A 288,358-nucleotide genomic window follows, 5' to 3' on the forward strand; every position below is an offset into this window, starting at 1 on the left:
TTAAGGCTCCTCAGCAAGGCACAAACTCCTACAACTTCAGTTGCAGGTAAGGTGATTATTGAGATCTAATCTTGTCTTGCCGCCACAGGTCTGACAGACGCGTGGTGGAGTGTCTGCTGTATTGTGACTGTGAGACTCTGTTAGGACACAGAAATAGCTTTACTATCATACTTGGCCACACAGTCTCACTCACACACGTGGCCAGTTACACAATTACACCTAGCTGTGGTCATACCAGATGCATACATCCGCGTTCACGAAAGTCACACAGTCACGTACACATATCTAGTTACAGAGGGCATTACGTCACACTTGACACAGGCACCTGGACAGATACATGTAATACAGGGTCACCCACGGTGGCACTCACCTGCAGAATGTGTTGCTAACTCGCTGCCTTGGGTCTCCTGGGGCCCAAATCCCCTTCCCCTAATGTTAGGAAGGAGACTCTACCCCAACATTTACACTGTAAGCCTTGCTAGGTTCCAGTTCTAGAGAACGGATTGCATCTTTCAGCCAGAAACACTATCAAACCATAGGCCCTCAGGCTTGAAAGGCTCCTAGGAACGTCCTACCCAGCCTCAAGACAGGAAGCGTCTTGCGGTCCCCCTAACAGATTGTTCAGCTCCTTCCTGCACCCCTAGTGATGGGGAACTAACTCCCTCCAAAGGCTGTCGCTTCCTTTGTTGGGAAAGCTATCTGACAGTTCTAACCACTGAGCTAAGCTGTGTGCCGAAGTCCCCCAGGGCTCCTAGCTCTGATTTTTAGCCAGGCATATATCTGCTCTCTCTGCCCAGCCAGGCCAGAGCCCTTCACCAATGTGAGAGCATCCTGAAGAGGCTTCACCTATCCAGGTCAAACGCTCGTGAACTTTCTGTTTTTCCACATAGGATACCATCTGAATAAATTAGTTGCCTCTCCTAGTGCCTATTTTAGGTATGAGAGGCAGCGTATCACACTGTCTACTCAGCCTCCCGTGCAGGTGAATTGCTGCATCTCTGGAAGCCATACAATCGTCTACCAGTTGTGTCCAAGTGAGCAGACTTCAGTTGCTTGGTTTCCTGAGTTTCGACTTCTTTTGAAGAGATGTGAACTAGTTGTCTCGATGAGTAAAGCCTCTGACTAGAATTGTCAAATGAACAGGAATCCATAACTAATCAAAGAAGCCTTTTGGGTGGCACCAACCCTCCCTGTTACCAGCACACTCTCCCTGGCACATCTGTTCTGCTGCTAGATGATTCAACCCCTTGGGCTGCGTTCACCCAGAGCCCCCTTCCTTTGCCATAAGCAGATGGGAGCTGGCTGCCACACTCTTCTGAGCCTTCTCCAAACTTCTAACAAGAGCAAACCAGAAGAAATAATTTCTCCTACCACTAATTCTCCAAAACTAGATAGGCCCAGCCTGTTCTCCTCGTCACTTATCCAAGATGGCCAGTAACTACCTGGAGCTGGATGTGGCCACAGGAAAGCAAACTGATTTAGATACAGACTCACAATCCTTGCTACTGTAGGATACCTCCCACCCCTACAGTGGGTGCAGAGGGAAGACTGATTTCTCTGGCCCTGGCAGGCCCAAGTCCAGAAGATCCAACCCAGAAAGCAGCTGGAACCCTAGGGTTAGCCAAGACCAGTGGCGGTGGATGGCACTACCCTCAGTTGATTAAGCCAGGGCAACAGGAAAAGATTGAATAATCAGTGGCCTTGGAGTCAGAAGACCCAGCTTCCAGGCTATGTTAGGGCCAGAGTCTCCCATCCTTTCACCAGACGGGGCTATCAGGGAATCCATGAGTGTGATATATAGTACATTTCCTGTTAAGGGCCAAGGGACAAATTCCATTCTTCTACCTCCAAGCAGCTGCCTTGTTTCTTGCAAATCATTTCAAATACTCTCTTTTGGAAGCATCTGGGCCAGATTTCAAAGGACCCTTACGTGCTGGTTTACCATGTATGGCATTTCTTACATCAGTCCTTCAAGTTGGCTTTACAAGTTTAGATGAAACAGGGATACGTTTGTTCTGTGTTCGATGAGAAACTGGCACCAAGGGTATTTTGATGAATTTCTGCTTCCAAAGCTGATTTTAAAATCAGATGTTTGGGGTACTGCCCCAGTATGCAAGGACAGTGTCATCCTGTACATCTGTTCTTTACTCAGACTCTTGTGCCTTCATTAGGAGTAAGAATGGTTGAATAGGAGAATGACAGTTATACACTGAAAATAACTCCAAACTCATGCTCCAGCAGCATGCCATGGAAACCCCATCTCGCCTCCTAATTTCTCCCATCCCAGTCTGAATGCCAAAGTGAGACATTCCAGTGTGGGGCATCTCCCAGAGCAAAGATAGCACCAAAAGTCAAACACACATAGTCTATTAGCCCAGATTTGTCTGAGATTACACGCTAGAGGTTAAAACTTTAGAAACAGAACATTCACTTTCCTGAGTTTGCTTTACTGTATTCTCAACTTGGGCCTCTCCTTAAGCAGGCAAACACACACTGAAGAATGCACCCTGGTACTGTTTAAATAAACAACACATCACCCCATTTGATTCTGTGCCATTTCTTTGTGGTCAGAAGCATCCCTGACCAGGCATGCCCTGTTCTGAGTCTTTGTCAAAATGCTCTTTATGATGAGCTGGAGAGGAGGCAGCCCGCAGTGGCGGTCCACAAGGATCCAGGCCCCTTCTCCAATTCCAGTGAAGACAGCAGGTAGAAAACCAATATGCGTCCCATTTTCTGTTTGTAGGTGGGAAGGGGAAGGGCCCTAAGGACAACAGTGTCTGTACAAATTGAGAGTAACAATAAAACCATTAGATGGCATTTAAGATAATTTTTTTCCCTCACACAGTTATACATTCTCTCCTTAGGAATTGAAGTGTTCTGCTGCAGGCTAAGGGCCAGACCCAGGGCCCAAAAGCTTCTCTTGAGCTCTAATAATTTAATCTTTGAGGAGTGCATTGCCTGTTTTTACCTCTTATTAAATGAGAGGGAAGGAAGATGAATAAGCCTGGCCTTAGCTCAGCTCTGTCCAACCAGTTGATTTAAGACACCAGAAAAGGTAGAGAGGGAGCCTGCCACGCTTATTAACAAGACATTAAGGAAGCATTTACTCACAAAGCAAAGTGTGTAAATATTTTTCTTAGGAAGAATAAAAATACTGATAATACATAGAACAATGCGCACAGTCTTGGCACTTTTTCTTCATCCAATTTAACCGATCTCTAAACTGGTTGTGACCTCTGCTTATGTCTCTTTTTCCTATAGAACGATCTTCTTCAGAAAGCTACAGTGGGTAACAATAACGTGTAAAGATGCATTTTCTATATCATCTTTGGAGCAAAATCTATTCAACAGCAGCTTTCCCTAGAATCTCCCTGACCCAAAAAAACATACCTGCTTTGTCACTAACTCACAAGAATTTATAAGCAACTATGTTCACTTCTAAAAACCAGGCTGAATACCACTCTTTTGGTTGATGGGGGAAAAGGCTGGCTGAGAAAGATTTAAGTCCCTAAGGAGTTCTTGATTTTTTCAAAGAAAAATGAAGGGCTGGCATGGTTTTAACCCTTGGTGGTTAAAATGATGACTATTCCAATCAAAATATATCACTTCCCAAGATTCCATATTCACATTAGTCACATTATGGGGTTTCCCCTATCTGGATATGTATTCAGGGGACAGAGGCATATTTTAATTCTGAAAAATTTTAGAAGAAAAAAGCTATTAAAACAAAAAGCTTCCTATATCATTTGGGTGTCCTCCTCGTTAGCAAATTGTGTGTGTGTGTGACTTAAAAAGACTATTTAGATCCTAGGAAACTACAGTGTCAACAGGGCATAAAGCACTGGACCTCAAGTTCCTTATTAGAAAAAAAAAGGGGAAGCAGGTGGGTGAGTTTGATCTGAGTTATTTCCATGCCCTTTCCAGCTACAGCATTTTATGATTATAATCCAGCCTTCAGTTTTTCTTTCCTTCCTCTCCTGTTGGCTTTCCATCTCAATGAAAAGCCAGGCAGGAAAAAGGAAAGGAATCCAAAGTTGCTGCCAGCTCTGGTGAGAGGTCTGGTTGGGAGAGAGGTTAGATCAGTAAGGTGGGATGTGGGCCTCCTCTGACCATGTCAGTGATCCACACCCTGCCTCATTTCCTGGAGCTTATGTAAAAGCAGCTCCTGAAGAGAAATTATTGTCCAGTATCACTGGAGGAGAAAATTCATTCTCCTCTGATAAAATTACTTAGGAAATGGAAAGCAGTGTTGCAATCAAATTGAGAAATACTGATGGGGGTGTCTAAAATGTTCAGTGCAGCCTGTCAGGTGCTGGACAGTATCTCAAATGACTCCATCCAAGATCATCACTATGAAGAAGTGGCCTTTCACACGAGCATGAACAAACTCTCCAGCCACATATACCTTCAAATACATTCCATTAGAGGCTGAGCTTCTTAGGAGCAGGGACTGTCCTTTCCATCCTTGTATCTCCATGACCCAGCACAGGGTTGGCAAGTTCGAACGAAGCTCAGGAATGTCTGAATGGAACAGAAAGAATGAACGGCACAGCCTTCGGTCATCAGCTTCACCAGTCAAGCACAGTGGCAGTTTCCCATCTTAGTTTGTCACTTTGTAATCAGACAGCAATTAATTAAGCAGCTTTAATCCTTAAGGGCATTTTTTTCTTTTAGGAAAAATGAGAAAAAAACAAAACGAAAACAGAAGGCATTCATCACCAGTTCTTCCTCCAGACAAAAGTCTAAAAATTAAATTAAAAAAATAAATGAAGCCACTTACAAAGGGTTTTCCTGGGAAGCTTCAGCCAAGGCGAATTAACCTTTTAAAAAGAGGCAATTATACGAAAGGGGCCAAGGGCTGGATGCTTAATCGCCTGATTTGACACCAACCCAACAGGCCCAGATGACTTCTTCCAGCAGATACAATCAACGGGTCATGAGCATGTTCCCAAAGTGTCTCTCCCACTCTATGGAAAAGGGCTGAGCTCCCCCTTCCCAGGGCACCGCATTTCTTGGACTTCCCATCAGAATGACCTTGATCCTCCAACCTCTCAGAACTTCCCCTTTAATAAAAAACACAGAATGCATATACACAAAGAACAGAGTTAGTAGGGCATGGGAAATTTGTAGGGTGAATCAGATTCCAATGATTCATGAGAAATGTTTGTTTTGTGAAATGGTATTTCTCTCATTCTAGCCCACAAACCCTCCCATCGCTCTATTTTCCTTTTCTTGTCTTTCTCCGTCTCCAAATAATTCACATTGACAACTCCATTTGTGACAAACTTCACAAGCAAGCAAGCGAGCAACAGGACACAGAATTCTTTCAGAAGCAAAAAGTGTTCAGGTTTTAGTTAAGTAAGGGAAGCATTTTAAAATACAGATAATACCTTAGTGGTTTTTTCCTCCTCCAAAGCCGAGCAGATCAGAGGTGAAGCCTTGTCGCTCCTTAACCTAAACCACTTTGCCTCTGTGTGAAGGGCTACTGCTCAGCTGGAAGTTTGGAAAACAACAATTGTTGATACCATTCCAGGCACAACAGTAGGTGCAAAGGGGAAAGTCAGTAAGTTGGATCCAGCGTCTGGAATGTTCACTTAACAGGAAGTAGCTTTTCACTCTGCACCTGAAACTAAAATTTGTTGCTACTGCTATGCAATTTCTTAAAATGAAAGTAGTACTTTGGGGGAAATATTTAAAATATATATCTTTTTCTATTAAAAATATTTATCTTTTTTCCAAAAACAAAAATCAGTTCCAACCAAAATGTTTTTCAAATTACTGGAGATATAGAAAACGGTGGCAAGTGGAAAAATAAGTGTCTTTGCTACTACCAACGAGACTAGCCTTCCGATATTATGTACTCCGAACCAAGGGGAACTGTGTGAAATGGCAGGAACTGATGATTTCTCTAAGGGCATTAAGTCACCCTCCTCTTACTCCGCAGACCAACACCAGCACCAGCTCTTCTGTCTTGGGTACCAACCCTCCAGCAGCCTTTGGAGACATATGTTGCTGGCAGGGCCTAGAACTGAAGTGGTGTGAATATAAAATAATGAGATTGGTGCATGTTTAAACATACATTTGCATGTGTGCACGCACACAGACACACAGAACACATACATTCGAGTGACACTCCCACCAACGTAGTCACTGAGGAGCCTCCACATATCTCCATGATGACCAGAATGCTTAAGACATCTCTGGAACGTCTCTCTGGGAACTGTTTAGGAGCAGAAGAAAATAGCTGCTTTATGGCTGTACCTCATCTATGACTCCAAACCCTCTTGACCTACCTTCTCTTCCAGAGGCTTCAAATAGCCTCTGACTAGTTTCAAACTTAAAATTCTCCCTTCTATAACCACAAAAGATTAAAGATTTGTCCAGAGAAGAAGGGGCAAATCTCCCGGGAGGAATCAAAAGAAGGTGATGTAGTAAATCCCTAGTAATCAGTGAGTCACCATTCCAAATCTTAGCTTCTGCCTCAGTAAGAGGAGGAGGTTGGAATAGATGACCTTTAAGGTCCCTTCCAATTCTAACATTTTAGGACTCTATATTTCTAGACGTTTCTAGACTTTGAGGAGAGTTCCAGAAATGTTTTTGCCAATGGCAACATCATTAGAAAACTATGTGGTATCTTGCTGGGGCCACTCAAGGGAGACAACATACACTGGGATATAGAAGCTCTAAAGCCTTTGTTAAAATGCCAGTCACATGACTTTATAGTAACAGCTCATACATGCACAGGGAACGCCAGCCCATCTGAGATTCCCTAAAATCATATCTTAATCCCTATTCTCAATGAGCCCAGACGGGCAGAAGCACCAAGCACCACCAGGGATGCAAAAGACACATGGTGTCAGCTGCTAAGGAAAATAAACCCCAAAGGTCCATGGGACTGAATTTACCAGCTGCATCCAGCTAGATACCTTGTTTCCATAGTATGGAGTTTCAGCATTGCTTTTACCTGACTTCTGGGCAATTGTTTTGGATTTTAGATCAACATTGCAGATAACTCTTGGACACGTAGAGAGTAGTAAGGAAGCTCAACTGTACTTTGTCTCACAGGGTGTACTTTGTCTCCCCCGCCCCACCCCCAAGAAAACAAAAGGGTAAACTGTGCCGGGAGAAGGGAAGATAACTGCATAATATTTGTTTGTACTTCCCATCAGTCTCAATGATCTGCCTATGGATTTTGCACAATCAGTATTCACATGCCCAGCCAGCTTCCCTAGGCTCCTTGGGTCACAATCCATTACAGCAACCTGTCAGTGTGGAAAATCTATGGGATTTCTTGTCGGGAGACCCAACAGTCAGTCTGGGATGTTCCACCTAGTAAATGAGAGAACCTGAACACGTGCCCTGCAGCTCCATCATCTAAAATGGGGCTCACACCGCTTACACGTTAGCACTCCTGAGAAGACCAAATCCAACAGTGACTCAATGTGGTCTGTCAACTATATAGCATTAATCAAACGTTACTTTTTAAACAGGGAAGGTAAATTAACTTTTGTAGAAGGGAAAAACTCAACCAATTTCAGTAGGTACATTTACTTGTGACATGGATAAGGAGAAGGGGGAACACAATCATTTTGGAATCTGCCAAAACGCAGATCCACTTCTACGACGCAGATGGAAGTAATGTTTATCTGCAAGGCTGATTTAAAATAACACCCTGTTGAAAGAAGTCAGGAGGTCTGTCGGTTTAAGAAGGTATCCCCCCTCATTCCTCTACCATTTGTAACTCTGGCCACTGTGCTCCTGAATCTCATTCCAAGTGGGTGCTGCCCGATTTGGCCCAGGAGCCCTCAGGGACAGGTCACTTTGGGGTGAGGAGTGCTTCTGGCCTCGGTCGCAGGGAGGCAGAGACACAGTTCCCTTGGACATGGACTACGAAGGCCCCGGAACCTCCCAGAACTGTATCAGACAGTGTTTTGCCATTGAAAGAAACCCAAAGTGAGAACACTCAGCTCTTCAGGATAAATGATCAAGCCCAAAGACCTCTTAAAAATAGGTAACACTGTTCATTAGGTGCTACTTGGCCCCGGCCACGTTGCTGGACCGTAAGAGATACTGATCCACGGTTCCTTTTCGCCGACTCACAGTCCGCCTCTCGTTGTCAAACATGCGCTGCAGCTGCAGAGCCAGCCGCCGGTCCTCTTCCTCTTGCTGCAGTTTCTGCTCCATCTCCCGCAGCACCGGCTCTGCCGGGGCCAGGACCACCTCACCACCGCTCTGTCGCAGTTTCTTAAGGGAGCCATTTTGTTCCAAGTGCTTGGTCTTACAGTGTCTTTTCCGGCCCCGACGCAAGGAAGGAAGCGGCTCCTCACCTCGGCTGTCTGCCAGCACACCATTAGGCAGATCAAAATGATTTGCTGTCTTCAGCTGCTTCTTTGTTTTGAGGACCCCACCCAGAACACTATTTTTGGGTAGCGCTGAATGAGCTGCCGAGATTTTCATGGTTGCGCTTATACAGGTTTTGTCTAACTTGGCATCTGGGGTTGGCCCCGGCCCTTCACTCTGCTCCGTCTCCAAAGTACCACTGGCTCCCACTCTAAGTTCTGAGGAACAGCAGGTTTCCAACGGGATCTCAGAGCTCCTTTTACTATCGCTGCCCTGTTCCACTTTTGTTTGGCTAACGGAGGGGAAAAAATCAAGGTCAGTGAGGGTGGGTCCTACACACTCAGAGAGTACTTGCCCACTGGCCAGTCTTGTATTTAAAGCCTGAGGTGGCTTCTCCTTGTTAGAATGGATAACTTCAGAGACCAGTGAGTCTTCCCCTGTTTCTGGAGCCAGGGAGGTGAGGGTGGCTTTCGAAAGGGTCTTTTTGATCTGCCGTTCCTGAAAGATCTGTTCCCACTTCTTGAGGATCCTTGGACTAGCCTCATAAGAAGTCTGCTTCTGCAGGCTTCTGTTTAGGTTGCGGGGTGTTGATTTGATGATGAGGGGACTTAGCACTCGGCCATCAGGGAGTCTCTTGGGAGGAGTACATGGTGAGCAGACAATGGGCTTGAAATGGTTTAGTTCTTCAGAGATGCTGTCATTGCTCTCAGGACTGATGGAGCGCTCGGGCTTATGCAGGGAAGTCAAGGATGAGAGGGAGCTGAAGGGTAGACGCTTCTCAATGGTTAAGTCAGGGGCTGAGAGGCAGCGGTTGTTCTGAGTGGACAAGAGGACACCAATGATGGGGTTGGAGGCTGGGGTTATAGCTGTAACCTAAAAGAAGTTAAAAAGATTATACATACATGCGTATATATTTTTTTTCTTCATAACTCTTTTATGATGGTAGAAGGGCAGTGGGGGAAGGGATGGAGGGTGATGTGAGCCTAAGAAATGGGGAAAATCCCTAACCTAGAATATGCACCATTTGCAGAAATTCCTACACACTTGAAACAATTAATAAAATTGAAAACCTACAGGGGAAAAAAAACCTCATCTAGAACTTTTAAAAAAGTTCTTCTACTGGCCCTCATTCCACCCTTCTGGCTACTAATTCAATGCAAACTCTCTTCCTTTCCATCTATTCGCAAACTTCTCCAACATAATTAGTATACCCAGGACCCATTCTGCCTCTGCTTGTCTGGAATAGTTTCTGGGGTACCTGGCTGGCTCAAGAGCACATGACTCTTGATCTCAGGGTCATGAGTTCAAGCCCCACATTGGATGTGGAGCCTACTCAAAACAAATAGCGTGCGCAATAGTTTCTGTCGTGGCCACGTGCAGGGAGCTACAGGATGGGAGTAGAGCGCTCCAGAAGCCTGTGTCTGAGATGTACCTTGGTTTTGCTTGTTGGGGCTGCTCTGAGTCTGCTCTTCGCTCTGTCCTGAGCTGTGTCACTGCAGCTCTGACTCCTTTCCACCTTGGAATTTAGGTTCCTAAATAAATAAATAAAAGACAAATAGTCAAAAGTAGCCCATATGCTAACTAAGGAAAAAAGAATAACAATCTCTTCTGTGCCCTCAAAGCCATCTACCAAGAAAGATAATTCCCTTGGCAAGCTACAGATAGGAAATGAATTGATTTATTAACAGAACACATTCTAAGAACAAACCCTGTCAAAAGAGAAAGAGCTCTCCAGAGAGGACATTCAGTGTAAGCCTTTGTTTCCAAACTAGATCCTGCTTAAATATGAAAGACCAATCAATGGCTGTTCTGCTCGAGCTTAGAGAGATGTAGGGATACTTCGCCTTCTTTAATAGGGTGGATAGAGTATTAAAATCACCTTTATGAACAATAAATTTTTTCCTTTTATTAGGCCCAACCCTCTCCTCAAGCAATCTAAGTCAGCCAAGAAACAAATATTTAAGTACTTACAAAATACATAGCACTGCACTAAATTTTTATGCGGGGAGTCAAAATTAAATGTAGTCTCTTCCTTAATTTATTCCATTTGAGCTTCCAAAGGCCTAAATCGGTTATTCAAGAGATTTCATGAACACGTGATTTTTTTTGTCTGACGCATGCAACATTATGACTTTACAACCCAATCCAAAACCCAGAATACCTGTATTATAACATGAATCTTATTGTGTAAGGATTATATGCAGGTGACTGTCACCTATCCCACTGACAAGGGGGAACTATAAGTAGGAGTTTTTGATTATCTTATTACTCACCTTTGTTTCCTGATCTCCAATTTGTGCCTAATACATGTCCGGTGAGAATGATGCCTTTACAAATATGTGCAGCTGTTATTTTCCCTGTGCTACAACTCTATTCAACAAACAATTATCATACTTACTATATGCCAGTCACTGAGGAGCACATGTGGGCACTGGGAATACTGAGAAGAATGAGACACAGTCTAGGGTCTTCAAGGACTCAGAGTCCAGTGGGGCAGGCAAATAAATCATACAATACAGTGAAGTGGTACCCAAAAAAGTATGCCTCGAGGGAGTTATTAATTACCTGGATGGAGTGAGGACAGGGTGGAAAGCCTCCCTATGGCACATGTAGTCTGAAGGATAAATAAGAATTTGCCAGAAGTCAAGGTGGATACATAGCCATGTAGACGATCCCAAACAGAAATTATTTCCTCGAATGATTCTATTTAACTTTGGAATGAAATACATCATCACAGCTACTCTTTTGTAGCAAAAGATTTACTTTTTAAGTTTCACTGTGCCAGGATTAACTCAGAAAACTTACAAAGGAAGTAATAAGGTGCATTCCCACAGTGCCTTTCCTCTCCTATGTCTCTAGCAAAGGCTTCTTTTTTAATATTTATTTTTGAGAGAGAGAGCAAGAGCGAGTGAGCGCAAGCTGGGTAGGGGCAAAGAGAGGGAGAAAGAGAATCCTAAGCAGGCTCCACACTGTCAGTCCACAGTCCAAAGTGAGGCTCGACCCCACAAACCACAAGATCATGACCTCAGCCAAAATTGAGAGTCGGCTGCTCAACAGACTGAACCTCCTAAGCGCTCCTACCCACAGTGGCCTCTATTCCAGCATTTCTGTGCTATTCCTCCCATTCAAAACCCTCTAATCCTATGTCTCATGGCCACATCACCTTGCTATATGGTTCCAGTCTGCAGAACTAATCTATGCTACCGTATTAATAGGAGAAAGTGGTGGCCAACCTGCATCTCATGCCTGCACTTTACCAAGAAAATTCAACACTGAACCTAAGCAAATAATGTGAGAGTTGTACCTTCTAGTGGGAAATGTATTTGGGAACAGGTAGGAAACTTAGACATCACCCTATAAAGGCAGCTGCTTAGAATCAGAGTGTTTTGTATTTTGCCTGGCATTGTATTGAAATTCACTTGCATTCCTAGAACTCACACAAACTGTCAGTGGTGTAAGCCACCCGTAAGTAAAATGGATGACAGATTAAAATGCTGGGGTGAACAACATATACTTTGGGTCAGGAGGAATGAACATAGGGCTGAAAGAGAAGGCATTATTATTTCAAATACATGACTTGTTTGGCATCATTCCACTGGAGAAACAGTAGACACTTAGAGAAAAAGATGTTCTGCTCAACATAAGAAAGAACTTTGTAACCTTCAATACAGCAGTTCATTAATAGCTGCCTTGGTATTCAAACTGAGGCTGTACCTATATTTAGGGGTCCAAATACTCCATAATTAAGAATTAGTTTAATATAATTTTTAAAAACATGCTATGAATCCATATTGTCAGCAGTAGCAGAGTCAAGTTTAAAGACACTGGCTACATGCCCAAATTATCAGATCTACAAATGACAGGTACCTATTGCTGGGGGGAACCTCTTCATATGCCCCCTAAATTCCATTTTGGTGAAAGAAAAGGCCCAGGGAGGAAACCCATACCTGCGGCACTCCAGCACAACAAGGACACCCAAAGTAGTTTCTGACTATCTAAAACCTTTTTGGTAAACCTCAGTATAGCTGAAACTGTCACTGTCTGTCTCTTCTGTTCCCTTAGTCTTCTGACTTTACTGAGTACCAACTCGGCGCAAGGCATGAAAGACAGATTGATGAAAGATAATCTTGACCCACAGGCGCATCCAGTCACTGAAGTCCACCCTACCATATCACAAAAGTGCTATAAGAGCAGTAATTCTACAGTTAATCTCTGTTTCCTTCTTAGAGTTTATAGCTATAGCCCTTAGATTTAGGTATCTGATTCAATTTGATTTATTTGGTGTGAGATTGGGGTCTAATTTCATTTTTTAGTATATGGATATCTAATTGTTGTCCCAACACCATACATGAAGAAACTATTCTTTTTCCCCATAGAATAGCCTCGGTACCTTTACTGAAAATCAACTGACCATAAATATATGGGTTTATTTCTGGACTCCCAATTCTGTTCCACCGATTGACATATCTACTTCTATTTCAGTGCCACACTCTCCACTTATTTGTATCTTCAATGTCTCTCATCAACGTCTTAATGTTTTCAGTATATAGATCTTTCACCTCTTTGATTAAATTTATTCCTAAGTATTTTATTTATTTATTTTTTGATGCTGTGGTGAATGAGGCTATTTTATTTCTTTTTCAGATATTCCACTGTTAGTGTGTAGAAACACAAGTGATTTCTGTATGCTAATTTTGTATCCAGCAACATTACTAAATTCACTGATTAGCTCTATAGTTTGTGTGTGTGTGTGTGTGTGTGTGTGTGTGTGTGTGGTCTTTAGGATTTTCTACATATAAGTTCATATTGTCTGCAAACAAAGACAATTATACTTCTTGCTTTCCAACTCAGATGCCTTGTTTTCTTCTTTTTCTTGCCTGACTGCTCTGGCTAGGACTCCAAGTACTATGTTGAATAGGAGTGCTGAGAGTGGGCACCCTTGTCTTGTTCCTGACCTTAGAGGAAAATCCTTCAATCTTTTTCACCATTGAGTATGTTGTTAGCTGTGGGCTTGTCTTATATAGCCTCTATTATGTTAAAGTATATTCCTTCTGTACCAAATTTGTTGAGAGTTTTTATCATAAAAGGATGTTGTATTTTGTCAAATGCTTTTTCTGCACCTTTTGAAATAATCATATGATTTTTACCTTTCTTTCAATTAATGTAGTGTATCACATTTATTGCTTTGCCTATGTTGAACCATCCTTGTACCCCAGAGATAAATTCCACTTAATCATGGTTATGAGCCTTTCCATGTGCTACTGAATTCAGTTCACAAATGTGTTGGTGAGATTTTTTGCATTGATATTCACAATCTGGGATATAAACCTGTAATTTTCTTTCCTGGTAGTGTCCTTGTCTGGCTTTGGCATCAGGGTAAAGCTGGCTTCATAAAACGATTTTGGGAGTCTTTCCACCTCTACAATCTTTTGGAAAAGTTTGAGAAGGATTAGCATTAATTATTCTCTAAACGTTTGGGAGAATGCACCAGGCAAACCATCTGGTCCTGAGCTTTTCTTTGTTGGGAGGTATTTTATTACTGATTGAATCTCCTTATTTGTTATTGATCTGTTCGGATTTTCTATTTCTTCATAATTCAGTTTTGGTGGGTTGTATCCTTCTAGGAATTTATCCATTTCTTTTCTAGGTTATCCAACTTGTTGGCATATAATTGTTCATAGTAGTCTCTTGCGATCCTTTGTATTTCTGTGATATCAGTTGTGGTATCTCCTCTTGCAGTTCCAATTTATTTCTTTGAGATTTCTTTTTTTTCTTAGTTAGCCTAGCTAAAGGTTTGTCAATTTTATCTTTAAGAAAAAAAAAACCCCACCAACTCTTTGGTTCATTGACCTTTTCTATTGTTTTTCTGGTCTCCATTTATTTCTGCTCTAATCTTTGTTATTTCCTTCCTTCTGCAAACTTGGGCTTCTTCTAGTTCCTTGAGGTGTAAAGTTAGGTTGTTTATTTGAGATCTTTCTTTTTTCATAATGTAGGTGTTTATTGCTGTATACTCCCTTTTAGAATGGATTTGCTGTATCGGACAAGTTTTGGTATGTCATGCTTCCATTTTCACTTGTTTAAAGATATTTTTGATTTCACTTCTTCTTTGATCCACTGGTTGTTCAGGTGCATGTTGTTCAATTTTGTCATATTTGTGAATTTTTCAGTTTTCCTCCTGTTATTGATTTCTAATTTTATACCACTGTGGTCAGAAAGACATCTGGAATGATTCCAATCTTCTTAAATTTTCTAAGGCTTGTTTTGTGACCCATATTATCTATCCTGGAGAATGTTCCATGTGCACTTGAGAAGAATATGTATTTTGCGGCTGTTGGATGGAATGTTCTGTGTGTGCCTGTTAGTTTTATGTTGGTCTAAAGTATAGTTCAACTCCAACATTTCCTTATTAATTTCTTGTCTGAATGATCTAGGCACTGTTGAAAGTAGGTACTAGAGTCCTCCACACTATTATTATATTGTTGTCTATTTCTCCCTTCAGATCTGTATTTCCTTAATATATTTAGGTGCTCCCAAGTTGGGTGCATTTATGACTGTTATATCCTCTTGATGAATTGACCCTTTATCATCATATAATGACCTTCTTTGTCTCTTGTTACCATTTTGGCTTAAAGTCTACTTTGTGTGACATAAGAATAACTACTCTGTCTTTTGGTTTTCATTTGCATGCAGTATCTTTTCCATCCCTTCAATTTGGGCCTATATGTCCTTAAAGCTGAAGTGTGTCTCCTGTATGCAGCATATAGCTGGGTCTTGTATCCATCTAGCCTCTCTATGCCTTTTTTTTTTTAATTTTTATTTTTTGAGAGAGAGCATGAGTAAAAAAATTTTTATTTTTTGAGGAGAGGGGCAAAGGTAGAGGGAGGGACAGAATCATAAGCAGGCTCCATGCCCAGTGCAGAGCTTGACACACGGGGCTCAATCTCAAAACCATGAGATTATGACCTGAGTCAAAATCAAGAGTTGGATGCTTCACTGACTGAGCCATCCAGGTTCCCCTATATGACTTTTGATTGGAGAATTTAACCCATTTACATTTAGAGTAATTACTGATAGATAGGAAGTGATTAGTGCCATCTTAGTTGTTGTTTGTAGCTGTTTCATACTTCCCTTGATCCCTCCTCCCTCTCTTTCAGCATTCCTTTGTGAATTAATGATTTTCCATAGTACTATTGCTTTGCTTCCTTTACCTTTTTTTTTCGTGACTCTACTGTTGGCTTTTGCTTTGTGCTTTACCATGAGGCTTACATAAAATATTTTATAGATATAACACTCTATTTTACACCAGTAACACTTTAACTTCCATCATATACAAAAGATTTACCCCTTTACTTTTTTGATGTCACGAGACACTTCATATGTATTCATTAACAAATTGTTTTATAGTTATTTTTAATACTCTTGTCCCTTAAACTTTATACTAGAGTTAAGTGGTGAATGTACCACCATGTTACAGTATTAGAGAATTCTAATATTACTATACATTTACCTTTACCAGTATGTTGTGTATTTTCATATTTTCATGTTACTAGTTAGCATTATTTTGTTTTAGTCTGGAGAGTTCCTTTCAGCATTTTTGTAAGGCTGATCTAGTGGTGATGAACTCTCTCAGCTTTTATTTGTCTGGGAAAGTCTACCTCTCCATTTATGAAAGGCAGCTTTATTGGATAGAGTACTCTTGGTTGGCAGGTTTTTTTCTTTCAACCCATGAATATAACACCCAATTCCCCTGGTCTGTAAGGTTTCTGCTGAGAATTCCGCTGAGGGCATATGGGGGTTCCTTTATAAGTTACAATCCTCTTTTCTCTCACTGCTTTTAAGATTCTCACTCTGTCCTCGATTTTTTACAGCTTTATTATGTGTCTTGGTGAGATCTCTTTAAGTTGAGTTTAGTGACCTATGAGCTTCCCAAATTTAGATATCCAAACCTTTCCCCAGATTTGAACAGTTCTCAGCTCTTACTTCTTTAAATAACCTTTCTGCTCCCTTCTCCTTCTCCCACCCTTCTCCTTCTGAAATTCCAATAGTTTGAAAATTATTATTATTATTTTTTGACGGTATCCCACAGGTCATACTGGCTTTCTTCACTGTTTCCCATTCTTCTTTCTTCTGCTTAGTCCACCCTGCTATTAATGCTTTCCACTGCATTTTTCTTTTCATTCAACATTTTCTTCGGCTCCAGAATTTTTGTTGTGTTCTTATTATTTCTCTTTATTAAACTTCTTTTTCTTTTTTTACTGTACTGTTGTCCTGATTTAGTTGAATTGTCTTTCTGTGTTTTGTTGTAGCTCATTGAGCTTTCTGAAACAGCTATTTTGAGCTCTTTATTGGGTACATCACAGATCTTCATGTCTTTGGGATCCATTACTGGAAAATTATTGTGATCTTTTGATGGTGTCATATTTCCTTGATTTTTCATGTTCCTTGAAGTTTTCCATTGCTGCCTTCACATTTAAAGTTGCAGTCGCTGGAACCACAAAAGGCCCTGAATAGCCAAAGGAATTTTGAAGAAGAAGACCAAAGCAGGAGGCATCACAATCCCAGACTTTAGCCTCTACTACAAAGCTGTCATCATCAAGACAGCATGGTATTGGCACAAAAACAGACACATAGACCAATGGAATAGAATAGAAACCCCAGAACTAGACCCACAAACATATGGCCAACTAATCTTCGACAAAGCAGGAAAGAACATCCAATGGAAAAAAATCTCTTCAACAAATGGTACTGGGAGAACTGGACAGCAACATGCAGAAGGTTGAAACTAGACCACTTTCTCACACCATTCACAAAAATAAACTCAAAATGGATAAAGGACCTGAATGTGAGACAGGAAACCATCAAAACCCTAGAGGAGAAAGCAGGAAAAGACCTCTCTGACCTCAGCCGTAGCAATCTCTTACTCGACACATCCCCAAAGGCAAGGGAATTAAAAGCAAAAGTGAATTACTGGGACCTTATGAAGATAAAAAGCTTCTGCACAGCAAAGGAAACAACCAACAAAACTAAAAGGCAACCAACGGAATGGGAAAAGATATTTGCAAATGACATATCGGACAAAGGGCTAGTATCCAAAATCTATAAAGAGCTCACCAAACTCCACACCCGAAAAACAAATAACCCAGTGAAGAAATGGGCAGAAAACATGAAAAGACACTTCTCTAAAGAAGACATCCGGATGGCCAACAGGCACATGAAAAGATGCTCAACGTCACTCCTCATCAGGGAAATACAAATCAAAACCACACTCAGATATCACCTCACGCCAGTCAGAGTGGCCAAAATGAACAAATCAGGAGACTATAGATGCTGGAGAGGATATGGAGAAACGGGAACCCTCTTGCACTGTTGGTGGGAATGCAAATTGGTGCAGCCACTCTGGAAAACAGTGTGGAGGTTCCTCAGAAAATTAAAAATAGACCTACCCTATGACCCAGCAATAGCACTGCTAGGAATTTACCCAAGGGATACAGGAGTCCTGATGCATAGGGGCACTTGTACCCCAATGTTTATAACAGCACTCAACAATAGCCAAATTATGGAAAGAGCCTAAATGTCCATCAACTGATGAATGGATAAAGAAATTTGTGGTTTATATACACAATGGAGTACTACAGGGCAATGAGAAAGAACGAAATATGGCCCTTTGTAGCAACATGGATGGAACTGGAGAGTGTGATGCTAAGTGAAATAAGCCATACAGAGAAAGACAGATACCATATGTTTTCACTCTTATGTGGATCCTGAGAAACTTAACAGAAACCCATGGGGGAGGGGAAGGAAAAAAAAAAAAGGTTAGAGTGGGAAAGAACCAAAGCATAAGAGACTCTTAAAAACTGAGAACAAACTGAGGGTTGATGGGGGGTGGGAGGGAGGGGAGGGTGGGCGATGGGTATTGAGGAGGGCACCTTTTGAGATGAGCACTGGGTGTTGTATGGAAACCAATTTGACAATAAATTTCAGATATTGAAAAAAATAAATAAATAAAGTTGCAGTCGCTTCCTCCAGTCTTTATTAACTGCCTTTGGGAAAGACATACTTTCCATCTGCCTTGGTAGGGATTCTGAGGCTTCCTCAGATCTTCTATGGACATATTTGCTCCTTGTTTCTTGCTCCCTCTTATGGCAGAATTCTTAAGCTTGTATGACTTCTCTTGATCCTGCAGCACACCAGGCCATGCACTGACACAAAAGCACCCTTTTGCTTTTCCAAAGGTGGCACTAAAACTGAAGTTTGTGGTCTCTCCTTTGCCCACAGAGTTTGGCTGGCTTTCTACACACACTCACTAGTCATGGGTAGAAATGTGCAAAGTGAGCCACAGGGTGGAGGTGTGAATGAAGTGTGTTTAGTGCTGGGAGTGCCTGTGACTCAGGTGGGAGGATCCACAGATGAAGATCTGGTTATTTATTTGAGATTTTTCTTCATTTTAAATATAGAAATTAGAATTATAAATTTCCCTCTAAGCACTGCTTTTACAACTACATCCCAAGTGTTAGTATGTAGGGTTTCATTTTCATTCCTCTCAAGGTATTTTTTAATTTCTCTTGTGATTTCTTTTTTATAATTTTTTTAATGTTTACTTATTTTGAGAGAAACAGAGCATGAGTGAGGGAGGGGCAGAGAGAGAGAGAGACACAGAATGAGAAGCAGGCTTCAGGCTCTAAGCTGTCAGCACAGAGTCCAATGCAAGGCATGAACTCACAAACCACGAGATCATGACCTGAGCCAAAGTCGGGCGCTTAACCAACTGGGCCACCCAGGTACTCCTCTTGTGATTTATGTTTTGACCCATGTGTTTGTTTTTTTTTTAATGCATTGTTTAATGTCCACATATCTGTGAATTTTCCAGTTTTTCTTGTTATTGACTTACAGCTTCATTCTATTGTGATCAAAAAAGATATTTTGTATTATTCCAATCTTTTAAAATTTATTGAGACTTATTTTATGGTGTAACATATGGTCTACCCTGAAGAATTTTCCATGTGCACTATAGTAGAATGTGTGTTCTGCTGTGTGGGGTGGAATGCTTTATATATAGTAAGTCTAATTGGTATCCAATATTGTGCAAGTCTTCTATATCCTTCTTTACCTTTCATCTATAATATTACATCCATTATTGAAATTGGGTGCCAAAGTCTCCAACTATTATCATTAAAGTGTTTACTGTTCCCTTCAATTCTGTCAGTTTTTGCTTCATATATTTTACGCATCCATTATTAGGTGTATATGTGTTTACAATGTTGTGTGTGTGTGTGTGTGTGTGTGTGTGTGTGTGTGTGTTAAGTAATCTCTACACCCAAAATGGAGCTCAAACTCACAACCCCAAGATCAAGAGTCGCATGCTCTACTAACTGAGCCAGCCAGGTACCCCATACAATGGTTATATCTTCTTAAAAGATTGACCTTATCATCATTATACAATGTCCGTCTTGTCTCTTGTAATAATTTTTGTCCTTAAGTCTACATTGTCTGATATTAGTTTAGCTACTCCAGTTCTCTTTTGGTCACTGTTTGCATAGAATATCTTTTTCTATCCTTTCACTTTCAACCTATTTTTGCCTTTGGATCTAAAGTGAGTCTCAGCCTATATCTGGAACATATTTTTAAAAAATCCATTCTACCAATATCTGTCTTCTATTTGGAGAGTTTTAATTCATTTATATTTAATGTAATTACTGATGAGGAAGGATTTACTTCTGCCATTTTGCTATTTGTTTTCTATATACCTTATACCTTTTTTTGTTCATCAATTCTCTATTAATGCCTTCTTTTGTGTTAGATATTTCCTAGTATAGCATTTTGAGTCTCTTCTTATTCCTTTATTAAATATGTTTTAATTATTTCTTAGTGGTTGCTCTGGGGATTACAATAAACATCTTATTTTACAACAATCTATTTCAAAATTAATACCAATTCAATTTCAATAGCATAAAAAAGCTTTTTTTGTTCCTATAATAACTCTATTATCACCCTTTTACATTGTTATTGCTACATGAAGAGCTACAAAAATTAATGTAAAAACATCTTATAAGTCATAAACATATTACTGTAGTATTTGCTCAAAATAAGAGGCTTCAAAATACTGGCTGAGGGGTGAGTGGATGACTTAGTCAGTTAAGCCTATGACTTGACTTTGGCTTAGGTCACAATCTCACAGTTCATGGGATCAAGCCCCCCTTTTGGGCTCTGTGCTGACAGCATGGAGCCTGCTTGGGATTTTCTCTCTCCCCTGTCCCTCCCCAACGTGCTCTTGCTCTCACTCTCTCTCTCTCTCTCTCAAAATAAATAAATAAACTTAAAAAAATTACAGGCTGAGAATAGTCAAGACCAGTGAACTTGATGATGTTCTTAGGACTGAAAGAACTTAAACAACATCTTCACTAAAAAAATAAGTGAAGTAACTACTCCCATTACTTTGTGTACATCCATTTCTGTACCCCTAAACACCACCACACAATGGATATATTTAATAAATTTCATATTAATGAATAAAAATATATACAGAAAGGCCTCTCTATTATGAAAAAAAGAGAAAACTTAAACATTGATTAGGAATGTAATATCTGTCAGGCACTATGCTACTTTAAGTATTCTGTATCTCATTTAATCCACACAGAAACTCTATGAGATAAGCATCATCATCCTCACTTACAGTCAAAGAACTGAGGGGGGTGATCTTCCAAGGTCACACAGCCGAAGCCAAGGTTTAAACCTGTATCTCTATGATTCTAAGGCTTGTGCTCTTTCTACCACAAGATATTGATCTTACATTCTACTCTGCTGTGGCATAAAACAGACCCAGCACATCTAGAGAAGCTCTCTCTTCCAAACACATAATGAAGTCATAAACAAGAGAAAGCAGCATTGTCTAAAAGGCAACTGGCTTAAAATTTCCATTGCCAAGAGACCAGATGGTTTCTGGGATGTAGAGTTAGGCTAAAAATACCCACCAACACAATGAGTCTGACTTACAAAGAAAGAAAGGAGGGGCAGCCAGTATAAACATGCAGCTGGAAAACTAGAAGATTTAATGCTTATAAAATACTGCTTAAAGGGTTTTCAAATGGTAATACATGATACAAAAGATTAGATAGCTCATGCTCTGAACTGTTCAAACACCACTCTCACATATCCAAACCATAGTAGCTTATTAATTAAACTCTCAGGTCTGGCAGAGCTGAGTTCCACCTAGAAGCTAAAGGCTGGAGAGGAGCCTTCTTCCAGCCCCTAGCCTGGGTGTATGAGCCCCCCCAAACGTCACCACATACACACATACTTGAATGAAACCAGAAACCTTCTTAGACCCAGTTGTAGCTGCTGTGCACCCAGAAATGGGTGAGATCTTGTTATAATCCTTCCCTTGTGTATTTATGATCTGGGTTATCTGCCTTGTGTACACTAGCATTATTTCTTTTTTTAAGTGTACAGTTTAATGGTTTTTAATTTTTTTTTTTTTTTTCAACGTTTATTTATTTTTGGAACAGAGAGAGACAGAGCATGAACGGGGGAGGGGCAGAGAGAGAGGGAGACACAGAATCGGAAACAGGCTCCAGGCTCTGAGCCATCAGCCCAGAGCCCGACGCGGGGCTCGAACTCACGGACCGCGAGATCGTGACCTGGCTGAAGTCGGACGCTTAACCGACTGCGCCACCCAGGCGCCCCCAGTTTAATGGTTTTTAATTCGCATAGTTATTTAACCATTACCACAATCAATTTTAGAACATTTCCATCACCTCATAAAGAAACCTCATGCCCTTTAGCTATCACCCCTAAGCTCCTGCTTCTCCCCAAGCCCTAAGCAACCACTGATCTATTTTCTGTCTCTACCTGTTTGGCTATTCTGGACGCACATCAGTATTCATCTGGTGATAGATGGAGGAACACTGCTTTCACAGCTATATTCTAAAAGGACTAGTATCATGCAAAAGGACTTCAGTCCCCTCAAAAATGAGGAAAATTGGACAAGTTCTTATTTACCTCTGTAGCAACCCTTTATCTTTTTAGAACAAGGCAGGGTATAAATTAAACAAAGAGAAGGAAGGCAGTTTTCCCCTGCAAAGGTAGATCATTTCAAGATGAGGTTCCAAGTGCAGAGCCTTTGGTCACAGGGTTCCTTCAGTAGTTTGATAGAAAGTGCATAGGTTTGGAGATAAAGAGAGACCTGAGTTCTAGTTCCATCTCTGTCATAATAATGCGGTGAGAAGCTCTTCAACCTCTTTGAACTGCATTTTCCTTAGCTGAAAAATGGGAATAGAATAAAAAATCTTGTAGGATTAATGTGATAACTAAATGAAATGAGGTGTGTAAAGTACTCAACATGACCGGAAGCACCGGAGAAAAGCTAGTTCCCCTGCTACCACTCACCATCCCACCCTCTGAAAACTACCCTGGTGTGGCAGAGAAATTACTGGCACCTATAAAACCTGCTGCTCTCCTTATGTTCCACATCACTTCTCCTCAAGCTATGTTCCCTCTGCAACCACATTCCACTACTTTTAACACGATTTGTCCTCTTAATAACCAGTTCATCTGCTTGATTTGTTTCAATTCCTTTATCCCTCCCCAACACACACACACACACACACACACACACACACACACACACACACACAATGTGCCCCAGACCATCATCAAGTCTTGTGGTTTCTTTTAACTCATTACCTCATCTTTCTCTCACAGCCTCCTCTCCCTTATGGTTACCATTTGTTCCCCACACACAAACTTGCTAAGTCTAATCCTTAGATTTTTACGGAGTTTTCTAACTCCCCTCACCCCTTTCTTTTCATGCCATGGCCTCATTTTCTCCACTCTTAAAAAGTCTGCTTTAAGCCACTTCGAAATTTTTGTTTAATGTTTATTTATTTTTGAGACAGAGAGAGACAGAGCATGAATGAGGGAGGGTCAGAGAGAGAGGGAGACACAGAATCTGAAGCAGGTTCCAGGCTCTGAGCTGTCAGCACAGAGCCCGACGCGGGGCTCGAACTCACAGACTGTGAGATCATGACCTGAGCCGAAGTTGGAAGCTCAACCGACTGAGCCACCCAGTAAGCCACTTCCAGAGGCTTTAGTTGAGAGGTGGAAAGAATATTAAGAAATTATCCAGTAGGGATGCCTGGGTGGCTCAGTCAGTTGAGCATCCAACTTCAGCTCAGGTCATGATCACACAATTCATGGGTTTGAGCCCTGCATCTGGCTTTTGGCTGCCAGTGTGGAGCCTGCTTCAGATCCTTTGCCTCCCTCTCTCTCTGCCTTTCCCCTGCTTGTGCTCTCTCTTCAGAAATAAATGAACATCAAAAAACAGTAATCACACAGTAAAAGACCCTGCCCAGCAAGCAGGTAGGCCTAACAACCTGTCTTTTGCATAGATGAGACAGAAGTGGGTCCACTGAGTTTACTCAAGCTCATACAAAGTCCCTACCATCTCCCTAGACTATCCTCCCCATCTCCACCTCTTTGGCTGTGCCTCCTTTCATCAATTCTGCACCTAGTCCTCCAATAGCATACCGCTCATGTCTCTATTTGGTATCTGAAAGCATATGTATTTTCATTTGTTCACTTTAAGGAAGAGGGACAGGTCTGCATATTTTAAGGAAGAGGGACAGGTCTGCAACACTGACTGGGCATGCATTTATTATTGCTGAGTCTGTTAGTTTCTGTCTCTATCTCCCCTCAAACACACTTTATAGTAAGCATCTTAGGTCTCATTTGATGTGCCCCACCCTGAGCCACAGACTCAGGCTTAAAGTATTTGGACATCAGAAAACAAAATATGTGGTTAATTTCTACTTAATAAAGGCTTAATTACTACTCAGTGGGAAACAGTTTTCTTTTATAGAATCTCTAAAAAAAGTACCATCATAAGCTATTGTTAATGCATTTGAAGGCTAAAATCAACTTTATAATATATAAAACTTTATAATATATACACTTTATCAGTGTGGTACTAGACACCCCCCACCTCGTATTAATCATATGGAATCTAGTCTATAAAAACAACCACCAGCCAGTGTGTCCCTCTACAGCGACCTGAGCCCTCCCTCCTATGCTGCAAGTTTGAATAGTTTGACAATCGATTTTGACAAAGCTCCAGTTTAACCTACCACAGCACAAGACTTACTCAAACATTCCCTAAGTATTTATTGAGTGGAGGCTCGATATGCCAGACACTGTACTAAGCAGAGCAACCATAATGGTGAACAAGATGCTGTCCTTGGTTGCAAGAGGTTTAAAGTCTAGTGGGGAGATGGGCAGAGGCAGTATAGGGGTCTATAAAAAGATGATAGGGGACAATTTTGTAAAGTGGAAAGAACCAAGAAACCTCGGTTCTAACTCAGATTCCTACTATTCTAGCTATCTACGATTTGGCAAACCATGTTCTCTCTCTCCGGGCTTTAGTCTTCTCATCAATAAAAAAAGAATTAGGTAAGATAATATTTAAGATCCTTTTCAGAGGGAGGGGCCAACATGATAGAGAAGTAGAGGGATCTGAAGTTCCCTCGTCTCTCAAACACAGCAGTGTTGAGGCCAAAGGACTTTGAATTCCAAGAGTCCATGTGGCAAAGTGACAGAGACTTCTCCAGGGACCCACCAGGACAACCCGTCAGGCCATAGATGAGTGGCTGCGAATTGGGAGAGATAAAATGGGCAGGCGGCAGAGGAACAGGGGAGGGATCCCCTCTGCAGAGAGACAAAGGGAAGAGAAAGAGAGGCTGGGGAAGTGTAAGACTGTATCCAGACAAGAGAAAGATCTAATCTCTAACTGTGGGGCTTTCTCCAGACTGGGGCCGACTGCCCGGTTCACACACCTGGGGAGGAGGGGAGCCAGCCCTGTGCTAGGTAACTAGTTCAGAGGCACAGTCCACAGTGGGAGAAAGCAATCCCCTCCCTGGAGTGCTGTGGGAAGAAGGTATATATCCTTTCAAAGGACAAAGATTGCCTGCCCCTGCCAGCCAGAGACCCTATATCCAGCGGCGCAGAGCAGCACTTTCCCCAAACCAGGACAGATGGAGTGGGAACCTTAAAGACATAGGGGTTTAAGTCCCAGAAGAGTGCCAGGGAGGCACGGGAACTGGCGGAACAGGACAAACCACCTCGTTTGTGCCCACGGCACAGTGAGGATAGCTTGAACAGAGTGATTTGGGACACCTAGTCCATGGAGGAGAGCCTGGGGTGTCACCATTTTTCTCCCCACCACCAAGGTGGGGCTTCAGGGAAGGGACAGTGGGCCTACATCAAACCATGCCCCTCCACACCTGGTAACTGCTATCTCCTGGAGAGGCATAGACACTGAGGACCAGACAGCCCTTCCTCCAGACTGTGGCTGTTGCATTGCCTGATTAAATTCTCGGACAATTATATATATATTCTTCCTTCCTTTTCTCCTTCTTATCTCTTTCCTCCTCTAGTCTGGTTAATGTGGTTGTTGGTTTGTTTAAGCAGACATATTTAATCTATTCTCTTTATACGTGTTCTATCTGGATTAAGCTGTATAGTTTCTCTGGTAAATTTTCTTTTCTTTTTCCCTGCCTCCTTTTTTATTTTTCTTCCTCTCCCTCTCTGGATTAAGCCGTATAGTTTCTCTGTCTGGTCAATTGTTATTTTATTTTATTTTTCCCTGCCCTGTCATTTCTCTCTTTGTATGGGATAAGGCCTCATCCATCAGCACTGCCTCCACCCTATTTACTTGTAGCTGGTGTTTCTGTTTTTTTGCTTTTGTTTTTTTTTTTTGTTTGTTTGTTTATTTGTTGTGTGTTTGTTTTTGTTTTCTGTTTTTTGTTTGTTTCCTTTCCAGGGCTACTTCAATGAACAAATCAAAACACACCTGGTGGAGGGTCCAAAACATCACCACGAGTAGGGAGAAAAAGTAACCAAAGTCACAACAACAGAGAGCAAGTAACACCTCCAAAAGCACCTCCTGAAGGGTGAGGACCTGGAGAGTGTATGGCCCCTCTTTAATATAGTGCTCGCAGGTGCAGGGCACATAACAAGCTTGTAAAACACATAAGGGACAGAAAACTAGCCAAAATGACAAAATGGAAGAATTCTCCTCAAAAGAAATTCCAAGAAAAAAATGACAGCTTAAAGAATTGATCAAAACAGATGTAAACAATATAACTGAACAAGAATTTAGAATCATAGTCATAAGATTAATCGCTGGGCTTGAAAAAAGCATAGAAGACAGCAGAGAATCTATTGCTGCAGAGATCAAGGAACTAAAAAATAGTCATGATGAATTAAAAAATGCTGTAAATGAGGTGCAAAATAAACTAGAGGTGATGAGAGTGAGGACTGAAGAGTCAGAGGGGAGATTAAGTGAAATAGAAGATAAAATTATGGAAAAAGATGAAGCTGAGAAAAAGAGAGATAAAACAATTCTGTTCCATGAGGGGAGAATTAGAGAACTAAGTGATTCAATAAAACAGAACAATATCTGTATCGTAGGAGTTCCAGAAGAAGAAGAGAGAGAGAAAAGGGCCGAAGGAGTATGTGAATAAATCATAGCTGAGAACTTCCCCAATCTGGGGAAGGAAACAAGACATTGAAATCCAGGAGGTACAGAGAACTCCCTTCAGACGTAACTTGAATTGATCTTCTGCATGACATATCATAGCGAAACTGGCAAAATACAAAGATAAAGAGAGAATTCTGAAAGCAGCTAGGGATAAACAGGCCTTAACCTACAAGGGTAGACACAGAAGGGTAGTAGCAGACCTATCTACTGAAACTTGGCAGGCCAGAAAGGAGTGGCAGGAAATTTTCAATGTGCTGACTAGGAAAAACATGCAGCCCAAATCCTTTATCCAGCAAGCCTGTCATTCAGAATAAAAGGAGAGATAAAATGTTTTCGCAGAGAAACGAAAACTGAAGAAATTCATCACCACTAAACTAGCCCTACAAGAGATCCAAAGGGGGACTGTGAGTGGAATGTTGTAAAGACCACAAAGGATCAGTGACATCATTACAAGCATGAAACCTACAGATAACACCATGACTCTAAATCAATATCTTTCAATAATAACACTGAATGTAAATGGACTAAATGCTCCAATCAAAAGACATAGGGTCTCAGAATAGATAAAAAACAAGACTCATCTATTTGCTGCCTACAAGAAACCCATTTTAGACCTGAGGAAACTTCAGATTGAAAGTGAGGGGATGCAGAACCATCTTTCATGCTACTGGAAGTCAAAAGAAAGCTGGAGTAGCCATACTTATATCAGACAAACTATATTTTAAACTAAAGGCTGTAGCAAGAGGCGAAGAAGGACATTATATCATAATTGCGGGGTCTATCCATCAAGAAGAGCTAACAATTATAAATGTTTATGCACAAAATTCAGAAGCACCCAAATATATAAAACAATCACAAACATAAGCAATCTTATTGATACAAATGTGATTATTGCAGGGGACTTTAATACTCCACTTACAACAATGGATAGATCATCTAGACAGAAAATCAATAAAGAAACAATGGCCCTGAATGATACACTGGACCAGATGGACTTGACAGATATATTCAGAACTTTTCATCCTAAAGCAGCAGAATACACATTCTTCTGGAGTGCACATGGAACATTCACCTAGATCACATACTGGGTCACAAAACAGCCCTCACTAAATATAGAAGAATTGAGATCACACCATGCACACTTTCAGATCACAATGTTACAAAACTTGAAATCAACCACAAGAAAAAGTTTGGTAAACCTCCAAATGCATGGAGGTTAAAGAACATCCTACTAAAGAAAAAATGGGTCAACCAGGCAATTAAAGAAGGAATTTAAAAATATATGGAAACAAATGAAAATGAAAATACAACAATCCAAAACCTTTGGGATGCAGGAAAGGCAGTCCTAAGAGGAAAATACAATGCAGTCCAGGCCTATCTCAAGAAACAAGAAAAATCCCAAATACAAAATCTAACAGCACACCTAAAAGAACTAGAAGCAGAACAACAAAGAAACCCCAAAGCCAGCAGAAGAAGAGAAATAATAAAGATCAGAGCAGAAATAAAGAATACAGAATTAAAAAAGAAACAACAGTAGAACAGATCAATGAAACTAAGAGATGGTTTTTTGAAAAAATAAACAAAATTGATAAACCCCCTAGCCAGACTTCTCAAAAAGAAAAGAGAGAGGACCCAAATAGATAAAATCACGAATGAAAATGGAGTAATCACAACCAATCCCTCATAAATACAAGCAATTATCAGAGAATACTATGAAAAATTATATGCCAACAAACTGAACAACCTGGAAGACATGGACAAATTCCTAGACACCCACACACTACCCAAACTCAAATGGGAAGAAACAAAAAAATTGAACAGACCCATAACTAGTGAAGAAATTGGATCAGTTACCAAAAATCTCCCAACAAGTAAGAGTCCTGGGACAGATGGTTTCCCAGGGGAATTCTACCAGACATTTAAAGCAGAGTTAATACCTATCCTTCTCAAGCTGTTCCAAAAAACAGAAATAGAAGGAAAACTTCCAGACTCATTCTATGAAGCCAGCATTACCTTGATTCCCAAACCAGACAGAGACCCCACAAAAAAAAGGAGAATTACAGGCCAATATGCCTGGTGAACATGGATGCAAAAATTCTCAACAAGATACTAACAAATCAAATTCAAAAGCATATAAAAAGAATTATTCACCATGTTCAAGTGGGATTCACTCCTGGGCTTCAGGGCTGGTTCAATATTCACAACTCAACCAATGTGATACATCTCATTAATAAAAGAAAGCATAAGGACCATATAGTCCTGTCTACAGATTCAGAAAAAGCATTTGACAAAATAAAGCATCCTTTCTTAATAAAAACCCTCAAGAAAGTCGGGATAGAAGGAACATACTTAAACATCATACAAGCCACTTATGAAAAGCCCACAGCTAACATCACCCTTAATGGGGAAAAACTGAGAGCTTTCCCCCTGAGATCAGGAACATGATAGGGATGTCCACTCTCACCACTGTTATTTAATATAGTGTTGGAAGTCCTAGCATCAGCAATCAGACAACAAAATGAAATAAGAGACATCAAAATTGGCAAACAAGAAGTCAAACTTTCACTTTTTGCAAATGACATGATACTCTACATGGAAAACCTGAAAGACTTCACCAAAAGACTGCTAGAATGGATACATAAATTCAGCAAAGTGGCATGGTACAACACCAATGTACAGAAATTGGTTCCATTTTTGTACACCAATCATGAAGCAACAGAAAGAGAAATCAAGAAACAGATCCTATTTACAATTGCACCAAGAACCATAAAACCCCTAGGAATAAACCTAATCAAAGATGTAAGAGATCTGTATACTGAAAACTATAGAAAACTTATGAAGGAAATTGAAGAAGACAGAAAGAAATGGAAAAAACATTCCATGCTCATGGATAGGAAGAATAAATATTGTTAAAATGTCAATACTACCCAAAGCTATCTACACATTCAATACAATCCCAATCAAAATTGCACCAGCATTCTTCTTGAAGCTAGAACAAACAATCCTAAAATTTGTATGGAACCACAAAAGACCCCAAATAGCTAAAGTAATACTGAAGAAGAAAACCAAAGCAGGAGGCATCACAATCCCAGGCTTTAGCCTCTACTACAAAGCTGTAATCATCAAGACAGTATGGTATTGGCACAAAAACAGACACATAGATCAATGGAATAGAATAGAGAACCCAGAATTGGACCCATAAATGTATGGCCAACTAATCTTTGACAAAGCAGGAAAGAGTATGCAATGGAAAAAAGACAGTCTCTTCAGCAAATGGTGCTGGGAGAACCAGACAGCAATATGCAGAAGAATGAAACTAGACCACTTTCTTACACCATACACAAAAATACACTCAAAATGGATGAAAGACCTAAATGTGAGACAGGAAACCATTAAAACCCTAGAGGAGAAAGCTGGAAAAAACCTCTTTGACCTCAGCTGCGGCAATTTCTTGCTCGACACATCTCCAAAGGTAAGGGAATTAAAAGCAAAAATGAATTATTGGGACCTCATCAAGATAAAAAGCTTCTGCACTGCAAAGGAAACAATCAACAAAACTAAAAGGCAACAAAACTAAAAGGGAAGATATTTGCAAATGACATATCAGATAAAGGGTTAGTATCCAAAATCTATAAAGAGTTTACCAAACTCAACACCCGAAAAACAAATAATCCAGTGAAGAAATGGGCAGAAGACATGAATAGACATTTTTCCAAAGAAGACATCCATATGGCAAACAGACACCTGAAAAGATGCTCAACATCACTCCTCATCAGAGAAATACAAATCAAAACCACACTGAGATACCACCTCACACTGGTCAGAGTGGCTAAAATGAACAACTCAGGAAACTACAGATGCTGGTGAGCATATGGAGAAATGGGAACCCTCTCACACTGTTGGTGGGAATGCAAACTGGTGCAGCCGCTCTGGAAAACACTGTGGAGGTTCCTCAAAAAATTAAAAGTAGAACTACTCTAGGACCCATCAATAGCACTAGGAGGAATTTACCCAAGGGATACCGGAGTGCTGATGCAGAGGGGCACAGGTACCCTAATGTTTATAGCAGCACTTTCAACAATAGCCAAACTATGGAAAGTGCCTGAATGTCCATCAACTGATGAATGGATAAAGAAGATATAGTTTATATATACAATGGAATACTACTTGGCAATGGGAAAGTATGAAATCATGCTATTTGCATCAACGTGGATGGAACTGGAAGGTATTATGCTGAGTGAAATAAGTCAGAGAAGGACTGATATATGTTTTCACTCATATGTGGATCTTGAGAAACTTAACAGAAGACCATGGGGGATGGGAAGGGGAAAAAATAGTTACAGAGAGGGAGGAAGGCAAACCAAAAGAGACTCTTAAATACAGAGAACAAACTGAGGGTGGATGGAGGGGGTGGGGGAGAGGGGAAAATGGGTAATGGGCACTGAGGAGGGCACTTGCTGGGATGAGCACTGGGTGTTGTATGTAAGCGATGAGCCATGGGAATCTACCCCAAAAACCAAGAGCACACTTTACACACTGTATGTTAGCCAATTTGACAATAAATTATATTTAAAAAATAATAACTAATAGAAATAATTGAAAAAATAAAAACAAACCCCCTCCCCCTCAAAAAAGATCCTTTTCAGATCTAAGAGTCTACATTCTAAAAGAATATAACAAAATAGCAGCAGTAACAGTCACTGAATTATCATGTGGCAGAAATCTTGCTGGGTACTATTTACTTAAGATACAATTTTATATGGAATGGCAGTACTGGCATTAGTGCATCACTTTCTTTCTTCTTCTTTTTTTTTTTTTTTTCATTTTTTAAACTGGAAAGAGGATAGATGGTTAAATTATATCCTTTTTACGGTTATGCCCTAGTTCCAAGAAGAATCCAAAGTGACTTACTGCAAAAATACATAAAAACTGAGCCTTAACAGAGGATATAGATCACATTAAGTAATAAATATGGAAAAAGTATACCAAAAAAAAATTTTTTATTATAGGCTATGTTGAAAGGCATGACAATTGAATTGAAAACTCTGTCCTAATCCTAAACTTCCATATAGCAAAAGCAAAGAGGAAAATGCAAGTGGACATGTAGCCTTTTGAAAAGATACTACCTCAACAGAGAAAGTTTTCCAGGCTGAGCTTTTAGAAGAATTTGCAATCAGGTTTGGTTTGATTCTAGTGGGGAAGAAGGGAATGAAATGAAGAGTGGAGGGAAATAAATTTAAACCAATTTTTCAGATATTTAAAATAAAAGTTTAACTTTACAATTATATATCTTATGGTTTAAGTTAATTAAAAAAATTTTTTTAATGTTTATTTTTCAGAGAGACAGAGTATGAGTGGCGGAGGGGCAAAGAGAGGAAGACACAGAATCTGAAGCAGGCTCCAGGATCCGAGCTGTCAGCACAGAGCCCAACACGGGGCTTGAACTCACGAACCACAAGATCATGACCTGAGCTGAATTTAGACGCTTAACTGACTGAACCACCCAGGCACCCCTCAAGATAATTTTTCTCAATTAACATATATTTTGTGATTAACTTAGAAATGATCTTGGATTAACTATTACTCTGCCTACTTGAAAGAAGTCTCATTTTCAATAAGGCTCTAGAATTTTATGAATAATACTCCAAAGCCCTCTTTGCTTTGAATTTTTCGAATAAATGGAGACAGAGCTGTTTGCAGGACTCAGCCAGAATCAACCAATGGATTCCATCCAAAACAGCTATCCTATCAGGCTTACTCACTCTTACCTCCATGCCTTTGGGCTTAAGACAGAAAACTTTACAAAGTAGGTAAGTAAAACAAATACAGATTGATTTCCTTTAAATACAGTTGTAAAAACTTTAAAAGCTTTGGGACACCTGGGTGCCTCAGTTGGTTAAGTGTCTGACTTCAGCTTACTTAGGTTATGATCTCATGGTTCATGGGTTTGAGCCCCGTGTTGGGTTCCACACAGAATCCCTGCTTGGGATTCTCTCTCTCTCCCTTTCTGCCCCTCCCAGAGACTTGTGCTTTCTCTCTCTCAAAATAAATAAATAAACTTAAAAAAAAAAAAAAAAAAAAAACTCTGAAAGCTTTTAAATATGATCTCTCTTTAAGAAAAGAACTTACAGAGAAGACCTATTCTCTTGTTGTTTGTTGCTTAACACATGGAAAAAAAATGCATGTGAAATATCCAGAAATGATTAACGATGGGAATACGTTTTTTAATGTGGTAAAATATATATAACATGAAAGTTACCATTTCAACCATTTTAAGTTTACAGTCACATTGTTGTGCAACATCACCATGCTAATTATTTTTTAATATATCCATATGCTACATCTCATTGTGTTAGAGTAAGCAGTTAGTTAGGCTTTAACAGGATGCCTGGAAGCCAACAAAGGAGGTGGGGCTCGCTAGGCTAGCAGGGAAGTTAGAGACCTTTGCTGGCAGCACACCAAAAACAAACCCACAGAAGCCAGATCAAATCAAACAGGCCCAAGATGAAGAAGGCCAGATAGAGATGCAGACCAAGTAAGGGAGAAAAGGTGTGAAATCCTGCTCCCAAGAAATCCCCTCCCCAAGTAATAAATATTCCACCCCCTAGTTAACAACTGTCAATAAAAGAAACCCAAACCCCAGGGTGAATAGCTCTCCCTTGAGCTTGCCTCCTCTCACATCTTGGAGAGCATACTCTCACTTTAATAAACTTTTCTACTTGCACTGCTCAGCTGTTGTGTCTGGTATATCCTCAAATTTTTTCTTGCAACAAGACCAAGAGCCTTCGGAGACATCTTTGAGATGAGGCTTCCGGGTCTCCCCAGTTCACCTGCAACAATTTCAGCACTAACATGTCCAAATTGTTTTCCTAAGTATCTTTTGGAACTGAAATTTAAATATTTTCTTATCTAAGGAAAAAAGTATGTTGACTAAATAAGACAGGCAATTCACACTATTATGGTAATAGATTTTCCAACCTAAGTTTTCCAGGACATCAGCAAACTATGTCCTAAAAAGATAAGCCTACCAACCAAATCCAATGAATTATTTTAATAACTGTACTTCATTAATAACTGAACTCAGCCCACAACCTTGGACATTTGGAAAAAATGAATGCTGAAACCCAGAAATGTGTAAGACAAATCATAAGCATTCCTTAACAGTAAGATGTTAAGTGAATGTTTTCCTATAAATTAGTCCCATTGTGGCTCAATGATATACAGTAAGGGCAAGGATGGGCCGAGGAGCAGGAAAATAAGATATGTTACAGATATTCCAGAGCCACACATAACTGAAAGCATACCTCTGCATAAGGGCTTTTTACATTTTACCCTTTAGAGAAGAATTTTCTAAGTTCCTTGCTAGGCATTTCTAAGTAATGACATATTAACCTGCTACCCTCTTTAAAAGAATGAATTACAAGAGTAGAGACTAGAATTGGTGATAAGTAATTCAATGGCACAATTGATCAATATCCACTCCAACTAATTGGGGCAATTTGACCTTGACATATTTGGATTTCAAGACAAATTTCTCTTTTTTCCAAGTCATTTCAAATTTATGAGATATTAATTAACTTATCACTGCCTAAAAGCAACATTTATTTGTTTCAGTAAGTATTTACTGTGACTTGACTAAAATGAATGACATGATCTGTTTCTCTTCTCAGTAGACCTCTTATAATCATTAAAATATGCCTGCTATAAATGGGGGCAATCCATATATATACAATCAGCAACTGAAAAATCCTTAGTCAAGCAGTCTTGAATTTTTTAACTTTAGGGGGCATCTATAGTTCAAGCTCATATGCACAATGCAAGCATTTCATCTTTACCATAAATGGAAAGTAAACTGGCTTATATCTCACTTATTGGGTTCTGATTACATCAATCAAACCTAAGTGGTTACAATACAGTGGCCATTAAATGTCAAATGAATGAATAAATACTCTAGGAAAGAGCCTTCCTGGAAGGAGTTGCCATTACCTGCAGAAGGGGAGGCCTTTAAGGGAAGGGGAAGGGGGAGGGGGGAGGTTTAATTAAGTCTATTCTCAGAAAGAACAAGAAAATCAGACTGCTCCAAAAGAACACACACAAAAAGGATTTAGATATAAACATTACATCAGGAATCATAATAGTACATGCATTATACATCTTAAACTTGGTAGTTTGGGGGGTCATATTTATTAGTGATTAGCAATAAAAAAACTTAAAACAGAACCAAGTATATGTCCATAGGGGCAGCAAAAAAGAGAGATCTACTTCACAGTGCTGCTGGGAAGAAAGAGAGGAACCCTAGATATACGGGTGAACAATGCTGGTTTTAACCAAAAACAGATAACAAAATGGCATAAAGATTGTGTCTTTTCGTCTTTATATTAAAACAGAGTCCATGGCATATAGTAGCTACTCACAAAATGTCTGTTGAATGAATGATTCCTTCTTACTTCCTTCCCCCATTTCTTCTTCCTTTCTTCCTATTTATCACTCCTTCCCCCTTCCTTTCTTCTCTCATTCTCTTTTCTTCCATCATTCCTCCTTCCTTCCTTTTCCTTCCATCTAGCGCTTCATTATTCCCTCCATCATCCAACATCCATCCAATTTCTCCCTCCTTTCATCTCCACAGCCTGCAAAGTCTAAAGGATCAAGAGATTTCTTGACAAGGTCTTAAAAACTTTGCAGTTTGTCTTCTTGAAACCTATTCAAGATATATTTTAGTTCTAGGCAGTGAAAATAAAATCAACTGTGGCCTCACTTCCTATCAAGAGAAAAAACTCCAGAGAGAGAATCGATGGATGTTGTTAGCAGAAGCTGACATTGTTGTTCCTTCCCAAGATAGAAAGATCACACTTTGTAGCACAGAAAGTAGCATAATACTACTCTGAGGATACCAGATACGAGTAAAAATTACTTTTAGATCAGCCCCTTGTTCCTAGTCCATATTTGAAAACCCAATTCCCACATCTTTCCCCCATTCCCACCTCTCCCTCCCAAAAGTAGCTACAACAAATACTTTTGCTCCCCCTACCCCATCCCTTTAGTGTCATACTCCAGAATGGAAGAACCTTGACTGACTTCAGTATCAGTCTCTTACCCTGCCAGGAAAGCTAAGGAGTAGGAGTTGTTCTTGGAAACAAATGCCGAGCGATGTGTCTGTGTCATCTTGCCTCGGGAAGGTTCTTCGTTCTCTGAATCTGAGAGGCGTGCAGGACACTGGTAGGAGACAAGGGAGACAACATTGTCTATTTGTGTTCCCATGGAATCTCCCATAGCTATTGTTCCACATCTATTACATGTCATTTCTCTCTAAGCACCAATGTTTCCAACCGCTTCTTGGAGATCCCAATCTGGATATCCCAAATAGTTCAAACTTAATATATCCAAAATTAAATTCAGTATTTTCCTCTCTAAGTCCCACTACCAACCCAGCTAGAAGCCTCAATGTCATTATGACTCTTTCCTTTCCCTTTCTTCAAAGTCACAGAAACACTGCATAGAGGTTTTGAGTACCCCCAACACTTCTAAATATTTTATTTCATTTATGCTTTATATCGGTCCTATTAAGAAGGGATTACCTTTCTTCTACAGATGGCAAACTGAGGCCCAGAATAATTAATTTGCATAGGACTGTAGAGTTAATAAGTAGCTAACGCTATTACTTAAATCCAGAGTGTCTGTCTCCAAGTGCCTTCATGCTAGTTCCACTCTACCCCCTTCTACTCCTAAAATGCCTTTCAGACAGAACTCCTCCATGTATACTCATTGTCATTGCCTTTCCTTAGATTCTCATCCTCCTTTTCCTGGACTGTTGCAATTATCTACTTACTGGTCTTGTTCTCTCCAGCCTTTTTCCCGCTAATCCTACCATACTATTAAGCACACAAATATAATCCTGTTACTCCCCTGCTTAACTGTTGGTTAAAGGATAAAGTGGAAACACCTCAGTATGATACAATAATCTTCAAAAACTAGACCCAACCTTCTTTCATAATTTTTCTCCCACCAGGTCTCATAAAGGGAACTCCTTGAGCTCTAGTACAACCAAACTACTTTCTACTCTCCATGTACCATCAAAGACTTTCAAAGGCTCTGTTCTGAACATGCTACTCCCTTTGCCTAAAACTCCTATTCCACATTCTCTGCCTAAAAGAAATACTCATTGGCCCTTCAGAGGCATCTGAAATGTCACTTTCTCTGCAAGGGGTTCTAAATACCCCTAGAATCAGATTTTTCCATCTTGTTGATACTCATTCAGTTACCTTCATTTTATTTTAGAGTCTTATTTTGAGTCTTTCAATTTACGTTTGAAGTTTCTTTACACGTACTTAGAAAAGAGGTCTGGAAGGTTATTTACCAAAATGTTTCTAAGAGTTACCTCTAAATTGTTAGATGACAAGCAGTTTTTCACTTTTCGCTTTATAATCTTTGATAAGATTAAATTGCTATACCAGATTGTTTTCCAACAATTCACATTATTATTGGTATTAACTATACCATAACAAATCATAGTAGATTGTCACGTCCATTTTATTTCCACTCCACATTGATAACAACAGATGGTAATATCTTCTAGAATAAGCACTTTCTTCCCTCCATTGAATTGAATTTGATAAACATGTACCCAACACCTATGATGTACAAGACAGTGTAGGAGATTTTAAAATAGCTAACTCAATTTTTTTTTTTAATTTTTTTTTCAACGTTTATTTATTTTTGGGACAGACAAAGACAGAGCATGAACGGGGGAGGGGCAGAGAGAGAGGGAGACACAGGATAGGAAACAGGCTCCAGGCTCTGAGCCATCAGCCCAGAGCCCGACGCGGGGCTCGAACTCACAGACCGCGAGATCGTGACCTGGCTGAAGTCGGACGCTCAACCGACTGCGCCACCCAGGCGCCCCGCTAACTCAATTTTAAAGATTGAGTTAGATTTTATTTAAAATTTTTTTTTCAACATTTATTTATTTTTGGGACAGAGAGAGACAGAGCACGAACGGGGGAGGGGCAGAGAGAGGGAGACACAGAATCGGAAACAGGCTCCAGGCTCTGAGCCATCAGCCCAGAGCCCGACGCGGGGCTCGAACTCATGGACCACGAGATCGTGACCTGGCTGAAGTCGGACACTCAACCGACTGCGCCACCCAGGCGCCCCGCTAACTCAATTTTAAAGATTGAGTTAGATTTTAAAATAGATTTTAAAATAGCTTACTCAACAAACTTATAAATCTAGTAGAGAAACACAAATGCACAACCATAATCTAAGGGAGAATGAAATAAATCCTGTAAAAGTTACAAAGTTGGGAGGGGAAAGAGTAGATGATAGGAGTAGAGAAACAAGTGAGGAATCCCTAATAGGTTCCAGGAAGGTGACAGCTTTGGAACTGGGCTTGGACAGATGAATAGCTTTCAAACAGGTAAGCAGGGTGGCATTTCAATTAGATGAAAATGCAAGAGCAAAAACGCTTAAGAAAGAAAAGCATAAAGCTATATATTTGGGGGGAAAGTAAACAGGTCTGTTCTCTAGAATTTGGGGGTATGAGCAAGGATGGAAGATAAGTTAGAATTACACTAAGGACTTGAATGTTAGAGTAAAGAATTCTCATTTACTTTCATAGGAAATGAGGTGTCACCAAGTCTTTGGGGGCAGGAAAGCAAAATGATCTGTTCAGCTCTAATCATAATGTTCTCTCTATAAAAAACAATCCTTCAGCTGGCTTTCCACTGAGACCACTTGAGCTTCTCTTAGGTCCCCATCTGAACGTAGTCTTGGCTAAACTAAATGAAATTATTTTTTTAACACCAAAAACTCTTAAGACATATTTAAAGCAAAATCAGAGCCATGTAAAAGTCCTCAAAACAGACAAAAGCAAACAGAAAAAGAGGTAAAATAGCAAAAATCTAAAACTTTAAGTGTTCATAAGTGAGATTTTATTCAATGTGTTTTTGTATATAAAATGTTTTGAAACTGGGGCGCCTGGGTGGCTCAGTCGGTTAAGTGTCCGACTTCAGCTCGGGTCATGATCTCACGGTTTGTGAGTTTGAGCCCCATGTCAACCTCTGTGCTGACAGCTCGGAGCCTGGAGCCTGCTTTGGATTCTGTGTCTCCTTCTCTCTGCCCCTCCCCCACTTATGCTCTGTCTCTATCAAAAATAAATAAATGTAGAAAAAAAATTTTTTTAATGTTTTGAAACTGACTACTACCAATAAAAACAAGTCTGAGGATTTATACTTCTTGATTCCTTTTAAGATTACAATCAGACTACAATTCCTTTTAAACTAACAAAATGCAGTTGATTTCTATTTCAAAGTTGGTAGTGGCAAAAGAAAAAGCAATTAGAGCAATTTCCTGGCCTTGACATGAATTAATACTAGAGATCTTTTCCTGGATGAAACTTGAATCCGGCAAGGCCAAAAACAGTAGGTTCTTTCTATCAAAGGACCACAGTGAAGGGTAAGCTCTCTTTGTCAAGACTGGTTTGTCCTAAAGAGAAAGGTCCTTCTGGATCATTTTGCCTGAAGGCTCTAAAGGACAGTCCTGTTGGGGTAAAGAGGCAAAGGTTGCTGTCTAGAGATCACAGACCACAGTTGGGGCTACTAGTCAGAAAACATACTGTAGGCGCAAGACATGTTTTATTCTCGCCATCCTAGTTAAACTGAATGCTGTCCAGTAGCAGTCTTTTTCCTTTTGTAGTTCCCAATGAACAGAGCATTAAGAGTACACAAGCATTTCTTATTTGTTAAATTGAATCTTATGGAAGAGTGAAACCCTCTAAAATGCAAGTGATTGGTTTTGATAAGAATTAAATAATAACAATTATTATTATAAATGGGATAAAAAATGCACATGCATGTTGATAGCAGCAATTACTATTGATCCAAGAAAGCTTAAGTAACTTCATTTCCTGAAGGTCAGGAAAAATACCTTTGCAAAGAGTAAAGCCAAAACACAGTGAAATTAAGTAACCTGGCCAAAGTCGTACAGTCCGTTACAATGCTGGGATCTGTTTAAGGAGCAGACTTCTGAAGGTGCAGAAAAAATTTTTTTCCTTCCATTCTATGTTCTCTGTATTAAATACAGTAAAGCTTTTATTAATTCCAGCTCATTGGGAAGCTAACCTGAAATACTAACAAGGCTAAATCACAAACTATTCTAAAAGATTATGACACTAAAGATATTGTAAGTACACACAGCAAGCAACAGAAAAAGGTCTGATCCAGTAAGACTTAACTAAAGAAAAAAAACCCAATTGTAATTATCCATTTGAGCATCCAGTAGGCCTTCCAAAAGTGCTTTCATACATACATTAAATATACCATTTACAACCTTTTTGAGTAATTTGCTTGGTAAAAAAGTGATGAAAACAATTCAGGCAAGATTTGCAAGATTAGAAGTCTAGAGTTAGTTTAAACTAAGGGTTAGCGTTAGTTTAAATTAAGTAACTTAGGGTTAGTTTAAACTAAGTAATCTGATATTGAAGTCCTACCTTATATCTAGCACTGTGTTGCTTAAGGCATTAAAAAGAATGAAAGGAAATCAAATACAAGCTTTAAGGAAACCTAGTTGAGAATATAAGATGTACAAAACTCAAAGGTCAAATCACAACACAGAAGTCAAAACGACAACACACATGTAAGTAGTATTGAATAGAATAGTATTGAATAGTAGTGAATAGTATAGAATACTCCACAAATAGTATGCTGTACTAGGTTTTTCCCCTCACTCACCTTTTTTCCCCACTGTTCCTTAATCTTTTCACCCAAGTCTCAATTGTCTCATTCAGAATTATTTCTCCAGCTGTCATTGAGACACTAAGTTTTTCACTACTCTTAAACTGCATACTCAGCGACTCTTCTGGTCTCATAGCTCACAAACATAGGTTTGCAGATCCACATCACCTGGGATAATTACTGATTTGGGGCCAGATGTCCATCAAAACGGTGATCTACTTACATGTTCCAGATTTGATTTCAGTACTAATGGCTCATCTCTCTTTTTCTGTTCATCCATTTTTCTTTTCCCTGTTTCTGTATCCTCTGATAACAGCTTGTGGATTTGATCTTCAGAGGTTTTCTCCTCTTGCAACTTTTCTTCTCTCAGCTAAAAATACAAATCACACCGAGAAGGAGAGTTTTAGGCAACTATAGACTTCAAAACATTTTTTACTCAGTAGTCTATTAGAACAAACATCACATGGAAGTTTGAGACTATTTTTCTTATTAGATATAGAGCCCTCTTAATTTTTAAGTAAGTCTGCTTTCACTTGACTTTTGCCAAACATATACTGCATGACTTAAGATTTAACTGCTCCGCATTCTTAAGCAATATGAAATGATAAAAGCTAAAATAATATGCGTAATCAAAAAATAAGATTTACTCACTTAGCCAAAAAAGGCTGAACCTAAAAACTTTCCTCGTTCCCAGAAACCAAATAAAACTACATTAAGTGAGGAGAATAGCCAAGATGTAGGCCACAGAGGGCCAGGGGTCATTGGTACTAGAGGCAATAGAAAAAATTATCACAGTTCCAATGTCCTGCAATTTATGCCGTTATCTTGTGGTCCAGAGGACAGGTCAAAATACATTGTTTACAAATAAATTTAAGGCAGAAGCCAATGCTCCTCATTTGGAGGTGGCAGGACATTATGAACATAAGATGAGCACTGGAATAAAAACTCGGGTTCCAGGGGGTCTGTACTTATTACCAGCTGTACCATCTTGGGCAAATGAAGCATCATATGCTCACCTACAAAATAGGGATAATGCTACTTACTTTGTAGATACTGTAGTAAGAAACGAATAATAATATAAAGGATTTAATGTAGTGCCTTGCTGTGTACTTACAGTACATTAAGAGTTTCCTTTTATTTTCCTTTCACTGTCCTAGGGTTTTCATAAAACTTAAATGACATAAGGTATATCAAGGCATTTACAAGCTACTAATTTTCAATCATACTTGCAAAAAAAATAAAGCTAAAGAACAAATATTTTGCATTGGTTGTCGCCTCAGGGTTAAAAAGCAAAACCAACAATAAAAACAATTAAGATTTAGTCTTGGTCCCTGAAATGCAGCCAGATCAACACTAAACCAATCTTGCACAACTAGAAAACTGATTTGAGGATTAACACAACAATCTGCACAACCTGAACTACAGAACTTGGCAGGTGTGCAGCACAGAGAAGTGAACTGGGGAGAGAGAAGCCGTGGAGGGGAGGAAACTATTTTTGCTTCTGGAGAGAGGATGGAGAAGGCAGGAAGAATACGGGAAAGCATCCTTCCCCCAATCCCTGAAAGCAGCTGGAGAGAAAAGAAAGAGTATGCAAGGGACTGAACAAAAAAGGGAGAAAGGAGAAAGAAAAGGGTTTAAATTCCATTAACACTTTATAAACAGGGGGAGTGCAGAGTCTGAAACTCCATAGCTAGATACCTGGTAGTGCTCTGGTGGGAAAGGCGAATCCCCAGGAGCAGAGAGCAAGGTCCAAGGGGTCCTCAGGCCACACGGGGAGAGCTGGTTCCCCGGCCAGGGGGACATTTCATAGAGGCTGTGTGACAACCCCACAGGCAAAGGTCCCAGAGGACCCTGGAGAAGAACCACATTCAATGGTGCTAGAACAAGGGCATTAAGGGGGAAGGCTGGTGCCAGATGTGTTGTGATTTACCATAATCCCTGAAACGCTGCTGCTACACAATCACATGAACTTTTTCTGCTGTGGGCTGGCACCCAGTTGCAGTCTCTGGGCATCGGCAGCAGCACAGTCCTGCAAATGTTCCTGGCGGGCGGGCACCCTATCATTGATTGGTGAAACCCTCCCCCAGAGGGTCAGAACAGGTCAAAGCTGCAGTCCCTCAGTAGTAAGGGGCCGGGAAACACAGCCACATCTGAGACAAAACTCAGGAGGGAAGTGCCTCCTGGCAGCCTGACAGCTTGGTCACAGTATAAAAGCAGAGAGTGGACGGAAGCTGGAGGCAAAGGAGGGGTGCTTGACTGCCGGTCGGGGAGAGCAGAGAGTTCTGATACTAGAGACTGGGTAGCTGGGTGATGCCATTTTCACCCCTCCCTCACATGTGCATACACACCTACTTGCACCACAACAACCCACCCTAGTAAGCTAAGCAGCGCCATCTAGTGGAGAATGGAGCCGTTACACTAAGCCCAGTCCAACTGCGCCAACCTCGCTCTTCAGGAACTCCTCAAGTCTCTCTGCCTGCTTAGTTAACGGACTATAAAGTGCTTCATAGTTTGACTGCTAGGGGAAACCGTTGTAATTTCAATCATATTTCGGTCTGTTTGCTAGTCCATCTATTCACTTTTTTTTCTTTTTCTTTTCTTATTCCTGAATACAGAAAGAGAAAAAAATTATTTTTACTTTCCACGGTTCTTAAAAATACTAATTTTTTTCTACTATATTTTTTACTTTTTTTGTAAATTTTTCAAATTCTATTTTGCTTCCATCATTTCATTTTATTCTATTCCATTGTATTCATTTTTTCAACTTTTCAAACATTTTCCTTCTTTTTCTTTTTCTTTTCTTTTCTTTCCTTTTTTTCTCTAATCTATCAAGGTCCTTTCAACAAAAAGACCAAAACACACCTAGGATCTAACTTCCATTATTTGATTTTTTTGGGGGGTGTTGTTTTTAATTCTTTAATTGTAATTTTTGTACCTTATTAATTCCTTTTCTTCTTTCAAAACGATGAAATGAAGGAATTCACCACAAAAGAAAGAACAGGAAGAAAGGACAGCCAGGGACTTAATCAACAAAGATACAAGATGTCTGAACCAGAATTTAGAATCATAATATGAATACTAGCTGAGGTTGAAAATAGATTAGAATCCCTTTCTGCAGAGATAAAAGAAGTAAAAGCTAGTCAGGATGAAATAAAAATGCTGTAACTGAACTGCAATCTTGAATACATGCCATGGCAGGAAGGATGGATGAAGCAGAGCAGCGAATCAGCGATATAGAGGACAAACTTATGGAGAAAAATGAAGCAGAAGACAAAGAAACTAAGGCAAAAGAGCATGATTTAAGAATTAGAGAACTCAGTGACTCATAAAGGAACAACATCAGAATCATAGGGGTCTCAGAAGATGAAGAGAGAAAAAGCGGTAGATTCATGTGAGCAAATCATAGCAGAAAACTTTCCTAACCTGGGGAAAGACACAGACATCAAAATCCAGGAAGCACAGAGGACTCCCATTAGATTCCACAAAAACTGACCAACAAGGCATATCATAGTCAAATTCACAAAATACTCAGGCATGGAAAGAATCATGAAAGCAGCAAGGGAAAATAAGTCCTTAATCTACAAGGGAAGACAGATTAGGTTTGCAGCAGACCTATCCACAAAAACTTGGCAGGCCGGAAAGGAGTGGCAGGATATAGTCAATGTGCTGAATCGGAAAAATATGCAGCCAAGAATTCTTTATCCAGCAAGGCTGTAATTCAAAATAGAAGATGAGATAAAAAGTTTCCCAGACAAACAAAAATTAAAGGAGTTCATGACCACTAAACCAGCCCTGCAAGAAATTTTAAGGGGGACTCTCTGTGGGGAGAAAAGACGGAAAAAAAAAAAAAGACCAAAAGCAACAAAGACTAGAAAGGACCAGAGAACACCACCACACCACCAGAAACCTCAACTCTACAGGCACCATAATGGCAATAAGTTCCTATCTTTCAGTACTCACTCTAAACATCAATGGACTAAATGCTCCAATCAAAAGACACAGGGTAACAGAATGGATAAGAAAACAAGATCATCTATATGCTGTTTACAAGAGACTCACTTTAGACCTAAAGATACCTTCAGCTTGAAAGTAAGGGGATGGAGAACCATCTATCATGCTAATGGTCAACAAAAAAAGCCAGAGTAGCCATACTTATGTCAGACAACCTAGACTTTAAAATAAAGACTGTAACAGAGATGAAGAAGGGCATTATATCATAATTAAGGGGTCTATCCACCAAGAAGATCTAACAACTGTAAACATTTATACTCCAAATGTGAAAGCACCCAAATATATAAATCAATTAATCACAAACATAAAGAAACTCATTCATAATAATACCATAATAGTAGGGGAATTCAACACCCCACTTACAACAATGGACAGATCACCTAAACAGAAAATCAACAAAGAAACAATGGCTTTGAATGACACACTGGACCGTATGGCTTTAACAGATATATTCAGAACATTTCATCCTAAAGCAGTGGAATATACATTCCTCTCCAATACACATGGAACGTTCTCCAGAATAGATCACATACTGGGACACAAATCAGCCCTCAACAAGTACAAAAAGATTGAGACAATACCATGCATATTTTCAGACCACAATGCTATGAAACTTGAAATCAACCACAAGAAAAAATGTGGAAAGATAACAAATGCTTGGAGACTAAAGACCATTTTACTAAACAATAAATGGACTAATCAAGAAGTTAAAGAGGAAATTAAACAGTCATGGAAGCCAGTGAAAATGATAATACCACAGCCCAAAACTTCTGGGACGCAGCAAAGGCGGTCATAAGAGAGAAATATATAGCAATCCAGGCCTTCGTAAAGAAGGAAGAAAGGTCTCAGATACACAACCTAACCTTATGCCTTAAGGAGCTGGAAAAAGAACAGCAAAAAAAACTCAAACCAGCAGAAGACAGGAAATAATAAAGATTAGAGCAGAAATCAATGCTATCAAAACCAAAACCAAACAAACAAACAAAAAAAAAATAATAGTAGAACAGATCAATGAAACCAGAAGCTGGTTCTTTGAAAGAATTAACAAAATTGATAAACCCCTAGCCAGTTTGATCAAGAAAAAGGACCCAAATAAATAAAATCAAGAATGAAAGAGGAGAGACCACAACCAACACAGCAGAAATAAAAACAATAGTAAAAGAATATTATGAGCAATTACACACCAATAAGATGGACAACCTGGAATAAATGGATAAATTCCTAGAAACATATTAACTACCAAAATTGAGACAGGAAAAATAGAAAATTTGAACAGATCCATAATCAGTAAAGAAATAGAATTGGTAATCAAAAATCTCCCAAAAAACAAGAGTCCAGGGCTGGATGGCTTTCCAGGGGAATTCTACCAAACATTTAAAGAGGAGTTAACACCTATTCTCTTGAAGCTGTTCCAAAAAATAGAAATGCAAGGAAAACTTCCAAACTCTGACTATGAAGTCTGCATTACCTTGATTCCAAAACCAGACAAAGACCCTGCTAAAAAGGAGAATCATAGACCAATTTCCCTGATGGACATGGACACAAAACTCCTCAACAAGATACTAGCCAACTGGATCCAACAATACATTAAAAAAATTATTCACCACGACCAAGTGGGATTTACACCTGGGATGCAGAGCTGGTTCAACATTTGCAAAACAATCAATGTGATACATCACATCAATAAAACAAAGGACAAGAGCCACAGGATCCGATCAACGATCAATAGATGCAGAGAAAGCGTTTGACAAAACACAGCACCCTTTCTTGATAAAAACCCCCAAGAAAGTAGGGATAGAAGGATCATACCTGAAGATCATAAAAGATCATATGAAAGACCCAACACTAATATCACCCTCAATGGGGAAAAACTGAGAGCTTTACCCCTAAAGTCAGGAACAAGACAGGGATGTCCACTCTCACCACTGCTATTCAACATAGTATTAGAAGTCTTAGCTTCAGCAATCAGACAACACAAAGCAATAAAAGGCATCTAAATCGGCTAGGAGGAGGTCAAACTTTCACTCTTCACAGACGACATGATACTCTATGTGGAAAACCCAAAAGACTCCACCAAAAAACTGCTAGAACTGATCCATGAATTCAGCAAAGTGGCAGGATGTAAAATCTATGCACAGAAATTGGCTGCATTCCTATACACCAACAATGAAGCAACAGAAAGAGAAACCAAGGAATCGATCCCACTGACGCACCAAAAATCATAAAATACCTAGGAATAAATCTAACCAAAGAGGTGAAAAATCTATACACTGAAAACTATAGAAAGCTTATGAAAGAAATTGAAGACAACACACAAAAAAATGGAAAAATATTCCATGCTCCTGAATAGGAAGAACAAATACCGTTTAAAATGTCAACACTACCCAGGCAGTCTACATATTCAATGCAATCCCTATCAAAATAACATCAGCATTCTTCATAGAGCTATAACAATCCTAATTTTGTATGGAACCACAAAAGACCCCGAATAGCCAAAGCAATCTTGAAAAAGAAAACCAAAGCTGGAGGCATCACAATCCCAGACTTCAAGCTGTACTACAAAGCTATAATCAGCAAGACAGTATAGTACTGGCACAAAAACAGACACTCAGATCACTGGAATGGAACAAAGAACCCAGGAATGGACGCACAAACACATGGCCCACTAATCTTTGACAAAGCAGGAAAGAATATCCAATGGAATAAGACAGTCTCTTCAGCAAGTGGTGCCGCGAAAACTGAACAGTGACATGTAGAAGAATGAACCTGGACCACTTTCTTACACCATTCATAAAAATAAACTCAAAACTCAAAACGAAAGTTCTAAATGTAAGACATGAAGCCATCAAAATCCTAGATGAGAAAGCAGGCAAAAACTTCTCTGACCTTGGCCGCAGCAACTTCTTACTCAACACGTCTCCGAAGGCAAGGGAAATAAAAGCAAAAATGAACTATTGCAACCTCATCAAAATAAAAAGCTTCTGCATAGCGAAGGAAACAATCAGCAAAACTAAAAGGAAACTGATGGAATAGGAGAAGATATTTGCAAATGACATATCAGATAAAGGGTTAGTATCCAAAATCCATAAGGAACTTATCAAACTCAATGCCCAAAAAACAAATAATCCCGTGAAGAAGTGGGTAAAAGACATGAATAGACACTTCTCCAAGGAAGACATCCAGATGGCCAACCGACACATGAAAAAATGCTCAACGTCACTCATCATCAGGGAAATACTAATCAAAACCACAATGAGATACCACCTCAACACCTGTCAGAATGGCTAACATTAACAACTCAGGCAACAACAGATGTTGGCGAGGATGCGGAGAAAGAGGATCTCTTTTGTGTTGCTGGTGGAAATGCAAACTGGTGCAGTCACTCTGGAAAACAGTATGGAGGTTCCTCAAAAAATTAAAAATAGAACTACCCTACGACCCAGCAATTGCACTACTAGGCATTTATCCAAGGGATACAGGTGTGCCATTTCGAAGCGGCACATGCACCCCAATGTTTACAGCAGTGCTATCAACAATAGTCAAAGTATGGAAAGAGCCCAAATGTCCATCGATGGATGAATGGATAAAGAAGATGTGGTATACATATACAATGGAGTATTACTCGACAATCAAAAAGAATGAAATCTTGCCATTTGCAACTAACCACATGGATGCAACTAGAGGGTATTATGCTAAGTGAAATTAGTCAATCAGAGAAAGACAAATATCCATATGACTTCACTCATATGAGGAATTTAAGATACAAAACAGAGGAACATACGGGAAGGGAAGCAAAACTAGTATAAAAACAGGGAGGGGGACAAAATATAAGAGACTCTTAAATACAGAGAACAAACAAAGCGTTACTAGAGGGGTTGTGGGAGGTGGGATGGGCTAAATGGGTAAGAGGCATTAAGAAATCTCCTGAAATCATTGTTGCACTATATGCTAACTAACTTGGATGTAAATTAAAAAATAATTTTTAAAAACTTTTAATAATTTTTTTCAAAGTACCAAGAAAAAAAAAGATTTAGTTTTATCTTTCCAATTTCTATACGTCTGATTGCTACAGGCTTGAACTAGTCTTTAATATGCTGAGTCTAATTCAAGAGGTTACAAATATTCAATGAACACCATACACAATGTTATGTCAGGAAGAAGCTCAAATGAAATAACGTACTCCTAACTCTGCCCAAGTCAAACAAAAAAACAAAAGGATGAAAAGCAAACCATGGCCAGGAAGAAAGTAAACCTAAAGCCTATATTAACTGCCCACATGAAAACTCAATGTCTTTTGATGATATCAGATGAAAAATTCTTGTTCAACAGATTAACCACAGGCTACATAAAGGGGCAATTCATTTTTAGAGGATAAAAAGGCAGAGTGGCAAAAAAGAGAACAAGTTTTAGCATCAAAGTAATTGCTATCATTTATTGAACTCTTGTGTGTCAGGTGCTAGGCTAAGCACTGTACATACATCATCTCATATAAGAAAAATAAGTTTTAGGAGTTAGGTAATGTGTTCAAATTCCCAGTGCCATAGTCCAGGAGCTAGAATTCCAATCTAGGCTTATCTCAGTTGTTCTCAAGCAAAGATGATTTTACATCCCAGGGTACATCTAACAATGTCTGGAGACACTTTGAGTTGTCACAACTGAGGGTATGGGGGTGTATAGGTGCTACAGGCAGACCTTGGGTGAGGCCAAGGATTGCTACTAAACCTCCTAAATGCACAAGATTGCCTCCAATAATGCCCCCTCCACAGATGTTGCTATTAAAAAAAAAAAAAAAAACTGTTACATTTCCTATTTTATATATTTTAGTGTTATTTTGTTTACTTAATGGTGTTTATATACTATGTCGTCTGGCTTTCCTAGTGTTTTAAAATGCATCCTTCTGCCTCCCACTAATGTTTATTATTGCTCTCAAAATTTTACAGTGAACTTTGACATGGGCTGCTTCTGGCAAAACGACCTTTCTATTGCAATGTTGAGTCTCTAACACACTGTCACACACTGTAAGCTAAAAACTTACAAAATGGAAAAACCTATATGTGCATTTAAATCTTCACATGAATGATATTTGTGTCTTCTCCCTACTGGGTTCTGTAGCAGTTTTTTTTTTTAAATGTTTATTTATTTTTGACAGAGAGAGAGAGACAGAGTATGAGCAGGGAGGGGGCAGAGAGAGGGAGACACAGAATCCGAAGCAGGCTCCAGGCTCTGAGCTGTCAGCACAGAGTCCGATGCAAGGCTCGAACTCACAGACCGCGAGATCATGACCTGAGCTGAAGTCAGAGGCTCAACTGACTGAGCCACCCAGGCGCCCCTTGAATAGTTTTTTATAAGGACTTGAGAACTTGGTGTCTAGGAAAGAGTTTTCACAGTCAGGGAAAATGACTTCGGGAGTGTCGGAAAGTAGCATATAAACTTGAAAAAGAAACATCAATAGCTGCTCTTTATTGAACGGTTCTTTGTGCCAGGCATTAAATTTAGAGAGCTTACCTCATTTAAACATTAAGGACTCTGTTTGATTCTATTATTATCATTTTATACACACAAAAATTAACACTCAGTGGTTATTTCCCAAAGTCGCAGAGACTGAATACTGAAGAGCAAACCGCTGGCTTCAGATAACAGGATTTCTCAACCTCAGCACTTTTAGGCCATGTAATTCTTTGTTATGGGGAGCTGAACAGAGTCTGAGAAGAAGGCTCATGCATGAATACTTTGGGAGTAGGAGTTGAATACAGAGTAAACTTACCAAGGAAAGAAAGCCAATAAAAGTGGTATGGTGGTGGGTCCAATAATTGGCTACAAAGGCCAATATGAGAAACTGTATAAAATGCATGTCAAGACTGTCAGTCTGAAGTGAGAAAAAGGGAAGCATGGATCTATTGATTCCAACCTCCCACCGACCAAAGTTTGCTTCACGAGGCATGAAATACCCCTCACACTGGTTTGCACAACCTAAGGAAGTTCCCATGGTAGGCACTGGAGAGCGATTACAGAGAAGCCCTAGTGCTAAAAGCAAGAGGCAAGCACTAGGAGCCTAAACAAGATCTCAGGCTGTACCAAAGTGAAGCTGCCCACTACTGTAAGTGGAATGGTTTTTACCACTTCCATTTCTGGATGCTAATTATTAAAGAAAAACTATTGACTTCTGTACATTAATCTCATATCCAGTCACGCTACCAAAAAAACACCATGTAATCTTTTCCTGAAAATATCTTTACTTTGCCTTCACTAGTTTTTTAAAATAAAGTCTTTGGGTGCCCAGGTGGCTCAGTTGTTAAGCATCTGACTTTGGCTCAGGTCATGATCTTAGGGTTTGTGAGTTTGAGTCCCACGTCAGGTGAGCTCAAGCCCCGCTTCAGGTGAGCATCAGCCTCGCTAAGGGTGAACATAAGCCCCACATCGGGTGAGCATGAGTCCGCTTCAGGTGAGCCCTGCTTCTGTCTCTCTCTCTGTCTCTCTCTCTCTCTGTTCCTCACTCATTTCCACCCTCTCTCTCTCTCAAAAAATTTTTTAAATAAAAATAAACTCTTTAAAATCAAGGATTATAAACAGAGAAGTGTACAAATCATGAATGCAAAGTATGATCAATTATACAAAATAGGCATATCCATGTAACCACCACCCAGATCAAGAAACCAGTACTCCCTGTGCCTCTTTTTACCCAAAAGTAACCACAATTCCAGCGTCCAACACCAAAAACTCATTTTTACCTATTTGAATTTTATGTAAGTGGAATCTTTCATGGGTATTTTATCAGTCTTCCTTCAGTCAACATTCTATTTGTGAGATTCATCCATGTAGGTGCATAGAGTAGGTTGTACCTTCTCATTGTTTTATACTATTCCACTGTTTGACTACAAAACAATTTAACCATTCTACCATTAATGCATATTTGGGGAGTTACTAATTTGTGGCTATTCACAAATAAACTGCTATGAATATTTTTGAAGATGTATCCTGATACACATACTGTTCTGTGGTGTATAATGTAGAAGAGAAACTGTTTAGTCATAAGACATGGGTGCGCTGCCATAGCTTCCCAAATTGGTTGTACAGAGAACACTTCCACCCCCCAATGAGGCAGAATGACAGTTGCTCTCAGCCTTAACAGTACCATTTGTCTACTTCAGTCATTCCAGTGAGTATACACTGGGACTGCATTATGACTAGATATGCATTTCTCTGGTGACTAAAGATATAGAGCAGCTTTTCATATGTTTATGGACTATTAGGAAATCTTCTTTTATGAGCTGCTTATTCACATTATTGTCCTTTTTTCATTTAGATATTTGGGGTTTTTTTCCCTAGTAATGTGTAGGAGTTATTTATACTTTTTGGATATGAAGCAATTTTCAAGAAAAAATATACATAGGACATATATATGTATATACATATACATTTTCATGTATATGAAAATCAGAAACTTTCAGACAAAAGTTTCAGGTTTTAAGGTAGTTTAACTTCAGTGGGGTTTTTTTTTTTTTTTTTTGAAGCTTATTTACTTTGAGAGAAAGAGCATGTGAGCAGGGGAGAGGCAGAGAGAGAGGAGAGAGAATCCCAAGCAGGTTCCGCACTGTCAGCTCAGAGCCCTGGCATGGGGCTTGATCTTATGAACTGTGAGATCATGACCTGAGCTGAAATCAAAAGTTGGACACTTAACCAACTCTTTGTGTATCCTGTTCAAGAAATTCTCCCATGTTACCGTTAAGAAAAAAAACTTTTTAATAAGCTGTATGCCCAACATGGGGCTTGAACTCATGACTCCAAGGTCAAGATTCACATGCTCCAGCCAATTCACATGGCTCCAATTGGGCCAGCCAGGTGCCTCACCTCCCGTGTTATCTTTAAGGAGATTGTTATTTGACCTTTCATACTTATTTATTTTTTTAATTTACATTTAAGTTAGTTAGCATATAGTGCAATAATGATTTCAGGAATAGATTCCTTAATACCCCTTACCCATTTAGCCCATCTCCCCTCCCACAACCCCTCCAGTAACCCTTTGTTTGTTCTCCATATTTAAGAGTCTCTTATGTTATGTCCCCCTCCCTGTTTTTATACTAGTTTTGCTTCCCTTCCCATATGTTCCTCTGTTTTGTATCTTAAATTCCTCATATGAGTGAAGTCATATGATATTTGTCTTTCTCTACTAACTTCGCTTAGCATAATACCCTCTAGTTCCATCCATGTAGTTGCAAATGGCAAGATTTCATTCTTTTTGATTGTCGAGTAATACTCCATTGTATATGTATACCACATCTTCTTTAGCCATTCATCCATCGATGGACATTTGGGCTCTTTCCACACTTTGCCTATTATCAATAACACTGCTATAACCATTGGGGTGCATGTGCCCTTTCGAAACAGCATACCTGTATCCCTTGGATAAATGCCTAGTAGTGCAATTGCTAGGTCGTAGGGTAATTCTATTTTCAATTTTTTGAGGAACCTCCATACTGTTTTCCAGAGTGGCTGCACCAGCTTGCATTCCCACCAGCAGTGCAAAAGAGATGCTCTTTCTCTGCATCCTCACCAACATCTGTTGTTACCTGAGTTGTTAACGTTAGCCACTCTGACAGGTGTGAGGTGGTATCTCACTGTGGTTTTGATTTGTATTTCCCTGATGGTTGAGAATTTTTTCATGTGTCAGTTGGCCATCTGGATATCTTCTTTGGAGAACTGTCTATTTATGTCTTTTGCCCATTTCTTCACGGGATTATTTGTTTTTTGGGCATTGAATTTGATAAGTTCTTTATGGATTTTGGATAGTAACCCTTTATCTGGTATGTCATTTGCAAATATCTTCTCCTATTCCATCAGTTTCCTTTTAGTTTTGCTGATTGTTTCCTTTTCTGTGCAGAAACTTTTTATTTTGATGAGGCCTCAATAGTTCATTTTTGCTTTTATTTCCCTTGCCTTCGGAGACGTGTTGAGTAAGAAGTTGCTGCGGCCAAGGTCAAAGAAGTTTTTGCCTGCTTTCTCATCTAGGATTTTGATGGCTTCCTGTCTTACGTTTAGGTCCTTCATCCATTTTGAGTTTATTTTTATGAATGGTGTAAGAAAGTGGTCCAGGTTCATTCTTCTGCATGTTGCTGCCCAGTTTTCCCAGCACCACTTCCTGAAGACTATCTTTATTCCATTGGATATTCTTTCCTGCTTTGTCAAAGATTAGTTGGCCATACATTTGTGTGTCCATTTCTGGGTTCTCTATTCTGTTCCATTGACCTGAGTGTCTGTTTTTGTGCCAGTATGACCTTTCACATTTAGATCTACAACCCAGTTAGAACTGATTTTTTTTAAAGTGAACTATGGTAAGGCATATCTACATCTAATAAAATGAACACTTACAGAATGTTTAGCTCAGTGAGTTTTGACAAATGTATATGTCCATGTAATCATCACCCTGATCAAGATATAGAACATTTTTACCTCTGAAGAAAGTCCCTTCAAGCCCACTAGCAATCAATCCCCCTCCCTACTCAGTCCTAAGCAACCCCTAAATCTGATAACTGTGACTACAGATGAGTTTTGTCTATTATAAAATCATACAGCATATATTCCTTTGTGTCAGGCTTCATTCACTGAGCATATTTTTGAGATTTGTCCATGTTAATAAGTTTATTATTAAGACATTCCTTTTATGGATGAGTTACATTCATTCAGTTGCATGAATATACCAAAATGTGTTTATTCATATGTTGGATATTTGGGTTTTATTTAGTTTGGGGCTATTATGAATAAAGCTGCTAAGAACATTCATGTCTTTTTGTGGACAGATGTTTTATTTTGCCTAGCTAAGTGGCTACAAGCAGGTTCGCTGGGTTACACAGTAAGTATATGTTTAAATTTATAAAGCAATTGTCAAAATGTTTCCCATCATGGTCATACCATTTTATATTCCTACTAGCCTTGCATGAGAGTATCTGATGATTCATATTCTCCTATTCATTCTCATTCTTGGAATTGTTAGCCTTTTTAATTTGAGCCATTCTAAAAGATGTAAGGGATATCTCATTGTGGCTTTAATAACTATTTCCCTGCTGGCTATTTATGTTGAGCATCTTTTCATGTGTTTAGTAGCATATCTTCTTTTGTGAAGTGTCTGGTCAAACCTTTCACTCTCACATTTTTCTTTTTTTGTAACTTATTGCTTGCTAAGTCCAAGAATTCTTTACAAATTCTGGATACAAGTCCATTGTTAGATACACATTTTGAGAATATTTTCTCCCACTATTTGTTTTGCCTTTTTATTTCCCTAGTATGTGAAATTTTTTAATTTTGATACCCATATATCAATTTTTTCTTCTGTGATTAGGATTTTTTGTGTTCCTGTCTAGGAAATCTTTGCCTACCCCAAGGCCAAAAATGTTTTCTTCTATGTTTTCTTCTGCATAGTTTTAGCTTGTAAGTTTAGTCTATGATCCATTTTGAATTAATTTTGTATATTGTACAGACGTCAAGATTCACTTTTAGATACTCATAGGATATTCAGTTTGTTCTAGCACCACTGTTCAAAAGACTATACTGTTGCCACTGAATTACTTTTGTGCCTTTATGAACATCAGTTGACGATATATGAGTGGGTCTATCCCAGGTCTATATTCTACTCCATTGATCTATGTCTTTTCCTTATGCCAATACCATGTTGCCTTGATGACTAGCATTATAGCAATTCTTGAAATCTAGCAGTAAAGTCTCCCAGAAATAACATTATTCACAGACAACATAATCCTCCATGTAGAACATCCACTATAATCTACAAAAAAAAGTACTAGAATTACTAAATGAGTTTTAGCAACAGAATATCAAAATATAAAAATATAAAAATAAATTGTATTTCTATATACTTGCATGAACAATCAGAAATTGAAACTTTAAAATACCATTTACTATAACATCAAAAAATGTGAAATACTGGGGCGCCTGGGTGGCGCAGTCGGTTAAGCGTCCGACTTCAGCCAGGTCACGATCTCGCGGTCCGTGAGTTCGAGCCCCGCGTCGGGCTCTGGGCTGATGGCTCAGAGCCTGGAGCCTGTTTCCGATTCTGTGTCTCCCTCTCTCTCTGCCCCTCCCCCATTCATGCTCTGTCTCTCTCTGTCCCAAAAATAAATAAACGTTGAAAAAAAAAAATGTGAAATACTTTATATCTGACAAAAGATGTGGAAACTTAAAACCACAAATATTGTTGACAGAAATTTTAAAAGATCTTACAAAAACTAATATATACCATGTTGATGGGTCTGAAGACTCAATATTATTGAGACGCCAATTCTCCTCAAATTGATCTATAGATTCAATGCAATCCCAATCAAAATCCCAGAAGCCTTTTTTTGTAGGAAATGGCAAGCTGATACTAAAATTCAGATGTGTATACTGAGAAGCAAGAATGGCTAAAATAACTTTGAAAAAGAACAATTTGAGGAATAACACTACCAGATTTCAAGAGTTGTTATAAAGCTACAATAACCAAAACAACATGGCATCGGTATAAAAATAAACAAATAGATCAGTGGTACAGATAGAATATAGAGTTTAGAAATAAACCCAGAAATATATGGATAACTGATTTTTGACAAAGTTGCAAAGGCAATCCAATGGAAAAAGGACAGTCTTTTCAACAGACAATACTCGAACAACTTAACACTCATATGCACGAAAAGGAACTTGGATCTATACTCACACCACATATAAAAATTAACTTGAAATGGATCACAGACCTAAATGTAAGGCCTAAAACTATAAAACTTGCAGAAGAAAACAGAGGAGAAAATCTCTGTGAACTTGGGCTGGGCAAAGAATTCTTAGATATAATACCAAAAGCACAATCTACAAAGAAAAAAGTTTATAAACTATTTTTCTTGAAAGATATCCAGTAATTCTACTCCTAGCCAAAAAAAAAAAAAAAAAAAAAAAACCTGAAAACAAAAACTCAAAACAAAAAATATCTTGCTCTTCAGAAGACTCTAAGAGAATGAAAACATGGACACAGACTGGGAGAAAAATCTTTGCAAAGCATATGCCTGATCAAAGATTTGTATCCAGAATACACAAAGATCACTCAAAATTGAACAATAAGAAAATACATCACCCAATTTAAAAAGGCAAAATATTTGAACAGACATTAAACCAAAGAAAATATATAGAAGGCAAATAAACACATGAAAAGATGCTCAACATCATTAGTCATTAGGGAAATGAAAATTTTTAAACCACAATGAGATAGATACCCCTACGCACCAATTAGAATTGCTAAAATTAAAAAGACTAATCATACCAAATGTTGGTGAAGATCAAGAAAAACCCGAACTTTCACACAGTTGGTAGGAATTAAAATGATAAAACTACTTTGGAAAAGTTTGGCAATTTCTTAAAAAATGAAACACACACCTACCCTATGGTCTAGCCATTTCACATCTAAACATTTACCTAAGAGAAAAAGAAATATATGTCTATACAAAGACATACATGAATGTTCATAGCAGATTTGTAATGGCCAAGAACTGGAAACAACCCAAATGTCTATTAAAAGGCATACAGGTAAACAGACTGTGACATATCCAGTCACAAAGAAATACTACTCAGCAATCAAAAAATAAATTATTGATACATGCAACAAAGTGAATGAATCTTAACATAATTGTGCTTAATGAAAAAGTCAAACAGAAGCAACAAAAGAAAAAAGAGACAAATGGGTCTTCGTCCAAATTAAAAACTCTGTCCAAAGGATGTTTATCAATAAAGTATAAAGACAACCTACAGAGTAGGAGAAAATATGTGCAAATCATATATAAGGACTTAATATTCAGAATACATACATAAAGAGCTATTAGAAGTCAACAACAAAAAGACAGCCCAATTCAAAATTAAGCAAAGGACTTGAATAGATATTTCTCCAAAGAAGAGACACAAGATAGCCAATAAGTACACGACACAGCGCTCAACATCATTATTCACTAGGGAAATGCAAATCAAAATCATTATGAGATACCCACTAGAATGACTGTAATAATTTTTTTTTAAGAAAAAGGAAAATAACAAGTGCTAACAAGAATGTGGAGAAATTGGAGCCCTCAGACATTGCTGGTAGGAACGTAAAATGGTGCAGCTGCTGTGAAAAAGTTTGACAATTTCTCAAAAAATTAAACATACAGTTATCCGTATGACCCAGTAATTCTACTCCTACTCAAAAAAAACTGAAAACAAAAATTCAAAACAAATACATGTACACCAGTGTTTATTGCAGCATTATTCACAATTGCCAAAAAGTGGGAACAACCCAAGTATTCGTCAAGAGATGAATGGATAAACAAAATGTGGTATGTCCATGCAATGGTATACTATTCAGTCATAAAAAGAAATGAAGTACTAAAACATGTGACAGTGTAGATGAACCTTGAAAACATTATGCTATGTGAAATAAGCCAGACCAAAAGGACAAATACTGTATGATTCCACTTATATATCTAGAATAGGCAAATTTGTAAAAATAGGAAGTTAGTTAGAGGTTACCAGGGGCTGGGGGGATAGAGAAACGGGAAGATATTGATTAACGGGTACAGAGTTTCTGTTTGGAGTAATGAAAAAATTTTCAAAATAAACAGCAGTGATGGTTGCACAAAACTGTGAATGTACTTAAGGATACTAAGCTGTATACTTGAAAATAGTTAAAAAGGCAAATTTTTGTTATATATATTTTATAGCACTTAAAAATTTTTTGTGTCATATAGTATCATGAAGTTCCAGCTAGCTTTCCATCCTTTTAGATATTACAATAAATATCTTGCATGGACAGTTCACTCAAGGCAATATTTTAGTAGCAGGATTCTGGTCAGAATCAGGTAAGTGAATTTTCCACTAACAGCTAAACACAGAGCCAAATAAAATTCCCAGCCACAGGGCAATGTTCCATAGAAGGAACAGGCTACAGAGCTCACTAGACTCTTAAATCCTATCATGCAAGGGCAGAAATGCCTGTAAAATATTTGTAGCTAAGCCACATCTTGAACAATACTCATTTCACCATGAAAAATTATTTATCTTCAAAATTGCAGAATCTGGGTAATCAGTATACAGGGGTTCATTTTATTGTTCTCTCCACTTTTATATTTGCTGGAATATTACAAAATTTAAAAATTTACAAATTATTTCTAACATATGTTATGCTAACAAACCTTAGGTGCTGGATGATTATAGAAATAATTGAAGGGCTTATCAGAGCCTATACAGTGAAGGTTCTGACAATATAGTCTTTCAAGTGCTACATAACACTTCAAATGTTAACTAGCCATGCTTAGAGATTAAAATAAAAAACACATATACATACCACACTATTTCAAATGAAGTATTTTTTTTAATGTTTATTTATTTATTTTGAGAGAGACAGAGAGCCTGAGTAGAGGAGGGACACAGAGACAGAGAATCTGAAGCATGCTCCAGGTTCTGAGCTGTCAGCACCCACCAACTGTGAGATCAAGACCTCAGCTGAAGTTGGATGTTTAATCGACTGAGCCACCCAGATGCCCCCCAAATGAAGTATTTTAAAGTATATTTCATACCATCCAGAGAGCACTTCTACCATGGATTTCTGAAATAAACTACTGGGGCGCCTGGGTGGCTCAGTTGGTTGAGCGTCCGACTTCGGCTCAGGTCATGATCTTCACAGTTCATGCGTTTGAGCCCCAGCTTGCTGCTGTCAGCATGGAGCCCGCTTTGGGTCCTCTGTCCCCTTCTCTCTCTGCCCCTCCCCTATTTGTCCTTTCTCTCTCTCTCTCAAAAGTAAATAAAACGCTAAGAAAATGAAATAGATTACTTGTGTCCAATTCCTTGTTTTCAAGTCTCTCTGCCCCCAGACACTATGAGCTTCTTTTTGTTTGTTTGTTTGTTTTTTTTAAAATTTTTTTCAATGTTTATTTATTTTTGGGACAGAGAGAGACAGAGCATGAACGGGGGAGGGGCAGAGAGAGAGGGAGACACAGAATCGGAAACAGGCTCCAGGCTCTGAGCCATCAGCCCAGAGCCCGACGTGGGGCTCGAACTCACGGACCGTGAGATCGTGACCTGGCTGAAGTCGGACGCTTAACCGACTGCGCCACCCAGGCGCCCCACTATGAGCTTCTTTTGAAGGGGACCATGGAACTGTGTGTGTCCCATTGCTCCTTGATTTCCCCTCTCCTGCTTGAATTCTAGACTGGGATCTGTGTTCAGAAAGTTCAGTTCCACCAACAGCTACAGAACACTAGAGTCTATGTGTCAGGCATATTTTTGGTGCTGCGCATATATAGCCCTGATCAAAGATGACAAAGTTGTGCATGGAGCTTACTTTCTAGTAGAATACAGTTGAAGTGAGTAATAAGGTTGAGCTAAACAATTTTTAAAAGGTTCTTCCAACAAATATTCCCTGTGATACAAACCATACTGTTGTTGGTGACCGTACCCATCCCCATGCTTTGAGGGAGCTTCTCTCAATTCCACAGTAAAAGGTAACCAACCCTGATAGTACCATTTACACAGGGCTGGTGGGAGGAGTATTACCCCATGGCACTTTAAAGACAAGAAGCTCATTCATCTATAATTTTTCCATTTCCTTATCTGAGTTGGTAAAATGGTCCACTGCCCAATGATAGACTACAGAAATGGCTTGTGACAGCTGTAGGACCATACAGCATTATGGTGTTTCATTAATCTCTCCCCTCCATCAATAAGTAATAACAAATTTTTCCTATAAGAGAATGATATATGAAAACATTAAATAAATTCTATGAATTATACACATTTAACTCATTTTCTATATTTTCTAGTTATCTCTGGACCAAAAAGTCTCAAACTGGGACCCTAGACCCTTAAGATGTCCACAAAGCTGGTAATGGGAATCTTTAAGTTAATTTTCAATATATTTTTAACAATCTAACAAATCATACACTTAATAGCCCGTAGTTTGTACCCACTAAATACCACCATCTCAGTAAATAGGTTGAATACATTTTTGTTGATGTCTGGGCTTATTCTTTAATAGAGGACATTAAAAATATTTTAAACTCTTACAGAGGCTATGGAAGAAATATAGTACAGGCTGATAAAGTATATAATACCACTGCTTCAGAACGATTACTTCAAACATGATAAACCTGTTAATGAAATTAGTGTCAGAACATTTCAATTTACTTTGGTATCTAGAGCAGTCAGTGCTTTATATCTTCTATCTGGTTCCTAGACTCTCATTTGATACTAACAGTTACCACCTCTTTTGGTCTAATTGGTGATTATTGCTGATGCTGCCATAAAAAGAAAGTGTTTTGACTGGACTGGATGGACTTAACAGAAATATTTAGAACATTTCATCCTAAAGCAGCAGAATACACATTCTTCTTGAGTGCACATGGAACATTCTCCAGAACAGATCACATACTGGGCCACAAATCAGCCCTCAACAAGTACAAAAAGATTGATATCATACCATGCTTATTTTCAGACCACAATGCTATGAAACTTGAAATCAACCACAAGAAAAAATTTGGAAAGATCACAAATGCTTGGAGACTAAAGAACATCCTACTAAAGAATGTATGGGTTAACCAAGATATTAAAGAGCAAATTGAAAAGTACATGGAAGTTGGGGCGCCTGGGTGGCGCAGTCGGTTAAGCGTCCGACTTCAGCCAGGTCACGATCTCGCGGTCTGTGAGTTCGAGCCCCGCGTCAGGCTCTGGGCTGATGGCTCAGAGCCTGGAGCCTGTTTCGGATTCTGTGTCTCCCTCTCTCTCTGCCCCTCCCCCGTTCATGCTCTGTCTCTCTCTCTGTCCCAAAAATAAATAAACATTGAAAAAAAAAAAAAAAAAAAAAAAGTACATGGAAGCCAATGAAAATGAAAATACGACAGTCCAAAACCTTTGGGATACAGCAAAGGTGGACATAAGAGAGAAGTATACGGCAATCCAGGCCTTCCTAAAGAGGGAAGAAATGTCTCAAGTACACAACCTAACCTTACACCTAAAGGACCTACAAAAAGAACAGCAAAGAAAGCCCAAAACCAGCAGCAGAAGGGAAATACAGCAGAAACAAATGATACCGAAATCAGAAAAATAGAACAGATCAACAAAACTAGGAGCTAGTTCTTTGAAAGAATTAACAAAATTGATAAACCCCTCACCAGATTGATCAAAAAGAAAAAGGAAAGGACCCAAATAAATAAAAGCATGAATGAAAAAGGAGAGATCACAACCAACACCGCAGAAATACAAACAATTATAAGGGAATATTATGAATAATTACATGCCAACAAATTGGGTGATCTAGAAGAAATGAATAAATTCCTAGAAACACATAACTACCAAAACTGAAACAGGAAAAATAGAAAATTTGAACAGACCCATAACCAGTAAAGGAATTGAATCAGTAATCAAAAATCTCCCAACAAGAGTCCAGGGCTGGATGTCTTCCCAGAGAAATTCTACCAAACATTTAAAGAAGAGTTAATACCTATTTTATCGAAGCTGTTCGAAAAATAGAAATCGAAGAAAAACTTCCAAACCCATTCTATGACATGACAAAGTAATCAAAAATCTCCTAAAAAAACAGGAGTCCAGAGCTAGATGGATTTCCAGAGATTCTACCAAACATTTAAAGAAGAGTTAACACCTATTCTCTTGAAGCTGTTCCAAAAAATAGAAATGCAAGGAAAACTTCCAAACTCTGTCTATGAAGCCAGCATTACATTGATTCCAAAACCAAAGACCCCCCTAAAAAGGAGAATTACAGACCAACTTCCCTGATGAACATGGATGCAAAAATTCTCAACAAGATACTAACAAATCAAATCCAACAATACATTAAAATAATTATTCACCACGATTAAGTGGGATTTACTCCTGGGCTGCAGGGCTGGTTCAATATCCGCAAATCAGTCAATGTGATATGTCATATTAATAGAAGATAAGAAACACATGATTCTCTCCATAGATGCAGAAAAAGCATTTGACAAAATACAGCATCCTTTCTTGATTAAAAAAAGAAAAACCCTCAAGAAAGTTGGGAAAGAAGGAACATACCTCAACATCCTAAAGGCCATATATAAAAGACCCACAGCTTATACCATCCTCAAAGGGGAAAAACTGAGAGGTCTTCTCCTAAGGTCAGGAACACAACAGAGATGTCCATTCTCACACTGTTGTTCAACATAGTACTAGAAGTCCTAGCCTCAGCAATCAGACAACAAAAAGAAATAAAAGGCATCAAAATCAGCAAGGAAGAAGTCAAACTTTTATTCTTTGCAGATGACATGATACTCTACATGGAAAATCCAAAAGACTCCTCCAAAAAACTGCTCAAACTGATACATGAATTCAGCAAAGTCTCAGGATATAAAATCAAAGTACAGGAATCAGTTGCATTTCTATACACTAATAGTGAAGCAGCAGAAAGAGATATCAAGGAATCAATCCCATGTACAATTGCATCAAAAAACATAAAATACCTAGGAATGAAACCTAACCTCAAAGAGATAAAAAGACCTGTACACTGAAAACTATAGAAGGCTTATGAAAGAAATTGAAGATGACACAAAGAAATGGGAAAACATTCCATGCTCATGGAATGGAAGAACAAATACTGTTAAAATGTCAATACTACCCAAAGCAATCTACATATTCAATGCAATCCCTATCAAAATAACCCCAGCATTCTTCACAGAGATAGAACAAACAATCCTAAAATTTGTATGGAACCAGAAAAGGCCCTGAATAGCCAAAGTAATGTTGAAAAAGAAAAACAAAGCTGGAGGCATCACAATTCCAGACTTCAAGCTGTATTACAAAGCTGTAATCACCAAGACAATATGGTACTGGCACAAAAAGAGACACACAGATCAGTGGAACAGAGAACCCAGAAATGGACTCACAAACGTATGGCCAACTAATCTCTGACAAAGCAGGAAAGAATATCCAACGGAAAAAAGACAGTCCTTCAGCAAATGATGACAGGAAAACTGGACAACGACATGCAGAAGAATTAACCTCGACCGCTTTCTTACAATATACACAAAAATAAACTGAAAATAAATGAACGGCCTAAATATAAGACAGGAAACCATCAAAATTCTAGGGGAGAAAACATGCAACAACCTTTTTGACTTCAGCTGCAGCAACTGCTTACTAGACATGTCTCCAGAGGCAAGGGAAACAAAAGCAAAAATGAACTATCGGGACCTCATCAAGATAAAAATTTTCCGCACAGAGAAGGAAACAATCAACAAAACTAAAAGGCAACTGATGGAATGGGAAAAGATATTTGCAAATGACATATCAGATAAAGGGTTAGTATCCAAAATCCATAAAGAATTTATCAAACTCAACACCCAAAAAACAAACAATACAGTGAAGAAATGAATAAAAGACATGAACAGACACTTTTCCAAAGAAGACATCCAGATGGCTAACAGACCCATGAAAAAATGCTCAACATCCCTCAGCATCAGGGAAATACAAATGAAAACCACAATGAGATACCACCTCACACCTGTCAGAATGGCTGAAATGAACTCAGGAAACAAGATGTTGGCGAGGATACAGAAAAAGGGGAACACTTTTGCACTTTTAGTGGGAATGCAAACTGGTGCAGTCACTCTGGAGAACAGTATGAAGGTCCCTCAAAAAATTAAAAATAGAAATTACCCTATGGCCCAGAAATTGCACTACTAGGTATTTATCCAAAGAATACAAAAATGCTGATTCAAAGAGGCACACGTACCCCAGTGTTCATAGGAGCACTACCACAATAGCCAAATTATGGGAAGAGCCCAAATGTCCATCAATGGATGAATGGATAAAAAACATGTGGCATATACATACAATTGAATATTACTTGGCAATCAAAATGAATGAAATCTTGCCATTTGCAATAATGTGGATGGAACTGGAATATACTATGCTAAGAAAAAGTCAGAGAAAGACAAATATCATATGATTTCACTTACATGTGGAATTTAAGAAACAAAACAGATGAACATAGGGGAAGGGAAGGAAAAAATAAGATAAAAACAGAGAGAGACAAACCAAAGAGACTCTTAAATACAGAGGGTTGCTGGAAGGGTGCTGGGTTGGGGAATGGGCTAAATGGGTGATGGGCATTAAGAAGGGCACTTGTTGGGATGAGCACTGGGTGTTATATGTAAGTGATGAATCACTAAATTCTACTCCTGAAACCATTATTACACTATATGTCAATTAAGATGGATTTAAATAAAATTTCTTTAAAAGTGTTTTGGGTAAACTAGGACTACTTGCAGTTTCCATTTCATAGCATCCTGAATCAGAGCAAATGATCTCTTGCATACAAAGTTAAAGCCATGATTTCTACTTGAGCAATCACATAAAGCAATTGACTTGCTCTTATGATTCTTACTTAATTTTAAGGATATCATATTTATGATACTATGCTGTCTTCACTTTAATTCTTAAACACCTTTCAATTTAAATGTTACATTTAGAGCTAAGCATATATAAACTTTTATGTCAAGATAACATTTTACAAAACATCTCCTTTATGTAATAAGGTATTTAAAATTACTTTAATATAGGTTTTAAATTACAGGCATTATGCAGAAATGCATATAAAATTAATCACAGAGATTCAAGTTTACACATAAATTGAACCAGCAGATGCTACAGAAGTCCTACATTTAATTGCCAAGCTAAAAGGCTGAATGAGGGGTGTCTGAGTGGCTCAGTTGGTTGAGCATCCAACTTCAGCTCAGGTCATATCTCACGGCTTGGTGGATTTCAGCCCCGTGTCGGACTCTGACAGCTCAGAGCCTGGAGCCTGCTTTGGATTCTGGGTCTCTCTCTCTCAAAAATAAATAAACATTAAAAAAAATTTTTTTAAATATATAAAATAAAAGGCTAAATGGACAGGAGGGAACTCACATATCAGAAGTAGAAAGAAAGATCTCTAAGTCATTGATTATGAAAAGGCAAATACAGGCCTTCTTCACTGTTGCAAGTTCAAGAAAATGGAGAATCATTTGGTTCATACCACTAACTTTCCAACTTCCAACTATGACTTTTTGAAGGTCAGCCATTTCTTACTCAAATGAACAAACAAATGGCAGCAATGGAGGAATTTATTTTGTGCTAGGTTCTTCACGATTCCAAATTTTAGAGAATAATAATTCTTATATATGGATTACTATCTGCCAGGCACTATTTCACAATAGTGAAGGAAGATGACTGCATTCCTCTTAGAAAGAAAAGAAAAATGGTATCTGGAATTTATAAATAATTACTGAGTAGGTCTGAAGACCATCCTTGAGAAGGTTTGATTTATAAAGTGCCTGGCCCTCTGCTAAGGGTTGTATTTATGTTATCTTATAACTCTATAAGCCAGGTGCTATGGTGTTTATTTTACAGAGCCAGGATTTGAACTCAGACAGTGGCTCTTTCTCATTATAATAGAGTAAAATATCGACATCACACCTGTATTGTGATTTGAAGAACACCTGCATTTTTTTAAGTTTAAGATAAATAAACAAAAAACTTGAGTCTTGGATGTAAGAAGCATGAGACTTTAACTCTCATTTGAATCCAGAAAAATATAACCAACCTTGCAATTCCACTGAAAGCAGATTACTTGTGAATTTTCACACAAATTTGGCTAGAGAGGAGAAATTTTAAAAATTTTCTTGTGGAATCTTTTTGAAATATTATATTTTTAGAAGTTATTTTTCATTCTTGAATGTTTTTGGCTTTTAAGGAAAATATTGGCATACATGTGATATATTACAATGATATTTTCTGTTATTCTATATAATCATTATAAATTTTGGCATGGATCTAAATTTATTGACATGGAAATTTCACATATGTTTAATTAAAAAATCAGTAAAAATGGTTTGTATAGTGTGATTCTTTATTCTGTAAAAAATCTTAAGCTTAAATTTTTGATAAACATTTAAATTTGGCTATTAGATGACAAGATTACCGGTAATTTTCCTTTCTTCTTTAAATCTTTTCATTATCTGAACTTTTTTTTTTCCTTTTTACAATTCTGCTTACTTTTATAAGCAGGAAAAAAATTTAATTTTTTAAAACCTTCACTAATCACATATTTCTACAAAATAAAATCGTTTTGTAAAAAGAGTTGCAACTGCTCTAAAAAAATTCCCTAGTTTGGCTTTCACGAGTAGCATTGAAATGATTTTATTTAAACTGTTCTCTAAACCATAAAAGGTACTATATTAATACAATAATCTTATAACTACTGATCCTCTCCTCTCATAAATCAGAGACAAGGAAAGATAGCACAATGCAGAAATAACTTTGAATAACCTTCTATTATAATTACATTTTATCAGGCTTTGAATTTCCTAAATGTGATATTTTTTTAATTTTTTTTAATGTTTATTTACTTTTGAGAGAGAGAGAGACAGAGGGTGAGCAGAGGAGGGGAAGAGAGAGAGAGGGAGACACAGAATCCTAAGGAAGCTCCAGGCTCTGAGTTGTCAGTGCAGAGCCTGACGTGGGGCTCGAATCCACAAACCGTGAGATCATGACCTGAGCTAAAGTCCGACACTAACTGACTGAGCCACCCAGGCACTCCACCCCAAATGTTATTTTCTTTGAAAAGCCACTATATATACTTGATAAAGCTGTTCCCCCTTGTCTGAATAGTTGTAAATAGCAAAAGAAGAAAACAACCAGGTTTAATATTTTTAGATTTTCAGCAACAGCTGTTTTTCCCTCAGGCAGTCAAAATTATAACTTACCATATAGCTTACTTTCTCTTAAAAATGTACTATGCGATGGGGCGCCTGGGTGGCTCAGTCGGTTGAGCGTCCGACTTCGCTCAGGTCACGATCTCACGGTCCGTGAGTTCGAGCCCCGAGTTCGAGCCCCGCATCAGGCTCTGTGCTGACAGCTCAGAGCCTGGAGCCTGCTTCAGATTCTGTGTCTCCCTCTCTCTCTGGCCCTCCCCCCGTTCATGCTCTGTCTCTCTCTGTCTCAAAAATAAATGTTAAAAAAAAAAAAAAAAATTTAAAAAAAAAAATGTACTATGCGATTCTGTGTCTATTTTCTGGTTCTAGAAACAGGCACATCAGCACCTGCCAAAAAGCAGGCATTTCCTCCAAGATTACATGATAACATTACAGAGGAATAAGAAACAAAAATAACAAACATTGTAGCAAAAAGAACTCTAGAAATCTTAAAATACATCTAGCTTTATTGTGAGCCAGCTATACATCCTTACACCAGTCATTTATTTTAAAAGGAGGAGGTTTGAAACTAGACGATCAACCATTCAATCAGCATTCAGTGAATACCTATATGCAAGATACTACACTAAACTGTCTCCACTCCCTTCCCATCCATGATTTCGCTTTCTGCAGTGTCACTCAACTACAGTCTGGAAGCAAATGATCCTCCTCTAGACACATCATCAGGTCAACAGTAGCCTAGCACTACATCACAATGTCTACATCACTCGCCTCACCTCTTCTCATTCACATAGGTATTTATTTTACCATCTCACATTATCATAAGAAGAGCGAGTACAGTACAATGAGGTATTTTAAGAGACCACATTCACATAACTTTTATTAGAGTATATTGTTATAATTACTCTATCTTATTATTAGTTAGCATTGTTACTCTCTTACTGTACCTAATTTAGAAATTAAACTTTATCATAGGTATGTATGTGCAGGAAAAACCACAGTATATACAGCATTTGGAACTCTCCACAGTTTCAGGCATCTACTGGGGGGGGGGGGGGGTCATAGAACATACACCCATGGATAAGTAGGGATGACTGCATCTTACATGCAGTGGACAGTTGAAGAGACTAAATGAACAGATCCATCAGGAAAGATTTTACAATCTAATAGGAAAAAAAAAATTTAAACAAGTAGTCTGCTGCTTCTGTGACAGAACATATTTTAAACTTTCTAGGTAAATAAGCTCCTTTTAAAACAAGTAAATTTTTTTAAAGAGAGGAGTGGGTGAGGCCAGCTCAACATTTGGTTCATGATGCATTGCATAGCCAAATAGATTTAAGTGAAATGTTCAAGTTTAAATAAAGTGCATTATATTTTAAGTTCATGGCATAAAGATAATAAAAGAGACTTTAAAGATTTATAATTTCAAAAACAATGAGGTCCTAAAAGTTTACTTACCTTCAAAACATTCCTTCACAAAAGTTAGTGTCTGCCTCATAGAGACATTATTCACTTCAGTAACCCATTGACCATATCTGATTACACTGTGCTCTGGCTAAGGACTAAGAACTGCATGCTTACTACTTGAATAATTCAGCCAGCAATGGGGAGAAAATACTCCTCAAAAATGAGCCAGTAGGGAGAGAGAAAAAAGAAAATGGATAGGTCAATAAACCAATTCAGAGAAAGCCTATACCACTCATGTGATCCACAGAATTACCGAAAGCAGTTCATCTTTCCCACTACAGGAACCAGGGAGATAAGCAGTCTAGAAGCAGAGGCTGTTTTTTCTCCTACTTATGACCTTTCAAAGTCCAACTGATTGAAAGAAGTCAAAGAAGAGCATGTGGATTATGTTTCTTAACTCTAACATAAAGCAACTATTTAACCTGGTGGTCAAAATTAAGCATCAAACAAACTGTAAGCAGAAGAAATAATGGTGTAAATAAAAAGCTTAATCCAACCAATAAATAGAACTTACAGAGATGAATCAATTATTTTAAAAGACAAAAATGACTAATAGTCTCATATAGCATAGAAACATAAAAAGATATCCATATTGAAATAATTTCTTGCTAAAATTATTTTATTTCAACAGACATTTACTGCAGACAAGACTATAACAATATTCTTATCTTACATAATATTGTTAGTCTTGTCTACAGTAAATGTCTGTTGAAATAAAAAAATAATATATACATATATATATATATATTCTAGAATGAATACAACAAAATTATTTCCTCGGGCAATGTAACAAGATAGGAGACTGAGCACATGCTAATTTTCTCCTTCCAGTTAAAAACCCCATAAAATGTCAGGGAGAAAAAGAAGTCAGAAACTTTTTCAACAGAATACATCTACAAAGGCACAGGGGGAAAAAAGCATCCTTTAGTAGTCAAGTTTACAAATGCTAAAAGATGGAACTGGTTTTCACATTCAAAGGTTGTGAACAAACAATGTACAGAAAACATATAAATTACTAGCTAGAGGAAGCATCTTAGGCTCACTGGTCATTTATATGTTTTCTGTACATTTTTTCTAGCTAGTAATCAGGTAAACGCAAAGTAAAACAATGAGATATTTTTATCTAACAGATTAGCAAAGTATTAAAAGTAATAAAAACTTGGCAAGGATTTAAAGAAAAGGGGCCTCTCTTTTACTGTTGGTGAAAGAGTAAGTTGAAAAAGTCTTTCTAAAAGGCAATTTGCTAATATCCACCAAAATACAAAGTGTTCATACCATTTGACCCTGAACTTTCATTTCCAGGAATCTAACCTAAAGGAAGTGTTTGCTTGCACATGTTCATGTGTATTCAGTGCAACATCTCTTTAAAACTGGGAGAAATTGGGAAGAATTTAAATGACTAATGATAATGGAATAGTTAAGTGAATTATGCCTCATCCATATTATGAAATATCTTTCAGGATGAAAAAGTATCTATATGAAAGCCTTACCTCCCACAAAAAAAAAAAAAAAAACACATATTGTTAGTGAAAGAAAGAGGAAGTTACAGAATAGATCAATTATTCCTCAAAAATCCTAGCTTCTTTGAAGTGTTTACTATAACCCCTCTTTGTGGTAGTCATCTACCTATCTCTCTGGCAATTCCCCTTATTCACAGAAAAACTCAGCACCTATGTTTCTCTCCAACTACTTCAATGATGATTCCTGAAGATTTCAACATCAGTATACTCTCTCAGTTCCTGTACCTCCTCCTAAATCTTTTTTTTCCATCCTACTTCAGTTATCTACTCCCTGATCATATTCTAAACCTCATCCTGTCCAATAACTAACCCACCTCCAAGTCTCACTTTTAAGCTTCTCACATTTAGACCAACACTTCCTAGCTTTCTAACATGACTTGCAGTCACTTGCTAGTGACCCTACTTTTACAGTTCTCTACCACCATCAAAACTTCTAGCCCACTGACCCTACCATTCTTTCACTGTCCACAATGTCCGTCACCTTCTCAATTCCCTCCTTTAAATAACTTCAAAAACCATGGTCCAAAACTGTAACAACTTCCTTGTATACACTTGCCAGTTCACTGCATCTCTCCTTCTGTCATACTTCCAGCAAAACCCCAAGGCTGCTTAAACCCAAAAGTGCCTTAATTGGTCTTATTTTCATTCTTGTCCCATAAGTCACAGACTGCTAGCTACCTACCCAATATCCATTCTTTCTTTCCTTACCAAGAGAACCCATATTTTACTTGGGAGGTTAATGCACCCAGCTAAACCACTGTACTTCCTAGCCTCCCTGACAGCTAGAGAGTGTCTATGACACTGGACCATAAAGCACAAGTGAAGTCACTGAATGAGCTTTGGAGAAAACCCTTTAAAAAAAAATCAGCTGATATGTGCCTTTCTGCCTCTGACTTCTGTCTACATGTGATTCTAGAGAAGGATCAGCCATCTCACACTACAAGGAGACAAGCACACTTGAAGATGTCTAAACAGAAAGACAAAAGGAACCTGACTTCCTGATGTCACATAGCTGCTATATCAGCCCTAGGCTGCATACATCTGGTTTCGGTTACTAGAGAAAAATAAAACTCCTCATTTGTTTGGTCATTATTTTTGGGTCTCTACTATTTACAGTAAATACAATTCCCAACTTCTAGGCCCATTATAGTTTATTCCCTACACAGCAACCAGAGACCTTTTAAAAGTATAAATCAGATCACATCACTGGCTTCACATCACACATAAAGTAAATTTAGGTTCTTTACCAGGTCAACTAGGCCTTCTTTGATCTGGCCCTTCTATTTTCTTCCAATTCATCTCCTACCAAATCCCTATACCACCCTTTCACCCACCACTTGCACACTCAACTCCCGCCACACTGTTCCTTGAACAAGCCAAACTTGTTTCTATTTCAGGGACTTTGCATTTGCTGCTCCTCTGCCTAGAATACTCTTTCCTCATACTTTTACTTGGCTTGCTACCTCACTTAACCCACGTAGCAACTCCAATGTTGCCTCTCTGACAGACCTTCCTGATTATCTAAAACAGTTTTTTTGTGTCTCCTCAAGTTTCCTCTCTACCTCCCAGTAACTCTTCTGATCCTACTTTAGTAATATATATTAAGTATTTGTTTGCTAATTTACTGTCTTTGGCACTAGAATGGAATCTCCCTGGGCAAGGACCTCAGGTGTCTGCAGCACCATATCTCCAGTGCTTGGCACACAGTAGGGACACAAAAAATATCTGATGAGTAAATGACTATATAACATGAGCTCATTTATACTGAAAAAGACTAAAGTGTATGTGTGTGTGTGTGTGTGTGTGTGTGTGTGTGTGTGTGTGTGTGAAAGTATATAAAGGACCTAAACTGATGTTACTAGTTGTTACTAGTTATCAAAGTTAACTATGGGGAGGATAATGAAAAATAAGGAAAAGAGGAATTTTCACATTTTGCTCTGCATATTTCTACATTATTTTTCTTTTCAAAAAAAAACCCCAAAATTATATATGATTCATGGCAGGAAGAAAGTTTTAAACATATTTGGAAATATAAATCCACTCACAGAATCATAAAATTTAGAAACTCAGAGTAACCTTAAGCATAATACTCCCCCCATAGGTAGGATAATCTATGATTACTAAGTAAGTATCTTCTAAAAGAAATAGAATTAGAAGAATAAAATTTCTTTAAAAAAATTTTTTTTAATGTTTTTATTTATTTTTGAGACAGAGAGAGACAGAGCATGAGTAGGGGAGGGGCAGAGAGAGGGAGACACAAAATCCCAAGCAGGCTCAGGCTCTGAGCTGTCAGCACAGAGCCCAACGCGGGGCTTGAACTCATGGACCATGAGATCATGACCTGAGCTGAAGTCAGACGCTCAACCGACCGAGCCACCCAGGCGCCCCAAGAATAAAATTTCTTATTAACTCTTCATAGCCCTTATAAAATTTTTTACTATCACTTAAACAAAATAAAATATACCAAATAAAAAGTATATCAGTAGCATGTTATGCATCAAATAGTAATGATGAGTTGTGTAGAACGAATTTCCACTTACCATCCCTTGCTGAGTGGAAACTTTTAGGGATCTTCCTTCTCTAGATATACATCCAAATAATTATATATTTACTTTGTTTTCTTTTAGAAAATAAAATATGCACTCTAAGAGACACCTTTTTCTCTATCAAGTTCTCCATCCAGATGTCTAGCGCCTTTTAATTCTCCTTTACAACTTTAAGGCATATTTTACATGTTACATAATTTATCCACTTCAAGTGTATAATTTCAGTGACTTTCAGTAAATTTACCAACTTGTGGAACACACCATAATCAGTTGTAAAAATCTTCACCACTGCAATTAAATCACACAGGCCCATTTATTCTTACTCCCCATTCCCATCCCCTCCTCCAACAAACCATTAATCTACTGTCTGTCTCCATATATTTGCCTATCCTGGACATTTTCTGTAAATGGAATCATACAATGATGTGCATCCGTTGTATCTGGCTCTTCCCACTTAGCATCTTTCTGAGGTCATCCAACTGGTAGCACGTTCCATTTTACTGCTGAATATTAGTCTACTGTACGGATATGCCATACTCGTGCCATTTGATTTTATGACTTGAATTTGCATTTTCCAGGTTGTACAATGGATGCCAGATAACTTGGGTACTTGCGGGTGGGTGGAGGGAGCTTTATATGTCATTTATTTAACCCAAAAGACATAGGTGAGCGTTTTTCAAGCCCAATCCAGTTTATATAGGGTGAGACTGCCCTAGCTTCACTTAAAAACATTCTGCCATCAATCCCTTTTAAAACCGCTTTTCTGTCCCTCCTTCCTAATAAGAATAAAAGCATAGTTCCCCAAGGTTTCCTTCTCTCTCCCAAAGCTTATTAAAAACCTCAGCTCTTACTATGCATTGTTTAACCTTCTTTTTCTACCTCCAATCCTTGTTTTCTTTTTATCTTCAAGCTGATAGGTTTAAATTTTCCATATTCTTTGTAAAAAAAGTATATCAGAATTAAGTATCTGCAGATTCTGGAATTTTATGTAAAAAGAATCTGTGGTTCTTTTGATGTGGTCGCTAAAAATAATTTCTTCTTAAGTAGAAAAACACTGTGTAAGTGATTTAAAAACAGAAACCAAAGTGGCCATCCCTATCAAAATAATACCAGCATTCTTCACAGAGCTAGAACAAACAATCCTAAAATTTGAATGGAATCAGAAAAGACCCCAAATAGCCAAAGCAATCTTGAAAAAGAAAACCAAAGCTGGAGGCATCACAATCCCGGACTTCAAGCTGTATTACAAAGCTATAATCAGCAAGACAGTATGATACTGGCACAAAAACAGACACTCAGATCAATGCAACAGAATAGAGAACCCAGAAATGGACCCACAAACATATGGCCAACTAATCTTTGACAAAGCAGGAAAGAATATCCAGTGGAATAAAGACTGTCTCCGCAGCAAGAGGTGCTGGGAAAACTGGACAACGACATGCAGAAGAATGAACCTGGACCACTTTCTTACACCATACACAAAAATAAACTCAAAATGGATGAAAGACCTAAATGTAAGACAGGAAGCCATCAAAATCCTAGAGGAGAAAGCAGGCAAAAACCTCTTTGACTTCAGCCACAGCAACTTCTTACTCAACAAGTCTCTGAAGGCAAGGGAAATAAAAGCAAAAATGAACTATTGCGACCTCATCAAAATAAAAAGCTTCTGCACAGCGAAGGAAACAATCAGCAAAACTAAAAGGAAACCAATGCAATGGGAGAAGTGATTTGCAAACGACATATCAGATAAAGGGTTAGTATCCAAAATCTATAAAGAACTTATCAAACTGAATGCCCAAAAAACAAATAATCCCGTGAAGAAATGGGCAAAAGACATAGACACTTCTCCAAAGAAGACATCCAGATGGCCAACCGACACATGAAAAAATGCTCAACATCACTCATCATCAGGGAAATACAAATCAAAACCACAATGAGATACCACCTCACACCTGTCAGAATGGCTAACATTAACAACTCAGGCAACAACAGATGTTGGCAAGGATGCGGAGAAAGAGGATCTCTTTTGTGCTGCTGGTGGGAATTCAAACTGGTGCAGCCACTCTGGAAAACAGCATGGAGGTTCCTCAAAAAATTAAAAATAGAACTATCCTACAACCCAGCAATTGCACTAGTAGGTAGTTATCCAAGGGATACAGGCAGGCTGTTTCGAAGGGGCACAAGCACCCCAATGTTTACAGCAGTGCTATCAACAATAGCCAAAGTATGGAAAGAGCCCAAATGTCCATCGATGCAGATGAGTGATAAAGGTGATATGGTACATATATATATATATACACACACACACACACAATGGAGTATTACTCGAAAATCAAAAAGAATGAAATCTTGCCATTTGCAACTAACCACATGGATGCAACTAGAGGGTATTATGCTACGTGAAATTAGTCAATCAGAGAAAGACAAATATCATATGACTTCACTCATATGAGGAATTTAAGATACAAAACAGAGGAACATAAGGGAAGGAAAGCAAAACTAATATAAAAACAGGGAGGGGGACAAAACACAACAGACTCTTAAATACAGACAACCAACAGAGGGTTGCTGGAGGGGTTGTGGGAGGCAGGATGGGCTAAATGGGTAAGGGACATTAAGGAATCTACTCCTGAAATCATTGTTGCACTATATCCTAACTTGGATGTAAATTAAAAAAAAAAAAAAAGGGCAGAAACCAAAGTGCCCTCATAATACTAATATAAAAGAAGCATGAGGGGGGCGCCTGGGTGGCTCAATCAGTTGAGCATCTGACTTCAACTCAGGTCATGATCTCACAGTTTGTGAGTTCAAGCCCCGCATCAGGCTCTCTGCTGTCAGTACAGAGCCTGCTTCAGTTCCTCTGTCTCCCTCTCCCTCTACCCCTCGCTCACTCGCTCTCTCTCAAAAATAAATAAACATTAATAAATAAATAAATAAATAAAAGAAGCATGAGGGGGTGCCTGGGTGGCTCAGTGGGTCAAGCATCTGAGTTTGGCTCAGGTAATGATCTTGTAGTCTGTGAGTTCGAGCCCAGTGATGGGCTCTGTGCTGACAGCTCAGAGTCTGGAGCCTGCTTCATATTCTATGTCTTCCTCTCTCTCTGCCCCTCCTCTGTTCACGCTCTCTCTCTTTCTAAAGGTAAATTTTAAAAAACACTTACAAAAATTTTTTTAAAAAAGTTACTAGGTCATGATTTAAAAATAAATAAAATAAAATAAAATAAAATAAAAGGGAGCATGAGGACCCAAGTCAACATTTGACACTCTCACTTAAAAGAGAAAGCCAATGGGGCGCCTGGGTGGCACAGTCGGTTAAGCGTCCGACTTCAGCCAGGTCACGATCTCGCGGTCCGTGAGTTCGAGCCCCGCGTCGGGCTCTGGGCTGATGGCTCAGAGCCTGGAGCCTGTTTCCGATTCTGTGTCTCCCTCTCTCTCTGCCCCTCCCCCGTTCATGCTCTGTCTCTCTCTGTCCCCAAAAAAATAAATAAACGTTGAAAAAAAAATTTTTTTTAAATAAATAAATAAAATAAAAGAGAAAGTCAAAAAATGTATAATAATTAAGCAGAGTTCTCTATTTTCTCCTTCATGTGACCTCCTTAAATACTGATTTTTCCATTCAATATAAAATGCCACAATAATGTTATTGTCTCACCTGTTTTATGATGATGTCTGATTCAGATTAGGTGGATTATTTACCTTTACAAAACATTAAATATCCACATGTAGAATCATTTACGGAGGTGTGTAAGGTATGGTGGTATAGGGAAAGGGCTGGGGAAGGATGATACAAATCTTGTAACATTCTTCTTATTACCAGCCTTTTTGACATCTTAATTCTCTAAGTGATTCCCAGACAATTAGCTTGAGAACATCTAAAATAAGATGATGTGAACATAGCTAAAAGCTTTCCCAGTGGTAAACATTCTCCACCTAGGAAATTATTTCACTACCCTCTGAATGGCCTAAGTTACAGTTCTTCTGGAGTACATAACAGAGTAAAAGCAACAAAAGATAACACCAATTACACATAATTAGAGGAACTTTGCAAGATAAGGAAAAATAATACAAGCTATTATTATTAAAGCTTAAATGTTAGTTTTTAACCAACATTTAAATGCCAAGAATACCCCCTTGTTGCAGGTGTAAGATAGGCTTGGTGAGCTACATTTTCATCTTTGAAAGGATAGCTAAAAAGAGGTTCTTAGTTAAGGTTTACTCTACTTCTATTATAGCTACGGTATAAGGTAATACAGAGAAAGGCTCTGCATTGTAAATTAAAAACCCACTAAGCATTCTTTAATGTCATTATTTCAATTTACTTTAAGAATATGAGTGATATGCTAATGTGTATACTATACCTTTCTCAGGCTTTCATATTCCTCACGAAGTTCCCCAGGCTTGCTTAATTTGATTGGTGCTCTGAATATAAACTCTGGAGAAAAGGGAAAAGAAACACTTTTTAACAGAAGTTTCTAGGAAAGAACCCCAAACCTTGTCCTACTGCTGTCCTCACATTATAAACCACATGAAAAATTGTAGTCATCTTAATTTGAATAGTCATTCATTCGTTAACAAATATTTATTAAAGGGTATAAATGAGACAGAGTTCTAAGCACCGGTTCAGAAGCACTGAACACATAAAGCCCTTGCTCTCGCGGAGTTTAGGATCTTACAGACAGTAAACAAACAAGTGTGTACATAATACCACTGGTGGTACTGTTATGGAGGAAAATAAATGTAGGATGAAAGAAAAAGATTATTTTATATAGAATGGTCTGGAAGGGCCTGGTAAAATAACATGTTAAAGGACCTCAAGGAAAAACTATACTTAAAGTTCTTAGTTCAATGTTACTAAGTAACATTTTAAATGAGCTGAAGTTTTATTCATAACACTGCATCTTTCTATTTCTTTTTCAACATTGCCATTGCCTGCAGAGTATTTTCCTGTATCCAACCTGTAAATATTTTCAGTATATAACCTGATTTTTTTAACCTTAAAGACTTTGTGGTTTTTATTGGCCTATAGAAGAAAGTCAAAACTCTTCAATCTGTTTCAAGGCCCTCCAAAGGCAGATCACAACTTCATCTTTCTCCAGCATTGGATCTCTTAACCCTTGACTGTTCAGTTACAATAGATCCATGCCATATATTTTTAAACTTTCTACACTGTTTTCTTAGCTGAAATTCTGTTTTCTACCCTCATCTCCCTATATTTTTAAGTCCAAGCTATCCGGGACCACAGGAGACATACAGTACACACGGGTAATATAAATAGATGATAAAAATCCGAATTAAGAATAGGAATAAAAGATAGTTTTAGGGGCACCTGGGTTGCTCATTTGGTTAAGCATCCGACTCTTGATTTTGGCTCAGGTCATGATCTCAGAGTTGTGAGATCAAGCCCTGCATCAGGCGCCATGCTGGGCATGGAGCCTGCTTAAGATTCTCCCTCTGGAAAATGGGTGATGGGCACTGAGAAGGGCACTTGTCGGGATGAGCACTGGGTGTTGTATATAAGTGATGAATCACAGGAATCTACCCCCAAAACCAATAGGACACTGTACACACTGTATGTTAGCCAACTTGACAATAAATTATATTAAAAAAAAAAATTCTCCTTCTCCCTTGTCCTCTGCCCCTCCCCTGCTAACGTGTGCGCTCACTCACGCGCGCTTTCTCTCTCAAAATAAATAAATAAGTTCTAAATGCTAACAAAAAGGAGCGGAAAAGTCCACATTTACACCCCTTAAATGTGACATTTCTATATAACTCTATGTATATGTAGTGGTCAAAATACAGAATTAATTTTAAGACTTTCTCAGAACTCTATATCCCACTAAGGTTGATAAATATTTGTTGTAGACAAGTAGGCTCCTCAAAAAAATTGACTTTTATCCTTTTTCAGTTGTCTCAACTATTCTGAAAGACTCTAGCATACCTAAGAAATATGGAAGATAGAAACACTGGATCTAATGCAGAAGCAGGGAACAGTAACTTAAAGGCCTACAAGTACTAGAGAACTGTTAGACTTTGCATGTGGGAGGCAAACATTCCACCACCTTCACTCACTTAAAAAAAGTCCTGATGACTATTTTCATCATATCCCTTAAGCACATTTCTAATTATAGGCAAACAGTATTTAAAATCTGATGCTTTAATAGAGAAGGAGAAGCAGAGAGGTAAAAGAAAACCCTTAAGGCAATACAGTACTTTGAATCCATTTATGGAGAACTATCACATGTAAAATACTTCATATATATTTTCTCAGTGAATCTTCACAGAAACTTTGTAAGGTGGGTATTATACCCATTTTACAAGAAGGAAAATGAGAGGTTAATGACTTGCCTAAGGCCACAAAACTAGTAAATGGCAAAACCAACAGAAAACTATTAATAGGAATAAAGAGGGAAATCAAATAATGATTAAAAAGGCAACCCAACAAAGAAGATATAATAATCACAAACTTGTATGAACATATACCACAGCAAAAAAACTAATAACATTATAAGGAGGAAATTAATAAATCCAAAATAATGGTAAGAAATTTTAACACACCACAACTAAAAACACATCAGGCAGTCCAAAAGGAAGTAAAAATGTAGAAAAACTGAACAAAAAAATTAACAAACTTTATCCTAATATATTTATATATACGTGTGCACTCAATGAATAGAATATATATTCCTTAAAGCAAACAAGGAATAATTAAAAATTCACTAGGTCACAAAGAACTTCCAAAGAATTCATATTATACAGACTTTGCTCTTGGATCCTAGCTGCTATTTTCCAAGCCAAGGTTTCTGGCTACTTGCCTGGTTATTCTGGATTACCCAATATTCTTTTTCAATAAATTCTTTTTCTGCTTAAATTTGCCAGAGTAGATTTCTGCTGATTAAAACAGACAACCGGCTGGTTGCATCTTTTAGGTGAAACTATGAAATGACCCATAAACCAAGCTCTAGTAAAACAGGTTAAGAAAAAAAAGAGAGGGGCGCCTGGGTGGCGCAGTCGGTTAAGCGTCCAACTTCAGCCAGGTCACGATCTTGCTGTCCGTGAGTTCGAGCCCCGCGTCAGGCTCTGGGCTGATGGCTCGGAGCCTGGAGCCTGTTTCCGATTCTGTGTCTCCCTCTCTCTGCCCCTCCCCCGTTCATGCTCTGTCTCTCTCTGTCCCAAAAAAAATAAATAAACGTTGAAAAAAAAAAAAAGAAAAAAAAGAGAGAGAAGACAAAATAATACCTAGAATAAAGAGAAGGACCAAAATACAGATATCAAGGTGGGGGGGGGGGGGTGTTAAATCTCCAAAGGTTACCAAACAATGCTATAATGAATGATCTTGCACGCATATCATTTTGCAAGTATACTCATAGATCAAAGTGTTGGAATTACAGTTACTGTGTCAAAGAATATGTACCTACGTGTTTTTGTAATTCTGACAGACAATACCAAGTCTTCCTTCCTTCCGGTAGCCTATACTGATTTAAGTCCCACCAGCAATGCATAAGAATGCCATTTCCTCATACCTTTTCCAACACAAGTGTTGAAAAATTTTAGTTTTGCCAATCTAATAGGCGAAATTCTGTATCTTATATACATATTTTATGAGTGAAATTGAGTACTTTTCATGTTTGAGTAATTTGCATTTACTTTGATATGAAATGTTTACTCCTTATATTAACTTTTTCTTCTTGATTTGTAAAAGCTCTCTTTCTATAAGGTAAATTAGCTTTATGTCACATAACTAGCAATACTTTTCCTAGTCTATCATTTGCCTTGACTTTGCTTATAGTGGTTATTTTTATGTAGTTATATTAATCAAACTTCTCCTTTTATGGCTTCAGTATTTTTGTACAATTGGAAAGACCTTCCCCAGGCCAAAATATAATAGCAAATTCTATCATATTTTCTTCTGGTACAAAGTATAAGATTCTTCTCCTGTCTTTTTTTTTTTTTTTTCTTCTGGTACAAAGTATAAGATTCTTCTCCTGTCTTTTTTTTTTTTTTCCTGTCTCCTTTTAAAAATTCCAAATCTTTGGGGCGCCTGGGTGGCGCAGTCGGTTAAGCGTCTGACTTCAGCCAGGTCAAGATCTCGCGGTCCGTGAGTTCGAGCCCCGCGTCAGGCTCTGGGCTGATGGCTCAGAGCCTGGAGCCTGTTTCCGATTCTGTGTCTCCCTCTCTCTCTGCCCCTCCCCCGTTCACACTCTGTCTCTCTCTGTCCCAAAAATAAATAAACGTTGAAAAAAAAAATTTTTTTAAATAAATAAATAAAAATTCCAAATCTTTATTTTTATTTGAGGAGCAACATGAGGAACACAGTCTTATTCAGGCTTATAAATTTACTATCCAACACAAGGGACCAAAAATATTTTAGTGGTGGCCTGGTGGAAATGATGACAATTTTTATTTACTGTTGGAGAATTTGTTTTCTTGAAAACGGTCTTGCTAACATTTAGAACAAACTGTCCAAAGAGCTTACCATCTTCATCACATAGTGTAAATAATACAAAGTTAAAAGACTGATCCCCAACTTAGAAGTTTCCAGAGCTTTGGAGAACTCATCTCAACTACTTCCTCTTCTGTAAAATCAGAGTATTATGACCGGCCATTATGAGGATTAAATGAGTATAATGAAAATTAAAACACTATAAACTATTTCAGCCAGTATAGTGGAATGCAATAAAATCTACTAACTACAAAATTGTCTCTGGTATTGGAGAGAGAAAGAAGTTGTGGTTTGGTCTGGTTTACTTGCAATTACAACTTACAAGAAAAAAATATAATTATTCAATTGCTTTGATAAGTATATTACATTGCAAGTTAAATTAACTTTCGGACACCTATTAATAGAAATCTCAAAGTTTATATATAAGGCCAAGTGGAACTCAGCATACTGACTGAAATCTGGGCCTTGACTTATTTGAGAGTAAAAGGTAATGGGTAGGGTAGAGGTGAAGTACCAATTTACATTCACCAAAATCAGTACTAATATAGATTAGCTTAATCTCAGATTAAGATTAATAATGTTTAGGGGCAACTGGGTGGTGGCTCAGTCAGTTAAGCCTCTGACTTGGGCTCAGGTCAAGATCTCATGGTTTGTGAGTTTGAGCATTACGTAGCGCTCTGTGCTGACAGCTCAGAGCCTGGAACCTGCTTCAGATTCTGTGTCTCCCTCTCTCTCTGCTCCTCCCCCGCTCACGTTCTGTCTCTCTCTCTCAAAAATAATAAACATTAAAAAAATTTTTTTAAAGATTAATGATGTTTAATGCTTTAACAATACAAAATGCTAAATAGTCAAGATCATTTTTTGCCCCAACAGAACTGTGCTACATTAAATGGCATTGTGCCCCAAAATTCACAAATTACATAAATACAAAAAAACTGTGAATTGGTCCAACATGACACTAATTTAAATATTTAATCCTATTTCCCATTTTACTAATGCCCTCTAGAAATGTCAACAAGGAAAAAAAAAAACCCATCTTTATCCTATGGACTTGCAAAAAAAAACCCATATTAGATTCTAATACCTGCTCGGTCAATCAAGTGAAAGTATCTAGAAATGCCAAGGCTTCTCTTTGCCTTGGTCTCTTCACCTATCAAATAAAGATCAAAATACTGGCCAACCTACCTCCTAGGAATGCAGAAGATCACAATTAATAGAAGGAGTAATCAATGAAGAATCCCTATAATAAATAAAAACAGCTAACATTTAATAAAAGTACACTATATACTAAATGTCGCATACACACACACGCACACGCACACACACACGCACACATACACACAACGTAGAAAAGAATTAACACAGCAGGCCTCACTGCCTATCTCAAAAGGCCCACTTACAAGGTCGGCCCTTGGCTGACTGGGGCCTAGGAACTTGGATTTCAGTAGAGTTTGCACCCCCACAACTGATTAGGTACAGGTTTACTACACCTAAATTATTTATAGAAACAATACAGTTATGGTGAATACCTTCTTTCGGGCTGGGAGTCTGTAATTTTGGCACATGCTAGGCAGAGGGTGCCCATCATCAGCCCCTAATAAAAACTCTAATGAGCTTCCCTAGTTGGCAACATTTCACATGTGTTGTAACAACTTGTTACTAGGGAAATTAAGCATGTCCTGTGTAACTTAACTGAAAGTGGACTCTGGAAGCTTTCATCTGGTTTCCCCTGAACTTTGTCTTATGTGCCTTTGCTGATTTTGAATTATATCCTTTCACTATAATAATTCATAGCCATGAGCATAACTATATGCTGTGTCCTATTAGTACTGCTGGTGAATCATCATAACTGGGTGGTCTTGGGCTTTCCTGACACACACACACACACACACACACACACACACACACACACACACACACCATGGACTAAAATTAAAATCTCTTTAGATCTCATTTCTACCTGCGAGACAAGGGTGGCAACACACTAGATAACTTGTAAAGTTAATGATTCAGTAACAATATTTTTATTTAATTTTAATTTACTACTCAATAGGTTTCTCCAAATTCTGAAATACTCTATTAAAGTTTAACATGATGGTAAAAATGCTATTAGATTTTAAACTTACATAAGAGTAGCTATAATATCTAAATAATTTCTTTGAAGCTTTTTGAAATGTGTTTCAATCTGCTTGAACTATTGAGAAATGGAACAGAAAAGGGCCAGAAAAATGAAAATCTCCCCTTTTAAATCACAATCTTTTACAATGTCTCTTAAAGCTGACTGGAAAACATGTATAAAATCAACATTATTAATTATACTAAGATATTTATCAATCATTATTAACCTTTCAGGTTCCCCACCTTTTAATAAAGAAAAAAAACAATCACTTATAATACAAGAGCTGCTGTCTGCTGATGTGGGACTTTTTTCTCTTTATTTCCCTCTGCCTTTCCAGGGTCATAAGTCAGATTCCTCCACTCCAAAAGATGAAATTATGGCTGAAACACCTGCAATACTACCACTAGAGCAGAGCAACTGGAGAAAACCCAGATGACCCTGGTATGGTGATGCCTTTTCATATATACTATCAAAAATATAATTCGTAGACATCATTAAAATTAAAAATGTCTGCTCTGCAAAAGACAATGTCAAGAGAATGAGAAGATAAACCACAGACTGGACAAAATATTTGCAACAGACATAGCTGATATAAACATAAGACTATTACCTAAAATATACAAAGAACTAGGGTAGGGGTGCCTGGCTGGCTCAGTCAGTAGAGCATGCAACTCTTGATCTCGGGGTTGTGAGTTCAAGCCCCATGCTAGATGCAGAGATTACTTCAAAAAAATTATAAGTTTTTTAAAAAATATACAAAGAACTATTAAATTCAAAAGAAAACAATCTGATTTTTTTTTAATGGGTAAAAGACCTTAACAGACACCTCACCAAGGATATACACATGGCAAATAAGCACATAAAAAGATACTCCATATCATAGGTCATTAAGGAGTTATGAATTAAAACAAGATACCACTACACACCTATTAGAATAGCCAAAATCCAAAACATGGAGAAAACCAAATGCTGGCGAGGATGTGGAGCAACAGGAACTCATTCACCGCTAGTGAGAATGCAAAATGGTACAGCCACTTTGGAAGACAGTCTGGCAGTTTCTTACAAAACTAAACAGTCTTACCATATGATCCATCAATTGTACTCCTTGATATTTACACAAAGAAGTTAAAAACTTATGTCCACACAAAAACCTGCACAAAGATATTTTTATCTGCTTTATTCATAATCACTAAAACTTGGAGACAACCAAGATATCCTTCAGTAAATAAATGGATAAATAAACTGTGGTACATCCAGAAAATGGAATATTATTTAGTGTTAAAAAGAAATGAGCTATTAAAGACATGAAATGACATGGAGGAAATTTAAATGCATATTACTAAGTGAAAGAAGCCACTCTGAAAAAGCTACATATTGAATGATTCCAACCACATGACATTCTAGAAAAGACAAAATTATGGAGACAAAAAAAAAAAAAAAGACCAGGGTTTGCCATGAATGGAGGGGGGTAGGGATGAGGTGGCAGAGCACAGAGAACTCTTACCCCAGTAAAAACACACTATACAGGGGCACCTGGGTAGCTCAGTTGGTTAAGCGTCTGACTTTAGCTCAAGTCATGATCTCACAGTTTGTGAGTTCAAACACCACCATGGCGCTCTGTGCTGATGCTCAGTCCAGAGCCTGGAGCCTGCTTCAGATTCTGGGTCTCCCTCTCTCTCTGCCCCTCCCCCGCTCCCACTCTGTCTCTGTCTCTCTCAAAAATAAATAAAACATAAAACATTAAAAAATTTTAATAAAAAAATACTCTGGGGGCGCCTGGGTGGCGCAGTCGGTTGAGCGTCCGACTTCGGCCAGGTCATGATCTCACGGTCTGTGAGTTCAAGCCCCGCGTCAGGCTCTGGGCTGATGGCTCAGAGCCTGGAGCCTGTTTCCGATTCTGTGTCTCCCTCTCTCTCTGCCCCTCCCCCGTTCATGCTCTGTCTCTCGCAAAAATAAATAAACGTTGAAAAAAAAAAAAAAAAATTAAAAAAAAAAAAAAAAAAAAAAAAATACTCTGTACAATATTATAATGATGGATATATGTCATTATATATTTGTCCAAACCCAAAGAACATACAAGAGTGAACTCTAAAGCAAACTACAGACTGTGTGATTATAATGTGGCATTGTAGGCTCATCCTTGGTAACAAATCTAATATTTTGGTGAATGATATTGATAACGTGGGAGACTAAAAACATCACTACCCTCCTTAGTCCAGAGAAGTTAGTCCCAAACCCAATTCCTCTACCAGCTTCTATAGGGATTTTCAAGTGTTTCAGTAGCATAGAAACAACCACTCACCTTTCCTTCACTGCACAGAAAAGACAAGCTAGAAACTACTTCAGGTGTCACTGAGGTGCTGAATATCTTGGTATTTGTAAATGAATCCAATGGTTGTAATTCTTTCTTAATGCCTGTCCTGCAACTACTACTATGTTTAACAGGAAGAGAAACTCTCTAAGGATATGATGTCTTAAGAATGACACATCCTTGTGGCTGGTGACCTAAACAGAGTATTGCATTCAGTCTAATGTGAACTGGAGGAGCAGCTATACTTCCTTGAAGGTCCTTCCTGAAAAGGATTTTCTCTGGGGTGGGGTGACTGGGTTATTAATAAAGGCAAACAAACAAAACAAAATAGAAGACAGGCATTTTTCTAATTGTACCAAAACCTCAGGAATGAAGCATCACTGACAAGTCATATTCAATACAAAATTAGAAAAAGAAACTCACTCAACTGTACTGGGAAGATGTTAACCCTAACAACTCCCAAATCCAAAGTTAATCATTCCTTGCTACCTGGCTATGCTTGAGTTTTCACCCCTGTACATTCAAATTCTTATCAGTACATCAGAAAGAACAAGAACTTTGGACTCAGGTCCCAAGACCTAGATCCTAATTTGAATACTCAGACTTACTAGCTATTTATCCTTGGGCAAATAAAAAAATTCTCTTTGGGTAATTTCCATCTCTATCACCACCTGCAGCACCATTATGATGGCCAGCAGTTATGTAACACTTACATTATGCCAGGCTCATTTCTAAGCACTTTGTATTTATTAACTCATCTAATCGTTATAATGACCCAAAGGGGACATACTATTATCCCAATTTTATAGAGCATTTAATTTGCCCAAGGCTATGCTGCTGTCAGTGAAAGAGCTATGACTTGAACCCAAGCAATCTGGCTCCAGAATCTGTGCTCTTATCCACAATTCCTTATTACTTCTTTAATAATTTTTTTTAAAAAAGCCTAAAATCCCTATAAAACAATAGGCAAACAACATGAACAGGTGGCTTATAGTAAAAATAAAGTCAGAGGTTGGCACGCAACTCTTGATAGTCTTGTGGTTTGTGAGGTTGACCCCCTGAAGGAAGAAGCACGGAGCCTGCTTAGAATCCTCTCTCCCTCTATGCCCCTCCCCTGCTTGCATGTACTCTCTTTCTCTCTCTCAAAATAAATAGACATTTAAAAATAAATTCAGATGACTTATAAACATATTAAAATGTGTTCAATGTCACTCACATTTTAAGATACCAAGAACTTTTAAAACAAAACACTTCTTTTTATCAGATTGGCAAAAATCAAAGAGTTTGATAAAGACGAGTTAGCAAAGGTATCCTTTATCTTAAAGATATCTCACAGATGTGTACAAAGATGTTACGTATAAGAATGTTCATGGGGCGCCTGGTTGGCGCAGTCGGTTAAGTGTCCGACTTCAGCCAGGTCACGATCTCACAGTCCGTGAGTTCGAGCCCCGCGTCAGGCTCTGGGCTGATGGCTCAGAGCCTGGAGCCTGTTTCCGATTCTGTGTCTCCCTCTCTCTCTGCCCCTCCCCCGTTCATGCTCTGTCTCTCTCTGTCCCAAAAATAAATAAACGTTGAAAAAAAAAAAAGAATGTTCACTGTGGGGGCGCCTGGGTGGCTCAGTCGGTTGAGCGTCTGACTTTGGCTCAGGTCATGATCTCAGGTTGACGAGTTCGAGCCCCGTGTGGGGCTCTGTGCTGATGGCTTGGAGCCTGGAGCCTGCTTCGGATTGTGTATCTCCCTCTCTCTCTGCCCCTCCCCTGCCCATGCTCTGTCTCTCTCTGTCTCAAAAGTAAACATTTAAAAAAAAATTTTTTTAAATAATGTTCACTGTGGATCCTCACAATACTAAAGACTGAAAACAACCTAAATATCCTTCAATTAGAGACACTGAATAAATTATCAGATGACTGGGATACCATGAATCTATTACTATACTATCTGCTTTAATTCCTGGTCTGGTTTCTTGGTTTACCCAGTAATTTTTATTAGAATGTCTTTCATTGTGTATGAAAAACTGTAGAGGCTCTGGATGATATTACATTCCTACAGAGGATTCATCATATTCTCCATAAGCATTTAGAATGAGGGCAGATCACCTCACAATCCAATCAGGACAGGAGCTGATTCAAGGCTGGCTGCAGTCTTTGTAAAGCTTGTAAAGCTTACCCTGCTTTGTAGCCCTTCAGAGGTCCAACTGAGAGTCCGGGTGTTTACCAGGACTACTTCCCTTGGAAGGTCTTCAAATTTTCTCTCCACTAAAGAACTGCTTGCTACAAGAATCCTTTGCTTTTCAGTAGCTTTCTGTGAAGGTTCTTAGCCCTTTTTTTACCCTCCACAGTTTAAGAATCAACAAATCCTTAAGATAAAAAAGCAGGTAGAGGGAGAAAAGGGAGTGGGGAAATGTACCTCCCTTCTCTCTGGGATCTTGGCCTCTCAAGTTCTTGTTGCTCTGTCAGCCTTGAACTACAATTTTTGTATCCCCAGCCCCATGAAGAAAGCTTTCCTATCCTTCCACCTCTTAAAGTTACACTCTCCATTCGCCAAGAGACCACAAATGTCTGAAGTCCTGGCTGCTTTAGCAACGTATCAATGCCTTCATATAGATTTTTTTTTTTTTAAATCAGGCTTTTCTAGTTATTCTCAACAGGAGTTTTGGTCTGCTACAATCTGCTCCATCATAGCCAGAATCAAAATCTACATTTTTCATAAGCAGTGGAAAAGACAAATTTTTATCATCAGACAACAGACCATTACTATAGAAGGAATGAGCAGTGAGTAAGAATACAAAAGTAGAGAATATTCCTTCGAGGAAATCAAGAAAGGGATACAGTAAAGGTAAAAACATTTGTGTTCCAAGTCCTAAAGAAACTTAAAATCTTTCTAGGGGAGGAAAAACATACTTGGTTGGGTGAGACAATTATAGAATGTCAAAGAGTTATAAAACTAAACATTTAAGAGCTGCATAGAACAGGGGCACCTGGCTGGCTCAGTCAGTAGAGCATGTGACTCTTGATCTCAGCGTTATAAGTTTGAGTCCATATTGGATGTAGAGATTACTTAAAAACAAAATCTTAAAAAAAAAAAAAAAAAGAGCTGCCTAGAACAGCAAGAGATAGAGGTGCACAAAAGCAAAAGGAAGACAATGAACCCAAGTACATCTTCTATAACAAAACATATGTAAGTGCAGAGATCCACAGGATACAAGAGGGCATTATCCATATTAATTTCAAGGTTACCTGCTTGTACTATCCACCAAACAACCACTATCAAATAGAGTAAGTGAAAGGAGAAATCTTAATGTTAAATTAAGCATATCATTTAGAATTAGGAAGGTGGAGACATGCAGAGTGAACCACAAATCCATTCTAAAATGAAACTAAAGTGTTTTCTATTTTATCTACGATTTTTTGGTTTACTCCTTCTAACTCTAAGAGTTCAGATGACAGCCAAGTACTAACTGTCCAAGTACTAACTGTCTTAAACTAACGCAACTGTTCATTTCCCCACTTGCCCAAGACAAATAACAATTTATAGCAAGCAATATAAAGAGTGGTTACCTGGGGAAAAGAAGGGCAGAGAGAAAAAGTTAAAAGCTAATAAAATGTTAATACCAAACTTTAAGACTGTTTACTTAAGTACTGTAATTAACACCACAGATTACCACTACATGAACTTATACTGCTTGTATTTTAAAACTATCCTTTGGCAAAGAACTAATCAAATCAAAATGTTACAGCTCACATACCAAGAACATATAAAATGCTTACAACTTTTGACCTAATAATTAATATCCAGGAATCTAAGAAAATAATCTAAAATACATAAAAACTTTTACATAAAAAGATTTTCATTGCAACCTATTCATAATTGCAAAACAAAAACTGAGAATAACCTAAAAGTCCAATTTTGAGAGAATGGTTAGGCTAATTACAGACAGTCTATATAATGCATGATTATTCTGCCATTAAAATTTTATATAAAGACTTTTTAATAATGGGAGATATAAGAAAGAAATAATAAGATAGAAAGATAGAAAACCATTTAGATTAAACGAGAGATGCAAGTTGCCAGACTCAATGCCTTATAATTTCAAACATAAAAAAAACAAAAAACATTAAGCAGGGGCATGTGACTGGTGCCACTGGTAGAGCAACAACTCTTGATCTAGGGGTCATGAGTTCAAGCCCCACGCTGGGCACAGAGCCTGCTTAAAGAAAACAAACAAACACTAAGCATAGAAATAGCAATAAACAAGTGGAAAAAGAAACAAATATAAATGTAGAAGTCACAAAAGGAACAAAAATATTAAGTTATCATGTAAAAAGTATGTAAGAATAATGAAAAAAGTTTCCAGAGATTAGGAAATTAAAGCAGGAATGACCAGTGAAGAAGGGAGTTGCTGTGGGAAGAAAAAACACACAAAACAAGGCATGACACCTGAAATTAATACTACACTATATGTTAACTAACTGGAATTTAAATAAAAACTTGAGGGGCGTCTAGTGGCTCAGTTGGTTGAGCATCCGACTCTTGATTTCGGCTCAGGTCATGACCTCACAGATACAAGATCCAGCCCCATATCGGGCTCCACACTGAGCATGGAGCTTACTTGGGACTCTCTCTCTCTCTCTGTCTCTCTCTGTCTCTCCACTGCTTGCATGCTCTCTCTCTCAAAATAAATAAACATTTTTTTAAAACCCTTGAAAAAAAAAAAAAGTATGAGACCCTTTGCCCAAAGCATTTATAATATAGCTTATTAATGAAGACAAATTCATCAAGTTTTTAAAAAGATTTAAATAACAACAGAGATGATGACAGATGCAATATCACAAAATAAACAATTGCTTAGTGAAGCTTACAAGCCAATACTGCAATACTCATCCGCCCACCCACAGGAGGAAGAGAACCAGGGCTGGGAAGGAGAGGCAAGACTTTAAGATGGGATGAAGCATGGGGCGCCTGGGTGGCTCAGTCAGTTAAGCTTCCGACTTCAGCTCAGCTCATGATCTCGCGGTCTGTGGGTTCGAGCCCCACATCAGGCTCTGTGCTGACAGCTCAGAGCCTGGAGTCTGCTTCCGATTCTGCCTCCCTCTCTCTCTGCCCCTCCCCTGCTCATGCTCTGTCTCTCTCTGTCGCAAAAATAAATAAAAACATTTAAAAAAAAAAAAAAAAAAAAAAAGATGGGACGAAGCAGAGTCTAACCGGTAAAATTTAGTTAATTAAAAAGATGGAGAAAAAGCAATTCATGCGAACAACAAAGCATGAAGTATAAAGGCTGGACAGTGAATAAAACAGTGTTTAACTAAAACAGAAAGGTTGTACGGGCCAGAAAGGTAGGCTCGGGCTAGATTATGGAGAACCTTCAACAAGGTTCTCTATGAAGTTAGGCTAAGGAATCTAAACTTCACCCGGTCAGAAGCAATGATGATACTAACATATTTAATCTTATTAATATGGTACGACTATTAATAAACTATAAAACCTGTTACCCCACATGCTTGGGGAATAGGTTGTTCTTTACTTTTATGTGGTAACAATGCCAAATTTGGGCAGAATCCCCCCTACATACAGTATGAAGGAGGTACTTCTGTGATTCTATCAGCAGTGCTTGCCTGGGTTGGTCACTCAGTTAAATACTTTTTTTTAATATAGCACTTTACCAAACATATGAGTATACCTGATAACTTCTTAAGTACAAAATCCCGGGCTGTGGATACCACTCAGATACTCTCTGGGCACACCACAACATCTCTAGCCCTCAGTTTCCCCATTCCCAAAAGGGTAACAATAACTCCCTTAAATGAACTATTATGAATGATTAAATGTGATTTAATGTAATGTGTCTGGTACAGTGTTGGCTACATAACTGATATTCATTGAATGTAGAAACTTCCCTATAAGGATATAGGGATATATATCAGGGATAGAAATTTCTTGGAATTGTAGGAAAATATGAGAAATTCAATGAAAAAAAAAATGGCACCAAAGTGTTTTTTCATATATGTATTAGTGGGTCAACTTTAAAGTACTTACTAAATTAACTGCTAATAAAAATTAATAAATACTCAAATTTCAAGTTGCATCTTGCTCCCTTAGCTTAAAGAATTAACCTGATTTGTATCGTGATTTGGAAAGAATAATGAGTAGCCCAAGACTATAGACTCGTGGCCAGAGAGTAAATATTTCAGGCTTTGCAGACCATAAGGTCTCTGTCCACTCTGCTACTGTAGCTTGAAAGCAGCCATAGACAATAAGTATGGCTGTGTTCCAAGAAAAGCTTTATTTACAAAAATGAGCAGCAGGCTGGGTCTGGCCTGCTGACTCTAGCTATCAATGCCTGGTGCTAAATGTTTGCATTACCACCTCCCCCCCCCCACCCCATCCCCCCTCTGCAAATTCATATGTTGAAACCTAATCCCCAGTGTGATGGCATTTAGAGGTGGGGCCTTGCAAAGGCGATTAGGTCATGAGGGCTTTGCCCTCATGAATGGGATTAGTGCCTGTATGAAAGAGATGCTAGAGAGCTCCTCTGCCTTTCAACCAAGTGAGGACAAACACAGCAAGAAAATGAGTTCGTGAACTAGGAGGTGGGCCCTCACAAGACACCAAATCTACTAGCATCTTGATCTTTGACTTCCCAGCCTCCAGGACCATGAGAAAATAATTTCTGTTGTTTATAAGCCACCTAGTCCATGATATTCTGCTATAACAGCCCAAATTGACTAAGATACATGGATTGGAGAAAGACAAAGTAACAGAGATCAACAGAATTTGCAAACGCACATATTAAACAAAAGTAGAGTGAAAGCAGTAAGCTTCCTTGTTTAGTCCAGAAATGGCCCAAACAATTAGACATGGTTAGGCAGCTTGCATTGGATCAGCACAGTCAAATCAACAGTAGACACACAATAAAAGATGTCATAGATGCAAATACAGGTATAGGAATGCTGCAGAGAGGGAGGCCCTGTAGATGTAGGCAGAACAAGACCACCATATGGTTGTCCCACTATATCCATCATCCTAGCACAAAATCCTTTGGATTTAATTTCTGCTCTGTTTGAGTCAAAGAATCATTCACACTAGTCCACAAGGTGGAATGATACCAAAATTAGAAAGAGTGCTGGATTTGGAGCTATACTACATGCGTTCAAAGCTACCACCCACAGGATAAATATTAATAGTCTTTACGCTCCCAAAGCCTGTGTTTCTTCATCTGTAAAATGGGAGTACTACCTACCATAATAGGGTTACTTTTCTCATCTAATCCTCCAATATCTAGGAGCGCCTGAGTGGTTCAGTTGGTTAAGCATCCAACTATGGCTCAGGTCATGATCTCACAGTTTGTGGGTTTGAGCCCCACATCAGGCTCTGTGCTGACAGCTCAGAGCCTGGAGCCTATCTAGGATTCTGTGTCTCCCTCTCTCTCTGCCTCTCCCCCCACACACAACTCTGTCTCTGTCGCGCTCTCTCTCTCTCAAAAATAAATAAACATTAAAAAAAATTGTTTTAATCCTCCAATATCTATTTGGTACAGATTCTGTGTGTATTAAATGGTAGCCTAATTGCTCTCTTGGACTCTGTGTCTTTCCATCTACCATCAACACTGCTTCCTTGGTTTTCTATAAAACACAGACCTTACCCTATCATCCTCCTGGCTTCTTTCTGCCTACAAGATTTATAAACTGTACCCAATCTACCACTCCAGCCACATTTTTCCATTCCCGCAATACCTCTCCCCTCCCCAGACTTAAGACATCTATTCCTGGATATGCCATACCCTGTCTCCTCTATGACTTTATATATGCCACTTCCTCTTTCCAGAATGGTTTTTCTCCTTCTCACTATACAGTGATTACTTCCAAAGCTGATCCATTGCTCTCTCCTTTGTGAAGCTTTTCCCACTTAACCCAGAGAGAATTACATCAGCTTCCTGTAGGCCTCATAACATTCTGCACTTCTATCAATGGTAGTAGCATTTATTACCCGTGTTATAATTATTTGTTGCTGCCTCTGCCTCCCCAAACTAGAAGATTTCCTTTAAGATAGGGATGGTCTCTAGGTATGTGTCTCAGTGTAAGACTCAGTGGCCTAAAACATTTTTGTAGAATGAACCAATGAGAAAGATCTTTAATACCATTAGCACCATTTTATACCAAAGTTTCAAATAATTTGTTGTCTGAAGGAAGCTGAAGTTAATAAAGCTTTTCTTTATAATTAAGGCAAAGGTAAACTTCAGTAAAGTCCAATCTTTTGTTGAAGTTTTACAGAACCAAACACAAGCAAAACACAAGAGAAATGGCAAAACAGAAGGGAGTCAAGGGAAAATAAGTCCACTGCTATTCAGAAAAATAAAAACCAAACCAAAACTGGAAATAAGTTATCTTCAAGCTTAAAAATTTTGTGGTAAATCATGTGATGAGGAAGATGTCTTGACAGTAATTCATGCCCCCCCCCAAAAAAAAAAAAAAAAAAAAAACAAGGAAAGAAACAAGTTTTGTTGCTGACAAATTCAGTATGAGTAAGGCTACTGCAATCTTTAGCAGTATTAAGAATTTTACATCCAGGGGCATCTGGGTGGCTCAGTCATTTAAGCATACACTCTTGATTTCAGCTCAGGTCATAATCTCAGGGTCATGAGATGGAGCCTGCCTCAGGTTCTGCACTGGGCATGCAGCCTGCTTAAGATACTCTCTATCCCTCTCCCCCTCACTCTCTCTCGATCTAGAAAAAAAGAGAAGACAAGAGAAGAGAAGGAAAGGAAGAGAAAGAGAGAGAGAGAAAGAAAAGAATTTAGCATCCGGAAGGAGGGACAGTAAGCCCCACCACACTTTGCATTAGTCAGGTATTATTTAAAGTATGAGAGTCATCTCTGAGTGGCATATTTAAAGATGACCAACCAGAAGGAATCATAACATATAATCAAGAACTTTTAGGGATTTTTTTTTTTTTTAGAAATCTTTTTCCTCCATTAAACATTTACTATGTATCTAATACATTCTAAGTACTATATGAAGTGCTGAATACATAAAGACATAATCTCTGACCTCAGAGAGTTCACTGCAGTGCCAGATACACAAATGAGGAACTGAAATCCAGTGACATGAGTGATGCATATGCTGTGTGGTGGCACAAAGGAAGATAACTGACTCCTGTAGGAGTGTGAAAAAAATTTTACAGAGCACTTAATATTTCACCTGGGCCTGAGAAGATGAGTATAATTTGACGGGAAGATAGAGTCTTCCAGGTAGGATAATCATAGGGGACAAAAGTCCAAAAAGCATACTATATTACAAGAACTCTAACTACTGTAGCATGATCAGAACATTTGGAAAGGGAGGAAGAAGACCAAAGAAATGAATTTGAGAAGTTTAACCTAAAAATTTAGATAGAAGTAATCATGGTCTTTAAATACTTGAATACTAAAATTAGGGAAGTAGATTTTAATTCACTAGAAAACTTAACTTTCAAACCATTAAAATTGTCCAATATAGAGACAGCAATGAGTAGTCCCCACAATGGGAGAAATATCCCTATTCATGTATAAAATCAATCTCCCCTTGGTGTTCCAGGTCTCATCTTCTCTCACCTTAGCTCATCACTTTACTCTCTCCAGCATCAATTTCTTCCTCTCTACTTTGATAACACACAAATCTAATACACAAACATGACATAATATCAGCTATCTTAAAAAGAAACAACTCCTGAGCTCTTGCCCTCCAGCAAGTACTGGCCTGTTTCCCTGCCCGCCTTTACAGCAGACCCCTCCAAAGAGTAGTGTATATATTCACTGTTTCTCCTTTCTCACTTTAACTCATGCTATTAGGGCCTTAGTTTGTTCCACCACTCTCCCAAACCTGCTCTTAATAAAGTCACCAAGAAGGACCTCCAAGGTTCCCCAGGGTCAGTTTACAATAAGCACGAAAGAGTTCAATGAATGGGGATAATCTGATAAACAAACAGAATCTTTACTTAGCCTAAGTACTAAGGATCTTTCAAATCAAAACAGCTAATAGCAGGCTTATGGAAAGTTATCAGTCTGGGATAAACCAGCTCAGCTTTTGCATACAACTATCTCCACAGTAATACTATCCATTTCTTCTAGAAAACCAGAAAGAAAAGTGAGATGTTGAAATTGGACAGTCTTGCACCATCTTTATCAGTATGACTAATCAGCACTCTTCTTCCCTTACATATCTTCATCACAATCGTCTGACACTTATTTTTAACCTAATCTTCTAAAATAGACTCAGGCACAGTTATTAAGTATGAAAGATAATTCTTCTTCCTTCAATGATCCTCCTCTAAACATTCTTGCTCTCTTCAAGTCTACCCTTTTTAAGCACCTAGTTCAATGCCTTACACATCTAGATACTCTATAAATGTCTAGCAAGTAAACTATAAAACCTAACATATGGGACCTAATACAAAGTAAACTCCATAAATGCTATTTCCCTCTCCAAAACTATCCCAACTTTAAGAATGCATAAAATGATAAAACCTCCCTACCCTATATGAACAAGTTTATCTAGTTCTCTTTCTCAAAAGTACCTGCATTTTAAGAGAACCGCAAGAATAAGGGACCTAAAGAAAATATGTATTGAATTTCAGATACTACAGGATACATGTGAGTGATATCCTGAGGCAACAGAACCTTCCCTAGTCAATAAAGTGATTAAACATCAATTTGGTCCTTATATATCAAAAGAAAGTTAAACAATTTCTTTTTACTAATTCTTATCATTTTTAAAAAGCCATATATAATATTTAGGCATAGGTAAAAAGCTAGTAAAGTCTGGCAGGAAATGTATAATTATTAACAACAGTTCTCTCTAGAAAGATAAACAATAATTGCCTGAACCATAATTTATCCCTTTATCCCTTTTCCTATCAAGGACAGCTGTTACTACTCTTTCCAGTACTATAATGAGCATCATTTTTTAAAACTTTGTAATTGTGTATAGATGTATATACATGAATATATATCATAAATGTCATACACATTCATACATAGGGCAGACACCTATTAACGGAATTGCCACATGGCAAGAGATAAAGAATGTATCTCTTCAACCTTACTAGGTATGGCCAAACTGCTCTCCAAAATGGTTATACCGGGTTTTACTTCCCCAGCAGGGTCCCCATTAATTATCATTAATTGATCATAAATTATGCAGTCTGGTAGCCTCTCATCATTGGCTTAATTTGCTTTTCCCTAATTATCAATGATAGTGAGCATAACTCCAGATGTTTATTGGCTTTTCAGTTTTCCTCTTCCATGAAATGTCTATTCAAATAGACTATTTTTTCACTATTTTTCTGGTGAGGTGTCTGTCATAGCGATTTGTGGTTTCTCATATATTTTGGATATTAATCTTTAATCGGTTATTTCATTGAAAACATTTTCTTCCACCCTGTGATTTATCTTCTTACTTTACATTATCATACAGAAGTGTTTAATGTGTCCAAATTATCACTTTCCTTTATGCTGTTTATTTGTATGAAGAATCCTTCTCTACCCCATTTTCATAAAGATACTTCTAGTATTTTCTAAGTTTTGTGGTTTGACATTTAATCCATTTGGAATTAACTTTTTGTGTATAGTATGAGGTAAAGATCTATTTTTTTTTTTCTGGTTTTCTATAAGGATAGCTAACTATCCACAACAATTGAAAATGGGTTCTTTGCGACACCGAATAGCCAGAGTAATATTGAAGAAGAAAACCAAAATGGGAGGCATCACAATCCCAGACATTAGCCTCTACTACAAAGCTGTAATCATCAAGACGGTATGGTATTGGCACAAAAACAGACACACAGACCAGTGGAATAGAGGCCCCAGAATTAGACCCGCAAATGTATGGCCAACTAATCTTTGACAAAGCAGGAAAGAATATCCAATGGAAAAAAGACAGTCTCTTTAACAAATGGTGCTGGAAAAACTGGACAGCAACATGCAGAAGAATGAAACTAGACCACTTTCTTACACCATTCACAAAAATAAACTCAAAATGGATAAAGGACCTGAATGTGAGACAGGAAACCATCAAAACCCTAGAGGAGAAAGGAGGAAACAACCTCTCTGACCTCAGCTGCAGCAATTTCTTACTCGACACATCTCCAAAGGCAAGGGAATTAGAAGCAAAAATGAACTACTGGGACCTCATCAAGATAAAAAGCTTCTGCACTGCAAAGGAAACAAACAACAAAACTAAAAGGCAACCGATGGAATGGGAAAAGATATTTGCAAACGACATATGGGATAAAGGGCTAGTATCTAAAATCCATAAAGAACTCACCAAACTCTACACCCAAAAAATAATCCAGTGAAGAAATGGGCAGAAGACATGAATAGACACTTTCCCAAAGAAAACATCCAGATGGCCAACAGACACATGAAAAGATGCTCAACATCACTCCTCATCAGGGAAATACAAATCAAAACTACAATGAGATATCACCTCACGCTGGTCAGAGTGGCTAAAATGAACAAATCAGGAGACTATAGATGCTGGAGAGGATGTGGAGAAACGGGAACCCCCTTGCACTGCTGGTGGGAATGCAAACTGGTGCAGCCACTCTGGAAAACACTGTGGAGGTTCCTCAAAAAATTAAAAATAGAACTACCTTATGACCCAGAAATAGCACTGCTAGGAATCTACCCAAAGGATACAGGAGTGCTGATGCATAGGGGCCCATGTACCCCAATGTTTATAGCAGCACTTTCAATAGCCAAATTATGGAAAGAGCCTAAATGTCCATCAACTGATGAATGGATAAAGAAGATGTGGTTTATATATGCAATGGAATACTACTTGGCAATGAGAAAGAATGAAATCTGGCCATTTGCAGCAATGTGGATGGAACTGGAGGGTATTATGCTAAGTGAAATAAGCCAGGCAGAGAAAGACAGATACCATAATGTTTTCATTCATATGTGGATCTTGAGAAACTTAACAGAAGACCATGCGGGAGGGGGGAAAAAAGTTACAGAGAGGGAGGGAGGCAAACCATAAGAGACTCTCAAGGACTGAGAACAACTAAGGGTGGGGGGGGGGGTTGGGGGAGAGGGGAAAGTGGGAGATGGGCAGGGAGGAGGGCACTTGTTGGGATGAGCACTGGGTATTGTATGGGAACCAATTCGACAATAAATTATATTTTTAAAAAAAAGAAAAGAAAAAGAAAATCTTTGCCCCACTGATTTGTAATGCCATCTGTCATCTATCAAATTCAAATATATGAGGGCATGTTACTCAACTCTTTATTTTTTGGACTTTTTAATTATTTTAATTTTTTTAATGTTTATTTATTTTTGAGAGAGAGAAAGACAGAGCACGAGCAGGGGAGGAGCAGAGAGAGAGGGAGGCACGGAATTTGAAGCAGGCTCCAGGCTCTGAGCTGTCAGCACAGAGCCTGACACGGGGCTCGAATCCACAAACTGTGAGATCATGACCTGAGTCGAAGCCAGACGCTCAACCGACTGAGCCACCCAGGTGCCCCTGGACTTTTTAATTATTTAACTCTGGTTTTCCAACTATCCTGACATCAGTACCTGTTTCAATTAATACGGCTTTATAATAGCTTAATATTTGATAAAGCAATGTGCTCCAAAATTGTCTTGAGTGTTCTTGGCCACTCACTAATCATCCTTATTGACAAGTTCCACTAAAAAAGAAAAAGTTCCCCTCTATTCCAGGTGTTCTAGCTTTTTAAATGAATGAATGGTAAATTCTTGTCAAATGCTCTTTTAAGAATCTATTGAGATGATCATATGGTTTTACTTTCCTTTAGTTCATTAGTGCTGTATACTGAATTACATTAGATTCTTAATGTTAAACTGAACCCCTATTCCTGGAATAAATGCTACTTGGTTGTGAGGTTTTTTTTAATGCACTACTAGATTAGTGTATATTTCATTTTGGATTTCTTAAATCTACATTCATGAGATTGGTCTGTATTTTTCCTTTCTTATGCTGTCCTTGTATGATTTTGATATCAAGTTGTAAAAGCCTTCCAAAAGGAACCTGAAAACACTTTTCTTTCCTGGAATAGTCTGCATCCTGCAATATTTGGGTAACCTGTAAAACCCTGTGCCTGGTGCATCCTAAGCAGATAGAATTTTTCTTCTGCCTTTTATTACAGAAAAGTCCCAAGTATTTATTACAGATACCTGTATAATAAACCCCAACCTATCCATCCCCCAGCCTCAACAATCAATTCATTGCCAATCATATTTCATCTATTCCCCCAATCATTACCTCTCCCCACTCCCCTTGAAGGAATGATTTTGAAGCAAATCCCAGACATCAAATCATCTTATCTGGGAACATTTTAGTATCTCTCCTGAAGGACTCTTACAAAATATGTAACTATTGTCACGTTGAACATTTCATAATCTTTAATATCAACAAACATCCAAACAGTGTTCAAATTCCTATCAAATGTTTTAACACAGTTTTTCAAATCAGGATCCAAATAAATTCATGCACTTAAATTTGTTATGTCTTTTCATCTACAGGTTTCCCTTCTATTGCTCTTCCTCTTCCTCTTCTTCCTCTTCCTCCTTCTTCTTCACATTATTTGTGGTAATGGGCCATGTATCCTGCAGTTTCCCACATTCTGGATTTTGCTTATTTTATCTACATATTACTTAGTGGATAGATTTTACTATTCATTTTCTTTTTTAGTTACATTTCTGTTCATATTTTCTATTTATTCTTAAGCAATCTGTGACAGATTGCAGTTTTTAGTAAGTGAACTATTTTATGCAATATTTCAAATTCATGGCATAAAGCCCATATTCTATATTTACGGGATTTTTATATCTTTATCACATCTGTAGTTGTATTCCCTGTTGCATTCCTAATATCATTTATGCCTTCTTGTTTTTCTTTTTCTTTGACCAATCTTGCCAGAGATTTGTCCATAATATAAACCTTTTTTTTATTTTTTTAAATGTTTTTATTTATTTTTGAGACAGAGAGAGACAGAGCATGAGCAGGGGAGGGGCAGAAAGAGAGGGAGACACAGAATGCGAAACAGGCTCCAGGCTCTGAGCTGTCAGCACAGAGCCTGACACGGGACTCAAACTCACACACTGTGAGATCATGACCTAAGCTGAAGTTAAGATGCTCAACTGACTGAGCCACCCAGGCGCCCCCATAATATAAACCTCATATTACGACCTTCAGTGAATTAGATTTTGGCTTTATTAATCCTCTTCACTGTTTATTTTTTATTCCATTAATTTCTGTTATTTTTATTCTTTCCTATCTTCTACTTCCTTTGGGTTTAATCTATTTTTTTTTAATATTTGTTTATTTATTTATTTATTTAGGGAGTGAGACAGAGAGAGCATGAGCAGGGGAGGGGTAGAGACAGAGGGAGAAAGAGAATCCCAAGCAGGCTCTGCACTGACAGTGCAGGGCTGGAACTCATGAACGTGAGATCACGACCTGAGCCACCCAGGTGCCCCTCTGCTATTACTTTTCTAACTTTCGGTTCACCACTTAATTCAATAATGTTTAGGCTTTCTTCAACTCAAATATCTTACAGGTTCTAGGACCTACATTTCTTCATATTAACATCTCTGAAATTGGGATGTTTCTTACAGTTGAAGTCTTATAATCACTGTCAGCCAGGCAGCAGTGATGATGGCACTGTCACTGCTTATTTATGTATAAATGTACACAATTAAAGAGTAAGCTCACCAAAAAATGTATGATTTGGTGGTTATCCCTGGTGACTGGACAACTGTAACCTCAGTATTAGCCTATAAAGGCCATCTGAGGAAGAACTATAAATCTCATCTGAAAACATTTTGTTGATGCCATTTGGCAAGCTCAAAAAAGCATGAGCATCCAAACACGATGGGTGTCAGCAGTGTTAAAGAACAATGTTAGATAATAGAAAACAAACTATGAATTTGACAGAGGGAGGGAGGTGGGAGATGGGCTAGATGGGTGATGTATACTAAGGAGGGCACTTGTTGTGATGAGCACTGAGTGTTAAATGTTAAGTGATGAATCACTGAATTCTACCCCTGAAACCAATATTGCACTGTGTTAACTAAAATTTAAATTAAAAAGTTCTTTTCCTGGGGCGCCTGGGTGGCGCAGTCGGTTAAGCGTCCAACTTCAGCCAGGTCACGATCTTGCGGTCCGTGAGTTCGAGCCCCGCGTCAGGCTCTGGGCTGATGGCTCAGAGCCTGGAGCCTGTTTCCGATTCTGTGTCTCCCTCTCTCTCTGCCCCTCCCCCGTTCATGCTCTGTCTCTCTCTGTCCCAAAAATAAATAAACGTTGAAAAAAAAATTTTTTTTTTTAAATTAAAAAAAGTTCTTTTCCTTAAAAAGAAAAGAAAAATGTTAGAGCTGTGGAACACTCTTTTAAGAAATTCTGTATCACCAATGGTCTCAATGACACAGTAAACAATACTACATAGAAAAACACAACCTCTATGATTTAGAAGAATCAGGCTCTGAATATGAAGTCACAGGAATATTCTAATTTATCACGTTACTTCCTTTTATAAATATATGCTCAAGTGATATGTTAAATCTGTAATAAATTTATAAGAACTCTTTAAGTACAAAGTTAAAAAGTCTGAGTGACAGTAAAGCATTGTTTGGTAAATGACAGCACATCTTACAAATGATGGCATCTTAAGATTTAATGAAACATAATTCAGACACTTAAATTTTCCTTTGTTTTGCTTTAGTTATACTCCACAGATTCTGAGATAGTTGTTTACTATCTCATTGTTACTCAACTCTAAATATATTCCAATTTCCATGATTTTGTTCTTCACCATACATTATTTAGACGTTTGTTTCTGCTTTTTAAATTTCCAAACATGGACTGGGAGGGGGATTGGTTATATTTGTCACTGATTTCTAATTTTATTGTACTGGGATGAGATAACAGTTTATATAGCAATCTTTGGTATCTGTTAAAACTTTCTTTGTGCCTAATTATGTGCATGTTCTACATTTGTTTAAAAGAATGTAAAATCTTGGGGTGCCTAGGTGGCTCAGTCAGTTGGGCGTCCAACTTTGGCACAGGTCATGATCTCACAGTGTGTGGGTTCGAGCCCCATGTCAGGCTCTGTGCTGACAGCTCAGAGCCTAGAGCCTGCTTCAGATTCTCTCTCTCTCTCTCTCTCTCTCTCGCTCTCACTCTCGCTCTCACCCTCTCTCTCTGCCCTTCCCCTGCTCACACTCTGTCTCTCAAAAATAAATAAATGTTAAAAAAAATTTTTTTAATAAAAAAATAAAAGAATGTATATTCTCTAATTTGGGAGGTGTATGGTTCTATATATATGCAGCAGATCAAGTTTACATTCCATTTCTTTTGGTGGTTACCCTTAAATTTTTAATATGCATCTGACCAAGAGCCTAAAGTTAATCAATATCTCTATCCTCCTGAACTATATATAGAACCTTAGAACTCTTCAATGCTGATCACTTTCCCTCCCAGCTTACATTTTATCCTTGTCTGATATTTTAGTCCCATTTTGGTTTTAACCCCCACATATTAGTCATAATTATTTTTGCTTTATAGAGTCAATATTCACTTAGTTTACCTACCCATTTCTTTGTTCACCATGTTTTCTTGTATCCTATTTTCTCCCATTACATTTCTTTCTTGCTGATGTATATTCTTCAGTATAATAGTTCTTTCAGAAACAGCGTGGTAAATTCTCTGTATTTTTGTTTATCTGAAAATATTTTTATTTTGTCCTCACTCTTGAATTATAACTTAGCTGAATACAAAATTCAGATCTCTCAACACTGAGAAGACATTGTTCCATTTTCTTCTGGCCTCTCTTGGTTATAAGATGTCTGCTCTCAGTCTGTTGCTCCTTTGTTTTTCCTTTCTGGTTGCTTTTTAAAGTGCCTGTGGTGTTCTACAGTTTCATTGCAATGTGTTTAGTTGTGGGGGTTGTTTGCTTTGTTCATTTAATTCTTTCTAGGGCCTCATGACTCTAAAACCTAAGGATTCATGTCTTCTTATTAATTCCAAAATACTCTCAAGTTACCATCTCTTTAAATTCCATGTCTCCCACATTCTATTCTTCTCCTTCTGTAACTGTTAGATGATGGGTCTTCTTGACCTTTCATTTCTCTTCACCTCTCTTTCAGATTTTCCTTTATCCTACTGTTCTGCATCCTCAGGATTTCCACATATCTAATTCCCAGCTTACTGATTTTCTCTTCATCCGTGTAAACTAGTGCTTACCTTATTCACTGAGCTTTTTTTAACCTCCCTGACTATATTTTTCATTATGTTTAGCTCTTTTTTAAATGCACCTGTTTCATAATGTCCTTCTCACTTCTTGAGATTTCCATTAATTCTTTAATGTCTTTAGTCACTTAAAATGTGCCAATTTAAATTATCATTTAAGCTGCTATTCTACTATCCCAGTTCCTGGAGATAGAATCCCCTTGCTTGTTATATCTACTAAGTCTCATTTATGTTAGAAAATGGTTTCCTCGTGTGTCACATTCAATTATAAGTTCATCTTTGGTTGGGCTTATCTCTTCTTAAAGAATCTCTTCTGAAGCGAGTTGGGAGTACCTCTTAGAGTCTTTTTTTTCCTTTCTCCAGGTGATCCATGGGTATCACTAGTTTGGAGCCAGCTTTTATATTAATTTCTCAGCATGGTGATACTTAAAACCATATAATATAAAATCAGATCCCAAATATGAGCAAGGCATACATCGTGCGCTTCAATTTCTCAGGAAAGCTCTTTTCTCCATTTCCTCTCTGCATAGAGCCCAAGTAAATCAAGACAAAATTTCTTATTACTGGCTTGTACCAGTAGGAAGATTATTCTCTGCCCACCCCTTCACTCTGAATGCACATCAAGAATCCCAGTTTTATGCACAAGTCTTAGTTTTGGTTCCTTTTTCTGTGGTTAAAACTCAATCCACTAGGAATAGAAAACCAGAAATAGCCCCTCACTCCACCCCTTCACCCCCACTCTAGGGCAACATAGCATGAGCTTACTAAAGTTTTGGTTTTTAGTTCCATTTTTATTTCCAGAACCTGGAGATTTTCCTGTCTTTCCTGCAAGCTCAGGAATTCTTTTAAAAGAATTGTTAGTTCAATATCATCTAGCTTTTCTGGATATTTGCAGATCTCATCTCAGTTAGCCCTCTTGCTAAAAGAGAATCTGGGCTCTCCAATCCATTTGCTACATTAACCCCAGAGGAGTAATCACTCTAAAATGCAAAGATGGAACTCTTCTTTAAAATTCCTCAGTTGATCCCTACTCCTGAGCATGGCATTCAAAGTCCACTGTTATTCAGTAACTGCTTATTTCTGGAATTCCATCTCCTCCCACTCTCCCACATGTAGTCTATGCTCCAACCACTCCTACTTACAATCCCTGGAAGTCTCCTTGTTATTTCAGAGTCCTGTACTTCTGCATATACCGGTTGCCCTCATCTTCATCCTGCCCCCATCCACCTACTGAATACTCAGGGTCAAGTGTCTGCCTTTCACTGAAGCCATTTCTGACCCATCCAAGCTGGAAGCACTTCATTGAGTTCTTTATATGCCAAGCATTCTACTAATTATTTAGTCTTACCAACATTATGATTTTGCTATTACTATCCCCATTTGCAAATGAGGAAACTAAGGTACAGAGAGTTGAAGCAACCTACGCAATGGCACACAGCTATAAATGGCAGAGCTGGAATTCAAACAGAGGCAATCTGTCTCCAGATCCTGCTCCATTAACTTGCCCCATTAACATATTCCTTACTGCCTTCTACAATGATATCTTGCATTACCATTATAATTGCATTTATTACACATTTCAGTTGCATGTTTGTGCACCAATCTTCCCAACTACGCTGACTCAAAGAGAAAGAATCATGCTTTATTCTATATGCAGTTCCATTGCCTAGCACACAGAAGACCTCAAATGATTACTAAATTAATGCATGACGGAAGGAAACATCCCCACAGACACTGCTTTAGTCCAGGCCCTCTTCATCTCTTGCCTGGACTACTAAAATAGTCCCCTAACTGGACTCCCTTCTTCATTTCTATTCATGTCTTTCCTCCATACCCCAACCAATATTCTTTCTAAAGCACATCATTATGATGACATCATTACTTAAAAATCTGTAAGGGCTCTGTACTGTCTATAGGACAAAGTCCCAAATTATTTTATCATGACATACCATGCCCTTTGTGATCTAACTTCCACAGTCCCTTCTCTTCTTTCCCACTTCAGTCCCACATTCCATCTATATTTAACTTCCTGTCAGTCCCTGAATATGCCAAGAGACTTCATGCCTTTGTGCATGTAGGTTCTTCTGCCTGGAATGGCCATCCCCTCCTCTCTCACCTGGTAAATTCCTACCTTTTCAGCATAGAGCTCAAATTCCTCAGCTCTCCTCCAGATGCTTAGTTATCCCATTCCTATACTCTGTTGGCTTTATGCATTTACCTCACTTACTACTTTGTAATATTTTTGATAAGGTGTTTCTCCAACCAGACTGTGGAATCTTAAAGAACAGGGACCATGTCTTATTCCCCTTTTTTACTGTATTATCTTACAGAGCATGTGCCCCCAAAATGCTCATTGAATTAATGGGATGACATTTGACAAACATATCCCGTATCCTACACTCAAAAAAACAAAAACAAAAACAAAAACAAAAAGCAAAAAAAACCCCTCAGATATAAATGAATTCAAGGGTAGGCAATTGTCCGGATTAACTGGAAGTTTGGAAGTGGATAAGAAGAAAACCAAATACCTCCTAAATTCTTGAGGCTCAACCCTGAATTCTATAGGATACAGATATTCCTTTAATGGTAATTAGTGTTTAGTTGGCGAGGTAATCTCATTCTGAATTGTTTCCTACATTAGTAGAACACATAAGGACACTCTCAAATTCTGGAATATGTGTATGTGTCATTAAGGATAAAAAGTTGAGTCATTTTATACATTTTACAACAAATCCCTACAGTTGAGGGAAATTCTTATCCTTTTACACTACCATCACATGATTTCATTATTCATTAGTCCTAAATGCAATTTAGGCTGCACACATAGCAAACATTGTCTGCCAACTGAGTAATAAACCAGAACTACTTGTTTGTCACAGAAAGAGGAATTTTTTTAAATGTATAATGTTAACCCTAAGTGAACAGGGAGGTTGAGGAGTGATGAAAGGGACGGGATAAATGAGGTACTATTCAATTTTTGAAACGCGCTTTTAACACTAAAAAAATTTTTTTAAGTTTTAACTGCCAATTTAAAAGATTCATTGGGGGGCGCCTGGGTGGCGCAGTCGGTTAGGCGTCCGACTTCAGCCAGGTCACGATCTCGCGGTCCGGGAGTTCGAGCCCCGCGTCAGGCTCTGGGCTGATGGCTCAGAGCCTGGAGCCTGTTTCCGATTCTGTGTCTCCCTCTCTCTCTGCCCCTCCCCCGTTCATGCTCTGTCTCTCTCTGTCCCAAAAATGAATAAACGTTGAAAAAAAAAATTTTTTTTAAATAAAAAATAAAAAAATAAAAGATTCATTGGTGGGGCTCCTGGGTGGCTTAGTCAGTTGAGAGTCTAACTCTTGATTTTGGCTCAGGTCATGATCGCAGGGTTGTGGGATCAAGACCTGTATCAGAATTCTCTCTCTCTGTCCGTCTGCCCCTCTCCCCAACTCGTGTTCTCTATCTCTCTCTAAAAAATAAAAAAATAAAAATAAAAAGGACTCATTGGCCTTTGTGTAGCTTTTCTCTTCAATTATTACCCAGGGTAGAAGAAAAAGAATTATCCTGAAAAGGTCTTGGTTTCAATTTCAGAAGCAGTATAATTTAGAATGATCACTCTTGATTTCATATCAAAAGACTAAATTAATTCTTAAGATTCATTAATTATTATCAATGAGACTTAAGTATTGCTGTTGTATATACAGATGACCATTGAACAACACAGGGGTTAGGGGCACCGACCCTCAGCACTGTTGAAAATCTAGGGTAACTACTGACTTTCCAAAAACTTGACTTGTAGCCCTTTGTTGACCGGATGCTTTACTAATAATATAAACTGCTGATTAACACATATTTTGTATGTTATATGCATTATATACTCTATTCTTACAGTAAACTAAGCTAGAAAAAAGAAAATGTTAGGAAAATCATAAGAAAGAGAAAATACATTTACAGCACTGTAATGTATTCATTGAAAAAATCCATGTATAAGTGGACCCACACAGTTCAAACCCCTGTTGTTCAAGGGTCAAATGCAGTTGCAAAAGTACCTATGTAAGCCCATGTGCTACAGTTTTTATTTTTAATCAATGGACCAAGACTGCCTCCAAATTTAGAATATAAGCTCCAAGAAGAAGAAATCTTTGAACATTTCATTCACTAAGGTCTCCCAAGAACCTAAAACAGTGCCTGGCCCAGCACAAACATTCATTACATACTTGTGAATATTGCTCAAAAAGGTTCAAATACTATGTCAATATATGCAATGAGCTATAACCTCAAGGAACATAAAGCTGAAGTAGACTTCACACAATGTTGCACAAGTCAACTGATACTATATCCAAAAGCAAACTGACAAGGCATATAAGAATAAAACAAAACATGTTATACAGGGGTCCTTAGGGTTCTGAATTTTAAAGCTTGTCAGGAAACTGGTAAAAAACAAAAATGTCACAACACAACCAAAATTTTCAACAAGCACAAACTCTTATACTTATTATAGACAATTCAATTCCAAAAGAGCCATGGGGCTTCAACAAAATTAAAAAATATATATATAAGAATTTCACTTAAGCACCAGTGCATTTACTACAAAATTTAATTTCCAGTATTATAAAGGAATTCTGACCTTTCTTTTTATCAATTAACCTAACTATGCCCCAAAAAAACTGCTAAGCAATATACTTCTGAATATACCTAAAATTGCTAGTTCTGTTGCTGTTTCCCACTCAAAAACACAATGTAAGTTTTTATAAAACTGGTATTTTTAGTTTTCCCTATTACAAGTCATCATGAGCATTTAACTGTGAATTAAGCTATGTTTTAGCCCTTATTTATGGGTTATTGTTTTGGTCCTTGTTTATCTGCTACTAACTCATGATGACCATTAGCTGGTCACTTTCTACTCTCTTCTGAGCCTCAGTTCTCTCTTCTGTAGAATGAGAGACCTGGGTTAAAACAACGGTTCCTAGCTTTCTTTCTGCATCCCTTTGAGAATCTGGTGAAAGCTACAAGTGACCTCTCCATATGAATGCACATACACATGTATATAACAATTTTATAACTGACTTTTTATAATAGCAAAAGATTGGAAACAACCTAAATGTCTACCAATAGACAGTTAATTGTTATAGCCATTCAATGAAATTCCTTGCAGCTGTAAGCAGAATAAAGAAACCTTCTATATACTGATATGAAAAGCTTTCCATCATATATCTTTATATGGAAAAAAGCAAGTTACAGAACAATGTATACAATATACAACCTTTTGTGTAAAAAGATCAAAAACTAAAATAAATATATTTGAATTTTTATGTAGAAGCATAAAGAAACTGTGGAAGAATAAATGAGAATCTTTGGTGGCAGTGGGAAATGAGTAAAGGGATAGGAGGAACCTTTCCATTGTACACTTTCTTACATTTGTGTTTGGATTATGTGAATGCACGGCATATTAAAATTCTAAATTAAAAAATTGTATATAACTCTAACAAGTCCAGACAACCCACTGAAGCTAGAAGCTAATTTGCAAACCCTGTTCAGCAATATTCTCCTATAATGATTTGACTTAATAAGCCTGTAATTATATACACTCAATGATCCGACAAGAATATTTAAGGAAAAATATTTTTCATCACAGTCCTCGTATAAACATATAAGTAATTGGTGGATACTCAGTAATTCAATAGATCCTAATTTGGAATTTCATTTTATATAATTTTCCTTAATCACTGATACACTTTATGACAAATTTCTTCATCAGAAAAAGTTTGCACAAATTATCAAGCCATACTCCTTCTCATGAATCAAAGTCCAGAACTGATATTTCACAGAGGAGTCCAGACTTTATAAATGAGAACAGACATCTCTATCTTATTTGACCATATAATCAATAGTACTAGCAGGAAGACCAGAGAAATTTTTACCATAATCTCAGAACTTGAAGCAAACTAAAGAGCATATGAGATCATCACTCAGCACCCACAAATTAGATGACGTTTGGGGAGGCCTTCTCACCTACTCTGAACAAGGATCAGATAGAATTGGGGTTCACCCTTCGGCAAGTTACTTAACCTCTGTGGGCCTCAATTTCATCTCTAAAATGGAAATAAAAGTACCTCTCTCATAAGGATGTTGTGAAACTTAAAAGGAAAAATAAGGAATATAGCCAAGTAAGACAAAGAAATAAAAGTAAGGTATCCTAGGACAGTGGCAGGTATCTGCTTTAATCAAAACAGACTGCATTCCGGAAACTGTAGTTTCTAGAGACTGCACTTTCATACACAAGCAACGCTTCCTTTTCCCTCCTGAAAAAAAAAAAAAAAAAAAAAAAAGAAATGGCAGAATTCCCAACACAAAAGGTGCAAATATCTGGCCTTTCCTAATTATGTTTCTCCTCCTAGGTAAGCATTTTTTTTATCAAAGAACATAGATGTTGTGTTGACTGGATGTGTCTCGGAGTCCTAAGTTACACACAGTTCTGTTTTGTGTTTTTACAGGGCACTTTCAACGTCAAGCTCAGCACCAGAGGGGCAGGCTGTGGGAGGTATCCAAAGGCAAAGAAGTTGAAAGCAACAGTCCCGCAACTTTTAACTGCCAGGACGATAGCAGGAAACCTACACAGCCATGGAGACAGAAGCAGCCCCTGCCAACCAATCTCCATTTACGAAACTTAACCCCCACCCAGTTTTGTTGTTGTTGTTTTTTGTCGAGCACTACTGGACAGCTTATTCATTTTTGGAGTTATTATAAATACTAATAACCCCGATGTGCGAGGCTCTGTCAAGATTTTTGTGAAAATTGCGCTTGTGAGTTCATTCTCTCAACCCACTCCACACTCTAGTCTGAAAAGCTCTCTTCACATCCTCAAATTCAACCCGCCCCCTTAACTCCCGATACTCCATACCTCTCACTAATCCATTTAGGCCCAGGAGCCACTTCTCTACACGCAGTTCGACCCCAAGCTCTTCACCCAACACGAAACCAAGCACTTCTCTGATCCTCCAGGGCTCCTGCAAAGTTAGGAACCCTCTCCCACACACCATTCCAACCTGGCCCTAACTTGTTCCAAGAATGCTGTTTCCCTCCAAACTTCTAACTTCCGTAAGGCGCGAGATCCCCTCACTGCCCCTCCAAATCCATCGTGCCCGTACTTCATTCTGAAGTTCAAAATTCAGAAACAGATGCGCCTGGACAGAGCCCAGTTCCAACCCCACGCGAACTCTACACAGCCGCTCGAGCACGGCCTGGGACCCTCCACCCCCCAACCAGGCCAGGCCGGGCGCGCTCGGCCTCGCTCCAGACCCCCAAAGGGAGGAGGGAAAGCTCCACCTGGCTCCGTGGCCGCGGCGCGCGGCTCCTGCTCCGGCCTGGACCCCGCGGCGGCCGCGCCCCCGTCCCGGCGCTGGCGGCAGCGCTCCGGCTGGCCGCGGCGGGCGCGCTCGCTCTGCACCTCCGCGTCGGCCTGGCCGTCGTCGCGGGCCCGACGGCGGGCCCAACCCGGGCCGCGGGCACGGCAGCGCGGGCAACCGGGGCCCGCTGCGTCGGCGGCGCGCTGGGCGCAGCCTCGGCACAGCGAGTGGCCGCACGGCAGGGCCGCAGCTTCGCCCAGGGTCTCCAGACACCCGGCGCAGCCCGACTCCTCCGGCCGCGGCGGTGGCGGCGGTTGCAGCAGCGGCGGCGGCAACACCAGCAACGCGGGACCAGAGGCCGCGCCCGGGGCCCCAGTCTTGGCTGGCGCCATCTCGTCACAGCGGCCCCGTCGGCCCCGCCGACTCAGAGCTGCCGCTGCCGCCGCGGAAGAGGCCCGAGTACTCGGACCTGCCGCCGCCATCTTGTTTCCCGTTTGAAGGGAGAGTCCGTTGCGAGGGAGAAGAGTAGAGGGCGGGGCAGTGCGCGGCGGGCGGTACCGGCTACATATTTATGAGGGGGCGGGGCTCTAATGAGCCGGGAGAAGGTTCTCCCCTGCCCGATTGGCGGGAGGCGAAACCTCATTAATATTTATTAGCTACTTTCTATGTCGTCCTCAGCCTCGCCCTCCAGTTTTTGCAATTTCCTCTTATGGAACCTGGTGAAGTTGAGGACTGAGGGGATTTGGAAATTCTGAGCGATGTTAAACTTTATGAAGTAATTACATTTATCCTGCACTACCTTGATAACTAAGGCTAAAGTGAGTGGGGGGTTATGTGAATTATCCAGAACCTTCCCTCAGTGCTTCATTTCATGAAAGGGTAGCTGTTGTGACCAGGCCTACTTAGTGACCAGCAACTTACTACCAAAAATAACAGCTTCTTGTCAGTTCTCATCTCCATATCTTCCCTATTCACGTCTCTTCCTGGAACTCCCCTCTCTTGGCTGGCAAAATCAGACTTTCCTGGTTTTTTCTCAACCCCTCAGCCCTTTCCCAGACTCCTTCGATCCCTCCCCCTTATTTGGGGCTTAAGCCTGCATTTTCTTCTAGGCTCAGTCCTCCTCTCTCTTTGGGTGTGCCCCCACTCTCACCTCACACTTTCTTCCAGCTGAAACTCCCAAACTGATACCGGCCATCCAGACCTCCTGAGTCCAGCCCTGCACTTTCAACTGCCTGATGGAAACATCATATTGAATGTCTGCATCCCTCGTGTACAAAACCAAAGTCACTTTCTTTCACCCTCCTTCAAAAACAGCGTATTTCTTATTTCCCTCATCCTGTTAAAGGTACTATCCTCCTAGTTCCTCAAGCTCTAAACCTAGGGTTCTTTACATTTCTCTCATCTACCACATCTGTCAGTTTGTTAATCCTGCCACTTCTCCCACCAAAGTGACTATTTTCCCACCTATCTTTTCCTATTCATTCCATTCCCACCACCCAATTCATGTCCCATCATCTCTCACTTAGATTGTTGCAGTAGGTTGTCTCCCTGCCCACAGCCTCTCTTCCTCCAATCCATGCTCCACAGCTCTTAGAGTTGCTTCCTAAAGGACAGCTCTTACCATGTCATTCCTACTTGGGCTAGTCACCAAGTGAGTGACTTTGATGCCAGCCCCCCTGGATGCAGAGGGTATGGGAGAAAGAATGGCTCCCTTCTGATAGATGGTTCTGCTATAGCAATTCTCCTACCCTTTGCTTTCTTTGCACTAAGGTAGATATGGAGCAGGAGGACATTAAGCAAATGGCATTTCCTGTTGGGAATCTTTATAAGAAAGCACACGTTTTATAAGGAGAGCAAAATCAAAAAAAAGCAACATAATGTAATGGAAGGCATCAGAGGCCCTGGGTTTCCATTGCCCAGAAACAGTGTCTGAACTGGTGGTAAAACAATCCAAGGCAGAGTGATTGGTGGAAGTCAGAGAGCAGGAAAAAGAAAGAAGTAGATTCCCAAGATGAGAACCAGATGGCTAAAGAACAGTCAAGAATTGAAGAAGAGTCAATGAGTAATTGAAACAAGGTCTTGTGTGCACAGAGGCCCAGTCAGAATCCTGGCAAACACAGAAGTATGGCTTCAGCTGGACTGTCCTTTATCCAGGGATCCTCCTCATTTCACTCCCCACTTGAGGTTCTTGAGGGCGCTTTGCCCAGATTCTGACAAGGAGGCCTGTGGTCCAGAGATCAAACTAACTACCATTAGGATTGGGGCTCTTGGTGTGGGCTCGTTCTTGACAGTTTGGGGCTCTTGATCTGAAGCCTGTTTACTGTGGAAGAGCTGAACGATAGACATGCAGCATGCTTCCTTAGATACAAATAAAGACGGGAAATTTCCTTTCACAGAGGGAAAAAACAAGAGGTCTGAGTAGCACTAGACCAAAAGCCAGGAGATCTGGGATTGGTCCTGGCCCCTTTACCCTTCTCGTTAACTCATTGTGTGATTTCAAACACCTAACTTCTCTCTGGGCCTCAGTCTCCTCATCTTTAAAACAGGGTATTGGTGCAACACCTGGGTGGCTCAGTCAGTTAAGCATCTGCCTCTTGATCTCGGATCAGGTCATGATCTCACAGTTCATTAGATGGAGCCCCAGTCCATGGAGCCCCATGTCCATTGAGCCCCACATCCATTGGGCTCCACACTGACAGTGCAGAACCTGCTTGGGATTCTCTCTCTCTCTCTCTCTCTCTCTCTCTCTCTCTCTGCCTCTCCCCTGCTCACACGTGCTTTCTCTCAAAATTAAAAAAAAAAATAAAGGGGGGTATTGAAATTGAGCAGTTTGTGACCTGGGACATACCTCAGAAAGGTGCACACACACACACACACCAAAATCTCACCTCAGATCTACTGAAGGTGAAGTACCAGCATGTGTATTTTATTAATGCCATAGGAATTCTAATGAATACTCCTAGATAAGACCACTATAACAGATAAGTTCAAAGGTCTCTTTTAGCTTTAACCTTCTAGGAATCTGACTCCCAATTTCTCCCAGTCTCTTCTCTCCTCTATGCTGTCGCCAGAGCAATAGCATACTTATGCATACTTATGCATATGGCTTACTAAAGCCATAGCAGGGACAGAAGGTAAGGCAAACCTAACAAATCTGGAGAGTTATTTACTGTGTGGGAAAATGAGAGGGATGGATGGTCCTAACATGTCAAGCCTAGGAACGCCACATGATGACCACAACTGACAACTGACAAAAACAGAAGTGGAAAGGAAAAGCAGTCTGAAAGATGAGGGTGTGGTGGATAATTTGTTTTATTTAGTTTACCATCAGCATCTGGAGTCCTTCTTACTTGGAGGAACGCCCCATTCTATGTTGTATTTGCAGTGTTGCTGAGACTAGGGAAGCTGAAGCAGGGAGGTATTCTACCTGCCCCCCACCAGCTACAACATGACTTATGACCCAGGCTTGGCCACCTGGCCACACTTCTCTGAACTTTGAATCTTCAGGGAATGAAATGTAATGTAGACAAGTTTAGAATTATTCAGAGCAACAGAAACAGTAGGTGTCCAATCACAGTGGGTCCCTGATGGAGCTTGGGGGTATGGGAGTCCCTACCATAGTGATGGTGGCCATTCCAGATCATTCCTGACGCATGGACTTGGTTGTGGTGCCTGCTGCCTGGCTTTCCTAGGTTGAAACCCATTTTCCACATCCAACTCTCCAGCTTTCCTGTCAACTCTGTATCCTTCCAGTAAATTCTCTTTTTTTCTTAAATTTCTTGCAACTTCTGTTGTTTGCATCAAAGTACTCTGATTAAGATAATGGTTTGTTGTTTTTGAAGTGTCACCTGGAAACAGTTGTCAAGGGTGCTTTGTAAGTTACGAAACAATCTAAGAAACTTAGTACAACAGCCTAGAGTAGAACGAGTCGGAGTTGTGTCTTTTTTCTAAGTCCCCACCTATACCACAGACCACTGAGGGAAGAGAGACTCACAGACTCACCTTAACGCAGTCATCAAAGATGCCAACTGGAGGGGCACCTGAGTGACACAACCGGTTAAGCGTCTGACTTTGGCTCAGGTCATGGTCTTGCGGTTTGTGAATCCAAGCCCCGTGACAGGCTCTGTGCTGACAGTGTGGAACCTGCTTCAGATCTTCTGTGTCCCTCTCTCTCTTCCCCTACCCTGCTCGATCTCTCTCTCTCTCTCTTTCACGAATAAATATTTCTTTAAAAAGATGCCAACTGGAATAAATAGCAGTGCGTCACATGTACCAGTGCTCCCTCTCCAGCTGCTTTTGTTCTGTCACTCCTACCATATCTTCTGAGGATTGCACTGCTGCCCAGATTACCTGCTATCTTTCTCATCGCGTGTCCATGGTTCCATACCACCACTAGCTCTTCAGAATCTCCCATGCACATCACTGCAAACCTTCCCTCTTCCTGGCATCTGGAGCCTCCAGCCTCTCCCAGCTGGACTGAAAGACTCAGATGTGAAGCAAGGCCATTCAGCCAAGTTCTGTTGGGCCAGGCTGTTTTGCCTTGCAGGCCCAAGAACCCCTTCTTGCTAAGCCAGGTGCTGAGTCCATCCTGAGACCTCACACATCTAGGAAGGAGAAGGATCAGACCATACCACTGCCCCCTCTCCTCTACCCTCCTCATCTCTTGGGATGACATCTTCTTCCTGTATTCTCTCTCCCTCAAGCCAGATTTCCCCCCTTGAGATTTGCCCTCTTCCCTGTTGCTTTAAAGATTCTTGCTACATTCTTACTATTATTCATCTTCAGTTCCTTCCCTTTTGTTTCAGAGGAAGAAGCGATTTTTTTAAAAGTTTTTATTTATTTTTGAGACAGAGAGAAAGCACCAGCTGGGGAGGGGCAGAGAGAGAGGGAGACAGGAACCGAAGCAGGCTCCACACTGACAGCTGAGAGCCCAATGCGGAGCTCAAACCCACAAGCAGTGAGATCATGACTGGGACCAAGGTCAGACACTTAGCCAACTGAGCCACCCGGGCACCCAAGAAGCAGTTCTTTTGCAAAGCTAATCCTTCTGTCATCTTTCCAGCCTCTCCCAGACTCTTTCTAAACACTCTACAAATACAAGTAAGACTTGGTCCCTGCACCTGTCAAGGTCACAGCCTAATAGAGAGGCAAAAGTATAAGTGAAAAAAAAAAAAGTATAACAGAAACATGCTGTATGACTGAGACACATACAGGGTAATGAGGAAGCAGAAAGCAAGAGGGCATGGACAGAAGGTTTCACAGAAGAGGGGGACATTTGAGCTCTGTTCTGAAGGACAAGACGAGTTCACCAGGCAGACAGAGAGGATGGCCTTCCTGGCATTCCTGTGTGGTGGGACTGATAAGAAATTCAATATGGCTAGAACACTGGATTGGACATTAGGCTAGAAAATTGGAGAAGAAAAGGAACTAGAATTTATTGAGCAGCTACAACATGCTGGAACACGCTAAGCAATGATATGTTTATTTCGTTTAGACCTAAAGTAACCCTGTGAGGGGTGTATATTATTGTCTCCATTTTACAGAGAAACTCAGGATATTGGGAGACTATGGAAAGATTTAACATTGGAACCAAAGGAGTTCTACATATGGATTTGTATTTTATAAGGATAACTCTCAATCCTATCATTATCAGTGAGGAATGAAAATCTAAGCAGACTTTCTCCTACCCTCATGGAGTTGAGATATTACTGGACAAAGTACAGTGCAGCTATCATTCACTTATACAACAAATCTCTTTTGAGCGCCTGCTAGGTGGCAGCATAAGACAGGTGCTAAGAATTCAGCAGTGAACAGGCAGGCCAGGTATGGATGCTGAGCCCATTCGGGTGGGCCAGCTTTGGGCACAGTATTTGGCACATTCCAGATAATGTGGGATGAATGAGTGTTATCCCTGTAGTCACGCCTTTAATGTTTAGTAAGGTCCAAAGTACCGTGCACCGTCAGAAAAGAAAAAATTCTGTTTGCAAACAAGCAATTTGTGGAGAAAAAGAATTCTTTAGTTTCCTACAATTTCCCCTCTAGATACCTATAAATTCGCATGGAATTAGCAGCAGCTCTCACTCTGTCTGTCTCTGCCCCACCTCCCTTCCCCTTGGTTTTTACTTCTCTCTTCCCTACCCTCAGAGTCCCTATTCTTTTTCCTCTATGCTCTGGCCCAAGATTCCAAGTAACCAATTCCATCTTTGATTTAATTGTGGGGCTTTTTGGAGGAAATTGAGGTGACTTTAAGAAGTCCTTTGGGTTTGGGGCACCTGGATGGCTGTCGGTTGGTTAAGTGCCAACTTCAGCTCAGGTAATGATCTCACAGTTGGTGAGTTCAAGCCCTGCCTGGGGCTCTGTGCTGACAACTCAGAGCCTGGAACCTGCTTCCCATCCTGTGACTCCCTCTCTCTGCCCCTCCCCCGCTCATGCTCTGTCTCTCTCTCTCTCTCTCTCTCTCTCAAAAATGAAATAAACATTAAAAAAATATTTTAAAAAAGAAGTCCTTTGGGTTCAACATTTAGAGAATAAGGAAATAAATGGGCAAATGGCCTCCCCAATCCCACTTTGAATGAAACATCTAAAAGACAACCCTTTCTCTGCTAGTGTTACCTTAACAGTGTAAACCACATGCCTCATTCTAGCACAGTCTGTCTCTTCTCCCCACCCTACCAAAGAAAGCCTTCTACTACCTTCACTTTGGCTCATGGCCCTACTCCAGGAAGAGAGTGAGAGGGAGAGAAACCCTCATTTTGTCATAAATAAATGGATAGTTATACTGACCAGAATGAAGAATTTGCCTCAGAAGAGAGCACTGTGATGGGAGCAGAAGAAAAATTCAGGAGGACTACAAAGCAGCCTCCCAAAGATTGACTCCTTCTGGTTTGGAAAGAAACAGATATGAAATGGGTTCAGCTGGAGGCTGAGAAGAGAGAGCACGATCTCCTAAATTCCTTTATTCTGAAGGAGTATAGGATTCCATACCCACCTACCCACCAATCAGGGGGAAGCCTGATTGGTTCTCTTCTAGAATGGTCATTGTCCCACTGTTCTTTGTTTATCAGGCTCTGAGCTCTGCTGTCTCCAGCCCTGGGAAAAGCCTACAGCTGTCACCCTGACTGTGATGTTGCCGACTGACCAGCAGGGGGCAAACTGAGACTACTGAGCTCTAACCATGTCTCTTCCACCTAGTTTCCATGGAGCCAAACTCCGAATGTCAGAGCTGGAATCTGGCTTTAGAAATCATCCAAGCCTTCTGATCATCTTCGTTTACAGAGAAGAAAACCAAAGTCTAAAGAAGAGAAATAAGGTGTCAGGGCTACATAGTGAGTTAGTGGTAAAGTAGGGACCAGAAACCAAGTCCAGTCCTATACGTGTTCCAGCACACCAAGCTTTCTCCTTTCTCATATGTAATTCTAGAATACACTGTTTTTTAATGATATTTTTCCTATGAAAAGGACTTGTGTCTCCAATTAGACTGTAAGCATTCAGGGTCAGGGACCGTGTTTTGGACCAGCCTTGTATATCATCTCCTCCAGCACGTAGCATGTGGCTCTGCACATAGCCTATGTCTGATACCAGATTGATTTCTGTTGGTTTTTGTGTTTTTTTTTTTTTTTTTTTTTTTTTTTTTTAGTATTTTTTAACATTTATTTATTTTTGAGAGAGAGAGAGAAAGAGCGTGTGAGCAGGGGAGGGGCAGAGACAGAGACAGAGTCACATAATCCGAAGCAGTTCCAGGCTCTGAGCTGCCAGCACAGAGCCCGACACGGGGCTCAAACCCACAAACCATGAGATCATGACCTAGGCTAAAGTCCAACACTTAATCGACTGAGCCATCCAGGCGCCCCTGATATCAGACTGATTTCAACAAATACTGTGAAACTGCTATGTGACAGGCCCAGCAATGATTCCTGAGAATACAGAGAGGAAATTTTACTGTCCCTGCCCTCAAGGAGCTCTTTATCTGAGGGAATAGTCAGCTATGTCAACAAACAGCTATAATTCAGGACAGGAGATGGGTTTTTCAGTGGTGCAGGCATAGTGAACTGGAAGGCCAGAAGCGAGAGTGACTATCTAGATGGGATGCAAAATGGGGTCCTAAAGAAAGGATGAGAACTCACCAAACAAAGAATGGGAATTCCAAATACAAGGAATAGCAGAATAAGTCAACACACAGAAATGTGGAGACATAGTGTGGTAAGTGAAAATGATTGCTTCTGAGTAGCTGGAGCATAGTATATATAAGAAGTTAGAATGGGGGAGGGGGAATAGTAAATAAGACTAGAAAGGTAGTTTGAGGCTAGCTGTAAAGTTGATGTCTGTCCATTCATTCACTCAGTCAGTCAGTCAATAAACAGTAAGAACCCCCATGTGCAACGCAGCACTGTTGTTGATGATGATGGGGGGATGATAATAATATATGAGGTAATAATAACAGTGATGAAAATACTAATGTGGTTAAATTCCAAGGACTGGAGTCTTAAGTCTAGGGTTCACTTCTCACATGAATCAGATCATCCAGGTAAGTATTCTATCTTCCATTTATTTTCATTTATTTAAAAAAACAGTCGGGGTTGGCTCCATCGGTGGAACATGCCACGGGGTCATGAGTTAAAACCCCGTGTTGGATATAGAGCTTCCTTAAAATTAATTAATTAATTAAATTTAAAAATTCAGTAAGACTCTACCATGGGCAGGCACTGTCTTAGGAGCCAGGAGTATAGCAGTGATCAAGAATTAAGGGGGCACCTGGGTGGCTCAGTTGGTCAAGCGTCTGACTCTCAGGTGTCAGCTCAGGTCATGTTCTTGTGGTGGTGTCAGATTGTTCCCGGTGTAGGGCTCCATACTCAGTGTGGACCCTGCTTGGGATTCTTTCTCCCCCTCTCTCTCTGCACCTCCTCTGCTCCTGCGTGCACTCTCTCTCTCTAAATAAATAAACATTTTTTAAAAAAGTAACCCTGAAAAAAAATTTTAAACTCTGTATATTGCTGGAGAAAACACAGAGATAACTGGTGGCTCTTTGTTCCCATCTTTGGGTGGGTACAGTGCCTGCCACCGTCTGGCTGTGGGACCCAAGTTATATGGCACCGTTCTCTGGCACTCTAGCTACATCTTCACAGAGCTATAGACAGAAATCTCTGAGGACAAGCTGCTCTCCAAAGGTCCCCTGAACATGGAGGAGGCAGTAGCATAAGTTCCTTTGGCTTGGCTGGTGATGGCACTTGCAGTAGGGAGGCCTCTGGCTGGTAGCAGAGCTTAGGGTCTGGATGAAGGATGATCCCACTCTACCTTCCGAAGACACTGGTTTCCCTCGTGAGGGCCCTGTGAAATTAAGGGCTATGCCTTCCCTCATCCTGGTTCCTTATACCTCTCTCCATCAGAATTTCTGTTTGCAGGCTGTTCTTGGAAGAGAGGAGGGCCCACTATGGTTAAACAAACAAACAAACAAAAAAAGACTTAGACATGTTCACGAAGCCACACTAAAAACCCATACAAATAAATACTGGGGAGCTTCAAGTTCGTTCTACAAACATTTATTTAAGCCAACTATATGCACAATATCTGGAGATTCAAAGGAATATGTCCTGAAGCAATAATAGGTTTTAAATAAAGGTTTGTTACACAGATAAGTAACTCTAACCTGGCTGAAGGGTGGGAGTGGAGTGGGGATTGTTCAATTTACAAATAAATGAACTCTGACCGTTCCTTTAAATAAGACTTTCCTCCCGCTGCACCTAAACTGGACCCAGCTTTAAAGACTCAATTTGTTCACATCATCAGGACATCATCAAGTAAAGGCAGTGTACTAGAGCTGATTCTAAGGACTCAGGAGAGCTAGCTAAGTGTTAAATTCTCAGGAATTTTGCAAGCTGGTTGTTTAACACTATCATTCTGAACATTAAATCATATAAACTCACAAGTAAGTTATATTCAAAACATTCAAACTCTTCAACCCCTAATTATATTCCTGCACTTCACCATCAATGTTCTTGAAATTATTTACATGTATTGGACCCGCTAATGGAAATACTACATAATGGTGTCCTATCGTCAACTCCACATTCAGTGATGTCACATTGCTAGCCTGAAATTGGCCACGGTGGGAGTATCTACACCATGGAAATTGGCAACTGCTATAAACCAGGGCTTTTTTTCCCCTAGAGAGCTGGTTGTTACACATTTACGAGCACACCGATGTAGAGTCTATTATGTAGTCCTCTTATATTCACTCTTAGGTGAATCTGCTTTTAGAATCTTACTTACAGAATTAAGTGGACTGGGTTAAGAAGTCTTTGCTTTATGCTAATCTCTCTGATCCTTATCACTATGCTAAGTTTTCATAATCAAGGAGCCTGCAGCCCAGGAGGAGGTCTTAGCCACAAATAATGTCACAAGAAGACTATTTGAAGGAACAAGGCTATTCTTCAACAAAACTTTATTTAGCACCTACTGTGTGCAAAGCTGTGTGTGAAGGCTAGGGAAGATAGTAGTCTGTGTTCTCCAGGAACTCACTTTAGAGGAGGTGACATGAAACCTTTGATGATACAAGGTGACAAGTGATATGTGCTACAATGGAGACACAGAAGCATGGAGCAAAGAGACGCTAACTCAGACACCATGAAACAGACTTCAACGAGAACCTGGCCTACCAGCACCAGTGTCTCTCTTGTTCTCCACTGTGTCCCTAGCACCTAGCACAGTGCCTGGCACAGGGTTGGATAAATGAAGGAGAGAGCAGTTTTAATCTTGGAAAAAGTAAGGCTGCCAGATAAGAAAGGGTAGAGGGAGGGCATTAGAAAAACATAGCACATGCAGAGACATGGGAAGCAAAAGCACTCAGTGAGTTTGAAAAGAGAAAATATAATGTGGCATGATGGGTCCAAGAGCCAGAACTAGTAAGGATGCAAGTATGGAAGAGGAGTCCTCTGTCTCAAATCTCTAGAGAGTTCTCAAAAGACAAAAGGAGTTGGCTTACTCTCTGCATCCTTGGGGGCAGAGCTAGGGGCAGTGAGGGGAGTCACGGAGAATCAGATATCAGTTAAAGAACTTTTTTTTTTTTTAATGTTTATTTATTTTGAGAAAGAGAGAGAGAAAAAGAGAGCTTTGCTAGCAGGGGGTGGGAGTGGGGGGGTGGCAGACAGCAAAAGGGGGAGAGAGAATCCCAAGTAGGCTCTGTGCTGCTAGCGCAGAGCTGGATGAAGGGCTTGAACTTAAGAACTGTGAGATCATGACCTGAGCCAAAATCTTGAGAGCTGGACACTTAACCGACTGAGCCACCAAGGCACCCCAGTTGAAGAATTGTCCAACAGTGCATTGAATGGTCTGCCTTGGAAGGCAATGAGCAAGTTCCCTAAGAAGGAAGCAAACAGGTACCAAACTTGTAACAAATTGCTATGGGTACTTTTTTTTTTTTTCTGAATAGATTTTGGAAGAATTTATCAAGTCTCCTTTCTTTAAGGACAACCATCTTCCTGGAGAACTCTCTTCAACAATTCTACAGAAGACTCAGAGATTTTCCTCAAATGCTTGCTTCTTATGTCAATCATTGATTAAAACCGAGGACAATAGGGGTGCTGAAGCCTCCCCCGTGAAAGAATAATATCTTTTCAAAACACTGAGGTCTTCACTCATCCACGAAGCAATCATTTATTCCATTTCTTTGTGTGTCAGGGGCCTTGCTAAGTGCTGGAAGTACAGATATAAATGAAAAAAGGCCCCTGCTCCCCACAGTACTGAGTGGAAATGCAAATATTTACTCCAAAATGCAAATAAATATTTACACGCCAGTAGCTACAATACAAAGTGCTCTGGGAAACACAAAGACCAAAAATTTGCTTTGCTTGGGGGACTCAGGGAAGGCCTTGGAGAAGAAAGTGACTCAGAGCTGACTTTTGAAAGTGAAAAGGAATTCACTAGATAGAGAAGGAGAAAGATGATGCAGGCAGGAGGAAAGCATATACAAACATGTGAAGGTGTGGGAAATCACAGCCAATTTGGCGAAGTGAGTAGTGAAGTGTAGGGTCGATGGGAGTGGTAAGTAGGAGCCAAAATGCCCACAGTCCTGAATCCAACGTTACCAGTTTTGGATTTTATTCTGTATATGATAGGAAACCAATAATTTTTTTCTGTTATTTATTTAATAAACTTTTCATTTTGGAAAGACTTTTTTTTTTAATTTTGGAAAGATTTTAGGTTCATAGAAGAGTTACAAAGATAGTAGAGTTCTTATCTAAGAACCCTATATCCTCTACCCTACTTCCCCCAATGCTAACATCTTACATAGCCAGGGAACCTTTGTCCAAACGAAGAAACCAAGATTGCTACATTACTATCAACTAAAGTATAGACTTTATTCACTAGTTTTTCCACTAATGTCCTTTTACTGTCCCAGAATCCAATCCAGGGTACCACATTGCATTTAATGTTATATATTTATTTATTTCCAATCATGGATTTTAAGGGGAAAGTGATGTGATCAGATTTGTCGGTAGAAATAATCAGAATAATTCTTAGGGCACATGGGAGGAACATAAATTGAAGGGGCCCAGGTTAGGGGTGGCAGCCTTGCTTAGAAGCTGTTGGCAAAATCCAGGTAAGGGATGACAATGGCCCCAACTCTGGGAGCAGTGACGATGGAGAGAAGGATTGAGACATTTTGGGGTTTCATGGTAGAGACCTTTCCTGAAGTAAAATGGACAGGATATAGGACAGGCCAATCTTAATTCGTCTCTTACAACTAAGACACGGATGTATATGTATAGCAGACTTTAAATAAAGATGGAGAGGGGCACCTGGGTGGCTCAGTCGCTTAAGTGTCTGACTCTTGATTTCAGCTCAGGTTATGATCTCATAGCTTGTGAGATCAAGCCCTGCGTCAGGCTCTGGGCTGACAGCACAGAGCCTGCTTGGGATTCTCTCTCCCTCCCTCTGTCTCTCTGCCCCTTCCCCATGCACACTCTCAAAATAAATAAACTTCTAAAAAAAAATTAATAAAGATGGAGAAAGGAAAAGATCTCTGACTCAGAACCTTGGGATGAGACTATTTCTGCAATTAAGCACTAAATTTAACTGCACTTCCTGAAAGGCAAGGCAAAAAGGGAAGCACAATGACATGCATAGCTCTCATTATCTGTTAAAATAAGGTATACTCAAGGGAGAGAAAGAGACTGGCCGGATTGGAATGGGAGAAATTAAGCCTGAAGGGCACCTTTGGGGCAGATCATGTTTGTCCCTGATTCGGAGAGCCCTGGGGAAGTTCTGTGTCTGAGATCACTGGTTCCTCCCCCCTGCTCTCTGTTCTGGAGGGGATGGCCTGGCAGCACTTGGGAATGGGGAGCCCAGCCTTATCGCGGGAAGCTATCTTTTCAGAAGTGTGCAGAGCTAGAAATGATTCTCTACTAGAGTGGGATGTGGCTTGGCCTCCCATCTCACCTCTCACACTCTTCTGGGTGCTCACTGGGCTTTCCAGTAGCTCTGCAAGAGAAGCTGGGCAGGAAGGTGAGATCCAAAGCAGGATGGATGAACTTCAGCAAAATGGCCCAGCAAGCTAGGGAGAGAGCTGGGAGAGACCCAGGCTTTTGATTTCAGAGCCTGGGTGTTTCCTATCTGGAAAGCTCAAGCGTCCTACTAATTCACGCACTCATTCCACACAAGGTATGGAGCATTAATCATGGGTTTCAGGGCGGTACCACAGGGAGCTCACGTTGGTGGGAAAGGTGACTGACAATCAGCTCTCACTGAAGAGGAATGAACGCGGTCACCACTCTCAGAGAGGTGGGAGCCTTACCTGCAGAGACAAAGGAGAGACCATGTCCTCCTTTGGGAGTGGGAGGGGGAAAAGTAGAGAAAGACTTCCAGAGGAAGGGCCAAGAATCCAGCTGGACTGGATTTCAACCTAGGCACCTAGCGTGTGGGTAGGAAGGGGAACTGGTAAGGGTATTCTAGGTGCATGGGATTACGACCCCTTCTTTTTGAGATGTGAGTACTTGGACGTTCATTACCTCATTTCATCTTCGCAAAAAGAAGTGGGGAGATATTAAGATCCGCATTTTAGATCCTGAGATGGCGTGTCCAAGACCACAAACAGAATTAAGAATGGCAAGTGTCCTGCCTGACTCCATTGAGAGTGATGTGCACGCACCGCCCAGAGCCCTACCCTGAGCGCCTCGCGGGTCCCGCAGCTCGCTTCGCCTCTCCCACCCGGACATCTCATCCTTCCCCGCCCCCAAGTTTCACCTGAAGCCTAACTGGGTTGCGTCCTCCTGCTCTCTGGGCGCCGCGGGGAGTCAGGGGTTAAAGCCCGTGGCCCGGGTGGCCCCTTCCCCCTCCCCAGCCCTCTCGCCTCCTCTCGGCGCCGCGCCTGGAGCGTGCGTCCCAGAGACCCGCACCAGAGAGGAGGGGTAAAGTGGGCCTGTTTCTCGGGTGGCCAATCCACCGAGCCCGCGGTGCCCCAGAGGAGGCGCCAGCGCTAGGCCAGCGCCAGGCCGGGGCTGCCTGCTTCCCGCGGCAAAGTACAAATGCGCCCGAGCGCGGCGCCTGGCGCCCTTGGCGTGCACAGCCGGCCCGCGCTCAGCCAGCCCCCGTGGCCGCCACGCCGTCGCCGCCGCCGGTACCGCCGCCCCGCCGGGCCCCAGGACCCCGCAGCCCGACCCCGAGCCCACCGAGCAGGGGGCGCCGGCCGATTCTAGCCCGCGCGCCGGGAACCGCCCGCTGCTCCCGCGCGCCTCGCCCAACGCTGCGCGCTCTGCAGACCCCTGTCCTCCCCGTCTTTCTCCTCCTCCCCTCCCTCTCACCTTCTCCTTTGCTTTTATTGCTTTCCCTTCTTGCCGTACCTTCCTCCATCTCTCCATCTCTCTGTCTTTCCTTTTCCCTTGTCCTCTTTCCACCTTCCTCTTATTCCCACCTTGGACCTCTCTTTCTGTTCTCACCGCCTACTCGACCCTTCTCTGACTCTCCGCTGTAGCAGCAGCCCCCCCCTGGTTGCTTTTGTGCCCCTGTGCCTCAGTGTCCTCATCTCAGTTTCTCCCGACGCCCCTCCTGGCTCAGCGCCTGGCGGCCTGGCCCCGGGGGAAGGAAGGATGGTTCCCGAGGTAAGGGTCCTCTCCTCCTTGCTGGGACTCGCGCTGCTCTGGTTCCCCTTGGATTCTCACGCTCGAGCCCGTAAGTAGGGGAGGGGAGGGCTGGATAAGCAGAGGAGGGATGCGAGCCCCTGGGATGTGCAGGGAAAGTGCCAGGACTTGGGACCCCACACTGTTCTGGCAGACTTCCAGGCAGCACCTGTGCGGGGAGAGTGGAGACTCCTCTGCCGACCAGTATGGGCTGATGAGTCTGGGATACTGGGGGGAACTTGGCAAAACTCAGGGCCAGGGGGGGCTGCTGCCAGGGACCTGAGGAGAGGGGGACTGAGGGCAGTGGGAGAGAAGGCAGGACACTGTGCGCATGTGTGTAGGCTGGTGGTGGTGCTTCATATTCTCAGCAGAGAGCAGGGTATGTTTGGCTGCAAGGGTGTGAAGAAGGTGATGGAGATGTAAAGACTATTGTATTCAAAGGGAGCCGGTGCAAAGAAAGAAGAGCTCGCTAGGTAACCTCATTCTGTTATCCGTTGTGATCCTCACGTGACTCCCAAGAGGTGGGTACTATCATTTGCATTTTACAGATGAGAAAACTTAGGGTAACAGAAGAAACTTGCTGAAGTTTACAGAGCTAGTAAGCCATCCAACGCCAGAGCTCTCCAATTCCCAATCCTATGCTTTTCCCCCTGCTGCAAAGCAAAGCATCTGGAAGGAACCCTGATTTGGAGCTGTAAGACCCTGGGAGGCAGCAGGGCACAGGGAGATAGACCAGTCTTCACTATCCCAGATCTTCTGAATACCAGCTGATGGAGGGCACCTCTCTAAGCCTCAGTTTCCCAATCTATAAAATGGGAGTCAAAAATCCCAGGACTGTTGTGAGAATTAAATTGGAGAAAATATAATAAAGCAACTAGCTGGTACATGGTAGCGTCTTAAAAAAAAAAATCAGTTCCCGAATTCATGCTTCTCCACTTAGACAGTGTAACCTCAAACAGTTTATATAATCTCTCTGCAGCTCAGTTCCCTCACTGCCTCTGCCAGAGGCTCCTGGACCTCCTCTCCATCCCCAGTCTCTTAGAATACTGTGAGGATGGAAAACAAAACCAAGATTCTCTTGATGAGAAGGAAGGAGTTTAGTTCAAACCCTGAAATACCTGATAAAGAAACTGAGGACAAGGAGGGGCAGTGGTTTGCTCCAGGTTACACAGCGCAGAGCCTGGGATGAAGACCCCAGGTTCCCAACTCCCCGCCTAGTGCTCTGCCCTCCCCACAGCTCCACTCCCCCATTGCTGCCTTTCTTTGGCACATGACTTTCCTGAGCTGGCAGTGCTGGATTTGGTTTCATTCTTGTCTCTGCTTGTGAGGGCAGGCTGCAAGTCTGGTCGTCTCTGGGCTGCCCTTAGCATGAGACTCATAGAAGTCCTTAGTAACAACTAATGGAAGGAACTCTGTTGGGTTCAAGTCCTGCCTCTGCCCCTTAGCGGCTGTGTGACTTCTCATAAGTCACAACTTCTCTGAGCCTCTAATTCATCATCTAAGACACATACTTACCTGGAACCCAAAGAGTTCTTGGGAGGATTAAGGGAAGTGACTGTGTTCAGTCAGCCAGCACAATGCCTAGTACTCAGTAAATTCCTCCTCCCCTTCCTTGGGCCCTGGAGGTTTCCTCCTAACACTTACCTGTTGTTTCTTAAAAGGGACTTAGTACAGAATGCCCTTAATGCCTGCCTCCCTTCCTCTTGGCACATCGTTCTTAGCTCCCAAGGTGTTTCTCCGGGTACCGTTGCCCCTGATGCATCTTGGAAAGATGTCCTAGAATCAGATCATTGTGCAGGATTGCTCTTGTCCTACCCACACCCCTGCTCTTGGCCTCCCATATCTTGTCAGGCCTTCACCACCTTGCCAGGTCAAACTTCTTCCAGCAAACTTTCCCTGGCCACCTGATCCACTCTGCTCTCCTTCCTCTGTGCCTCCACTGGCCTTCAGGCAGTGTCTTAGCGACAGACACACAAGAAAACAACTCAGAGCAGACTTGAGTTAAAGTGAGGTGGACTGGCATTCAGAGGGTTGTGTTCAGATTCTGGGATGTCAGAGCTGAAAGAGCCTTTGAATATCACCTGCTTCTGGGGCACCTGGGCGGCTCAGTCGGTTGAGCACCCGACTTCAGCTCAGGTCATGGTCTCACATTTTGTGAGTTTGAGCCTCACGTTGGACTCTGTGCTGACAGCTCAGAGCCTGGAGCCTGCCTCGGATTCTGTGTCTCCCTCTCTGTCTGCCCCTCTCCTGCTCATGCTCTCTCTCTCAAAATAAATAAACATTAAAAAAAATTTAGAAAATCGTCTGCTTCTACCCCCCCAATTTTCCTATAGTTAAACTGAAGCCCAGAAAGTGGGAGTGACTTGCCCAAGTTCACACAGCAAATTTATTAAAGAATAGATTTGTTGCTTATGGGTTGTGTGAATTTGAACAGATCACTTCCCTGCTCAGAGCCTCACTTTGTCTAGTGCTGACAATCTATGAATCTAGGAACAATCCTATTCTTTTTTTTTTTTTTTTTAACGTTTATTTATTTTTGAGACAGAGAGAGACAGAACATGAACGGGGGAGGGGCAGAGAGAGAGAGGGAGACACAGAATCGGAAGCAGACTCCAGGCTCCGAGCCATCAGCCCAGAGCCCGACGCGGGGCTCAAACTCACGGACCGTGAGATCGTGACCTGAGCTGAAGTCGGAGGCTCAACCGACTGAGCCACCCAGGTGCCCTGGAACAATCCTATTCTATAGTCATTTGCCAGAGTCCTATTTGGAGGTCTCTTGTGATGGTCCTTGTCTTAGTTCAAGTAAGATCTAAGGCCCGTTGTACATAAGAAATCTCCTGGTGACACCTTAGGTGCTTTCAGAAGTGATACCAACAGATGGGAATTCTCAAGTCTGTGTCATGTCAGACTCCTGAGGTGGCTCAGCCCTGCGGAATGCCAAAGGCCTGTGAACACACATGGCAGTTTGCTCCTCAGTTACAGTGCAAAAAGGCTATTCAAACAAAGGTTATTCTGTCCTTGGCTCTGTTTCCAGCCACAGATTGAATTCAACCCGGACTGAGTCTCAGCTCTGGCCACAGGCTGAGCCCTGATCCTCAAAGCCCTGACCACGGACTTAACCCCGATTCCAGGTCTGTGACCTGGTCACTGACTGGTACTGACCCCAGCCCCAGGTGAAGACACATACATGTATGATGTTCGTCAGTTTGGGTATCCATTTCTCTGTGGAATGAGAACCGGCCTAGTATCTTGACTCCCTCTCCGGTACTCTTCCCCCTATGTCAGTGCCTCTTCCTTGTGCTCCTCCCTTACTATTGCCACCCCCTCCCGCCCGCAAGGTATCCGGCTCGCGTCTGCTTTCTCTTCCCTCCCGCTGTCCAGTCCTGCTTTCAAGAGACAGTCAGTTATCAGGTAAAACCGTCAATTGCTCTAGCCTCTCTCCAAGGGTGATGTGAACTGTGGGAATTGAGGCTTCTGTTCCCAAGTGACAGAATCCCAGACTGCAGAAGCAGAGATAGGGCAGGAAGGGAGCTCCCCTCGTATGAAGTAGTACAGAGGACAAACTTGGAATCAGAAGGTCAGGGCCTCAGCCTGGCTCTGCTACTAATTCTAGCCATGCAGACACCAGACAAGTTGCCTTTCTCTCCCCCCTCAGTTTTCCCAGCGGTAAAGAGAGATGGTTGACCCCAAGAGACAATCACTGAGGACACTTCTGGCTTTAATATCCCGTGATTCTAAGACTCTAAGATCCAAAGATGCTGTTGCCTTGATTCTGAGTCTGTTCTGGGCTTCGGGAAAGGAAGTCAGGGTGTTTAGGTCTGCAGCCTAGTACTCCTGTCCTGCTAGGGAGGAGTCAATAGATCCTCAGACACCAGGAGCGGCCCCTCCAGTACTTAGGAGGCCTAGAACAGTGGGTGTGTAGGGGGACCCACCGGCAGGGACCCTGCCCTGCTTTTCAGCTTAGTTGCATCCCCATCTACCTGTCCAGATTTACACGGGGGAGGGGGACACCTGAGTGAAGGCTTGACATCTGGCTCCAGGCAGGCCCCTCTCTGGGTCTGTCTAGGTGGTTCTGCACTTCCTCACTCCCACCAGTAGAGGTCTCTGTCTCACTCACTGGCTAGCTGGCTGCTGAGCAGGAGCTGGGTAACAGCTGCGCAGTTGTTCCAGCTGTTGCACCTGTTCCAGGACTGGCATCTCAAGTTCCCCCAGCCACCAGCCATGGCGCCGGTCTCTGGAAGAGGAATCCTGAATCCCTTGGACTCCCAAAGAAAAGGACTGGTGTGAGAGCAGTGCCCCTGGGAGATGCAGTGCTGAGATCATTTCAGGCAACCCCCTGGAGGGGATCTCATCCCATCCCAGAGAAGGCGGTTCCAGTCTTCTTATGTTACCCATTCTTACAGCTGGGATTCTTCCTTATATCTCACCTGGATCCTTTTGTTCGCAATTCAAAGCCATTTCTTCTGGTCCTGCCCCCTTAGGGAAGGGGTGTTCCTATAAGCACCTCCCTCAGATCTGAAGACTGCCACTGGAGTTTGTGCTGGCATAAATCAATGATCTTAGGCAAGTCCCGACCTCTCTTCTCGGACTCAATTTCCACATCTGTAATAAAGGATTGGATGTCATCTCTCAGTCCCTAACTTTCTAAGATTCTGTGAATCTAAGTATCTATGTCCAAGGCAGAACAGAATGTAAACAGTCTTATCTCTGCACCCCCCCCCCCCCACCGACACTTGCTGGTAACAGAGCTGCCTTTCCTGGTTTGACAGGTCTCTCATTTCAGGTCCTTCTGTACTCCTGAACATCCATCACGTGCCAGAGAAGAGGAGTCAGGTTCAGAGAAGTGAGGGCCCTTTCCCTGGGTCATACAGCTTAGCTACTGAGGACCTGAGGTTTTCACTTCTGATTCCCTTAGGAGGCCTCCCCCATTGGGTGCCAGTGCCCAGAGCAGAGCGTATGTCTTAGAGGGAAGCAAGTTTGTTTGCATGAAAGGGAACTATAAATAAATAATGGCTGTGTGGGCGCAAGGGAAAAGATGTAAACTTTCTCACATTCCTGCGCAGCTGGCTCGCTCAGGTTTCTTGAGTTCTTGCAGGCTGGGGACAGGCCAGCCACAGTCCCAGGCCTCTCTCCTCACACCCCAGATCCCCTGGTCCCTTCCAGCCTCCCCTGCATCCCAGAAGCTTCTTTTTGGTTGTCTTTTCTGTTTCTTCTTGGAAGAATTCCAATCACACTACCCACTCCTAACTATCCCCTATGAGGCCTTTATAGCATGAGAGTTTCAAAGCAGACTGTGGGATGACCTTGGATGGAACAGATTGGAAACTTTGACTTACATGTGAAGATCATGGAATTGCTCATCCCCTTACCTACCCGGGCTTCTGCCCTTTTTTACATGGTATTTGGCTTGGGAGTTTAGATGGTGAGGGCTGGAAAGGAGAGGTCAAAGGCTAGTTCCTGTTAGGTGGCAAGGTCAAAGTGCTAAGGGTCAAAGTGCTAAAAGTGCAAGAGGGTCAAAGTGCTAAGGGTCAAAGTGCTAAAAGTGCTATCTTACCACATGATGAAGTATTTTCTTTGTTAAAGAGGTTTCCAGGATTAAGGACCATCAATCACCTCCTCTTCCAGAACTTCCCCTCTCCGCTGACTCAATTCTTTCATGGCGTGTTCATTTATCGAGCATCAACTCTGTGTAGGACCTGTGCAGAGCACTGGAGACCCAAAAAGTAATGAGATGTGGTCCCTGCTCTCAAGAAGCTCACAGTTTAGTAAGGAAGAAGAATGCACTTAATAAGTACTTCAAACCCAGTGACAGGAGTTGTCACAGAGGGCTGAACTCAGTTCTGTGGGAGCCCTGAGGAAGGACTGGCAGCTGGCCTGGAAGGGTGGGGCGGCTTCACCGAAAGGGCAGCATCTAGACAGGCTTTTGAAGAATGAGAATGAGTTGGCCAAACATGGAGTTGGAGAATCACATTCCAAGTGAAGGAAACAGCATGGGAAGGCGCAGAAGTGCGAAAGAGCCTGGTGGGGTGGTGAAAGAGTGAGAGATTCAACAAGAGGAGGGGAGGCTGAAAACGAGGCCACCACTGACAGTGTTGCTGGAAAAGCAGGCAAGAGCCAGCTCATGGCAGTCTGAGGTGACATGATAAGACTTAGAGTCTGTATGGTAAACGCTGTTGCCCTGAAATCAGATGGGACCAACTAAGTCCAGCGACTTTAAGTCAGTGTCAAGCTAGGGAAGAGCTTTGGCTATGGCCTATTCAAGTGGATGCTTCGGGCAGGAAGGGGAGCTAGCACCCGGCACATCCCAGCCACCTGCAGCGGCCTTGCGTGAACCACAGTCACCCCCACCTCTGTGCCTTTGCACATAGCTCCTGATCTGCCTGACAGGTCCTTCCCCTGCGTCTGCACCTTGTTAACCCCTCCAACATCCAGGTCAAGCATCTTTTCTGGGGGGAAGCCTTCCCCAAAGACTCTGTGCTTTCACTGTCATAGAACTTGTCACACTGTATGTACAGTTGATGCTTGAACAATGTGGGGGTTAAGGGAACCAAGCCCCTCAGAGTCGAAAACCTGCCTTTAGCTTTTGACTCACCCCAAAACTTAATAACTGGTAGCCTACTATTGACTTGAAGCCTTACCGATAACATAAGCAGTCAAGCAATACATATTTTGTGTGTTATATGTATTACATATGGTAATCTTACAATAATGTCAGCTAGAGAAAAGAAAATGTTATTAAGAAAATCATAAGGAAGAGAAAATACATTTACAGTACCGTGGTGTAAAAAATCCACATATAAGTGGACCTGTGCAGGTCAAACCTGTGTTGTTCAGGGTCAGCTGTATTATATCTATCCGTCTTCTTCATTAGGCTGTGAGCTTCTTGAGAATGGGGACTGTGTCTTACTTAGTCATGGCCCAGGCCCACAGACTTGTAGAAGACTTGATACACAAAAGCTCAATAAATGAATGAATAGCAGGAAGTAACATTACTACACCTAATGATAATAACACTTTCTGTTTTTCTGTCAAGTGCTCCCCATTCACCTGGTTGTTCAGGCCTGAAACCTCAGTCCTACTACTGTAGACTGTTCCTTTATCTTCCCCGCCCACATCCAGCCTGCCCCAAAGCCCGCCCACCATACCTCCTAAGTGTTCCTCAAATCTGCACTTTTGCCCGTGGGCACGGCTTCCGTCTTGGCCCAGGCCAGCATTCTCTCACAACCAGTGACTGCAACAGCCTCCCTGGTCTCTCTGCCTCCAGTTTTGCCCTCCAACTCCTCCAAACCATTCTCCACTCCTGTGGCCACACTGATAATGCTAAAGGGCAAGCCTGACCATGGGCATGCCCCGGTTTAAAACTTTTCCGTGACTTTCTTTTGCCCTCTGGATTCTCAAGGCCCCTTGTGAGCCTCTCCCTCCCTCTCCAGCCTCCTGACCCCTTTCATCTCTGTATCCTGTCCCTGAGGTCTGTGTAGGCAGAGGGGGCGTTGAGGGAATCTGGCTTGTGAGTGCGGCTAGGAGAGTGTGGGGAGCCACAGGAAACAGGGTTGGTGAGGTTGTAAATGACACCTGGGAGATGTGACCTCAGTGGCAGGTACCCTGATATTCATGCCCTAATGGGTGTCTGGGGGCTGCCCATAAAATTGTGGGAACAAATGGAATACCATGACAAACAGACTGTTAGGGAAGTTTGGAGTCAGCACCCAGATCTGCTTTTTGTTTTTAACCTACCATTTACATTTATTTATTTTTGGTAGAGAGAGACAGAGCACAAGTGGGGGAGGGGCAGAGAGAGAGGGAGACACAGAATGCGAGGCAGGCTCCAGGCTCTGAGCTGTCAGCACAGAGCCCGACGCGGGGCTCGAACTCACAAACTGTGAGATCATGACCTGAGCCAAAGTCAGACGCTTAACTGACTGAGCCACCCAGGTGCCCCTAACCTACCATTTAACAGAGCATCTAATACATGTCAGGCGCTAGGCACGTTGCATATATTATCTGATTTAATTCTACAATAACCCTGAGAGGTAGCCAAAACTAATCCCGTTTAACAGATATGGAAACTGAGACCTGGAGCGATTCAGTAATTTGTCTAAACTCAGGCTACAGATAAAAGCCAAATCCAGTTTGAATCCTGACCTATCTGACTCAAAAGCCAGGGTCTTTGGACTATATACACACACCTACATGCATTTTGAGGGGTAGGAAGCCTGTCCAACTTTAATTCTTCTCTATCTAAAGCCTGGAACAGGGCCAACTGTCCTTTTCCTCCACTGCTGTCTTTTCCCTGAGTTAGACATCACTGCTAGGGGCCATTAACTCCAAAAGATCCTCAAGAGCATGCCCAGTTGCCCCCTGAGTTGGGGAGAGGAATGTGGGTACAGGTGGATGGGATGAGGTACGGTGGTGTGTGGAGAGGGGCAGCGGGGCAGGCCCAAGGGCAGGGCAGGTGGGAGAAGGCCACAGAAGATCAAGGGAGCAGATGGGAAAGGAGGGGATGTGAGAGACAAACTTGGCCTCCTTCTTCATGTTACTCACTGGCTCCCTGAACCTTATCCTAGCCCACCCTGGAAGCCCCGAGAGCTTGGGTGTGTGGCACCACCAATATATCCTAAATCATGGAAGCTTGAAATGATCAAATCTTAGAACCACAAAATCACAGAAGCTTCATGTCCTCATGAAATGTAGGCTCTTAGAAGCACAGAATTCTCAAATCTTCAATCTTAGAAACTTGCAGTCTTAGAATTGAGAAATCACAGACTCATAAGCAGTATCTGTGCAGAAACCTTTGGAGATCAAAGTTCACCACCCCCCTTATTTTGCAGAAGAGAAACTGAGGCCAAGAGAAGGAAGAGCAAGGCTTCCTCATTGTCACAAGGTGATTTGGTGGCAAAAGGAGTTAGAGCTCCTCCCAGCCATAAGCAAGGATGGGGGCTAAAGCCAGGACTGCAGGGATGGAAGAGGCTGCGGCCTGGCCGGTCCTCTTTCTGCTTGGCTTTGGCATGGCCTTGGGGCACTCACCTCCCTGGTATAAGAGGGAGCCCCAGGCAATGCCACCCTTCCTTGTGCCTCTCACCTTGGAAGGTGTGGTTGGGTGGGGTTGTGGCCGCAGGGCCTCCTGGGGTTGAGGGACCGGCCTGCCAGGCCCCACACGTTCTCAGCCACTGCCAGGTCTGTTGGTGGGGCAACCGGCTTCCTGGCCTGGGCATGGGCTGAGCCGTTCCCTCTGTCTCCGTGCTCTGAGCAGGCGGCAAGGGGGAGGGGTGCCAACTGGCACAGGGGCCAGGCTACAGGGCCGCCCCAAGGAAGGTGGGAGTGGAGGGTTTCTTCAGCAACGAGGCTCAGACCGAAGGCTTCTTCGAGGTTGTGTTGCAATCGGCCCCCTCCCGGGTGGGGGGAGGGGACTGAGGAAGAAAGACATTATTCAATCCTTGGAGAGTTGGGCTGGCTCTGACAAGCACCCCAGCTGGGGCTGGGTCCCGCCTTCTCTGCCAGCGGGGGCTGAGAGATAAACACAGCTCATTTGATACGGGCCAGCCTGGGCCTTGCTGGGAACGGGATCTGCTGTCTGATCCCCCCTCTACTTTAGGGAGCTGGGGAGGGGGTGGGGAGAGAACCAAGTCTTGTGTGCTGCTACAGTCCCCAGCGGCCACTGAAGCACAGACTCTGAGGGCATCATGACCAGGACTTCAAATCTTTGTTCCTGGAGGCCTGAGAGGCAGAGCAGGAGTCATGCAAGGAACCAGAGGGAGGCCGGTTCCAGCTTCTTACAGGGGAAACTTTCTGCAGGTTAGGAATGGCCCCTGAGCCTCTCTCCTCTGGAGGTGTGTGCCAGGGACCCGCCCCAGCACCCCCGACTTGGAGAGGGGATTTCTGCATTGCACGAGCTGCCCCTGCTGGTTTGCTGCTTTCAGCTCTCTGTGATTCTGTGTGGTCCAATATCTAACAGGAAGACTCTAGGAAGTGGGCAGGAGGAGGTATGAAAGGCACCTTCTAGATTCTAGACCAGTAGGGAACAGGGAAAGAAAATAGAGAACAGGGTAAGGTGGCGGCTGAGGCAGAGAGAGGAGCCCCTAGGCCCTGGGATTGGGCAAAAAGCCATGGAGTGGGGAGGTGAACTGCGGAGGGCTCTGCCTGGGAGTAGAGTCCTGGATTTAAAACACTAGACAAGTGCATCCTCAGTTTTTCCATCTAGTTTTCTCATCATTACGGTAACAACCCCACGACCCTGTTAGAGGGACACTATCTTCTATTCAAGATGACCCATCTTGCAGGGTCATTGTTACCACAATTATCATAATCCTAGCGCTCGACTAAGTGTTAGGAACTGGGCTAAGTAAGCCCTTGACAAGCATCATCCAATTTAACGTTCAAAACAATAATGCCAATGAGAGAATTAAGTAATTTATGTAAAGAGAAGATAGTCAATAAATGTTGGCTCCTTTTTCCATAGCTCAATCTCATCTAATTCCACAAACCTTGGGGATGTGCTAGGCATCCCAGTTCCTCCCTAACAGAGTTTTCCTGTAGGACTGACAGCATCCCTTCTGGGTTGTAAAAATCACCAGGTACCCGTAAGGAGGAGATTTGGCGGGGACAGGGTAAAAGGCAGCAGGGTGAGGCACGGGGCTGTGAGCCAGACCTGGAGCCCCGACCCAAGCCTAGGTGGTGATCTGGTAAGAGGTGGGGGCAGGCGGGGAGACTGATTGGCTGTGTGAAGTGAGTGAGGAAAGCAGGATTGCAGGAGATGTATCTAACCCACCTGGTGAAACAACCATTTCTCAGTCATTCCTGGAAGCATTCATCTGCATATAGACAACTGACATGCAGATCACAAAAGTAATCAACCATAGTGCAACCATAGTAGTCGCAATGACCATTGTTAAGGAAATGTAGGCGTCAGCTTTCTAAGAACTTTTCACTACGTAGCCCTTGTTTTCCCAGTTCAAACACTTTCCATCACAGCTTGCTGAGCTGTAAGGACACAGTACAGTATGAACACAGAAAAATTGCTCTGAGTGGCTTTATTGAAAAGGTGGGTCATAGGACCCAGAGATGGTGTGTGTGTGTGTGTGTGTAGGGAGAGGCTCAGCAGTGGGAAGGGGTGGGGTGCAGAGATGTAGTAAATAAATAAGCAAAATGGGACCAAGGGAAAGGAAGCCAGTGTTATTATGAGGACAGAAGGAGCTCTGGACTGAGAGGAAGCTTGGGCTAGCATCCCTCCTTGGTGACTGACCTTAAAGGTGTAATTTATCCTCTCAGGGCCTCAGATTGTTCATCTAATAACATTTATACCACAATTTAAATCTGTAAACACTTTCACTGTCTGATCCCCCTAACTGCCCTATGAGAGAAGTGTTAAGGTTCAGAGGGGGAAGTGACACATCCAAAGTCACACAGCAAGTGTGTGGACAAGCTAACAAACTCGGATATTCTGGGCCCCTGACTGGAGAGCACTTCTGGTGGATTCCCTTTCACCTAAGTGGTCCAGATGACGTCCTTCCTAGAGCCAGAAAGAAGAAGGGATGAAGCAGGGTCTTTGGGCTGGAGCCTCCTAGGACTGACAAAGTACCGGTTGGTTTGCCAGGCCCAGACATGTTCTGCCTTTTCCATGGGAAGAGATATTCCCCCGGTGAGAGCTGGCACCCCTACTTGGAGCCACAGGGCCTGATGTACTGCCTGCGCTGTACTTGTTCTGAGGTATGTTCCTTTGGCCACGTGACCACCTGTGACAGGTATGTCCGGGAGACCCTAGAGAAGTCACCCCAGAGAGAGGGTGGGGCCATGCTACTTCCCTAGCGAGTCCGCAATACGTGGGAACAGACAGCTGTGTGCGCCTCCCAGAGATCAGTCACACCACGGGTCAGTGGCTGGGCTGGGCTGGGGACCCGGCCCCTCCATCTTTCAGCCCAGCCTTCCTTCCATGTTGGCTGCTGCCAGCCTCCTTGTGTCCCATGCAGCAGAGGACAAGAGCCTCCCTGTTCTGACCTCCCATTCCTTCCTTTCCTTGTGCTATTTCCTTCCGGCCACCTCTCTTGCTGCCCTGCCTTAGGATGTGCTCTCCCAACTCCATTGGCTCAAACACTGACTCTTTAAGGCTCCACCCAAATGCCCCCCTCACCATTAGCCTTATTATTGGATGCCTCGCCTGCAAGTGTGTCTCCTTCTTGGATGCCACATAAGATTCTCTGTCCCTTTCTCCTGATCACTGTTGGCCAAGTATAATAATTATCTGTGTCTGTCAGTTACTGCCCCTTCTACATGGGGCCCCTGAGAGCAGGTCTTCCTGGCCGCTACTCATGCCCAATTTGGTGTCCTGCCAGAGGCTGAACAAACTGGGGCAGAGACCAGATCTTTTTGTTCACTTCTGTGTCCTTTCCCCCACCCCACCCCAGCACCCTCCACAGAGCCTTGTACTATCAACTGGGTGGAATAAATAAGATCCCCCGGGTGGCCCAGAATTCTCAGGCCAGGTATGAGGGTGGAGGGGTGAGGATGGAGGGGGAGTGATTTGGGAGGCTTGAAACACCCCTTCAGCTGCCTGGGCCCAGCCTGGTTGGTGCGATATCCTCAACAGTCTTTGTCTGGGTGCTGGTGCTTGAGGGGGACAGCGTACCTAGCTCCTACCTGGAGCCAGCGCCTTGGCATCTTTCCCTGAACAAAAGCCAAGAGAGGAATGCAGAAAGCCTATAAGGGCCTCCCTTGTTAAGACAATCCTCAAAGTGGGAGCCCAGAAGAGCTTCTGAGAAGACATTGGGAGGTGGAGGGGGGTGGACCAGCCCCTCTCCTGACTCTGATCACTGGGGTCTCACTCCTCCTGGGATCTTTCCCTCTGATTCCCCACTGCTTCTACCATGTTGGCCTGAGGCAGAACACTGCTGCCAACGGAGACACAACCCCCCACAACTGCCCCCCCCCCACCGTTCTCCTTAGCACATCTGAGGCCAATCAGGCTTTACAAAAAGAACTTTATGAAATATAGCCAGAGAACAGAAAGAAAACCATAACAGAAAATTCCAGACATATCATGCGGTCCAGTTGACAAAGTCCAAGTTTTGTGATCCACTGGAGCTAATTTGTTTCTCCCTCCTCCGAGTTTCCCCAACCCAAGTGATCGTGCCGGTATCTCCAGAAAATATCCTGAATTCCTCTACTTCTCTCCACTGCTCCCCTTAATGAAAGCCACCTTCGATCTCGCCCTGGGCTGTTACACCAGCCTCCCAACTGGTCTCCCTGTTCCCCCTCTAAATCTGTCCTCCACACAGGAGCTAGAATGATCTTTTCTGAACATAAAACTGATCACGTTATTCCACTCTTTAAACCTTCTCATTGCACCTAAAGTAAAATTCAAATTTCCTGCTTTGAGTTCCACATGAGCTGCCTTCTGCCTCTTCCTCAGACCTCATCTCCTACCTGTGCCAATGCTTCAACCTCATTCCTGCCTGGTGGTTCCTCTGCCTGAAATATGTCCCCCCAGTTGAATCTTCTCACAAATGGTCCCTTTCATCTCGCAGTATGTCACATAAAAGTGACCTCCTTATGAGGCTTTCTTTGGTAGCTGTTTCTAAAACACTCTAACTTGGTTAGCCCAAGCACATCACCCTATTTTATTATCATTATAAGTTTGACATCTGAAATGACCTTGTTCCTACTTGTTTATTTTTTATAGTCTCTCTCCTACTCATAGGATGCAAATTCTGCGAGAGCAAAAACCATGTCGGGTTCACCTCTATGTCCCTAGAGCCTAAAAGAGGGCCTGGCACCCCCGGAGTCGTGTAGTAAATCCTGAGAGAATGAACGAGTCCCCATCCCGTCCACCAGGGGCAGCTCAGCATCACGGAAGTGCAGGGACCCTGGAGACAGCGCTCACCTATTGTGTGGTCTTAGGCACTTTAACCTCTCAGACAGAGGCTCTTTTCTCATTGTGAAAGTGTGGACAGCAGTACCTACCCCTAGGATTGCTGAGCAAATAAAGTGAGATCATATATTTATATATACAAGATAAAGTCCCTACCTAGTAGCACCTCAGTAAATGGTAGTGATGACTTTCCTGAGAGGCAGTCTGGCTGCATGGCCTTCCACCTGGTCACCTGCCGTTCAACCTCTTGCCTGTCTCTACTTTATTCCTGGCTGCATGTAGCTGATCATCTCCATCCCTTGGCTCCTCCAAGGCTGGAATCAAGAAAGAGATCCTAACTCTTCGGGTCACACAGTTCCTTGCACTCTGCCCTAGTTTCTCATCTGAGGGACTTAGTTCGCCCCTTAGTTCACCTTATTAAGCACCCATGTGTGCCAGGCCTCTAGAAGGCCCCTTTTGGAGCTCAGACCAATTCTGCGGACTCTGGGATGCCCCTTAGCACACTGATTAGTCCTTGCAATCTGGCCGTCTTGAGAAGCAGTGGCCCCAGAGGGACTGGGGTCTGGTCCAGAGTTTTCCATGGGGCAAGAGGTGCTGTCCGGGAACTCGGTGGGCAAGGGGGCTAGAAGCAAACCCGCTGACTTCACAGTGGAACACAACTGGCTCCCTCCCTTCATCTAAGAAAGAGGCCCTCTATCCCTTCTTTTCTGGCTCTTATTTATTCACTCACTCCTTTGTTCAGACTGTAACAGGCAGTAGCCTGGAGCAAGGCCCTGAGCTGACAATTCAGAGATGAACAGACGAGGCATGACCCTTGTTTTTGGAAAAGAATTCGTGGATGAATGGACTAGACAGATGTAAATGGTCTGTGACAACATGTGGTCCAGTTGACAAAGTCCAAGATTCGTGATCCACTGGAGCTAATTCGTTTCTCCCGCCCCCGAATGCCATGACCCTTAGAGGGGAAAGTAAGGTATGGGCCACCTAGGTCGGGCTGACAGACTCTGCCTGGTGAGCTGGGAAACCTCCAGAAGGGGCGGTGGCCTCTCTCTCTTTAGCTCCTCTGTTTCTGCTCATCACTCCCCCTCCCCCATTTCTCTGCCCCATCCCTTCTCTTCCATTTGCTGCCCTTGAAAAAGCGTAAAGAACTTTGGGCCCCTTCTTCCCTGGTGCCAGCTCCAAGGCTTTGTGCAAGGTTACCCAAACCTCCTAGAGATTCAGGGAGTGGATCGCAAAGCCCTGAGTCTTCTCCACATCAGGTTTCTAATCTTGTCCTCATCCCTGTCACCTGCCCTCCTGTGTCACATTTCTCTTGTAACCCCAAAGCTCAGGCTCAGAGGTAAAAGAATGAAGCCCCAGATGTAAAACAACAACAGTCAAGATCAATGTCAGAATAAGTCCAGCCTTTTACCTGTATTTCTCAAACACCGGGAAGGGGACACAAGGTCTGTGCAGGTCCGTGCACACTGTGGGGCACATGAGCAGGGGAAGGGGAGAGACTGGACAAATTGAGTTGATTGTTTTTGTTCCGTCACAGGCTGAAAACAAGTGTAGTGTCCCACAGCTGGGATGGGGTTTTGGGAAAGGTCAGGTTCAGATGGGAGGCAGTGGTTCTTTGGAATCAGGACCTCCCTTCCATGTCCCCTTCAGAGTGCCCATGTGAGCTGTTACCGCCTCCACTGCCCGCCAGTCCACTGCCCCCAGCCTGTGACCGAGCCGCAGCAATGCTGTCCCCGCTGTGTGGGTAAGTGGCCTCTCTCTCTTCGGCTCCTCTGTGTTTGCTCATCACCCTCTCTCTCTGCTTCTCTGCCCCATCCATTCTCCCCCTTGCCTGCTGACCCCATCCCAATGCAGGCTTCTGGCTAAGAGGCGCCTCTGGCATGAGAGGGGGCAGTCTCTACTATTAGGGGTGTTGAGATGACAAAGGTATTCAGGGGAAGAAACATCCCAATCCCCACGGAGGGCTGGGGTAGCAGCAAATTTCTCATTCTTAAGTAGCTGGGCTTGGCAGAAGGAGGGAGAAAATGTGGAAAGTGGCTGAAGGTAACAGGGGCGTGCTTGGCCTGTGGACGGCACACTTGGGCTCCAATCTCTCTCTGGCTGGCCGGAGCTGGAGGGGGTGGACATGCCCTGTGTAAGTGGGGGTGAGTAAGCAGGGGCCCAGAAGCCCTGGAGGGAGATGCTAGGAGTCCCACCCTGGTACTGGGAATGACTACAGGAGTTGGAGTACATGTATTTGGAGATTTCTCCCGGTGCCGAGGTTCAGGGACCCTATGTGTCTTGATGCTAAATGCTTATGATTCTATGATTTTAAGATTCTAACAGCCTCTGAGACCGGGATTCTAGGAAGTGAAGGTAAAAGAGAGAAGAGGAGAGGTGGTCTGAGAAAGAACTGGCATTACCAAGTGTATATGTAACCACATGGCCAATGAGGGGCAGCCAGTGGGGAGACCAACATAATGGTAGGGAGATATTGAGAGGAGAATTAATGCTTAGAAGCAACAGGAAGGTGATAAAAGAGGGCTCCAGACTATGGTCTCCAGGCTGTGGAATCAGGGCTCTCCTGGTGAGCTGGGGACCTGTGTGGAGTATGTGTGTAAAGGGGCTCATTTTCCATGCAGAACCCCAGTAGAGATCTGACCATTGCCCTGGCTTGGGTCACAGATGTTCCTGGCTCTCGGTCCCCTTGGGGAGTAGGGGCTCTGAGCTTCATCCTGCCCCATGAGGGGGTCATCGTGCCTCCTTCTTGGCAGAGGCTCACTCCAGGAGTCCTTACCTCTCCTTGCTGATTTTGTGCATTGGCCCCTTCCTTCTTACATGCTCCTCTCTCCCTCTCCGTGCCCTGCCCCCTTGCCCGCCTGGCTGTACATGTTCCTCATAACTCAGCTCAGCCATCCCTGGATGGAAAAGCCCTCCAGGCGGGGAAAAGCCCCCCAGGAAAGCCCTCCCTGCCCAACCCCCCACCCCACCCCACCCCTGGCTGAGTTAGGGGCTCCTTCTCTGTGCTGCCATGACTTCTGTGCTTCCATCTGCCCTAGCCCTTACTTCTACAGCAGCACTGCTGGTAGGGCATTTCTCTAACCGCTCAGAATGTGAGAGTCCTGCTGGGAGGGGCTGGGTCTTACCCAGCACTCCTATTCCTAATGCCTAGCCTGGTGCCTGCTACAGAGAAGGTGCTTGGTAAAGGTGTCTTGAGGGAATGAATGGGTACTGTCAGGAATGGAGACTTATCCTGCTACCTGGCAGGATGAGGACTGGCTAGTTGGCAGGTGCTGACAAGTGGGGCTATGGTGGCCAGTGAATGACAGGAGCTTACACCAAGCACAGGGATAGTCTAGATCATTCCAGCTGACTCTACTAGGATATAACTTTGTGTGGGGCCTCGTTTTGTTCACTGCTGTATCCCCACCACCTAGGACAGTGCCTGGCACTAGAGGGGATTCATGGATATGCTCATTGAATGTTAAGTGAACTAATGCAGGTCCCCACTGAGTGGGGCTTTGTGGAGCTGAGGCTTCTGGCATTTGTCAGGGCCAGCTCAGATACTGAGGGGCTGAAAGGCCTTGGTGGGGACCCATCAGAGGGAGCAATCATGGTCAGATGTAGTTATCAGTGAGACCTCTCAATTAGCTAATATGGGGACTGGCTGGGAGGGCTGAAGCCAGAGCTTGGTTTAAATGCCAAGATAGGATAAGACGCAAAATCTTCGGAAAAGTGGCCCAGTTAATTTTGACAAAGCTTTTGGAGTAATGTGAAACCTCAACTTTTTCTTCTTCCTGCCCCGCCTCCACTTGAAGAACCTCACACCCCCTCTGGGCTCCGGGCCCCCCCAAAGTACTGTCAGCACAATGGGACCATGTACCAACATGGAGAGATCTTCAGTGCCCACGAGCTGCTCCCTTCCCGCCTGCCCAACCAGTGTGTCCTCTGCAGCTGTACCGTAAGACCTTCCGCCTTCTTGTGAGCACAGGCTGGCACAGATCGGCCAGCAAAGCGTAATGGTGTGGTATGGTGGGGGAGAGCGGGGGATTGTTCCTCTCTGGTCAAAGCAAAGTGAGAGTGAACGGGCTCAGCGGGGAGGGAATCTCTGAGGTTTGGAATCTCTGGGCTTCCGCATCCTCCTGAGCTGCCTACTGCAGCACGGTTACTACAGTTACCTCGTACTGACATTTGCCCATTTCTGTTTCCCCCAGTAACTCTACACTCCTCAAATAGAGGGAGCATACCCAATTCGTTGTGTCCTCTGCTCCTACCAGCCCAGGGCCTGGCACACAGATGTGTATAATGATTGTTGAATGAATAAGTGAATGAGTGAATGATCAGCCCTGGGGTACGGAGACAGGGTCAGACTGCTTGTTGCAAATGGATTTAATCTGAAGTTGCTTATACTCCACCTGCTGGGGTCAGGGTTGGGCCTGGGGACAGGCAGAACTGACCCTGCAGTGTTATCAGGGGACAGAGACTAAAGCCAAGCGGGGCCGGATCTGGAAAGTCTTCACCCTTCCCCTCAGTGGGCTTAAGTGTGGCCCTGCTATAGGTTTACAGGTGGCTTTCACCATGGCATTCTTACCCTGGAGTTTAACTCATCTGTGCATTGGTCGGAGAAACTCCTGCTCTCCTGATTTCCATACTGTCTGCTCATCAAACTTCTCTGGGCCTCACTTCCTCCCAGTGTGGGAGGGAGTCTGACCAGGTGATCACCAACGTCCTGTTTAAAATAATAATCTGATTTAGCAGTGACACAAGAGTAAGAGGCCTAGATTAGACGTCAGACACCCATGTTTGAGCTCCAGCTCTGCCACGGTTCCCTGTGTGACCTTGATCTAGTCACTTCCCTGGGGCCTGTGTCCCCATCCATCTTTTCAGGGACAGGATCCTATCAGTCTGTGATTCAGAATCTTAAAGTATCTGTGCTGCAGAGCAAACAACTTACAAATGACAAAGAGTGACCACTTATAAATCAACCTAGAGAGCAATTATTTTTGTAGGGCTTGAGCCTCTTCCAGAAGTCTGATACATTATACCTGCTGGTTCATGGGAATGCCTTGTGTTTATAAACAGTACCCCAAAGACCCTAGGAAAAGGATATTACTGTACTTATTTTCAGATGAGGAAATTGAGGCTCAGATCAGTTAAGCAACTTGCCTGAAATCACACAGCTAGTTAAGTGGCAGAGCCAGAATTCAGATGTAGGGCCACATGACTCCAAAATTCATGTTCCTTTCCCCGTGCTGTGCTGCTTCCTGTAAAGGGACAAGGGCCTGGATGAGGAGGAGTCTGTGGAAAGAGACAGAAGTGATGGCATGGCCTTAGGGTGGTGAGAACATTCTTATGATTCCTTGTCCCTTCTCCTTGGATACTTGGATCTCCCCTTCTTTCTTCTCCTCCTTGCTTAAATGGGACTGGCTTGACTCCTGGCCTCCTGAGGCTCATTGGAAAAGGAATAGGGAAAGGACTCAAGGTAATATCACTTCCTCCCAGGTACATCATGCCTTCCAGTTTAAGAAGGGTTTTCACAACCATTCCCTCACTTGATCTTCACAACCCAGATGGGAGTGTCCCCATTTCACAGAGGAGGAAATTGAGGCCCAGAGAAGAAAAGTGACTCACCACAGGTCATCTGGCTTCTGATTCCCAGAAGGCCCTTTCCCCTACAGTGTTGCCTCTCTAGGCTGGGTCCTGAAGCTGGGGACCTAGGGTTTTCAGTCAGAGCAAGATGATCCCAGGATGTATCCCATTGATCCCCCTCCTCTCTGCTGGGCCCCCTGTTCCAGGTCAGGGGGAAGGGTGTTGACTTCAGTAGGAAAAGCCCGCAGGCTGGGCTCTAATCCATTCTGCTGGGTTGCGTCTCTGACTTCAGGCAGTTCAGGCAGCTTTCCAGGCTCTCCACTTCTATAGGATGGAAGAATCCCACCTCCCCAGCTTGCTGTGAGAGCCTAGGCAGAGACAGGGTCTGAAAGCACTTTACAAGCTGAAGGATGAATGCTAACTAACGCGGGGCCAGGGGAGGGGGAGGGATTGGTTGGGTATAGGGGATCCTTCCTCTGAGTTGGCTGGGCCTTGCCCAGGATGCTTGGCTGCTCCCTCCCACCCCCACCTCAGGGGACACCTCAAGGCAATTTGCCCTCAGGGCAGGGGGTGGGGGGCTCTCCTCACCCCAAGGCTGCCCCTCATCACTCATCTCCTATTTGCTCTGTCAGGAGGGCCAGATCTACTGTGGTCTCATGACCTGCCCAGAACCAGGCTGCCCCGCACCCCTCCCGCTGCCTGCATCCTGCTGCCAGATGTGCAAAGGTGAGTCTGTCCCTAGGTCTGGCAATGCCCACCCCCCCCACCCCCACCCCAGGGACCTCGCCAAGGGCTGTTAGAGGTGGAGGAACCTCAGCTAGGGAAGGACAAATGGCTTGAGCAGAGTGAAGTGCACAGATGGTCAGACTGTTCCCTGTGGGTTGGGTTAGTCCAGGAAAGCTTCCTGGAGGAGACAGGACTGGGGGAAGGGAGTACTTCACAGTAGAATGCTTCCCCAGATGTTGGCATTGTGGAAGGGCACTGGACCAGGAGCCAGGTGACTCCAGTTTAGTCCTGGTTCTTCCAGCAAATTCCTACAGATCCCTTTTCCTCTTTGGGCCTCAGCTATGTCATGTGTGCACTGAGAGGTTGGCCTCAATGATTTATTTATTTATTTACTATTAAAAAAAATTTTTTTTAAATTTTATTTATTATTGAGAGACAGAACATGAGCATGGGAGGGGCAGAGAGAGGAGACACAGAATCCAAAGCAGGCTCCAGGCTCTGAGCTGCCAGCACAGACCCTGACGCAGGGCTCAAAACTCACAAACCGCAAGATCATGACCTGAGTCGAAGTCAGACGCTTAACTGACTGAGCCACCCAGGCGCCCCTGGCCTCAGTGATTTCTAAGGGACTGTCTAATTCCAGGGTTCTTGGTCTTTGAACCAAGAATGCTTGGAAGGAGCCGGACCGTGTGTGAGGCAGGGGCTAGAGAGAGAGAATCCCACTCGGGGCCTTGTGTGCTGGCACCCTGGGGTGAGTGGGAGACAGAGGTCTAGGGTGTTCCAACTAGGACACAGGGGACTGGAGGCAGGTACCTGGGAGGGTATAGTATAGACCAAGGCCTGGTGACTTCATATGTGGCTGGATAGGGTGGCTCCCCGGGGGACTGCAGCTAAGCAGGCTGTAGGGATGGGATTCCGGGCCCTTGGGTCACCCATGATACGCACTGAACAAGAATGTCTGGCCCAGCCAAGAGGGACTGTAGGGAAACGGAGGCAACAACCCAGTGTAGGGAATTTGTCAACCCAACGGTGAAGAGCGGCTGTAACTAGAAGTGGGAATAAGTCCCCACTGGGGCAGAGGGCCCTGCCAGTGCATAGGGACTGCAGAAGTGTCACTAGGCCTGGGAGGTTGAAGGCCTGCAGGGCCCCTATCAGCAAGGCTTAGCAGGTGGAGGTTGACCCAACTTTCCTTTGGGTTTCCAGATGAGTCAAGTAAGAAATCAGCTGAAGAGGATACCACACAGTCACACCGTGGGGCGGTGAGTGCACAGCTTTACTGACAGGCTAGGGAGAGGTGGTGAGGGGGGCTGGTATCCAGGGCCTAAATGCCATGACTCTGGAGCAGACAACACCAGTCGTTGTCCTCATTTCTGTTTTTGTCCCCTAGGTCAGCCCCATGCCCTCCACCACGTCCCAGCCCCTCTCCCTAGCCTCCCATCATGGCTGGTGGGTCAGCAGGGGCTGGGAACAAGTGCCGTGCAGGGCAAGAGCAGGCTCTAAACTTCCCAACTTCCCTCCTGAGAAACATTCTGACACTGACACTGTTCTACGTGGAGCCTGTATTTGTCCTTAGTTCAGCCTGCCTGTGGGCAGCACATTCCCCAGAGAATGTGGCCTCTGTCCTGGCCCAGCCTTCCCCACCCAGCTCCTGTGGTACTGGTGCTTTGTCTGGGGGTTACCTCTCTGTCCTCCCCTCTGTCTTGGCCCCTCTCCATCTTAGTCTAGAGTTAGGATGGGCTAAACTTTCCAGCTTTCTCTGGTCAGAGAGGAAAGAGGTGTGAGGATGGGCTTACACACTGACTCAAGTCACCATCCACCCTCTGTGCTATGTCTACAATGTAAACAACTTCACCTTCTCCTTTAGCCTGGGTCACTTGGATCCCGGGGGACGGGAGGCTGACCTCCCCTGCTCAGGGACTCCCCAGGGGTCTGGCCTATGAGCTCTCCCTTCTCCTCTGCTGGCTCATCCTCCCTTCTCAGGCTGGGCCTTTTCAGGTGGAGCGGGGCTCTGTGCCGCAGAGCCTGAGCCAGGCCATCTCCTCGCCATCCCACCCTCTCCCTAGGAGGCAGCGTGCTAAGCAAAGCCCACCCAGGCTTAGTTCCAGGCCCTGAGCAGCTCCTTACTGGATGACGTGAGCAAGTCCCATCAGAGGGTTGGGCTTTTCAATTCCTTCTTGCTACTGTTCCACTTGACAAGCATTTCCTGGAAGCCTCCTATGTGCCTGGGCCTGTGCTGGGGCCTGAGACGGTTTCCTGGGAGCTCCTGTGGGCTCCGTTGGGCCATCAAAAGGCTGACTCAGACACTGTATGGGGCAGGAAGGGGCTGTAGAAGAAGGACTATGAGTGACTTGGTATTGGTGAGGCGGGTAATAAGCCCACCTGCTCCTACCCCTTGACCTCGAGCGCCAAGCCTCTTAATAGGAGCTGTGATGTGCCTGACCCATTACACTGCCCTCACCCCTTTGTTATCACTGCTAGCCCTGCCAAGACCTGGTCTGGAGGGGCAGGGTTTCAGGATCTTGGATTCCAGGGGCTCAAGAAAGGGGGCTCTGGAGACTTGGTCTCCAGATGGGACCTGTTCTTAGTCTTCCTGCCCTGTAGGATTCTGGGGCCCGGTGGGACCTTCAGAGGCCCATCCCCTTATCCCGTCACCTAAATCTTCTCAAGGAATTTCCTGACTGTCATCCTCACTACAGACCTGTAGTTTCTAAGTTTCCCAGGTTCCTAATTGCTGTGTCTCCCAGGTCAAGACCTCAGTACCCCTCTGTTCACCCCAGCCCCAAGGCCCTGGCTCTGATAGTCCTGAGAAGGGGTTGGTGGCGACTGGGTTTCCAAACCATTATCCTCTGAGAGTTTTCAAATATCCATTGTCTGAAAACATCTTAGACCCCATCCAGATCTTTCTATCCCTAGCCTGTGCCTCTCTTTACTAGGAAGTCATGCTGGTGTCTACCTGCAGGCCTCACTGCAGCTCTGTCTTGCTGCTCTTCTGCTGACAATGGCCCATCAGTGATCTTCATCCTTCCTGCCATTTGCAGAGACATTCCCAGGATCCGTGTTCAGGGGACAATGGAAGAAAGAGGGTGCTGGGCACCCCAGCTCCCACTGGCCTCAGTGTTCCTCTGGGCTTCATCCCTCGCCACTTCCGACCAAAAGGGGCAGGCAGCACAACAGTCAAGATTGTCCTGAAGGAAAAACATAAGAAAGGTGGGGACAGAACCTCCTCTGATCCCTGAGGTGGGAAAAGGGGGCCCCGACTGCTCCCACCTCCCACCCCCGCCCCCCACCCCCCACTCAGTGGTCCCCTGATCTCAACTTGGCCATGAGCTTGTGGATTCACAAAATATCAAAACTGAAGGTGTCCTTAAGGGCATCAGGTCTAAGCCCCCATTTCACAGATGAGCACCCTGAAGTTCAGAGTACTGAGAGCCAGAACTAGTCCTAGAACCAGGACTGTGGGTCAGCACAACAATATTTTTTGAGCCTCTGCCATGCCTTTGCTGGGAATTGAGGGGCACAGAACAGAGAGATGAAAAATGGTCCCTGTCCTCGAGGGGCTCCAGACATGCAAAGAAATACTCTAATATAAGGAAGTGGTGAGGGAAAGTTTTTGACAAAGAAAGGAGGGAGCAGAGCTAGGCTGCAGCAAGATGGTCAGGATGCAGCAGGGAAGGAGGCCAAGTGGGCAATGGTGGCAGCAGAGGGGGAGGAAAGCAGGCTTACTGTGGGGGGACCCCCCCCACCCCCAACCGGTGGAGCAGGAGGAGCTGCTGTCCCAGCCCCTTTTGTACAGATGGGACACTGAGGCTAAGAAAGGGGAAGGGACCTGCCAGAGCTCACACAGCCAGGTAAGTGTCCGAACTTGATTTCAGCTCTCCTCCCACCAGACATGCTGTGACGGGCAGGGGGAGTACTCTCCCTCTTCAGCAAGAACTTTCTGGGCACGTGTCAGCTCTGAGTGCTGAAACAGGGGAGAAGTCAGGGACAGGGGGCCAGGTCTGCAGCTGGCCTCAGCTTTACAAGCAGTGTGGCTGGGCCAGACTGGTGGAGCAGGGGGCTCCCCAAGGCCCCGCCCCCACCCATCACTGGACTCTGGCCCAGGTCTGAGGCACTGACCCTCCTCCCTTCCTGCCCTCCTTGGCCTAGCCTGCGTGCACAGTGGGAAGACATACTCCCATGGGGAGGTGTGGCACCCAGCTTTCCGCTCCTTTGGACCCCTGCCCTGCATCTTGTGCACCTGTCAGGATGGCCGCCAGGACTGCCAGCGGGTGACCTGCCCCACTGAGTATCCCTGCCATCACCCTGAGAAAGTGGCCGGAAAGTGCTGCAAGATTTGCCCAGGTACAAAGAGATGCTGGAGGCAGGGAGGGCACTGCCCTGAGTGGGCCCTGGGTCCCTCTCCCCAGGGCACAGATACTTGAAACATCTCCGACACAGATGGGGCAATGGACTCAGAGCCATAGGATGCAGGGTTTTTAGATGCACTCGAGTGGAAAATGCCAGACTCACAAAATATTAGACTTATGGAATATCTAATGTTATAGTGACAGATTCAGAGGCTCTCAGTCAAATATACAGAATCAAATAATGTTCTGGGTTCTTTGAAATCATAAAATCATAGGATGTTAGGACTTTTAGGAGGAATAGCCAATGTTTATTGTGCATTTACCATGAGCCAAGCAGGCATTTTACATGTGGGAGTTCATGTAATCCTCACCACAAATGGACAGGGCAGGTATCTTTGTCTCCATTTTACAGACCAAGAAAATAAGTGCCCTGTCCAAGGTCACACAGCTCAAATGACAGTTGGAATCCGAACCCAAGTCTGTCTTAGTCCAAAGACAATGCTCTTGACCACTGTTGTCTTCCTTTAACCTTCATCTACATATGGGTAAACTGAGACCCAGAGAAAAGAAGGGACTTTCTAAAGTCACAGAGCAATGTAGTCGTGGAGCTGGAATTAGAACTCAGGCTTCCAGACTTGCCAGCTGAGTTCCTCTAACGCTGTCATGTGACCCTAGGATTAATAAGCGTGCAGAAGAAAACATCAGAGTATCTCATTGGGAGGAACAGCCTGTGATTGTCAATAGTAGCTGTTGTGAGGAACAGGCCCATTCCCTCAATCCTGGAAGGAGAGCAGGTGGGGTAGAAGGTGCGGGCTGTGTTGTGCCTTTACCACTTCTGGTTAGAGGGCTGGGTTGGCAAAACAAAAAGGAGAGGAATGGGGAAGAAAAAAGGGGAAGGAAATGTGTGTCGAGAACCTACTGGCACCAGGTATTGTCCTGTGATTTCACCTAGTTCAATTAATCCTCATCTCTCAGCTGTTTTACAAATGAGATCACAGAGTGGCTGCAATTGTCTTAAGTCTGCACCTACCCCAGGCTTTGACGTCAGGAAACGTGAGTCTATGTTAGCTTGCTTACTGACGGACTTCCCTAACTTACTGTTGTGAGCTTAGACAAGTTACTTTCCTTTCGGAGCCTCAGACAGAGTTGATGAAAAATGCTTTATGAATTGTAAATCAACATCCAAACAAAATCCAAATATAAGGGGTCACTATTATTTTTCAGAGTAATATGCTCTTGGGACAGGGTTAGGGACAGAGCATGACAGAATGGCACCTGGAAGAAAACGAGGGGTGGGGCTTCAACTTGGATTCTCTTGGAGACTGGCTGTGGTTCACTGCTGGGCTCCCTCACAAACACACTTGATCTTGGGCTCTGCCACTGGAACCCAGTCCATTTCCTCTTAAAAATATGGAGACTGTAGCCTTACAACTCTTAGTGGAACATCTCTAAGAGTTTTATAACTAGGAAGAATTTAGAAGGAAGTGTGTATGTTTAGGGACTTAGTCCTTTAGTCCCTGAAAAATAGGGAACGTTGGTACATGGAAAGTTCCAGGAAATGTCCTTGGAATGCCAACATGTCCAGGCTTTAGGACTGGATCCAACCACTGTCGCCATCACCGCTCCCTGCTACACCCTTACGGTCCCCTCCACCACTACAGTCACGCCATCACCTCCACCACCCTCCGTCACAACCATGATCATCACTATTGCCATCATCACCTCAACCCCTCCCAAACCTTTCACTCCATGTATGGTCATGAGAATCTGTGTTTGGTGATGTGGGTGACTCAAAAGACTTGGAGGACATGGCTCCTGGCTTTCACCCCGTGGGTCTCTTTTAGAGAAGAACATACCCAAGTGAGACAGTTACAAGGCAATGCGTGTCAATGAGACTAAGGGCATGAGTGGGAGGCATAAGCAAGAAGGGCTTTAAAGGCCGCGAGTGGAGAAAAAACAGGGTAGGCTAAGCTGTTCCAGGTCGGCTGCCTGGAGAAGGTGGAAGGTGAGCTGAGCCCAGAAGGATGAGAAGGTTTTCATATGCTAATCATTGGGAAGTGAATGGGAGAAATGCCCCATCTCTTTCCCAGGGGCACCAGAACTTTCCCAAAGACCTTAAAGACCGGAGGGGGGTGTCAGACCAGGGGCCCAGCTTCCTGGGCATACCAGGCAGGAGTCGGGAGGAGGGGTACAGAATGTTCACAGCTCCTTGTCTTTCCCAGAGGACAAGGCAGACCCTGGCCACAGTGAGATCAGTGCTACCAGGTGTCCAAAGGTGCCAGGCCGGGTCCTCGTCCACACATCAGTGTCTCCAAGCCCAGACAACCTACATCGCTTTGCCCTCGAGCATGAGGCCTCTGAGCAGGTGGAGATCTACCTCTGGAAGCTAGTAAAAGGTGAGCATGGGCCCACTCCCAGTCGGTCTTACCTCTGGCCTGTCCCGCTGTTATCAGGGGCCTCCGGGGCCTATTTTGTTGATCAGGTGCCTCTAGCCCAGGGAGACCTGCCTCTGGCTACCCTTCCAGATTTGAGTCTCTGATTCCAAGGTAGAGGGAGACGGAGATTCTGTCTGTGATTCTCTGGCAGTTCTGATAAGCTCATCCAGGGCCTCCCAGTGCTCCCTCTCCTGGGGGGAAGGGGTTGTTGCACTTGCAAGGAGCCAGGACAGGGTAATGCCTACAACCATGAAGCAAAGGCCTATCAGTAGAACTTCAGCACTCTGTGAGGGGAGATCTTTTCAGGCAGAAGCACATCCACAGCCTCCTCAAAGCAGGAGGGCCTTCAGGCTCATTTGGCCTTTTCTATTGGGTGGAGAATATATTTCTCATTCTGTGAGAAACTCGCCCAATTCAACAAGATGCTCCTATCACCGGCTGAAGGTGAAGAGGAGTTTTCATTGATGAGGAAATTGCTGAGAATTTGGTTTTCTGGGCACTTCTTGCCAAATATAGATCGCCTGGGTAGAGCAAAACAAACTAAACCCTTTAAGTGGGGTTTAGCTGTAAGGTCACTTTTCTCTACTGATGGGTCTTGCTGAAATGGGTGGGGGTGGAAAAGGGAATGATAATAACGATGATAATGATAATGACAACCAATGTGTGAAGCACTTTAGAGTTTACAAAGTGCTTTCACATTCATTATCTCATTTGCTCCTCAATGATCCTGAGAGTTAGGTATTATTATCCCCATTTTACAGATGAGGAAACTGAGGCTCAGAGAGGTGAAGTACCTGGCCCAAGGCCACACAGCCAGTAAGTGGAGGATGGGAGCTAGAGCCCATGTCTTGTGACGTCAGATGCGGCTCTTTCCCTGCTCTACTCTGCCTCCTGTCCTAGGAGGAATGGACGAAGAAAGCGGAGCTGTTCAGCCTGGAGAAGAGAAGACTCAGGGGGACAGGACTGCTGGCTTCATGGCTCTGAAGGACTGCCCCAGGAAGGGGGAGCTGTTGTGTTCTGAGTGAACAACAAACAGGGGCTTTGGAATCAGACAGACCTGAGTTCAAATCCTGGCTCTGCTATTTCTTAACTGTGTGGCCTTGGGCAATCACTTGACCTCTCTGGGCCTCAATTTTTTTCTTCTATTAATTGTGAGAGGAGGGTGTTTGGAGGATTAGATGAAATCACATAGGTACAGCCCCGACCTATAGTAGGTGCTATATACTATATCCTCATCCCACATTCTCTTAGAATTGTAGAGAAGCACTTTTCCACCAATGAGAGGAAGCACTTTGTCATACCTTGACAGTTGCTGTCAAAGAAGGGGGGGAGCAATCTCCATTCACAGGAGTGGGCAAGCAGTGGTTGGGTGGGCGTTCTGCCACAGCTGAGGAGTTAGCTTCAGAAACCCTTATAATTATTTTATGCTTTGAAACTCCATCAGCCCCTGGACAGGTACTGGTTTACTCCAGACCTCCCCTCACCCTCAGCAAGGACTGGGACCCCAGGGAGTAGTAAGCCCCAGCCTCTGTCTTTGGGAGCCCAGGACTTAGTGACTGGGGTGCAGTAGTTGCTCACCAGGAGCTGAGTTGTTCAGGCTGGAAGGCTTCGTGGAGGAGGGGCCTGCAGCTGGTTAGGAGTTAGGAAGAGGAACACATTGCAGGCAGAGGTGGCAGCGACAGCCTCAGACTGGCCCAAGAGCCTGTGCTGACATACCCTGTGCTCTGTGATTGGTGTGGAGCTCGCCCTATGCATAATGTGTTTCATTTCATCCATATAAGAAACCTGAGGCATATGTATTAATGCACCATTTTGCAGATAAAACGGAGTCTGAGAGGTAAAATGACTTGCTCAAAGTCACACAGTTTATTTAAGCACTAAAGCAAAGATTCAAACCCAGGTCTGACTGTCCCCAGTGCCACCTCCACGGAGGTGACCTAATGCTTTCAGAGAGGGGCCTGAGGAAGGTCAAGGTGTGCCCAGGATGGCGCAGACCGGAGAGTTGTAGCTCAAGGCCGGTCTCGTTATGACCAGGCCCAGCAGAAAAAGAACAGGTGGTGGGGACTCTTCAACTTCACAATGCCAGGCTGTACCATCCTGTCACTAGCAAACACCCTCCTCTCCATCTCCTGACCCCCTGGGCGGCCAGATTGCCTCATTAGCCTCTCTGTTACCTCCCTGTCCCAGACTGCGGGGGTCAAAACAAACACTCCAAGGGCTGACTATCAGTGGGAAACCCTGTTTCCTCACCCAGAGGAGCAGAAACAGCAGGCCTTGGGGGCAGGGAGAGGAAGGGGAGAATTGGCCTGGAGACAAAGGCATCAGGTGGACACCAAAACCTGGGCTAAGTGAGGCCACATCACCGTGGAGCCAGCCTCAGGCCCCAGAGGCTTGGCTTAGTGTTAAGAGCCTTTTAGATTCTGGAGTTTCAGAGTAGAAGGGACCTCAGGGGTCTCAATTCCAGCCCCTGTCTAGGAAGGAAGCCCCCCTACAGCCTCCCTGATGGTCTCTAGCCCCTGACGGCACATACCCCACCCCATCTCCACTGTGGATGGCTCCACTGAGAAAGGGTTTGTTTTCACATTGAGCTGAGCCTGCCCTATCTCCTGGGACTCACCTGCCAGTGCCATCTCTGCCCTGGGGGTCCACAGAGCCCAGCTGCCCTCAGACCTGGCATGCCCTCAAAAGGCATGACCATGCCCCTCAGGCTAGCTCTTGATTCCAAGTCCAAGAGCTCAGTCATTAGGATCGTGCTTTATAGGCTATAGTACGAAGACCCTCCCTCATCCTGTCATCTCCTCTCCAATCTGTGTTCTGGGGTATGTGCCGTGTCAGGCCTGGGCAGAAGAACCATCTGAGGTTTGTGATGTAGCCTGGGCCTTTGGAGTGAGTCTCTCCCATATCCTGGTCCTTGGCATCTGGGCTGGAGGGTCCTGAGAACAATGCTGGACATTCCCAGCCTCCTGGACCTTAGTGCTGCCCATTCTCCTCTGTGGGATCCTACTCAGATTTCCACAAGCAAGGCCAATTCTTAGTTTTCTTGAGGGCTGTGCTGGCCTAGCAGAGACCTTGCTGTCACATCTGTTCTTTCTGGCCACAGACCCTGGTGCTAACAGCTGGTGCAACCTCCCAGCCCATGTACTCAGGGCCTCAGTGCCATGCGTGGTGCCTGTGGCAAGCTCCCCATGGGATGCAAACATCAGGAGATCCAGATGATACCTTGTTCCTCTCTAGGGCCTGGCCTAGATTGGGTACACATATATTTACTTTTCCATCCATTCATCTAGGGATTCATTCATTCATGTATTCATTTACTTATTCACTCATTCATTTATCCTACATGCCTAATGTGGGCCAGGCTCAGGGGAGCCAGAGAGGAAAGCCTTCCATGAGTAACCAGTCTAGTAGGGGAGGCAAGAATAGACACAAGGAGAGGACATTAGAAATAGGCCCAATCACAAACACAAGCTAAGAGCTGTGGGTGCCCCAAGGAAGGGAAATCAAGGAAGACTTCCCAGCTAAAGCTCAGAGAATGAGCAGGAGTTTACCTGGTAGCAGCAGGACAAATGGAAGTCAATAGGAGAAGGAGTTGTAGCAAAGGGGGCAGCCTACGTACAGGCTCGGGCCCCTCAAGGACTTTAAGTAGTTGGTTAGAGCTGGAGCACAGGAAGGCCAGGGGTTCTGCCTCTCAGGGGTTGGGCAAACAGAGCCTTGTGCTGAAAGGGGGCCCTACCACTCTGACACCTGATGCTCTTTGGAGTCTGATAAACACACCTACTGACTTTTATCACACATTCTGTGCCCAAAAAACAGCCTGACCTGTCCACACAGGCCCCCCCCCCCCCCACACACACACATTGTGGACAGGTGAGTAGTGTGAGAGCAGGACGCTGAGGGTGACAGGTGCAGGGTCAGCAGGGAGGTGATGGGAGGTCAGGGAAAGGGAATGACAGGTAACATATGTTTTCGAATGACTGCAGTTAGGATCACAGACTGGAGGGGGAGTAAAAGGGGCCAGAAGTCTAGTGTAGTGACCCAGGCAAGATGTGATGGGGCCCGGATGGGGAGAGTGGCAGTGGAGATGGGAGGATAGATTCAAAACCTTTAGGAAATTTAGTCTACAGGGTTTGATGTCTGGTCAGAAATAGGGGAGGGGAGGGCGGTGACTAGGTCCAGTCTAGGTCCAAGTCACCCTGTTTCACTGACTGCACGGCCCTACCTTTCCTGCTCATGCCCTTGCCTCTGCCCTCAGGAATCTTCCACTTGATTCAGATCAAGAAAGTCAGGAAGCAAGACTTCCAGAAAGAGGCACAGAACTTCCGGCTACTCCCCAGCACCCATGAAGGTGAGACGTCGGGCTGAGGACTGGGGCCTGGGAAAAGAGCCCGGCCAGAGGCCAGGGCCTCATGAGGAGTTCCAGGCTGCTGGTGCTGGGAGGGGGGCAGGGTGGTTGTCAGCCACAGACGTCAGTTCCCGGCACAGGAATCCAGTGGGCGTCTGGGCCAGAGATTTCTCAACTCAGGGCGCTTGGGAGCGGGAAGGTGAAGCAGAACCATCTGGATTTGGTCCTGGGAGTGAGGGAGACAGGACTGTGGAGGAGGGAGGCCTGAGCCCTCAAGCCCCAATGCTGCCTACCCACGCTGTATTGGAACGTTTCCCGCTGAAACCCTCCTAACCACTTTCCTTCTGATGCCCTTAATTTGCTCTACGGTATCCCAGGGAAGACGGATCCAGGTGGGGCTTTAAGTGGGGGAGAGGAAGCCACAGATGGGAGTGTCACTAACAGGTGTTAGGAAGCCAGCCCAGCCCCCAGATGCTGGTTGGTTGAAGTTGGGGTCACGTGCCAGAACTGATTGGGATGTGGGGTTATGATGGAAATATCCATCCCCTTCCTCCTATGCGCTCCAAACTCAGGCCCTCACCGTTCTTCTTGTCCCAAGTTTTTCCCACCCCAGTCACTCTGCCCCTCTGTTGTGCACATGCATGCACCCCTGCACACACATATACACACCCCCCTCAGCCCCCCCCCCCCCCACACACACACATACACACACCCCTCTGCTTTCCTCCATGCAGGTCACCGGAACGTTTTCCTAGCCCAGACCCCGGAGCTGAAGGTCACAGCCAGTCCAGACAAAGCAACCAAGACCTTATAATAAAGACCTAAACAGTTGCAGATATGAGCTTTATCATTTGTGTTGTTATATATTAATAAATAACAAGCTGCATTACCCCTCAATCCTGCCTGCTGAGTTTTATGTCCAGTCCCCGCATGTTCCCACAGGGACTACAAGGCGGGCCTGCCCATCCCCATTTTGCAGGGCTAGAGACTGAGATGCAGCAGAGGCAGAGACAGGCCCTGTCCTCATGGTGAATTGTTACCGGAGCCAGGGCTAGCTCCCCCAGCCTCACTGCGCAGGCCTTTGTCTGCTGCCCGTGGCCTCCCCCCTGCTCTGTACTGCTTCTGTCCCTGGCCCCCCAGCTATGGCTCCTCCTGCTTTTATGGGCGGCCCCCCTCCTGGAGCTCATTGACACTGAGCCTAGGAAAGGGACTGCCTCTAGATAGCCAGTGGAGGGGGAAATGGAGCCTCAAAGCACTTTGCCAGCAAATCTTCCGGGGATCCTTATGATTGTCAGCCCCAGTCTACAATGAGGACACTGAATTTAGGGAGCAGCAGTAATTTGCCTGAAGCCACAGAGCGGGGCAGTGGCAGAGGTAAAACTGGTGTCAGGTCTCTTGCTCCAGGCTAGCCCTCCCCCCCCCGGTCCGCCATGACCAATGTCATAAACCCAAATATTCTCACCTCTGAGGATTTCCAAGACTTGGCAGTCAAATTGCCAACCCTGGCACCACCATCTGGGAAGAAAGCCTAACAGTTACAATGAAAGACAACATTAATAATTTATCCTGCCTACATGTACAATTACTTGCAATTTCAAAGATGTTTTAATGCTCATGATTCCACTTAAGGTGAATGAACAGTGTAGGAATCACCCGCACCTTAGAGAGAAGGAAACAGAGGATCAGGATTGGCCAGTGTCTTCCCTCAAAACTTCACAGTGACAACAGGTGAGGCCAGGACTAGACCTCAGCCTACGGACTCCCAGACCCATGGTCTTGCTCCAGGACAGAGCTGCCCTCCACCCCAAGCCTGTGGGAAGCTGTGGAGAGGTGATGTAAAGTGGCCTATGGGCTGGAGTTCTGCCACCTGTAGTCACTTGGAGGGCTCTGACTATTGTTTCCAGAGCCTTGCTCTTTGTACCCGGGTGTCTGAGGGAGGCCTGGGAAGTCTGCTAAGCAGCCTATCACTGCCGCCCTCACTGAGCAGGAGCCAATGTCGCACTGACCAAACTCCCCCTGCGAGCTCACACGGGCCTGGTTTGAGAGTCTGGGGTTTGAGGAACATGGCTGGAATCTCCCCCTCCTCCCCTGAGTAGGAAGATGTTAGCTCTTCACAGCCTCCACCTGTCCATCCAAGAGAAGACAGCATTCTGGCCTTGCTCGCTCACCATGTAGGGTTAGCTCGCTCACCATGTAGGGTTAGCTCAGAACTCCGGGGACGATGAACTCTGAGCATCTCACATTTAAAGCGCAGGAATCTGAACGCTCAGCCATTTACGTGGTGAACTCCATCAGCCATCAACTTGGCTCAAGTGTCTCTTCTCAGGAAAGTTTTCCTGGATACCCCCACCCCCGCCCCTGCACAATGGCCCCTCCCCTCTGCTGGAGAATGGGGTTGGAGGCAGGACTCTGTAATCAGAAGTGGCTCCGGGCCTCAGCACAGGAATGGACTTCCCTGTATACTTTCCCTGGTATTGCAGGCCAACTGCCTTCCTGGTTTCTTTGAGGGGCTTATCTGAAGCCTGTGTGGTTCACCCCAAACCTTTTCCGCCATGGGAGACACGATCAGCATATCAGCATCTCCTCCTTTGGGTCCAGACGTTTCTGAGTGTGCACACACAAGGCTTGCCTTGGGAACCGCTCAGCAGCTTTCTGGTGGTTTTACACCCCTCTGACTTGTTGTCTTCCCCTTTCGTGTGTTCGTTCGTAAAACACTTGCTAAGCTGCTCTGTGATAGGACATTATGCTAGACGACCCACACAGTGTAAGGAACCAGCCCGGCTCTGCCTGTCCTTAGGGAGCCAAAGTCTTGAGGAGGAGATGGGGCATCACAACACCTTGTCACCTGCTGTGACAACAGGGCCATGGGGAGCACAAGCTTGCCCAGACTGAGGACACTTCAGCAGGCTCTGAAGGATGAGGAGGATGTGAAGAAAAGGTGGAGGAAGGGAGACGGCGCAGGGAGAGACATGCATGGAAGATGTAAAAAAGCATGTCATAGGGAGAATCACCAACAGCTCACTGGACAGTTTGAGGCAGAGCTAAGGGAGGTGAGGCTGAAGACCCAGCTGAGAAGCTCTGGCTTCATCCGAGGGCAGCCACAAGACGTGGAGGGGTTTCAGTGCCTGGGTCAGGTCTGTGGGTTAGCAAGCTGGGTCTGGTTGCTGGGTGAAGACCAGCATGGCTGAGCGAGGCAGACACCAGGTACGAGGCTGTTGTGAGAGTCCTTGTGAGGGATGACGACGGCCTGGGCAGGAGAGAGGCGGTGGGGCTAGAAGGGAAGGCCTCGCTAATGACGCTAATGGAGGACTGGATAAGGGAGAGGGAGGGGGGTAGGGTGCAGCTGTGTTTCACATGGGGCCTGGGGAAAAACTTAGAAGATTCAGCTGAGTACACATTGAGTCTCAGGAGATACCCCTGGCTCGTGGGGTATATTATGGATCTGGGAGAAGGCTTGGCCAGAGACAGGGGTTTGGGAGCCATTGGCCTGCAGGTGGTAACTGAAGCCAGGAGGTGGGTGGCACCAGCCTGGGAGAGACTGTAGAGTGAAGAGAAGAGACAGACGAGCATCAGCAAAGGAACCTACCGTGGAGGCAAGAGGGAAGCCAAGAGGGTATGGTGGCGGAGAGTTCAATCACACAAGGCCTGGAAGGGTCTCCCTCCGCCCCCAGGGGTGAGGGGGCTTCTGGTGCCTGTGGAAATGGGCAATGTCAGGAGAGCTGGGAGGCAGAAACAGGTTTTGGGGGGCTGAGGTGGTGTCAGGGAGGCGGGGAAACAGACAAGTCTTTGAAGAACCTTGGTGGTAAAGGAGAGGGGAGAAGCAGAGCAGTGGCTGGCAGTGGACGTGGATGGAAGAAGCGGGTTTCTCAGATAGAAGAGATGTAAGCAAGTCTTGGTGATGATCCCTCATCACCTCCTCACAGGACAGGGGAAAGGAGAAGGAACAAGAGAGTGGAAGAAGGGAGGTTTAAGGACAAGTTAAAATCTACTCTGCCTCAGCCACTAACTAACTCAGTGTGTAACCCTGCTGGTCTCCCCGTGTGTGTGATGACAGAGAAGGAAATGGTGGTCTTCTGGGACTACCCAGACTTCCACTCGTGAGGCTCCCAGAGATCCCAGCAGGGAGTCCTACTTGGTGGCCAGGCTAGGCACAGGCTGGGCTCTGGATGCAAGAGTGACGTCCCCTCCCCCATGCCCGGCCATTAGATAACAAGGCACATTCAAGTCTGTTGTTATATCTGATCCTTAGGACAACCCAGTGAGATGGGGACTGTCAACCATATTAAGAGATGAGGAAACTGAGGCACATACAGGGAGAGGAAATGACCTAACCAAGATCACATACTGGTAAATGGAGGGGTTGGATTCCAGCTAAGGTCTGTCATTCTGTACCCTGATGGATCCCAGAACACTGGAAGTGCCAGGTCCTGGGCTGGGGCAGGTGCAGCTGACCTGGGCTCAGAGCCTCCACCTTCCCAGGTAGCTTCCTGGCCCCCAAACCTGATAGTCCAATTATGATGCCAAGCCTGGCCTCCGGGTTTCCTCCGCTTCCAGTAGCTATGAAGCCACCTCCCCCTGTCCCCCCACGAACCCTGGGCTCTGGGAAATGGCAGTATTTCTGAGAAACAGGACGTGGCCTGTGGTTTGGGGCTGGCTTGGGGGTAAGGGAAGGCCTGGGGCCCCACCAGGCACAATGGCATCTCTCGGCAGGGCAGGCCCAGCCACCCCCCTTCCCCTCACCCTGGTCCCTGGAAGACACCCTGCCTGCCTTCTCCTCCTGGAAGGCCAGTTTATAGAAGATGAACAGGAGGTATTGCAGGAGGCTGACTGAAGTTGGAAGGGGGTGGGGTGGCATGGATTTCTGAGTACAGAAAGTTATCTCAGATCTTCTAGAGTGGGCATTAGTACCTGGATCTCTGGCCCCAGCTCAAGGCTGCTTGAATGACCATATGACATCAGAGGTCTTTCCCCAATCCTACCTTTATCACCTCTGGCACAAAACAGAGCCACAAGATTTGCCCAAAGTCCAACAGCAACCTACAGTTGGGCTCTAATGGAGCCCGCAGGGTCTGACTCCCACATTCACTCCCCTCTCCATGCCCCATGATGTTGGGGCTAGGGGTGGAATCAGCCTTCCTATCAGCTCCCCTGCTGCCAGCAAACCCCTCCCCTTCCCCTTCCCCTTCCCAGCAAGTCTTACCCACCAACCCAGAATGATCTTTCAGAAACACAAATCTTACCCTGTTTCCTTCATTAAGCCCCTTCTTTGATACCTTCCCTCCTGGACCCCTGAAGATCTGGTTATTGCTGCCTTTTTGCCCCCAATTCCCCCATCATCTGTCCCAGCAGCACTCCAGGGTCCAGTTTGCTGCCCTACCTGACCCAGGTGGGATGGATCTGGGCTCCAAGAAGACCTGAGGCACAGACTCTGACACCATCACGACATTCTGTTGACCCCTGCATACCAATCTGTTCTTCCCAACCAACTCTTTCAAGAAGCAGACAGCACACTGCACTGCTCAGGTGCCTACTAGCTCTCAATCAGACAGGGTACAAAGGATCTGCCCTTCCAATTCCTATAGAAAGATTCTGGTTGGGGCGCCTGGGTGGCGCAGTCGGTTAAGCGTCCGACTTCAGCCAGGTCACGATCTCGCGGTCCGTGAGTTCGAGCCCCGCGTCGGGCTCTGGGCTGATGGCTCAGAGCCTGGAGCCTGTTTCCGATTCTGTGTCTCCCTCTCTCTCTGCCCCTCCCCCGTTCATGCTCTGTCTCTCTCTGTCCCAAAAGTAAATAAACGTTGAAAAAAAAAAAAAAAAAAAGAAAGATTCTGGTTGGACCAACTCTAGTTGGTCCATCTTGGGTACATAGATGGTGGTCTGGGCTGAGGTATCAGAATCATGACTGGAGTTGGGGGGGGTGGGGAGCAGTTCCCTCAAATAAGGAGGTGGCACCCACACACAGTCACTACAGGGATCCCTGTTCCCAGTCACCACCACTACAATTTTGGATCACTTCTTTTTTTTTTTTTTTTTTTTTTTAATTTTTTTTTTCAACGTTTATTTATTTTTGGGACAGAGAGAGACAGAGCATGAACGGGGGAGGGGCAGAGAGAGAGGGAGACACAGAATCGGAAACAGGCTCCAGGCTCTGAGCCATCAGCCCAGAGCCTGACGCGGGGCTCGAACTCACGGACCGCGAGATCGTGACCTGGCTGAAGTCGGACGCTTAACCGACTGCGCCACCCAGGCGCCCCTTTGGATCACTTCTTAAACCAGTGTCCTTGCTTCCACACCTTAAACATGCTATTCCTTCTTTCTGGAGTGCCTTTCCTTGGTCCCTTCCTGCAGTATTCCAGCTTATGCTCCAAGTCCTCCTCAGAAAAAGCGCTCACTGGGCCTCCCTGCTGCCCCAACATCATATGCCCTTCGGTAACCAAACTCATGCTTTTGTATTGCAATGATGTGTTCCTGAGCCCTTCTCCCACTGGACAGTAAGCTGCTTGCGCCAGAGACCACGTGGTGGTTATCTTTCCATCCCCAGCCCCTGGTCCACGGGAGGCCTTCAGTGTATGCTTACTGAAGAAGGAAATGAGGGAAGGAAGAATGGCATTAATGGTGAAGACAACAGTGAGACGTGGCTGACTCCTGACATATAGCAGGTGCTCAGTAAGTGGTTGTTGAGCCCTTGAGTGATCACCACTACCATTCTCACCACCATTACCACTGCCACCACCACCAGGGCCGCACCTCACATTGTAGGGTCCAGGAAGGAAAACAAATGGGGCCTACACATCACACCGTACACATTTAAAAGTTACAAATCAAACTAATAAACTATTAAATAAATACATTCTATCTTTCTACCTTGACAAATAAACCTTCTTAATGACTTAGAAGCCCAACTTCAAATCTAAAATTGTCTGACCTCTTCTTTGCCAGAACATGGAAGCACATGGAGAGCTGACCTTTGGCCCCTGACTTCCTCCTTTCAGTCCACCTCGCTTCTTATTTCAACTCTGTCCTGTAGTGTGAAGGGCCTCGTACACACAGGTGTAGACACCCCAGTCTGCAAGTCTTTGATGTTTTTAAAACATGTCCAGAATGCTTTTATACTCCTCCCATTGAGAAGTCTGGCCCATGTCCTCTCCCCTTATATCTGGGTGGGCTGTGACTCATTTTAGCCAATAGAATGAAGCAGAAATTATTCTGGGTGACTTCCAAGCCTGGGCCACAACTGTAGGCCAGTAGATGATGCAGACACAACAGTAGGTGATGCAGCTACTGGCTGTTTAATGAGATACTTGCCCTTCGCATCTGGAACCACTAGGCAAGAAGTCTAACTAACTCTGAGGTCACCATGCTGTGAGGAAGCCCAAGCACCTGGAGAACACACAGCGATACTCCAGTCAACAGCCCCAGCTGAGCTCCCAGCCGACTACTAGCATGATCTGATATATGGATAAACAGATGATTTCAGCCTCCAGTCACTGAGTCTTCTCCGTGGAGGCCCAGACATCATGGAGCAGACAAAACCATTCCCATTGTGCCCTGCTCAGCTGACCCACAGAATTCATAAGCATTAAAAAAACAACCGTCTTAAGCTGCTCAGTTTGGGGGTACTTTGTTACCTAGGGATAGTAACTGAAAAATGTCCAAGCTTCATCCAAGCCTACCTCCCTTCTCCCCACTTTCTGGGCAAACTATCCCTCTGGCTTAAAGAACAGACTTGGAAAAGAGGACTATGCAGTCCTGGAAGCAGACTTGGGCTGTTTGGGTAGAGAATTCTAGGACCCTGGGTTCCCAGAGTGTGGGGAAGGAGGGGAGGGGCACATATCCTCTTGAACCAATGGACTCCTTGTGCTATGGGGAGGGGTGCAACTGGAAGAAGGTCAGAGAGGGGCCTGGGTCTGAGAGTGGTGCTGGCCTCCACCATCCCCACCATCACTATCACCACCCACTACTACCAGCACAGGTGGTGCAACTGTCCTGCGTGTCCCACCGTGCCCTCAAAAAGACCCCAGTCTGGCGAGGGAGAAAGAGACATCAACAATGGCGATTGAGTGACACGTGCTTTGACAGAAGAAAGCACAGGGGCCATGAGAGACCATGACGGAGGAGAGGAGTATCAGAGACAGTGTCCTGGAAGAGGGGACACCCAAAATGCAAGTTTTAAAGAAGTAGCCAGAAGAAGTGGGGGAATCACGTTCCAGTCCTGGGAAACACATTCAGAAGCCTGGAGACGAGTCGTACATCTGGGGAAGGGCGAACAGATCAGGCCGACGCGAGAGTTGCAGGCAGCAGAGGATTGGCGGGTGGCACAGACAGTCTCCAGAGAGAAACCAAAGAGGCAGGCAGAGGCCAGCTCTCCTAGGGCCCTCAGAACAGGGCTGATGTGCAGGAAGGATGTGCTGGCATTGCTGTCAATGTCGGTGCCTGTTCTGATTGCCCAGGGCCCATCCCAAACCAGTAGTTACTCTGAATATCACTCCCCAGCCTCCACCCAACCCCCATCCCCGCCCTTTTTCTTGAGCCTGGAAGGATTTTCAGCGGGGATATAATTCAATCAGATGTGTGTTTTACAAAGATCTGTCAGGCTTCTGTGGGAGAAAGACTTAGAGGGAGCCAAGAACGGGAGCTGAGAAATCTATGAGTAAGCCCTCACAGCTACCAGTGAGAGGTGATGGCAGTCTGGACTAGGGCGTGGCAACACATGGAGAGAAATTGATGGAGTTACTCTTTAGAGGGCTGAAGCAACAGAAGCAAGGGTAAACCAGACATGGTCCCTGCCTTCCATGAGCTCAACAGAGAAACATCAGAGAAAAAAAGGCGTGGACATACCGAGCAATTAAAATCTGCTCAGTGGGGCGCCTGGGTGGCGCAGTCGGTTGAGCGTCTGACTTCAGCCAGGTCACGATCTCGCGGTCCGTGAGTTCGAGCCCCGCGTCAGGCTCTGGGCTGATGGCTCAGAGCCGGGAGCCTGTTTCCGATTCTGTGTCTCCCTCTCTCTCTGCCCCTCCCCCGTTCATGCTCTGTCTCTCTCTGTCCCAAAAATAAATAAACGTTGAAAAAAAAAATTTTTTTAATAAAAAAAATAAAATAAAATCTGCTCAGTGAATCCTCCCCATGAATCTCAGAGGCAGGTACCAGTATTCTCCTTTTGCAAATGAGGAAGAGTGATGCGCTGTGGCAGATACTCTTGGGTGCCCACCCAGTAGTCATTCCCTTACCTCCTCTGTGCTAACAGAACCCCACTGGACAGGTGCTCAGCACCTGGGGTGAACTACTGAATGACCTAAGCGAACCTGAGCAACCCACTCTCCTCTGCTGGTGACTGGTCTAGGGCTGGGTATGTGATCCAACCTGGTGGGTTGTGGAAGGGGGGATTTTCCTCCTCAAAGGAGAGAGTCCTGTGAAGAGAAAGTCTTTTTGCTACCACCCTGTTTTGCTTCTTACTTCAGATGCCATCGGCTAAGGACGTGAGATACGGAGCTGCGGCAGCCATCTTGTGGCCATGAGGCTAAGGGTATGAAAACCAGCCATGCTAAGGAAGGCTGAAAAGAGCTGAGTCCTCAGGGACATCAATGACTCACACTGAGCCAATCTGGGGACCACCTACGTTTCTCGTTAGGCAAACAACAGATGTCCTTATAGCTTATGCCACTGCAGCAACGCTGCCAATGACCCTCTCATCCCTTTAACATTTTCATACACACCGGCTCCCACTGTGCTTTCACTCCCAAAAGCCAGCACCTGCTTCCCCTTGTCAGAGGATGGCCTTCAGGCTGCTGGAGCCCACTTTGCCTATGAGCATGAAAAGCCAGAAGAGCCTGGGAATTTACACCCCTGCCCCACCTCAAGGGAGGCCCTTAACCAGTGACAGATGAGTACGGAGGTGTCAGTCCTCCAGCTGCCTTGCACTGACCTGGCCAGCTCTGAGGGGTGACCTGCACTGTCCTCGGAGCTCCTCTATAAGATGGAGCCGAAGTTTCTCTTTGTGGGACTTGTCTTGATGTCACCCCCCCCCCGCCCCCCGCCCAGTCCTACTTCTCACTCTGGTTTCTCTTGGAAACCTTCTTCCTAATACACATCATTTTCACATGACTCCTTGCCTTAAGTTCTGTTTCTAAGAATCCCAACCTAAGACAGCCACCATTAGTCAAGTTTTCTAAACTTGCAGCCTAAAGCATCCTAACAGTCATAACAGCAAGGGGAAGGTCTTACAGCAAGTTTGCTCAAATGTAGTTTTCCTCCTTGCAAATCCTATGGTTTTTGTAAACGAACTAATTAATAAGCTGGTGATTAAAATTTATTTTTGTAAAGTGCTGTGTTCCAAAAATAATTAGCTGGCTCATGGCAGCTAATTACTACTGAGTATCTCCCATGAACCAGCACCAGGCTGGCTTTACCTCAGTGGCCCCACTCAATCTTTACCAGAACCCTATGAAGTGAATATGATTTGTATTAGTTTTCTATTACTGGGTCACAAACTACCACAAATCTAGCAGCTTAAAACACATTTATTACCTCACAGTTTATATAGGCCAGAAGTCTGGGCACGGCTTAGCCGGGTTCTCTGCTTTAGGATCTCACCAGTCCATGACCCAGGTATCCACAGGGGTGTGGTCTCATCTAAGACTCAACTGGGGAAAAGACCCACTTCCAAGTTCCCCCAGGTTATTGGTAAAATTCATCTCATTGCGGTTATAGGACTGAAGTCCCTCTTTTCTTGCTGGCTGTCAGCCAGGGGCCAGCCACTCTCAGTTCCTAGTGACTACCAGCTGGTCTTACAACAACAGCTTACTTCTTCAAAGTTAGGAACAGAGTCTCTGACTCCATGGAGATCTAGTTCCTCTCTTAAGGGCTCTTACCTGATCACATCAGACCCACTCAATCTCCCTTTTGAGTGACTTAAAATCAACTGATTTGGGACCTCAATTGTACAAAATCCCTTCACCTTTGCCACATTCCACTGGCCAGAAGCAAATCACAGGTCCCACCCACCCTCAAAGAGAGGGATTATGCAAGGTGTGAACATCATGGGGAACACCATGGGGGCTGTCTGCCACGCTATTGTTATCCTGATCGAATAGTTGGGGAAACCGAGGCAAAGAGGAGTTTAGTAATCTTATCCAAAGTCATGCTGCCAATGAGTAGGGGTGGAATGTGGTTTCCAACCCGAGTACTCTAGTTCAGAGCCTGCACTTTTAACTGTGACCCTGCACTGACTAGCTTCTGCCCCAAGTACTGCCCCTTTCCTTATGTCCCCTAACCCCCTCAATAATCATAAAGAGGAAACAGAGGCTCAGAGAGGTTAAAAGACTCACCCAAGGTCACAGAGTGGTGGAGTCAGAGTAACAAACCAGGTTTATCAAACTCCCAAACCCAAGATTTTAACCAGTAATAAAAGACAGTCAGTGCCTTAAGAGAGGAACAGAGTGCTGAAAAAGTTCATGGGAGGGGCACCTGGGTGGCTCAGTCAGTTAAGCATCCCGGCTCTTGATTTCGGCCCAGGTCATGATTTCAGAGGTCAGGCTCTGGATTGACAGCACTGAGCCTGCTTGGGATTCTCTCTCTCCTTCTCTCTCTGCACCTCCCCTGCTCGTAATCTCTCTCGAAATAAATAAATAAACTTAAAAAAAAAAAAAGTTCCTGGGAGGTAAAGAACACCCCACTGGGACGGGGTGGGACAGGAATGGAAGAGGTAGCCTTTCAACAGGGTCATGAGGAAATGACAAAGTCTGGCTATTTGAAATAGAGTAGGGGGGTGGTAAGGAGGAAGTATTTTTCCACGGAAGGGACAGCTTGGGCAAAGGCAAGTAAGCAGGAAAGCACAGATGTTGGGATGAGGTGGAAATGGAGGGTGGCTTCATACCAAGATGAGGGACTGTGAGAAAGCAGCAGGAGATGTGGCCAGGACCCAATCTGGAACACCATGATAAGGAGTCAGAGTCTTATTTTGAAGGCAACTGGGAGCCACAGCACAGTATTGAGCAGCAGCAGCCATTCACCAAAATACATTTAGAGGTAGGTGTTAATGGCAGAGTGTGAGAGAGGGGACTGTTAGGAGTTTTCCTGCTTCTAATGGCCTTTCCCACTCAAGGACACCTTTGATTCTCAAGGTTGTGCCCATTTTGTGAGCAAGGACACCGATATCCTGGAGGACACAGTACTCTATAAGGGGAATAAAACTAAGTAGTGGGGCCAAATGTCCCACTTCAGTCAGGATACTGTGGGGATTGGAAGCAAAGACTGTATTTTTCTAACAATATGGCTCATTTATCCTTTGCACATGCCACATTCAGGCACCAGAATCAACATGGCATTTGTTCAAAATGTGGATTTTGAGGCTCCAAGCCCCAAGGTTCTGATTCAGCAGGTGTGGAGTGGGGCCAGGTTTTGGCATTTTAAACAAGCTCCCCAGGCAGACTCAAAGGTCCAGGCTGCCCCTTTAGGAAACCCTGAAGAGCAGGGGCACCGGGGTGGCTCAGTGGTTAAGCGTTGGACTTCTTTGGCTCAGGTCATAATCTCATGAGTTCCAGCCCCGTGTCGGGCTCTGTGCTGACAGCTCAGAGCCTGGAGCCTGCTATGGATTCTGTCTCCCTCTCTCTCTGTCCCTCCCCAACTTGCTCTCTCTCTCTCTAATATAAATAAACATTAAAAAAAAAAATTAAGAAACCCTGAAGAGCATAAGGTTCAAAACTTGGGTCATTGAGAGCTGTCCACAACGCAGCCTTTCCCCTCAAGGCCTTCTCCTCCTCCCCATCCTCTAGTGGTTGCTCGCCGAGTCAGACCTCATCAGCCATCCCAGCAACATTTTAAGAGCTGGCTGCCTGAGCTGAATGCTAGTATTACTGGGGAAACCGAGGCCCGGGGCGCCCATGACGTGCCCCGGGTCCGTGCGCCTTAAAAAGCGCGATTCGAACTCGAGGCGGCTGCTCCGGGAGGGCTCCACTTCCCGCGGCTGCCAGCAGGGGTACGCGGAGCCTGGGGATCCGCAGGCAGGAGGCGGGGGTCGGGGCGGGGGCGCTGGAAGAACGGGGGCTTTGATTTCCATCTCCCGGCGCAGACCCAGACGCTAATTAAAATCGCCTGGGCCGCGGGGGCGGCGGGGCGGGCACAAAGCCGGCTTTGACCGGGAGGCGGCGGCGCTGGCGGGCGCGGGGCCGCGCCGCACAGGGGCCGCTTGTGGGACGTGTTTGTTTTTGCTCGTAAAGCGCGGCAGCCGAGCGGTGCCCGGGCGGCGAGGGGGGCCGGAGCCGGGAGAGGGCCCCTGAGGCCACAGCCGCCCGCCCCCGCTCGGCTCCCTGCACGCCACTCCCGCTCCGCTGCCCTCGACCCCACCCCCTCACCCCCTCCGCTGCCGACCGCTCCCGGCCTCAGTTTCCCCGTGTATTAACATGGTAATGATGATAACCTAGTAGCATTACTGAAAATGTTTATTGAGTCTTTACTGTATTCCAGGCCCTGGGCTGAGACTTTCTTCCACTTCGTTTTTAGTCCTCCCAACTTCATTAATATCCCCATTTTACAGATAAAGCCTGGAGAGGTTGACCTTGCCCAAGGTCACACAGCTCTAAATGAGAGAGCCAGGCCTGGAATCCAACCCTGTGTCTCCAGAAGTTATAGGAGGCTGTCTTCCAGCAGAAGGAGTGCAAGGCTAGGGCCAGATGGGTTCGGCACAGGAAGGTGGGTTTCAGCAGGAGGAATGTTCCTAATCAGAGTTTGCTCACTCCCTATCAAGCTGTCCATTAGACTGGGCTCCCCAGCACTGGGGTGTTCAAGCAGAGTCCTAACACAACCAGTGGTGACACTATGAGGTCCCTTCCAGCCCTGGTCTTTAGGATCCCTGACTATGCACGAAGGCACTGCCCTGCAGGGGAGGCACCTTCCATCCTGGGCTGCCCTAGGTATTGGGGGTGGAGTGGGGTGCAGGTCTGTAGGTGGGTGGGGACCAGGAAAAGATGGGAGCCTCCTCCTTGGAAGCCTCTGTGGTTGGAGGGATCCCTTGCCTCATGGTCAGAGAATCACTGAACCTTAGGCTCGCCCTCTGGGCCTTTACACTCTAGCCTCCTGTGATCAGGATTTGCTCCAGCCGTGCGGATCTCTCTTCCACCGACTTCTCACCTGACTTCTGCTCACACTTTAGTTATCAGCTTAGAGCAAGTTCTACTCTCTCAGCACCCACCATTTGTCCTTTGGAATCCCCCTCACAGTGGTAATAATGTGCTCAATGACCTTGCCTTTCTTGTCAGATCAGGGCTGCTAAGGGTGGGACCGTGTGGGCCTTGCTCACCTCTCTGCCACCTGCCAGTCCCTTCCCTTGATGGATTGTGCCAGGAAGATGCACTGGAACAAGAGCTCAACTGAGACCAGCACAAGCTCAGTTAAGTCCTGCAGGTGAGGGTGGGTGTCATCAGAGACAAATAGAACCCTGGTGGGGGCTCAGGTTCACTGCTTAAGGTGGTGACAGACCAGGCAACTGAGAGTTCCCATCCAGTGACGTGGGCACTGACAGAGGTGTCCTGTGGTTAGGGGTCCTACCACCCCTCTGAGACTGGACTCAAGCAACCTGAGCTCTAAGCTTCTCCACCTCTCCCCCACCCCCGCCCCATTCCTACCCACCATGTGCTGCACACAAATAGCTGTACCCCATTAACCCCAGCCACCTGCGAGGAGGAGAGCACGAATGACGGGGAGGAGGAGAACAAGGCGGGAGGGTTTCTCTAAGGCTCTCCTCCTCTCTAAGTCCTGAGAGCCAGAGCTTGGACAGAGACACTATTAACACAAAATTTGCAAACATGGCTTCTAAAAATAGCTCTGGCTGGCAAGGCCCACCTGGCACGGCGGCACCTTTGCGGCTGCTGGCCCCCTCCCAAAGGAGCACCGCCTCAGTCTGTCAGCAAGCATGTCACTCTGCCCTCCCCCACCCGTCGTGAGGGCAGCAGCCACAGCTCTGGGTCTAATCGTGGGGAGAGACCCAGCAAGAAGATGAGGCCTGTCCCAATCTGAAGGGGGTGGGATGTGCAGGCTGAGGAGGAAGATGGTCTTGCCTATAAGGTGCGGTGGAGGACTGGGCAGGGGGAGGCAGCGCTGCCCAAGGGAGCTCCCCCATTGGGGTGGGAGGTAGGGTACATATATACAAAAGGCCAAAGCAGCATTTAAACTCCTGAAAATGAAGATAGCCCAATCCAAGTAAAAAATACCAAGAAGAAAGAAAACACACGGGGAGAAGGGCAGGGCCAGGAGAATGGTTTCCATGGTCACAAGGAACCCAGATGGGGGTGGGCACATGGTCACCCCCAGCAAATCCTCAGGACTAGAAAGCCAAGAAGCTACCCGAGAACTCTTCTTGTCCAACCCTTTCTTTGAACAAAATGAGGAAGCTAAGGCCCAGATTAGTGATGTGACTTGCCCCAGTTCCCTCAGCGGGTCAGTTGCAAGAAAGACTGAGCTGAAAAGTCAGTTCCAAGACTGGATCTACCGACCTGATGCCCTTTTCAGAGGCCTGCCTCTCTGCTGGCTCTGATGGAATGACTGTCATTAATAATGAGTCTCAAAATTGTCCTTTTCCATGTTGGTTTATTCAGAAAAGATTCACTGAGCACCTAGTATGTGCCAAACACTGGCTACACAAAGGTAAACTGGACAGGTAGGCCCTGATTTCTGGTAAATTCCATTCCAATCTAATAGCAAGAACTGCTCAGGTGTGCACAGAGCTCTGGTGTTGTTCAAGGTGCCTTCAGGCAAACTCACAAAACAGAATACGTATTTGTGTTCTCCAGGTTGCAGTTGAGGAAACTGAGGCTCAGGCAGTGAATAACTTGTCTGAGGTCACCTGGTAAAGTTGGGACCAGAGCCTCCCATGTTGCCTCAGGAGGCCTCGGATTCCTTCTAAATCACTGGGGATGGCTTGAAGGAGGCCTGTCACTTGCTTCTGGAAGCCTCCTATTCTGGATGACTCCATGGATCAGAGCTAAGAGGGTACTGGAAGGCCCCATGACCAGAAACACCAGATTACCCTGTAGTGCTTTGCTTTCGATTAGATTCAGCAGCATTCCCTGGACACATGATATAGGCAGATCTCGGTCCTCACGGCTTGGGAAGCCTGGCTGCTCCCTACTGGGTAGTTTCTACCCAGCTCTCCGTAGCCCTCCCCGTGGATCCATCCAACCAGACACAAATGCTTATTCCTGGAATGGGAAAGGAAAGCCAGAGCTATAATCTTCCTGGCTTTCATACAGGCCCCATTCAGGCTTCACAGCAGGGAGGGGTCACGGTGGTCGGCAGATGTGAAGACACGTGACCTCCCTCAAGGGAGTCCTGGCTGTGCTGGGTCCCTCACAACAGCCTCTGGGCATTGGCCGCCTGTGGTCTCTAGACCCCAGGCTCACCCTGGATATGGACCTGGGTGCCATTTCTTCCTGTTTTGATGCCACAACTAATTCTACTCCTTAATGGGCTCATTCCGGGTGAGCTTATCCGGGGCCTGAACATTCACTCCAACCATTCCCCAACACCCACAGGGGCGCCTCACTGCATCTACATCTTTCCACTTGCTGCCTAGAACTTTCCATGACGCAATGCTTGCCTTGAGTCCCCATCTATCATACACCTTATGGGCTGACAGGGCTCTGACCGCGGGCCCAGGGAGTAACTGGCTGTTCCACTCTGCCCACAGACTCTGAGATCCATCTGCAAGAGAGAGGCATCCCCTGCCTCAGAGAGCCTGCTGCCTGCACAGTGCCTTCTGATGCAAGTGGCCACTTTTGGGGCGCCCGGGGGGCTCGGTTGAGCGTCTGATTTCGGCTCAGGTCATGATCTCACGGTTCGGTTCATGAGTTCAAGCCCCACATCGGGCTCACTGTTGTCAGTGCAGAGCCCACTTCAGCTCCTCTGTCCCCCTCTCTCTCTCTGCCCCTCCCCCACTCATGCTCGCTCGCTCTCTCTCTCTCTCACTCTCTCTCTCAAAAATAAACATTAAAAAAAGAAAAGAAAATGGCCACTTTGGGGACATACATTGCCAGCTTTGAGTTTATAAACCCCTTCCACCCTCACCACACCTAAGGCAAAGGCACCCATCTCTAGGCTGGATCTAAGAGAGACTAAGTGCTCTAAGAGGTGGCCTGGCTCAGGAATACTGCCCCCGAGGGACACTCCAGGGTAAGTAGAGACAAGCCCAATCTGAAGACACTAAGGATATTCACAATATTTTCTTCTGGTGAAACAGCTATGCTACCCCACCCCCTTTCAAAGAAGCAGAGCTGGGCAGGTGTTTGCACAGGGGAGGCCACTGATGAGACCAGAGGTAGGGAGAGCAGCAGCTCAGTTTCCCTAGAGCCCCAAGGTGGCCTCTGGGAAGAGTCTGTACAGTGAGGTGATCGGGTCACCAGGGGTAAATAGCTCAGTCTGTCGGAACGCTCCCTCCAGGGATCCGAACTGAGGCCCACCATGGCAATGGGCACATAAAAATGGAGGAGGATGGGGCATGTGTTTGCCTTGATGTCTGAGCCCTTCCCAGTACGAGGCCATGTGTTTCCCGTCCCACCCACCCAGAGAAGGAATCCTGAGATGGCCTGAGAGAGCCCATGCTCCTTGCAACCAAAATGCTTGTCTAGGTAATAGATTCTGTGTCTTCGAGGTTTAAACAGGAGGCCCAGAGGGTGGGCAGAAAAAAGAAGCAGAGACAAGTAGGAGGCTGAGTCATGGGACTAGGAGGGCCTAATCTGGGCGCTGGGGATGCTCCTGGAAAGGCCTCTGGAGGGGCTGCCAGGCCATCAAAGCTGCAGGTTAGATACTGATACTGAAAAGGCTGTGCCGCTCTCGCCATCCCCCATGTCCCCACAGTACCTCAGTGGGCCTCGATTCCTTGCAACCTGAGCAACCCAAACCTCCCACTGGACTCCTGCAAAAACCCTCTGGCTGGAAGGGAGCAGCCCCAACCATGGTGTCCACTGCCAGGTGACCCAGATAAGTCCCTCGGCCTCTCCCGAACTCAATTTTCCCATCTAGAAATTGGGGAGACCAATCCCAGCTTCTCCAAATCCTCCAAATGTTGGCAGAGGGCAGGGGCTGCGCGAATAAAATGAGCTCACGAATTGGAAACCACACCGAGGCTCAGCATCCAATTACACGTGATTCATCGTTTATGACCTCATCCGCATGAAAACACCAAATGGCAAATCCTCGCCATTCTCCCTTCACTCAGGTTAGCAGATCATTCAGTCATTCGGTCAACGGATACAGAAAAAGCCCCGCGTGGGCACCTGGCGCCATTTGGGTCTTGGGAGGCACAAGAGAAAGAGCCCCCGGCATAATAGCCCTCCAAGGGCTCACGGTCTGTCTGCAAGGTGAGGTACGCACAAAACCGAATCACCACCATTTGCTTGGGCACTCTATGCCCCCACTTTGCCATGTGCTCTGTAGACGATGTTTCATTGAACAGATCACCCCATCACAGGGGTACGAGTATTCTGTCCGCTAAAGAGGAACCTGAGATTCAGAGAGGTGCCAGGGAGGCTTGTCCAATGCCATCTGATTCGTGGCAGTGAAGCATCAGCACTGTGGTCTCTGCGGCTTCTCTGGCTGCCCGTGGATGCTGCTGAGAGGGGTCGGCATGCACCAGGTACTGCCCACTGTCACTCCCTGAAGTCTGCTCTGGCCTGGCCCCACATCTCCTGGGGCTCCTTCGCAGCGTACCCACCCCACCCTGGCACATCTGTCCCCTCACTGCTGAGAACGGCAGCTCCTGTGTGTCATGCGGCTAGCTCCTCAGAAAGACTGGGAGCTCTCTGTTTGACAGGTTAGGGAGAATGAATCCCCTTCACCTTTGATCTTCCCTGGGGTCAGGCCCCATGGGTCTAAGAAATCGGGGGCAGCTCACGGTCTTAGCAACAGGGGCCCAGCGTGAGCCCAGGATGTCAGCAGGAGTCACACAGCTGCCATTTACCATGGTTAAATGTGTGTGCCTAACTCTGGGCAGGCTACTTGCCCTGCATTGTCTTATTTAATCTGCACATGAGATGTTGTTGCTCTCCAACTTTACAGACGAGGATATGGGGGCTCAGAGAAGCTTAGTGACTTGCCCAAGACCGCACAGCTAGTAAATGATGGAGCCGGGCCTCGGTCTTGTACCCTGACTCCATACATCCCACAGCAGCAGCCTTTTAGGTAAAGATCCAATTCACCGTCTGGCATTTAAGACTTTGAGCAGGATGACCTCAAAACCATCAACCAGATGGGCCTCCTCCTCACCAGACCCACATAGGCCTGCCCCTGCCTCCCAACATCTCTTCCTACCCTCCATCACGGGAGCTGTCCTCCTGCTCCTCCCCTTCCCAAGGAACTCTAGCACTTAAAGGATGGGGGGTGGAGACTGAGAAGGAGAGTTAGAAGGGGAGGGAAGGGAGGAAGGGGTCTCAGCAAACAAGGAAGTTAGGACATATGGACTCGGGAAGAGAGGCCAGCAGGACCAGTGGGTTTCTTTCTCCCCTTCTGCAGGCCACTTGGGCAATCAGTGTAGTCAGCTAAGAGCCACAGACTGTACGTGTCACCCTGGGCAAAGCAAAGCACAGTCCCTCTGAGTTCTGGCTACCCCGCCCATCCCCCCACCCCACCCCCACCCTGTCCTGGAAGGAGTGTGCTTCAAGACCTCGCCAGCTCTGACACTCTGCCCCTGAATGGCAGCTGCTGGGCCTCCCCCCACCCCCTTCATGCTCCTGCTGCAGATGCTCCCTTGCTCCAGACGGGACAGTGGCAGTGACCAATAACCCACTCACCTACACGACACACCAGTTCTCCGGAAGCAGGGAGGGGTCCAGCCTAGTGGGTGCTGCTACCCAGTGAGAGGGGTCTCAAGAACCCTGGAATAAGAGGCAGGACCCCTGGGTTCTGGTTCTACTCTGTTATTCACTCTGCCTAGTGATGTCGGGCACATTAGTTCTTTCTCTGCCTATTTCCTCAGCCATGAAATGGGGGTGGGGACCATGCTTCCAGTCCTGACAATGAAGGAGTTAGCTGCAACAGAGGAATTCCAGGCATGGGCAGGGGAAGTTTTGGGGAGGCTTTTGGGGACTGGCTGCTCTTTCCACCTGGGTGGCTGTTGGGACTGGCTGAGGAACATGAAGAGGAGGGACAGGGACCTACATAAGGAGAAGTGCCCGGCAGGGGACATGAGAATGACGAGGAGAGACTGACAGGAGAAGGCTGAGTGGAATAAAGGGAGAGGTGGAGACAGAGGGAGGATGGAGAGCATCCCAGTCAGACAGGAGGGGGGGGGGGTAGGCGGGTGGGAGAGGGGCTGAATCAGGTCCACAGCTGCACACCTGGGGCAGGAAGCACCAAGGGTGGAGTGACCGCTAGGCCACCAAGAGCCAGGGGTATGAAGGTGGAGCCAGTGCAACACTGTTTGCTATTTTTCATAAGAAAAAAATGGAGGATCACCGACTGTGGGAGGGCTAGGGACCCGCTGATGTCTCTCCTGAACTCTTCTGGTGCAAAATTGCAAAATCCACTGACATCAACTAAGTAAGAGCGATATGCATAGAGAAAAGCCTGGAAGGACCTCTCGTCTGGAAGGAGGGAGGAAGTACGATGGGAAACAGGTATACCAGACATCAATGATATATGTAACTGCATATTCTTAAGCCGGAGAGCAGGTACACAGGTGTTGATAATATTATTACACTTTTTCATACGTCAACATATCTTATTTTTTTAAAAAATCCCTGTAAGGGAATTTGCCAAAATCTTCGCACTGGTTCTTTGGGAGAATGGAATTATCACAACTGTTATTATCTTCTTTTCACTTTTGGTAGCTTCCAAATGTTCTACATTGGGCAGATATGGAAAAATAACTGAACCCTTTAAAGTAAACTCTTGCTGCTATGACCATAGTTTTAAGTCTTCAGTGGAAACTAAACACAACTGTTTGAGCCCCTCATCCTCATGCCCTTCCTCTCATCAGTTCACAGGCTCAATAAGCCAGCAGCTCCTCCACACTCTTCCTCCCCACCCTGCAACTGATGCTTCTCCAAAGCAAGGCTTTCGGCTCTCTTAGTTCCTTGAGCCCAAGATTACTAGGTTTATAGTGGAAAGAAAAGGGCCTGAGTCTTAGTGACCTACTGGTTTGGGCACTTGACCACTCTAAGTCTTAGTTTCCCTATTTGCAAAATGACCCAAGATTTTTGTGAGGATCAAATGAGATGATACAGATAAAGCATTCAGCATGAATTAACAGTGCCTGGAACATAGGAAGTATTTAATAAATTTGCATCATCATCTTCATTATCATCATCATTGTTGACTGCCTACTGCTTCCTCTAGGAAGTCTTGACTTCATGAAAGAAATATTTCAGCTTGAACTGGGCACGAAGCTGGCCTTCTCCTGATCCAAAAAAATCTGGATCCCAGTCTCCACTCTGTCAGTAACTGTGTGACATTGGGCGAGTTCTTCCCCTTTCCAATGCCTTAGTTTCCTCATCTGCAAAATGGTAGGCTTAGACTTCCTGTTCTAATAGTCTATGACTGGGGTAACCATATAAACCAGAATGTTTTTGAGAGAGAAATGGGCACTATCAATAATCATTTCAGGATGACAGGTTTAATGCAGAACAATCCCAGGCACACTGGGAAGTCTGGTCACTCCATTCTTAACAGATCCATTATCTCCTTGCCCATCAGGGTGGTAAGCAAAATAATTCCCTTTCCTCCCACAGACAGCCACTTCCTAATCCCCAGAACCTGAGGATATGTTAGATGACATGGCAAAAGGAATTAAGGTTGCAGTCAATTGACCTTGAGATGGGGAGATCATTCTGGATTATTTGGGTGAGCCCAGCATAATCATAGGATCCTAATAAATTGAAGAGGGAAGTAAAAGAGGAATGCCAGAGTGACACAATGTAAGAAAGACTTGACCAGACCTCACCAGCTTTGAAGATGGGTCCAAGGAATGAGGGCAGCCTCTAGATGCTGAAAAAGGTAAGAAAATGGATTTTCCTGGGGCACGTGGGTGGCTCAGTTGCTTAAGCATCTGACTTCAGCTCAGGTCATGATCTCGTGGTTCTTAAGTTTAAGCCCTGCATTGGGCTCTGCTCTGACAGCTCAGAGCCTGAAGCCTGCTTCAGATTCTGTGCTCCTTCTCTTTCTCTGCCTCTTCCCCACTTGCATTCTGTCTCTCTGTCTCTCAAAACTAAATAATAAAAACATTTAAAAATTTTTTTAAAAAAAGGGGAAAAAATTTTTCCCCTATAGCCTCCAGGGAGGGATGCAGACCTAGTGAAGCCTTGATTTTAGCCCAGTGAGACCCATTTTGAGCTTCTGACATCCAGGACTCTAAGATAATAAATGTGTGTTGTTCTCAGCCACTAAGTTGGTGGTGATTTGTTATAGCAGCAATAGGAAACTGATACACCTAGTATGGCTCAGTGGGTCCCTTCGGCTGGTTGTTCTGTAAATGCCATCCTTGGAACTTAAGAGAACTAATCTAAGCACGAGGAGAGCTGGAATCTGGTCCCTGCTCTGATATTAACTCACCCTGGACCCTTGAACAGGACAGGTAACTCCTCTTGGGCCTCTATAAAATGGGGGATAACATTCCCTGCCTCATCTATCCCTGTGGTGGTGGTTGGGGGGGGGGGTTGTCCCACATTCAACGACTCATTCTATGTTTAGCTCTGTGCTGGGGGCTGGAGCACCAAGATGAACCAGACCTAGTCCGAACCCCATCCCTGCTCTTGAGGTGGGTACACAGACATGTAAGCAGGTGATTAAAATACAATGTGATGAACAGAAAGTTTTGTATGAGTGTACACAGAGAAATATATAGGCCCACCTGCTGGGGGTGGGAATGGGAGGACAGTCAGGGAAGGCTTCCTGGAAAAGGTGATACCAGAGCTGGGTCTTAAGGGTTGAGTAGGAGAAGCCAGGCAAAGCAGATAAGGAGGGCAGGGAAGAAGGAAGAAAGAGCAATCCAGACAGAGAAATCAGCAGAGAAGCAAGCCCCCAGAGATGTGAATCAGCACGGCACGGGGGACAGAGATATGAGCAACTTGGTAGTATTGACCTGGAAAGCCTGAGTATAAAGGGGATGCTATGAGGATTCAGTGGAATGACGGGTGAAGGCATGATGTGAGCACAAGGTTGTATTATTGGTCTGCGTGTCCTCCAGACCAGTGCTGGGTCAGGAGACGATCTGTAACGTATGATTCCTCTTGACCTGGCTCTTCTGGTTGTCTCACCCTCACATTCCCCCCAGACATGTGCCAAAGGCCTGGCAGCTGCCTCAGCCTACTGTGGGGGATGGGGCCGTGCAAAATTACAGCCACTGAAAGAGGCCGGCGTGACCTCAGCAGCTAGGTTTCATCATTCTGAAATCATGCTCCTGGCCTTAGTCAGAGGCAGAGAGGTGGGGAGGAGAGGGTGGGAAAGCAGAGCGGGTGGCAGTAGGTTTGGGCGAGGTGCCGGGGCTGAAGGAGAAAGCAGCTGGCACCAGCAGGGGGTGAGACTCCAGCTTGGCTTGCATCCATCATGCTGTGTGACCGCAGGCCAGATCCTTGCCCATTCTGGGTCTCTCTGGGCAGCATGGGTCCTTGGTGCTGTTCCCAAGGCCTGTCCCCGGTGGAACCTCCTTATGGAGGTAAGAACCCTGGGATCTGCTGGTCATTCCTGTGCATGTGGCTCTTTGTGGATAGTAGGAGCCTGTGCCCGGCCTGTCGGGGTTTGGGGCAGGGCTCCAGCAGTAGGCTGCTCCATTGGATCCACATTTCCAGCAAAGTCATGCCTTTGTGAGGCACATGAAGCTGACTGGCTTCTGTCAGGGCCAAACCTATACAGATGTTTCTAAGCTTTGGGTTACCTAGCTCACACTACCCAGGCGTGTTCCATTTGCATTCTGCATCCTTGTCCAGTCTTTTAAGCAGCAGTGTCTGGGTGAGGCCGAATACCTTAATTTGCTAGGGCTGCCATTAGTAAGTACCACAGACTGGGGAGCTCAAACAATAGAAATGTATTTTCTCATAATTCTGGAGGCTAGAAGTCCAAGATCAAAGTGCTGGTAGGGCTGGTTTCTTCTGAGGCATCTCTTTGGCTTGTACGTGGCCACCTTCTCGCCTTGGCTTCACATGGTCTTTTCCTCTGTGTGTCCTAACCTCCTCTTAAAAGAACACCCAGTCATGGTGGCCCAGCCCGTGATTTCGTCGAACTCAATTACCCCCTTTAAAGGCACTATGTCCAAATACAACCACATTCTGAGGTACCGAGGGGTAGGACTTCAATATACGAATTTTGAGGGGGACACAATTCAGCCCGTAACACTGGGCTTTGGAATTGCTCGCGGAGTTTTTTTCTAAATACAGCTGTCTGGGCCCGTCCCCAGAGATTCTGAGGGTAAACTCCATGAAGGCGGGCCAGGGGCTTGCCCACTACTGTATCCCTACGGCCTAGAACGGTGTCTGGCACGTGCAAAAATATTTGTGGAACAAAAGGATGACTTAATAAGCTTGGGATGGGGCCCACGTGTTTGTCATGTACAAAGTTCCACAGTTGATTCTGATTCATCTAGGGGTGGCATCCCCTCGAGATATGACTGGGTTTCATCTTTCCTGTTGCTGGGTGGGAAGCCTAAGGCTCAGCAAGGAGCACTCACTTTGGCAGCACATATGCTAAAGTTTGAAGGAGACAGAGATTAGCATGGCCCCCGTGCAAGGGTGACACGCTAAGGTTCAGTAAGAAAAAGGAATACTGGGCCTGGCACTCCAAAGAATGTGGGCTCTTTGGGTCTGCCCCAGCACCCCTCCAGGACGCCCAGGACACGAGGGAAAAGGGAAAGCGGGACCTAATGCTGCCTTTTGTACCTCTTTATCTAGCTCTTCATTGCATCCTTTGTAATATCCTTTCTAATAAACTGGTAAACGGCAGTGTTTCTGAGTTTTGTGAGCTGCTCTACCAAATTAATTGAATCTGAAGAGGAGGTCGCGGGAATCTCCAATTTATAACCAGTTGGTCAGAAGCACAGGTGGCCGTAGTCTCGTGAGACCGAGCCCTTAACTCATGAGATCTGATGGTATCTCCAGGTAGACAGTATCAGAATTGACTTAATGGCAAGCTCAAGCCCCACATCGGGCTCATCACTGATGGTGCAAGGCCTGCTTGGGATTCTGTCTCTCTCTCTCTCTCTCCCTCTCAAAAATAAATAAACTTAAAAAAAAAAAAAAAAGAATTGACTTAATGGCTTGGTGGTGTTGGAAAATACACATTGGACCTGCCTTCAGCACCCTTCACATATGGCCCCTGCCAACCCCCAGCCTCACCCACACTCAACCCTGCCCAGCCTATGGTTTAAACCACATGAAATCCAGCACCATTCCCTGATCCTGTCAAGCCACCTACCTTCTCATCTTAGCATGGGCTTCCTGGAATGCCTTTCCCTGCCTTGTTTGCCTAGGAAATGTCTCCTCAAGCTACACTGGAGCTCGAGGCCTTCTCTGACTGCCGAGGCTGGGGGTCGAGGGGCATCTTCTGGGCCTGTAGAGTCCCCTGTGCTGCCTTCATATCATATGCTGATCACACTGGGGACAAATGCCCATTCTGATGCTGCCTCCACCAGACTGGGACCACCTGAGTGCAGGGCTGAGTCAGTTAGTATCTATGTCCTGATGCCTCGCCCAAAGCAGGGCTCTGAGTCTGAATCCTCAGCAAGATTTCAGGGATTAAAGAATGAATGCTGAGGGGAAGAACAAATGCTCCAGAGGCAACCAGAGGAGGAATAGGAGAAGCTCCAAAACAGGGTCTCAATGCAAGAATCATTTTTCAAAAGGTGACATTCTTCCTATGCCCGCACATCACCATTAGTGGCAGAACTGGGCTTGCTGTTGCAGCTCCTGACCTCACCTTCACCTCCCCTACGTCCCAGCCCCACTCAGGCCTACGGAGTGTCCGTGAGGTGGCCTGACCTGGCAGGTGAGCTCTTGGAGCTGGCCAGTGCACAGTAGAGGCCAGGAAGCAGAATCTTAGCCTCAGGTGGAGACCTCAGGCCGGTTGGGCTGGCCAGGAAGCTCAGAGAGGTAAGAGAGCAGTGGCCCCAAGGAGAAGAGACTGGAAAATACCAGTAATGGGGAGAGATGGAGGGGTGGGGAGAGATGGACAGCTGGGAGGCCAGAGAGACTCGACTTCTCAGCACCATTGTTCGGCCTCAGAGGATCTCCCCTGATGTGACCTTTCGGCAAGTTCCTGCCTCTCTGGGCCTCAGGGTCTTAAACTGAAAATGGGGGCAGGCAGGCTGGACTAGATGGTCATTAATGTCTTCTCTAGCCCAGGCCAAGAAGATCTGGGAGAAGTGTAGCTGCCTTAAAGGTGCCATTTGAAAGGACTGTCTCCAGGCTGGCACACAAACTCTAGGGACTCACATCTAGCCAGGCATTGGGGGAACGTGTCTCTGGGCCTGGAAAGAACTGGAAGCAGCCTCCCCTCACCTCCTGCTCTGGACTTGGCTCGCAGTTCTGGCAGGCCCAATGCGGCCCTCAGCTCTAATGAGGCTGGCCACCTGGGGAGCCATAGAAACCCAGCCTGGCCTATTTTGTGGTGAAGCCATGGTCACTTCTCTGCCTAACCCTGAAGTGATGCTCCTGAATGTGGCCTGGGGGCTGGCAGCACCCTTCATGGGCCACCTGGGACTCGAAGGAGTACATCTGGTTGGGTGGGGACTGAAGGAAGCTCCAAGCCGCAGGGGCCGAGGGACCAAGTCCTGGGCCATGTGGACAACCCTTGTTGGCCCTGCATGCCCTGAGTCCCACCCCACCAGGACAGGGCCTGCTGTCCTGGGCCTTTGCCTGCAACTATTCCCTGAGCCATGATTTCTGATTCAATTGGTGAAGACAGGCCTCCTGGGATGAGCCAGTTGGCCCCCCTCTGTTATTTGCTTCTTAAAGTTGGAAAAACTACGTTGTGCACCTGGCAGTACTTGCTGCTGCTGTGTTTTTTTTTTCTTTCTTTCTTTCCTTTTTTTTTCTTCAAGAAACAGAAAGTAACCCCTGTGCTTACTGCAACCAAATCCATTTTATTGGCCTTCTGCACCTCCCACTGCAGTAATAATAACCCCTTACATTTGATGAGTCTTTTACGGCTTACAAAGCACTTTCTTATCCATTCTCCCTTTTGGTCCATGCAATGGTTTTGGAAAAGAGGGCTGGCATTATTATCCTTGATTACAGGTGAAGAAACTAAGCCTCTGATAGTAAGATCAGCTGCCCAAGGTCACACAGCAAAATGGAGCGGAAGCAAAGAACCTGGGTCCTCTGACCTAAGTCCGTGGGTGACACACCCCTCATGCCACTTGAATGACCAGGGTCGCAGACACCTTCTTTTAGAAACAAGGGCAGAAGGTTCAGGTGCCCCCACTCTGCTCTTATTTCTGAACTTTTTCCTTGGTGAAATTAACCATCACCTCTCCTTACCTAACACCTCTAAGACAATGGCTCTCACATCTGTACTTCCCTCTGGGACCTGAGAGCTTTAGATCTTACCCTGACTCTCCAGGTCTCTTTAATGTTCCCACCTGCCTCTCACCCATTTTAGAAAACTCAGCTTTACCTTAGTTTCATGCTTCTTTCATCTTCTAAATCCAGTTGGCGTGGGCATTTTACTTATTTTATTTTACTTTTTTTTTTTTCTTTTTGAGAGAGAGAGACAGCACAAGAGGGGGAGAGAGGCAGAGGGAGAGAGAGAATCTTAAGCAGGCTCCATACTCAGCACAGAGCCAGACACGGGGCTTGATCCCATGCCCTGGGATCATGACCCAAGCCAAAATCAAGAGGTTGGTCACTCAACCAAGACACCCAGGCACCCCAGTATTGTATTTAATTTTTAATTAAGTCATTTATTCTTTCAGGAAATACTAATTGTATGCTATACATCTACAGTCTATTCTGTATCCCTCTGTCACACAATATTTAGCCTTGTGTGTCCGGCTTCTTTTCCTTAGTGTAATGTTTATAAGGTTCATCCATGGTGTAGCATGTGTAAGACTTGTCCCTTTCTATGGCTGAGTAATATTCCTTTGTATGGATGTACCACTTATTTATCTGTTCATCAGTTCATGGACACTTGAGTTGTTTCTACTTTTTGGCTATTATGAAAAATGCTGCTACAAACATTTGTGTACATGTTTTTGTATGGGCATATGCTTTATTTCTTTGGGGTATATACCCAGGAGTAGAATTCCTGGGTCATATGGTAACTATAAGCTGCAAAACAGCCTTCAAAAATGGTTGCACTATTTTACATTCCCACCAGCAGGGTATGAGGGTTTCAGTTTATCCACATCCTCACTGACATTTGTTATCCTCTATCTTCTTTATTATAGCCATTCTGGTGGGTATAAAGTGGTTTCTCATTGTTATTTTGATTTGCATTTCTCTAATGACTAATGATGCTGAGCACTTTTTTCATGTTTTGTTGGCCATTTGTATGTATTCTTTGGAGAAATGTCTGTTCAGATCCTTTGCCTGTTTTTCAGTTGGATTATTGTCTTTTGACTGTTGACTGTCGACTTCTTTATGTATTCTGGACACCATTCCCTTATCAGATAAATGATTTGCGAATATTTTCTCCCATTTGGTGGTCTTTTCATTTCCTGAGAATGTCCTTCAAAGTCCACTTTACCTACCGTTTCTTTTGTCACTTATCCTTTGGGTGTTCAAGAAGGCTTGGTCTAACCCTACATCACAAAGATTTACCCCTGTCTTCTTTGAAGAGTTTTATAGCATCAGTTATTACATTTAGGTCTACGGTACGTTTTGAGTTCAATGTTTTTATTACAAAAATTTTTTTTGATTGTGGTAAAATATCCATAACATAAAATGTACCATCCTAACCATTGTAGAGTGTACAGTGTGGTAGTTTTAAGTACATGCATGTTGTCGTGCGACTAATCTCCAGAACTTTTCATCTTGTGAAATTAAAACTCTATACTCATTAAAGAATTCCCCTTTCCCCCTATCTTTAGCCCCCGTTGATTTAATTTTTATGTATCCTGTTTAAGAAATGGGCTTATCTTTATTCCTTTGCATGTGGCTATCCAGTTGTTCCAGAACCGTTTGTTGAAAAGACTATTCTTTTTCCATGAATTGTCTTGGCACTCTTGTCAAACATCAATTGACCACAAATATATAAGGGTTTAGTTCTGGACCATCAATTCTGTTTCATTGATCTATATGTCTATCTTTATGCCAGTATCAGACTGTTATGATTACTGTATCTTTGTAGTAAGTTTTTTTTTTTTTTTTAATTTTTTTTTTCAACGTTTATTTATTTTTGGGACAGAGAGAGACAGAGCATGAACGGGGGAGGGGCAGAGAGAGAGGGAGACACAGAATCGGAAACAGGCTCCAGGCTCTGAGCCATCAGCCCAGAGCCCGACGCGGGGCTCGAACTCACGGACCGCGAGATCGTGACCTGGCTGAAGTCGGACGCTTAACCGACTGCGCCACCCAGGCGCCCCTGTAGTAAGGTTTTAAATCAAGAAGTATCAGTCCTCCAACTTTGTTCTTCCTTTTCAAAATCGTTTTGGCAATTTTTGGTCCTTTGCACTTCTATGTGAATTAGGATTAGATTATCAATTTTGGGAAAGAAAAAAAGCCAGCTTGGATTTTGATAGAGAGCGCATTAAATCTGTAGATTAACATAGGGAGTATTGCCATCTTCACAGTATTAAGTTTTTTGACTCATGAACATGGAATATCTATTTATTTAGGTCTTCTTTCTTTCAACAATATTTTGTGAGGTTCCAAATATAAGTTTTGCACTTCTTTAGTTAAATTGATTTCTGTTCTTTGTGATACTATTCTAAGTGAAATTTTCTTTTTTTAAATGTTTATTTTTGAGGTGGGAAGGGACAGAGAAAGAGGGAGTCAGAGAATCCCAAGCAGGCTCCACATGGTCAGTGCAGAGCCCGATGTGGGGCTCAAACTCATAAACCAAACTGTGAGATCATGACCTGAGCTGAAATCAAGGATCAGAGGCTTAACTGACTGAACCACCCATGTGCCCTCTAAATGAAATTTTCTAATTTCATTTTTAGACTGTTGCTAACCTGTAGAATATAATTGGCTTTGTATTGGTTTTGTATATTGATCTTGCTGAACTTTTGTATGTTGGTCTTGCTGATTAGGTCTAATTGTTTTTTAGTGGATTCCTTAGGATTTTCTACATAGGAGAGCATGCCATAGAACTAGTTTTACTTCTTCCTTTCCAACATGGATGTCCTTTATTGCTTTTTCTTGCTTAATCGCCCTAGCTAAAACTTCCAATACAATGTTAAATAGAAGTAGTAAGAGCAAGACATCCTTGTCTTATTCTTGACCATATAGGAAAAGCTTTGTCTTCCACCATTAAGTATGATGTTAGCTGTGGGTTTTCATAGATACCTTTTATTAAGTTCAGGAAGTTTCCTTCTATTTTTTTTCTATTAAATTTTTTTTTTGAGTTTTTAAAATCAAGAAACAGTGTTGGACTTTGTTAAATGTTTTTCCTGACTCTATTGAGATGATCGTGTGGTTTATGTGTTTTATTGATAAGGTATGTAATATTAATTGATTTTCAGATGTTAAACTAATCTTACATTCCTGGCCTAATTTCACTTGGTCAGAATGAATAATCCGTTTTATATGTTGCTGGATTCAGTTTGGTAGTATTTTGTTGAAGATTTTTGCATCTGTATTCATCAGTAACATTTGTGGTTTTCTTTTCATGTCTTTGGTTTCTGGTATCAGAGTAACAATGACCCCATAGAATGAGTTGAGAAGTGTTTTCTCCTCTTCTAATTTTTGGAAGAGTTCGTGAAGAATTGGTATTAAATCTTCTTTAAATGTTTGGTAGAGTTCGTTCCTTTTTATTGCTGAATTGTATTCTACTACATGAACATTAACTTGTTTATCCATCACCTGTGGATGTTTGGGTTGTTTCCAGTTTTGAAATAAAGCCACTATGGACATTATAAATCTTTCTATGGACATATGTTTTCATTTTCTTGGGAAAATATTTACAAGTGGAATTGCTGGGTCATTTGGTAGGTGCATGTTAACTTTATGGAAAGTTCCAGACTAATTTCAAAGTGGTTGCATCACTACACTTTATACTCCCACCAGCAATGTATTTTGCTTACTGCACTATCCTTACCACATTAGACATGGCATGTCTTTGATTTTAGCCATTCTAGTGTACATGTTGTGATATCTCAATATTTTTATTTACATTTTGCTGATGAATAATGATATTAAACACATACTCATGTGTATATTGGTCATTTGTATATCTTCCTTTGTACAGAGTCTGTTCATGTCTTTTGCTCATTTTTTAATTGGATTTTAATTGGGTCTTCTTACTGATTTGTAGGAGTTGCTTACATATTCTAGATAGAAATCCTTTGTCAAACGTGTAGGCATAGAGAAAATTTACTCTATCTATGGCTCTCCTACTTATTTTCCTAATGGCATCTTTTGAGAAGCTTTAAACTTTAAGTTTTGATGAATTCAATTTTATTGATTTTTCTTTTATGATTACTGCTTTCTGGATCCTAAGAAATATTTGCCTATCCAAAGATCATGAAAATAATCTTCTAGAAAAAATTTTCATAGCCAATTTTCTTAGCACTGCATGTTGAACAGACTTTTCTTTCTACATTGAATTGGTTTTGCTTTTTAGATAAAAACAATTAACTACTATTTCTAGACTCTATTCTGTTCCATTGGTCTGTCTTTTATATCTTCATGCCAGTACCACAGTGTCTTGATTACTGTAGCATTCTTGTAAGCCTAGAAATCAGGTAATGTAAATTCTTCACCTCTGTTTTATTTCAAGACTGCTTATTCTAGATCTTTTATATTTCCATATAAATTTTAGAACTTGTTGGTTTCTAAAAAAAAAAAAAAAAAAAAAGAACTGCTAGAAATTTGGTATTGCTTTGAACCTATTAATCAATTTGGGGAAAATTGACAAGTTAACAATAGTGTGTTCTTCCAATCCATGAACATGGTATATTTCTCTGTTAATTTTCAGTTTCTTTAATTCCTCTCTTCAGTATTTTGTAGTTTTTAGTGTTGAGGTCTTGCATATATTTTGTGCAAATATTTTATGTTTTCAATGCTATCATAAATAGCATTAAGTTTTTATTTTCCAATTGCTTATTGCTAGTATATGTAAATACAATTGATTCTTATATGTTGACCTGATATCCTGTCACTTTACTAAATTCACTTATTAGCTTAAGTAGTTTTTTTCTTTATTTTTGGTAGATTTCTTAAGTTTTTCTATGTCATGCTCTTTGAAAATAAGGAAATTTTTACTTCTTTTTTTGATGTATGTCTTTTAAGTTACTTGTTTTATTGCATTGGCTAGAACCTCCAATAATATAATATTGAATGAATTGATGATGGTAGATATCATTGCCTTGATCCTAAACTTAGTGGGAAAGTGTTCAATATCTCACTATAAAGTATCATATTTAGCCATAGAATTTTTATAGATCCTGCTTTACAGATTGAGGGTGTTTTGTTCTATTTCAATGTTTTGGAAAGTTTTTTTTTTTCCTTTTTATCAAGAATAGGTGTTAAGGGGTGCCTTGCTGGTTCAGTTGGAAGAGCATGTGGCTTTTGATCTTGGGTTGTGTGTTCAAGCCCCATGCTGGGTGTAGGTATTACTTAAATATACTTTAAAAAAGAATAAGGGTTAAAATACAAATGGTTATCTTCCATGCATACTTAAAAAGAACAAGCATTATGCAATTATCAAGGGTTCTGTTCTGCAAATGTCAATCAGGTCAAATTTGTTAAGGTTTCTAAAGTCTCATATATTATCGTTTTGAGTGCTTCCCCCCCCTCCCCCCCATATGTGGGTCATACTTTCCATTTCTTTGCATATCTCCTTTTTAAATCTTGTTAGGTAATATATTCTAGCAATTCTGAAGTCTGATATTTTCTCCCTAGGGGCTATTGTTGCTTTTGCTTGTTTGGTAACTTGCCTGGACTAAATCTGTGGAGTCTGCAGTGTGCAGTCACTGATGTCTTTCTTGTTTGTTTCTTTAATTCTTGTGTTTATGTTTAAGTCTTGATTGCCTCTCATTCTGCATGGCTAATTAGCTGGCCAATGACTGGTGAGAGGTTCTGCTCAAATACACTGAGCCCATAAGACTTACACCTTCTTCAGTGGCTGTGTGATGAATCTAATGTGTGGGTTAGAGAATACATTCAAAATTCAGGCAGTTTATAAGTCTGCCACAGTTTTTACTTTCTGGTGGGCGCTATCATGTTCCTCTACCTGTCTGTATGCCCTCAAGTTCTACCAGGAATATGTGGATAGCCAGGGCACTCTGGTCAGTCCTGCTCATGTGCTTTGCCATAGATATGTGGGAACTTATCAAGACCCACTATGGCTATCTCATTCCCTGTATATCCCTATTAAATTTCTGGTCCCTGGCTTGCCTCAACCAGGACCTCAACCTCAAGCTAGCTGAGTTGTTGGCCTTCCCTGTTTGTTTTGTCACTGAGATTGCTATTGTTTCTTTCAGTGCCCCTGGGCATGGGGTTTTTCAAATCAAGTAAGCTCCTTCCCAAAATAAAGACACAGTTTTCCATGGCTTACATCTCTACGTAGAACAATTACTGTGATAACCTTGAGCTGGGGTGGTAGTGTGGGGGAAAAAAGTTAGTTAGGAGCAGCCACCGGCTAAGACATCACAGACTGCCACTGTTCTTCCCAAAGGTTCAGTTTTTCATGAATGAATGTTTTTAAATTTATTGTAAGCCTTTGATCACTTTTGTTTTTGACAATTTCATACAGTTTTAATGTTTTGGGTTTTTGATTTTTTTTTTTTAAAGAGGATTTTTTGAGCTCCTTACTCTGCCATTCCAGAAGTCCTGCCCCATCATTCTATATCCATCTAAATTGTGGATTTATCCACTACTTTTTTCAGTTCTGTTAGTTTTTAATTCATGCATGAATACAGCTGCCCTAAACATCCAGGTGTATGTTTTTGTGTGGACATAAGATATTTGTGTGGACATGTTTTCATTTCATTTGGGTAAACATCAAAGAGCACAATTACTGGATTATCTGGTAAGACTGTTCAGTTTTGTAAGAAACTTTCTTCAAAAATGGCTGTACTGTTGGCGAGCCTGGGTGGCTCAGATGGTTGAGCGTCCAACTCTTACTTTCTGCTCAAGTCATGATCTCACGGTTTGTGAGTTCAAGCCCCACATCAGGCTCTGTGCTGACAGCATGGAGCCTGTTTGGGATTCTCTCTTACCCTCTCTTTCTGCCCCTCCCCACCCCTCAAATAAAGAAATAACTTTTAAAAAAAATAAACAAAAAGCAGTGGCTGTACCATTTTGTAATCCCACCAGCAGTGAATGAGAGTTCCTAAAGCTCCACATGTTCACCAGCATTTGGTGTTGTCAGTATTTTGGATTTTGGCCACTCTAATAGACGTATGGTGGTATCTCATTGTTATTTTAATCTATAAGTTCCTAATGATATATGACGTGGAACATCTTTTCATATGTTTGTCTTGTGTATTATCTTCTTTGGTGAGGCATCTAAGTCTTTTGCCCATTTTTTTAAATTGGATTTTCTTATTGGTGAGTTTTAAAAGTTCTTCATATATTTTGAGTAAGTCTTATATCAGATTTATCTATTGCAAATATTTTCTCTCAGTCTGTGACCTTTTTTCTCATTCTCCTAACAATATCTTCCACGAAACAGAAGTTTTTAATTTTAATGAAGTCCATCTTATCAAGTCTTTCTTTCACTGATTGTGCTTTTGATGTTTTGATGTTAAAAAGTAATTGCCATACCCAAGGTCATCTAGGTTTTCTATAGTATCTTCTAGGAGTTTTACAGTGCTGTATTTTATTTATGTCTATGATCCATCTTTCCATCTTGAGTTTATTTTTGTGAAGGGTATAAGGTGTGTGTCTAGATTCTTTTGTTTGGCCTGTGAATGTCCACTTGTTCCAGCACTATTTGTTGAAAAGACTGTGCTCCATTGTACTGCATTTGCTCCTCTGTCAATAATCAACTTATTTACATTTAAAATTAAATTTACATTTATGTGGGTCTACTTTGGGGCTCTGTGTGCTGTTCCACTGATCTATTTGTCTATTTTTTCACCAACATCACACTGTATTGATTACTATAGCTTTATAGTTAAGTCCTGGAATCAGGTAGTGACTCTGAACTTTGTTCTTCTTCAACATTGTGTTAGCTATTCTGGACCTTCTACTTCTCTTTATAAACTTTAGAACTGGTTTGTCCATGTCTACAAAATAAATAACTTGCTTGGATTGGGACTGGGATTGCATCAAATTTATAGATCAAGCAGTGAATTAAAAAATTGTTATATTCTTCAGTTCTATAATTTCTTTTTTAGAATTTCTGGTTCCCTGTTGAGATTTTTCCTCATTATACTTTTCTCTAATGCCTCGAACATGTTTATAACTAATTTAAGCTCATTATCTGCTAACTCCAAACATTAATGTCACTTATGGGTCTGTTTCTACTAAATTATTTTTCTTCTGATTATGAGTCACATTTTTCTGCTTCTTTGCAGGTCTATTAATACTTTATTTTGTGCTGGACACTATGGATGCTACATTGTTGAGTGTGGATTTTGTTGTCTTCCTTAATAGGGTGTTGAGTTTTGTTCTGGCAGGCAGATAACTTACTTGAGGATGAATTTGATCCTTTTGAGGCTAGTTTTAAAGCTTGTACATCTAAGAGTAGCATTTACTCTAGGGTTAGATTTTCCCTATGCTTAAGGCTTGGAATTTCTGAGAGCTCTACTGGATGCCTGGAGTGCTCAATGAGATCTCTATATTCTGGCTAGTTATAATTTAAACATACCTCAGTTCTCTGTATGCAGTGGTAGTTTAGCTTACAGTTTTCCAGCAGTTGTTCTCTGCCTGGCCTTATGGATTATCTACCTATCTATGTGTATAGGACACCTATGTGTATTTCTGGAGCTCCTTTTCTATACAGCTCCATTCTTTCTGAAACCCTGCCCTGCAAATTTCAGCTGCCTTGGTAGTCCATTTCCTCATCTTAGCAAATGTTCTGTTTGGCTTGCACTTCCCTGCATCAGGATCTAGAAAATGCCTCCAATTGGGTCATAATGAAGCACACCACATTTGTTTTCTTTCTATTCAGGATCAAACTCCTACTCTGCCTGTTGTTCAATGTCTGAAAACAATTATTTCATGTGTGGTATCCAAATTTACAGTTGTTTGTGGTGGGAGGGCTGATTTAGTATCAGTTACTCTGCATGCCCCTCTTTTTTCCTGTCAAAATCAGGCTAATAATAGCTACTTTAAAATATTATTGTTAAGATAAAAAGAAATAATATATATGAATTCCTGATAGTGCCTGGAGCATTTGCAGAAGCTCCACAAATGACTGCCATCTATTACTGTGGTTTTGGTATAATGTGTTAAAATCTGTATTGGGCAGATGTAATTGAAAAGGCTAACAGGCAAGCAACACAGATGGGTCAAAAATCATACTTGAAGCCTCAGGTCTCACCATCACATGCAGCAAAAATTCAGCAGCAATGGCATAGCCTGTAGGCTTTGGAGTGTCCTAACCAGCTACTGACATGCTCAGCTAAAGGACAGTGTCCTTGGAGCCAACGACCAGGCGAAGGCCATTGTTCACAATAAGAAATGAAAGTGAGAACATCAAGCACAATGATGGCAGTGTGATCTAGTGGAACGAATACACAGGCTTTGGAGTCAAACGGGCCCGAATTTCAGTCCCAGATGTGTTATTTGACTTTAGGTAGGCAACATAATCTCATCTATAAAATAGGGAATAATGTATACCTTGCAGGGTTGTTCTGAAAATAAGAGATACTATATGTAAAGTCTCCAGCATTTGGCTGACATGTAATCACTACTATTATCTCTATCACCTGGGTATATCACTTTCTTGCTTAATAACTTTCCTTGTTTTCTTATTTCCCTTAAGAAAAAATCCAAACTCCCGGGGTGCCTAGGTGGCTCAGTCAGTTAAGCATCCAAATCTTGATCTTGGCTCGGGTCATGATCTCACCATTTGTGATTTTGAGCCCCACATTGAGCTCTGTGCTAATAGCATGGAGCCTGCTTGGGATTCTGTCTCTCTCCTTCTTTCTCTGCCCCTCCTCTGTTCTCTCTGTCAAAATATACAAATAGACATTAAAAAAAAAAAGAAAAAATCGGGGTGCCTGGGTTGCTCAGTTGGTTAAGCATCCAACTTCGGCTCAGGTCATGATCTCACAGTTTGTGAGTTTGAGCTCCGTGTCGGGCTCTGTGCTGACAGCTCAGAGCCTGGAGCCTGCTTCCGATTCTGTCTACCTCTCTCTCTGCCCCTTCTCCACTCAGGTTCTGTCTCTCTCTGTCTCTCAAAACTAAACAAACATTAAAAAAAGAAAAGAAAAAATCCAAACTCCCTAATATGCCTTAGAAGACTCTCCATGGCCTGACTTCCTTTGACCTCTTCAGCCTTCAATCTTAATACTCCGAGATTCTTTGACTCTGCTTCAGCCACACTGGACTACTTTCTTTTTTTTTTTTTTATTTTAAATTTTTTTTTTTTTTCTTCAACGTTTATTTATTTTTGGGACAGAGAGAGACAGAGCATGAACGGGGGAGGGGCAGAGAGAGAGGGAGACACAGAATCGGAAACAGGCTCCAGGCTCTGAGCCATCAGCCCAGAGCCCGACGCGGGGCTTGAACTCACGGACCGCGAGATCGTGACCTGGCTGAAGTCGGACGCTTAACCGACTGCGCCACCCAGGCGCCCCTGGACTACTTTCTTAACCTATCCAGTCCTTTACATTTTTATCTCTGTATGAAACATTATTCCCATCCTCCACTTGGCTTACCAATTTAGACATCACTTTATTCATTCATTCTTTTGTTGATTCATTCATCAAATGTTTATGGGAGACCCATCATGTAGCAGGTACTGGGATACAGCAGTGAACAAGGTGTATACATCTCTGTCCTCACTGAATTTACCCTGTAGCTTTACCATATCCACCAAAGCTAGCCATGGGGGGTGGAGGGGGGGCTGCTATATACTTTCATGATGCCCTGTATTTCTCTTCTTATAGCCCTTCTCTTAGTATTTTGTAATTGCTTATAACTTATAGTTAACTGTCACTAGATTGTAAGATCTGTGGAGACATGAACCATGTTGTCCTAATCTTCATTTCCACTGCCTAGCACATTAAATATGTGTTGAATCAACAGTAAAATACCGTTAGCTAAAAACTGAAAACTCAGCTTGGCTCTGAAACATTCCCAGAGCATCTACTCCATGCAAGGCACTGTAGAAGATGAAGATATGGGCCCATCACACTAGCCCAAGTGCAGGTAACAACCACCAAGATCTCTTAGGCCCGTGTCCCCACTTGCTAAGCTAACAAGCACATGCTGATATTCCTTTGATTCTGCTGGCAGTGAGAACTCGTCGTTGCTCTCCCCCCGCCCAGTTTAGCTTCTGCTGGAGAAGAGTTTTCTTTTCTGTGTTAAGGGTTCTTTCAGTTTCAGAGAGCCTACTTAAGTCTGCAGGAACCACACTAAGCTCTGAACAGCAGCAGTTGCACACATGAGAGTGCATCCTCTCAGTGAATGAACAGACTCCACATGAGGTACTTTCTGGCTTCCTCCCAGGCCTTTGGGAGTTTCCTGCTTCCCTTGGGTACTACCATCTCTATAGCTTCATCTTATTTCCCTAATTAATATTGCCAAAGCCTAGTTGTATTTCCTGTCTCCAAATGAATAAGTATGATTGGGAACTCAGCTTTCCTCAGTTTTGCTTAATAAATTAGATTGCTTTGAGGCAGTGAAGAAGTCATTCTCATGTATTGATAATGAGTATCAAAGCTGGTACAATCTCAGGGCAATTGGGCAATATGTGTCAAGAGTACATTAAGACTTTATATCCTTTGACCCAGTAATGCTCTTCCTAGGAATCCATCCTAAGGATAAAAAATGCATCACACATTTGGTTGTAGTTACCCAAAATGCAAGCATAATGCTCAGGAGAAATTTGTCTCTATCAGATTTGCTTAAAGGTTGCTTATGAGACATTCAATTTTCAGATGAGAGTTGTTATTACAAAATATTTAGGTCTAAAATTTAGCCATTTGGAGGATTTGAGAGGAAAAAGAAGCTCTCAATTCTGTAAATGTGGCAGAGTATTGAGAGGAGTGAATAAAATTCCAAAGGGAAGGGTAAGCTCCACCTCTAACTTGCAAGAGCACCGAACCTCCCTTTCTTCATCTACAAAATGGGGTAATAACTGCCCTATCTCCACTGGACAGGCATGTAAGGAGGGAATCCAACTTTCCCTTTTATATATAATAGTGAGCTCTCCATAATGATAGGAATTGTCTTTACTGGCCTCTATTTGCCTTTAGAATGACAAAATCCTTACCACAGCCACAAAGTTCCCAATACTCTGGGCCAGCCAACCTCCCTGTTGGTCACTGTTCCGGCCACACTTTTCCCCAGGGCCTTCACATAAGCTCTTCCCTCTGCCTGAAATCCTGTACCCCTTTTCCTGGCCAACTCCTGCTTATCTGTAAAATCTGAGCTTAAATGTCATTTTCATCAGGGTATCTTCCCAGACTACCCCCAACATGGGTAGGTTCTCCCTATTAATTGCTCTCTGCAGATCCTTTGTAAGGCTCATCACAATGGTCCTTAAATACATGTTTACACCATTATTTATTTGGTTGCCTCTCCCTTTCAAAACTCCATGAGGGCAGGTTCTGTTTCTGACTTGTTCATGACTGTATTTTCAGGGCTTGGCAGAATGCCTAGCACAGAGACCCGAGGTAATTTGTTAAATGAATGAATCCTTATAATCTTAGAGTGCCAGGAACAGAGATCTAATGCCTTCATTTTACAGCCGACAAAACTTAGGCCCAGAGAAGATAAATGACTTTTCCAGGATCACATGGCCAGTAAGTGGACAAGGTAGTTTTAGAGTTCATTCATTCATTCAATAAATATTTTCTAAGAGCCTACTATGTTCTAGGCACTGTCCTAGGTGCTGGAGTTAGAATGATGGCCAAGACAGACCCTGACTTCCTGGAATTTACATCATGGTGGAGGAGATGGCCAATAAGCACATAAACAAATAGCACTTATCACTATCTCATATATTATAAATCTACGAAGAAAGAGGTGCTCTGAAGACAAAATCACATAACCAGTAAGGACTCAAACCCATGTTTTCTGCTTCAAAGTACAGGGCTCTTTCCACTACACCACGCCGCTTGCCCTAAGTAAACAAACAAAACCATAATTTATGAGGCTCCCTCAGCTGCCTGTGTGTGTGCTTGGTGGGGTGAAGCCCTCATGCTGTCCATGAAAAAGGGCCAACATCATCAGAAGCAGCAGCTGACTGGCTTGCCTGCTAAAGCAGGTGTCACAGTGTTAGCCAGCCTGGCCTCTGCTGCCTTGAAACTTCACATCTGGCACCTAAAGAGAGAGGGAGTGTGTTTGAATAAGACAGCTATTGACCAAGTGGCTTGAGGAGGGTTGGAGTTGGCTGGTCTCTGGGAATGATGCAAACCACAAGGGGACAGTACTCAGGAGGTGAACAGAGAAAACAGATGGGCTCAAACTGCAGGCATGACTATTGCCTGAGCACCCCATACATCATTGTGGGAGGTTGGGGGAGGTCTCTTCTCTGCTGCTTCATTTATAAAGGTGCCCCCTGATGTCTATACTTGGGGAAACAGAATGCACACTCAGACTGCTGGTTTTTCTCTAAATTGCTTCAAGTAGAAACATGGCTGAAACAAGTGTATAGGTTGCACAGCATGACATGGCAGCCCACCTGAAAGATAGGCATGCTGGGAGATCAAAGGGGAGCTTGGACAGGTGGGCAGAATCACAAGGAAGCCCACCAAAACACTGGGTCCATTAGCACTCCCTCCTTGCTTTATCATAACATCATTTTTGATAGTTTAATGTGTTGTCTATAACATAAAGTAGACATTCTAATAAAGGACAGTTGAAAATAAATGATGGTGGGGCGTCTGGGTGGCTCGTTGGTTGAGCATCCAACTTCAGCTCAGGTCATGATCTCATGGCTCGTGAGTTCGAGCCCTGCGTTGGGCTCTGTGCTGATGGCTCAGAGCCTAGAGACTGCTTTGGATTCTGTGTGTGTCTCTCTCTCTCTCTCTCTCTGCCCCTCCCCCACTCATGCTCTGTCTCAAAAATAAATAAATATTTAAAAAAAGGAAAGAAAATAAATGATGACAACTCATTTTTTTCCACATAGGTTAAAGCCCAAAGCACTGCTCTGAAAATAATAACTTATCATTTACTGACCAATCACAATAAACCAGGCACTTTTTTATAATCTCTAGTCCTGACAACAATCTTGAAGTAGATATTACCTTCATTTTACAGATGAGCAAACTGAGGTTCAGAGAAGTTAAATGCCTTTCTAGAAGTCACACAGGTAGTCAACAGGCACCCAGCACCAGTCTATCCAACTTAGAAAAAAAATTTTTTTAATGTTTATTATTTTTGGGAGAGAGAGAGAGAGAGACAGAGTGTGAGGGGGGTAAGGGATAGAGGGAGAGGGAGACACAGAATCTGAAGCAGGCTCCAGGCTCTGAGCTGTCAGCAGAGCCCGACGCGGAGCTCGAAACCACGAACTGTGAGATCGACCTTAGCCGAAGTCAGGACGCTTAACCAACTGAGCCACCCAGGTGCCCCCAGTCTGTCCAACTTTAAAATCTGGTACTTTCTACAAATCCAAGAAGTGACAACCACTTACCTACCTGATTGCAAAAAACCAACTGCCTGTAGCTGCTCTGCTGCTTCTATAGGCTGAGAAGCCATGTAACTCATATCGTGAGCTATGCACAATTCTAAGGGGAAGGGGGCTTCATGCAGCTTTATTCAGGTTGGCTGTTACACTTTAGGGGTGAGCTCTGGGGTTTGCAGCAAAAAACTTACTGCTGGAATAAAAGTATTATCACTGAACGGTCCTGGGTATCATGGCTGTTCAGTGAGTGGCTGATATGCACCCTAATGATACGCGGTACTGCTTACTGTGCTCCATACCCCTGGAAAACATCCCCTGTCAAGAATGGACAATGATAGGACACTCACAGTCAAATCCCAGCTCTATCATGAACTAACGGGGCAGCCTCTCTGATACTCAATTTCCTAATTCACAAAATTGGGCTGATATCTACACCTCACAAAATTATTAGGATTAAATAACAAAGTATATGGAAGCACTTGGTGGGGAATAGGTGTACAATAAATATGACTTTGGATGAATTTAATCGACCATTCTGGGACTATGGGTCATTTTGGCCCAAAGAATTCCAGGGAGATGCAGTAAGTTCCAGATCTAAATCAGAGTTTGTGTTTGTGCGTCAGAGAATGGCCTACATGTATCCTTAGTGGAACTGTGGAACCAATCCCATCTCCATGGTTTAACTAGGACCATGGCTCAGGCAAGAGCCAGAGGATTTCCAAGCTTGAGATGACCCAGCAAAAGGCTAATCATTCTAGATTTGAAGCCACTCCCAATTCTCTCCTGTCATGAGTTTCCAAGGAAATCAAGAAGTCATTTGCCTAAAACTGAACTAAACCTAATTTCATATTATTTTCCTCTGCTTGCTCTATTCCAAGATGCAGGTGCAACTTGGCTCTGACTTATGACCTCCAGGTAATTCTCTCTTCAGTCTACAAAGGGTGATTTTTCTAACATACAATCCAGACAAGTTAAAATTCTTCAGTGGTTTCCTATTGTCCATAGAGTGAAGTCTAACTTCACTGTGATCTGGCCCCTGATCACTTATTTGCCCTCATAGCCCACTGTTCCACCTCTCCTCAATCTGCTTATAATCTCTAAGTACTCCAAGCTTTCTCTTGTGCCTGTGCACCCCTTATGCTGCATGCCCTGTCCTTTCTGCCTGGGATGGCTTCACGTTCTCATTTGGCAAACTCCCATTCTCAAAACCTTAATCTCTAAGGCAGTAGCAGACAGCCCTTCCTGGGGCCCACAGCCAACTCGTGGCCACATACCTCCCTTACACAGAGAAGGAAGGACATGGTACGGTGGAAAGAATAAAGGCTTCAAGTCAGAAGGCCTAGAGTTCAAATTCTGGCCCTCCAGGCCAACCAGAGGAGAGCAAGCCTCAGTCTCTAGCCTAATGCCCACTGGCATGGTTTTCCTTAGGTAAAGATAGATGCAGAGCATCATAGCAAAGAGTCAGTGACTTGAACCACTGGCAAGATCATCCCTATCTGGGATCAACAATTTAAAGGTGTAATTCATCTTATTTCTTTTGTTCCAACTTCCACGTTCACTCACACACCTATCTGACAGGAAGTCAGCTTCCTATACAGGTTTGCTAATCACAACCATTCAAGTATTCCAGTTCCTCCAATTTTCCACTATAAATTTATTATTAAAGACACATCTCAGGTCTCCTGGCCAGCTCAGTCGGTAGAGCATGTGACTCTTGATCGTGGAGTCATACATTCAAGCCTCACTTTGGGTGTAGTGATCACTTAAAAAGAAAATCTTAAAAAAAAAAAAAGACACATCTTATTGGGCAAAGCATTTAAACTCTCTGAGCCTCCCCACCTTCATTTGTAAATGAAAGTGTTGTGAGGATTAGAGAAAGTAAATTTAGATATCTTGCATGAATTTTGGCCCTTGGTAAGCACTCAAGTATTATATTAGCATTATAGCACATTATAAGTATTGGTCTACATCTCTCCCTGCACTAGATAGCTAAATTCCTCAAGGGCAAGAAATTCATCTTTGTATCCCCAGCATCTAGCACAACAGTGCTGGGCACATAGTAACCTTCTAACAAAAGTCTGTGAAATGCACAAACATGCACGTTTGCCTTTCCAATGATGGCCTGTCCCAGGCAAGCCGAGAACTTGTCATGTGCTTTTCTATTTTTCACAGCAGCCATCATGGTTGTTGGGCAAATCAGGAAGCATTTTCAAAGCATACTTATGGGCAGACCAACAGCTTCCTCTTATTAAAGGTTGCTATATAGCGGAAGAGTCACACAATGTGAAATCTGAACCTAGGTTCTAGAACATCTGGTTCACTCCCCCTTACTGTGAGATGTTGGGCACACCAGCTAAACAACCTAGGCTTGTTTTCTACAAAACAGAGAAGAGAAAAACTTTGTAGGTTATCACAAGGATGAAATAAGATAAAGTAAAGTACCATATAAAGGTAGACTATAATTGAGAGTTTCATATCAGGCTTTACGGCAGGAAAATGGTTCTGCTTCCTATACGCTCTATTCCAGGATAGAATAAAACAGAATACCATGATTATGCTATGTTTATATAACCTTCACACATCTCTTAGAAAAACCTGGTTTTGATATTCAAAATGGAGAACACTGCTTTGGCCTAAGCCAGAGCAATCAGTGGGCAACAAATGTTCAGGGGCTACTTCTCTACCTGTGAACCTGCAGTATGGCTTAAATAGGATAAAGAAATACCAAATTTCCTCTTGATTTTCTTACATGGGTAAGTCAAAGGCAAGGCCAAGAACTGGACAATCTGTTTCAAAGAAAAACAGTGTTCTTGATTTAAACTGAAACCAATTAAATGCACTGCTTAGGGAACCAGGCTCTATTTAGACGAGCTTCCTGGTGATCTAAAATTAATCAGAAAACTTTATTTTATTCCAGCCTCTCTTTAAATTCTTCTTAACATTTATTAGTCCACTTATCTAACTTGGTAATTTAGTAAGCACAGTATACTGAGCATAATGGAATCTTTGTTTATAGATTCAAGACCACTTGGCAGGGATGCTGTAGAAAGGACTCAAGCAGCAGATGAGTGGTTGAGTTAGATAAACATTAAGATTGCCTTCACATCTCACAATCTGGGAACCGAACAACTAGTTGTACTTTCACTTATAAAAACGAACATCAATCATCACTGGGCAGTATCGAAGTGTGAACTAATATAGAGCCAAGAGCAAGATAGCATAGTGGCTAAGACTACAGGCACTGAAGCCAAATTGTCAAGATTTATATCTTGGCTCTGTGTCACTTGCTAACTCTGTGATTTTGAACAAATTACTCAACTTTTCTGCCTCCATTTCCTCATGTGTAAAATGGGAATAAACGTGCCTATCTCATAGAGTTACTATGAGGATTAAGAGTTAATACTTCTTAACATACTTGAACAGTGCCTGACACACAGTGGGTGCTCAAAAAATGTGAGTTACTCTGTTTTGTGTGAGTTTATTGTATGTCCAAATACTAGGAGCTGCCCATGCAGCATCTCATAAAAGCCTTAAACAACATTTGGGGCACTTGGGTGGCTCAGCTGGTTGAACATCTGACTCTTGATTTTGGCTCAGGTCACGATCGCAGGGTTGTGGGATCGTCAAATCCCTGCCTGGGATTCTCTCTCCCTCCCCCTCTCCCCAGTTTGTACTCTTTTTGCAATCAATCAAACAAACAAAAACAACCCTCTAAGGTAAGTGGTAGCTCATCGTAAAGATGAGGAAACAATTTCTCAGAGGAGGAGTTCCTCACCTAAGGTTAGTGCCTTTAGACAAAGTTTGAATCCAGAGCCCTCTGCCTCCCAACTTGTGCTGTTTCAAAGCATCCTGCTTCCCCATTGTGCCAAAATTGAGCACACAGAAAATGGAGCTGAATTCATGCTAATCCAATATATATCCCCTAAAGTACCTTTTGGAATAGTCCTTGGTACCTGCTTCTTTCTTGTCAGTATTCTCATTCTTAAGATAGGACAGAAATAACTCCACTAAAGGTTCACTTAATAGATTATCTATACCATGACTGTATAAATGATGAGTGACATTCAAACAGTTGAATAAAATCCACTAAAATGGCGAACCATCCCTCAGCCTGTTTTCTTGCATTAAATCCTCTGTTGTTTTTCACAAAGGACTGTAAAATGTTGCCCGTTATGATTATCCTGGTACTTTTCTGATTATTAAGTTCCTGTCTACCCCTCATCTAAGCATCATCTCCACTGCTACATAATGTTATTTATTTAGTGTGCATGTCCTGCCACTCCAAACTGGTAACCTCTGAGCTCTTGCAGTCTCTAAAGTATCTTATCCAGGAATGAACAGAACTAGCATTCAACAACTGCTTGACACTTTGGATTTGCATGATCCAAAGCAGATATTAAACAACATGGTTTTTCCATTCTTCAAGAGCAGTCTAGTAAAAGATATGAAAGAAGAACCTTAAGAAAGCCTGAAAGACCAAAAGAAAGAAGTTAAAGTAGGACTAGCAATGAGGAACTTTTAAGTATTTAAAAAAAAAAAGAGAGAGAGGGGTAGAAGCCAAAGTGAAGCCTCAAGAAACAAGGAGTCTGGCAAGAGCAAATGAGAAAAAAGAGAGGGAATGGTGTGGAGGAGCCAGACAATATTTAGAGCTTGAAATGAAAGGGCAATTCTAGAATTAAGGTGGGTTTGGATCAGAAGCCTTACCAAGTTTCTCTGGCTAAAGAGCCTGGGTGGCAATCTGTGGGTGGCCCACACTTAAGAACACACAGAAAAAAACTGGACACAGATACAAGTGGTGAGAAGTGTCATGAAGCAGGGAGTGGCAAGAGTCAATCCTAAATGCAGTCATTTGGGTACAATGTGCCCTTCAGAGAGGGCATGGTGACAGCATGGGCTAATTTACAGAGCCGCCAGGGCAATAACTCAGAAAGCAATACTGCCTTCTCACAACAAAACGAGGCAGCCCCAGAATGTTTCATGGTGGTAAAAAGCTGCATTACAGCATACTAGATCCCGGAACCAATGAAAGAAGACAAGTTTACCAAAACGAGTCTTGACACAGAGTACGTTTCTGGCAAATACATTATTATGCACTCATTCTACTCATGTCCTGGCGAAACTATTTAGTTTCCTTATATGGCCCTTCTCTTCAGCTCTCTCCTGTAAAATAACTAATGTCTTCTAAGAGAAACAAAGATAGAAAAGAAATAGAACTGTTCCACCCGTCCTCCCTCCCCTCCTCAGTTCTTTTCAGGGAGGTGAGTGGAGGCACATATCTTTGAGAGTGTCTGAGAACTACCCCATTTTTAAAATCAATTTCAGAAAACTGAAAAGCTTTCTGCAAGAGAAATCTGTGTCGATAGGGGAAGACGAGGGAAATACTGCAACTGTCTATGCTGGCTGCCAGGATGAAGCAGCCTTGTTTTAGCTGTGACATTTTTTACTCCCATTAAAACTTTAATAGCACTAGAAGTAGGATAGAATGTACATGCATGGGTAGAAATACTATATGGCACATAAAATTAAAGAATATGCCAGCTGCCCTCTTAAATGAGAATCAACATCTAATGTTATTATTCTTCTTAAAAATTTTCAGTTGGTCTTCACAGTCTTTACACTAAAATCCAAACTCCTTAGCCGGACCCAACTTCATTTCTCAATACATTTCATCTCTTTTCCCAAAGTCTACTGTCCATTTCCCCCCAAAGCCATGTTCCTCTGCCTGGAAAATCTTTTCCATTTCTCTTTGCTTGGTAAAATCCTACTCACCCTTCAAATATCCACTTAGCTTTCTCTCTTCCAGGAAGAATGCCCACACTCCTATGAGCTCTCAGAGAACCCTGCGCTTGTCACTGCACTCACCATATCATGTTATAATTTCATTTTACTGGCTGTCTCTTCCATTAGAGCCTGTAGACAAGTGCTAAATTCTAGGATGCTACCTATATCCTCTTGTGTCCAGGTCAGAGGCCTGACACATGAGTAGACACACGTATTTTCATGTATAGTAAATACAGCCATCAATGAACCTCACTTTGTTTCAATAGAAAAGTATCTACTCTCTCTAAAATTTTTCATAATATAGAACAAGTATCTTCCACCTTTGATCACATTTCCCGCCAGAATGACGACTTTCATAGTAGAACATCTGGCTCATATCCTTGAAAACGTTTCAGGAAGCTGGTGGCTGACTGCATTTCTCACAGCAGGAAGGAAGCCACCATTTGTAGAGCACCTATGTGCTACAACTGTGCACCAAATTTAGGCTGCATGTATACACTTCTTCAGTCTTGACAATCTATGGTAACTCGTTTTAGCTCTATTTTGACAAAGAACCTGAGGCTTAGAAATGTGCCCAAGGTCACATGGCTAGCAAGTGATGAAGCCAAACTAACACAATGTGCAAGATCAGGACTACATTTTCTCCTAAATGAACTAAAAAATGATGTTGGCTGAAACTAAGGTTTCCCACTGGGTTGAAAAAATGATGAAGGCAGCAAATGACTTGTTCATCTCAGACTATGGGTGTGCAGTTTTAACAATAAGAACTGAAAACCAGCCTTGTTCCTGTTCAGGGTTTGAATAATTGCACACACTGCTGCCATCCTGTCAAATAACAGACTCATCAGACATTCAGTTTGAAGCACTGTTTTAAAACAACTTCTCAAATTTATTTAACTCATGTGGATAACATGGTAGAGTTTTGTATAAAAAGAAAAAAAGGCCACCACTCCCTCCCTCCTAAGCCTTGCAGACAGCAGAGTTCAGGCAGCATACTGGGTGTGGTGATCACAGGATTTGCATTATCCTTTCAAAGATGGAACTCCAACTACCACTGGAGTTTTCCAATTCAAAATTCAGTTTCACTAGAGAGCCCAGCAGAATTAAAAAAAAAAAAAAAAAACACGAAAAACTAGATTGTTGCTTTTTAAATTTTTCCAATTCTTATTTAGAAAAATTACTAGAGGCAATGACAAAAATAACCATTTAAAAGATCACTCTCCAGGGGCGCCTGGGTGGCTCAGTTGGATAAGCGTCCGACTTTGGCTCAGGTCATGATCTCACGGTTCGTGGGTTTGAGCCCCGCGTTGGGCTCCATGCTGACAGCTCAGAGCCTGGATCCTGCTTCTGATTCTGTGTATCCCTCCCTCTCTCTCTCAAAAATAAATAAACATTAAAAAAAATTTTTAAAGATCATTCTCCAGAGGTTTTTTGTAAAGGTAAGTCCAGGCTTTCCATCCTTTTACATTTTAAAAAGAAAGAGGGCTGTGGAATACGTCAACCTTTACTCTGCTTATGACACAAAGTGTCTGCCTTCTCAAGTCCTAGACATAATGCCAGGACTCATCTCCCAAACTTCTGGTCTCAATCAAGTCCATGGGGTGCCTGGCTGGAGAGCCCTGGGTGATGGCTGCTAAATATGTTCGTATGAATCCAAGGTCAGTTAGAATCCTAACCTTAAACAGTAGGTTTACTGGATGCTGACTGCATCATGACATACGCAGGCTAAGTCAGACGTCCCTCGTCTGTCAGTTGTGAGTCATGCCAGCAGATGCGCCTGTGTTCTTTCCCTAGAGCTCACTGTACCAGATTACTACCTCACCACTTCGATCCACCAAGGTCACTGTCCAGCTATCATGAAAATCACTTAAAAGTTATCAAAAGAATAGATGATTTTCCATAAGCAACAAATGAGAATGTGTTACTTGCTGTTTAGTCCTACTAACAACTCAGTCTCTCCACCTTTCTTGGGCAGCCTATACTTTTAGGCAAATGGGAGGGTTAAAATACAGAGGAGCAACATCTATATAAAAATGTGTGCTTTATTTCTTCCTTGTTACCTTCCTGGAAAATTGCTGTTTCTGAACATTCAGGTTCCTTGAGAAGGAGAACTTTTTCTTAACTGTTGTACCCTGCATACAGAAAAGGCTTTCTCTTTTTAGCCTCCATTTCATTGCCTGGGTTTCACTCTCTAGGTACTAACAGTGGGAAAGGGAGAGAGGAGGAGACAAAAATCACAAAGAGCAGCGTAAAACATGTCCTGTGTCAGCAAAATGGCAAGGCCTCTACTATCGTCAATGCTGACACTAAGTAATTTCTGGTGGAGTTGAATACATCATTACATTTCTATTTGTGCTCTGCCTGAGGCTTTTCCCTACCTACTAATTGCGAGTGAAGGTCGAGAGAGCTTTTGTGAAAGGGGCAGAACATAAGCAATGTGCTGGTCTGTAGCCAGGTGTCAGTGTACTTTATAACGGAGGAAGAGAGGATTAGAGGATTATAGGGAGATTTTTGTTTCAGCCGTTAGTCCAACAAAGATTTAAAAGACTTACAGAAAATGGCTTCACATAGAAGTATGGTAGTGGGGAAGGGATTATGGGGAGAGTGGTAAACACAGCCAGTAAAATTCAGGGATAAATGAAGACCCACACAAGTCCACAGAATACAAAGGAACAAAGAAGAATACTTCTTGAGCCATAAGTGCTCAGGACACAGGATTGGGTAGGGACCAGTGAATTAGCAACTAAATGGCTTCAGTGATAATTCTGAAACCTGTTCCAATTTATGTTTGGAGTGAATTCTTCTCCAGAACAGGTCAAGATTGTGCTTAAAAAAATGTCCTTAAAACACAACAGCTTCTTAAATATTCTTTTGCCTCTTGCTTCCAGGTGATTTCCCTTTGGTTAAAAACCAGAAACAGTATAAACCTCACAGGATGGAATAAGTCTTTTGATACAGGCAAGGTGAGGCACAGGATGAACTTACACAGTAAGTGAGAGTCTGTCTGTCTTGGTCTTCTCCCTTGACCACTCCACGTCTCTGAACTAACAGAGATGGCAGTTCACTTCCTCTGGAAGAAGCCAGTAATGGATACTTGTCTGTTGGCTTTGCCCAGAGCAGCAGTCCCTTTCTTTGGGCCCTTTCGTTCTTCTTTGGGTTCTTTTTTCACCGTCATGGCGGAGGGTCTATGTACGGAGGAGGTCTTCATCTTAAGCTCCTCTTCACTATCTGTGCAGGATTCACTCACATAGACTTTTTCAGTCACTGGCAGAATAAAAAAAAAAAAAAAAAAAAAAAAAAATGGGAAAGGAGTGGGTCATTTAGAACACTGTTATTAAGAGAATGAGATGTCTTGTTCACTCCAATTCCTTCAGACCCTCTGATCAAGGGAGACCCTCTGATCAGCTCACCTAATACTGGAGCCTTCTCCCACTGGGAGATCAGATCAGGCCACCAATAGGAACTATTTATCTTAAACTCATACAGTCTCTAGTCGGGGCTCAGAGCCAACATTTACCCTTACTGTCTCGCTGCTATGTCCCATGCCTTTTGCCCAAATTCTGCATTTGGGTCCTGGTCAATGCTAGCTAACTTCCTGAACTCTACACTGAACTGTCTGTATCTCAAATACCCACTTCTACCTCCACGCTTTGACTGACTTCTTCAATCTCACTTCCCTGACCCACAGTGCCTGCCTATTTCCTTCCACTGCTGCTTTTCTGGATCTTAATCTCTGCTCTATTCGCCAGTCTTCATCTAGTCTAACCAGGTTCACAGTCAGGGGCCCTCCTGGCTGGCTATATCCTGACATCACCCACTCACTCTCTGCACAACCTAAATACAAGAATTGCAGATTACTCAATTTTTCAGTTCTTAGTTCTAAATGACCCAACACTTACTAGTGGTCTGCATTGTGAAGATAACTGCCCCAAGCAAACTCAATCATATAACAAACTTGATTGTTTTAAGACAATGATAAAATGAGAAACAAAGTTACCAATTCTCTTAATGCCCTATCAGCCAAAGGCATACTTTTGCCTTTTCTTATACCAATAAAATTCACTGACCCCCTCCCCCTTTGAAAATAATTTTACCAGTGCAGTCAGTATAAGGAAGCTGAAAAGGGCATAGGCACAGACAGTAACTTCCAACAATGATGTCACAGAACTGATGAGGGTCTCTTCAGTATTACTGCAGCACACAAACCAATCATGAGAAACAGTACAATGCCACCTTCCTGTGACTTTAGAGAGCTGCAGCAGCTAAATAACCAACGTCTTCTACATTCTTTCTCAGCTTTCCTGGTTGCAGCAGGAAGATGAAGAGTAAAGGAAAACATCTCCTCTTGGCTGAACACAGTAACCTAATATGCATCATAAATGCTCAAACGATTAAAGAACATTTTTGTCCTATTAAAGAACATAATAGTTTTAAGCACTTAATTAGCGATTAAGAACAAACTACTCCAGAGGCAGTGGCTTTGGAATCAACTATATCTGCATACTAATATGTAGTCTGCCATTTATAAATTCTCAAACTTTTGATGTGCATCAGGATCACCTGCAGGGCTTATTAAAACAGATTGCCGAACTCTAATTCCAGAGCTTCAAATTCAGTAAGTGAGGGATGGACCTGAGAATTTGCTTTTCTAACATGTTCCCAGGGAATGCTGATGCTGCTGGTCTGGGGACTATACCTTGAGAATCATTGTTCTCTCCTCCCCTGTAAAATGGGAGTAACACTGCCTCACAGAAGGTATGGATGCACCTAGTGATCTTATTAGCAAGTACCCATCAATGCTGGTCTTTCCCTTCACAATGGCAAAGCCATGCTGGAGGTCTGTTGCCGGTAGAGCATTCCTTCACCATACCCATCTAATCCCATTAAGGGTACATAATTAACGGTTCCCTCACTAAGAGTTCCTAGGATTTGTCATTACTTTTAAGAGCCTAGAATTCACTTTGCTGATTCCTATCAACTTAGAGGCTACAAATCACTGAGAAGCTTTAAATATATATATGTAGATATATATATTTACATATATAAAGTGTTCTCAAAGGCCTTACTACTCACCTGTGCTCCACAGACCAGAGGCATTAGACTCTCCCACGATTTTATTAGAAATGCAGAATTTCAGACCCTACCTGAGGGCCTACTGAATCAGAATTTGAATTTTAGCAAGATCTTCAAGTAATGTGAAGTTTGAGAAATGCTGCTCTAAAGTACTTAGGGAATTCCCATGGCATACCTATTAGTTCAGCAATTATGATCCCTGAACACTAGCCCAATCTCATCGGCAACTTGAAACGCATTATGCAACTGGATTATTGGAACAAACTTATGAGCTGCTATTTACTCAATATCTCAAATTAGGGAAGTCTGAAGAGCCATATGCAGACATAGAAAAGAAACAACTTACTACTAGTTGGTGGTATAAAACTTGCTCCTTCATAAGCTATACTTTGTATTCAAATGGCAGCAGGTCTATAATGTAAAACTCCAACATCAATTAGCTCATTATTTCATTACTTATTACTGAAACCACTGGTTGTCTCATTGCCAATTCTGTGCAATGCATTGCTTGGGGGAGTTAAAACCAGTCAGGGCAACACCAACAAAATTTCTTCAGCAGCACACTTAGTATACCTCAAGAGCTAAAAGAAGGATTTCTATATTCAAAGCTTTAGTTACTTCAAACTGTAAGACAAAGGAGATTTCAACTTAAAGATACAGAACCTTTATTTTAACTGAGTAACATGCAACTTTTCTGGGCTGCCATTAAAAAAAAAAAAAAAAAAAAGAGCCCAGTTTACATGGATAACATCAGAATTATTCTCCACTCAATGTTTTGCTGTTAGAATTCTAACTTGTCCAAAAGTCTACCCCACACGAATCTCAGGGGCCCAACTCCCCAGTCCCTGAAGCAAAGTCACAGAAAAGGAAAGATCAGTTTTGAAAAACCCCAGACCAGCTCTCATCCAGCATAGGACAGGACAAGCCCCCTGTGCTGGTACATTTGGAACAGTCCAAACAGAAAGGAAAGCACAACTCCTTTGTTGGTAACAGGAGCCAAGATTCATTAGGTTGAGCTTGGACTACAAACCTTAAAAAAAAAAAAAAAGTGCTATGTGAGCACGGTTTTCATTGTTGCATCCAAGGCTCTTAATAGTCCTGTCTGGAGACAGGAGTGTAAAAAGTCCACATCCCATACCTGGCCAAAACTTGAGTACTGTGTTTTGAACAAAGCAACAGGTAATTAGCCACAAACTCCCAGTAAATGCTCACAATGATATATCTGACATTTTTCTTTCGGGGTAGAAGGAGGGAAAAACTGGCACTGATGCCTTTGTCCTCGTAAATTTAAAACAAAGAAAAAGTAAGAACTTCAATAGTAAATGCACATATTATCACCACTAGTCAAACCAAAAGGCTTGAAAACACACTATTAGAAGACTGAAAGCAACCAAAACAAAATACAAAAAAACAACCCTAACTTGAAGTCCAGAATTCATAGGCTCACAAAAAATTTGGCACTGAAAAGACCAATTTCCAGTGTAAGGAATTTTATTCCCCGATAATATGCTACAATTAAAATGGCACAGGCCTGAGGTGCCTGGGTGGCTCAGCTGGCTGAGCACTGAACTTTAGCTCAGGTCACGATCTCCTGGTTTCTGGGTTCGGGCCCCACATAGGGCTTTGTGCTGGCAGTGCGGAGCCTGCTTTGGATTCTGTGTCTTCCTCTCTCTCTGCCCCTCCCCCACCTGCATGCTCTCTCCTAAAAATAAACATTGAAAAAAAAAATCTTTCAAAAAAATGGCAGAGGCCTTTTCAGAGGAGTGGAAGGTAGGGAACAATGGGACAGGGTTTGCACTTATTCTAACAACCACACAACCTAGGAAAAGTAGATTCTTCAGAATTGATCTTTTTAAGATGAAAGTTTGAACCAGAAAAGGAGAGTCAAGAAAGGGAAAAGGTACTTCTTTAGGAGAGCAGGTGCCACAGGAAGGGAGAAACTACAATTATAGGCTATCCAACCAACAGGAGGTTTCCAAGACTAAGCCCACAAGTCTCTGTAAACACAAAAAGTACCAGGATCAGAGCATCCTATTGGCCTGCAAGTGTGAAAGCCCCACAGAAGTCTGAGTCAACTGTGGAAGGGTAGAACAAGCTTAAACATGGCTGAAGAATTCAACCTATAACTAACTGAAAAGCTAAATTCTAATTCCCCTTTAGGTCACCATAAAAAGCACACGTTTTTATCTAACATGACTTACAAACGGGAAACATGAAGTGATTTGGAAGAGTCAAACCCCTCTGGAGAGATGGGACAAAATACCAAGAAGACTCTTGACACTCTCTTCAGAGTCTAATCATCAGTGGGGGCTTCCTTTCTACTGTTCAAATGTATAAAACAACATTCTAGAAAAAAAAAGTTTCTCAATGTCTGTAACAACATTTTATGTTGGTATTATGGTTTCCATATCGAAAGTGCCTTTAAACGTTACCTCACCTGAACTTTCACAACAATCCCACATATAGGCAAAATGGATATTTTACCTCCATTCCATACATCAAGAAACTCCCTACCAGAGGTGACAGGACTTTTATCCAAGACCTCAAAGCTTATTTCTACAGGATGTGGTCCAAACAAGAACCCATGTTCTGCCTTTCATTGTAGTGTTCTCTACTCTGCTACTCAGGGTGTGTGCCATGTTTGGCGTGAGTCATGTGCACATTCAAGTTTGAAGCACACTGCTCTGTAAGAGATCACGGAGCCAGAAACTCTTCTTACCTATGCAGCCTTCCTCATCCACAAAGGTCTTAGACTTCAGCACCCGTTTTCGTTTTCTTTTTTCTCCATTTGAGCTCTAAAAGATCACAGGAAGATCAGAGGTTACAACATTCAGTTGATCAATGACTCTATAGAGAAAAATAACAAGAGCTTTTTAATCTACAATAATCACCCTCCAATATTCCATGATGATAAAAAGTTGAATGCGAAACTCTATCCATTTCCTTTTACGGACCAGTCCTACTATACAGACAAGTTACATTCCTATATATGGAAGCTTGATGTTTAATGCTTGTAAGATAACTGTGATCACTCAGTCAACAAACTTTTGGTAAGCAGTGCACCATGGTTAAAAAGACCAATAGGACAAGGACCTTAGCGGATGAGAGAAGCGAGGAAGACAGACCACTGCAATCCACTGTGGTAAGGGCTTTAATGGAGGGCTGTGGCAGACATTATGGAAGCACACAGGAAAGCTAAATCAGATGAGAGGTCCGTGGCATGTATCCTTGCTGTAGATACTTGCTATTTTAGCCTTGATGCTGCAACATTACCCTTGTCTACTTTAGTCTCACACAGATACTACTAATACCAATTTCCTTTTATGTTCAGTGGTCTTTCATCCCATTTTCCTGTCAGCTAATGAGGAAATTAGTGCAAAATTTAAATGACAGTCTTAATACAATGAATTAAAGGAAAACTAATAGTTGTAAAGGAAAAAAAACCTTGTTAGCACCTTTCTTCTCAACTCTCCATTATCTACACTAATAGACAAGATGCAGCTGAAGACCATTCAAAACTACATTCCCCCATTTATTGCCAGCTTTTCTCACCCTTCCCTTTTCCAGAAGAGTTTCTGAAGAACAACAAATGTGCATAAGTTGTTTGTTCACTCTATTTCCCAAACTTTGTTCTGATGCAGGCAAGACCTTACTTTGCAAAATTCCAACAGGAGTTGGGTAACACAGCAGCCCTGATGCTGGAGGTCATGAAAAACAAAACCACTCCCAGGCCTGACCTCTGCAACCTTCCTGAGATGCGCCCTAATAGCTGAGCTCTCACCGCAGGTGAGGAGAGGGAATGTCCATCCTGTAGTACCTACAGAGAGTGGAATGAGAAAAGAGCCATCTACTGGTGTCCCTGGACTATACAGCAGTGGCCGGTTCAGCATAGTTTCAGGTCCTTGGGAGGTCAGACACATGGAAAGGCAACCATCCCAGTAAAGTTTTACCTTGACAGAAGGAGGCTCTGGTTCAGTCTTAGGCACTGGTTCAGGAGGTGGAGAAGCAGGAGGAGGTGGGGATGGTGATTCAGCTTCATAATCCCCAGGAGAGTCTGGTATGACTGAAATAATGAAACAAGCTTAGCTAAGAGAACTGTGGCACTATCTGGTACAATGCCTTCTCTGGTGACTTTTTAAACGTCTGTATCCAGCAAAGGACATTTTGCAAGCAGTAATTCATGACAACCAAGGACTTTGCAGTTATAGGTCTTTAAAATACACATTTTACTGATTTTATACAAAGAAAACCAGAGAATTAAGAGTTATTAAAGCTGGAATAAACCTTAGAGATTATCTTAGCTAAACCTTTTATTTTGTAGGGAAGTCTAAAGTTGTTTTATAAATATCCACTGATCATCTAACATGTGTCATGTATTCCACTTACAATTGTTTCATTTATCCTCATAACAACCCTAAGAGACAAATATTATTCACACATTACAGTTGGGTAAAAAGAGGCTCAAAGAGGTTAATTAACTTGCCACGGTCACAGGGCTTACAAATGAGGCAGGAGGTTTTAAACCCAAGTCAGTCTGATGCCACAGCCTTACCATTCCAACTATTCTGTGCTGCCTTACCATTCAGGGCCAGACATTTTCTTTTAAGGTTAAACAAACAGATATAATTCTCAGATTATATCAAATGTTCCATGCCAGAGTCTTCATGACTATGATCCAAGGATTATCTGCAATTACCTGAGATGTTTATTAGACTGAAATATTCCAGCTGATGTTAAAAGCATAAACTTTGGAGGAAAAATCACCTTTGAAACAGTCACAATTATAGCTCTTACAACTAAGACTGGCTTACTATTTTGTATGGGAATTATTTCTAGTGATTGCTCACTGATGAGGCTTGTTTTGTTGTAGTAAGAGTAACCGGAAAGAACACTTTTGGGAAAGCAATAGTGCTCTGGAAGTGGTATCACCCGAGAAGAGAGCATCTCCAGAGGGATCCCATCATTCCTGAACAGTTCCAGAAACAGTGGTCTTGGTATAAGGCCCATGAGAGGGGGAAGTGAAAATCCTCAGCTGACCTACGGCTTAATCACCACAGAGAAACTGCTGGTAAAAAGACTGGGTAGTTGCTTAGCCTCACCTGCTCCCTGAATCTCCTGGCTGTATTCAAATTCTTAGCACAAGTCTTGGATCTGAAATTCTCCCAACTGATTAGGTCAGTGTTAAAAATTATGACAGTGGAGGGTTCAAGGCCAAATGACCTAAAGAGGTGAAGCAAAACAAGAGCCAGAACGAAACAATAAATTATACACTTCAAGTATGAAATGGGCCCCAAAACTTTATAAGCTCTGGGAAACAAGAGTCAGAAACATATGAGGAAAGTGGTCCAGCTAGTAACCCAGCTCTAGGAGAATAGAACATGATGGGAGCTCAAGTAAGCAAGAGAAAAGTTAAACCACAGAGCCAAGCTCCCATTTCTTTGAAGGTATAGCAATCAGGAAAGCTGTGTCACATGCGTTACAGGGGCAGGAGGAAAGTTTACACAGTGAGGAAGCCAAAGAAAAGGCATTTTGAGTCCTCACAATAAATTTAGGAGTTTTCATTCTATTTCCACTTCTGTAACCATGAAGACACTTAATCCTAGTGGCACCCTCTAAGACCCCTGTCACTGCACTGTATACAAGTGTTTATCTAGATCCTCCTCTGACTCTAACCTCCATGGAGGCAGAGACGCCACAATTTCCCTGGCACTGAACAAACAGTAACGATATTTTTAATAAAGGAAAACAATCATTTTTGGAATTTGGGATGAGGGGCTTCTAGGTCGAGGAAGAGTCAGCATATACCTCCCCCTCCCTTCCACATCCACCCAAAGAGACACATTACAGTGATGACTAAGGAATGAAATGCTGTAAACCTGCCTGCCACCCCTATCCCTGCCATAACAGGGAAGAGAGTAGAAGAGGGAGCCAAGAACTTGTAATGAATAAGAATTTTCAACAAATCCCCAGAAGATGGAAGGCAGATGGGAGAAAGGTGACAGGAGAAGCATCAATCAGATTGAGTCCAATAGGAGAGCTTACAATCTATTACAAAACTTCTATTTTATCTGATTTGTCAAGTTGTGTATCACTTTAAATTTTTTTAAATAAAACATTTTGGGGCACCTGGGTGGCTCAGTCGGGTAAGCATCTGACTCTTGACTTCGGCTCAGGTTATGATCTCACAGTTGTGAGATCGAGCCCCACGTCAAGCTCTGAGCTGGGCATGGAGCCTGCTTAAGATTCTCTCTCTCTCCCTCTGCCCCTCCCGTGCATGCACACTCTCTCTCTCAAAGAAATTAAAAAAAAATTTTTTTTAACGTTTATTTATTTTTGAGAGAGAGCATGAAGAGGAGGCGGAGACACAGAATCCGAAGCAGGCTCCAGGCTCTGAGCTGCCAGCATAGAGCCTGACATGGGGCTTGAACTCACAACTGCGAGATCATGACCTGAGCCAAAGTCAGTCACTTAACCGACTGAGCCACCCGGACGCCCCACAAAGAAATTTTTTTTTAAGAAAGGAAGGATGGGGGGGGCGTGTCAGGGTGGCCCGGTCAGTTAAGCATCCAGTCCTTGTTTTCAGCTCAGCTTCAATCCACAAACTGTGGGACTGGACCCCACATGGGGCTCTGTGCTGACAGCACAGAGCCTGCTTGGGATTCTCTCTTTCCCTTTCTCTCTGCCCTTCCCTTGCTTGTTCTGTCTCAAAATAAATAAACTTTTAAAAGAAAAAAAAGGGAAGGAAAGAAGGATACAGAAAACAACTAGAATTTTCTGGTCTTTACAAACATTAATCATTCATTCACATAATATTCCCCACAAAATCACTGTTACTATTATTTCTGTTTTATATAACTGAGGTTCAAAGAGACTAAAAAAAATTTGGCCACATTCATATGCTAGAATCTGTATGTGTCTGATTTTTCCATCAAGGTAAATATATCCTCGACATACTTTTAGTGACATAAGCATAAGGAGGGGTTCATACATTGGTGTATTTTAAATATGTTTATAATGAATTTACAGCTTTTCAGATGAAAGGTACTCAAGAAGTGTAATTTAACACTTACCCCAGGACAGCAGAATAAGAACTGTAGTAAAACTAGTTACTAGCAGAGTAACCACTGTTTACCAGAGTGCTATGGCAGAGGTGGGTCATTTTGGAAATCACTCATAGCTTCCCAGGAAAATTTATAAACTACCTATCTTAACCTAAAAAGGGTGGGGTGGGGGGGGTCATTTGCTTAACATTCTCCATAAGTAATTTGCAAAAACTGAAAATGTTAGCAAAAACTTAATCAGCTAAAACTATTTCTTCCTAGCAATATATTTTTTTATTTTTTATTTTTTAAAAAAAAATTTTTTTTTTTTCAACGTTTATTTATTTTTGAGACAGAGAGAGACAGAGCATGAACGGGGGAGGGGCAGAGAGAGAGGGAGACACAGAATCGGAAACAGGCTCCAGGCTCTGAGCCATCAGCCCAGAGCCCGACGCAGGGATCGAACTCACGGACCGCGAGATCATGACCTGGCTGAAGTCGGACGCTTAACCGACTGCGCCACCCAGGCGCCCCTATTTTTTTAAATTCTATCTTAGAGACAGAGCACGAGTGGGGAAGAGGGAGAGAATCTTAAGTAGGCTCCACACTCAGCACAGGGCCCAATGTGGGGCTTGATCCCACTACCCTGGGATCATGACCTGAGCCAAAATCAAGAACTGAACATTCAACTGACTGAGCCACCCAGGCGCCCCTCTTCCTAGCAATGAAAACATTACTTTTTTTTTTTTTTTTTTCAACGTTTATTTATTTTTGGGACAGAGAGAGACAGAGCATGAACGGGGGAGGGGCAGAGAGAGAGGGAGACACAGAATCGGAAACAGGCTCCAGGCTCTGAGCCATCAGCCCAGAGCCCGACGCGGGGCTCGAACTCACGGACCGCAAGATCGTGACCTGGCTGAAGTCGGACGCCCAACCGACTGCGCCACCCAGGCGCCCCGAAAACATTACTCTTAATGTGATTTCTATCTGGGTCTGGCTTTTTCTTGCTTTACAAAGAGAGTATGTAGAACTGCTAATGGTGCTTATGACTCTGCCAAGAAGAGAAATAAAGGAAAAGTCTCTTGGGTAGAGAGTTAAAGATATGAAGTTGAAGGGAATTTTCTGAGAGAAGAGACTGCTGTTAAATACTTATGGAACACGTCAATAGAAAAAGTGGGGTGATAAGAAGAAAACCTGCTATGTCAAGCAGTGTCCTGGCATTGCTGACGTATCTTATTTGATGTTCATAAAAAGTCTACACAGTGTGATAACATCCCCATTACAGATGAGGAAACAAGGAATTGAAGAAGTTAAATTATCTGTCTCCAGTTGCACAATAAGTGGCAGAAGGTTTTTTATTTTTAAAAATAATTTTTTAATTTACATCCAAGTTAGCATATAGTGCAATAATGATTTCAGAAGTAGATTCCTTAATGCCCCTCACCCATTTAGCCCATCCCCCTACCCACAACCCCTCCAGCAACTCTCTGTTGGTTCTCTATATTTAAGAGTCTCTTGTTTTGTCCCCCTCCCTATTTTTATATTCTTTTTGCTTCCCTTCCCTTACGTTCATCTGTTTTGTATCTTAAAGTCCTCATATGAGTGAAGTCATATATTTGTCTTTCTCTAATTTCACTTAGCATAATACCTTCTAGCTCCATCTGCGTAGTTATAAATGGCAAGATTTCATTCTTTTTGATTGCTGAGTAATACTCCTTTGTACAGATATACCACATCTTCTTTTTCCATTCATCCATCGATGGACACTTGGGCTCTTTCCATACTTTGGCTATTGTTGATAGTGCTGCTATAAACATTGGGGTGCCATGTACTCAGTTAAGTGGCAGAAGTAAGATTTAAACCCAGGTCTGTTTTACTCCAAAGTCCCTGTCATTTCTTCCACTTCTGCTGCTCATTTGCTAATTTCCATCTGAAGACAGCATATTGAATAGTATATATTCAGTGTGACAGGAATAAAATGGTAATAGATTAGAGATTGTGTAAAGGTTTAAAATAAAGGCCCTCTAGCTTTGAGATGAAGAAATTTAGGAATAAAATGGCAAAGGTTTGCAAATTTAGTCAGATGCTAAAAATTACTCTGCCAGATAAAAAATCTGAGAGCCTCTCATTTATATTATCTATTATTATAGGTTGTTCACCTCTATCACATTTCTTCTCACTTCTTTCTAAACTAATAATCCCACTCATATTTCTAATCACCCACAGATATTATTTTTGTGCACTAATGATCAGAACTCCAGAGAATATTTCAGAAGTATGTAATGAGTGTTTAATCAACCACAGTAATTCCCTGACTTAGAACTGACTCCTTCACTGGAGTATCTAGTTCACCTTTTCAAAGTACATTAGGTTGATGGCTTGAAGGCCTTTTCCAGATTCTTCCCCAAATCCTTTTCCTGGTTGGAAATAGGGAAGACAATTTCAATAGCACAGTAATATTCCTGTTACTTCCTAATTATTTTCCCATGTATCTTCATGGAGTCGCTTCTATTTCCTTAATTCTTAACTTGATGGCTCTTGTTTCAGCCACACACTTGGGTATCTTCCTTTCAGGTGTCTTAGTCAAAGCATTTTGATAAATGACATGGAATGAGTATATAGTGACAGCTCCTCTAGGATGCTCACAATGCCCTATCCCTACCTATTCCAAAGAGTCATTAAGAAAAAAAACCACAGCTCTGGTGGGCACAATACCTCTATAGGATATCAGAGCTTATAAACTCCTACATGGAAGCATGACTGGTAGGATCTAAACCTATGGAAGAGTCAAAGATATACCTACATCATAGATTTAACTTCCTTGTACAATTTCTTAGGTCTGTTCATTTCTTTTGCATTACTGTCATCTGTATATATAAATGGCTTTCTCACTCATTTGTACATGTACAGTTGCTTTCGGGGTGCCTCTGTTGCCATTTTCAATTCTTACAGAAATTTCTGGTAAGAGTAGAGCCTAACAAGTTTATCTTGTCCTTTACCAGCAGAACAGGTTCCTTTTCCTGCATTCGTTATTCTTCTTTAATTTCTTTTAGCATCTGTTTGTTTGTTTTGTCATTCTACCTTCATCTGATGCTGAATTCCTTTGGAGTAGATTTGCCTGACCCCTCAAAATGTTTTATACCCATTATGGCATAAATTCATAGAGAACGGATTATAGAAACTCAAGCTTCTCACCACCGTTCTCAAAGCAGGGTAGAAGTCATCTGGCATAGCAGTTTGACCAAGGCATCTTTCTCGTTAGCCTCATCCTCTTTTTTTTTTTTTAATTTTTTTTAAATGTTTTATATTTATTTTTGAGACAGAGAGACAGAGCATGAGCAGGGGAGGGGCAGAGAGAGAGGGAGACACAGAATCGTAAACAGGCTCCAGGCTCTGAGCTGTCAGCCCAGAGCCCGACGCAGGGCTCAAACTCACGGACCTCGAGATCATGACCTAAGCTGAAGTCGGACGCTTAACCAACTGAGCCACCCAGGTGCCCCAGCCTCATCCTCTTTCTATATACCTTCATTTACACAATCTGGGAAGAGATCTTGGCTCTTCGAACACCTGATATTCTTTGAAAAGGCATATGAATTTTCCAGGTAAGAATCTTGCCCTTATTCTGTTTGTTTATCTTATAATAGAGCCCACAGCATAAAACTAGAAGGGTCCATAGTATCATTCCCTTTCAACAATGATACTACTATAGATTCTCAAACTTAGCATGTTTTTATTTATGTGGCGTGGAACACCATTATCACCAACACCCTTGATACCTACAATATTACCTGTTTTAAAAGATTCACATGAAGGTAGCCAAAGGAATATCTCCATTTCATTTTTTAAAAAGAAAAGCTCTTCACGGCACCTAGGCAGTTCAGTCAGTTAAGCTTCCGACTTTGGCTCAGTCGTGATCTCATGGTTCATGGGTTTGAGCCCCGTGTCAGGCTCTTTGCTGTCAGTGTGGAGCCTGCTTCAGATCCTCTGTCCTCTCTCTTTCTGCCTCTCCCCCACTCACACTCTCTCTCTCAAAAATAACATTAAAAAATTAAAAAAATAAAAAAGTAAAAAATAAATTAGAAAAAGAAAAGCTCTTTGATAATATACATAATAATAATCCTTATTCTCTTTCCTTTTATGTTATTTTGCTAAATTACCAAAAAACAATGGTTCTGATCAAAAAGCGAAAGCAGACTCTAATGGTGCTATTGTTTATCTCTCAATACTACAATTACTATTGTCATTGTGACCTGTAATAAATTACTTTTTAACTCCTTGAGCGTCAAAGTAAGAATTGACCCCTGCTATCAACTAAATGTTTGTGTTCCCCCAAAATTCATATTTGAAGCTCTAACCCCTAACGTGATGGTATCTGGAGGTGGGGTCTTTGGGAGATAATTAATGGAATCAGATTACCACCCTTATAAAAGATGCAAGAGAAACACTTTCTCTCTCTGCCATGTGAAGATATGGCAAGGAGATACCCTACAAATCAGGAAGAGAGCTCTCACCAGGAACTACAATCAGGCAGTGCCTTGATTTTGGAACTCTCACCCTTTAGAACTGTGAACAGGACAAATTTGTCCTGCTTAAGCCATCCAGTCTATGGTACTTTTGCTATAACCCAAGTAACGGAGACAATGACACTAGCCAAAAATTAATAGCAACCTTTCATAGCCCACCTTCATCTTCACTGCTATCAGACTCAGGAAGTTTGATTCTTCTCCTCTTTTTCTTCATACTTTCAGTTTCTTTTGTCTCATCATCAGATAACTCCATTCGCTTCCCCCTGTTGCTATCCAGGAATAATTTAATCATGTTACACAAAATAAAAATATAAGTATTCATATGCTACTATGGGTCTTGCTTCATAACTCCTGGTCTTAATTCCAGAGGATAGAAGAGTCAAAGTAGACCAATAAGGATTCTTTTTAAGGATACTCTGCTGACCACAACTAAGTCATTCCATGGGGTGACCAGAATGAAACATTTTTCTAGCTCTCTATATAGCTCACTGGAAACTACTTACCAGCTCATCAATTATCATTACAAATTCCTTCTTACTTTTCCTACTGACCTTTCAATCATTCAACAAGCTTTAAATAAGCAGCTACTACATACACAGGCTTTTTGCTAAACACCGAGGATGCAAAGATGAAGAAAATACTGTTATCAAGAAGCTCTGGTGGGAGAAATAGATATAAACACCACCAAATGTAAGACAATGTGATAAAGACTACTGGACAAATAAAATGTTATGGGACAAGACTCTTGTACGAAAACTAAAAACTAAGTGGAAATTCATCAGGTAAAAAAAGGGAGACAAATATTTTAAAGAGAAGAAAAAAAATGTGCAAAGGCATAGACATAAGACCTTAAGGTGATTCTAATGACATAATAAAAAAAACATAGACTCCATCTTAACGTTAGTTAGCTCCTCTGGATACTCTATCACACTATTCAGATATGTATAAAATGTGGTTTTTATCTTCAAGTAACTTATTCCTTATGTAACTTTATCAACTTATTTTTCTACCTCAAGCTAGTAAAAGACAAACCCCAAATAGGTAAAAAACAAACAAACAAACAAAAAACAACAAAAAAAGATAAAGAGCAGAAATTAATGAAATAAAACAGAAAAAAACTAACAAGGTTAAAAATTGTTATTTTGGGGCAAAAGATTAATGAAATTAATAAACCCTTCTATAAGACTGATTAAAAAAAGACAAAACAGGGGTGCCTGGGTGGCTCAATCAGTTAAGTGTCCAACTCCGACTCAGGTCACAATCTCGCGGTTCATGGGTTCGCGGTTCCGTGCTGACCACTCGGAGGCTGGAGCCTGCTTTGGATTCTGTGTCTCCCTCTCTCTCAAAAATAAACATTAAAAAGAAAATTTAAAAAAATAAGACAAAACAACGTATTACCAACATGAGGAATAAAAGAATAAAGGAATCTGTAATGATAAGTACAGATTTTACAGATCCTCAAAGAATAAGGCTATAGTAGGGGCTTTATGCCAATGAACTCAACAACTTAGATGAAATAAATTCCTTTAAAAACACAACCAAAACTGACCCAACAAGAACAAGAAAATTTGGATGGCTCTATTTAAAGAAATCAAATTAATAAAATAAACTTCCCCACAAAGAAAACTCGGCTCAGGTTCACTGAATTTTATCAAACTTTTAAGAAAAAAAATAATACATATCTTACACAAACTCAGAAAACACAGTTTTCTACTAATTCTATGAAGTTACATAACTTTGGTACTAAAATATAAAGACATTATCAGAAAAGTAAATAACTGATCTATCAGCCTCACAGATGCAGTGGCAAAATATCCTTACAATATTAGCAAATAAAATCCAACAACTTATAGAAAGGATAATGTATCATGACAAAAAATTAGGTTTATCCCAAGAATGCAAGGTTGGTTTAACACTTAAAAGTCGATCAAGGTAATTCACCACACTAACAGAAACCCCAAAAGATCATCTCAATAAATGCAGAAAAAGCATCAGTCAAGATTCAGCACCCATCCATAAAAAAACAGAAAAGGACAGCCTCCATCTGGTAAAGGGCATCTACTTAAAACATACAGTTAACATCACACTCGGTAATGAAATACTGAATGCATTCCTGACTATAACTGTCAACAATGAGTGTTATACCCATGGGCTGGGGACATTTTAACCTATCAATCTCACATATTCCTAGGAGGTAAGGCCCACTGGACAGAGCCTTGACCCTCTGAAACTTGAGCATTTTGTTGATGTTTTCTACTAGAGTAGCCCCAGCCTTACTACAAAAGTCAAGTATTTCTGGGCCTATCAGTGCTGACAGTGTCTTTAGAATTTCTTTCAACAGACTAATTCCTACCAACTATGAGGTAGTGTCTCAAATTCCTGGATCCATTTTTAACAGCTTGTGTGCTTTTTATTTTCTTTTCTAATTACATTTTACCACTTGAAAAATAAACTCATTGATATAAAAAGAAAACAAAGAACTTTTTCTCTTAAATTTGACTGGAAATAGTAACCCCTCACTTGGCAATCTAAAGTGAAAAACAGACACAGACACAATCAGGCACACTTATGCCATGTCCACAAATTTAAAATGAAGTAAAGAAAAAAAAGGATAATCAATTTAGTTCAATGGGGCCCAAAAAACTGGATTTGGGCTCTAAACCATCTACACTGGCTATTCCACAGTTCTACTTCCCTAGATAAGCTACTGAGCTTCTCTCTTCATTTTGGTTATACAGCTGTATCCCTAAGGCATTAAGTAGGATTTAGTACTCAACTGAAAACTGCCCACTGTCAATAAGCCCAAACAGACCTTCTCACCCCCAGCAGAGACACTCTTCCCTCACAGGCAACAAAATTTTCCTACCTTTTTTTTTCCTTCTGCTGCATCTTAACAGGCTCTGCTTTTTTGCTGGGTTTCTTCAGGCCTGTAGGGGCTGCCAGCTTTGGTTCAGTGACAGACACTGGAGGTTGCTCCACTATTTTTTCTTCTTTCACTGCTTGTTCTGAATCCAAATTGACTTTAAGTTTATCTACAAATATAGTATAACAGATGATATATAACCTCATCGTGCAATGTCAATCTATTATTCCTCTGATAGTCGACTAAGTGCCAAGTAATTGGTTAGGAGCAGGGGGCTAAAGGGATAAAAAAACAGTCCCTGTCCTAACAGAACTCATAGTCTAGTCAGAGAACATTTCTCCTTTCCAACTACCACTCTAGCAGTAACTGTTTTCATTTCTGCCTCTTGCTAATCCTTCATTATATCACAACTCCCAGGCCAAATAATAGTAAAAGCAGGGCTTAGAAAAAGCAAATACAACTATATGAGGTATCATCATTCTCATTTATATATCACTTATTAGATGAGAAAATTAAGAGTCTGAGAGATAAAAGACGTTTCCCGAGTATACAGTTTACAAATAGTGACAACAGAAATTCGTACCAAAATCTTATTTCCTATTCCATTCTATCTTCTTAAACCTGGATACTCTTATCATCTCAGTATTATCTTAATTATATAATTAAAAGACTACTTTGGAATGAGAAAAGTTTGATGCAAACTTTTTCACTCAGGATAAGTTACCTAAAAGTCAATCTTCTCTGTAAAAACTGAATATTTATGAGATTACTGTAAGGATTAAAAGGGATTAATATGTGAGGTTGTATGGCTTACCCAAGGTAACACTGACAGAAAAGGTTGAGAGACAGGATTTGAACCTAGGTCAGTTTAACTCCTCAAAATCCTTACCTCTTTCCCTACACCAAGCTGCGACTACTATGCCATGCAGATTAAAAAATGCAAGCAGGATGGGCCTAGCCATCTGAGAAATCATAGAAGAATAGCCTTCGTGCTATATTCAGTGACAGTTTTTTTCAAGAAAAGTCATAAAATACTCTTAGCTGTGAACAGCATGAGGCTTTTCAATAAGTAGCTTTGGTTATATGTAAAATGGCTAAAACCAGCTACAGTGTAGGAAAAAGACCAATTGATAGCTTAGCCTTGGCCATTACACACAGCTTAGTATAATAATTTATAAACAAAGTATATTCTTTGAAAGAATAGATGATGGATAAAAGTATAACATGCAGCTTGTTTATACTTTATTTTTTGAAGACTTGACTGAGAAATCTGGTGGAATCCAGCAGAGAATGGAGGCATTTTCTCTTGCCTTTTCAAAACTGTTGTTCTCAAGTATCAGTACTTCTCAAGTTTTTCCACCAAATAGTACAGGAGAGTAAACATGTATCTCTAGGGGGTCCAGAGTGAGTAACTGATTCCCAAAAAACCAGTTCTCTGAAGCTGCATGTATATCCTTAAAGTTTATGTAAAATTTGCATTGTTACAGAATTTATATCATATTGACAGCAACTGTTTTAAAATCATATAATAGGGGCGCCTGGGTAGTTCACTTGGTTAAGCGTCCAACTCTTGATTTTGACTCAGGTCATGATCTCACAGTCATGAGATCTATCCATCGATCGAGCCCCACGTCAGGCTATGCACTGGGTGGGAAGTCTGCTTGAGATGCTCTCACTCTCTCTCTCCCCCTTTCCCTCTGCCCCTCCCCCACTCTCTCAAAAAAGTAGAATAAAATAAAATAAAATAAAATAAAATAAAATAAAATAAGTAAAATAAAATAATTAGGAGGAAAAACCTCCAAGTATTTCCTACCTCACTCCTGGGGTAAGGAAAGCAAGGCTATTGCATACAGTCTACCAATTTCAGGAAACTGATCTTAATTAAAATACCAGTGACCAAAGAGATTCAGCATCCAGAGTTTTCACTCTGTCGTGGTTTCACAGTATTTGGGGAACTCCAAATTATTTACATATGCAGCTACAAATGGCCAATTAGCTGGTAAAGAGGCAGCTCATTGCAACACTTTCAGACTACTGTTAAGGAAAATTTAACCACATTTTATTTTTTTCTGAATGATCAAATCATTTGTATCATTGACTAATTAAAAGCATCTCCTTTTTATACTCAAAATATGAAACACCTTTAGAAGCAAGATACAGATGATGACTTTTTAATTTTGTCACCAATGCTGTAATTTTTTTCACATATGGAGCATTACAGTTCTTGTTAATGAGATAATTCATATGCCAGAAAATTTATCCTTTTAAAGTATAAAATTCAGTGCTTTGTAATTGTGCAAATATCAACACTATCCAATTTTAGAACATTTCCATCACCCCAAAATAAACCCTGTATCCATGAGCAGTCACTCCCCAATCCCAACCTAGCCTGTAACACTAGTCTACTAATCTACATTGTCTCTAGATTTGCCTATTCTAGACATTTTGTATAAATAAATTTATATAATGGGTGGCCTTTTCTGTCCAGCTTTTTTCATTTCACATATTTCAAGATTCATCCATGTTATAGTTCAAGGACTCATTCCTTTTTTGGCTCAATAATATCCTATTGTGTGGTTATATCACATTGTGTTTATCCATTCATCAGACGATGGGCCCTTGGGTTGTTTCACCTTTTTGGCTATTATGAATAATGTTGCTATGAACATTTGTGTACAATTTTTTATGTGGACATACAGTTTTAATTCACTTGAGTAGATATATAGGAGTGGAAGCACTGGATAATTACTTAACTTTTTGAAATACTACTATACTGTTTTTCAGAGCAAGCACATTATTTTATATTCCCCACAGCAGTATATGAGGGCTTGACTTCTCCACATCCTTGCCAACACTTGTTATTGCCCAGCATTAAATTTTAAATGTTTCAAGTCTCCTCAACTCTTTTCATCCAACTCTCTTCACTTTCATCACAATGATCTTGTCATGTCTCAAATACAATAAAAATATTTATCATTTTAGTTTTTTCTTTAATGTTTATTTTTGAGAGAGAGAAAGAGAGAGGGGGACAGGAGATCTGAAGCAGGCTCAGCACTGATAGCAGAGCCCCTCGTGGAGCTTGAACCCATAAACCATGAGATCATGACCTGAGCCAAGTCAGACACTTAACCCACTAAACCATTCATCCGATAAAACATTCATCATTTTACTCTAAACATTCATCCTTGAAAAAATGTTACATAAATCAACTTTAGAAGCCATTCTTTTTATTAGGTTAAGTATTTAATTCTTTTATTTTATCCAGTTTCCCTACTTCTATCACTGTCTGCCTAGCAATTAAAATAATTAACTATTTTATTCTTTATTGATTTGTCTGTCTCTCACAGAATATAAGGACCGTGAAGGCTGATACCTTGTTTGTCTACATTTCCTCCACTGTATCACCATGGATAATAGTTGCAAGTACACAGTACTTGCTCAATAAATATTTCTGAAATAAACACATGAATAAATAAGTATATACTTCTGTATAGCTTGATTTTTTTTTTACAACTAGCAAATATTCACAGCTTATATATTTTAGAAATAATAACATTTTTTAAATTCACTGGTTACAAATGCATAAGAAAACAAAACAAAAATAAAAACGTGGACCTAAAAGTCACCAAGGAACCACACACACTCTGATTGGGTTCAGTGGACCAGCACCAGCCATGCAGGCCAGTGACATTAGCACTATCTATTTTCACAGAAGTAGGGAGCCCTCCTTGTGCATTCTGCCTGCAACAATACAACACGCTTCCCAATAACCTGAAGTATCAAATTTTCTACATACTTTCAAAAGACAAAAACCTTCTCTGATGGATTTTATGGCAAATAAACACTATCTACCCCAACGCCTCCTCCAACCACTAATCCGACCATCACAGGAAAGCAGAATTCTGACTAATTTTTCTTGCACAAGCATGTAACAGAACACCTTCCCACAAGATCTTTGTAAAACTGATGCTCCAAGAAAGTGCGCCATAATTGTCCTGTGGCTCCTGAATGCTTTCTGGTATTATGCCACATAGCCCTTAGGGGAGGTGTACTTGGTATGAGAAGTATGAAAATATGTGACTACTGGTGCTTTCCATATGAAAGAATTCTAATTAAAACAAAATTTTTAAGGGCATCTGGATGGCTCAGTCTGTTAAGCTTCTGACTTTGCTCAGGTCATGATCTTGTTCATGAGTTTGAGTCTCACATCAGGCTCTGTGCTGACGGCTTGGAGCCTGGAGCCTGCTGCTGGTTTTCTCTGTCTCGCAAAAATAAAGATACTAAAAAAATTTTTTTAAATAAAGGAAATTTTGCTTTCTCAAAAAGTATTATTTTTAAATGGCTACAATCACCTGTGCCCTTCTAATTCATACTGAGGTCTAGTTCATTAACATGAATAATCTGTAAAAAATAACTATAGAATATCAAAAAGATTTGTTTTTGCAACCCCTTGGGAGACAGAGGTAATAATTAATAATGGTCACACCAGGCAAACTGACCCCAGCATCTAGGATATTAACCTCAACACTATACTGTTTAACCAAGCAGCCTCCCTTCTATCTTATCACCCATTTTCAAGAGCCTTATGAAACAAATAATTGTCTTTTCAAGGCAGGAAGTAAAAACAGGAATAGTAAACTATCCCCCAAGGTAAACTGAACTCAGCTCACCCGTTAAAATCCACTGTTCCACTTGGGTTACTTCCATTCAATATATTGGTCAGTAGACTGCAAATTTATGTTAGGATGCAGCAAGTCTACATGGGACACCAGATGGGTAAAAACTGGGTAAGGTGGGTTTCACCTCAAATATGTTATTATATTACCATTCATGTATTAATCAAAGGAAGGTAAAAACATGCTTACTCATAGCAGCTTTTCCAAAAAAATTGTTCATCACATTCCCTTTCCCTGGTGCCTTGTTGCCTGCAGAAGATACCTAGAAGCAGAAAACACATATGATTTTTTTTTAAGTGTCTAGGCTGTTCTTCAAGTCGGAGTCTTAAAAATCTCTTCAATTGCAGGGCACATTGTCACGATGGCACAGTCCCTATATAATCATGCCAAAGTATGTCAGCGTGAGATGTAAGAACAAATCCACACCAGAGTATCTGATGTTAATCTCCAAAGCTTAGTTACTCATAGTTCTTACAGAATTATTACCCATGAATGTGTCTAAACTTTGAGTATATTTAAAAACTGCTTAGTTTGATAGAATTAAAACAGATCAGAGGCAGTATGATACACAACAAGGGAACCTCCAAAATGTTACATTTGTTATTATCAGAAGTGGATTTGAATTCTGGTTGTGCCATGTAATAGCAATCTGATATCCAGGCAATTAGCCCTTAGTTTCACCACCTACAAAACGGAGATCTCTTCCTCACAGAATAGTTAGGAGGATTTAAGCAAAGATCAAACTACTGGCACACAGTAGTTCTATAAATGTTAGGGGTTTTCCCTCCACTCCCCTCTCCTTTTCCAAAGCAGACGCCAAAAATCACAATGATGGTAATAACAATAATAACGATAATTATGGGGTGCCTGGGTGGCTCAGTTGGTTAAGCGTCTGACTTTAGCTCAGGTCACGATCTCCTGGTTCATGACTTCGAGCCCCGCATCAGAGTCTCTGCTGAGCCCACTTCTGATCCTCTGTCCCCCTCTCTCTGCCCCTCCCTGACTCGTTTTCTCTCTCAAAAATAACTAAACCTTAAAAAATAACAATAATTATGCTTTTCTGGAGTATTTTTTAATAGTTTTTAATGAGACTTTTCTTAAGTCAATGCACTTAAGTTAGTTCAGATGTGTGAACAATAAATAAGGGAAGCAGATGAAGAAAAAAACAAGAAAAATTCATAAAACAGAATGAGAATGTTAAATACACTAGGAAGAAAGGCATACATGGCAAAGCTCAGAATATAAGATGTTCCCAAAATGACATATTGCTAATATACGATTCCTGGCACTTTATGGTTTTCAAGTGTTCTCACGTGCATGATTTCAATTGGCTTGCAAAACAATCTTGTGATGTGCACAGGACCATTTGACAGAAGAATCCAAAGCTTGGTGAGAAGCATTTTCAAAAGAAAAAGGACAATTTCAGACGAGAATATCAAGAATTAAAGGATTCAGACCACAATGGAAAAACTAGACTATATTATTATATATTGGAACCTTATGTGATTAAACTACAATGCTCTTCTAGTTACCCATTCTGAGCTATAAAGACATCTTTAAACTTATATTTGTTACCTCTTTAGCCTCTGTTTTGGTTTCCTTGTTGGCTTCTTGGGTTTTAGAAGCAGCTTTAGAGGCAAACATTCCCATTATTCCCTTGGGCTGCTGTAAAATCTGTTTGGAGGTAGGTGGACTATGACCATTGGTTGTCAACTCATTATTGGCTTGTGTCTCACTTGATACTTGAAGATCTGACTGCTCAAACTTTTCGGAAGATGAGGATTCAGCAGGAGCTCTGGGAACTGCAGCTGCACATTGTATGGCACTAAACCTGAAGTTGGAAATGTTACATTAATTTCAAAGTCTTGCTTCTTCCACACAATACTTTCTACCTCTAACACTATTAAATTAGAAAAGTTTAGAACTAAAATGGATTTTAGAAATTATTTTGTGCAGGGGTGGCTGGGTGGCTTGGTCAGTTAAGCGTCTGACTCTTGATTTCGGCTCAGGTCATGATCTCACTGTTCGTGAGTTTGAGCCTGGCCACGGGCTCTGTGCTGGCAGTGTGGAGCCTGCCTGGGATTCTGTCTCCTCCTGTCTCCCCCTCTCTCTCTGTCCTTCCCTTGCTTGCTTTCTCTCAAAAATAAGTAAAAACTCTAATTTAGATAGAGAAAAAAGTATTGGAGAGATGTTGAGAGACTTGTCCTAGATTATACATCTAGTCAGTAACAGAACTAGGACTGGAATCTGAGGTCTTCTACCATACTATATTGAACATCTTACTTTTTTGAAGAAAGCACCCCAATTCAAAACAGTAAGAATATACCAAAAAATAACAAAAGATTAGTAATGTCAACATCCTTGGGAAATCAAATGGTTATCTCTTGTGTTTAAAGACCTTCACCTTACAGAGCTACGTATGCAATAAATATTGACTGAACCAAAATTACGAGCTTTAAATATTAATAAAATTCCTGGCAACTCTCCTGGCCAGAGTGGGTCATGCTTTAAAACAAGGAAGAAGCTGGGAACAGAGCCACTGGCTCCTATGACCTGTGGTCCTTTATTGTCATTTGTTAAAAATTTCTAATAACACCCACTAACAGCACCAGACAAGTATGCCCAAAGCCAAGTGAAGAAATGTGGAACGGTATGCATGGCATATTAAAGGGAGCATTCATCTCTTCTATAATCATCGTAGATGTGCCTTGTTCACACAAATCCCAGTTGTGCTTAAAGCAAAGTTCCTCAACTTTTCTGACAAAGAAAAACATTTTATTTCCCCCAGTCTTTAGCTTACTGGGAGTAGGTGAGAGCTCCTTGGAGGTAGGGAAGGGTACTATTCATCTTTTGTATTTTAGGTACCCAGTACAAGGCCTGGCACATAGAAATACGTGTGAAAGAATGAGAACTGAAGTCCCTGGCAGTGAGGCTTCTGGTTTCTCTCCCTTCTTTAATGTATCACCTCCACTTGAGGTGGGAAAAGTTAAGAAAGAAACTATGTGGTAATAGTAATCATTCGAGAGATCAACCAGGCACAACTTCTAGATTAACTGGCCTAAGAAAAAAGTCCCTGATACATCATTTAATTTCAGAAGTAACCTTAGACTGAGCAGCCCCAAAGCTGAGTCTATAGCTCCAAAATCTTCCCCTGATTTATTAGAGTCCACTTCAGAAAACCCCACACTAACACAAATATTTTGTGCATCAGAGTTAAGAACAGACGGAAATCATTTCCTTGTACCCACTAGTCTTCCTCTCTGGCCTTGCAGTGCTTCCATGTACACAGAAAAAAGCAATGGTTTATTTCATTGTCAACATCTGAAGTTGGCCCTGAAACAACTCTTTCTCCATTTGGTCTACATTCCACACCTTAGGGTCAGGACCAGAACTGGCAATAAGGAAGAGACCAAGTTAGGCTGGGAACATGTCCGAAGAGAGAAGAATCTGCTCAGTCCTAAAATTTCAACTTTCTTCCTGTCACAGCACTTCTTAAAACACACGAAACAATGAGTCAGATTTCAGTTGGCCCATAATTCTCAAGGACAATTACAAACTTCTTTATTGGAGATAAATTCTTCACATTTCTACCCATTATACTTTAAGTATTTAAGTAAGGTTTCATTAAAGTGCTTCCTATTACCACATTTCTACTTTGCCATGTTTACTTTAGTGGTCCCTGAGTAAATATCATTTCGAACTTCTGAGTCCCCTTTATTCCTGTTTGTCTACTCAGATACAATAGAAGAACTGATTTTTAGAGCTTGACATGCCACAACTAGATTTTAATACAGATTATTTTTGAAATCTAATAGCACAATTTACATAAACCTATCAGGATATTCATCTTTTCTTGTAGTCCTTCCCTAAGAAACACCACTTATCAGGGTGCCTGGGTGGCTCAGTCGGTTAAGCATCCAACTTCGGATCATGACTCAGGTCATGATCTCACAATTTGTGGCTTCAGGCCCTGCATCAGGCTCTGTGCTGACAGCTCAGAGCCTGGAGCCTGCTTCGGATTCTGTGTCTCCCTGTCTCTCTGCCCCTCCCCCACTCATGCTCTGTCTCTCTTTCAAAAATAAACACTAAAAAAATTTTAAAAACCCCACCACTTATTACTCTAGCTATAGAATTATAGTTATTTATTTAATAAATATTTGTGTGCCTATTAAGGTTTGAGCGGTAGAGTAAAAGAACTAATGTCTATCATCAATTCACTCAACAGTTACTTACTAAATGCTTACCATTTGCCAGGCACCATTTTTTGGTCACAAAATAGACACAATCCCTGTTCTCATGGAACTTACAGAAACTATGTTTGGCAAGTCTCTATTTCTCCTCAAGGACCTGGCTGTATCAGTTACCCCATCTCCCCCAGTAGCTTCAACCATTTCTTCTCTTATGGCTCTTTCTGAATAGTACAAGTTCAGGGCATTCTCAACAATGTATATATTCTCTCTCAGTCTCAAATCCTCTTTAGCTACCTCTCTCTTTCTCCATTTTACAGTCCAATTTCCTGAAAAGACTTGTCCATTTTTGCTGTCCCACTTTATCATGCTCCCATTTACTCAGTTCACCAGATTCTGGCCACTCCATGGAAAAGCCTCTTACCAAGGCCATCACTAAATCCAATGGACACTTTTCAGTTCCTATTCTACTTTGCTTCTCAGTAAGATATGATATTGCCAATCAGTCCCTACCTCTTAAAACTCTTTCCTTGCTTTTAGAGCCCCCTATATTCTCGTGATTTTCCTCTCATCTCTAGCTGCTCCCATTTAGGCTCCTCTTCTCTTGCCCATCCCTTGAAAAGTGGCTATCTTTAAATAGCGCTTACTACGTATCAAACACTGTTCTAAGTGTTTTATATATATTCATTCATTTACTCCTCAATAACCTGTTGAGCTTTGTACCATTGTTAGCTTCATTTTACTGATGAGGAGACGGAGGCACAGAGAAGTTCAATAATTTGCTTAAGGTTATACAGCTAGTAACCATGGCCTCGAGTTTTACTTTCTGCCCTCCTTCATTCTACGCATTCTCTGTGAATGACTGTATCTACTGCTGTGTCCCAATTAATTACCTATTTTCTCTGATTCCAAAATCTCTATCTTCATGCCAGATTTCTCTCCTTAGCTCTAGACTCACCTATCTATTGCATGGACATCTTCACTTGGACTCCCCACAGGCTTCTCAAACTCAACATGTCCAAACCCAATTCACCATTTTTCCTTCTGCCCGCAAGCTTACTCCTCCCCACATATTCCCTTTCTTACTGGTAACACCATCACCCAATTCAGCCACCAAGTCAGATATACGGTTATCATCCTTAACATCATGAACACCCCCACCCAGCCACATACACACACCTGGTCTCCAAGCGTGACAACATCCAGGTTTTGACAGCATGACACTCTAACCTTCATACCTCTTCACCCTCGACACAACTACTATACTTCAGATAACTGTCATCTCCACCCTGAATCACTGCAACATCTCTCTTCACTGATGGCTTTGTCTCCCGATTATTCCCTTCTGATCGATGTTCACCATCTTATTGCAGCCAAGTGATCTTTTTTTTTTTTTTAATATTTATTTTTGAATGAGAGGAAGAAAACAAGCACAAGCAGGAGAGGAACAGAGAGAGAGAAAGAGAATCTCAAGCAGGCTCTGCGCTTTCAGCACAGAGCCTGATGTGGGGCTTGATCCTACAAACCATGAGATCATGACCTGAGCCAAAATCAAGAGTTGGACACTTAATTGACTGAGCCACCTGGGTGCCCCAAGTGATCTTTCTATAAATGCAGCTCTGATCATTTCACCCATCTGCTTCAAAATCTTCAGTGGCTCCCCAGTGCCCTCAGAATAAAGTCGAAACTCTTTAACCTACTAGTCAAAGTGTAGACTGTGAGTCCTACTTTAGTCTTATATTTCATTATTTCCTACCTCTCAGTCTAAGTCCAGCCATAGAAAATGACTTTGGTTCCACACAAGCACCATGTTTCCTCACAGTTCTGTCCTCACTCTTCTACTTCTCCTTTTACTGGCTACTTCTACTTGGGCCTTAAGGCCTTGACTTAAATGTCACACCCTCTAGGAAGCCTTCTCTCTTTTGCCTCATCACTCCACCCCACCCAAAAGTGAGGGATGAGTGTCCGTGGGAAATCAAATAGCTATGTCCTGGGTTAGGCGATTATAAGGAAAGCATGCATTCTCCTAACCCAGGACATAGCTATTTGATTTCCCACCTATCCCGCTTTTTTGTTTGAAGAATATTCTTGCTCATGGGAGTTGAGGAGGGTAATCAGTCATTGTTCATGACGTCTTGAGGAGGCCACTACGGTGGAGATCACTCAGAGGGCTATGAGAAGAGCAGGCCAGAAAGCAGTGTTCTGCTTTGCAATGCGTTCCCTATAATCTCCTAACACAGGCCCTAGCTATTTGATTTCCCACAAATGCCCCCCAAACAGCCTCCCTCAGTATTACTCCTATTATAGCACTGTCACGCTATAATGTAAGTGTTTACTATAGGACCATCAGTTCCATAAGCAGGTACTGGGCCATATTCACTTTACAGTGTGTGGCATGTCATAGGTACTCATCAGAACTTTGTGGAATGAATTCAAATGATCTCACTTAGTACCTATCAAAGTAGTAGGTGCTTAATATGTCTGGGGAACTGATTTGAACTCTTAATAAAACCCCACAAAGTAGGTATTACTATTTAAAAGTTTTAAAATGAATTTAATTTAAAAATGAAAAAGCCAAAACTCAAAGAGTTTAAGTAATTGGCCCAAAACCACCAGGCTATTAAGCAGCAAAGCCACAACACAAGCCTGTGCATTATGGTCCATCACCTCACTGAAAACGATATAAAGTACAAAAACAAACAAGATGTGATCCTGGCTGTGGAAGATCAACTGCTTTTGGATGGAAGGTAGAGGGATAACAAATTAGAAATAGTTTTTGAAGGACGTTTACACTGGTTCCTGAAAAATGGGTAGGATTCAGACAAGCAGAGACTGGGGTAAGGGAGTAATGAGGGGGCACAACAAACATTTCTGGTAGCGGTGACAGGATAAATACATGAGAAATAGATTTATGGGGAGTCCACTGGGGTTTTCAATATGGGTTGTGGCTGCTATTTTTCACCTTATGATGTACTAATAAAACCAGGCATGTGTCTTACTGCAAGATAAATGGGGTTTTACTAGACTTGGCATTCACTCTTAAGAGGCAGCCACTGTGTAAACATCTTACAAAATCAATTCGTAAAGAAGCCCACAAGGAACATTAAGGAGCTCACTTGCTGCAGTTCTGCAAGTTGCTTTTAAGGATGTCATAGTCGGTATTGAACAGAGGCCCACTGTCCTTTAGCATGGCTTTCTGGATGCTGTACACATGGATGCTGGCAGTCACAGCTAGCTTGGACTTCACTGCTACAAGTCAACAGGAAAAGCAGTCTGTTAATACACAAACTTCATAGCATGTGGGGACTTTAACAAGAAACCCTTCTGCATTAAAACCATTTGCAATCTGTGGTGGTCCAAAAAGCCCTAAAAGGCCAAAGAGTCACATACACAGTATAACATCAACTCTTTTTTCTATAACGGGGACATCATGACAAGGTAGGTAGTGGTGAGTCAGTCCTAAGTACCACACCTGTGAGGGTATCACTCATCCAGTGGACATTCGGTAAACATTAATGAATGATTGATGATGACTATGATGTTTTGGTTTTTTTTTTTTCAGTCAGGGAAGAATCTTTAGCATATAACTGAAGAATAATTTCTACCTGAGAAGACTCAATTATGTAATTCAATTTTTGTGCAGACAAAGCAACTCTATAACAAAAATACTAACCAGGTAAGTCTGCAGAGGAGAAACACAGAAGAACATCACAAGAACAAATGTTAGATTCCACGAAGAAAGGGAATGTGCTTGAGTCTCCAGCACGTAGCACAGAGCCTGACAGAGTATAAATACTCATGATATATCTACTGAATGAATAAATCTCACTTTGCCTACCACTGTGGGAATTCACAAAGAAAAAATTGGACATCTCCACCACCCAAAATACCTCAGAGTTCTTTTGTAAGAAAATGACACCACTGGTGGGAGTCTTTATATAGGAAGTACAACAGTACAAGTTTTGTCTTGAGACAAAGGTCCAGATCATGTGGACCCTGTCATAAAATCCCTTTGAACTGGATTTTTAAATAGAACCATAGCATTAATAATTTTGAAATGGGAAGATAAATTTAATTTAGAAGTTCTATTAAATCTTTCTGACTTTGGAAAAGCAATCTTTAGTTTTCTTCCTAAAAAACTGTCCTGGAACACAAAACAGTATTTAAAAAAATTTTTTTTTTTTTTTTTTCACCGTTTATTTATTTTTGGGACAGAGAGAGACAGAGCATGAACAGGGGAGGGGCAGAGAGAGAGGGAGACACAGAATCGGAAACAGGCTCCAGGCTCCGAGCCATCAGCCCAGAGCCTGACGCGGGGCTCGAACTCCCGGACCGCGAGATCGTGACCTGGCTGAAGTCGGACGCTCAACCGACTGCGCCACCCAGGCGCCCCAACAAAACAGTATTTAGAGACTACTGTCTTTTTACAGTTGATGAGGTGTTCCACATGTTATTCATGAGTTTTTTTGAAAGAATCACATGAGCTTTGAAATCCGGTGATAAAAGTGCTTTATAAATGTCAGCAGCTACTGGTCTTAAAAATGGGAAGTTAGGGGCGCCTGGGTGGCGCAGTCGGTTAAGCGTCCGACTTCAGCCAGGTCACGATCTCACGGTCCGTGAGTTCGAGCCCCGCGTCAGGCTCCGTGCTGATGGCTCGGAGCCTGGAGCCTGTTTCCGATTCTGTGTCTCCCTCTCTCTCTGCCCCTCCCCCGTTCATGCTCTGTCTCTCTCTGTCCCAAAAATAAAAAAAAAAAAAAAAAAAAAATGGGAAGTTAGGCAGATGTGGTATCCTATTTTAACATGTTTCAGAAACTACTAATAAAAGGAATATTCAGCTCTTCAGTTAAATAGCTAAATATATTGTATGCAGATGCTAGGGGCAGATTTTTTTCTGTACCTACATTGATCCCAAAAGAGGAAAATCTTGCTAAGTTGCTAAAACACTTACCTTCCAATTTATCTTCTCTCACTACTGCAACCTTGTGGCACTGTAAGGAAATAACATCTCATTAGTGTTTAAAGTAATAGTACAACTTCCAGTTTGAAAGTTTCTTTGCTGGTAATTCAGTTGCACTTTGATGTGAAATTACAAACATTAGGTACCCATAAAAATCTGTATTACAGTTTCATAAAGTCAGGCTTATTTTTTAACTTAAGCTGTTTACTTTAAAACTTCATCAGGTTAAGGAAAGTGATAGAATATACATATCAACAATACAATGAAAAACCAAACAAATGGCAGCCCTCAGCTCACAGTGCTGCCAGCCCACAGGTCCCAAACCACAGAACAGGGTGAGTGTGCAACCAGGCCAAAGCCCCCTTTCTGTGCAGCCCGGGCCTCCTGAATGCAGTGATCATGGTGGCACCGAGCTCGGGCAAGGTGTGTCATCGCACATCACAAAATACTTTGAGCTGAAGCCCCTCTCCCACAGGGACCCACTCTGAGACAATGGGCTTGGGATACAGAAATTGGTTAGCCAAGACTTTCACTAAACAAGGGAAGCTCATTTCAGACAATGTCATGACTCAGCTTGGCCCTTTGTGAGCTGAAAAATCTCACCCAACATAGCTGGGTATTAGATAGTTTTCCAAGGACACTTCCACAAGCAGAAGCCCTGGATCGTTTATCAGATAGACATGGTGATTAATCTGAACATGCCCTTTGAGGTCATTAAACAACACCTCACTCCTTGCTAAATTCATCCACCTAGCCACCCGCCCTACAACATCAAATTCATCCCTCCCAAAACCGTGATGATCTGACTGGAGCACCTATCATCCAGTGTGAGAATAACAGATCAGAAATGGTTCTCAAGAGATGGAAGGCTTACAAAACCCAAACAGAACTGGTCCTGGAATATTACCTACCAGACAAAAGGGGTGTAGGATACATTCTCCACAACAGAAACTGATAAGATCTGGCCCTATGTATATGCTTCCCTACAAACAAAATTTCCACAAATGAACCAGAAAGCATCAGTTACTTCATGAGGAAAACCGCATTTACCTAGTAAGATGAGCAGAAGCTCCTCATCCATGCATTTAGAAGCTCCTTATCCTAAGACTGGCATGTATGAATTCTTTGAGAATTCTATTAGTTTCATTTCTACTGATTTTATCTGGAAATTAAGGATGTGTCAAATGAGTGAAATATGAAGATTCATCTTTTGAAATTATCTAGTGTTTTATCCAGTAATCTGTGGATGTGCAATTGAAAAACATCAGAAATGTCTAAACTTAAAAAAAAAAAAAAAAAGTTTTTAATGTTTTTTAAGTTTATTTATTTTTGAAAGAGAGAAATAAAGCACCCATGCATGAGGTGGGGAAGGGCAGAGAGAGAGGATACCAGGCAGGCTCCACATTGTCAACACGGAGCCAGAAGTGGGGCTTGAACCCACAAACCATGAGATCAAGACCTGAGCCAAAATCAAGAGTCGGATGCTTAACTGATTGAGCCACCGAGGCGGCCCTAAAAAAAAAATCTTTTAGAGCAAATTAAAAAAGCAATTGGTAGTAACCTAACATTTGTTCAGAAGAATAAGTGGTTGATAAAGTTTCCTTACTTTATGGAAAAGAAACAAAAAAATTCCATATTATTTGGGGAAAGTATCTTATGAGGGGCTTTTGCATAGACTGATGCAAAAAAAAAAAAAAAAAAGCATCTTCAGCACTGTGGTATATGGCTTTGTGAGATATTATGTCTATAAAATTCCAAGAAAAAAAAAAACTGGATTTACAGATTAGTTGCAGGATGCAAATTCACTGCTACCTATACACTAAGATACTTATAAACTAGTCACATATGCTGTATTTATTTTGTCATTAAACATACCTTCAGTTTACTCGAATTTTCAATTTACTAAAAAAAGTATTAATTAGCACATAAGAAAGTTCATTTTCCTAAGACTGTTCTTTTGAAAATACATGTGCACTGAGGGATGATTTACATCAGAAACAGACAGAAGTTCTTGCAAAAACACCAAAGCTGAATTTTCAACAGAAAATGTAAGTAAAGTCTTATGTTTTCAAATATTATTGAGTTTAAAAATTTGTGCTTTAGGATCTACTTGCTAGTTTGCTTTGTAATCAAAATGTAAGATCTGCCTTGTAATTAATAAATTAATTACAAGAAGAAGAATAAAAGAAAACCCATGGCACAAGGAAACAGAAATAGATCATGTATGCTTGAGGAAAATTCCCTTGATACATATAACAATCATAATTAGTAAACAGCTATAGCAATTAAAAGCATTTACATGACAGGCTGAAAAAGACCAAAAAATAACTGAGTTTGCTGAGTTCTTTATTCCTAATCAAAGAAGTTGACACCTGCTAGCATTCACTGCCATAGTTATGGCCACTGTTATTTGGCAGGAAGAAACTCTACCGGTGAGTATAATCTGAGTTGCCATATTAAAATGAAAATGATTTGATCCCTTAGTGGGGTAATAAGGATGCTTGCTTACGTCCTGTGGGGCATTTGAGAGCTAGAGGAGAAACGTGACTCTTGAATGGTGTATTTACTCTTAATGTACTTGGTGCTAAATCAAATGAAACAAGTCCTTGTACAAGCTGTTATTAACTGCCTTTGAAAATGTAGCCCATTTTATTCCAGGCACTCAAAATACAAATGCCAGCAAGTGGTTCTTATGTATTTTGTGGAGGAAAAAAACTTACTTTCCTTTCTTCTGATTTTTAAAACTTCAATGTTGATCTTTCAAAATGGACCAAGGCTTTTAAGGATTATAGTAAACATTTCATTCTTCACAAAATTTTCTATAACGCCTTATTTGAATGTTAACATTATGTGCTTTCTAAAAATGTTGTGAACTCTTAAACTTATGAATTATCACTAGGTTATCAGGCATGCATTAGTATTAACGTATTAGAATAAAACTCCATTTTTTTTAAGTATATTTATTTTTGAGATAGAGACAGTACGAGCCAGGGAGGGACAGAGACAGGGGAGAGAGAGAATCCCAAGCAGGCTTCATGATGTCAGCACAGAGCCCAATGTGGGGCTCAATCTCATGAACTGTGAGATCATGACCTGAGTCAAAATCAAGAGTTGGACGCTTAACCAACCGAGCCACCCAGGTGCTCCTTTGAATAAAACTAAATTTTAAAACAGTGAAAAATAAACACAAGAAAATGAACACAGCATCTCAAATAGTGTGAGTAAAAGAACCTCTTACTAAGTTTTGTAAAAAGAAGTAATATATAATCATATGGAACCAAATACAAATTGGATCTGTCTCTCACAGATTAGAATAAATTCTAAACTAAGCAGAGATTTAAGTGTAAAGAATAAAACCATACATATACTAGTAGAAAATATGGGTGAATTCTTCTATAAACAGATAAATTCTACTATAAAGTGATATGAGAATGAGGAAAAGTTTCCTAACTATAAACAATAAGAAGAATTTAAATAATCTATAAAAACTAACAAATGTACAATTTTTAGATGACAAAAATAAAATTTAAGCCAAAGTACAAAGAGAAATGATAAAGTGGGAAAAATACCTGCAACTCATATCACAAAGGGTTAATATATAGCTTCTAAAATAGAGGAAATAAACTCCTTTAGAAAAAATAGGCAAGAGGTATGAAGACAATTCATAGGAAAAGAAACACAAATGACCCCGAAACATATGACAACATGCATTATATAGAAAAGGGACTCTCATACATTACTGGTAGGAATGAAAAATGGAGAAGTATTTGGCAATTACCCAACAAAAGTACATACGCATCCTAACAATCCTAGGAAACGCAACCTTAAAAGTGGCAAAAATATTAAAAAAAAAAAAAAACACACGTTAACTATAGCACAATTTGTAAAGGCCATGTATTGTAAATAACTCCAAAAACTATCAATAAGGGATTGTTGAAAAACCTAAAGTATTATCAATGTAGCATCAGGTGGCTGTAATAAGGAATGAGGAATATTTTGGGGCGCCTGACTGGCTCAGTTGAAAGAGCATGTGACTCTGGGTCTCCAGGTCATGAGTTCAAGCCTCATGTTGGGTGTATAGATTGCTTAATAAATAAACTTAAAAAAAAAAAAAAAAAAAGGAATATTTCTATAACTACTATGGAATAATGTTCAGGATCTACTGTAGGTAAAAAAGCAAAACGTAAAATAGGGACTATAGTATGAAAACTTTTATCTAAGAAAGGGAGTAATAAAGGGGCACCTAAGTGACTCAGTCAGTTGAGCATCCAACTCGATTTCAGCTCAGGCTGTGATTCCAAGGTTGTGGGATCAAGCTCCATGTCAGGCTCCGCACTGAACGTGGAGCCTGCTTAAGATTCTCTCTCCCTCTGCCCCTCTCCCCCACACTTGCACTCTCTCTCTTAAAAAAAAGGGAGGGGGGAGTAATAGAATATATATTTGCATATATTAAAAATATATACAACAACAACGGAATAGAAGCAGAATCTATTAAAATAATTACCTGTCAGGAAAAGTAGGGAACCTAAAAATTGAAAGTGGGAAAAAATTTGAATTTAACTAGATACTTAATTGGTGGCTTATCCACAGAGAGGAGTTATTGCAAGTGACTCTAAAACACAGGCTGATTGGGGTGCCTGGGTGGCTCAGTTGGTTAAGCATCTGACTCTTGAGTTTGGCTCAGGTCATAATCTCAGTTTGTGAGATCAAGCCCCGCCTCGGGCTCTACACTAAAAGCGCAGAGCCTGCTTTGGATTCTCTCTCTCCACCCCTCCCCTGTTCACACACTCTCTCTCTCAAAACAAATAAGCTTTTAATTTTTTTTTTTTTTTTTTTCAACGTTTATTTATTTTTGGGACAGAGAGAGACAGAGCACGAATGGGGGAGGGGCAGAGAGAGAGGGAGACACAGAATCAGAAACAGGCTCCAGGCTCTGAGCCATCAGCCCAGAGCCTGATGCGGGGCTCGAACTCCCGGACCGCGAGATCGTGACCTGGCTGAAGTCGGACGCTTAACCGACTGCGCCACCCAGGCGCCCCAAAACAAATAAGCTTTTAATAAAAATAAAAAATAAAAAAATAAAATACTAGCTGATTGTGCATCCCTAGTAAGATATATCCTACAGACAAAAGGAACTGCAAAGAAATCTTAACCTGTTTTTGGTAATCATATTAAAGATAGTTTTGCTTTACTAAAGCAAATATTTTTCAGTATTTTAACATATTTATGAATGTTAGGAACTACCAAAACTCATATAACATAAGAGAAAAAAAGCAGTATAAAATCAACTAAATTTTTTTTCAAAAGTGTAATTTTTATAAACTGGGTATATTAGTATGTTTTCATAATGCATTTTCTCCTTAAAAAAACAAAGGTCAGGGTGCCTGGGTGGCTCAGTTGGTTAAGTGTCCAACTTCGGCTCAGGTCATGTTCTTGGGTTCGAGACGCATGTTGGGCTCTGTGCTGACAGCTCAGAGCCTGAAGCCTGCTTCGGATTCTGTGTCTCCCTCTCTCTGCCCCTCCCCAACTTGTTCTCTCGCTCACTCTCTCAAAAATAAACAAAGATTAAAAAAAAAAAAAAAAAAGTCATTCCGAAAAATGTTAGGTTCTATAAAACTGTACCAAAAAAATTACACAGCTAATTAGAAGAGCAGCATTAGGAATTAACCACTCACTTATGCAATTTTCTAAGTAAGGCCCTACAAACAAAAATGGGTACCTTCCGGAGAAAATGTGGACGGCCTAAAGAGTTCAGTGTGGCTAAATGCTGCCTGAGGGGATACTGGCAGTTGAAATGCCAACTTGCTTATGCTAAACAATGCACACCAGGGTAGAGGTCTGATTCGGTGGGTTCCTCTTAGCAGTCCATCGCCTTAACCACTCGGCCACCTCGTCCCACTCAGTGGGTTCCTCTTAAGATGGACACAGGGGTGGGGTGCCTGGGTGGCTCAGTAGGTTAAGCATCTGACTTCAGCTCTGGTCATGATCTCACTCAAAATTTTATGAATATGTCAACATACATATTTTTCTTTCAGATTCTCAAAGGAATCAGTGATCAAAAAAAAAGAATAAAAACCACTGCTTTAAAGGAACACAAGGGGTGACTGAGTGGCTCAGTCAGTTAAACATCCGACTTCAGCTCAGGTCATGATCTCGTGGTCTGTGAGTTTGAGCCCTGCATTGGTGTCTGTGCTGACAGCTCAGAGGCTGGAGCTTGTTTCCTATTCTATGTCTCCCTTTCTTTCTGCCCCTCCCCTGCTCACACTCTGTCTCTCTCTCTCTCACAAATAAATAAATATTAAAATAGTAATAATAAAAAAAAAGGAACACAATTATTCTAAGGTAAAGAACTGGTAAGACTAGGGGCACCTGGGTGGCTCAGTCAGTTGAGTATCTGACTCTTGACTTTGGCTCACGTCATGATCCCAGGGTCATGGGATCTAGCCCCATGTTGGGCTCCATGCTGGGCATGGAGCCTGCTTAAGATTCTCTCTCTCTCTCTGCCCTTCTCCCCCACTCATGCTCTCTAAAATAAAAAGATAAATAAAAAAAATGGACATGACTAGATTGAAGGCAACAACTAATTAAAGAAAGAGAGGGGGGCAGGGTGCCTGGGTGGCTCAGTCAGTTGAGTGTCTGACTTTGGCTCAGGTCATATTCTTGCAATTCGTGGGTTCGAGCCCCGCATCAGGCTCTGTGCTGACACCTCAGAGGCTGGAGCCTGCTTCAGATTCTGTGTGCCCCTCCCCTGCTTGCACTCTGTCTCTGTCTCTCTCTCAAAAAATAAGCATTTAAAAAAGTAATAAATAAATAAAAGGGCTTTGCCTTATAGAAAAAACAAAAGAAAAGAAAGAGGGTGGGTTAGTTAAACCTAGAAACAAAAGGAAAGAAGACATTCAGATGCAAACTTGGGCAGTATTCACTCTAAAGCTATGTGTGGAAAGGATTCTGGTGGCAGGTTTATTTCTGAAAGCAAATAAATCAGGTCTGCTTAATTTTGTGTTTCTGATGTATAATGACATCTGATTCTGTCTACACTTATAAACACCTTGTTATCACCTGGCTTGCCAAATAGCTTACCAATGAGGAAAGAATATGCTGGTCACAGAATATAAGGATCTGATCCCATAGCAGTTGTTTCTCCTTATAAATTACTAAATTGCCAATCTAGTTTTAATGTTTGTTTATTTTTGACAGAGAGAGAGAGAGAGAGAGAGAGACAGACAGAGCATGAGTTGGGGAGAGGCAGAGAGAGAGGGAGACACAGAATTCGAAGCAGGCTCCAGGCTCCGAGCTGTCAGCACAGAGCCCAACGCGGGGCTTGAACTCACAGACTGTGAGATCATGACCTGAGCCGAAGTCGGATGCTCAACCGACTGAGCCACTTAGGCACCCCAAGTTTTAAATTTCACATGCTTGGGACTCTTGCTACAAAATGACCCCAGTCAATATATTGATAAATCAGGCTTTTCTGAGCCGAGGGCTCTAAGGGAAAGTCAAAAGAAAGAGAAAAACTTAAACATTAGTGGATATCTGAGCAGGAAATCTAATCCTTGGGCTAAGTTCTATGGAGCTGATGGTGGTGGTAGTGGAAGCAAAAGAACTTTCAGATTTGAGATTTGGGGAAGTGAGAACAGAAAAGGTGTCCTTTACTTTTGGGAGGAAGACAGAGAGGAGAAATTATCAAAGTTCCCAAGGATCAGTCTAGTGAAGAAGAAGGAACGAGTTGTCTCAGCAGAGCTTCTGATGCCCTCATCCAGGCATGACAGTAATAGAATGATCCTTGAGCCCTCAAGAGGGACAGGAAAGTAGCTAAGATAAGTCAGCAGACCTGAAAAAGCTTTGTGTTCTGGATGATAAAAACACAGCAGTGACCTGTGCTGATGAATGACCAGATATCAGATGAGACTATAAATAGATACAGGAGAATAAAGGTGTTCCTGGCCTATGCTTCTGCACTGCATTAGCTCAGTCCCCTATTAACACCTCTGTCCCTCAGCCACTCAGACATAAGCCTACCAAAATGAAATTTTTCAAAATTTTAAACTGAAATCAAACTCAGTTTAAAAATAAATAAAACTGGACTTTCTGAACACCCAAGTTGTGGCTGGACATCTGAACAGGATGAAAATTAACCATCACTGTCCCCAGTACACTTTGAAGAGGAAGAAAGGAATAGCAGAGCAGTCTCCTAATCTTGTTGCCTAGGAAAACTGAATAATCATGATACTCTCTCTGCATCACAGCCAAGATATTACCCAAACTTAGAGTTTTAGGTTCAGTCTAAAAATCCAAAATAATCAGCATCTTGAAGTTTCCCTTTAAAATTTCCGTAATACTGAATCCTACTGTTTTCCCTTGTGTTATGTTACGTAACATGGTTTATAACTCAAACATACTCCAGCTCATAAGATTCTGACAACTTACAGAATGTCCATTCTGAATGAGACTGCCAGACACTAAATAGGTGACATGCAGCTGGGCTCCTGAATTCTCCTTTCGCTTCCTTTCAACATAATCATACAGCATCCTGTTCCAAACAAAAGGCACAAGTCATTATTAGTAAGTTTTTACCCCATCAACTCTTAATTCATGACTTAAGAGTTAAATATATAAAATCTGATGGTCCATCAAATTTTTACAGAATATTTTGATCCATCCCATAGACAGAGAGTTAAAAAAAAATGGACTTTAAACAGGACATACAGGTTTGGATCAACTTGTATGGAGTTAGCACAGTAACAACAACACTCAGTGGATACAACAATGAATCAAGAAAAAGTTCAGTCACTAACTATCCTGGATAAGTTAATTTTTCTAGGCCTCTTAACCCTAAGATATAAAACGAGGGGAATCGGTGACTCTTAGCCTGGGGTTCTTGTGGCCATCTCTAACCCTCCACTCCCTAAACTGAAAGCAAGATACACATGTGTTTTTGAAAGGAGACAGTTCAGGGTTAATAGATTCTCAAAGGGATTACTCTAAAACAGTAAGAACCACTATGTAGATGATCATAAGTGTCTCATTCTGAAATTCAAATTTTTTTTTTTTTTTTTAAGTTTATTTATTTTTGGGACAGAGAGAGACAGAGCATGAACGGGGGAGGGGCAGAGAGAGAGGGAGACACAGAATCGGAAACAGGCTCCAGGCTCTGAGCCATCAGCCCAGAGCCCGACGCGGGGCTCGAACTCACGGACCGCGAGATCGTGACCTGGCTGAAGTCGGACGCTTAACCGACTGCGCCACCCAGGCGCCCCTGAAATTCAAATTTTATGTTCGCTCAGACGCAATGCTGTTTCAGAACTGCAGAATGTAACAGCTTACTCACACTGCCCAGTATTCAGAATATTCATTAACCTGAAATTGCCACTCAATGTAGAAATAAAATCGCTTTTAATGTTTTTTTAATTTTAATGTTTATTTATTTTTTAGAGAGACACAGAGCATGAATGGGGGAGGGGAAGAGAGAAAGCGAGACACAGAATCCTAAGCAGGCTGCAGGCTCTGAGCTGTCAGCACAGAGACTGGTGCGGGGCTCAAACTCATGAACTGTGAAATCATGACCTGAATTGAAGTCAGATGCTTAACAAACTGAGCCACCCAGATGCCCCAATATTGCTTTTAGTAGTATCCCTAAACTAATTTTTATCTTTATGTCCCAGCAAGTATCCGAAGTTGACTCCCCTTAACTTAGTTTAACAAAATAATTTAACAAAAACAACAACAGAGGCATAGCATTTGTGTCTTTTATTTCAAGAAACATTTACTGTGCCTCTGATATGTCACACTTCTGCCAAGGACAGCTAAATACTGAAAAATTCCAAGGGAAACTCAACCTACACTGTTGACCACTCTTCTTGAAGCATCTGCTCTCTTAGCTTCCATGATCCCATGCCCCATTGAGTCTCCTGCTACCCCTTTCAACTGCCTTTGCCCCACTTCCTGCACAGACTTGACCATCTCCTCCTATTCCATGCTGCTGGAGTTCTGCTGTCAGCTATCTTTTCCCTCTAAAAATTAGAGTGACCAATGATCTGGGTATGCCTGGATCTGAGGGGTTTCCTGAGACATGAACTTTTAGTGTTAAAACAGACAGACAGTCCTGGGGACACCAGGATGGTTGGTCACCTAACTACATATTCTCATTTTGGTCTATTTCATTCACCCCATGGTTTCATTTATTCCTAACGACAACATCATCGGCTCAAACCACCCAAACCAGAAATCTGGAGTCATTATCCTTCACTTCTCCCTGTCTAGTGAGTTACCAGATCTCATTAGGTCTTCCTCCTAAGTAATTCTTGACTCCAGGCCCCAAATCTCTTAACTGGACTATTTCAAGTGTTAATTCTGCCCTGCCCCTTTACCATTCATTATCCACAAGGCCACCATGGTGAAGCTTTAAAAATGCAAATCATCTGATCAACAAAATTTTACTTTATGTTCTATTTCTAGAGGATAGAGCAGTGAACAGAGGAATCCAAATTCCTACCCTTACGCTGTGGAAAAGAAAGACAAACAATAAACTAACAAATAAGTAAATATATGTCAGGCAGTAGTGAATCTATGAAAAAAAAAAAAAAAATAAAGGTAAGGAGAATATAACTAGCCTGAGAAGTTCTGTGATTTTATATAAGATGATTAGGGAAGACCTCATAGCAGAACCCTTCGTGAAAGTAAGGGAGCCACCAATGTGGATATCTTGGGGAAAAATGTTCCAGGCAGACAGACTAAAAATGTAAAGGCTCTGAGGCAAGAATATAAGTAAGCAAAGTTCAAGAACAGAGAAGAGGCAAGTGTGGAGGAAGAAGAGTGGTGCCAGACTTGCAGGGCTTTATGACCCCACGTAGGACTTTAAGCACGGAAGTCATTAGAAGCTTTAGAACAGAATTAACAGGATCTCACCTTTTAGAAGGATTCCTCACTGCTGTGTGGAGAATATACTGTTGAGGGGAAAGGGAGGAAACAGAGACTAGTGAGGAGGCTACTGCAGTAATCCCGGCTAGAGGTGATGGTGGGCTCAGACCAGGACGTTAGTAATGGAGGTAGTGATTAATGGGTGAATTCTAGGTACATTTTAAAGGAAGAAACAACAGAATTTGCTGGTGGATTGACTGTGGGGTATGAGAGAAAGGAGTCAAAGATGATTGGACCAAGCAGCTCAAAGAATGAAGTTGTCATTCACTGAGATGGGGAAAAACAGGTGTTGGGAGAGAAATTAGGAGCTGGGTTTAGAGGCATGTTAAATCTGAAATGCCTATTAGTCAATAAGTGATGTTGAAAGGTAATTGGATACTCTTGTCTGAAATCTTACTCCTTGTTCCAAAGTTCTCAGTCTTTTCCTAGCCCCTAAGGATTGACTCCAACACTCTACCAATGACAGGTAAGACCCTTCTTGTTCTGGCCCCTGTATCTCTCACCATTCTCCCACACTCACTATTTTCAACCTTAGGAAACATTCTGCAGTTCCCCCTTGCTCTTTGGTATGCCCTCCCTCTGCCTAGAATGCTCTTCTCAGACCTCATCTACCTAACTCCTCATCAAGACAGCAGCTCAGTTATCATCTCCTGTATGAAGCCTTCCCTAATACCACCTAGGCTAGCAGGGTATCCCTGCCTTCTAAGTTCTAACAGAACCTATGCCATACCTATTAGAGCACTTATCACACTATATTCTAACTACTTCATTATATATCTGCCATCCCCACTAGACTATAAGCTCCCCGAGGACAAAAATGTGCCCTATTCAGGGGTGCCTGGGTGGCGCAGTCAGTCAAGTGTCTGACTCTTGATGTAGGCTCAGATCAAGATCTCACAGTTCGTGAAATCGAGCCCCAAGGTGGGCTCTGTGCTGACAGCACGGATTCTCTCCCCTTCTCTCTCTGCCTGTCTCCCACTCACACTGTCTCTGTCTCTCTCAAAATAAAAGAAATAAACTTTAAAAAAATTAAAGAATAATTTCCAGGGGCACCTGGCTGGCTCAGTCACTAGAGCATGTGACTCTTGATCTTGGGGTTGTAAGTTTGAGCCCCACGTTGGATATAGAGATTACTTAAAAATAAAATCTTTACAAATACAATAATAATTTCTGCATATCTTTTAAGTCTCTAAGATATGTTTATCTAACTGTATTACACCAAACATTTTACCTTTACTGACAAAATATGCAAAATACTCTTAAATATCAACGATACACTTCCCTACACATGATTAACTATACTTTCCCATTTTAATTTTCCCTAGAATGAATACAGTATATAGTCTACAATGCCTTCCCAAATCTATTTTAATTCTTTTTTTTTAATTTAAAACCACTTTTTTCAATGTTTATTTTTGAGAGAGAGAGACAGAGCATGAGTGGGGGAGGAGCAGAGGGAGAGGGAGACACAGAATCCAAAACAGGGTCCAGGCTCTGAGCCGTCAGCACAGAGACCGATGCGGGGCTCGGACCCACGAACTGTGAGATCATGACCTGAGCTGAAGTTGGACACTTAACCGACTGAGCCACCCAGGCGCCCTTCAAACCTATTTTCATTCTTTACAGCACTTTTACAACTTGAAATTATCTTGTTGTTTTGTTTTTTTTTAATTTGAGAGACAGAGAATCTTAAGCAGGTTCCATGCTCAGCACAGAGGCCAACATAGGGCTTGAATCCACAACCCTGAGCCAATCATGACTTGAGCTGAAATCAAGAATCAGATGCTCAACCGACTGAGCTACACAGGTGTCCCTGAAATTATCTTGTTTAAATCAATGATGAGAAAGAGCTAATCTGTTAGGTTTACGGTTTTATGACACAGCCTAAAATAATGCTAACAATAAGAAATGAAAAAAATACTCCTTTAAGAAATCCGGGGCACCTGGGCAACTCAGTAGGTTAAGCATCCGACTTCAGCTCAGGTCATGATCTCACAGTTCGTGAGTTCCAGGCCTGAGGTAGGCTCTGTGCTGACGGCTTAGAGCCTGGAGCCTGCTTCCGTTTCTGTGTCTTCCTCTCTCTCTGCCCCTCCCCCACTCATGCTCTGTCTAAGATGAATAAACACCTAAAAAAATTTTTAACAAATCCAAGCAAATCAATAACATCCAAGCCTAGTCACTGCCCTTAGTACCACAAATGATTCTTTTAAAAAATATTTTATTTATTTTTGAGAGAGTGAGTGCACACACCAAGCAGGGGAGCGGCAGAGAGAGGGGGACCAGAGAGAGGATCCAAAGTGGGCTCTGAGCTGTCAGCAAAAAGCCCAATGCAGGGCTAGAACTCACAAACTGTGGGATCATGACCTGAGCGGAAGTCAGATGCTTAACCAACTGAGCCACCCAGGGACCCTTCGCCAATACTTAAAATGCTTCCCCTATAGATAAAATTTTTAAATATGACAGGACACTTAAGTCTCAATTTTCTCAACTGTTATAAGAGGTTGATAACACCCATCACATTGGACTGTGACAACATTATGTGAGATAAATGTATGTGAAAATATCTACCATAGTGCTTAATACTCACTCAACAAATATCTATTGGCACATATTATGAGCCAGGCGCTGAAGAGACGATTGTGGCATCCTGTATTTTCCAAAGATGGCTACAACAACATCTCCCACCCCACATGTTCTTCTACACCCTCCCATAGAGAGGTGAAGTCCATCCCCATGCCTTGAATATGAGGGCTAGTGATTCATTTTAACCAAAAGAATAAAGCAGACATGACACTGCCTGACTTCTGAGGTTAGTTGGAAAAGGCAATCAGCTTTTGCCTTGTACTGGAACACTAGCTTTTGGAGTCCTGAGCTGCTATGTAAGAAGCCCAACTACCTGGGCACGCCTGGGTGGCTCAATCCGTTAAGTGCCTGACTTCAGCTCACATCATGATCTCATGGTTTGGGAGTTTGCGCCTAGCACCGGACTCTGTGCTGACAGCTCAGAGTCCGGAGCGTGCTTTGGATTCTGTGTCTCCTCTATCTCTGCTCCTTCCTTGCTCATTCTCTCTCTCCTCTCCCTTTTCCCCTCCTCCTCTCCCTCTCCCCCACTCCACTCCTTCCCTCTCTCTCAAAAATGAACATTAAAAAAAATTTTTTTAATTAAAAAAAAAAAGAAGTCCAACCACCTGGAGACACTATGCTCTGAGGAAGCCCAGCCCACATAGAAAGACACATGCAATGTCTGATCAACAGCCCCAGCTGAAGTCCCAGCAGATGGCCAACATCAACTGCCACACGTGCATAAAGATGCCCACACATGATAAGGCCCCCACCACTGAGGCTTCCAAGCTGAAACACCAAATGTGATGGAGCAGAGATAAACCATTCTGTGTCCTGCCCAAATTCTAAGCCAAAAGAATCTATGAACATAATAAAATGGTTGTTTCAAGCTGTTAAATTTTGGGATAATTTGTTATACAGCAATAGTAATTGGAAAAGTGATCAACGTGGTAAACAAGTTCTCTACCTTCATGGAGTTTATATGATAGTTGGGGCGGGTGCCCTAGAAAATGTCAGATAGTAATAAGAATTGTAAAATTCTGGATCAACTCGACATTCACATGCAAACAAATGAAATTAGACCCTTTCCTTACACCATATACAAAAGGATTCCTGGAAGAAAAAGTGCCTATTTACACATTTTAGTGCTTCATTTAAAATTAGCTTGAGCTGGGGCACCTGGGTGGCTCAGTTGGTTAAGCATTTGACTCTTGATTTTGGCTCCGGTCATGACCTCACAGTTCATGAGATCGAGCCCCACAGTGGGCTCCAAGCTGACAGCGTGGAGGCTGCTTGGGATTCTCTCTCTCAAAATAAATAAATACACATTTATAAAAAAAGGAATTTAAAATTAGCTTGAGCCAACACCTAATTTGAAAACTACAGTGTATTCGTATTATGAGGACTGAAGCATTTTTAATATGTTAACAAGCATACGTAGAAACCTTGAATATGTGATAATTATTGATGTAAGAGCTAAAATTACAAAACTCTTAGAATACAACATAGAAGTAAATCTTCATGACCTTGGGTTGGGCAAAAAGCACAAGCAATAAAAGATTAAAAAAAAAAAAGGGTGTTTGGCTGGCTCAGTCAGTAGAACATGGGACTTCTGATCTGGGGAGGATCATGAGTTCAAGGCCCACGTTGGGCACAGAACTTTAAAGTAATATTTTTAAAAAGATAAAATAAATTGGGCTTCATCAACAACAAAAACTTCTGTGTTTCAAAAAGTACCATCAAAAAAGTGCAAAGACTGCCCACAAGATGAGAGAAAATTTTTGCCAAGTCATATATCTGATCAGGGTCTTGTATCCAGAATATATAAAATAATCTTCATAACTCAGAAGATTAGAAAACAATCCAGTGAAAAAATGGGGAAAGGATCTTTCTCCTAAGAAGATGCACAAATGGCTAATAAGCACGTGAGAAGATGATCAACATTATTAGTTATTATGGAAATGCAAATCAAAACCATGATAATGCCACTTCACACACCCTAGGACGGCTAAAATAAAAAAGACAAATGATAAAAAGAGTTGGCAAGAATGTGGAGAAATTGGAACTCCCATACCTTGCTGCTGGGATTTTAAATTAGTGTAGCCACTTTAAAAAAACAGCTTGTCAGTTCCTCAAAATGTTATACATGACCCAGAAATAGGTATATATATCCAAAAAAAATGAATACACATGTCCACACAAAAATCTGTACACAAATGTTCATAGTAGCATTATTCATAATACTCAAAATGTGGAAACAACCCAAATGTCCATCAATTGACGATGATAGATAAAATGTACTATTTAAGTATGTTATGGGTTGGGGCGCCTGGGTGGCTCAGTCGGTTAAGAATCTGACTCTTGATTTCGACTCAGGTCATGTGACCCCAGGGTCATGGGATCAAGTCCCTGCATCAGGCTCTGCACTGAGCATGGAGCCTGCTTGAGAGTGTCTGTCTCTCCGTCTCTCTCTCTCCCTCTGCCCCTCTTCACAGCTCTCAAGCTCATTCTCTCTAAAAATTAAAAAAAAATTTTTTTCAATATTATGGGTTGAATTGTGTCCCCCCTCACCCAAAAAAAGGTATGTTGAAGTCCTAACCACCAGTACCTCAGAATGTGACCTTCTTTGGAAAGAGGATCTTTACAGATGTAATTAGTTAAGATGAGGTCATACTGGAGTAGGGTGGGCTCCCAATTCAGTATGACTGGTATCCTTATACAATGGCCATGTGAAGATATAAACACACAAGAAGTATGCCATGTGACAACAAAGGCAGACACTGGGGTTATGGAGCTGTAAGCTAAAGAATGCCAAAGACTGCCAGCAAACCACCAGAATCTAGGAAGGAATGAAGGATTCTTTACAGGTTTCAGAGAGAGCATCTGCTGACACCTTAATTTTGGACTGTTAGCTGCTCCAAGATAAATTTCTGTTGTTTTAAGCCACCTAGTTCATAGCATTCTGTTATGTCAGCCTTAGGAAACTAACTTGCCATATAATGGAATATTATTCAGCCCTAAGAAGGACTTAAGTAGTGATACATGCAGGGACAAACCTTGAAAACATGGTGCTAAGTGAAAGAAACCAGACACACAAGAATACATATTACAGGATTCCATTCATACAAAATTACCAGAATAAGTAAATCTATAGACAGAGAGTATATCAGTGGTTGCCTAATACTGGGAAGAAGAGGGTGGGGGGATGAGAAAGGAGTGGAGAGAAAGTGGTAAGTGACTGCTAATGGATACAGGGTTTCTTTTTAGGGTGATGAAAATGTTTTAAAATTAATTATAGTGATGGCTGTATAACTTTGTGAATATACTAAAACCTACCGAGTTGTACATTTTCAATGGGTGAATTACATGGTATGTGAATTATATCTCAATAAAGCATCTCTCTTTATATCTCTTTCTTCTTTTGAAGAAAAGAACTAACAGATTGATACGACAGAAAGTTAGGAAAGGGTGGGGATACCTGAAATAGAGCATTATAAAGGGTTGTTGCAAAAAGTAACATGTGACATTTGAGCTACAACTGGAAGGATGAGGACAGCTGGGAGAAGAGCATTCCAGATAGAAGGAATGGTGCAAATGTCCAAAGGTGGAAATGAGCCCAGCATATTTGAGGAACACGCGAGGTAGACAGTAGCATGGGATGAAGTTGTTTGAGAGACAGGGGCTAGACAGTATGCTGATTCTATAAAAATTACAGAGCATCAAGGTAACTACAATAAAACGGCAGGCAACTTTATTTCATCTCCAGCTCTCAATATGCACCTTTAAGCCTCAACAGGCTTATATCGTAATAGTTATTTCATAAACATCTGTAGCCATAACAATTACTCTTATATATGTCCATTCTCAAAGTTACCTGAAACTCTTGGGTTTGGGCCTGACTAGCATTAGCAACAGAAATCTCAGAGAGTCAAAATCAATCCAAATCAATCCCTAGGCCAAGAGTTTCAGGTCCTGGAGGCATAAAAATCACAGTCAAAACCAGATTCTAGATCTGTCCAACAGCAGCCCACATAAAGCCAAACTGACCCATTCTATATATCAGGAATTTTCTAAGACTCATGGAATATTCCCTAACTCAAAGAAAGCTTCTATGACTCAAAGAATGGGGAAAAAAATCGGACCATCTTTAGGAATAAACTGAACTAAATGGGCATTTAATTCAATATACGTTTTCTCAGCCTGTTCACCAATTCCTCCCCTTGGGACAGAGACAACATTTTTAAGTTAAGAAATTTTTAAGTTAATTCAAAACCTTGCCTTTTCCCTTTTGGCCTCAAGTTGGACTAAAAGTTTCAGCAAGCAAAGGTGATACAGCAAAATTCAAGGACAATGCCCTGTGCCATCCTGAACACTCCCTTTTTACTTTCACTTAAATAGTTCTCCCCAGGCTTATATTGTTACACAGCCTGTATCAAACACCTGTTGACCTCATTGTGAAAGTACTTCAGTAACAGCCAGATGTGGGCCTAAGGAACACGTGTGAAAATGTAACAAAGATATAACAGGTATAAACAGAATTGGCTAGCCCATTTAATAAATTTGAAATGACAAAGTGATGTTCATCAGAAGCTAAGACTACAAATAAATCCAGTAAATGTATCACCACACATTTGTATATAAGTAGGTAAGTCCACCTATCTCCTAAATCATAGGCAAAATTAGTAAAAAGTATAAAAAATAGTTCTCTTTCCCATTTTCCAGGGGAAGAAAAAATTACCTCAAGGCTAACTGTAAAGCTAAAAACAAAGCAAAACAGGGGCACCTGGGTGGCTCAGTCGGCTAGGCGGGTTAGGCATCCGACTTCGGCTCAGGTCATGATCTCATGGTTCATGAGTTTGAGCTCCGTGTCAGGCTCTGTGCTGACAGCTGAGTCTGGAGCCTGCTTTGGGTTCTGTGTCTCCTTCTCTCTCTGCCCCTCCCCCGCTCATGCTCACTTGCGCGAGTGCTCGCTCTCTCAAAAATAAACATTAAAAAATTTTTTTAAATAAAATAAAAGTGAAGCAAAACAAACAAAACAAAAAAATTCCAAAGTGAATAAAATTAGTAAATTGGACTTACTGTTTAGCCTGGTTAACATGAACTCCTAGTGTATAGCTCAGCCATTTGTATGTCACCTACAAGAAGAAAATTTTTTTTAACATTTTATTAGATAACTCCAGAGTGCAGGTCAGTCCCAAGGGCTCCTAGAGATTCCTACTCTTTGATGATTATGCCTTATAAATTACAGTAGCTGCCACCCTAGTTTTGGCAAGAATGATCCATCTGGGCAGGTAGGACTGAGGAGATATTTATCTTACAAATATTAAAAAGTTTGTTTCACAGGCTAATTAATGCAAGAGTCTAAAAAGAAGGGCTGAATATACAAAGAAAAAGCTCTCATTTTCCTTACATTCTGTTTTACTAGTGCCCTTTATTCACATTCCATCCTTTTGTGTGGCCGCCACTGATAAATATCTAAAACTCATCCAGGAGCTAGATTACTTTGAAGTGTATACCATAAACTCCTAAGGAAAGTTGCAGCCATACAAACGTTAACAGGCACAGATGGTGTAGGGGTCAGGAATGAAAAAAGTGGATGAATACTGTATCTGGGGTTAGACTGGAAACTACAGGCATTAGGCCTTGTTTTTCCTTCCACCCTTCCTTGAACTTCCCGTCATTTGTCACTTCCTTGTATGCTCCTCACCTCTCAAAGTCTTCAATTCTAAATGCTGAGTTTCCAATAATTAAGACATAGACGAAAGCAATAGCAAAAGAGACAGACGTAGGTTGGAAAACTGCCTATCCCTTACTAACTACCAAGAAGTTATTTGGCTCGTCTGCTTCAACTTCCTTTTTTTAGGGTTACTTCCACCGCCCTTTAGGTGGGGCCTGTAAAGATCAAATGCAGTCATGTATATCCCAAGCTCACAGTAGGCACTCAATTATCACGGTTTGCAAACTCCATTCACATTCATCGGCTCACTTGATCTTTTACTCAAACCCTATATAGTATTAATACCAAATTTCCTAGAGGAGGAAATCGACTGTTGAAAGGCTAAACAATTCGTCACCTAACCCAATTAAGGCACAATTTCCTCAACAGTAAACTTGGGACTTTAAATGCCAGCCACCTTATCAGACAGATGAAGAAACGCCTTACAATTATTATCTACCAGTGCCCCTCCCTCCGCGCCTGTCCTCTAAGCCCCGGCTCCTAGCAAAGTCCCCAGCACGCCCACCCAAGGGACGCGGACTTGCGTGCGGCAGAGAAAGTCCCCCGCGAGTCCTCGCTCGCCCAGGGGCACGAGGCGTGGGGACTTGTCTCCCCTCCGCCGGTCTCCACCAGGCCACGCGCAGAGGGGTCAAGGCCCCCCGCAACCCTGGCCTGGCCCAAGACTCATTCGCATGCCCACATTCCCCAGTCCTAGCTCCTCACGATCTTGTTCTGGTCCGTGACGAACTCGTCTATATTTTCCAGATAAAGCTGGTCCGCCATGGTGCTGCGGCGCTGAGCCCCGCCGCCACAACCGCAGCTCCCGCCGGCGGGAAACGTCTTTCCACCCTCCCAGGTCCCGGGTCGTTTCCCACAGCAACGAATCCAACGCGCTACGGCGGCCGCCCGAGGGTCAAACTAATCTCCGAGACGGCGCAGGCTCAAGTAGGCGGAGCTAGTAAGTTGGAGCAGGCGGAAGTGTAGAGCTAAGAGCGTGCGCGTGAGGTGAAAGGGCTGTTCTTGGAGCTGTGATTTCAAATCTCCCATCTGCAGTTTAATGACTAACCCAGGGCAAAATACCTCACCTCTGGGAATCACAGCCTTTCCACTTTGTAAATTGATAAAATAATCCTTGCCTTTTCATACCTTTATTCAACAGATACTTATCAAGTACCTATTCCAGGCACTTCTTAGGCACTGAGGACACAGGAGTGAATGATAAAGACAGAAATAAACCAGTAATTTTAGTAGAATGATGCCAGCTGGGATAAAGTACTATTGATTATAATCCCTCAAAATTGAGAAATTAGAGATAGTTTTCAAGAAGGGATGGGAAGAGAAATGTTTCAGAAAGAGGCAGGAACATTTGCTGGGAAGAAAAAAAGAGTTTGTTGCAGCTGGAATGTTGGGAGAAGAGGGCAATGAGGAGAGATGAGACTTGGGAAAAGGCCAATCATGCTGCACGTACAAGGCTATGTGAAGGGGCACATGAACTTGATTCTCAGGAAAAGGTTTCAGGTCGGGAGATTTCAACTAAAATTTCTCCTTACATCAGCTAAAGAACCCTTAATAACTGACTTCCACATAAGCCAGTGTAGTTCAAGAGGGCAGCATGGTGGAAAATGGAGCAAGCTCTAGAGTTAGACCCTGGATTTGAATCCTGGTGTTGATAATTGTCGTGTGACCCTAAGTAAGTTATTTAACCACTGCAAGCATTTTACCCCATCTATAATATAGAAATAATAATAGCATCCCCTTCAAAGTTTTGTTGCAACAAGCACTGATTCAAGACATAGCAACAGCCTACTAAGGGCCAGGCACTGTTCTGGGTGCTGGGGTCAGCTGGGGTCAGCAATACACAGAGCCTGTTCACATGTAGCTTACATTCTCATAAAGATATGTGAGGGATGGCAAGGGCTTAAAATAGGATAGTGGGAAATTGAAAGAATTGAATGACTTGGGTTTTCTTTTTAGAGTCAGCAAAACCTGCTGATGAGTAGATGAATAGAGTGTGGGAAAGGCGGGAATGAAGGTAAGTACCTAGATTTGGAATCTAAATATTTAGGTAAATGGTGATGCCTTTGACTACTGGCTGTGGGAGACTGAGAGAAAGGGCAGATGAGAATATCAAAGAATATCAAAGAATTCTATTTAGTCACAGTTATAAATGAGAATATATATATATGTACATATATATGTATGTATATGTACATATATGTGTGTGTATATATATATATATCCCTCACACCATACCTACACACAATAAAATCAATGAACAGTGGATTACATTACTATACACAATGAACAGTGGATTACATTACTATATACTTATATACTATGCCTGGTGTATAGTAATGAGAGTGAGATTTCATTTAACCCCCATAGCAACCCTGCAAATGAATTGTGTCTGTCCATATTTTGTAGATTAGATTGCTGAGGTTTAAGAGAGGAGAGATGAATTTTCCAGGTCACAGTGTTGAGTAGTAGTACTAGGTTTGGAATTCAAGCTTCTTGTCATTGTTTCACAGGGATGGGAAGTAAGATGATTGACCAGAGTCTTGCCACTACCCCCACACCTAAGGGACCAGATGATAATATACCTGAAACAACATGGCCCTAGATATGTCAATGTTAAAAGGGTTGTGTGACTTTTAAAAGCCAGATTAGTAGTTAGCCTTGGGAGGCCTATCCAGTTTGAAAATTCCTACCTCAGGGGTGAAGGACTGAATGGAATGCATGCGGGCTTTGGTGAAAAAAAATTTTTTTCTTTAAAGCAAGCAAACAAAATCCTGGGCTTGAATCCCAGCTTAACCACTTCCTAGCTGTGTGGACTTAGGCAAATCAACTTAACTTCTCTAGCCCTCAGTTTCCTGATCTTTAAAAGAAGGAGCAATAAACTGGCGTACTAATAAAATGTATAACAACCAAACTTAAAAAGCCCTGATTTGGGGCTCCTGGGTGACTCTGTCAGTTAAGCACGCAACTCTTAATTTCAGCTCAAGTCATGATTTCATGGTGGTGAGATTGAACTGTCCGTTGGGCTTTGCGCTGGGCATGCAACCTGCCTGAGATTCTCTCTCTCCTTCTGCCCCTCTCCCACTTGTGTGCACACATGCAGCCTCTCTCTCTCTCTCTCTCTCTCTCTCTCTCTCTCTCTCTCAAAAATAAATAAATAGCCCTGAGTTGAAAACTTATGTGGTGTGAATACTCCCATCATGGCAGATTTCTAGCTAGTGATATTGATGTCACTGAATGCAAAGTACGTGGAGACACACAAGATCATGAGATCACACCATTATTTCCTCAATACACATAGAATAAACAAATAACCTCAAGAGCATATATGGCAGTAAGGTAATTAGGAAGTGATGATATTCGAATATATATTGTCTTTGTTTTTACTATTATTTATTTAGTTGTAAATTTATATAATTTAATTTTTAGTAATGGCTCTTGTGAAAAGATAATAAAAGGAAACCTAGTTTAGAATGGAGTTGGGAGGCCAGCAGGGGGAGCTCTCAAGCCCTACCACTCCTTGTCAATTGCAGACCCAACTGGGCAGGTTCTGTGCCTGGCGCGTTTTGCAATGTAAAATTAACTCATCTTCTTATTCTAGGCATCTGTAACATTTTCCCTATTTGAAATGTAACAGGCAAACCTCCAAAAAGGAAAAGTACCACCATTTCTACCTTAAATGCTGCTTCCTAAAAAAAAAAAAAATATTCAGTCCCTGTTCCTTACAGATGAAGCTTAATAAAAACGTCAAAAACAATAGCAGTTCTCCAGGAATCTGAACAGCCAATCAACCAAAGTATTTCTAAACAAATGAGGCCAGACAAAACTTGGGGATGGCAGTGTCAGCTGATACCAGAAGTGGGAGCCATAGGATCAAGACTCTTCAGCCTTCATGTTTCAAAAGAGGTTGATATTAGAAACAGAAGACTAATCCTTCTTTTTCCTCCTTTTCATCCCAGAAATGATTAGCATGAGAGAGGCTAATGATTGTGACGAGGCATGGGATGGTGAATCTAGACTGGACTCAATCAATATCGGGAAGAGAATAAGGAGTGGTCAACCTATATGCAGGCAGGACCCCAGACTCAGAGTAGGGGAGGGACACCAGGCCTCTGACCAGGAAACGGGGCCTGTGGGAACAGCTCAGGAGTCCCACCAGAGAACTGGGCTATAGGGCTCCTGCAGATTTCTGGGAGATAGCATTGCAGGCAGAAGAACAGGTCAGAACCAAGGAATACAAGATTAAGAGCTATAATTTAGGGGCCACATAACTGTCCAATGGTTGTTCCAGATCCCAGGGACCCAGAACTTATTAATACCATGCTATTAGCATTAGATCATTCATACATTCATTCATCAAATATTACTCAAGGCCTCCTGTCTACCAGGCCCTGTGTGACTACTGGGAACAGAGCATGGTCTTCCTCTCCGAGAATTTAGTCTGTGGGGAGTAAATAGCAATACAATGTGGGGAAAGCACAGGGTGCCATGGGAACCTGGCAGAGGCAACTAACCCCGCCTGGAGCTCAGACGAAATGTGGAGAAAACTGGATTTAGGTATCCAGGACTAGATAGCATGTAATCCCTCCTTTCACTTTAGGTGAAATATATAGGAAATCAGAGTGCTGTCACGGTTATTAACACATACAACAAGCCAATATAATAAAAGGTATTTTATGAGAACATGTGTACCTTGTGCAGGCTGTCTTGTGGAATGTACAGCTATCAAGGCCAGGGCACATCAACCTTCTTGACAGCTGGTGAGGCAGGAGCCCAGGGAAGGGTAAAATAACATGCTGTTCTAACACACCTTATCAGTTCTATAAAAATCAATGTAAAACCCCTCTGTTACCAAAACAAAGTGGGTGAGCCAAGAGGGCAATCAGACACTGGTTCCCCTGTTTTATACCCACTGCCACCCCACCATACCCCCAACCCAAACTTACACCTCAGCCTGTTTATTTCTCAACTCAATCACCAACAGTTTCACTTTGCTACCTTTGTTGCCTCAGTCACACAGAAAAAGAGCAGGAAGATCTCACCCCGGTCCCATCTTGCAATTACTTTGTATATTGTTTTCCTTTCTCAATCCCTTTGGGGGCTGGAAGGGTGCTTTGGAGGAGTGTGTGTCCCTATTTTCGCTGTTAGCATTTTTGTTGTAAGCATTTTAGCCACATAATTGGCCAAAAAGCAGTTTTTCCATAAAAGGTAAGATCACAAAAAATAAAAGAGGGACACTCATTAAAAAGGACATACTGAAGAATGAATAACAAAATTAAAAAGACACTATGGCAAAATACAAAGTATTTGAATGCATTCAAAATATATAGTGTAGATTCATGGCAATACTGTGTAAATAACTGACTTTATTTTGTGGATTGTATCCGAGCACTTGTCTTCAAAATCTTTTGTTCATAATATTATATATATTTTTTTTGCTTGTTGATTCATTTCTTCATTGGACATCAGACTTTTTTTGCTAAATTTTTTTCCTTCATTAATAGAGGTATCAGTTTCCAAATAGGAGGATGCATATTTGTAACTGAACTTTGTATTGCGTTGTGACTGCCTTCTACGCTGTTGTTTGTTCTTGGCATATGTCCATTGGTAGATGTTACAAAGTTCTAAGGGAAATGTGGGTTCAAAACTCTGTGCCACTGTATAGACCACTATGAGGGCTAAGACTCACATAATATAAAAATGGAGTACTGTGTTAATGAAGAAATGAAACCCAACTCAACCAGTTGATGAAACCAACAAACTGTCAAACCAAACTACCAACCAGTTACTTTTCTCTTTTATGGCAAAATTGCCTTAGAGCCAATTAGTTATGTGGCAAAGATGTTTATGGCAAAACTACCTAAAACCAGAAGGGTGATGGTAAAAGTGAAGATAATTGGAAATGGATGATGAGAAGTTTTGTCTTAAGCACATCATTTATGAATTATTAAATTGGGAGCGGGAAGGTGAGGGAGACTTGGCATTCAGGGCTCGAAAGAAACGTGATCCTTCTCTAGACACCATTGCTGTCTGGCTTCCGGCACTGTTGGTTGGAAAGACTTCCTGAGGAAATGTCATGTGGCCTCACTTTGGTATGGAGTAAAGAAGGGGCAAAGGCCATTCTACATACAGTGGATGGAGTGGCTGCTCTCTTTGCCTCATTGTCTCTCTCCTGGCGTTACTGCTTCTCTGTCTCTACGACTATTCTGTTTGACTTTGGCTTAATCACAGTTTCTACTTCCTCATAATTTTAGTTTAAACACAACCATAAGTTACCAAGGGTCATCTACACCACTACCTCCAGCTTTCACTGCATCATTACAGATGCTTTTGACAATTCCCCATCCTGTAATTCCTAAATGGTTGAACCTGATTTGCTCAGCTTATCTCAGGGTTTTGGTTTTTTAAAATCTCAGAGTATTGATATCTTTCTCAGGATACTGACCAGCCATGTACAGGTTCCTCTTGGATAGGTGCTCTTTTACTTAATCCTCAATGGTTCATTGAATTCCTTCTATGAGCCCACTATACACATGAGATACAGTAGAATACATGATGCCCAGATGCAGAGTTAGATTGGGGATCCACAACATTCTATTTGGGCCATCAGAGAGAGTAGATCACCCAGGGACAGAGCTGAAGAACAGAACTCCAAGGAACATCAGCACAGAAAGGACATGCAAAGAAGGAAAGGCCTAAAAAGGGAACTGAGAGAGAAAAGGAAAACAGGTAGGTTTCCATATGGAAACGAAAAAAGTGAGTTTGAAGAAGAGAGTTTGCAACAGTGTAAAATGTGAAATGGTGTTGGGTAGGGGTTGAGAGGAACACATAGGGGTTTGACAGTCAGGAGGCCTCTGATGAAGTACAAAAGGAGTGAGAGACACAAAAGCCAGATGGCAGTGAGTTAGGAGGGAGGAAATGTAAGAAAAGAAACTGAAGATGGAAGGTAGAGGAAACTCTGGCCAATTAAGTATGTGGAAATGGAGAAATAGGAGTGAGGGTGGTCACGAACTTTACAACATATGTGCCTAAGCGATAGGGGTGGGAGGTGGTGGTGGGTATTTGTCTTAGAAAAAGGTAGGACAGGAATTCTGGGGTCTTTTTCATCTAGAATGTCCTCAGTAGGGTTGCCTCAGAAACTTCAGGCCAGAATCTGCAGGAGGAGGGCATAGGGTAGATCCTCGGTTCCCAAAGAATGGAAATTTCTTAAAGGTCTTTTCATTCCTGGATTCCCGGCACCCAGCGTGGCCATAGATGGCACAGGGTAGGCCCTTAGCAAATACGTGTTGACTGGTAACTGAATGGCTGAATGAATCAATGGATGGATAAAACTGAATTAAATATTGTTCTGTTCTATAATCCCTTTGTTGATCTACAGAATATTGTTTGTGGAAGGTGTTGTCTACCTTCCCTTCCACCACTTGAACTATTACATACTTTGTTATCAAGGTGAGCATTACTGATAAGCTAACTGGGGAAATCCAGCTTCCTTCAAAGGCCCAGAGATCAGAAACGAGGGCACGGGGTGGGGCGGGGGGAGGCTTTTAAGGACAAAAGCTAGGACTAAGCACAGGTCCTAAACAGGTTTGAGAATTGCAGACAGCACCATTGCTGGAGACTCCAAAGTGAGGTTTCCTACATTCCTATATATATAAACTTCATACACATACACATTTATCTAGTGAATACTCCACGGATTGAGTAACCTGAAGTATCTTACCTTTCAGTATTTTCTCCCAAGACTCTAGATCAACAACAAAAACAAGGGGGTAAACTTCACCCAAACAAATTCTCGTTTCCCCTTTCTCTGTCCATGAGAAGATGCCTCCATCACACCTTTGATCTCTCTGTACCTGTCCAATTTCAGACTCTCCTTATCATCAGTCAATTTTTCTTAACTTGTTTTTCTGCTTATAAAGGAAAGCATCATCCTCATCTTCTCCAGCTTCATCTTGGTTCCAATCCGCCCCATGGTCCATCTTTAACTCCAGTTCCAGGATGATGTTTCTAAAACACAGATCTGATGATGTTACCCCCCCCCCCCCACCACCACATACAACCACAACTCAATTTTAAAATACTTCCATCACCCCCAAAACATTCCCATGTGCCTTAATTCGCCACTTACACAATCAATCCCTGATCCCACCCCCCAACTCCAGGTAACCACTGATCTGTTCTCTGTCCTTATAATTTTGTCTTTTCATATAGATGGAACCTACAACGTGTAGTTATTTGTGTATGGCTTCTGTTTTGGACTGAATTGTGTCCACCCCCCAACCCAACCATATATTGGAGTCCTAACCCTCAGTCCCTCAGAATGTGATTGTATTTGGAGATAGGGTTTTTAAAGAGGTAACTAAGTTAATATGAGGTCATTAGGGTGGACATTAATCCATAAGACTGGTATCTGTGTAAGAAGAGTAAATTCAGACAACATTCACAACTAGAGTAGAGACCAAGTGAACACGCAGACTCAGCAGAACTGCCCCATAGAGGGAGCCGTTGTTCAAATGGGTATACTAGAGATGAAAAAGGTTAAGTCCCAGATGTTTAGTGACTTTCCCCAAGCTCATACACCAGAAAATAACTGAACTTGGGACTTGCACTGGGACTTCTTGATTCCCATCCAACCTAGGATTCCTGATAGACTAGTTGGGGAGAAGGCTGGGTGTGGGGAGGGGCATTCAGTGTCCATGTGGTGACAGATTGCTATATGTCTGATCTCAGTATGAAGCCAAAACAGGCTGGAGTTAATAAATGAGCAAATTGAAGTTTTATAAAAATAAAAATTAATCTAGTAGCACAAAGTACAACTCATTGACAGACATTAGTAGTCCCATCCTTTCATTCTCTGGATCTTAGGTCTCCCCAAGTCTGTTTCTCTTCCATCCTGTTCTCTGAAATCATTTTTTTTCTCTAATTTTCTTACCTTAGCCATTCCTGAAGATCTGTGACAGCTTCCAACTTCCTTTGATATCTCCTGCTCCAATCTCTTCTCCTTTCCCTGCATCCTTTTCCAGCCACACTTTGTGCTCTGTGCCAGTACATCCCTGATGCTTCCCAGAGGACACTCTGGTCATGGGTTTTACCCAGGAGCTGGCTAGGCATTTTCTGGGTATTGGAAAGAAAGACCTCCATGTGCCTCCGACACCCAGCCATAAAAAAAGGAGCCCATGGGGCACCTGGGTGGCTCAGTTGGTTAAGCGACCGACTTTGGCTCAGGTCATGATCTTGCAGTTTGTGAGTTTGAGCCCCGCGTCGGGCTCTGTGCTGACAGCTCAGAGCCCGGAGCCTGCTTTGGATTCTGTGTTTCCTCCTCTCTCTGCCCCTCCCTTGCTCATGCTCTGTGTTTCTCTGTCCCTCAGTAATAAATAAACGTTAGAAAAAAAAAAAAAAAAGGAGCCCATGACAAGGTCTTCCAGATCTGACCCTTTCAGAGGGTGGTGCTGGAACTCACAGGGTGGTGCTGGTACTGTCAATGAGCAGCAGATGGCAGAGTCCCCTCTCCTTCTGTCATCTACCATTAGGAGGCGCTGGTGCTCCTTCTCACAGGAAGAGTAACAATGACTAAGGACCTCAACAACTAATTAGAAGAAAACACTCTGGGGGCCAAACTTTAATTGAATTAATTGCCTGAACGTAAAGAACAAGGGATTTCACATTAAAAATCAGATTTTAGGTCTTATTAATCCAAACATCTAGCTGCCGTCTTCTGCCAAGGGTATTTTGCCATTGGTCAAAGTATTTGTACTGTTACTTTTCTTAAACTCTTTTCTTGTCAGTGAATAGTTCCTGACGATGTATTCAACAAAACGAAGAAAGAGCTAGATTGTGAGGACCACAAGTTTCAAAAACGGAGGGGGAAAGAACCCAGTTTTTGTGAAAATGAAGTAATCACAGTGTTGTCTATGTTTAAAGAATACAACCTAAATACTATTATGAAAATAAAGCATAATAAGACCTAAGAAGAAGATGGAAAAGATGCGAGATGAAAAAGCAACAAAATGGAAAAAAGGACTAAAACATAAACAGAATTGATTCTTTTTAATGCAGATAAGTGTTTCTGCTATAAACTGTAATTAAGAGGGGTAAATTATAAATGAATAAAATAGAACAGAATAAGTAAAACAGTATCACCCTACAGAGGGTGTAGACATTTGAGATTCTGTCTAATTCAATCTCTTCCCCCAGAACCTCCCCTGCCTGTTTACGGATGGGCTAGCTGAGGCCCAGAGACATTGGATAAACTGTCCAAGGTCACAAAGGTAGGAAGTGGCAAAGCTGGGAATAGAAATCATGTCTTTGGACTCTATATCCTCTACTTCTTCCATATATCCTATTGCCACAGAGCTTGACAAACATTTCTTGAGTTGACGAAAGGAAGCATAGTACAAAGGAAGGAACATTAAGTTGTGCTGGGGAGTCCTAGATTCCAGTCCTAGCTGTACAACTGACTGGCTGTGTGAACTTGGGCAGGTCACTTTCTCCCTTTGGACCTCAATATCAACATCAAAGTATAGAGAAAGCTAAACTCAAGACTTTGAAGGTTAATTGGGAAGTATGTCACATTAGCCAACTATAGCCTTTTGGATGTGGGGCTAAAAACTTGGCCCCCAAGCAAAAGGAGTAAAGACCTCATGGTGATAAAGAATAGATGTCAGCTCTTGCTGATTTGAATAAGAAATATATTTGATGATCTTCTAAAGCTCATACAGTCACCAGAAAAACTGAAGAATTAGGCTAAAAAATGGGCTGAAAATGAAGGTATACACCCACACAGACACTTGTACATGAATGTTTATAGTGATATTATTCAAAATGGTCAAAAAGGAGAGAAGACCCAAATTCCCATAAACTGATGAATGAATAAACAAGATCTGGAATACGGTGGAATATTATCCAGCCATTAAAAAGAATGAAGTACTGACATAAGATTAAACACAGATGAACCTTGAAGAAATTATGCTAAATGAAATAAGCCAGTCGCAAATGGCTATATACTATGTGATTCCATTTCACATGAAAGGAATAGAGAAATCTGTAGACAGAAAGTAGGTGAGTGGTTGCTCAGGGCTGGGGGGAGATGGGGTGGGAGAAGCAGGGGTAGAGGATGGGAATGATAGTCAAAGAGCGTGAGGTTTCTTTTTGAGATAATAAAAATGTCCTAAAATTGACGGTGATGAATAATCTAAAAAGTGAATTGTAGGGGCGTCTGGGTGGCTCAGTCAGTTAAGCATCCGACTTTGGCTCAGGTCATGATCTCACAGCTTGTGAGTTCAAGCCCCATGTCGGGCTCTGTGTAGACAGCTTGGAGCCTGGAGCCTGCCTTGAATTCTGTGTCTGCCTCTCTCTCTGCCCCTTCCCGTACCTCGCACTCTGTCTCTCTCTCTCAAAAATAAACATTAAAAAAAATTTTAAGTGAATTGCATACTTTAAATGGGTGAATTATATGGTATGTGAATTATATCTCAATAAAGATGTTTAAAAAATTGGCAGAAACAAAGGGAGCCAGGGCAGATACAACCTCATCCCTAATCTATCATGCTACAGAACCAATTCAATAAGCCATCTTGACCCCTGCCCTGAACACTGGACCCAGAGGCCACCACTCACTCTGCTGGCATTGGTGCCCTGAAGCCTACACACTACTGCCATTGTCCCTACCCCTGCCAAACTCTCCACTGTCCCTGCTTCTTTGCAATACAAGTATCTTATTCTAAGTTCCAGGAGAATGTACCTGATTGACTGAGTCTAAATCATATGTGCATACCCTAGCTGTAAGGGTGGGATGGAAAGCAAATTTCTGGCCTTTTTTACTTCTATAATAGGAGACAAGATCTGCCTCTCCAAGAATCCCATGGTGGAGAATTCTCCATATATAAGAAAGGGGCTTAGGGGGTGCCTGGGTGGCTTAGTTGGTTAAATATCCAACTCTTGACGTGGGCTCAGGTCATGATCTCACAGTTCATGAGTTCAAGCCCCAAGTCAGGCTCTCTGCTGTCAGCACAGAGCCCACTTTGGATCCTCTGTCTCCCTCTCTTTCTCTACCCCCCCCCCACTCTCTCTCTCTCTCTCTCTCTCTCTCTCTCAAAACATTTAAAAAGAAAGAGAGAGACCAAGAGGAGTTAGCCAAAAAGAAAATGCTGGAAAAGAGGCATTGCAGGTGTAGAGAAGAGCATGTTATGGGGCCACGAAAAGGTGCCTTGCAGATCTCCAACTATAGGAGTGTAATAGACCAATGGCCCCAGACACTGCTCTGTAAAGTCTGCTGCTGCTCAGTTTGTGCTGAAACCACACCTCCTTTGAGCTGCTCCCAGCCAAGGGCTGTGTGCAGCAGGAAGGCTAAGTAGACATATTCCTGAGGGACAAGGACTCTTCTGACAGCTAAGTCTGGCTTCATGACAGCCCAACCTTCCTTAGACTGTACACGTCCTCCCAACTGTCCCTCCTCTTCTGCTTACTTAGGGTCAGACTCGCATGGAGGATTTATGGTTCAACCAACCTCTCCTTTCTCATTTTTTTTCACATGTTGTTACATGAGCAAAATCCTTGCATGTTTCATCCCCTCTTGGCTCTGTTTCTTGGAAGAGCTGGATTAACACACCTGTGTAAAAGTATAACGCCTTTAAGAACTCTGGACTTCACTCTGGATGAATTCACAACACCTGGGTTACCTTTAGTAAGGTATATAGAGACAAAATAAAATTTGAAGTTTGAAGGTGGCTGGCCTGGAGGCATGGAGAAAGTGGAGAAGGGATGGGATAGCAAATAATTGTAATTGTTTTGGGCTGCTGAGTTTTTGGACCTTTTCATGTTTGGAGAGTTCCCCATCTTATGAGATAGACAGAACTAGCTTCCCATTATAGAAACTGAAAATGCCAGACTTGCTTTCCCAGCAACCCCTGCAACTAAGGCATGGCACATGACCTAAGCCCTGCCAGTCAGATAGACCTGCCTTAGGTCCACTTTAAATTGGAAGCTAGTGAGGCAAAGAAGCAGCGGCATGCAAATCAGCGTGAGCCACGGCTGGCAGCAGCAGAGCCAGCAGCTGTGGTGGTAGAGTCCAGGGCTGTCATTGGTCATCTTGATGGTGTAGGCGGTGGAACCCACTCCCTAGAGCAGTGGCTGTCACGTGTTTACTGGGCCAGTTCTACGTGGTGAATTTGGGAGTTGTTCCTGGGGTGAAAGCTTCTCCGGTCCTCCCCGAGATTCTGTGAGCTACCTGATATCCCTTCTTTTTCTGTTTAAATAAGCCAGAATATGCTTCCCGTTTGCAGTAAAAAATCCTGCTTGATAAAGGTAGGAAGAAATAGGAACTATCAGCAGCCTCAATGAATGAGGATGGAGAAGGGAAGTAGGAGAGAGAGTGTGATATGATGTGAAAATCCTTAAGCTCTGCAGCCAAGGGACTTATATTTGTGTCCTAGCCCTTCACCTGCGTGTCAGTGAGCTCAGACTGCTGTAACAAGATACTGTAGACGAACTAGTTTAAACAAACATTGATTTCTCAGTTCTGGAAGCTGTGAGGTTCAGGGAGAGCCCTTTCTGGTTTGCAGATTGCCACCTTCTTATGGCATCCTCACATCACACACACACACACACACACACACAGCTCTAGTCTCTACTTATTCTTATAAGGGCACCAATCCCTTACAAAGAACTCTACCCTTACAACCTCATCTAAACCTAATTACTTCCCAAAGGCCCCACCTCCAAATGCCATCAAAATGGGGATTAGGACTTCAACATATGAATTTGGGGGGATACGTTCATTCCATAGCAACCTAGTAGCCAAGTGACCTTGAGAAAGTCATTCATCTTTCTGAGCTTCAGTTACCTTACCTATAAAATGGGGATATTGAGTTTTACCTCCCCCTTAAGGCTGTTGTAAAGATTAACTGAGAAAATAGGTATGAAAATGCTTTGTAAACTATAAAATGAACTCTGTGAATGTTTCTACTTTATCTTAACGGTGCTTAACACGAAGAATGGCAACCAGAAGGTGCTCTTTAAATGTTTGAAGAAAAAAGGATAATAATTACCATAGGAGCAATTACTATTGTCAGCCACTTTGATAAATGCTTTATCAACATTATCTCCCTAATAACCTAAGGCGACCAGCCTTCCTAGTTTGCCTGGGACTCTACTGGGTGTAGCACTGAAAGTCCTACATCCTGGGAATCCCCTGAGACCTGGACATAGGTTTGAGTATAATGCCCATTTTACACATTAGGAAACTGAGGCTTAGAGAGATTGCGCAACATGCCCAAATCACATTTGGTAAATGGCAAAGTCAAAGTTTCAACCCAGATCTGTCCAGGAGGAAACATGGGAGGAGAAGGATCTTCAGAATGAAAGAGGATCAAAACCCTGCTCTTTAGCTACATTACTCCATCTCAAGCCCAGTTTGGTCTTAGGGGCTGGCGTTGGGAGATTGCCCAGAGAACGCCAAAAGCTGGCCCAACCCCAGGTCACCTGTTCTTCCAGGACAGTCCCTGGCAGATCATGGTTCTTTGTTTTGTTTTTTACTTCATAGAAACTCTCCTGCTTCTACAGGGTAATTAAACCCTCATGCCGTATCCTGTTTATATTTTTGCCTGTGTGTTTTGTTTTGCTTATGAATGAAAGAACAATCAACATTGCTAATCCAAACCATCTAACCCCTTAAAGCAGGTGTTTTTGGGTCTTGAGCAATAGCATTGCTATAAACACTTATATGGAAGTAGAGATTTCTGTGCCCAGCCAGGGTCAGAAGCAAAGTATTTATCAGATGCTGATGGGCAAATTTTGCTTGAGGTGTATAGGAATGGTGGTCAGGAGGGAAAGAAAGCCTGGTTAACCTCAACATTATGCTTCCTTTCTGCTCAGATATGTCTGTAATTGCCCCATTTTACCTCCCATCAATTTGTCCTATGCTATGCCATTGAATCTAGAGTTGGGAGGCTGGCACAAGGCCCCCAGCTCTGCCACTAGTAATGTGTGTGACCCAGACAATCTCTTCTCCCTCTGAGTTCAGTTTTATCATCTGTCAGATGAAGGAATCAGATTGTCACATTAGGTGCTCCCCTAGGGGTACTTGTGTTGACACTCTAGGACTCTGTAATGATACACATAATTGAACTGCTTCTGAAGGCAGGCTCTGGGCTGCTGCTCCTGCTGCTGTGGCTGCTGCTGCTGCTGCTGCTGCTGGTGTATGTGTGTAGATGTGAACATGTGTGAGTATGTGTGCATGAGAGATGGAGTGAGAGTGAAGGCGTGCGACTGTGTGAACATGTAGGCATGTAGGTTGTTCTCAAAAAACATACTCAGGGCTTGCTTGGAATTCCAGCTTAGTGAAAGCCCTTCATCCCACCCCTGCCTGACTCTCCTGAATTGCTTTTCCATACTCAGCTCTCCCATATAGTGGAAGTAAAAGCATCTCTTCTGGTAGATGCCGTGGACAAGAATGAGCACTGACTCTGGAATCAGACTTGGGTTTGAATCCTAGCTCCACCCTGTACTTGGTATGTAGCCTTCAGCAAGTTATTTACCTAAGCCTAAATTTCATCAATGGTAACAAGGAGCTAACACCTAGCTCAGCACAGTTAGAGGCTGGAATGACACAAGTATGTCAAGTACCTGGCCTAGAACCGAACACATGGGACACTCTCAATCAGGAGCAGTTGTGCAATTTGCAAGGCCCACTGCAAAATGAAAACATTGGCTTATTATTCAGAAATTATCAAGACTTTCAAGGTAGCAGCAACAGACATTAAACCAAGCATGAGGCCCTTCTAAGCACAGGCCCTGGGCACCTACACAGGTCACATCCTATCAATGGTAACTTTCTTCCAGGCAGGTTTAGCTAAGCTGTTGGGACAAGAATGATGGATGGAAGGCAATGTCACAGGTAAGGATCCCCAAATAACTCAGGAAGCAAAAATTGAGGCTTGGAAATCTCTTCCATCCCCACCCTCTCCCTGAAACTACCCTGGCCATGAGAAGGCATAGATGAAAGTCAGAGCAGGTGACTCACTTGCTTCCTTAAACACTGAGAATATTTTTCCCACTCTGTGAATTCAGCCTCCTGCCCTCCCAGACAGAGACTTAGCTTAGGATAAGACATCACGCATCCTTTCCCAGAGAGTCTGTCTTCATTTCTTGTACCTCTTTTACGTCACCTAAGTCCTTCTGGATCCTCTGGGAAGGAACTGAGGTCCTGGGGCCCAATGACGAGGAAGGAGTTTCTGAGGGAGGTCACTGTCTGCTGGTCAGAAGGGATCTTCCAGACCAGAGTATCACTGAACACTTGGAAGCTGGGAAATCAGCCAGTGTTTCATCTTTTGTTTTTTCCTCCTGGGGCTTCCTGTCCCAGAGGTGGATAGAAAGGGGTCATGGGGGACTTCCTGATCACTACAAATAAACCTTTCCATTGTCATTGGCCAGGCAGCACTTCCAGCCTAGACAGACCAGACTGATGGGAAGTAACAGAGAGACAACAATGTTGCCTTCAGAGAAGGCTCACCCCTAGTTCCATCAAAGGTCCCAGCAAGAAGAGGCTATGCTCTTCTGGGGTGGAAAAGGTGGCCATGTGGGAGGCCAGTACTGACTGCCCATCAGGAGTAGGGGGTGAATGGGAACTGTGTGGGGAGGAGCATCAGAGAATATGAGGACGGGAAGTGTCCTCAGAGGTCATCAAGTTTGTTCTCTGCAGCTTCCCAGTGCCCAGAACAGCTCCTGGCACATAGTAGAGGCTCAACAGCCATTTACTAAATAAATGTGTGAATCTAATCCAGCATCTTCATTTAACTGACCCAGGGAAGCAAGGCCCAGAATGGAAAAGAAGTTTCCCAAGGATACACTAAGTTAATAACAGAACTCAGACTAAAGCTCAGAGCTCCTGAATCCCACATCAATGTTCTTTCTACTGAATGGCAATCAGTGCACAGGGTGGTGGTGTGTGTGTGTGTCGGGGGGGGGGGGTGGTGTATATTCTCCTCCTTCCTTAAGACAAGGGAGATAGGCAACTTCCAGAAAGCCACTTGGAGAACTTGACATGTGACTCTGGAGTCTGGGAATCATAAAACATAATTTCACACTTGTTTGAGGAACTTAGTGATGAGAGATCGAAAGAAACCTGTAGGACAAGGAGAGAGATGGTTATGCTGAGAACAAACCGTTCTCCCACTGGCCACGGGAAAAAGACAGGTGCATCCTAGGGACTGATGTGGACCTAGAAGAAGGGAGATGCCTGAAATCTTCTTAAAAGTGAACTGCCCTCAAAGAATCGCATGGAGGGTACTGTGATCCCAACAAAGAGGACGGACTGCTAGAAGCTCAGGGGCTAACCTGGGAGAGGGGCCTTGCCTTATCAAGGGAAGTCCAGGCAGAAGCTCTAGGGGAGGATCTCCAAAAGGCCTGCTAAAGCTTTCCAAAAAGAAAGAATTGGCTTAGGACCTCTGACCACCCCACAAAGCAGCATTACACTGCAGTGGATGCCTTGTGGTCCTCCCTTGGAGCCAGAGATGGGTATACCTTGAAACTAACAAAGTCTGTGTTTTAGGACCCCTCCCTGGAATGGGTCCCTTTAGGCCCCTCTACAACTTTGGATTCTTTTTCTTAAAGATACATTGGTTTTCTATTGATGTGTAACAAATTACCACAAACTTAGCAACATAAAGCAATACAGAATTATTATCTCAGTTCTGTATGCTGAAGGTCTGGGCATGGCATGACTCAATTCTCTCTTCAGGATCTCACCAGGCTAAATTCAGTTTTGGTCAGGTCTGGGGTTCAGGATCCTCTTTCAAGCTCTGATCATTGGCAGAATTCAGTTCCTTATGGTTGTAGGACTGGGGTCCCTGTTTTCTTGCTGGCTATCAACTGGGGACCACTCTAAGCTCCTAGAGGCCACTTCCAATATTTTTCCATGTGGCCCCTTATTATGTACTGAATTTTTGTGTCTCCCCTTCTGTCTCCCCACCCCCCCCCCATAATTCATAGGTTGAAGTCTTAATCTCCAATGTGAGTAATATTTGGAAATGGGACTTCTGGGAGGTAAAATTAAGCTTCAGAAGGACATAAGGGTAGGACCCTGATCCAATAGGATTAGTGTCCTTACAAGAAGAGACATCAGAGCATACTCGCTGTCTCTCCATGCACGTGCAGTGAGGAGAGGCCATGTGAGCACACAGAAAGGAAGTGGCCATCTGCAAGCCATGAAGAGAGCTCTTACCAGAAGCTAACCATGCTGGCACCTTGATCTCAGACTTCTAGCCTCCAGAGAAGTGAGAAAACAAATTTCTGCTGTTTAAGCCATCTAGTCTGTGGTATTTTGTCATGGCAGCCTGAGCTGACTAATACATCCCGTATGCAGTTTACAACATGAATGTTGGCTTTCTTCCAGACCAGGCAGAGTATATCTTTCTAATTTTGTCTTCCTTTTAATATTTGAAAGCACTTGAAGAGCTCTCATTACCTGAGGACCAAAACAAACAAGCAAACAAAGAACCCAATGGGGTCCGTCCAAGATTTCATTTAGTAACAAGGAAAGACCTATTCAGTAGAGAAACTGGTGGGAGAAAATATGGTTTTCTGTCTACAGTAGTATGAGTTCACTTTGTTCACCAAACTATCTACTCTAACATTGTAAGAGAAGAGACATAAATATAATACAACAAATATACAGAACAACAACTATGCGTGATAGTTCAGGAAGTGGCCAGAGTAGAGAAAATCATGATTTGGGAGTTCGGAGATTGGGGTGTAGTCCTGATTCTGTTATTGACCACTTTAGTTGCAATGTGGAATATATACAAGATGAACAAGGCACAGAGAAAAATGGGTAAATTATATGAATAGGCAATTCACAGAAGAGGTAATACAAATGGACAAGAAACATGAAAAAATGTTCAAACTCACTAGTCATTAGGGAAATGTAAACTTTAAAAAATAGGATGCAGGGCATCTGGGTGGCTCAGTCACTTAAGCATCTGACTGTTGGTTTTGGCTCAGGTCATGATCGCATGGTTCGTGAGATTGAGCCCCATGTCAGGCTCTGTGCTGGCAGCATGGAGTCTGCTTAGGATTTTCTCTCTCTCCCCCCCTTCTCTGCCCCTCTCCTGCTGGGTGCTCGCTCTCTCTCTCTCTCTCTCTCTCATTCTCAGAAATAAATAAATAAACATTTAGAAATAAATAAACAAATCATGGAAATAAAAATAGGACACACTTTTACAAAATATGACAAAAATTAAAAGTCTGAGAACATCCAGCTGTTGTTAGAGAGTAAGAAAATGGACATCATTACACATTGTTGGTGAAGGTGTAACATTATACCCTAATCTCTTTGGAAAGTATTCTGGAAGGATCTATTAAAATTTAAAATGTATGTACCCTTTGGTCCAGTAATCTCTCTTTTAAGACTCTATATTATTGGAGCAAATGTATTAGTACCTAAAATAAATAAATACGTCTGAATCAATATCACTATCAATATCTACAGATATCTATATATCTATAGATATTGATATATTTATCTGTATATCTATAGATATCTATAGATATTGATAGTGATATCGATACAGATATAGATAGAGATATTTATGGGGACATTGCTTACAGTGTCAAAAACAAACAAACAAACAAAACACTGGATATAACCTGAATGTCCAATAGTGGAGAAATTATTGAGTACATTTTTGTGCATTTACATTATATTGCAGAATATTATCTAGCTATTTAAAATAGGAGTTAAATTTATATACCAAAAAGGAAGAATGAATATGGAATATTAAATGAAAAAGCAAGTTGCATAGTAGTGTGTATCACATGTCTCAATATTTGCTAAGAAAAAAAAAGGAACCCCCCTTTTTAGGTTTATATATTTGTATTAGCAAAAAGAAAGGTGCAGAAAGTTATACAACACAGCGTTAATATTGGTAATTAGGGGTGGGGTGGAAAATGGTAGGGAGGGAGTAGTGAAGGTATTAGAGGGAATTAGGGAAAGATTATTAACATGTGTTTTATATGTTAACTCTCCCATTGTTTGACATATTATAAATAGTATGTATTACACTCCTTATTTTTTTAAAAAAAAAAGTATGTTTAGGAACACCTGGCTAGTTCAGTAGATGGAGAGTATGACTCTTGATCTGGGGGTTGTGTGTTTGAGCCCTGCATTGGATGTAGAGATTACTTAAAAATAAAATCTTTTTTTAAAAAGTATGTTTAAATCAGGAGACTATAGATGCTGGAGAGGATGTGGAGAAACAGGAACCCTCTTGCACTGTTGGTGGGAATGCAAACTGGTGCAGCCACTCTGGAAAACAGTGTGGAGGTTCCTCAAAAAATTAAAAATAGACCTACCCTATGACCCAGCAGTAGCACTGCTAGGAATTTACCCAAGGGATACAGGAGTACTGATGCATAGGGGCACTTGTACCCCAATGTTCACAGCAGCACTCTCAACAATAGCCAAATTGTGGAAAGAGTCTAAATGTCCATCAACTGATGAATGGATAAAGAAATTGTGGTTTATATACACAATGGAGTACTACATGGCAATGAGAAAGAATGAAATATGGCCCTTTGTAACAACATGGATGAAACTGGAGAGTGTGATGCTAAGTGAAATAAGCCATACAGAGAAAGACAGATACCATATGTTTTCACTCTTATGTGGATCCTGGGAAACTTAACAGAAACCCATGGGGGAGGGGAAGGAAAAAAAAAAAGAGGTTAGAGTGGGAGAGAGCCAAAGCATAAGAGACTCTTAAAAACTGAGAACAAACTGAGGGTTGATGGGGGTGGGAGGGAGGGTAGGGTAGGTGATGGACATTGAGGAGGGAATCTTTTGGGATGAGCACTGGGTGTTGTATGGAAACCAATTTGACAATAAATTTCATATATTAAAAAAATAAATAAAATAAAAAATAAAAAGTATGTTTAAAAATTAAAAGAAATAAGAAAAAGCAGTCAGAGAAATCTAAATTTGAAATCCCATTCTATCATATACTGGCTGGATAACCATGAACAACTTGTTTAAACCTCTCTGAGCCTCTATTTTCTTATCTATTAAAATGGGGGTGGGCACCTGGCTGGCTCAGTGGGTTAAGTGTCTGACTCTCGATTTCAGCTCAGGTCATGATCTCACAGTTTGTGAGTTCAAGCCCCATGCCAGGCTCTGTGTTGACTGTGTGGAGTCTGCTTGGCATTCTCTCTCACTCTCTCTCTCTCAAAATAAATAAATCAACTTAAAAAAATGAAAAATAATTGAAGTAAATAGTTACTGTGTGGATTAAACAAGATGTGGGATTTTTTTGTTTTTTTGTTTTTGTTTTTGTTTTTGTTTTTTTTGAGAAAGAGAGCATATGTGCAGGCATTAGCGAGGGAGGTGCAGAGAGAGAGAGAGAATCTTAACCAGGTTCCATGCTCAGGCCAAAATGGGGCTTGATCCCACAACCCTGGGATCATGATTTGAGTCAAAATCAAGAGTGGGATGCTCAATTCACTGAGCCACCCAACCACCCCACAAAGATGATGTATTTAAGCGCTGAGCATATAGTGGGTCCTCAAATAAATGGTAGCTCTTATCAGCCCCAACCAAGATTGCACTGACTTGTAGGAACCCTGAGAAGATTAATGATTTGGCACCTCCCAGCAGCTGGGTCTTTAGGGAAACAGAATTTACACTAGGTATTTTAACAGAGAGAATTTAATGTAACTAATTAGTTAAACAAGTAGTAGAGAATTGAAAAAGAGAGAAAGGAGATAAAAGAGAGAATAACTGCATTAGCAGGTACCTCCACCAGAGATTAGGGAATAGAGGAAAGAGGATCGGGTTCATGGAGATCTAGAAGCTTAGAATTTGGACTCGTTCTGAGACAGCTCCCCAAATCTAGAGACTGACCCCAACTGCTGCTGTCAAGGTGAATGGCTTTGGCTGGGGTGACGCTGACAGGAACAGGAAGCAAACTGGAAGGAACAAGTCCTATCTCCCTCCTCCAGTGTTCCAGTCTTCCTCCAGTGCCCTTTGTAGGGGGAGGTGGACAGGGGATGGGGCTGGCAAAAGAAAGCGTGGCTTGCAGAGTCCCAGCCTCAGCACCCTAGGGTTCTGAAGGGTAGGTTTGCAGCTAAGAGATACTAGCACAGTTTTTTCAAACCAACTTTCTTGAAGAAGGTAGTTGAGTGCTATAAAGGGGAAAGGCAGGATGGACATCCAGAGGTGGTAGTGCTAATCTCCACCTTTATTTTCCAGGGCAATTCAGTTATGACCCAGATTTGCATATTCCATTCCACAAAACAAAAGCCCCCTTAGGAAGCTGTTGTGTAAGTGTTCACTGTTATTCATCCCCATCTTAGATTATTAATCAAAATGTTCCTTACAAAAACTAGAGTACTCTGCCCCAGAGGAGTTGTCATATACTCAGTTTTTCTCACCTTGTTCAATTTCCTGCAGTATTTTGGTTTTGGTGCCCCTTATGAACTGGCCCTTCACTCCAAGTCAGATCCTCATTGTGTGACCCTGAGTAGGTCACTTTAATCTTTGGTCCTCAGTTTCCTCCGGTATCAAATGAGAATTTTAGGCTAACTTAGCCCTAAAATTTCTCACAATTCTAGCATTCTATAATTTTGCCTATGCTGTGAGCAAAAGATTAATAAACTAAAAATGGGTTTTCTAAAAAGTTAGACTTTTTATGACTCTGAGGCTATGTTTAGGGCATTTAGGTTAAATCTGCACCCTGACATTAAAGAGTTTGCTACTTTGACCCAACCTAGGTATTAAATGTCAATTAACATTTATTAACAAGTTCTATACCATGGATCCAGAAAAAAAGATAAAATACCACCAAGCTTCAACTCTAAAGGGCCCATAATCATAGGAATAATTAATAAGCTAACAAAGCAAGTGATTAATACATAAGCAATGTACCAACTTTTTGTTCTGAACAGAAATTGGCTGGGTACTTTATTTTATTTGTAATGTTTGTTTATTTTTGAGAGAGAGAGAGAGACAGAACATGAGTAGGGCAGGGACAGAGAAAGGGAGGGAGACACAGAATCTAAAGCGGGCTGTCAGCAACAAGCCTAATGCAGGGCTCGAACCCACAAACTGTGAGATCATGACCTGAGCTGAATGAAGTCAGACACTTAACCCACTGAGCCACGCAGGCACCACTTAGCTGGGTACTTTATAAAGTTGGTTGGTGGTACAAGGGTAAGGAGATTTCCCAAAGGAAAAGAGCAGACTTCTTTAGAATTTCATATATGACACATTTATATTTTTAAAATAATTTAAAAAAATAAATACATACATAAAACTATGGTGGGGTACCTGGCTGGCTCAGCAGGAAGAGCATGCAACTCGTGATCTCAGGGTTGTGAGTTCAAGCCCCACATTGGGTATGGAGATTACTTAGAAAAATAAAATTTTTTAAAACTTCTTATTTGGATCGTGGCTATTAAAAAGACATCAAAAGTGGCAGAGGCAGTAAAGAAAGATAAGAAAATTCACACTTATGGTTAACCTACCAAATTGAAATGTTGTGTGGAATTTTATTGACTACTTAATGTAATGTATTTATCAAATAGTGCTTGGAGCTGGGTGATCAGACTGAGAGGGTAGATTAATCTCCCCTGTCTGTACTTCTAGTGTATTATCCTAGGCACTAGGAATGTATTTGGAAGTCACCAGGATACCCAGGAAAAAGTAGTTCTGATTTTCTTTACTTAGGCCACTGGCCTTGCTTGAGCACCCTTCTCATGGCTCTTCTGAATTCTTCCAACCTTCTGTCATCCTCCGGGATCTATACAGTCTAGCTCAAACCCCAGCTCCCAAATATTTGAAATCTCCCCAGTGTGTGAAATAGTGGCATATAGTGATCTGTCCTTTCCACTGAGTAAAACAGAGCTGACTTTAACACTATCTATCTGTACTCCATTCTCCTATTGTCTACGATTACAGCCACCCACAGGAACAATTCACTGTCCCCTCCAAAGAGTAAATATATAGTCTGGGAGGGTGTGTGAATACAGATCAGTACTTGGAAACATGTTTACCATTGGCATTCTCTCTCTCCATCCTCTCTCTTCCTTCCCTCTGGTTTCCCTCCCTTTTTCTCCTCCTCGACCATTTTCTAAGTCTCTTTAATCTTCTACCTCTTTGTAGTCCCCTCATCATGGAAGAGGGAGCATCAGGTCCTTGAAAAGGTATACATTTTTGGAAAAATCTTCACGTCCTTCAGCTTCTATAGAATGAGAAACCCATAAGACAAACAAAACCTTCTCTTAAAATCTGATTATTACTCAGAACATAACTTCATTGTGTTACCATGCAAACAAAGTCTCTGTGTCTCTACTCCTTTCCAAAGACCATCCTTCCCTGTGAGAACAACAGAAAGAGAAAACTCAGATTTGCCCCTATCATAGGCTGAATAATGACCCTTAAAGATATCAGCTCCTAATCCTTGAAACCTATAAATGTTACCTTTATGGAAACAAGGCTTTTGCATGTGAATTTAAATTAAAGATCTTGAGGTAGGGAGATTGCCATGGATTATTAGGATGGGCCCTAAATGTAATCATGAGTACCTTATAAGAGAATGGCAGAGGAAGATTTGATGACCCATAGAAGAGGAGGGGGCAGTGTGACCAAAGAGGCAGAGATTGAAGTGATGTGGCCACAGGCAAGTAATGTTGGCAGCCGACAGAAGCCAGAAGATGCAAAGAACAGATTCTTCCCTTGATCCTTCAGAGGGAAGTGTGACTCTGCCCTGAATCATTGCTTGTGGCCCAGTGAAACTGAAGTTCCAGCCTTCGGAACTGTGAGAAAATAAATTTTCTGTTATTTTAAGCTACCAAGTTTGTGGTGATTTTCTTTTCTTTTCTTTTCTTTTCTTTTTTTCTTTTCTTTCCCTTCTCTTCCCTTCTCTTCTCTTCTCTTCTCTTCTCTTCTCTTCTCTTCTCTTCTCTTCTTTTCTTTTTAATTTGAGAGAGAGAGAGCCAGGGAGAGGGGCAGAGGGAGAGAGAAAGAGAATCTTAAGCTGAGCCTGGAGCCTGATGCAGGGCTCAATCCCATGACCCCGGGGTCATAACCTAAGCTGAAATCAAGACTGAGCCACCCAGGCGCCCCCTGGTGATTTTTTTTTTTTTTTTTTTTTTTTGCAGCAATAGAAAACTAATACAACTCCACTAAGAATTAACCACCCCAACTAGTGGGGTATTCACCCCTCTCTGCTGAGCTAGAGCTGGTACTGTTAAGATTGAGGAAATCAGAACCTCTGACTAGAACAGAACTAATACTTCTGTGATTCTTGCTGCTGGTGGTTGGGTTCTTCCAACCATCTGGAGGCAGATGCTGAGATAGAGTCTGATGTGCTGGATATTTATTAGGGTCAACACCTGTGGAGAGAAGAGAGGCATAACACTGTCAAGGGGCAAAACTGTAAATGTATATTGTTGCCCTGTCAATGTGTATGTGAACTGTTTCTGACACTCTTCTCTAATCAGAATAGAAAAGAATACATTTGCCAAGTCAATGGGTTTATATCATGTGCCTGAGGCCCTGTTAATCAGCTCTGCCCAGAGATTGTAATAGATCTACTTGGCATGATGGCTCTAATTGAAGCTACTACACGGTTGAATTTGTGAAGACTATTATCATTCTCTAGGATCATATTGTTTCAAGTAAATTAAATGGAAATATGATGGGGACCATCTTCCCCATATCATTTAGATCCTTAAAGGTAGTACTAATTTTCACCATCTCCCTGGAGTGTGATATTGTTCCTTATTTACTATCTTGACTGGATAGGGAGTAGTTTCAGAGACTTCCATTTGGCCTTTCCTACTATGATAGCTCTTATCCTACAGGCTCAGGACTCAATGTAGGGTTACATCAACTACAGGTATGCCAACCTCAATTATATGTTTGAGAACTAGGAATATTTTCACTGAGTATGGCTGCAGACCTGGTGGACCCTCTGTAAGTTCAATCACACATTATCTGGTCCCCATAAGCCCTGGCTCTAAAAGAGGAGCCATGATAATACTTTGAGTATCTGGGTATAAATGCCAACTTAGACCCTATGCCCAAAGTTCCCCAAATATTTTGGTATTCTCTTTCCATATGGCAGTGGGGGGAAGGACTGAGAGGGAATTATTACCATGTATACTTGCCAGAACACTATAGGATTCTTCCTCCTGGGGACCTAGCCTCTTCTTCAATCAATGGGCTCTGGTCTGAGATGTGGCTTGGGATTATCAAATTTTAGTTTGGTCCGTAACTCTTAATGGATCAAGCCTCCTTAGCTGACACTCCAACACTTGCTAATTATGATAATTGCATCCACCTGGTTTCTAGCTGTCTCTAGTGACTCAGAAATAATCTAGTGGCTAAGCACTGCTACCTGGTTTCCATCATTTTGTATTTCTAACATCCCCAGGGCTACTTAGTGTGCCTAGTAACAGATTATCTCACCACTAGCCCTGGTGTACCAAGGAGGGCCACCACTGAAGTTTTAGTAAAGCGGGTGCCCCTCTCACCAGCATATTCCTTGTAACTTCAGTAAATGGTGTAAACCTCCCTCAGAGCAGAGTTATCTGGTGAGTCTTCTGGCCCTACATGACATACTCACTTTCCTGAGTCTTTCTATCCTTTCCTCCACCAAATGCATTGCATTGACACTTCTGGCATTTTAGCTTCACTTAGTATGAGCCTTCACTTTTCCCATGCTTCTAGGTTCCATCCTAATAGCAAGTTTGCCCATTACTAAAATAAACTCTCCTCTATCCAGTCTTACATTTTGGTTCTCTTGATCAAGCCTCTTCAGAGTCCAGTGCCATGTGTATGTCCTGGCTCATGCCAGTAAGTGATGGCTGGGCCTTGTAGTTCCTTAGCAGATCCTTTGGTGAACAGTCCTTTACTTCCTACTATAGGCTCAGCACACCCCCAGCTGTACTATGCTATGAATTAACCCTAATTATGGACTTAATGTCCAGGAGTGGAGGTGCAGGGCAGACCCTGTCTTGAGGGTCTGAGTTCTCTGCATTACCTTTAGGAAAGCAGGATATGCTAGCTCTTAAAAGGAGAGGAAGGCTACTTCTGCATGCTCAGATAATTTAGAGGAGTCTGGGAGTTCAAAATATACCCAGATATCCCCATCCTAAGTATCAGAGTCCCATTAGCCTTGTCATATTAGATTTGCCTTCGGTGGTCATTTAACCTTCTCTGGAGCTTTCCTACCCTATTAAATCCCACCCCAGTGCCTTCAGCTTTCTCTGCCCTCCTGCTGCAGGAGACGGAACCTTTTTTGGTAAGTTTTCACACTTGGCTTTCCTTGCCTGCAGCAAGGAATATCCATGGATTTAGCAATAGTTACTTAATCCCATTATCCTTGCAGTTACTATTTCTCCTATACTTCTCAAATGCTAAATACATTGCACCAGCTAGTACATTCCCCTCCATAGGCATACCACCCTAACTCCTCACCACTAAGAATTGGGTTACCATCTTGTGCCACATAGTGTTTCTGCTCCATGTATCACCAATGATCAGATCCTCATTGCCAACCGGGTGGTAGGAATGATCTAGCTTTAAAATCCCATCTTACCACCTGCTTCTTTGGACTGCTCTTGGTACCAATTTCTGCAGGTTGGGTTCTCCAGATGCAGGCACTGATATCTACAAGAATATGGTCTGCAGAATATTTATCAAGCATCCACATCTTTGAAAGGGAGGAAAAGGAAGAAAACTGGGCAGGGGGGAAAGCCCAAATGACATACAAATCTGACAAAGCTTCAGCCAACCCATGAGGACCTCTGGAGCATTTGTAACCCACCAGCCTTGTCCCATTGTGGGCCAAGATGGCCAAGCCTTTATACCCCTGCCTCATTCAGTCACCTAACATGGGATGCCCCAGGAAGGGCAAAGCCTTGGGTGAAGTAGCTCTCTATACACCTGAGGCAACTCCTGAAGGAACTGATAGTTAGAAGTTGTCTGCTGGCACCACTCCTAGCAACTGGGGCAAAAATCCTCCTTGAAGTAAAATCTGGGGCTGCAGATCTGTGATGTGAAGTTAGGCTGCAGAGCAATTTATGCCCCAGAGTGTTGTTGAAAACAGAAAAGCAATCAGCCAACAATTAGAGAAGCCTAATATCTGGGTGTGATACCAAACAAGGCACACAGTTTAACAGAGAGATCAGGGAAAGAGACAAAGGGAGCCCTACTAAAACCATTGGTATCCCAGAGTGACTGTGTGCATGTTCAAGGTTGTGTCCTCTGAGGAATGACATCAGGGACTTCACATTGTGGGGGAAATAGACTTCACTAAAATAGTCCAGCCAAGGGGTGCTTGGGTGGCTCAGTCAGTTAAGCGTCCAAGTCTTGATCTCAGCTCAGGTCACGATCCCACAGTTCATGAATTCGAGCCCTGCAACAGGCTCTGCACTGACAACACAGAGCCTACTTGAGATCCCCTCTCTCCCTCTCTCTCTGTCCCTCCCCTGTTCCTGAATGCTCTCTCTCTTTCTGTCTCTCAAAATAAATAAATAAACTTTAAAAATTAAAAAATTAAAAAAATTAAGTAGTCCAGCCAAGTCCTTAAGCAAATAAGCAAACAACCAAAACAAGCCTCAGAGAGGAGAGAAAGGAATCAAGATCCAAGAAACTACAATATATTACCTAAAGTGATGAGTTTCAACAGAAAAATATGAGACATACAAAGAAACAGGTAAGTGTGACCCATACACAGGTTAAGAAAAAAAAAAAAAAAAAAAAAAAAAACAGGCATCAGAAACTGCCTATGAGAAGCCCTAGATGTCAGATTTAATACACAAAGACTTCAAAGTAGCCATTATGTTTCATGCATTCAACATTCAGGATTCAAAGTTCAAAGAACTCAAAGAAAAAAGCTGAAAGAGGTTTTGCTAGCAGACCCACCTTGAAAGAAAAGCTGAAGGAAGTTCTTCAACCCAAAAGTAACTCACCCCAGATAGTAATTCAAATCCAAATGAAAAAAACAAACAACACTGGTAAAGGTAATTATGTTACCTTTTATAATTATAAAAGACGATATAAATGCATAATTCTCCTTTATCTATTAACTGATTTTAAAAGCAATTGTAAGGGCTCTGTGCTGACAGCTCAGAGCCCGGAGCCTGCTTCGGATTCTGTGTCTCCCTCTTTTTCTGCCCCTCCCCTGCTCATGCTCTGTCTCTCTCTGTCTCAAAAATAATAAATAAAAACATTAAAAAAACATTTTTTTTAAAAAGCAATTGTATAAAGCAATATATGTATTTCTTATACATAACATAAAAAGCTAAAACACCAAAAGAAAAAATAAACTGGGCATCATCAAAATCTAAAACTTGGGTGCTTTATTTTTTTTAATGTTTATTTATATTTGAGAGAGAGCACGCGCACAAGCTGGGGAGGGGCAGAGGGTGAGGGAGGGAGACACGGAATCCAAAGCAGCTCCAAGCTCTGAGCTGTCAGCACAGAGCCTGACACAGGGCTCAAACCCACAAGGTGTGAGATCATGACCTGAGCTGCAGTCAGAGGTTTAACTGACTGAGCCACCCAGGTGCCCCAAAAACAGTGCTTTAAAAGATATCATCAAGAAAGTGAAAACAGGGGCTCCTGGCTGGCTCTGTCGGTAGAGCATGTGACTCTTTGATCTCGGGGTCATGAATTCAAGCCCCATGTTGGACATAGAGATTACTTTTTTTAAAAAAGGAAAAACGGGGCGCCTGGGTGGCGCAGTCGGTTAAGGGTCCGACTTCAGCCAGGTCACGATCTCGCGGTCTGTGAGTTGGAGCCCCGCGTCGGGCTCTGGGCTGATGGCTCAGAGCCTGGAGCCTGTTTCCGATTCTGTGTCTCCCTCTCTCTCTGCCCCTCCCCCGTTCATGCTCTGTCTCTCTCTGTCCCAAAAATAAATAAAAACGTTGAAAAAAAAAAGGAAAAACAAGTATACAAAATGGAGGCATAAGATAGTTCCTTCCATGCTTATGATTCTCTAATTTAAGTACTTTTCTTATTTATTTCTGCTTTTTATTTGTTTTTATATATTTATGAATAGGTCCTGACTCCCTTCAAGAGCAGGAAGTGTGTCTTAGTTATTTTAACATAGCTCAGTGGTTACTTTGACAATAATTATGGTAGTGAAGATAGCCTGAGCACAGCACTATGGGGAAAGGAGATCTGAACAGGGGAATGGTTACACATGGTTTGGGAGACTTTGCCAAGCCCTATTGTAATCTCCTGTGGGAGCCAGACGGGAGTACCCTGGAGCCGGCTATGGCTCCACCAATGTTAATGGATTATTTTCAAAAATAAAAAAACAATCCCACTGGCAAAGGAATCTTTCTTTACTGATAGCAATCTGTCTACTTAAGTTCCTGATAAAATGCTCTGCGAAGTCCAGACAGGAACAAGGGCATTGGCCTTGGGCCCCTGGGAACATTTGACAGCAGGTGTTATGGCTTCTTAGTGGTGTCAAGACCCAGAACATGCATGGCACCACTTAGGCAGGTTTGTGAGATGAATGAATGAAATTTCAAGAGAAAACAAA

At 42.2% G+C, this 288,358-nt stretch overlaps 3 protein-coding genes, 2 long non-coding RNA genes, 1 other non-coding gene and 1 pseudogene across 13 annotated transcripts; 4 read left to right on the forward strand and 3 right to left on the reverse strand.

The window, feature by feature from the left end:
* Window positions 1–2,426: 2,426 nt before the first annotated feature.
* On the reverse strand, window positions 2,427–111,810 carry RNF169 (ring finger protein 169). Of its 4 annotated transcripts, none has more exons than XR_006714009.1 (7): window positions 111,273–111,810; window positions 77,216–77,289; window positions 40,820–40,966; window positions 35,964–36,082; window positions 9,773–9,872; window positions 5,391–9,213; window positions 2,427–5,063 (listed from the first exon to the last, which is right to left on the reverse strand). XR_006714009.1 is itself a non-coding variant. In XM_045484026.1 (6 exons), the coding sequence occupies exons 1-6, from the start codon at window positions 111,772–111,774 to the stop codon at window positions 8,032–8,034; spliced, it is 2,124 nt and encodes a 707-aa protein (XP_045339982.1). In that variant the 5' UTR covers window positions 111,775–111,810; the 3' UTR covers window positions 2,427–8,031. The 4 variants fall into 4 exon arrangements, 1 of the variants encoding a protein (XP_045339982.1); XR_006714010.1 differs by having other exon boundaries at window positions 2,427–4,521; window positions 4,781–9,213; XR_006714008.1 differs by having other exon boundaries at window positions 2,427–4,667; window positions 4,781–9,213.
* Window positions 67,682–110,807, forward strand: LOC123601170. Its single transcript, XR_006714011.1, has 3 exons — window positions 67,682–68,174; window positions 83,754–83,857; window positions 110,441–110,807. It is a non-coding gene; the product is annotated as an uncharacterized LOC123601170 (long non-coding RNA).
* A 14,539-nt stretch (window positions 111,811–126,349) lies between the features above and the next one.
* On the forward strand, window positions 126,350–158,577 carry CHRDL2 (chordin like 2). Of its 4 annotated transcripts, XM_045484035.1 has the most exons (12): window positions 126,350–126,454; window positions 137,993–138,105; window positions 141,914–142,007; window positions 144,061–144,203; window positions 146,464–146,557; window positions 147,761–147,816; window positions 149,596–149,764; window positions 150,704–150,898; window positions 153,126–153,299; window positions 154,100–154,154; window positions 157,591–157,683; window positions 158,415–158,577. In XM_045484035.1, exons 1-11 carry the CDS (start codon window positions 126,373–126,375, stop codon window positions 157,679–157,681), a joined length of 1,266 nt encoding a protein of 421 aa, XP_045339991.1. In that variant the 5' UTR covers window positions 126,350–126,372; the 3' UTR covers window positions 157,682–157,683; window positions 158,415–158,577. The 4 variants fall into 4 exon arrangements, with proteins under 4 accessions (XP_045339991.1, XP_045339989.1, XP_045339993.1 ...); XM_045484033.1 differs by lacking the exon at window positions 154,100–154,154; XM_045484037.1 differs by lacking the exon at window positions 150,704–150,898.
* Window positions 147,817–159,197, reverse strand: LOC123601172. Its single transcript, XR_006714013.1, has 2 exons — window positions 159,143–159,197; window positions 147,817–149,742 (listed from the first exon to the last, which is right to left on the reverse strand). It is a non-coding gene; the product is annotated as an uncharacterized LOC123601172 (long non-coding RNA).
* A 23,115-nt stretch (window positions 159,198–182,312) lies between these two features.
* Window positions 182,313–182,417, forward strand: LOC123602795. Its single transcript, XR_006714565.1, has one exon. It is a non-coding gene; the product is annotated as a U6 spliceosomal RNA (small nuclear RNA).
* A 23,717-nt stretch (window positions 182,418–206,134) lies between these two features.
* On the reverse strand, window positions 206,135–258,720 carry POLD3 (DNA polymerase delta 3, accessory subunit). Of its 2 annotated transcripts, none has more exons than XM_045484039.1 (12): window positions 258,519–258,720; window positions 257,159–257,214; window positions 247,028–247,130; window positions 238,592–238,631; window positions 236,760–236,892; window positions 231,032–231,287; window positions 229,646–229,718; window positions 224,784–224,949; window positions 222,074–222,180; window positions 214,302–214,414; window positions 213,071–213,146; window positions 206,135–208,542 (listed from the first exon to the last, which is right to left on the reverse strand). In XM_045484039.1, exons 1-12 carry the CDS (start codon window positions 258,576–258,578, stop codon window positions 208,340–208,342), a joined length of 1,386 nt encoding a protein of 461 aa, XP_045339995.1. In that variant the 5' UTR covers window positions 258,579–258,720; the 3' UTR covers window positions 206,135–208,339. The 2 variants fall into 2 exon arrangements, with proteins under 2 accessions (XP_045339995.1, XP_045339996.1); XM_045484040.1 differs by lacking the exon at window positions 258,519–258,720 and adding an exon at window positions 257,787–258,186.
* On the forward strand, window positions 238,863–239,972 carry LOC123602188 (annotated as a pseudogene).
* Window positions 258,721–288,358: the final 29,638 nt, after the last annotated feature.

This window comes from Leopardus geoffroyi, chromosome D1, assembly GCF_018350155.1.
Source record: "Leopardus geoffroyi isolate Oge1 chromosome D1, O.geoffroyi_Oge1_pat1.0, whole genome shotgun sequence".
Classification (NCBI taxonomy): Eukaryota; Metazoa; Chordata; class Mammalia; order Carnivora; family Felidae; genus Leopardus; species Leopardus geoffroyi.

Coding starts and splice junctions, on each gene's coding strand:
- CHRDL2 (XM_045484033.1), top strand. CDS start 126,373: ATGGTTCCCGAGGTAAGGGTCCTCTCCTCCTTGCTGGGACTCGCGCTG. Junction 138,106..141,913: donor TGCGCTGTACTTGTTCTGAG/GTATGTTCCTTT, acceptor TGTCCCCTTCAG/AGTGCCCATGTGAGCTGTTA. Junction 147,817..149,595: donor CACAGTCACACCGTGGGGCG/GTGAGTGCACAG, acceptor TGCCATTTGCAG/AGACATTCCCAGGATCCGTG.
- RNF169 (XM_045484026.1), bottom strand. CDS start 111,774: ATGGCGGCGGCAGGTCCGAGTACTCGGGCCTCTTCCGCGGCGGCAGCG. Junction 40,967..77,215: donor AATATGAAAGCCTGAGAAAG/GTATAGTATACA, acceptor TTGTATTTTTAG/CTGAGAGAAGAAAAGTTGCA. Junction 36,083..40,819: donor TGAAATCAAATCTGGAACAT/GTAAGTAGATCA, acceptor GTCTCCTACCAG/TGTCCTGCACGCCTCTCAGA.
- POLD3 (XM_045484039.1), bottom strand. CDS start 258,578: ATGGCGGACCAGCTTTATCTGGAAAATATAGACGAGTTCGTCACGGAC. Junction 236,893..238,591: donor GAGAGAAGATAAATTGGAAG/GTAAGTGTTTTA, acceptor GTTGACTTGTAG/CAGTGAAGTCCAAGCTAGCT. Junction 213,147..214,301: donor CAGAGCCTCCTTCTGTCAAG/GTAAAACTTTAC, acceptor GTGATCTTTTAG/AGCTCAAATGGAGAAAAAAG.